Genomic DNA, 220,226 nt, shown 5'->3' on the forward strand with positions numbered 1-220,226 from the left:
TGTCTCTCTCTCTCTCTCTCTCTCTCTCTCTCTCTCACACACACTATATTACTAAATGTCTTTCTCTCTCTCTCTCACACACTATATTACTAAATGTCTCTCTCTCTATCTCTCTCTCTCTCACACACACACACACACAATATTACTAAATGTCTCTCTCCTCTCTCCACACTATATTACTAAATCTCTCTTTCTCTCTCTCTCTCTCTCTCTCTCTCTCGCTCGCTCTCTCTCTCTCTCTCTCTCTCTCTCTCTCTCTCTCTCTCACACACACACACACACTATATTACTAAATGTCTTTCTCTCTCTCTCTCACACTATATTACTAAATGTCTCTCTCTCTCTCTCTCTCTCTCTCTCTCTCTCTCTCACACACTATATTACTAAATGTCTCTCTCTCTCTCTCTCTCTCTCTCTCTCACTCTCTCACACACACACACACACACACACACTATCACTAAATGTGTCTCTCTCTCTCTCACACTCAATTACTAAATGGCTGTCTGTCTGTCTGTCTCTGTCTGTCAGTCTCTCTCTCTCTCTCTCTCTCACCCCCCCCCCCCCACACACACACACACACACACACACACATCTCTCTATTATATATAAATATAATAGAGAGATGTAACTAAATATTTCTTACTCACACACAAGGTTATTACGACACAAACCCGAGCCCAGTTACTCAGAGGTCACGTGTGAATCCAGAACGAGGACAGGAGCGCATTATCAGCCCCAAATCCTCTTTATCACAGGCACGTTTTACTTACGATCAATGCAAGCTGCGATTCCTCTTCTCGGCACTGTGCTAAATATTAAACGGTTACTTCTGCGAAAGGTGCAGGAGGCAGAGCGGACACACTGCCACAGAGACACCGCGGCCGCCATGTTCATTCTCAGAATGCTTATTACTCCGGGTTGCCATATCCACGCACAGATATCAGCAAAACTTTCATTCGAAGATCAGTCATAAACAACTATATAATAAAGTACCAACATTCACAATCAGCTTACTTCACGAATAAAATAAAATACTATACTATGAAATAAAACAATATAATGTTAAACCATGTTACTAAATTATTTCACTAAAATCCTTTAAGATAGTTTTTATATATTCTAAAATATTTTAAATATATGTATTTATAATATACTGTATATATTGCATAGCTGTAATAGCTATGAAGGCTATAAACTGTAACACAATCATATAGAAGTATGAAGGATTTTTCTTTTTCTTTTGTGTTAGAAAATTTGCATGACTTGAACTACTATATCTATTATAGCAATTAAATAGATTACTATTTATTACAGCACTATAACCCTTTTACTTGATTTCATTTTTAATCATTTGAAAAGAAAAAAAATCCATCCCTGCATATATATATATATATATATATATATATATATATATATATATATATATATATATATATATATATATCCAGAATTTGTATGTAACGTACAAATAAACAAACAAATAATTTATTTAAAATAAAATAAAATAAAATAAAATATACAATCAGCACCCTGCAGCTGCGTGTGTGGCAACCTGATCATATAGGCGACACTATGTGCTCCTGGGTCTGTTTAAAAGAAGGTGCATTTAAGAACGTCAAGTATGCGCTTCATTTGTTCATAATTGGAAAATGGCATTTTATATGAAACAGTTTTTTATCAAATAATGTTTGACTAGACATAATTAATAGATTTTATACTCATTATCTATGCTCATGTTTTGTAAAATTAATTAATTTATGTTTACAATTAAATGACAATTCATTTTGCGCATTTAAGAAGCAACACGCGTTCACATGCGTTAGTTAGCTGACTTACAGAACTGTAGGGAAGAACTGAGATGTGCGCAGCTCACTTCCTTTAAGAAAATTTCTGCCTCGTTTTATTCATGATCCATAATTTTTGCACTTCTGTATAAAACATGGCGCCTAAAAAAAGGTCTCGAGGTAATGCGAGGTCCAATAAGCAAAGTAAGTAGCATTGTTGTATGTTTTGTAGCCATGTGTAGACACTGTAATGGTGATTAATTTCGATCAAATCCTTGAAGATTCATCTGAGGTTGAAGATGGTGAAGGAGGACCTGGGAAAAAGTCTGAGTCCCAGAACAGCAGGAGTTCATCTTTAGAGAAACCGGCCTACACACACTGGCTGATGAAGTCTGAACCTGAGAGCAGGGTGGAGAACGGAGTGGATGTGAAGGTAACACAGGGGGCAGGAGGTCCTCATGGAATTTCATCTTCATCTACTCAGGTTTTAACCATCTTCACAAATAAATGGATTTCAGTTTGGGATTGAGGACCTAAAAGCTCGCCCGAATCAAACATCCTGCTGGGATGGAGTGAGGAATTATCAGGTAAAGTTGATGAGATGCCTAATATCTGATCAGTCATCTGAAATTGAACTTAAAGTTCTAATGTTATTTCATGCATTCTGATGTATTTAAATTTCTTAAAAGTTGGATTCCCATGTTAAGAGATTTGGATCGTATACGTTTCTGAAAGTCTTTTTTTTTTTTCAAGCATGATGTTATGAAGTCATGAAGGGTGGAATCCTTTTATAATAAGCACATTGCAACCCGGAGCAAGAGCACACCATCACCATGCTTCATTCGGTTACGGAATTTATCAGCAGAGGTGCACAGGACTCGAGAAGAACTTCTCCAAAGAAGTTGTTCAGTATAGGTCGAGCAGTAGTGGATTTTACTGATAGCTAGGTTAGATTGTACTTGTCGATAACCGATTAGTCAACTTATGGATACTGAATAATAAAAGGAAAACACTCCATGTAAAATAGCACTAAACTTTATTACAAAAAAAAAACAGTACTGAATCATGGAATTGTGCTTAAAAAAAAAAATTATTAATGTTAATTATATTAATAAATATAATTAGATCATTAATAAATATAGCGATATCAGTCTTGGGGGAGTGGTGGCTCCGGCGGTTAAGGCGCTGGGTTGCCGATCCGAAGGTCTGGGGTTCAAGCCCCGGTATCGCCAGGCTGCCACTCTTGGGCCCTTGAGCAAGGCCCTTAACCCTCTTTGCTCCGGGGGTCCCTTACAAGGGAAATATCAAGGTCCGTGACGTGGGGCCGCCTTCCCCTGGGCTCACCACCTGCAGGAGGGACCGTAAGGGACGGTGCTGTGAGGATTGGGCCTGCTTAGACTGCTGCCCCCGCGACCTGAATTACGGATCGAGCGAGAGAAAATGAATGAATGAATATCAGTCTTGCATGCAAAAACAAACAGTCTGTGATTCGCCTCTAGAGGGTACTCTCGTAACATTTTCAACTGCTCCAGCAAAGAACGCTACCCGGAAAAACTATCGGTATGGATTTTTGCCCGATAGTTCGAGTGATTGGCTATTGATGCCGAATAATGGTAAAACCGATAAAACGTTCAACCTCTATTGTTCAGTACTTACCAAATAGACACGTCCAGCTGTAGTCGTTGTTGCTGCTGTTGTTCTTGATGTTCAGTTTCAAACTCTATCCGATTCTGGAACAAATATGTATGGCTGGATCTGATACTTAGCTGTAGATAAAGCTGTGTCTTTCTTTTATAAATCTGCTAAAGCTAAAGATTTTTGGAGATATAAATGAGGTAATACTACTCTATAGGTAGTCACGATTAACATGAGATTGGCTGAAACTGTGCGTATTAAATTCCCTTTAAACCAGCTCTCATCTGCTTGAATCTTTCAGTCTTCTTCCCTTCCTGTTTCAGTAAGCAATGACGCATTCTCTGACGGTCATCAACATTTTGATACATTGACGTTGGTCATTTTCCCCAGTAGCATGCCTTATCCCACAGGGATTTGCCAATACGTTACAGCTTTTGTATCGATTTAAGAATGACATTGTACTTTTAATCTATTTATAGCTTCACCTGCAAAGCAAGTAAGTTCATGTTATAAACAGTCATGTTCTCACCTGCCACTTTTTTCTCCGTTTCTGAATCTTGATGGTAACAAGACAAAAAACACATCTTGTCATATAACTATGAACCTCAGAAGGTCCTGTCTAAAGCTGTGCTACTGCTCTTACACTGGAGACTTCTTTTATAGTTTTTATTTTAATTTTTTATCTGTCTATGTGGAGCATTCCATTTACGGGTTTCCCTATAGAAAGTTGCTTTGCAGGCGAAATTTGCTGTCCAGCTGAGCAATCAGATTTAATTGTGCTGTGGTAGGAGAAGTGCAAATCAAAACACTATTTGCAGAACAAAGGGCAGAAATATGTAGCAAGAAGTAGGATATAAGCTCACATCATCCTTTTCTTCCAAATGTAAACCAGTAATATAGAAAATCTGCACTATGGATGTAGATTATAAAAAGAATTGGTGTACACCTGATAATCACACCTGATAACTCCACTGTTTTAATACTCCTCATTCTTCTGGAAAGGCTTTTCACTAGATTTTGGAGTGTGGCTATGAGGATGTTCATTCATACACAAAAGCATTAGTGAACTCAGGTACTGATGATGTGGGAGAAGGTCTGGGGGTAGCAGTCGGCATTCCAATTAATTCCGATGGTGTTTAACTTCAACCTGTGCAAACCTTCATGGAGCTCATTGTGATGCTAGAAAATGCTCGAGTCTTTTAGTGAAGGGAAATTGTAAAGCTCCAGCATATAAACATTATGTACAGTTGTGTGCAGTTTAGGGCCCAACCACCTATGGGTGTGATGGTCAGATCATCCAGTTTCAAGGAATTTTACTTCGACATTAAGAAGATTATCGCTCCTATTTTCAAATGATATTTGTTTTAAAGATAAACTACGAGGATAAGCTCTATTGAACAAATGTTACTAGGCGAGTAATAAACTTAACGAATGTATGTCAAAGCAGGATTGGAATCCAGCAGGCATGCTTAGTAGGGGTGTAAACGTACACAAAACTTACGATTCGGTACGTACCTCTGTTTTTCAAGTCACGTTTCCGTTCAATTTAAATAACAGTTAGTGGAAGAAATGCAAAACATGTTTTTATTAACGCAATTTATTATTATTTACATTAGTGAACATCGACAGTTTCCTTTTTACAAAAAATGATATCAAATAAAATGTGACTTCATAAAATTAAACTAAATCTAAAACTAAAATAGAATAAACCAAATGAATGAATTTCTGTTTTTATGATATTGATTCATTTGAGTCATCGACTCGATTCTCCCAAAATTAAATTGATTAAATACAATCGAATAAATGGAAAAAATGGATTCATAGTTTACATTTGTTAGACCCTATTTGGATAATGCAGACGTGTATATAAGCGTGTGTGCGTTTTACATTTAATATACAATTTTCTAAAGATATGTTCTACTTAACTGTTCTACTTATTTCAGAATACTTTATTTCAGAAAACGTCTTCATACCTTCCAGCCTTCATTTATTCACTCCCACGATATGTGGAATTGTCAGGATTTTCTCCTTTTAAGAGAAATTCTTGAAGCCGGATATAAAACGCTAAAGAATCCGTATCGCTAGCCTAGCCGATTGCAGGAAGTGGCGTGATTTCGGAACGCACTACAAACCGTATTTCCGGTACGGGGTGCGCAGTCACAGTGACACTGCGCTAACTCTTTTCTCTTTTTTCTAACTCTTTCTAACTCTTCTTTTTTATACCCCTGGCATTGTTTTCAAGTTTAATAATAATAAAAACAGTAACACTACACAACATTGCAAAGTTCTTGGGGGAACTCCGGTTTTAACTGTTTCGCACGTAAAAAGAACTGCATTCTGTAAACGTGCACACAGAACCGAAAACCCGAAAAAAGTTTGCTACGAAATACATGTACTGTTACACCCCATATGGTCAGTAAAATAAATGGCAACAAAATCACACTAATTGTTGAAATGTGACTCTGTTGGTGATTTCCAGGCTCGTAATTTCATGCGGGATATGAAAGTGGGTCAGCAGGCTTTCTTTTACCACAGCAACTGTAAAGAGCCTGGAATAGCAGGCATTATAAAGGTGAGCATAGTAACCCAGGTTGAAGATACACAAGAAATACTTGTTTTTTTTTTTTTTTTTTAGATCACCTCAATGTCATTGATGTTTCAGATCGTAAAGGAAGCGTACGTTGACCATACTCAGTTCGACAAGAAAGACGTGCATTACGATCCTTCCAGCAAACCTGAAAACCCCAAGTGGAGTATGGTAGGGTCCATCAACTTTGATGCAAATCACTTTTATGGAATATGTACATGTACTGCACATATTGATGTGATCTAATGGTGATGGTTTTTCCAATACGTTTACACCTGAATTGTTTCATTCCTGTAATATCAAGGCAATTTTAGCATAATTAGATTAGATTAGAGTCAACTTTTTTTGCCATTGTGTAAAATACATGTACAGAGCAAATGAAATACTGTTAGCATCTAAACAGAAGTGCATTAGTGGCCTATTTACAGTAAATAGATAGCAGTGTGATAAGGGTATGGGGTCCATATGTTGGGGGGAGTAATGTACAGAAGGTGCAGTAGGTAATAATATGTGTATATATAGTTATATACAATATACAGTGCAAAGATGTCGGGCGATAACATGCTCAAATGGCACGATATAGTTATGTATAAGTATGAATGTTGTATAATACAGTATATACAGAATAAATATGGCTGAAATATACATATAAACAAGATATGGATGGTGCAAAAATGGTAACAAATAACATTGAGACTGTTTACGTTGAGATTATTTTTTAAGATATCTCTTGACTATCCGATTTGAGAAAACACGAGCTAAACCTGGAGGCTCTTCCAAAAATTCAAGTTAAACACTTTGTCACCAAATCAACATGCATTTAAAAACTTCACGTTTGTTTTTTTTTTGTTGTTTTTTTTTTTATGTTCCCACCTTTAGAAAGGGGTGGATTTTCAAGCCCCAACTGTTCTTAATCAACAAGTAAAAAGTATATTTAGGGACTAAGCACCATTTGAGTCACAGACATGCTACAACTATTGCCTAATCACGCCTACCAAGATTTGTCAGTGTACCTAGTCATTTCTGTTACACAAGCACACTTCCTGTTTGACGGCTTTGCCTTTCAGATCCGATGGCCCCTGCGGCTAAACCGTTTGGACTACTCCAAATTACTCAGAAGATGCCGTGTGCCAAATTCAGGGATGACTCAATAAAATTTGTAAAAGAAGTGAATAAACAGTCTTAAAAAAATCCGAAATGGCGGAAAATCTAATTAGGAATTTTTACGGCATAGGATGCGTTGACTTTGTTTTAACTTGGAATCCCGGGACACTTCGAATTAAAATTCTAGACCAATTTTTAAGACCAACTTGATCCAATGGTGGAGCTAGAACATTGGTAACACTTGGCCCAAATTTGGTCAGAATGTTCCAGATGTTGTCAAATTTCACATCTTGTTTACCAGACATTCATATTGGCTGCTATAGACACCTATAGACACCCACACTGGAAGAAGGAAAAGAAAATGTGGAATAACTTTAAGGTGTGTAAACACTACCGATGCTTGGCCCCTTAATTCAGCATCACCGGTCAGAACTGAGCATTCAACAGCGCCAAGGTATAAAAGAAGAAAAAGTAAGAAAGGTGTTTATTACTTGTCCGTGATATTCTTTCTTTACATAAGTCAGCGATGTTGGGAGCCAGGGTCAGAGTGCAAGGTCAGCCCTGATACAGCATCCCTGCAGCATTGAGGTTTAAGGGCCTTGCTCAGGGGCCCTAGGAGTGGCAGCTTGGCGAAACTGGGGTTTGAAACCCCAACCTTCTGATCAGTAACCCAGAGCCTTAACTACTGTTAATAAACATTAATACATGCAAGCATTGATTGATGCTTGTGTTTAGGTTGATGTCCAGTTTGAAAGGATGACCAGGCGCTTCATTCCCTTGACTGAGCTGAAGAAATATCACCTAAAGCACAAGGGCAGTGGAGGAGCTCTCAGTTACACGGCCCTGTTCACCAGAGCTCGGCTTTCAGTGCAGCCTTTAACTGCAGGTCTCTCTCTCTCACACACACACACACACACACACACAAAGACAGGGTTTACTTCCTTTAATGTCCTTTCACTGTGGTTACTAAACATGGCTATATTTACTGTTGAGCCTATGTTTAACATTGATACCCGAAAGAGTGATTCTCTCTCACACACACACACACACACACACACACACACACACACACACACACACACACACACACACACACACACACACAAAGACAGGGTTTACTTCCTTTAATGTCCTTTCACTGTGGTTACTAAACATGGCTATATTTACTGTTGAGCCTATGTTTAACATTGATACCCGAAAGAGTGATTCTCTCTCACACACACACACACACACACACACACACACACACACACACACACACACACACACAAACCACTTGTCTTGCTATTGTGTTCCTATTGTTGTGGACTTTCTTTGGTGCACAACGTCAGTGAAGTCTTTCAGGTCTTTAAACTTGCAGAGTTGCATAGAAATAAAAGTCCTCAGATTTCTACTTGAATTTTTTTTTTCATGTATAACCAGTGCACTTAATTTACACACATAATTGTCTTTGTGCTTATAAGTGTAAACAGAAATGATTTATTTATATGACTAAACCAAGACGTTTATTTATTAATTATTAGGATGTAAGATTTGCTAAGCCATGCAAGGCCTTATTGAAGTACGTTCATCTTACATTTACAACACGGGTTCGCTAGATTACAAACTTCAGATACCAACAGCCTACAACTCTGTTGAGAGGATTTATTTTTTTATTTTAAACAAATATAAACAAAGAATAAGCAAACTGGGAAAAGTGCTAGTTTAAGTGCCATCTTTTCCCTCGATTTGGGGAGTTTGGAGACAGTTTTCAGAGCGATAATCAGTGTGTATTCATGTATGTATTATTTTATATATATATATATATATATATATATATATATACACATACATATATACACACATACATATATACACACACATTATATATATATATATATATATATATGTATATATATATATATATATATATATATATATACATATATACACACATACATATATACACACACATATATACACACACATATATATATATATATATATATATATGTGTGTGTGTATATATATGTGTGTATATGTAAATGTGTATATATATATATATATATATATAATATAAATAAAAGCACTGTATTGGTACACAAAATTCACAGTTCGATACGTACCTCGGTTTTTAAGTCATGTTTTGGTTCAACTTCGGTACTTTAAGGAGAAAGAAATGCAAAACCGAAATTGCTTCTTTTTTTTTTTTTTGCAGTTTATTTTTATTAAGATTTGTGATCAACATTTCGAAACAATTTGAAAAAACTGCCTGCTCAGTTAATTAATATATAAAATAATATTTTAATAAAAATAAAATAAAATCTAATTAATGCAAAACACTATTATATTGATTCAATTGAATAGTCAATTAAATTGGTACAAATGAAATTGATTAAATTAAATGGAGAAATGTAATGAGAAAGTTTACATTTGTTAAGACCTCATCTGGGGAATACAGATTGTATTTAGGTTTTTTAATTTATTTATTTAATTTTTTAAATATGTTCTATTATTTCAGCATACTTTAACAAATGTCTTCCTTCCTTTATTCATTCACTCCCTCTATGTGGAATTGACAGAATTTTCTCATTTTAAGAAAAATTCTTGAAGCTGGACTCACAACGTTTTCATGTTTTCAAAACAAATGTATTTCCGGTATGGAGCGAGTAGCCACGGTAACACTGCGTTAACTCTAGTTTCATGTGTTGTTTTTTTTTTTAAATACCGCTGGCATTGATGTGCATGTTTTCAAGTTTAATGATTTTAAAAAAAAAATGCAAAGTTTCTTTTAATGGAGTCTTACACGTATATATTTTATGCCTGTGCATATAATTTATCTATACATATTTTAAAGTTCAATGTTGAAAGCTGTGAGTGTAAATATGAAGTGAATATACAGTGTATACACACTACTATAAATACATTAGAAAACAAAGTGTCCAAACATTCAAAGAATCTCACATGTAATTCTAATTAGTGTTTGTTTTTTTCCTTTCAGAGGAATTTGACTTTGTCTTGAGTTTGGAAGACACAGACCCCCTATGAGGACAAAATCATCTAAAATATCCTTATACATGATACATAATAATCCAATCCCTGTATTAATTTGTTAATAAAATGTTTTGTGTTAAAGGAAAAATCAAGGTAACCATAGTGTAATTTGTTGTACATTCATTTTATAGATGCATTATATTATCAAAATACTTTTTGAATGAATTAAACATCAAATCATGAAGTTATCAGACCACACCGTGCTTTTTTAAAACGAGGATCAAATTGACCCTGGAGTTTATTTCGAGTGTGGCTGCTTATCCAAGTGTTTATTGTGCAAAAGTGTTTCCATCGTCACAAAACACAACAGAACTGCTGAACCTGAGATGTGACATGAGGAGCTCAGAGTAACACCAATCAGAAATATGACCCTTGGTTTACATGTCATTCCTAATGCAAATGTGTCCATATATTATATTTGGATTTAAGCAATCACATAGTATCACAGATTAAAAAAAAAAAATATACAAACATTTATTTGTAATTGTTTGAGTTGTTTTCTCTTAGTAATGCTGCGTTTCAACATCACTCTGAAGTAGGAAGTCGGAGCATTTTGTATTCTTAAACAGTAAAAAAGAGGATTTACTTGTCACATGCACACTGATCAGTCATACAATTGACATTGTAACATTATGACTGGTGAAGTGAATAACACTGATTATCTCTTCATCGTGGCAAAATGGGTAAAAAAGCGTAAGGATTTGAGCAATTGTGATGTCTAGACGACCTGTGCAGAGCATCTCCAAAACTGCAGCTCCTGTGGGATGTTCCCAATCTGCAATGGTCACAATCTATCAGAAGTGGTCCAAGGAGGAAACTGGTTGCAGTGTGGACTGCAGTTTAAATTGCTGAAGAAGTTAATGCTCGAGGGGGTTATGACTATTTTGGCACCAAAATGAGACCAACACAATATTAGGCATTAAACATAATCAGTATTCATCCTCCGCTTCTGAATGGAATAATATGAAACGTGATTTGTCTAAATGCATATACAGAAATAGAATTCTAGTTAAAAGTCAATAATGTGGAGATTTGAAATAGAAAACTGTTGTAGCCCTGCACTTTCTTATTCATATTTAACAGATTTGTAACAAAATGTACATGTTTAAAAATTGAGCACCTGGAGGTTGGATGATATAAAACAAAAGTATTGGGACACCTGACTTGACCCGTCTTACAGTACGTGGTTCTACCCCAAACTGTAACCGCAAAGGTTGGAGGCACACAATTAAACAGAATGACTTTGAATGCAGCACCATTACATTTTCCATTCACTTGAACTAAGACCCAAACCTGTTCCAGCATGATGTGTCCCAAAGTGCACAAAGCCAGCACCATGAAGTCATGGCTTACACGAGCTGCTATAGAGCTCTAATCTCATCGCTATCGAACACCTTTGGGATGAATTGAAAAGCTGACTGCACCCCAGTCCTCCTTGCCCTACATCAGTACTTGTTTTTACTAATGCTCTTGTAGCTGAACGAGCACAAATCTCCGTAAAGCACAGAAAATGTAGTTGAACATCTTCCCAGAAGAGTGGAGGTTATTATGAGAGCAAATGGGGGCTAAATGTGGAATGTGATGTTGAAAAAGCACATACAAATCTAACGGTCAGGTGTCCACAAACTTTTGTCCGTATTGTATGTGTGTGTATAGAGCGAGAGAGAGACACAGTATCTCACAAAAAAGTGAGTACACCCCTCACATTTCAGCCACCATTGTAGTATATCTTCAAGGGACAATACTGTAGAAATGATGGATATATTTTAGTCAGTGTGCAAGTAGTAGAGCAGTACAGATTTACTGTCCTCTGAAAATAACTCAACATACAGCCATTATTGTCTAAATAACTGCCAACAAAAGTGAGTACACCCTAAGTGAGAACAGTTGCTTAACCATGCAAAGCCACACGTCCTATTCATCATGTTTATGTTTTGTCTGCTTGAAAGGACCATACAATTTGTGTATCTTGTATTAGAGCAGTTAAAAGTTGGTGCTTTGAGTACAATTCTCTTATACTGACGACTGGATGTTCAACATAGCACCTCATGGTAAAGACTCTCTGAGGATTTGAGAATTACATTTGGCCAGGGTCATACAGAGGTTTTCCAAAATGGGTTCCACTCAGAACAGGCTTTGCAAGAGTCAATCAAGAAGTTGAGTTCTCGTGCTGTGTTTCAGGTGCAGAAGCAGCTTCAAAAAACAGACGCATGAGTGCTGCAGCATTGCTTTAGAGGTTGCAGAAGTAAAAGGTCTGCTTGTCAGTGATCAGACCATACGCCACACACTGCAGCAAGTTGGTTTTCAGGGCCATCGTCCCAGAAGGAAGTGTGTTCTGAAGCTGGCTCACAAGAAAGCCCACAAACATTTATCTGGAAACAACCTGTCTAAGAGCATTACCAATTTGAAACATGCCCTGTTCACTGGTGATGATGAACATAAACTTGTTCGGCTCATTTGGTGTCCAGCATTTGTGACAACGCCCTGGTGAGATGAAAATTATGTCTTGTCTACAGTCAAGCATGGTGGTGGTAGCATCACGGTCTGGGGCTGCATGAGTGCTGCTGGTACTGGGGAGCTGCGGTTCATTGAGGACAAGCGACGACTGAAGTCCTACCTCTTCCCGAAACACTTAAATTAGCACTTTCCAAGTTTGTAGAATTCTAGGGTTATATTTATATTAAGTTTGTAACCTGGCGTATTATTTATTCATATATTGAAGATTTATTCATTACTAGAGATTTAAAGCACTTTTGTACGTCGCTCTGGATAAGGGCGTCTGCTAAATGCCGCAAATGTAAATGTAAATTGAGGGAAACATGGATTCCAACATGTACTGTGACATTCTGAAGCAGAACATGAGGCCCTCTCTTCAGAATCTGGGCCGAACACCAGTTTTCCAACATAATAATGACCTCAAACACACCGCCAAGATGACAACTGCCTTGCTGAGGAAGTTGAAGGTGAAGGTGATTGAGTGGACAAGTATGTTTTCAGACCTGAACCCTATTGAGCACCTGTGGAGCATCCTCAAGGGGAAAGTAGAGAAGCACCATGTGTCTAACATCCAGCAGCTCTGTGATGTCATTATGGAGGAGTGAAAGAGGATCCCAGCAACAACCTGTGCAGCTCTGGTGAATTCCATGCCCAGGTGGATTAAGGCAGTGCTGGAGAACAGTGGTGCTCATACAAAATATTGACACTTTGAACACAGTTTCAACATGTTCACTTAGGGTGTACTCACTTTTGTTGCCAGGTATTTAGACAATAATGGCTGTATGTTGAGTTATTTTTAGATTACAGTAAATCTATACTGCTATACAAGCTGCACACTGACTACTCTAAAATATATCTAAGTATCATTTCTACAGTCTTGTCCCTTGAGAAGATACTAAAATGTTTGCTGAAATGTGAGAAGTGTACTCACTTTTGTAAGATACTATATACATATATATATATATAGCTTCCAATTAACTGTTGTCCTCTTTGACGGAAGCTCTTTTGTCTTTTGATCCCTCGAATCTCTGAGCAGCTATACTGGCCTGTTGGGACATACTCCTCCTTACAATGTCTCCTTTCCTCCACAGCGTGATTTCCTTTAGTGGAAAACACATTTTATTGAATAGACCGGATGTTTTATACACTGTACAACCTGCATACGATTAGCAAGCTGCAAAAATGATACCGTACCTGCTGTTTGAAGTAGCGTCTCTCCTCCTCGTCGATCAGGACTAGGTTCAGGTAATATCGCACGGAAAACTTCTTATTGATGTCTCTCATGGTGGGTGTCAGCTCGAAGCCAGCGAGAAATAACCGGATGGGGATGGATTCGCCTGTGGGAAACAAACAAAAAAAAGAATACACCGATCAGATATAACATTATGACATTAAAACATTATGACAGGTGAAGTGAACAACACCAGTCATCCTTTTAGCATGGCACCTGATAGTGGGTGGGATATTATTTGGCAGAAAGTGAACATTTTGTCCTCAAAGTTGACATGTTAGAAGCAGGAAAAATGGGCAAGCATTAGGATTTGAGCAAATTGGACAAATTGTGATGGCTGGACGACTGAATAAGAGCATCTCCAAAACTGCAGCTCTTATGGGATGTTCCTGGTCTGCAGTGGTCAGTGTCTATCAGAAGTGGTCCAAGGAAGGAACAGTGGTGAACCGGCGACAGGGTCAGGGACTCATTGATGCACGTGGGGAGTAAAGACTAACCTGTGTGGTCCGATCCAACGGACGTGCTCGACGGGTCAGGAGTGTTTTGGCAGCAAAAGGGGACCAATACAATATTAGGCAGGTGGTCATAATGCTATGCCTGGTGGGTGTATAATTATTACCTTTCTAAACAGATTTAACATCCAGGTCGGCTGTCTGAAACTATTCTGTTTCCCATATAAATATTTCAATGTAAAACATTTCCCCTTACTTTTTGTTAGAAATGTACAAAAGAAAAAAAATGCCAACTTCCTGTTTGTCGAACGAGCAGCAGAAGAAAAACTCACTTCAATAAAGCCTGTATCATTGGGTATTAGTTGAAAAGATCCCAATTTGGCCATATGAAGGATTTGCCAGCTCTTTAACAAAAAATCGAAAGTAAATCCGTCTTTGCTTTACCTTTCACCGGCGCTCCGTCCATTATCTCGTATTTGGCGATGGTTTCGTTTCCGTGATACACGCTGGGCCCCGTGCCTGTCGTCTCTCGCTTGATGATATTCACCTCCATGTGCTTTATTTTTATCCGCACCAGGAGGAAGTAGATCTTCCCCACGATCACGTCTTTCAAGTGATATCTACGCACAACGTGGATTTGATCGGTCGAACGGTATGAACAGCTACGAGGGAATTCGACGAGGTGCCACTTACTTGGATTTGTTGTACTCAAACTCGATATGCAGACAGTCTTCGATGCCGACCTCCATCTTGATAGAGGTGTTTAACTCGGGATACGTGCAAAGCGTGTGCACTAGGATGTCCGTTTCCTTGGTGATGTCGTTCAGTCTACGGCTTATGGTCGCACGGAGGAAGTACCTGCGGGCAGCCAAAAGCAAACACTGGTGGGTGAACTAAAAACAAATGCTTTGTGATTCTGCAGTCACAGCTACAGCTGGAGCAGGAATGGATGGTGCTTCCTGTATGCATGCAAACATTTTATATTTATACAGGTGAAAGAAAGAAAGAAAGAAAGAAAGAAAGAAAGAAAGAAAGAAAGAAAGAAAGAAAGAAAGAAAGAAAGAAAGAAAGAAAGAAAGAAAGAAAGAAAGAAAGAAAAAGATCAATGGATTTAATTCTTAACCATAAACCTGAGGCTACATCTACACTAATCCGTTTTCACTTTCGTTTTCAATCGTTTATAATACAATTTTGTGTTTACTTGAACCTGCTCCAGAATGGCAATGCCCCTGTGCACAAAGCGAGCTCTGTGAAGTTATGCTTTACATGGGTTGGAGAGGAAGATCTTGAGTGGCCTGCTATAGAGCTCTGACCTCAACCCTACTGAAGACCTTTGGGATAAATTAGAACACTGACTGCACCCCAGTTCTCTACAATGAATGCTCTACGAGCTAGTGGAACATCTTCCCAGAAGGGAATTAGAAGAGCAAATTGGAAACATCTCAGTGTGGACGGAAGGCCAAAACGCAGAAAAATGTTTTCGATTTAAAAGGTATTCATGTGGCCATGGCCGGAGGTGCAGATTTTATATATTTCTTTAACTCAAGCACAGGAATTGTGTACTTCACCCCACTCCACTGGTGATTTGTATATTTTGTTCTTTACATAATGTGAGGTATAATCTCTAAGTGTGTGTGTGTGTGTGTGTGTGTGTGTGTGTGAGAGAGAGGGGAGAGAGAGACCTTAGTTTCACGTTCTGGCTTGTGTAGGACTCGTATGGCTTCTCCACATGAGAAAACTCGTAGTGGAAGGACTGGGAGGTGGACAGGTCTCCAGGTGGGGCCAGATCCTTAACAAGCGAGACAAACTCATGGTGGTCTCCTCTGTCATAATACAGCTCTACACACAAACACACACACACACACACACACACACCCACACACACACACACACACACACACACACAAAACAAGACATCCACAACAATTTAGTAGATGAAAGCCAAAGGGATTTAATGATTAAATCTTCAGTAACTTGCATTTTATAGGCACACATTTTATGTGACACAGATCAGAGAGGAAAAAAGCCGGTCTCTTCTGCTCCACCTGCCGCTCCTGGTCCTCCTGGGCATCTTCTGGTTAGATGCTAACTGCATTTTGTTGCCTTGTACCGTAACTTGTGCAATGACAATAAAGTTGAATCTAATCTAATCTCCTTTGCTTCACCTGCCTCTTCATCCCACCCGCTTCACCCGCCTCTCCATCCCACCCGCTTCACCCGCCTCTCCATCCCACCCGGTTCACCCGCCTCTCCATCCCACCCGGTTCACCCGTCTCTTTATCCCACCCACTTCACCTGCCTCTCCATCCCACCCGCTTCACCCGTCTCTTCATCCCACCCACTTCACCTGCCTCTCCATCCCACCCGGTTCACCCGTCTCTTCATCCCACCCGCTTCACCCGCCTCTTCATCCCACCCGCTTCACCCGTCTCTTCATCACACCCGCTTCATCCGCCTCTCCATCCCACCCGGTTCACCTGCCTCTCCATCCCACCCGGTTCCCCTGCCTCTCCATCCCCTTCTGCCTCTTCACCCCACCTGGTTCCCCTGCCTCTTCATCCCACCCGCTTCACCTGCCTCTCCATCCCCTCCTGCCTCTTCATCCCACCCGGTTCCCCTGCCTCTCCATCCCCTTCTGCCTCTTCATCCCACCCGCTTCACTCATCTCTCCATCCCCTCCTGCCTCTTCTGTCCCTCTATCCTGCACGTGTCTGCTGTAGGATAATAAAGAGAACAGAGATCTCTCACCGATCTGGCCGAGGAACTGGATCTTGATGCCGTAATGCTCGAGTCTCTTCCCCGGGTGTTTCAGTGTGACCTGCACGGTACCGCTGACCGTCCCGCCATCGTAGAAGATGCTGCATTTCTCCCTTTTGCTTTCTTCGAGCTCGAGCTCAGGTTTTCTCTGTGTCGCCCCGTCGTTCAGCAGAATCTCAATGTCCGCACTCTGACCAAAGCCGAAAAAACTCATCGCGCCCTTTTCCTCTCTCCCTCTCTGTTTCTCTGTTTCTCTCTCTCTCTCTCTCTCTCTCTCTCTCTGTGTCTGCCTGTCCCTCTCTCCCTCTCTCTGTATGTGTCTGTCTCTCTCTCTCTCTCTCTCTCTCTCTGTGTTTCTCTTTCTCTCTCTCTGTGTGTGTGTGTGTGTGTGTGTGTGTGTGTGTCTGTCTCTTTTTCTCTCTGTGTGTTTCTCTCTCTCTCTTTCTCTCTCGGTGTCTGTCTCTTTTTCTCTCTGTGTTTCTCTCTCTCTCTCTCTCTCTCTCTCTCTCTCTCTCTCCTTCCGCGTGCGCGAGCACGTCAGCGGTTCGTTGTGAAACACTTGTAACACTGAAGGGTTTGACCGAAAGCTGCGGAACAACTGAAAGTAAAGAGGAAAAGTATGTTTACAACAATAAACACTGTTGAAAATACAGTATATACACACATGCACGTGTACACACGACCCCCAGCGCGTTTATATCTAAAACTGCCTACCGCGTCACCGAAACCTAAATTCACATGCAAGATAGGGGATATTAACTTTTTATTGATTTATTTGCTTATTGATTTATTGATTTATTTATTTTTTTATTTATATATTTCACATTCCGAAAAGACACACTTTATAAATATAAATACCTGTCAAAATCCAACGCGTATCATGTATTCCTCTGTGTCGGTAGTTTTAAAAGAAGACTTGTTTGACGGAGTGTTCGTTACAGGCCGTGTCTCAAACCACTCCGTATTGCGTGACTCCTGCGCTCTGAGGGTTACAGAAGAGGTTGTCATTTACTAGTGCACAACTGTACGGAGTGAAGACCGGTATAGGACTCGACCATTGTGTTCGACACTTCCGGGAAAATACTGTTTGAGATAATCTGAGAATTCAGAATAAAAGTCCTAAGTTTTTTTTTTTCTTTTAAAAAAGTCCCACCACTTCTTTTTTTCGGCTGCTCCCGTTAGGGGTCGCCACGTGCGCTGTCTCTCTAAACTTTCTTTCAGCTTCTCCCGTTAGGGGTCGCCACAGCGGATCCTCCGCACGTTTGATATGGCACATGTTTTACGCTGGATGCCCTTCCTAACGCAACCCTCCCCAATTTATCCGGGCTTGGGACCGGCACTAAGAGTGGCTGGGGATGGTTTCCTGACCAGGGAGCGAACCCGGGCCGCAGCGGTGAGAGCGCTGCATCTTAACCACTAGACCACGGGACCTTAATAAACTAATTTCTAATTCTGTCCATCCTCGTCAATCCAAACGAAAATCTCAATATCTTCTGCTCTGCTACCTCCAGCTCCACCTCCTGTCTTTTACTCAATGCCACTGTCTCTAACCAATACAACATCTCAGGTCTCAGGTCTTCTTGCAGATACCCTACTATCACAAATCACTCCTGTCACTCCATCCACTCCACCCTGCCTGCACTCTTTTCTTCACTTCCCTAACACACTCTCCATTACTTTGCACAGTTGACCCCAGGTACCTAAACTCCTCCACCTTCTTCACCTCTTCTCCCTGCAACCGCACCACTTCACTCCCCTCCCTCTCATTCACACACATATACTCTGTCTTACTCCTACTGACTTTCATTCCCCTTCTCTCCAGCACAAACCTCCACCTTTCCAGGCTCTTCTCCACCTGCTCCCTACTCTAACCACAAATCACAATATCATCTGCAAACATCAACTCCTCGTCCTCGTCCGTCAATCCTGTCCATCAACACTGCAAACAGTAAAAGGGCTCAGAGCTGATCCTTGATGCAGACCAACCTCCACCTTGAACCAGTCTGTTGTTCCTACTGCACACTTCACTGTCCTCATACATGTACTGCACCACCATCATATACTTCCTGGCCTTACTTCCTTTACACTTGTTCTCCTGAAAACACAACATATCTACCTTTCTCCTCTCCATCATATCAGCTATCTCTCTCTCTTTACCAGTCATAGTACCAACATTTTAAAGTACCAACCCTAACCTCCACTCTTCTACACTTCTCCTTTTCCTGTTGTCTCTGTAGACGTCTTCCTCCTCTCCTTCTCCTCCTTCAGCCAACATTAGCCTAATTTCAACCGGTACCCTGTAGGCTAACAATACCTGCGGCAGTCGTTATTAACCGCATGTTTGATTTGGCGCATGTTTTATAACGCAAACCTCCCCTTTTATCTGGGCACACATTTACTCAACTCAAAAGCATTAATTAATTTACTTATTAATTTACTTCAAATTTATTCACTCATTCATTCACTTGTTAATTTGTTCGTGTTTATTTATGTTTTTCAGTACAAACACAAAATATTACAAAACTTTTAAACTCTTGTATTCTAGAACCCTGTTCTATCAATACTGGTTTAATTTACAAGATGTTATCAGGCCCTTATTAGGCTGCATCAAGTGTTACAGATAACCAAATAATAACAAAAATATGGTTTGTGCACCAAGTCATGTTAAACTGAATTTTATACCAAACATATACATTATAATGATTTTATCTTTGAGTATAAGAAAACTAAAGAAGTGAAACAGTTCACCACAGCAAAATGGTGGTACAGGAGAGTCTCAGGAGTGAATCTGTTTAGTTCTTACATCCTGACCAATACTAATGCTGTTATAACCATGAAACGCTTTCTATTTGTCATTGAAGTGGTTGACACAGTTTTGATGCTCAGAAGCACACACACACACACACACACAAACACACACACACACACACACACACACACACACACACACACACACACACACACACACACACACACACACACACACAGTGCTCAAAACTGAAACCCCTAGAGGCTGCAATACGTTGTATAACAAAATCTTTATTAAATAAAATCGATAAAACTCTAACAATATACAGAAATTGTCAATTCTTTTAAACTCCTGAGTAATGTTGGCATCTACTTTACAGAAAATAAATACTTCATAACTTTACACCGGTTTAATGCTGTTCAAACTTTACATAAGAAGTACATAACACCAACACCACATAAAACAACAGGCGACGGGTGAACCTGCCGTTCAGTCATGTAAATGATGCACATAAAACATTTCAATATACTTGGAATGTCAGATATTTTATATATATATATATATATATATATATATATATATATATATATATATATATATATATATATATAATGTGTTTGTGATGTATAAAGCTATATAGATATCTAACATTAATTTCAAATAAACAAAATACACGATATTGACAAAAGTATTGAGACACCTGACTTTTCCAGCTGAAGTTGTAGTTGCAGGCACATTATATTGCCTTTGGATGTGGAAGCATTAAAATTCCCTGCTCTCTGTAAGAAAAAACTGTTCCAGCATGACAATGCTCCTGTGCACAAAGATACGGTTTGCATGGGATGGCGTAAAAAGATCTTAATTGGCCTGCTATAGAGCTCTGACCTCCACCCTATTGCAAACCTTTGGGATAAATTGAAAAGCTGACTGCACCTCGGGACTTCTCAACCTACAATCTAGTGAAACATCTTTTAAAAAGAGTGGAGGTTATTACAACACAGCAACTGTGTAAATGTGGAATAGGATGTTCAAAAAGCACATGGTGTCCACAAACTTTGGTCTATATAGTGTAAATCTGTATTTGAAATCTGAATCCATAGAATTTATCAATAGAATCATTATTATTGATATTTGTGGAATAGAAATGGAATTAAAGTCGACAAAATGCACCGTATATGTGTTAAGCAGCAAACACGACTACACCGACACTGACAAAGAACCAGCACACAGTAATAAAGGGGGAAGGAATAGACTCGGGAACTCTTCCTTGTATAGGATACGCTAAAATATTTCTGTATCAAACAGGCAGTTGTGGTGAGGCTAAATACTGTATATACATTTATCATTTTCATTAAATCGCTGTAAGCGTCTTTTGAGTAATTCGTCTTGCACAGGTTCTGCTTAGCCATGCATAATCAAACATCTCTCGATATAAAGCCCCGAGATTATTCGAATCAAACCTTTACATTCCCGCTACAGTCAATTTGGAGTAAATATATTTCGTTTCTAATAGAAGAGACGACCCCACTGCACTGCTCTGAAGCTCACCTAAAAAAAAAAAAAACGTTTCTTTTTCACGGTGCATTTTCACAGCATTCTTATTAACAGTCATTCATGCTGCCCGGTTAGACAGTGGGACATGCCAGCAAGGAAGACAGTTTGTCAAAACTTGTAAGACGTTTTAAATATTTAACAGTCAAAGTACGGCTTCTTCGGAATAGAAAGCCATTGGATGAGATGGCATCTGGGAGAGGTTTTGGACGACGGGATAATGAGCTAATCCTATTACATCTGAAAGGGCAAAAGAGAAGAACTTTCCAAACAGTGTCGAATTGTAAAAGTCATCATTATTTTTGTTACAATATTGGTCTTGACCCACGATCTTCGCAGCAATTCCATTTGACGGTGCTACAAACCGAATACCCCAAACAGACTAAACCACGAACACAAAGCTGGACAATCTGGCCAAAAAATGACAGAAGGTCACTTAGAGAAAGAGAAACCATGTGTGTGTGTGTGTGTGTGTGTGTGTGTGTGTGTGTGTGTGTGTGTGTGTGTGTGTGTGTGTGTGTATATATATATATATATATATATATATATATATATATATATATATATATATCTGTTATTTAAACATGAATATAAAACAAAGAGAAACCAGAAGTTCGTCTTTTAGCACAACACTTTCCATTGAACGCTGAAACTAAGTCGTTTAAAACTTTACACTGTACTTTCACAACGTACGTAACTTGCACTAAAACACTGCCACGACATCACATTTCTAAAACAGAGGTGCGTGGCAGGCGCACACGCACCAGCTTAGACCGGAGTTGGACGACCCCCCCCCGTCATGTGCTGCTCTGTGTGATTATACACATCATAATAAAGATGCACTTTCTTGTTCACATTTTGTAACAATACAAATTCGCACAATCCTGAACAATGTACACATGTCCCACATCCCAGATTCTGGATCTGGAAATTGTTACCAAAAAAAAAAAAAAAAATCTTTAACATAAAAAAATAAAATAAAATCTTCCTTATGTTGCCTTTAAGAAAGTGTTCAACGAATGAATATGAAGAATAAAACTTCCCCAAAGATTTCGTAATACGTCTGTAAAATACTGCAATGTTTGCTTTGGCAAAGAACACCATGTTTTTATGCACCTTTGAAGAAAATTCACATTGTGAGAGCTGTCACGTTGCGGTAGTGGTGGCACGGCTGTGTCCCTCGTGGATCTCCGAACATTTCCTGGTCATATGACAAACGAGGATTTGTGCCGGAAATGCCCCTGTGAAACAAAACGTGTGAATTATTACCATCGTGTTGCACCTAAATACCCTGACTGCGAACAATCTGGCTGTGAAGTTTTGTTTACGCTCACCTCATCTACACTGACACAGTCCCTTCCACTGTCATACTGAGGAACTTTATAACTGAAAGAAACAGTGTAGTGCTTTAGAGTCTCATTATTCCATAAAAGGGACATTGTGTTATTTGTATTCTGCTGGTATTCCACTGCGCAGACCTTTTCAACACTTCCCACAGATTTTGTACTTACTCGTTTTCTGTACGGTCCCTGCAGAAACACTCGCTGTGTTTTTGAGCCTGACAGAGGCCCACTATTATAAGGATGAATGCGATCACTCCAGCGACAATCTTTAAGAGCAACATCCAGATGTCAAAATCATCTGGAAAGTGAGAGAGAGAGAGAATGAGAAAATGAGAGAGAGAGAGAGTGAGAGAGAGAAAGAATGAGAGAGAGAGAGAGAGAGAGAGAGAGAGAGAGAGAGAGAGAGAGAGAGAGAGAGAGAGTGAGTGTACTAATCTTTGCATGTCATTTTATTAAATGTGTTCAGACAGGAAATCTGGGCGCTGGCACTTATAATATTTTGTCTTCTTGCTAAAAGCCGGTACGTACACACTTCCATAAGCTGTGGTGCGCATTTTGCGGAGCCAGCGTCGTTTCTGGCCTGGCAGTGATATTTCCCTGCATCTTCTTTCCTCGCTGTTCGGAAATTCTGAAAGGAATGATGCACAGATACTTTAATACTTACGCCAGGAGAGGTCACTGCTGGTCAAGAAAAACCCTAGCGTACATAATCACTTTTTTACGACGCCGGTTTTGTGCCACGTTCAAAAATTTTTTTAAGTCAGAGCAACGCGAAATTAAAAGTCTAAACATTTTGAGAATAAAGTAAAAATGACGGAAATAATGCCGGTCGTTTCAGAATAAAGACAAAATATTTTGAGAATAAAGTCCTAGCAATACGAGAATGAAGTGGCAATATTTTGAGAAAAAATATTTTGAGGAAAATCACAGAATTGTTTCGTTCTTATTCAATATTCTTTGTCTTTTGCTGCATCAGCACAAAGTTATAATTAGTAAACAGACACTTCAGCAGTTATGTAGGAAACTTAATTTATTTAGAAGAATAATTAGACAGACATTAAGGAAATGTCTGAAATGGCAACCAGTGGGAAACTCCAAGGATACCAATGGTTGCAGGAGATGTTGTTCCTCAAGAGACTATGAGGATGATGATCAAAGAAATAGAGCCTGAAGAAGTTGAACAAGATGACAACGTCTTTCTTATGAATTTGTTCTCATATTGCTACGATTTTAGTCTTTGGTTTAAAAATTTTTTTGTGCCACTGAAACGACGGTCATAACGTCTAGTATGTATGTATGTATGTATCTAGTAGAATGTATGGTTGTAGAATTATTTATATATTTATAATGAATTATATATATATATATATATATATATATATATATATATATATATATATATATATATATATATATATATACACAGTGGGTATGGAAAGTATTCAGACCCCCTTAAATTTTTCACTCTTTTTTATTTTGCAGCCATTTGCTAAAATCATTTAAGTTCATTTCTTTTCCTCATGAATGTACACATAGCACCCCATATTGGCAGAAAAACACAGAATTGTTGACACTGTTGCAGATTTATTAAAAAAGAAAAACTGAAATATCACATGGTCCTAAGTATTCAGACCCTTTGCTCAGTATTTAGTAGAAGCCCCCTTTTGATCTAATACAGCCAGGAGTCTTTTTGGGAAAGATGCAACAAGTCTTTCACACCTGGATTTGGGGATCCTCTGCCATTCCTCCTTGCAGATCCTCTCCAGTTCTGTCAGGTTGGACGGTAAACGTTGGCGGACAGCTATTTTTAGGTCTCTCCAGAGATGCTCAATTGGGTTTAAGTCATTGCTCTGGCTGGGCCATTCAAGAACAGTCACAGAGTTGTTGTGAAGCCACTCCTTCGTTATTTTAGCTGTGTGCTTAGGGTCATTGTCTTGTTGGAAGGTAAACCTTCGGCCCAGTCTGAGGTCCAAAGCACTCTGGAGAAGGTTTTCGTCCAGGATATCCCTGTGCTTGGCCGCATTCATCTTTCCCTTGATTGCAACCAGTCGTCCTGTCCCTGCAGCTGAAAAACACCCCCACAGCATGATGCTGCCACCACCATGCTTCACTGTTGAGACTGTACTGAACAGGTGATGTGCAGTGCCTGGTTTTCTCCACACATACCGCTTAGAATTAAGGCCAAAAAGTTCTATCTTGGTCTCATCAGACCAGAGAATCTTATTTCTCACCATCTTGGAGAACTCCATGCGGGTTTTCATGTGTCCTGCACTGAGGCGAGGCTTCCATCGGGCCACTCTGCTATAAAGCCCCACTGGTGAAGGGCTGCAGTGATGGTTGACTTTCTACAACTTTCTCCCATCTCCCGACTGCATCTCTGGAGCTCAGCCACAGTGATCTTCGGGTTCTTCTTTACCTCTCTCACCAAGGCTCTTCTCCCCCGATAGCTCAGTTTGGCCGGTCGGCCAGCTCTAGGAATGGTTCTGGTCGTCCCAAACGTCTTCCATTTAAAGATTATGGAGGCCACTGTGCTCTTAGGAACCTTAAGTGCAGCAGAAATTTTTTTGGAACCTTGACCAGATCTGTGCCTTGCCACAATTCTGTCTCTGAGCTCTTCAGGCAGTTCCTTTGACCTTAATGATTCTCATTTGCTCTGACATGCATTGTGATCTGTAAGGTCTTATATAAACAGGTGTGTGGCTTTCCCAATCAAGTCCAATCAGTATAATCAAAAATTTCTGGACTCAAATGAAGGTGTAGAACCATCTCAAGGATGATCAGAAGAAATGGAGAGCACCTGAGTTAAATATATGAGTGTCACAGCAAAGGGTCTGAATACTTAGGACCATGTGATATTTCAGTTTTTCTTTTTTAATAAATCTGCAAAAAGGTCAACAATTCTGTGTTTTTCTGTCAGTATGGGGAGCTGTGTGTACATTCATGAGGAAGAAGAATGAACTTAAATGATTTTAGCAAATGGCTGCAATATAACAAAGAGTGAAAAATTTAAGTGGGTCTGAATACTTTCCGTACCCACTGTATATATATATTTGCACCGTATACAGTTTTATTGTAATATATATTGCACCGTTGCACTCCCATAATACATTTATTGTATATTTGTATATTTATATATATATATATATATATATATATATATATATATATATATATATATATATATATATATATATATATATATATATATATATATATATACAGTCAACCCCTGATAATTTGCGGGTTCTCATTTGGAACCTAACTAACAGCAAGTTGCGGATTATTTTAAAATTTGTGTGAATCTGCAGCAGGACTGAATGTCCAGGAACGTTAGGAATATTGGGGTCGGTGGTAGAGGCGATAAGCTGAGGGAAAACTCGTTTTTTACTATCACTCCTGCACACTACGTATCCCTAAACTTTGAAATTTTTGCTTTTTCTTCTTTGCTTATCTTAATTTTCGTCACAATCTTCGCTTTCTGTCTTCGATTCGCCATCTAGCAGCGGCGTCTCGAGCTCGTATCTCAAGTTTTTGCTCGTGTATCAAAGCAAAAAATCGACCGAGTGACCGCTCGTATTTCAAAAAACCCGTATGTTAGGGCACTCCTATGTCGAGGTACCACTGTATACAGTATCTCATAAAAGTGAGTACACTCCTTACATTTCAGAAACCATTGTAGTATATCTTCTTAAGGGACAATACTGTAGAAATGATACTTAGATATATTTTAGAGTAGTCAATGTGCAGCAGTATATATTTGCAGTATATATTAGTATAGCAGTATATATATTTATAGATCAGTACAGATTTACTGTCCTCTGAAAATAACTCAACATACAGCCATTAATGTCAAAATGCCTGCCAACAAAAGTGAGTACACCCTAATTGATAACAGCTTTATGTCATGTAACCATGCAAAGCCACACGTCCTATTAATCATGTTCATGTTTATGTTTTGTCTGCTTGACAGGACCATACAATTGTGTGTATCTTGTATTAGAGCAGTTACAATTTGGTGCTTTGCATAAACCTTTCTAATACTGACCACTGGATGTTCAACATGGCACCTCATGGCAAAGAACTCTGAGGATTTGGAAATTTGAATTTTTGCTCTCCACAAAGATTGCCTAGGTTATAAGAAGATCAGTAACACCCTGAAACTGAGTTACAGTACACTGGCCAGGGTCATGCAGAGGTTTTCCAGGAGGGGTTCCACTCGGAACAGGCCTCACAAGGGTCCATCAAAGAAGTTAAGTCCTCTGCTGTGCATCAGGTGCAGAAGCTGCTTCAAAAAATAGATTGAATAGATTGAGTGCTGCAGCATTGCTTTAGAGGTTGCAGAAGTTAAAGGTCTGCTTGTCATTAATCAGACCATACGCCACACACTGCAGCAAGTTGGTTTTCAGGGCCGTCGTCCCAAAAGGAAGCCTGTTCTGAACTTGGATCACAAAAAGTCTGCGAACATTTTGCTGGAAACAACCTGTCTAAGAGCATGAATTACCAATTAGAACCATGTCCTGTAGTCTGATGATGGTGAACATAAACTTGTTCGGCTCATTTGGTGTTCAGCATTTGTGGCAACGACCTGGTGAGAAGAAAATTGTGTGGTGCATGTTGGTGGTAGCATCACAGTCTGGGGCTGCATGAGTGCTGCTGGTACTGGGAAGCTGCTTTTCATTGACTGAAACATGGATTCCAACATGTACTGTGACATTCTGAAGCAGAACATGAGGCCCTCTCTTCAGAATCTGGGCCGAACAGCAGTTTTCCAACATAATAACAACCTCAAACACACCGCCAAGATGACAACTGCCTTGCTGAGGAAGTTGAAGGTGAAGGTGATTGAGTGGACAAGTATGTTTTCAGACCTGAACCCTATTGAGCACCTGTGGAGCATCCTCAAGGGGAAAGTAGAGAAGCACCATGTGTCTAACATCCAGCAGCTCTGTGATGTCATTATGGAGGAGTGGAAGAGGATCCCAGCAACAACCTGTGCAGCTCTGGTGAATTCCATGCCCAGGTGGATTAAGGCAGTGCTGGATATCAGTGGTGCTTACACGAAATATTGACACTTTGAACACAGTTTCGACATGTTCACTTAGGGTGTACTCACTTTTGTTGCCAGGTATTTAGACAATAATGGCTGTATGTTAAGTTATTTTTAGATTACAGTAAATCTATACTGCTATACAAGCTGCACACTGACTACTCTAAAATATATCTAAGTATAAGTATATATATATATATATATATCATGTTATTTCTTATGAAAAATCCTTGTTGTAGTCAGAGAACATGTATGATGTTTTCTGGGACATTATTTGGTAACATTGAGAGACATGATGCCCTTGAGGCTTGTATGTTTATTACATAACTGAAATCTTGATAGCTATCAGAAAGTGGCCCATAAAATCACTGAATCATGAGACAGCATAGGCAGCATTGCAGCCGCCTTCGGTTTTAGACACACCCTGTGCCTTTGAATGTGGAATTGCAATTGGTGCCGAGCGTGCTGGTTCTAGAAACTCCCAAATCACTGTTATCATTGGCTTTAAATGATCACCTGTTGCATGATAATGCAAAAAGGCCATAGAGTCACTGTGTGTAGTAATATTGGGCATTTGTTGCTCATTACTGTCATTAAAGTTTAGAGGGGCGCTTGAATTTAAGCACAGTTAAGACATAATGAAACATGTATTGCACTCTCTTCAAACAAATTCAAGTATTTCATTTAGTAAACAACATAAAGAGCAGTTACAACATGTTCACCTGTCTGTGCTTACCAGAGACCCAGTCTCAGCATTCATGATGTATGAGGAGTTGTAAAAGCGGACACTGGTTTTGGGATCCTCAGGCAGCTCCTCGTTGTTGCGAAACCACTGATAGTGAGAAAGAGGGTAACCCTCGCTCTCCATGCACCGTAACTCTGTAGAAGAGCCTGCGGTGACAGAATTTGGGACACTGCACCGCGGCACCACTGGCTTTACTGTAAACCAAACAAAATCACAGTAGAATCTTATACATCGCACAGGCAGCATAAAATATTATGCAGAATTTCTAATATATATATATATATATATATATATATATATATATATATATTAGAAATATATATATATATATATATTAGAAATATATATATATATATATACATATATATATATATATATATATATATATATATATATATATGTATATATATATATATATATATATATATATATATATATATATATATATATATATATATATATATATATATATATATATATATATATATATAACCTGCTCTTTTGCAAGTTCTCCAACTTAGAAATCATGGAGGGGTCTGAAATTGTCATCGTAGGTGCATGTCCACTGTGAGAGACATAATCTAAAAAAAAAAAATCCAGAAATCACAATATATGATTTTTAAACTATTTATTTGTATGATACAGCTGCAAATAAGTATTTGAACACCTGTCTATCAGCTAGAATTCTGACCCTCAAAGACCTGTTAGTCTGCATTTAAAATGTCCACCTCCACTACATTTATTATCCTAAATTAGATGCACCTGTTTGAGGTCGTTAGCTGCATAAAGACACCTGCTCACCCCATACAATCAGTAAGAATCCAACTACTAACATGGCCAAGACCAAAGAGCTGTCCAAAGACACTAGAGACAAAATTGTACACCTCCACAAGGCTGGAAAGGGCTACGGGGAAATTGCCAAGCAGCTTGGTGAAAAAAGGTCCACTGTTGGAGCAATCATTAGAAAATGGAAGAAGCTTCACATGACTGTCAATCTCCCTCGGACTGGGGCTCCATGCAAGATCTCACCTCGTGGGGTCTCAATGATCCAAAGGAAGGTGAGAAATCAGCCCAGAACTACATGGGAGGAGCTGGTCAATGACCTGAAAAGAGCTGGGACCACCGTTTCCAAGGTTACTGTTGGTAATACACTAAGACGTCATGGTTTGAAATCATGCATGGCATGGAAGGTTCCCCTGCTTAAACCAGCACATGTCCAGGCACGTCTTAAGTTTACCAATGACCATTTGGATGATCCAGTGGAGTCATGGGAGAAAGTCATGTGGTCAGATGAGACCAAAATAGAACTTTTGGGTCATAATTCCACTAAACGTGTTTGGAGGAAGAAGAATGATGAGTACCATCCCAAGAACACCATCCCTACTGTGAAGCATGGGGGTGGTAGCATCATGCTTTGGGGGTGTTTTTCTGCACATGGGACAGGGCGACTGCACTGTATTAAGGAGAGGATGACCGGGGCCATGTATTGCGAGATTTTGGGGAACAACCTCCTTCCCTCAGTTAGAGCATTGAAGATGGGTCGAGGCTGGGTCTTCCAACATGACAATGACCCGAAGCACACAGCCAGGATAACCAAGGAGTGGCTCTGTAGGAAGCATATCAAGGTTCTGGCGTGGCCTAGCCAGTCTCCAGACCTAAACCCAATAGAGAATCTTTAGAGGGAGCTCAAACTCCGTGTTTCTCCAGAAACAGAAACCTGGCCAGAAACAGGCCAGAAACCTGACTGATCTAGAGAAGATCTGTGTGGAGGAATGGGCCAAAATCCCTCCTGCAGTGTGTGCAAACCTGGTGAAAAACTACAGGAAACGTTTGTCCTCTGTAATTGCAAACAAAGGCTACTGTACCAAATATTAACATTGACTTTCTCAGGTGTTCAAATACTTATTTGCAGCTGTATCATAAAAATAAATTGTTAAAAAATCATACATTGTGATTTCTGGATTTTTTTTTTAGATTATGTCTCTCACAGTGGACATGCACCTACGATGACAATTTCAGACCCCTCTATGATTTCTAAGTGGGAGAACTTGCAAAATAGCAGGGTGTTCAAATACTTATTTTCCTCACTGTGTATATATATATATATATATATATATATATATATATATATATATAAAAAGGTACCTCTCACAGCCAGACTTATAAGGATTTCGTCGAAGGATTTCTGGTCATCAATGGCAACCACCTCGCATCGATACATCGCACTGTCTGATCTGCTGACGTTCAGGATCAGCAGGTTTGCAGGTTCTCTCAGCAAAGCCCTGTTCTCTAAATCACCTGCCACAGCAAGCAAACTGCATTTTATTCTTTGCTGCTGGTGCCATTACCTACACTATATTGACAAAAGTTTGCGGACACCTGGTCATAAGTATGGTATGTGCTTTTTTAAACACTGCATTCCACATTTAGTCCCAATTTGCTCTTAAGACTCCGTCCACACTTCTGGGACGATGTTTCACTAGGTTTTGGAGTGTGCTTGTGGAGATTTGTGTTCATTCTGACACAGGGGGGGTTATTAAAGACAGGCACTGGTATAGGTGAGGTAAGGAGGGCTGGGGTGCAGTCAGCGCTCACATTCATCCCAAAGGTGTTCAATAGAGTTGAGGTCAGAGCTCTCTAGCAGAAGATCTTCCACTCCATTCCTTTGAAAGCATATCTTCATAGAGTTTGCTTTGAGCATGGAGTTTGCTTTGTCATGCTACTGCATCCAATACAACTGTGTGCCTTCAGATTTGCGATAAGACTTTGGGAAAGATCCACATATGGCTGGGAATGTCAGGCGTCCCAATACTTTTGTTCATATAGTGTATATAGCGACTGTTTAATTATATCCAGTATAGTGAAATGTGGTCATGGGTTGGATTTTATATGTGGATTTATTTGGTATGTCGGCTGTTACCTGATATTTTCTTTTGGAAATATACATAACTGGGAGCTCCGTTTTTTATTTTCTTCCATTCGATTCTGGGGTTGCTTGTAGATATGGACTCGATCAAGCAGCTCAATTCGATTGCTTTTAAGGAAATAAAAACATTATTTGCTACAGTTGTCGAGGAACAAATCACTGTAATGATTAGTGTAGTCATTAAAATATTCAGCGCTTACACTCAAATTCATTCGCCCACACGTCTTTGTCTGTAGTTCGCAGAATTACACCAGACGTCACACAACCTAGAAAATGCAACAGACAAATAAATTCACACTGACCAGTGGAAAAAAAAAAAAAAGACCCAAATAACCCCAAAACACTGGACACCATTGGCAGTATTACATTCTACCCCCATACCCAATACCCATTCAAAGAGCAGCATTCCCACCCACAACCCTCCTAATAAAATCCTTTGAAGTGGGAAGTATGTGCTTGAATTCTCAGCGTCTGGATGGGACGAAAGTGAAAGCCTTGTGCTAGGAAGAGTTGAAAATCAGCTGCTACCATGCCTCAGAGTGCAGAGTGATGATCGTGCTCTCTATCTGGTAGCGTCTGGACCAGTTTATCATTCTGGCTGAACAGGTGCACTGCTGTCTGCCTGGCCATTAATAGCTATTAGACATGTGGCAAGCTGAGAAAATGAAGACCAGCGAACTCACAGGCAATCTGGAACAAAAAGAATAACTTTTCCTGCACTGTGTACATTTACCCTTTACCCCTTTTCCATGGAAATGGAACTCTAAAACACTCCTGTAGGCCAAAGCTTTAACCCTTGAGCCATGCTGTTGGTGTAGCTATTACTGCTTGGTTAGTTGAATCATTGTAGGCTATTGTTTGGTTGAATCATTGTATCTCTCCATAATCAGCTGTTGGCAACTCATATGTGATATCAATAAGGTGCATGTTTGACCTGCATCAGTCTGCCAGGGGTGTATGGAGTAACCGTAGATGAGCGTCTGCCCTGAGTTGTCGCAACAACATTATCCTGAAGGACGTACACTGGTCAGTACTGATGGCCACAGTGGTAGAAAAACATTGTTCATTGGTCACAAGCTTCAACAAACCAGCCAACTCATTGTCTTTAAAATAAATAAAATACATTTCAGGACAGGTAATGGCTCCAAACAAAACTCACTCAAATACTCTGCATAACTAACAACACAACCTAACAAATCAAATCCCCTAAAACACTACCAACTGGTAGACTCTATGAGCCAGTTCACATTTCATAGCCCCTGGGTTATGAAATGAGGCCACTCCTGACATGTTAGAAGCCCAGGGATCATAGTCATCTTACAAATGAAATATGTGGATGAATGTTCGAACGTAACATTTCAGTACAGACATCGATACACTGGGGAAGGTCAAAAAATATTTATTTCTTCTATACTGGTAATGAACGAGCTCCTGATCTTTATCTCTGGCCTCAGGACAGCGAACACGTCTGCGCTTCAGTCGTGTTTCGTTTTGTTCAATGCAAACCATGACAAAAATACAGACAGATATACGGCAGCTTAAGTTCCTAGTACTCCATTACTCTGTAACCCTCTGAACCGTCCAACAGCCTGTCATAAGCTATTTTTTGAATGGGAATGAAAGAAACTACATAACTTTTCTGGTATGAATCCGGGTTAAAATGACACAGACTGCTTGTATTTTCTTTCGTTTTAGTTTTTTAGACTCAGGCTGAAAGTCATAAACCGACACAGAGTGCATACAGCGACCTACAGCTCTCATACTGTACATCAATCATGGGTTAACAAGTGAGACATGAAATGAAAGCCAGGAAACAACCTGTGTGAGGACGGCACTAAATCATTCTGATGTCTAACTGGGTCACTCTTACAAAGCTTACAGTAGGCATACATTATTTCATCACAGATATCAGGTTTAGTGTATTTATTTCTACTGGTTTCACAGTGAAGTGTTTGGAATTTAAAAAGATTATTAAATAGTCATTAAAGATTTAGACAGGCATAGATGTAAGAGGATGATTAGGCCATTGCACTAATGGCTCAACACCTTACTAAGCCATTTAGGTATAAGCTTCATTTATATACTGTACATACATAGATAACCTCACATGTATTGACCCTCATTTATAGTAGCTTCATGCTCTTCTTGGAATTTAAGGAAAAGCAAGACATGACCGTGAACAAGACAATTGTGAAAGCCATTCAAGACGCAATGAAGCGGTGCGCTGGGGTCTTCTTATAAAATGCTACGGTAATCATAATGAATGTAATTCAGGTGCAAAACACGGGACTTGATCAGGGTGCAGTGACTGATGGAAAATGTAGATCATTAACATATTCGTGACACAATTTTAAAGAAATATTCAGCTTGAAAAACACAATTCATACGCAAAAGTCCATTCACTTTTTTTTTTAAATGGTAGTAAACAATTTCGTTTAAATATATCAAAAAGTAAACTTTTAAATGTTATTCATGTTGTATATTGATATATAGATATGTGTATGCAGATTTTTTTTTAAATATACGTTTTCCATTCCTAAATAAAAATTTGAAATAAAAAACAAAAAAAACAAAGAACCTTCTAAAACTCGAGTTAATTATTATATAGAATCTACTTTAACTATATATATATATATATATATATATATATATATATATATATATATATATATATATATATATATATATAAAGAAAACACTCAAGTGATAAAGACAAGTCAAAGGAAACACCCAAATAAATCATAAGATAACTATATTTTATTATACATAACTTTTTCAACTAAACAATTCAGAAATTGCTTCAGTGTTTTACTTTGAAAATTGTTCTTGTTTGCCTCAAACCTGTTTTGACCTTTTACAGAAATCAAAACAATATTCACAACTTATGGTTTTATGGACATCTGACATCTCAGGGTGATCGATTAGTTTAACATAACACAATTTACAGTACGTTAATTAATTTACTAGAATAACTCTTTTACTGGATCTGTAATAAACTGCAATTTTTATTATTCACAAAATAATAAACTGAACATTCCCAAAATTGGTCCAGAGGTGCTGATTCGTTTTCTAACAGCAGCTTTGAAGGTATTTTAAATCAGGGATGTTAATTAATTCTATCCTTAATACATATTGGTTTCTATGGTAACAACGTACAAAAGGACATAATTGTACACTCCACATATGCTGATTTCATTTGAAGTGTGTAGTGATCGCTATGGTGACACTTCACAGAGCGTCAGAACTTCAAAACAGGAACATTTTGTATATGCAAACAGAGCAGGTAGTCTTTTATGTTTTTCGAGACGCATGCATGTTCATTTTGTTTATAGGCAAAAAATTAATTGGTAATGTAATATTACAAAAATTATTTGAGGCAAATTCGTTTGCCTTCATTCTTCGTTTAGTCCATTTAACTAAACACGGAGCACTGTGTTTCCCACCGACCATTATTACTGACGCACCGCCCGCTAAACTCACGAGCACTCTGGACAGGGAACACAGGAGGTGCTGCAGAATTTAAAAAAATGGAGGAAAGTGGAAAAGGGCGAGGGGAAGATTCAGGCCAAAAAAAAAACGCCAGAAAGTTTGGGGACATTTCAAGGCAAACCAAATAAAACACCGTGCAGTGCAGTTACGGTTTTTACAGTAATTTGAAATAGATTTTTTATATTTTTATTTATATACTGTGCGGTCTTTTCCGGAGACATGAAAAATACCGCATCGCGATACTGTGCGAGATTTCTTTAATAAATACTTGAGTGAAAATAAGTTTCATTAAACAAATATTTTCCAATTACTGAAGCTACGCAGCCACTGTGGGGGGACTTTTTGAACACGCTGTATTTGCATTTTGATGCATTTTTCAACGATATTCTTTTATGCAATTTCAGCAATTATAAAGGGCATTTTTCTAAAAAGGAAAACAAATTTAAATTCATTTGAAGAGATCTGTCTTATTTTATTGCTCTTTAATGAAGTAAAAAAAAAAGTACTGCTTATCCGATTACTCGATTACTCGCTGGAATAATCAAGTCAAGTCAAGTCAAGTTTATTTCTATGGCGCTTTTCACAACAGACATTGTCTCAAAGCAGCTTTACAGAAATTAACAGTTAAGGTGAATGGTGTGCATTTATCCCTGATGAGCAGCCATGGCGACTGTGGCAGGGAAAAACTCCCTTAGATGTTATGAGGAAGAAACCTTGAGAGGAACCAGACTCAAAGGGGAACCCATCCTCATTTGGGTGACATCAAGAGTTTGAGCATAAATCTTTCAACAGTACAGAACACTGGAGAGTGAGAACTAACATGAGCACTGGAGTATAAGATTATAAGCAATGTTCTTTCTGCAGTCTTATACAGTTTTTTTGGTTAGTAGCTCCTAGTTTTATAAGCTCAGCATTTGTGATCAATAATCGTTAGACTACTCGACTACTAAAATGATCGATAGCAGAAGCCTTAGTATGAAGATTTACTTTGACTGAACAAATATGTGAAAGTACAGATGTTACACTTTATCTGCATCTGGACAGTTCATTTCTCCAAACACTCAGCTGAAACACTTTGCCATGCCTCTTGTAAATCGTGCCAAATGTCTCCTTCACTAGCTGGATATTTCTTTCCGATCTTGCGATCCAGTACATCCTAGAGCAGTTCAATAGGCTTTAGGTGGGCTGACAGGACTGGGAAAGTCATTCCATGATAAATACCATTCCAGCCGACTGTTTCGTCTCTAAATAACACATACAGAGCTTGGCTGTAAGCTTCAGATCATTTTCTTGTTGTATGGTGAAGTCGGTTCCCATTAGGCGTAGTCCAGATGGAATAATGGAAGACATGTTGGTTCAGTATTCCTTCCACCCGGAATAAGCGTACAACATTCCCTGTTCCAAAACAACCCCAAACCATTAAGCGTTCCCCTCCAAGAGTGTGAGGCAGTCTGCTAACATCATCTCTCCTGTTCTCTGCCTTACATAAGTTCTTCTGTTAGAGCCAAAAACGTCACATTTTGACTCCTTTGTCTAAAGAAATTTCTTACAGTCATTCGCTGTCCTTTTTCCGAGTTTGTTGCATATAAACAAAAGACACATGCATGTGTCTCGAAAAACGAATAAAAAGACTAGGTGATACAAACTTTTGACAATTACAATGGATAACAGGGATTCAATTGTTATGCTGATGTTTCTTAACATTAAACCCCAGTATAAATGGTTTAAAAAAGGATATGATGTGTTTATCGTTCACCAAAAAAAAATAAAAAATGGTGGAATAAATGGAAAATAATCTTGAATAAACTATAAGTTGATTTCATTCGATGGCATCACACCACCCTGCTGTTGGTTATTTCCATATAATAGCACACACACATCATGTGCCTCATATGAACACTTATAGTGTCATGGCTTTGTGTCCCACCCCTTTGTTCCTCTTAATATAAAGATGTTCTGCTGCCTTTTCAAAAACCAACATTGCTCTAAGGACCAAGTCCATGGCAGGCCAAGACAAACAATCGTGTTGTTCCAGCAGTGACGGATGGAACTCAAAGGCCCCAGCTGACGTTTGCTGGACTTTCCCATCAGCCATGCATCCTGGGCTATTTTTACATCCGCTGCTGACACCGAACCGCTAGAAAGGCCACACGATACACACCACATAATGTCCTTTCAAAAAGCCTTGTATTGGCGTTCTCATGCTTGTCCTTCACATCTGTGTAAGTCTCACACATCCACCTTAAAGACGGATTACTACAGCGTGTTCTTTACAGAAGAGGGGGAAAAAAAGCTTTCAGAAAAGAAAGACAAAAGGTCAGAACCTAACGGGAACCAGGTCGACGCTAATACTTTAACGATTCGATGGCGATTTTCCGACGATAAATGTAACCGTATAAAGTTTGGAACAATTCACACAACCTTTTCCACTGAAATGTAGACTAATACCCTTGAGCTTTAGTGTTATGCATTCCACATGGGGGGTGAGGGGGGGCTATGTTGGATGCACAGAGCTTCTCTGGTTTTCATAAGCTGAGAAACGACATTAAACGGCCGATGGCGCATATTTTCACATCTCTCGCAGTCTCTTAAGACATAAACCTAAACATTTCCAAGACTTTTTTTGGACAATGTGGAAAAAGTAAACAGATGCAACGGGACAGAAAAACCCAACAAAATGTTCAAAAAAACACTAGGGCTCTAGTAGAACAGATTGTTATTCAACACACACACACACACACACACACACACACACACACACCATGCCAAGCGGTCCCTTCAGCATGAAAAGAACTGGAGCATGACATGAATAATATGTGCTTATCATTACAATTTGATTTATTATCACTACTTAAATAAAGCCTACACCTTTTTTTCAGGTGGTTTAAAGTTGAATCTTCTTGTGACAGCAAAAAAAAAAAAAGATGAATCTTTATTCTGTATTTAACCCCTCACCCAGAAAGACACCTATATGTGCAATGTACATGTATAGGGAGCAGTGTAATGTTACTGCTCCCTCATGAGCATGGGCTCAGGGTCAAATTTCAGGCAGGTTTTATTTTATTCTTTTTATAAGACTCACGTTTATAGCAAGCATTTATAACACACATACATCTGTCTCTTTTCACTCAATGTGATAATAAAGATCCAGTTAAAAAATGAGGATCGTTATAGCTATTGATAATGTAAGCCTGCCTTAGCCTCTATCTCCCTCCAGCTCAATTCGGTAAACGTCCACATTTCAAACGCCCTCCATTAAAACCCCCACCTTTCCCTTCACCAGAAGGGTTTCATCGACACGACAATAAGAAAGAAACCGTACTTACAAAGCGAAAAGAAGAGCAGCACCGTTCCAAATGTTTGACGTCCCGGCGCCATTTTGGAGGCACGTTTAGCCGAGTTCAGCTGTCCGCGCGCTCGCTGGACGAACGGGAAGGGATGCTGCTGCTGCTGCCGCCGCCGCCGCTCAGTTGCCATGGCGACAAGTGCGCGCTCGTGCCGAGGTCGTCGCGAGTCCACTTCTGTCTACGCGCTGCGCGCTCCCGTGCGATGCTGTGCGTCCCAGCGCGTTCCCGCGTATAAAAAAAAAAAAGCGTCGCCTCTAAAAGGTGTCTCTGGTTAGTGAGTAAACTTTTAACTGAGTACAGTGACGTCACGGAGATAACCCATCATTAATGTAATGTGAATTTTCCTCTAGCGGTGAAGCATGGAAATACAATTAAAAGGTTTTCCTACACTGCGCATTGCTGCTCGTCCATGCGTGTGGACCCTCTCTATAGGCGGAGGTGGAATTGATTAATGACTAAGTAATGACTTTTTCACCATCTATAGTGGACCAATAAGCTCATAAAGCAGCATTGTGCATTTCAAGGATATAGACCATAGTTTAAAGCCATGACTGAATTTAAAAAGAAAAACCAAATCACATATAATACAATGTGCACTCTGAATTATATCAGCCATAATAATGTGTAGGTGTCACCAAAACAACTGTGACCCATCCAAGCATGGATTCCACCTGTGGTGTCTGGGAATACGTTTGTGATCAAATGTACTTGGCCAGTATAAATGTTTAGGTAGATAGTACAGATAGTCAGAAATGAACGCCAGGACCCCAGATTTAACCCACAGATAACCCACAGATAACACTGCCTCCACCAGCTTGCCTTTTTCCCACAGTGAATCCATGTCTTCCCTAGGGAAGTGGCACACATGCACCTGAACGTAAAAGAAAATGTGATTTATCAGACCAGGCCACTTTCTTCTATCGCTCCATGTTTCAGTTCTAATGCTCATGTGTTTATTGTAGAAGCTTTTAGTGGTGGATAGGAGTCAGTATGGGAACTGGTCTACAGGAATGCAGATCCATACACAGCAATCTGTGCTGCATTTGACAGCTTTCTATCTACCAGCTTTATCTCTTTTCTTTTTTTTTTTTAGAGCTTTGGGGTACAGTAGCTTTTCTGTAGGGTTGGATCAAAATTTACTCCCCATGAGCATTTGTGAGCTTTGGGTACCAATGCCACTGTTACAGATGCCCCCGGACAGATGTGCTTTCTTTAAATACTTTTTCTAGGTACTAACCATTTTACACTGGAAAGATCCATAAGACCTGCAGTTTTGGGGATTCTCTGCCTCTGTCTGTCTAGCTATCACAAACTGGCCCTTCTCAAATTCACTGAAATCCCTATCCTTGTCAATTTATACATAAAACAAACAGATAAGGTATATACCTAATTATATATATATATATAAAAAAAAAAATTGACAGACAAAGGCAGAGAATATCCAAAACTGCAGGTCTTATGGATCTTTCCAGTGTACAATGGATAATACCTAGGAAAAGTGGTAAAAGAAAGGACATCTGTCCGGGGGCATCTGTAACAGTGGCATTGGTACCCAGAGCTCACTAATGAACTAATGTGAGTGCATGTGATACATTCTTCACTGAGTTTTATATACATATATATATATATATTACTCAGTAAAGAATGTACCACATGCTGTTATTACATAAAATAACATAATAATTAATAACAATATAAACAATTCTTTAGGGGAAAAAAAAAATGAGTTTACTTAAATATATAAATCTGAATTACTACCTATCGTGTCTTGTCTATTAAAGCTGTTCTTGTAACTTACGGTCCCGACACTAGATGGCAGTATTTGATTAAACAACAGAAACTAACATAAGAATTATTGACAAGTTTAAATGACATTTACACAAGTTCTTTAGTGCACATGTCGATTTTAGTTCAGTTTGTTCTTTCAAAGAATATATTGAATCATTTCTGTTCAAGTTTGTGTGGACCACAAGGGTATGTTATTTTTACATTTTCAAACTCGTGGAAATCAAAACTCATCATTATGGAAGAAATATAATTATTTTTGGGTTCTTATAGTTTTAGTTTTTCTATTTGACTGGTCAATTATAGGTGAATACAAATTTGACTGTATGTGTAAGATGCATGTAAGGCACAATATATGTACATAATACAATATATGTACTATCACTATTATTTATGGTTCCTAGAGAATCTACTATTCCATCTAGCAGCATTCTAAGTATCCTTCTGGGTATGCAAGAACATCCCATCTGGATGAATTCTCTTCTGCAGTATCATACAACAGAGGGTTTCCCTAACAGTCAGGATTCAAGCTAAACTTACAGGTGAAGAACATATTTATATCCATATTAAGAGTTTACAATATAACATAGACAATCCCTTTGTTTTACATTGATATTTTTTAATCAGGCCTGTTTCAAGTGTCGTGCAGTGGCTTGTGTGAGGTTTGCAAATAACCAGTAGGACTGAAGAGCCCCTGTGTGTAAACACTATAGTATAAATTAAACTCAAAACATAAAAACTTACACTGATCAGCCATACCATTAAGACCACTTAAATGACAATCTTGTTACAGTTGCAATGGTTATAGAGTGGAAGATGATGTGTTGGATGTAGGGAAAATGTGCAACTGGAAAAACCTTTTTTTTGGAAGGAGTTTAATTATGATGGCTAGACATCTGAGTCAGAGCATCTCCAAAACACCAAGTCTTGTTGGGTTTGCCCATTTTGCAGTGGTTATTACCTACAGAAAAAGATTCAAGGTAGTACAATAGTAAATCAGAGTCCAAGTTTCAGTGAAGGCTAACTCATAGCCTGGTTTAATCCCACAGAAGATCTACTGTAGCACAAAAGAAAAAGTTAATGCTGGCTATGAATGATGGTTATAGTTTGCTTTGGGATATAAGGCAGCTGGTGTGAATGTTTTGGCTGATCAGCAGATTCCTTCATTCTCAGCGAATTACATTTCCAAAAATATTTACCAAGTATTATGTCTTTAATCATGTGGAATCTATAGTCTTCTCAACTGGCAACAGATTCCTGTCTGTGTTCTGCAGAGTGATCAGTAAGTGCACTTTATTACTGCGCTTGAGATGTTCCTGATAGATTGAGTCTGCATATCATTCAAAAACTCTCAGCCAGCAGCTGCACTGGACGTTTCTGCTCGGAAGTGGTGTAAATAGTGGGCACACACTAAATGGAAACACAGTAAGCATTGTAATGCAGGCATAAATGGTTCTTAATCTGTGCAGTTCTCACAAAAACATTGCTGTTTCAAAGCAGAATTGTAAATTATAAATTAAATCATATGAGGAGATTGAATACATTTATGTATATATTAATACATAAATATAATAAATATAAATAACAAAGCAGCTAGTAGATGATCTTAGAATATAGGATTATTGATTAAGGTGATGTCTAGAAAAAGCAGATTATATGATATTCTAATAGATACACTGACAGATATGCCATAATTCTGTTTATATATCTTTTTTCTTTTTTTCTGCAATTAGAAAACAAAATAACATATAAATCTAAATGAAATATTTTAAAAACCTTACAATAGAAATTTACCATTTTAAAGCAAAAAGAAGGTAATTTTGATTTTGATTAAAATAGTTGGGAGAGAGTCGTGTTTACTATGTGTAACATCCCCCTTTTCTTTTAACAACAGTCTGTATATGTCTGGGAACTAAGGAGACCAGTTGCTGAAGTTTTGGGAAAAGAATGTCATCTCTTTTGTGTCTAATCCAGGATTAAAGTTGTCATATTTGTTTCTTGATGCACCAAATGTTTTTTATTAGCAAAATATCTGGACTGCAGCCAAGCAGGTTCAGCATCCTGACTCTTTTACTATGAAGCCATGCTGTTGTAATAGATGCAGTGTACAGTTAACACGATCTTTCTGAAATATTGTCTGGATAATTGCATATGTTGCTATATAACCTGTATATTTCTTTTAAGATTGATGGTGATTTTTCAGACGTACAAGCTGTCCATTCCAAAAGCACAAATGCACCCCATACCATCAGAGTTGCAGTGCTGATGGTATTGGGTGAGTGCTGATAATAAGCTGGATAGTTCCCCTCTTTATTAGTCTGGAGGATGCAGCATGTTGAAAGATTTATGTTCAAACACTTGATGTCACCCAAATGAGGATGGGTTCCCCTTTTGAGTCTGGTTCCTCATAAGGTTTCTTCCTCATAACATATAAGGGAGTTTTTCCCTGCCACAGTCGCCATGACTTGCTCATCAGGGATAAATGCACACCATTCACCTTAACTGTTAAATTCTGTAAAGCTGCTTTGAGACAATGTCTGTTGTGAAAAGCGCTATAGAAATAAACTTGACTTGACTTGACTTGACTAACTATTCACTTTGCCACAAACCATTTTTATGTTGAGGGACATTTTGAGAAACATTTATGTTAATGAACATTTTGAAATCATTCCACAATATGTAAATGCAGTTTTTCACAGATTGGTTAACCTGGATCTTTACTTTTAAGCAAATCTGCCTTTCTAAGATACACTTTTTGTTTCCAATCAGGTGACTGAGCTGTTACCAATTGACCAAATTAGTTGCAAAAAGTGAGTGCCATGCAACAAACAAAAAAGTGCAGTGGCTGTTGGGTAATGTAGTCCTTAGGCTTAATCTTGACAGAGCAGTGGGAATGACAGACTGGTTCAAGGTGGAGGCTGGACTGCATCAAGGTCGGCTCTGAGCCCTTTCCTGTTTGCAGTGGTGATGGACAGGTTGACAGACAAGGTCAGACAGAAGTCTCCATAGACTATGATGTTTGAGGATGATATTGTGATTTGTGGTGAGAGTAGGGAGCAGGTTGAGAAGAGCCTGGAGAGGTGGACGCTGAAAAGAAGGGGAATGAAAGTCAGTAGGAGTAAGACAGAGTACATGTGTGTGAATAAGAGGGAGGGGAGTGGAGTGGTGCGGTTGCAGGGAGAAGAGGGGAAGAAGGTGGAGGAGTTTAGGTACCTGGGGCCAACAGTGCAAAGTAATGGAGAGTGTGTTAGAGAAGTGAAGAAAAGAGTGCAGGCAGGGTGGAGTGGATGGAGAAGAGTGGCAGGAGTGATTTGTGATAGAAGGGTATCTGTGAGAGTGAAAGAGAAAGTTTATAGGACTGTGGTGAGACCTGCAATGTTGTATGGATTAGAGACAGTGGCATTGAGTAAAAGACAGGAGGTGAAGCTGGAGGTAGCAGAAATAAAGATGTTAAGATTTTCATTGTGAGTTAAGAGGATGGACAGAATTAGAAATGAGTTTATTAGAGGGACTGCGCATGTTTTGGAGACAAGGTAAGGGAGGCGCGATTGAGATGGTTTGGACATGTGCAGAGGAGGGACATATTGGTAGAAGAATACTGATGATGGAGCCACCAGGAAGGAGAAGAAGAGGAAGCCTAAGGAAAAGGTTTATGGATGTGGTGAGGGAAGACATGCAGGTGAGTGGTTTAAAAGAGGCAGATGTAGAGGACAGAGAAATGTGGAGACGAATGATCCACTGTAGCAAACCCCTAATGGAAGCAGCTGAAAGAAGAAAAAAAGTTTTGTGAAAAGTTTACAACATTAAATTATAAATATGAACAAAAAAAAAAGAGCCATTAAAAAAAACCCCATGAAATTAGAGGTATGAAACACAAGGTATGCTGTTTTTGGAAAATATTAAACTTTGGACTGTTAACAGTAACTATGCTTTGTGCTGGATAAATGTGTACATTGTCCCTTTTTTTCTGAAATTCTCTTCCATAGCCAAAGTAAAGGCAAACCCCTTTCATTCTACGCATCAAACAGATTCTATGTTAATGCCTCCATATCCAAATATAAGGATAATCTTTTATACAAAAGGTATCATCATTGTGCATGTTACTATAAAGATTCACTTAATTTCTTTTGATGTTCTGATAAATGTAGCATGTCGTTCTGCTGACATTGCAACATGTCCGTAATACATATTGTACTCTAAGAATCAGAGGGCGCATTACCATTACCATTTTATATGCTAATGCCAGTGCAGAATGCATGATTGCACTGTTAAGGATGTGAAACTGAAAGTTGATGAGTGGCAATGCCTGCAAAAGTGCTGATTAAAACGGTATGTACCGTGCAGCTTAGATTCAGGTTCACAGAACGTGAAGCTAGACTGTACTATATGCCAAGCATGACTGGGAGCACAATAGGGGTGGGGTATTTTTAAACAATGCACCAGGCAAGGTCACAAATGAGTTACAGAGACATAATAGTTTATTTACATCAGAGAGCTATTATTCTTAGAATAGTGTGAACAGTGAAAATAACATGGTCTACACATCTCTTTAAAAACCCTGTTAGCTTTTATGTGATGTAAAAAATTTTAAAACGAAAAACCATGTCAAATGTTGAACCATTAATGAAAAACCAATCAAAATTGTTTAATCGAAATAGTATCTAATACTCTTTTCAAAGCCTTCGCAGCACTCAGTCTTGGGAAAGAGTCGACTAAATTAGAACATCATTATTCCGTTTGCAGAAATGCTTCAGATTTCTCATATTGCATAGTGATCTCCTCTCAGAGCACTCTTCATGTCATTCCACACCTCTTTAATAGGATTTAGATCTGGGCTCTGACTGGGCTTCAGGCCATTCCAAACTGTTGATCTTCTGCTTCTGAAGCTATTCTTCTACTCTTGTTATGGTGCTAAACGATGACTTTTTCTACATCTTAATTTGCCTAACAGGGGCCTTCAGGTCTGCCCGAAATAGATTAGTGTTTGAAGTGTTCCATGATTCCCTCTGCCAGAGAAGAAGCCTTAGAACATGATGCTGCCATCACCATGCTTCACCATTAGCAAAGTCTTTTTTTTGTGTGATAAATCAAGCACAGGTAATCCCAGATTTACAATGGAGATGCCTTTCTGCTGACCCCATTGTAACTTGAAAAAATCGTAAATCGAGACATGGCCCAGCGTACCCAGGAGTCTTAAAGAATAGTAATAATTAATAATTTAACAATTTACAGTACATAATTTAGCCAAACAGAGCAACAGCGTACCATACTGTATAAACTACACAGTATATATGTATATGGCAGCAGGCGCATGGACAATGGTGGAGCATATGCTGCTATGTTTTCCTGCAGCATGAAACGTATAATATTTTGACATTTTTGTCGTCTCACTAATGTCAATAAAAAATCAGGTTGATATATACAATATTTTTCAGTGTTATGCAAATACAATTTACCATGACCTAATCAGAACAAAACATATTTTCTGACAAGGTTTGAATAATAGGCATACCTGGATGCTTTTTTTTTGTTTGTTTTTGTTAAAAAGAGTCACCCTCCATCTAGGAGTCTTGGAAAGCTCCCTGATTTTTTTATTATTGATCTGTAAACTGTCAGTTCATCCTGCTCATAATTTAAAAAAAACTATAAATAGTGATGACTAGACAATTTCATCTTAGCATGAAAACTGAATTTTTTTATTTACACTATTTTTAAGGTTGCTGGGGTGCATAGAGCTTTTGCAGGTGAAAGAAAGAAATTTAAAAGTGTTGATATAAATACTAACAGACTAATAGACCTTGAGCTTTGTGTACCAGGCTATCCTGTTGAAATGATGATAATGCAGCTGCAGCAACTCCATGAATATTGCTGAATAGTCTTATTAACACTGCTCAGCTATTATGGGATGCATCATTACAGCTAGAAATGGATTACAAAATGTAATTATAGATATTTGGGCATTCTTCTCCCTGTCTCGTTCTATCGGATTGTTTTTTGGGACATTAGGAATTAGGTACACATTGTGAGCCATAATAATCTCACAGAGTTGTTATAATATTTGCCCTGCACAAGATTTATCGCCACCCTCTGTCCCTTTTTGCCAGAGCATCTTTCATTTGCCTCTCAATTGCAGCTAATGTTAGTTTGCTATACCATTAGATTTTATGCCACTGTTTCAGGAGGCAGTTAATACACGTTTCCTTCACCATGTTCCATGGTGTGTTTGGTTGCCTGGTAACAGGGGATTTTCTCTTGAGCTCATCTAATAGAGCCCTTTAACAGTGCAGTAGTAGCAGGTCACCTGTGAACAGAAGGCTGACCTATTTAAATGGATTTAAAGCATCAAAGGACACAAGCTTGACAATGTCCATATAAAGAATTTGGTCACTTTTTACGCACTTCCAGATTTAAATATATATTGCCAGTCAAATGATTTAAAAACACTATATGGTATGTTTGTTTTATGCAAATGATTTGAGAGAAGAAATTTTTTTAGAATGACAGATGCAATATAATCAGAAATGGCCAAACTCTTGATCTCTCTAATCAGGCTTCAGTATTGTGTATAACATTAATAATAGCACTGTCTATGGGTCTTTTATCTATAGGATTAACAGGTTATCCTTTTAAACACTCATTTAGAGCCCTGTTAGGGTCCGAGAGGGACCAGGCAACATGTTTTATGCAATTGACAATACATTTCCTTATTACTTTTCTCTATCTATCTATCTATCTATCTATCTATCTATCTATCTATCTATCTATCTATCTATCTATCTATCTATCTATCTATCTATCTATCTATCGACAGACAGACAGACAGACAGACAGACAGACAGACAGACCGACCGACCGACCGACCGACCGACCGACAGACAGACAGACAGACAGACAGACAGACAGACAGACAGACAGACAGACAGACAGACAGACAGACAGACAGATAGATAGATAGATAGATAGTACTGTACATATGCACACATCATAGCAGTGGTCTACAGTAACGAAGTAAATGTAATTCTCTAATTACCTTTTCGTGAATCTGTACTTTACTCAAGTATTTCTGTTTGGGGACACTTTTACTTTACTTCACTACATTTCAAATATCTTACGTTTTACTAAACAAATTTTCTTCGAAATCAGTTGTTCGATTTTATTTATGAGTAGGTTACAGTTCAGTAACTGATCAGTGTACGGCGCTCTCTCTGTTTTAAACTTGTTTTGATTGCCACTTGGCAGTAGTAGAATGGGCATCTTAAAGGGATGCGTTCAATTCTTTTTTTTTTTTTTTTTTTACTCATTTGCATGGTCACGTCAATTATTATATTATGTCAAGGTAAATGAAGCTGGTCGGGATTCGGAGTGCGCACCCACAACCCGGAGAAGTTCCCTCAGAGAGGCAGGTGTTGGGTGACGTCACCTCAGCCTTCAGGGTTTCCAGTGTGAGAACTGACAAGACCTGGAGTGACGTCACCTCAGTTAGGAGAACTGAATCCAAGTTAAAATTATGGACGACAAAAAAGGTCTCAGAATCCCAATTCAGAAAAAAAGAAGGAAGGAAAGAAGTAGGGGGAAAGGTGCAAGGTGTGAATGCAGATCTATCACTCATCTCGTTAAGGCTAATGCATTTAATGAAATAAGCTAATATAGCACTTAAATGATGCTGTGCTTTTACGCATAGAGCACCAATATTTCATTTAGCTGCATAACATTATAATTTAGAGTATGTAGTTTATTGTAATGTGTGTAGCAACAAATCAATTACAGCCCAACTAGTCTAGTAGCACTTATTGATTTGATTACCTTTAATTGAGGTGATGTCATAAAGGTTTTCTGTGATTGAACTGAGTTCATTAAGGGGAATCTCCAGTGCAGCTTAAAAGGCTCATTTAAACGACATATACTATAAGGATATAGATGTCATATGTATCTTATGGGTTTAGCTAAGGAGTTCTTAGTTTTGAGAGTTTGATCAATTGTTTGTGCAATAAATGCATTTAGGGTGATATTTACATTTACTTGAAAGGAAGCTCTTAGAAATGTCTCCAAATTTGTGGTCTGCTCTGAGAATATGTCTTACTCAATCAGTGACAGTGGCTAAAGCAGAGAGAAACTAATTAACAAGGGAGACGTTGGGACATGGCGTGGTTCAGCCCCGGTCTCGTTCAAGCTAGAACCGCCATTGCCGCTTGGGGGTCTCTACTTTGCATGAACATCTAGTTTAACAGCAAGCAGAACATTTGGAGGGGAATAAATAAGGGGAGGAATTTCCTGACTCGAACTCGCCACAACACCCATGGCCGTTTTTGCGCGATTTTTTTGAAGTCGTTAAAAGGAAGGTTTTGGGCTCATGATCACTTATTATATATCAATCATTGTTTGACTCATTAATATCATTCTATTATTAGATTGGTGTGCTAAAAGTAACATTAGAGTCTTTTAACATAAACTGAGTTGATTAAGAGTTTTGTGATAAAAAAAGATAATTGGACATTATAGCCATAATAAATCATAGTACTTGGATACTTAAGTACATTTGAAGGCAAATACCTTTGTACTTTTACTCAAGTGAAAGTTTAAAGGGAGCACTTTTACTTTACTGGAGTGATATTTTACCTTCTGTAAACCACCACTGCATCATAGTATATAGAGTATTTCCTATTTTATCACAATATATTTTGTTCAATAAGGGTGACTACAAGTTTTTATATATATATATATATATATATATATATATATATATATATATATATATATATATATATATATATACAGTGAGGAAAATAAGTATTTGAACACCCTGCTATTTTGCAAGTTCTCCCACTCAGAAATCATGGAGGGGTCTGAAATTGTCATCGTAGGTGCATGTCCACTGTGAGAGACATAATCTAAAGAAAAAATCCAGAAATCACAATGTATGATTTTTAAACTATTTATTTGTATGATACAGCTGCAAATAAGTATTTGAACACCTGAGAAAGTCAATGTTAATATTTGGTACAGTAGCTTTTGTTTGCAATTACAGAGGTCAAACGTTTCCTGTAGTTTTTCACCAGGTTTGCACACACTGCAGGAGGGATTTTGGCCCACTCCTCCACACAGATCTTCTCTAGATCAGTCAGGTTTCTGGCCTGTCGCTGAGAAACACGGAGTTTGAGCTCCCTCCAAAGATTCTCTATTGGGTTTAGGTCTGGAGACTGGCTAGGCCACACCAGAACCTTGATATGCTTCCTACAGAGCCACTCCTTGGTTATCCTGGCTGTGTGCTTCGGGTCATTGTCATGTTGGAAGACCCAGCCTCGACCCATCTTCAATGCTCTAACTGAGGGAAGGAGGTTGTTCCCCAAAATCTCGCAATACATGGCCCTGGTCATCCTCTCCTTAATACAGTGCAGTCGCCCTGTCCCATGTGCAGAAAAATACTCCCAAAGCATGATGCTACCACCCCCATGCTTCACAGTAGGGATGGTGTTCTTGGGATGGTACTCATCATTTTTCTTCCTCCAAACACGTTTAGTGGAATTATGACCCAAAAGTTCTATTTTGGTCTCATCTGACCACATGACTTTCTCCCATGACTCCTCTGGATCATCCAAATGGTCATTGGCAAACTTAAGACGTGCCTGGACATGTTCTGGTTTAAGCAGGGGAACCTTCCGTGCCATGCATGATTTCAAACCATGACGTCTTAGTGTATTACCAACAGTAACCTTGGAAAAGGTGGTCCCAGCTCTTTTCAGGTCATTGACCAGCTCCTCCCGTGTAGTTCTGGGCTGATTTCTCACCTTCTTTAGGATCATTGAGATCCTACGAGGTGAGATCTTGCATGGAGCCCCAGTCCGAGGGAGATTGACAGTCATGTTTAGCTTCTTCCATTTTCTAATGATTGCTCCAAGCTGCTTGGCAATTTCCCCGTAGCCCTTTCCAGCCTTGTGGAGGTGTACAATTTTGTCTCTAGTGTCTTTGGAAATCTCTTTGGTCTTGGCCATGTTAGTAGTTGGATTCTTACTGATTGTATGGGGTGACAGGTGTCTTTATGCAGCTAACGACCTCAAACAGGTGCATTAATTTAGGATAATAAATGTAGTGGAGGTGGACATTTTAAAGGCAGACTAACAGGTCTTTGAGGGTCAGAATTCTAGCTGATAGACAGGTGTTCAAATACTTATTTGCAGCTGTATCATACAAATAAATTGTTAAAAGTTCATACATTGTGATTTCTGGATTTTTTTTTTTAGATTATGTCTCTCACAGTGGACATGCACCTACGATGACAATTTTAGACCCCTCCATGATTTCTAAGTGGGAGAACTTGCAAAATAGCAGGGTGTTCAAATACTTATTTTCCTCACTGTATATATATATATATATATATATATATATATATATATATATATATATATATATATATATATATATATATATATATATATATATATATATATATATATATTTATTGGTTGTGCAGTTGTTACATCTTTTTTCTGGAGTAGACTTTAATGAAGTGTTGTTTACTCTTAGTTCTGGCCTTTTCTGATTTTGACCTTGTTTTTGCATGTTTTGGACCTGAATTTGATAACACTTTGTGTCTGCTTATAATCTGGTCTCATGCTGTGGATTCTGACTAAGATTCTTGAGAAAGCTGAAGTAAAGCCCTCTTCTTACATCCAACTGCTCTCTGTTGTCGTGGACCAACACATTTTGGGTACACACTGCACTGTGATTGAAGCTCATGTTTCAGTGTTTACACATGGTTTCACAAATGTGTCCAAAAACACTTTCTGCATTGAGGTTTCTTTAGTTTTTATTTTTATTTGTATTTTTTTTTTTTTACGTTTTTTCCTGGCATGATTTTACAGCTCTACATTCCTACTGAGAAGAGGAAAGTGCCAAGGACTTGAGCTTCAAAAGCCCCAGAATTAGAATGCTGGATGTTTACTTTCATCTAAGCTTTTACAGAAGGGAGAAGGACAAAAGGACAACCCCAGCATTCCTTTGGCAATTATAGTGGAAATCTGTGCACGGGAGACTTGCTACACAACCACAGAAATATTATGTTATAACTTCATATATACATATTTCATTGCTTAAACCACACATGGTTCTTAATTATTATAATGTATTATTGAATAGTTAAAATAATGCTAAAGAATCCTTGTTATATTATAAGAAATGTGTCATGGCTGGTTTTGTGTTTAAGACAGTAGACTTAAACAGATGCTTATAATCAAACATCCTTATGCTATAGTACACATTATTTATGTTGTGTGTGTGGCTAAGGCTTTGCTTTTTATTACATGTACAGAAGCCAATTAACCTCTCTCTCTCTCTCTCTCTCTCTCTCTCTCTCAATATATACTGTATATATATATATATATATATATATATATATATATATATATATATATATATATATATATATATATATATATATATATATATATATACACACACACACACAAATCTTTTGTTACTGTACTTAAGTAAATTTTTTTTTGCATCAGTACTTTACTTCACCATTCACCAACTTTTTTACAAAAATATCTGCACATATTCTACTACTTACATTTTCGAAACAGGCTCATTACTTTAGTTTTAATCTATTTGGTGACATGATCAATATTTTTTCTTCTCATTGCACACCATTTTCAGCCCATCGACCTATTTCTTGTCATTGCGTGGCTTTTTTAATCTACCACTGGTGATAATTTCATGGCCCGTATGCGATCTCTGTATATATACATATATACAGTACATATATGGTAACTTTACAAATAAATGAATAAATAAAAAAAATCCTAAAACATCCAATTTAGAATAATAAGAAAGAAAGGTGCTTTAAGTTTGTCACGTTCTTAACAGCGCATTGAATTTCTTTCTTTGCTTATCCCAAAAAGGTTAGGAGATGAGGTCAGAGTGCATGGTCAGCCATGATACAGTGCCCTAGAGCACTAAAGGGTTAAGGGCCTTGCTCAGGGGCCCCAAGAGTTGCATCTTGACAGTACTGGGGCTTGAATCCTGACCTTCCAATCCATAACCCAGAGCCTAACCAGTGAGCCACCACATCTCTATGGGCCAATGTGCTCTTGGGGACCTTCATTGCAGGCTGTCAATGTTGCACTCCCCATATCTGTGCCTTGACACAATCCTCTCTTTAAACTCTGCAGTTAGTTTGTTTGAACCCATTAAATTTGTTTTTGCTCTGATATGCAATTTAGCTGTTAAATCTAACAAGCAATGTCTATAGAAGTGAATGACCTTGCACCTTGTCCTCGATATAACAATTCACTTATTTGAGCCTACACTCCATTATTTTATTTCACATGCTGAACATAAATAAGCATTGTTTGAATCTTTATATGTATGTATAATTGACTAATGAACTGGAGACAAGGTCCCAATTTGATCCATCACAGGTTAAATAAATTCCTAAAACAGTTCTCTTTAATCCAAAAAACAATACACATTCTTACTTGCACTTTAATTAAAAAGTACATCTAAGTATAAATATTTAAAGGCAAAAACCTTATTAAACTGGAATATCATTCATTCATTCATTCATTCATTTTCTCCCGCCTATCCGTAATTCGGGTAGCGGGGGCAGCAGTCTAAGCAGGCCCCTGCCTCCGACTGCTGCCCAATCCTCATAGCACCGTCCCTTACGGTCCCTCCTGCAGGTGGTGAGCCCACGGGAAGGCACTGGAATATCACAACACCCAAAACCTAAACTGAATTTAACCCAGTCTGACTGGCCTATATTTGTTTTCCCAAATGTCATCACTAGAGACAGGTTACTGGATTAAATGTACATTGAATATCAGTCGAACCCTAAGGGACTACATTACAATATGTTTTGAAGCCAGCTGCTGTAACTGACACATAACTGACATGTATCCGAGTGTGTTTGATGTAGGTAATTATCAGGACAGCATGATGGTCTGCTAAAAGTCCTTTGTGCAGGTGTGTTTGTAAGAATATAGTCAAGTTAAGTTGTCAAGTCAAGTTTATTTCTATAGCGCTTTTCACAACAGACATTGTCTCAAAGCAGCTTTACAGAAATCAACAGTCAAGGTGAATGGTGTGCATTTATCCCTGATGAGCAAGCCGTGGTGACGAATATAAAGGTTGGTAGCTTTCCGTACCACATACTAACTGGCTTTGGTGCAGTGTAATTGAATATAACACACAGTTGGTGCATCAAACCCAAATTATAACCTCCTAATAGCTCAGTCCTTTGAGTCATGACATGTAAAAGTGATTTGTAATTGAAACAGACTCCTACTTTACTTCAGTGCAGTGATGCTGCCTAGGAGATGCCCAGAATTACAGAAAGAAAATTGTAAATGCAGAAAATAGCTGATATTATTATAGATGCATGTATAATACAATAATAATTACAATATGTGATTCCTACAACCCACTCCAGATTGATTTCCTACTACACTGTTGACAAATCAGGTTTAATTACGAACGATTAATGTGCAGATGACTCTCTGCAAAGCTGTGAATTTCTGGAAAAAAAAAAAGTGTCACTGAGCGCAGTTTATCACTGCCCATTATGTTTTTCAGTGCATTTATTATCTTTGACAAACGGTTTCTCATGGGAACCTTTAGCATCTCTGTGGGATTAACACATTTCAGAGCACAATATTGTCGAGGAATAATACTTTACTCAGGCTTGAGACTCACTAAAGGGAACTGTATTGCCAGGAGTTAAAGAAATGCAAAGTACTTATTTCCTTTTTACTGTTTTTCCCTATGCATACGCATAGAAATGCGTACATAAAATTAATTTGTAATTCATTGGGTAAAGAAAATCTATATTACAAAATTCAGTGTGTTCATGTCCTGTAATGTCTTAAAAAGATTTACAGGCAACACATGGTCATTTTATTTCTTTCAGGTTTCACACTGCTCATTTTCACACTTTTTGATTTGCATTATTTGATTAGATTTTAAGTATCATTTGGGATACAATGTAATTAACAACAGTTATGCATTTGTGTTGGGTCAGTGGGTAAAATTGTGGCTTCTCAGCCTCTGGGTGTTAGTTTTAGACTGAACCTGGGTGACCGTTGTCTTGAACGTTCTTCATAGGGGTTTCTACCATTTTCTCTGGTTTCCCCAGACCTCACAAAAACACGCCAGTAGGTTAAATGTCATGTGACTTTATGGCGTCTTTGCAATTATTCCCCTTCACACCCAGTGTTCTGGGGATCTTTGATCGGGATTAAGTATGATTTCTGAGCATAAATGAGGTCATAAAAAAAGGTGTATGATGCATTTTTTTTTAAAGTGTATATAACTACTTAACACAGTCTTACTGGCCTATTTTTATTTTCCTAAATGATAACATTAGAGCAAGATACTGGACAACAAGAACATGGAATATCATTCTGAAAGGATTAGATCACAGTACTTTTTTGAAGACAGTTGCTGTTGGACATGTGTTTGTAAGAGTGTTTGTTGAAATTAATCCTCAGGACAGCTTGAGGGTCTGTTTATAGCCCTATGTGCAGTTGTATCTGTTGCTGGGTTTCTATACTACATATAAACTGACTTTGATGCAGTGTAACCAAGAATAACATTGCTGCATTAAAACCTCTCATGGATTTGATTTTATTGTCAGGTAATCATAACCCTAACAGTCTTCATCTTGCACTGTTACTTTATTACTGCCGCTTTTGGACACACAGATATTATTAATATACTTATTTACTACTTGCAATTTATTGAGGTTCAATGGTGGTCTAGTGGTTAGGATGCGGCGCTCTCACCGCCACGGCCGGGGTTCGATCCCCGGTCAGGGAACCAAACCCAGCCATTAGGGTCAACTCTTAGTGCCAGTCCCAAGCCCAGATAAATGGGAAGGATTGTTTTAGGAAGGGCATCCAGCGTAAAAACATGTGCCAAATCGAACATACGGATGATCCGCTGTGGCGACCCCTAATGGGAGAAGCCGAAAGAAAGTTACTACTTGCTATTTATTGTACTTGTATCTACTGTTCTGCCTTATTAATTAGTGCATCACTTTACTCTGCCAGTGTCCACCACTGCTTTCATTTACCTTATCAGATCATCTCAACCATTCATGTGCAATATTTGTTCATGCCTAATAAGTGTACTGTCAGTGTCTGACCTTGTCACAGCATTTCATTGTTCAATGTATCAAATGTAAGTGTGCAAATCACAAATAAATGACTGTTGATGATGCAGAGGTTTGTATAAAAGGAACTATAAAACCTTTGATTTAACCTTTAGCTTGTGGTTAATATGAGGATAATAATGTAAGCACATCAGAAAACTTAATGAACATACAGTATCAGTCTATAGGTTGGACATATCTTCTCATCACTGTTTTTTTTTTTTTTTCTTTTTCTTCTTTAGTTTTATTATTCTCAACATTATACATTAATACTGAATCAAAACTATGGAAGAACACAAATGGAATATATATATACTTGTTAAAGAACCCATAACATGTTTTATATTTTCCATTCTTCAAAGTGCCCACCTTTTTTTTTGAGGGCATCTTTGCGCACTCTTGGCAATCCTCTCAGTCAGCCTCATGAGGTAGTCACCTGGAATGGTTTTCCAACAATCTTGAAGCAGTTCGCAAAGGTCTTGAAAACCAACTGTAATTGTAGACACACTCATTAAGTATATCCCCTCAAACAGTGTTGTTTTCTAAGATCAAATAGGCAATGTAAAGTTTATATATGCTTCAAGATGAAAGGTGTGCTTAAAGGCTGGTCACAGGGCAGATCTAAAAATCACATAATAATAAAATCAGGCAGGTTTTCTCTCCCTGCATTGGACAGCATCATTTAAAAACAGGATCCTTCAAGCAGAGCTGGTAAGCATGAATATATAGTAAACTGTGGCTGCACCACACCAGCACACACCACTACACCACTACACCAGCACGCTCCAACTCACCTTGAGTAACCGCGTTCTGGATTACGCACACAATTAACCAATACGCTAGGCGACTCCTCGCCATGTCAGCCAATCAAAAGGTAACAGGGACGTGTTCTACTGCTGCATTACCCACTCCATCCCTGTTAGGGCAGCGAATGGCAGCGAATGGCAGCGCGGCGTGGGCGGAGCCGACGTCTGAATTCCCGCACTGGGTTTCGCGTCGCGCTTGAGAAGCGTCTCCGTCTTCCACGAGCGTGTTGGTGCAGGTGTCCGGGGGGAGGATAAGGAAGAGGATGATGATGATGATGATGATGATGATGATGATGATGATGAGGATGCCATAAGAAAGGCGGGCAGGGGCAAGAATGAAGGGAGACGCCGGAAAGACAGAGAGAGAAAGAGAAAGAGAGAAAGAAAGAGAGAAAGAGAGAGAGAAAACAGGGATTATGTTATGAATAACGGGAGAACAGTGCGGGTGCGCGAAAATCGACTATGTGCAAAATATTGAAAGGGCCACGCTGAGCTGTTATTTGTGGTCGGCGACAGTACTATGATTTGGTATGTGGCCACTTTGATAGCAAGCGTTTTCAGCACCAGGGGAACGACAGCTCAAGGTGAGTCCAAAAAGAGAAGCATGCATTTATTTTCTTTCCCCATCTAAAAGCAAACAAACACAACAAACAAAGGGCATAGCAGCATCTTTATCTTCAGCGGCAGTCGCATCCTGGAAAACTGAATTTGCAAGAAAACCGAAAGAGGTGGTGTGTGCATGATTCTTGTGCGTGCGTTTTCTGTTTTTTATTTATGCAATGCACGCTTTCAGTGCCTAACTTAAAAAAAAAAAGGAAAAAAAAAAAGTTCAAACTCCATTCGTCCTGTTTGATCCTGTGCCTTATCATGATCAGTCTGATGCGAGGCCGCGAGCGGCGTCCAGACAGACACAAGGCGTGTAGCATCACCTCGTGCCTTTTCAGATCAAAACGCATACATACGCGTACGCGTTTTAAGGTGTTTACGATATGCATGGCAGAGAAATGCTGATGTGGGGAGAAAAAGAAAAATGCATTAGAATAACCGAGCTTAGATGGAAGACCCAAAGTCTAGCATGCAGGAGACACTAGGACTTCCAGTCTGTGCACAGAAGAGCAGACTTAGATTGGGCAGGATTGCATGCTCTGATTTATTCATGGTGTAGTCCATTCTTGGTGCAGTCGTTGGCATTAGAAATCAGTTCAATCGCGTAGTTCTTGCAGGCGACATGCAACGTTCAGTAACTCCTCTGATTTGGTTTGCATCGCCAAATGTCCTAGGCCTCGCCATGTTTATTATTATTATTATTATTATTATTATTATTATTATTATTATTCATTCCCTTGTGAAAAACAGCATGCACATCCATGGACTTGTTTAACCTTGCGTTTTCCTGGCGTGTCCAGTAGTAGTAGGGGTCGCTTCCTCGCGCTAATTAGGACTACGCGCGCGCATCTGGACTCTATACAATTAGTACGGATGCATGCGTTGTGTAGAAATCTGACTCGATGTGCATTCTCACATGGTGCACGTGGGTTATTTTATTTTATTATTACTAGCAACCAGGCATACAGTATGGTGTGTTTTTGGGGCCTTTAGATTTCAATTGTGTGGATATTGATGTAGGCAGAGCGTGCACGCGGTTGATGCTCTAAAATGCACGCTGCATCCCCACTTCCTCAAGAGTCTGGATAGAAAATAATAATGATGATGAATCCGGGATCATTCTAAGCACTAATTGGCTTGCTGGTGCCGTGTGGGCTGCTGTGGCACAATGCGGCTCTGAAAGCAGCCTTTGATGCGAGTGAGGAGGATGAATCAGATCCTGACAAGGACTCCACTGGTGACACGGTGCAATAGACAAGGTCATATCAGAGCCCGAGTAGAGCAGGAATTGGCATAGAAAATGTGTATTTATTGCTTGAAATGGATAGAAAAAAAAGGATTATAAAAAGATGTGCGCCTGCAGGAAAGAGCGCTCGCCTGTGGGCGAGGCTGCACACTGCAGCTCCAACTCAGGCAGGACATTGAAAATACAAACTACACACACAGAGACACACACAGCATTAAAACTTGCTTTTACGTTTCTATCACAGTCAAATTTTCCCTATATTCTGGTAATTTCCTATTACAGCAGCTCTGCAGGTAGTTCCAGCTGTGGGTCAAGTGCAAATACTTATATTGCTAATTCTTATATAATTATTCTTATTCTTATATGTTTCTATATGTGACAGATTTTATTTATTAGATCAGTAAGACTCTCATCATCTACAGTTAAGACCATTTGACTTTTATTCTGCTGAAAAAAAAGAATGACCATCTTTAAAAACTATGAGGTTTGCCCCTCTATGGTGTCTTTCAGATTCAGATGGCAATCAGAAAGGGCAAATTTAAAGCAGATATAATTAAGAAGAATTAAGAATAACCTTTATTTGTCACATATGCATTACATCACAGTGAAATTCGCATAACCCAGCGCCCCAGGAGCACAGAGGGTTAAGGACCGTGCTCAAGGGCCCACGAGTGGCAGCTTGGCGATACCAGACTGTACTGAGGGCGATACTAAACCTCAACCACTCCCCTAAAATGTATAATATATAAGCAAAACAACAGCGGATGTGATGGAAACAGTTCCAGTCTTTTAAAAACTGTGAGTTCGGCCCTATATGATCTGCAAAATAAAAATGTTGGGATAAAATAAACACAGGATTGAAGTTTAGACAAAAAAAAAAAAAAAAAAAAAAAAAAAGATTTGCATTGGGTCAGAATAAAAGAATAATCAAATCTATGTTAATAATAACATTATACTACATGCATTCTTTGAAAAATAAATTCTACATTATAATTTTAAAGCAAGGTTGAATTATGATGTTAGATTAAACACAGCTCTCCCTTTAAGATACAAATCAGGAAATCAGGTAGGGGAGGGGGCTGGGTAAAGCAGGAAGCATACTGACCACAAAATTAAAGCTGAAACACACATAGACTGAAACATCATCTATAGATATAACATTTTGTGTAATTCAACCTAATAAACCGGGATAAACGAAATGTACTTTTCTTGCCTGTTACTGTATATATGTTATAAACAACTAGTTCACAGGATCTAAAAATGCATACATTCGCGTTTTCAAATATTTTCCTCAAAATGTACTCTAAAAATTCTGAAAACACATACATCTCTATACTGCACTTTTAAATTTACACAAATCTTAGGCCTGTGTCATTCTTTGTGATTAACTGTGAATAAGCCAAGTCTCTGTGCATTGATTATGAGTGAAAATTCTGTTCCTTTTGAAAAATTAATGATATTAATCTTTATCAATGCTATCCAGCTGGATATAAGGCACAGCAATTGCAGTACAATTTAGTCCCTATTGTTTTTTTTTATGTTTTGAATAGATCACATGACTAAAAACAAAAAATAGTTTTCTACACTACAGTGTGAAAGACGATATTAAATTTATCGAGCTGGGAGAGCATTTTTTGTAAAGTTTTGTTTTTGCAAGACAAAAAAAACCCACCGTCACATTGTGGATGGAAGGTCAAAAAGTCGAGAAAAAGAACAATAATAAACAAAACTAAAATAATAAGAAAGAGAAAGTATTAAAAATTTATTATATGCAGTAATTATAACAATTTGAAAAGAGAGAAAAGAAAGAATGCTGGTGAGGGTATGTCTGTTAAACAGTGACAACTAGACATTTGGACAGTCCAGTACTGTTAAACCGAACTATAAATGGGTAAAACAATGAGATCTCATTTATTCATAGTAATTTGTGATTATAGTGGAATCTGTGATGTTCTGTTTGACAAACTACTGTGAAATCCTGCGGCTTTTTTGTTAAATGCTTTTTAATGATACCAGGTAGGCTGTAGAATGGACGGAGGAAGTTAATTTAATCATAAACCTTAACATTTTGTTTGGGGTTCCTCTGGGTTCTCTAGTTTCCTCCCACCTTCTGAAAACATGTCTGTGCTAAATTGCTCCTAGTTGTGATTTAGTGTGGGAATGTGCTTGTGCAGTGATGGATTGGTGTCCTGTCTGGGGTGTATTCCCACCTTGCGCATCCAGTGTACCACTGCAACCATGGCCAGGATAATGAAGATAAATGAATGAATGAATGAATGAATAATGTGGCAAACATACAAAAAAAGGCATAAATGAACAGCAATTACTGCTACAAACAGTACATTACATTCTGGTACCTTCTTATACATAGATGTAAAAAGCGAATATATATTTTACATGTAAAAAGCAGATATATATATTTTAAATAATATTTTTATATCATTATGAACTATGACATAAATATGAGACAACAACAAGAAGCATAAAGAGTATATATATATATATACTATACAAGTGCTAATCAAGGTGGCAAGAAACAAATGGGAGTGATGAGGGACATCAAGTCAAGTCAAGAGACTTTTATTGTCATTTCTACTATACACAGTGGGACACAGTACACAGTAAAAACGAGATAACGTCCCTCTGGAACCCTGGTGCTACACCAAACAACATAGAGCTACAAACACAACACACACATAGTGCATCAAGTGCAACCTACTGCAAACAGTAGGTGACAAAGTCATCTAAAAGTGCATCGGCTTTATTGTCTTTGTCCATAAATCTGACAATTTCACTTCTCAGAAAGGTTGCATTGATGTGTCCAGGAATTGTGTTCAGGTTCGCCACTCAGCAACGTCTGGAAGTAGGATATTATGTCAAAATTAAGCGACATTAAAATTTAAAAATTAATATTATTGGCTAGTTTCCAAAAGAATTGACCATAATCTGGGTTTATACTAGTGGAATTGTTCTTGTGGAATTAGTGAATTGGACTAAAAAAAACAAACAAAAATAAAGCTAATAATATGACCTAAGTATGGACGACAGTATAAACTAGATAATAAGTGAAAACATTTTAACAATATGTGTTACATTTTGCAAACAGAATACTGCTGTGACATTGTAAGAAGCTTTGCGGTATCGCATATTGGGTTTATTCATTTTATAGTCAATAAAACTAGAAGCCATTTTTACATAAATATAACAATAAAAATAAGATGTTAGTAAAATTTAACATGATGGTAAGGTCATCTGCTCAGGTTATTGTCTATGTTGGGTTTCACCACGTGTTCACCCTGTGTTTACATGTGTTTAATCGATGATAAAGATATTCTTATAGATGAATAAATCAAATAAATCAAATTAAAAAACCACTTGATTTGCTGAACACATAAATGAACCAAAATAAGGAGAGACACTGCTCATGGACATCTAAGGACAGAGGTATTCACAAAGCTGTCTGATGACTGAATGACCTCTTTATCCACCTTGGCTTGCAAAGTTTGACTTCCATATTGGCTCACCTGTATATAGTAGAAGAAGTTTTTTTTAGCAGAATCAATACATTTGCATGCTGCAGTTCTTGACTTACATTTAGATGTATTGAATGTTGGGCATTACAAATATTAGTATTTCTTTCAGCTACTCAAAATTAATCTCCCATTGCGACTTAGGGAACAGAACACAATGGTTACAGAATTTGGTCACATGCAAATGTCTCTCAGTGTGGCTTATTGGAGTTTTCTGTACAGTCTGAGTTTGAGTTATTTGCAAGCTTGAGCTGAGACACTAGCTCCTGACAGACTTGGACATACTGCCACTGTGCTCTCTTTCTTTCTCTCTCTCTCTCTCTTTTCTCTCTCTCTCTCTCTCTCTCTCTCTCTCTCTCTCTCTCTCTCTCTCTCTCTCTCTCTCTCTCTCTCTCTCTCTCTCTCTCTCTCTCTGCATCCTCTTACACTTTCTTACACCTTACTTTCTGTCTCTCTTAGCTTTCCGTCAGTTGGAGTTGTGTCAGTGTGGACTGTGCTGTCTCCTTCAAATCTATTAAATATTCAGCGATCCGCTTACACATACTGAACTGCACTTGGCATCTGCATGCTAAGCCTAGACCTGTAAACCTCTGTAGGGACCCCTTCCACATCCAAAAGTGTTATCATTTGAACCCAACTGTGTGATTTTTATTTTCACACATAAACTTCATTACAAAAGGTATAAACACTATATTACGAGGCCAGTGATACTAAATTCAATGCTATATAGTGCTTGTTTTATAACTGACCACATTGCACATGCTTCAGAAATGCGCTGTCCTGTGTGCTGATCTGATCATAGATTAATTTAATGGAGAGAAAGTGCTTGAGACCCTGCTGTGTTTTTGCTAAAGTCTGCATTTTCTTTTAAGCATTTGTCCTGCTGTCATCGTTTTTGTCATCTTGCCTGGACTCTTTCTTTCTACAGTCTGTATGTTTTCACTGTAAGTGCACAAAATCATGCAGATACAGGTCAAGAGCTTTAGTTGATGTTTAAAGCATACATGTGACACAGTGACTTTAGAGGTGCCAAATGGGCTGATTTGAGTATTTTAGAAATTGCTGACTTGTTGGGATTTTCATTCTGAACACTAGCATTTTGCAAAAAATTGAATAAAAAAAACACGTAGAGAGTGTGGGTGGAAATGCCTTGTTGATAAATGGAGGTCGGAGGAGAGTGGCCAGACTGGTTCAAGCGTACAGTCTATAGTCTATAGTTACTCAAATAACCACTATTCACACCCACGCAGAGCAGAAAAGCATTTGAAAATGCACAAGTCTTGACTTGAGGTTGATGGGCAATAATGGCAGAACATCAGGTACCACTCCTCTCAACCAAGAGCAGGAAACTGAGTAGGTGCAGACTTACTGAATCTGGACAGTTACTGATTGGAACAAAAAGGCCAGGCTATGAGTTTTCATCATGTTGATGTTGGACTTGAACATTACCTCAATCTCCTGGTCTGTATCTGCATGATTTTATGCATTCATCATTTCCACATTGGTAATTAGAATAGTTGTATAAATGAGCAGGACTTCCTAATAAAATATGCTGTGAGAGTAAATATAAATGAAGTTCTGCTAAAACAATAATTCATTTATTAATTTGTTTATTTATGTCATCCATCCTTCCTTCCCTTCTTCCTTTCTTCTATCATGGTAGGACATGCATGCAAACTAATACAGATTTTAAAAATGACATTTTTTTACTTTGTTTTATTTAGTATAGTTTGTTGCACAATAGGTTACACATAGCACAAGGAAGTTTTAAACATAAATGTGTGTAATATTTGTGTAATTACGTGAATGCTCACAAAGATGGAGATTTTTCAGAAATATTTTTATGTGCTTAATTCAAGAAATTATCTGTGTTATGTTATAGATGCATGCACCGAGCATGTAGTGGGTGTGGCCTCAATAGCCATGCAGTAGGCGTGCAGTGTGATTGTGATTGATGACTGTGCAGGTTAGAAATTCAATTGAAATTGGATTAAATCTGGTTGTTTTTTACAGATTTTTTTCTCAGCTACATTTATGTTCTCTGAGCTAACCTACAGTAAATTCCCAATTTATTCCCATTTATTCCCATATCATCATCATCATCATCATCTTCTTCTTCTGCTTCTTTTGGCTGCTCCCGTTATGGGTCACCACAGGGGATCACCCGTCTCCTCTACATCTGCCACTTTTAAACCAACTACAGTACCTGCATGTCTTACCTCACCACATCCATAAACTATTCCCATTAATTCCCATGAAAAGTTTCCAGTCTTGAAGATTCCTGGAATTTTGCAACACTAGAAGAAACTAATAGACCAATAGTAACTTGATCTCAGGATTAAACCTTTGAGCATAAGGCTATGGAATGGCAAAGAACAATAATGTCCTATATAGGACAAATTTAATCCAAACCTGTGCTTGGAACAGTGTAGTAAATCTTTGGTGCCACAGAGCACACGTTGAGGCTGGAAACAGATTGGAAAGGTCAGGGACACCAGGCTCCAGATGGGGTGAGTTCATTGGACAAGAGCAGGGTGCACACTCTATCAGATGGACATCAGTGACCCTTCTAAAATGACCATGTCTTGTGTTTTCAAAGGACTTAGTGACCATCTGGTGTCCCTGAGGTGTCTGTATTACTCTGCTAACTTTATTTTTCAGCCTGTGCTTGAAGTTACTGTGCTGAAGATTCTGTAATGTTAATGATGCAATCTTGACACACTTTGGTTCAAGTGTAATAAAATGTGACCTCTAAGTGAGTTTACTAATAGAATTGTTGTTTAGTGTAGGCCGTCATTTCAGAATATGAAAGCTAGTCAACCAACATGTGTTCTCTGACTGCTTGAGTATTTGGCCTTATGGTACAGTCAGAGGTGCCCCTTTCAATATTGTTTTTATGCAATTATAAAATAGAATGAAAGAATGGTTAATAAGTAATGCATAAGAAAAAACAGCCTTGATATTCTCAAAAATTTTTTTAGTTATTTTTAAATTTTTTAGTTATGTGTATTGCTACAAAAAGTTCATGCTTGTTGCCCTAGCAGTTAACCCTTTAACCTCCTGGGACACAGATATGTCTAAACTACACATCTTTTGTATCAGGTATAGTGTACTTACAGTACACTAAGTAATTAAATAATTAAATAATTAAATAATAATAATAATAATAATAATAATAATAATAATAATATTAAAAATATGCTTTATGCTAACGAAATATATAACAGTCTGAAGCAATGATACACTCTGCATGAAAAAAAAAATTTATTTTAGTATAGCTTTTATTACAATCAACCCAAATTTTACTATGGATAATCCATTTAGCAGTATGTGTTTAGGAGTTGGGAAAAATCCAGAAAACCCAAAAGAAACATTGCATGTGGAGAGAGCATGTGAAACGCCACACAGACAGACAAGTGATCAAAAACTTTGAAACATATAACTGGCAGGATTTTCTTCTTGCCACAGACTGCAATGTTAAATTGATTGATTGATTGATTGATCAGAATGTCTACTCTTGGATTCAGCAATTGTTTTATCTGTAAAGACTGAATCAGTTGTTAAAAAGGATAAACTAACATAAAGACCAGAGAGCAGACTATGGGAGAAAAGCAAGGCATTTTATAGCGAAGAAAACGAGGAAATTGATCACAATCTTTGCACAGGTATTGGGCATAGCCAATACCAATTTGTAAAGAAAGATACCACTGAAGTACTAACAGCCAAATAGGGTCAATGGGGTGGCCAAGGGGTACCTATAACAGTTGACGACTGAAACGTGACTAATAGCTGTTAAAAATGTAAAAAGTGACATTACTATCATCCTTCACAAGGCAGGTGTATTACAATGCACCATTTGCAAAAAAGAGCAGAAATATAGAGGTGTTAGCAGTATAGCAGTATAATTATTACTTCTTAGCAGTAAGCAATGGAAGCCATAATTGGAATTTGCAAAGAATTACAAAGATGCTCCAAGGTTTACCAAAACATGGTAGTAAGGCCACGGTGGAAAGAAATGAAGTTCTAAAATTAAAATAAAAAATACAACCTCTCTGGATCAAGCACAAGCTATTTTTTTATGACACTTAACACTTAGCATAAAATACAGCAAATTGTCAATGCTAAGATTTTCATATGCATTAAAAATAAATAGCATTCACAATTTCATTGAGTTTTTTGCTTCATTACATTGAAGATAATACGAAAAAAAAAATAGCTTGTCCAGTTAAAAAAGCTGCCATGTTACAAAGTGCTGACACAGTAGACTCCTTCTGAAAATGCTCATTAAACGTGTCCTCTTGATCAATGGAAACCTCACCATATCAGCAATCACACATATTACAAGGCCTTGTGAATTAACTGTGACTATAGAAACAAGGTGCCGTTATATAAAATGAATTCACACCTCCATATCCTGTGTTATGGAGGTTAAAATATCACAGACTATAATAGATTCAGAGATGTATTTAGTGTCTATTGTATTGTCATACTGCTCAGCTCTAATAGCAACCAACCTGAACTAGGTAGTGTCTTGCAAATTTTCAGCTGCAATATTATGGCATAGATGTTATTCCAGTGACTTTGTGACTGGAGGGATAGAGATTTCAGGCTGGAGCACTTGCCTCTGAACATGTTTCTGTTAATCAGTGTCTAAAACTCCTTGAGTTTGTGGTACAGATTTGATTTGGTCCCTCACTCCTTTTGTTGCATCTCTACGGTATAGTATGTGTCAGCGGAATTGGCGCCGAATTTGGCCAGTTGTTTTGTGCTAAATGACCTTTACTAAAGGCAGACTGCTGTTTAAATACAGATCTATCAGCGGCCCAGGCAGCCGAGCGGTTCTCTGTACTTCCCAGTAAACCTCTGCTTCCTGCTGCATCATTGCAGATTCTCGACGCGTCTCCGCGTTGCAGTCAGAGGATTGCAGCTCATAGCAGGTTTCACACCCTCCTCCTTCCTCGCCCTTATGCAGAGATGTTATACTTATAGGCAAGTAATGAATGTGTGTGAACAATTCTGAAAATAACTCATATGGTGATGAATTTTTTTCCACATTGTATACAATCAGTATTAAAAGGTTTTATATTTGTAAGTGTTAAATCGATATCAGATAGAGCCTCAATGCTGTAATTAAGTGAAGTATGTTTTATGGTATTAAATGAATAAAGTGTGCTTTAGAACAAAATGATTCAATATACTTAACTCATTATAGAGAAAGATATACCAATACAAGCGTGGCAATACAAATGACAGATAGCGGAGTTTTATTGTTCTGTTAAAGCACTGAGAATAACTCATTGTTCTCATTCTTTCTGGTGGTTGGGGATCCTGCTCTAAGAAACTCTGGATAGGATGCTATTAGAAAATGGCCTCTCTAAAACATTTACAGCAACAAATTTGCATGATGTCCATGTCGGTGGTTTATGTAAGAGAATTTACTTACCGTATTTTTCGGACTATAAGCTGCTACTTTTTCCCCACGTTTTGAACCCCGCGGCTTAAACAACGAAGCGGCTAATTTATGAATTTGGGTTTTTCCCAGGAAAATTTCAAGCCAAAAAACTGAACCCCATAACATTAGACCAATGAAATTTCCGAATGGAAACGAAAAAACACACCTCACCTGTGTTCTGAGTTGCACGGCTTTGGAAGAAAAACTTCCATCGGGTGATTTTTAAACGCACGACGATGCCAAAAGATAAACTCTCGAGAGAAATAGTTGTGAAAGGAAGAAGGAAGACAGTGAACAATGACTTTCTTGGTAGGCTACTGTTTAGATACAAGCCGTTGTAACGCGTTGAGTCAGGGTGAAGGGAGAGCTTCAGTCAGAGATAGCTTCTCCAGTTGCAACAGAAATCATATGAGCACAGACAGGTTTCCAAATCTTGTGCTTTTTTATTTTTCTTGGCAACAGCGTTATGGGTTAGTCAAAGAAACTTAGAAATGAGCATCAGAAAATAATAAGGACATACTCCTTGGTCTCCACACACGCAGTAATAGCGGAAAAATACGGCGGCATGCTATTCCCAAAATACCGCTATGCTCCTAAAGGACAGGTGCGGCCTATTTATGTTAAAAATAAAAATATTTGTACAATTCAGTGGGTGCGGCTTATATATGTGTGTGCGCTTAATAGTCCGGAAATTACGGTAATTTATGTACTTAAACTTTATAAAAAAGTATGATACAGATAGTAAAGGTCTTTCTTATAAATAATAAAATAATTCCAGTTGTAGAGAAGGAGATATTGGCACCGCAAACAACAGATACATTTTAGAAATGCTAATGTGCAGAATGACTGCTTGGAGTTGGTATGTCATGTAGGGTTTATTTGACATTGCTGTGCTTGTAACAGCAGAAGCAGCTTATAGTGAACTAAAGTTGATTGCACGCACGCACCAGTGCAGCCACAGCTGTAGTTGTAATGAACTGGACCTGCAGGGGCTACTTCTGTTTAAACTCTCTGTTGCACCCACCACAAATTATACCCTGTTTGTGTCTGTGCAATGTTTCACATGTAATTGCTTTTGTTCCAATCCCAGACCCACAATATTTGTTAATAATAAAATGCATGTGTAATGCGTGGTTCTGCTATCGTTTTATCCAATGAGCTTCCAATTAGACTGTATAATGCTTAAACCCTGAGCTTAGGGGTTTTTTATTATGAGGCTGCTGCCACGTGCAGCATCTATAGAGTTTTCTGAGAGCATGCTCACGTCCACTGTACTATCACAATATGCTCAGGGTCACTCACATAATTTGATGAAATCTATTCTGTTTCTGTATAAAAGCTGTGCAGGCAAAATCTAATAATGTGACCTATTTCTCTAGAACAAGGAGATTAAACTGCTAAATCTAATTGATGTATTGCAGCACTTATAAAAGAAGGTGTGAAAATAATTTCTACTGCAAAAAAAGCCCTATCATTGCAAATACGTGGATACTTAATGTTTTTGTTCTCAGTTGTGTGGCCTTCTGAAATTTTTTGCAGTTCTTTTAGTAGAAAGGGTTTTTTCGTATCTAATTAGTACATTGCAGTTTTAGTTTTTAGTTCCTTTAAAGAAATTAGCGGGCGAGCCACTTGGTTCCATTTTGGGAACTCTAGCTGCGTCAGAAATGCTACGGGAACGCCTTTGCATTGTCTACATTCTGAACCATGTGTATACCGTAATTTCCGGACTATTAAGCGCACCCATGTATAAGCCGCACTGAATTTTTCAAACATTTTTATTTGAACATAAATAAGCCACACATGTCTATAAGCCACAGGTGTCCACACTGAAACTAATGAACTTTACACAGGCTTTAATGAAAGACTTTGCCTGTTACACGCCTTGTATCTAAACAGTAGCCTAACAAGAAAGTCATTGTTCACTGTCTTCCTCCTTCACAGGCGTGGCCAAGGCTCCCCCTGTTAAGTCAAGCTCCTACTGGTGGCCCCGCGGTGGCCGGGCAGGTTTGCGGGCCTGGTAGCCCTTCTCAAACACACTCCCTGGGAGATTTCTCTCTGGTAGAGACCTTTCTTCAATCCAGAGCTCCCTAAACGAGGATTTAGTACACCTTCCCTCTTATGAGTCCTCTGGTCATGATGACTTACACTATGTGGACAAAAGGTTGTAGATCCTTGATTCTATGTGCTTTATGGACCTCCAATTTTACATTTAGTACCCATTTGCTGTTACAATAACCTCCACTCTTCTATAAAGATGGTTCACTAGATTTTGGAGTGTGGTTGTGGCCACAAGGGTGTTAGTAATGTCAGGTACTGATGTACAGTGGGGTGAGAAAGACCTGAGTGCAGTCAGCATTCTAGTTCATCCCAAAGGTTCAATAGAGCTGAAGTCAGAGCTCTATAGCAGACCACTTTAGATCTTTCACTACAAACTACACTACTACATAAAAACCTTTAAAACGCTCTTTTGGAGCAGAGGGGCATGCTGGAACAGGTTTGGGTATAGTTCAAATGAAGGAAAGAATTAATTCTAAGACATCCCATACAATTCTGGCCTTTCAATTTTGTGGTAACGGCCCTAGAAGACAACCCTAGAAGATTACATTATGCCTGGAAAAGTCAGGTTTTGCAATATTTTTGTCTATGTTCTGTATTTGTTTACTGGCTAGTTAGATTATGCATTGACTTATGCAATGATTGGATTGGATCATGTTGCAGCAAAACATTGTAATAAAATTATGCAGATACATTCGCTTAATGTTCACATTTAACATTCAAATAGAGAAAAGGTGATCTCTGTACTTTAACTATTGCATGGTTGCTGGTACCAGTACCATTATTTCAGGATATTCCTGCTCTTTTTCTAAAAATTTTCTAAAAAAAAGTATATGGATTTAACACAAAATTATATTGTACATTGTCTTGCTGCAACTTGATTGAATGACTAGATAATTTCATACATTTGCCAGTGTACAAGTGTCTCTATTAAACTAGCAAGCAATTATTACCATAAAACTATAAATATTTGCTTTCTGTACAGTGTAGTTTACATTCAACACCCTTTTTGGATGTCATTTTGTGCCTAGGTGTCCACGGTGTAAGAGAGGAGCCCCAGTTTGTGACGGCCCGTGCAGGAGAGAGCGTAGTTTTGGGATGTGATGTGAGCCACCCCCTTAACGGCCAGCAGACCCCCTATGTGGTGGAGTGGTTCAAGTTTGGTGTGCCTATCCCTTTTTTCATCAACTTCCGCTTCTATCCTCCTCATGTGGATCCGGAGTATGCTGGTGAGTTGGGACAATATTTGGTTCATGTTCATGCATTATTAAAAAAATTTAATTAAATGTAACATACATTTGCTAATGCATTGCTAATTATAAGAGATACACAGATTGTATACATTAATCAAGCACATTTGGCCTTGACATACTAATTTAAAATCCGGTCAAATGTATTTTCTAATCAATATGCTTATAAGGCTTTAGGTTGATTTTTTTCCTGTGAAGCATAAAAAATTGAGATGCTCTGTGCTAACCTGCCACTTGTTCCTGTTAAAAAATGCATAACACATTAATTATCCCACGTCTGCTGTTTCAGCTAGTAGAGAATCTCACACACACATATACACACTTACAAAGCTGTGACAGACACACTTAGCTCAGTGACCTCAGCAATGTGGATATGCCAAACCTGGTGATAGACGTGAGGAACGTGTCTCATGAGCTGTGTGATTTTCTCAACCAGGGCATGTGACCAGGTTTGTGAGTAATCCATTTCAGACTGAGTATTGTGGAGCACTAGCAGAGGCAACTGCATCGTTTATTAGAATGAGAGTGCGATTTATGTGAGCTTGTATGTCTTTAACACACAAAGACACCATGGAAAGTGATTGTGAATATACGACACCCACATGTGGTCTAATTTGCTCTGAATTGAAACATTTGTCATGTCCCAGCTAGCTATCTTTCTCTTATCACACAGCAGTAAGAATAAAGAGCAGATGAATGCTTGGACTTTCTGTGTCTTTTTAATCCTCTGTTTTTACAGATCACTTGAACACTAATGTGAAAGGGGAAACCGCTTTCTTCCATGCACAAGTTCACAGATTGGCTACCGTTTTTGTGATTGACAGGCATAATAGAATATGGAGCATGTAGAGATTTGAGCTCATGGCCTCCAGTTGAGAGACCAAACACTTTTTCTGCTGCATGACATGATTCTTCTTCACCACAGGATCTAAAATGAAAGCACACCAGTAATTCTTCAGCTCACATGTAAAAATAAATGAATTTGTGGTGTGCTTTCATTTTATATATTGCATTTTCTCCCATAGTCGCCACTAACTCAAGTCAGTTTACATGTAGATCTTAGTTGAAGAATTTTGGTCTCTCTATAATAGGTTATGTGGAATCTGAAGTCTTTTCTTTAAGAAATTAGTGGGATGAACTGTTATTTGGAGTAAGTTTGCTATTCTGATTTTTATCCACCAGACCGGTTCTAGCATGCTGCGTGATGAAGTGTTTAAATGTAAATATTTAGCTTTTCGGTATATGTTATATCTTGCATGGATATTTTCATTCAATTGTAATTGTAAATAATTAGAATTTAAAAATGTGGTTGTTATTTTCTATGCTTTTTTTTTTTTTTTTACTAAAACTGTGATTTTTAAACAAAATGAGTGACAGCCCCTGTGGGTTTAGGAAGGATTACTACCTTTTACAACTCATCAAAATTGGGAAATAAAAAAACTGCATTTTTAACGTTGATATGAGTAAGCTACAAAATGGGGAAAATGTATAGATAGCCATATAAAATCTTGCTTCTTTTTCTTGGAAACAATTTATAAATTAATATGACATCAGGCATTAAACTCTATTAAATCTAATTCTAAATCTACTAAATTAATTTGACTAAAATGTTTAAATCAGATTTGACTTGAAGCTTGTAACCGAGATTGTATTAAAGCTTGTAACCTACATTCAAATAAAACTTGGATTTAACTTAATCATATAACTTGGATTTAAAGTGCAGTGCAACCTCGATACTCGCGGGGGTTACGTTCTGCGACCCCTCACGAACAAAAAATGGCAAGGTTGTGACTCTCCTTTTGATTGTTCTTTTTTCAAGGGGATTTGTACATGTACTGTAGTGTAAACTAAACAAAAATTGTGAATTACTTGTCAAAAATGTTTTATATACTACTTTAAATGAATAATACAATAATAAATCGTTTTTTTTAAACATTTTGATGTAATTTATTAGTTCAAAGGTCATGAACATGGAGGTTACACTGCATAAGTCATAACTTGGATTTAAAAAAGCTTATAAAGCCATGTCCACACTAATATATTTTCATTTGAAAACGTTTTTTTTTTTTTTTTCCCCGTTTTGGCCTTCCGTCCACACGTTGCTTTCAGTCGACGTAAACATAGCTTTTTAAAAACACCCTCCAAAATGGATGAATTTGAGAACTTAATTTTAATCTGAGGCTTTTGAAAACAATAACACATTTTTAGTCCTTGTCACAACGTTTTAAACAGCCAGAAAGTAATTAAATGCCAGGCGGAAATGACTCAGGTCGAAGCATTTTATGTTTTGCACATGTACAGTACAGGAACATGAGCATTTTCAGACGTTTCAGTGTGGATGAGCAACTTTTGGGAAACAATGGAAAAATTTAAGGGTGGACGTGTAGTGTTTTTAGAATTTAGAATTTATCTAAATTAGTGTAGACATAGCCTAACTTATAAATTATATTTGTCTAAAAGCTCATAACTTTAATTTGAAAAAAACTTGAAACTTAAATTTTAATAAAGCTCATAACTTGCATATGATCAAAGCTTGGAAATCAAATTTGACTCCTAATAATTTAAAACTACTAACTTAAACTTTAGATTCAACATTAAATTGACTTAATGCCAATGATTATTTCTTTTTGCAGGTGTACAAATAGTACACGTGTATTGCATCACAATGTCTGTCAGAGATCCCCCACCCCCCCTCCAGTCACGACAGTGAAAAATGCATGCTCAATGTGTGTGTTCGGTATTTGTGAAGTAACTCCCTCAGTTTCACTATTAATTACTGAGTCATTTTGTTCATGATTCTGTTTCATATTTTTTTGTCCATGGTTTTTCCCTGTTGTTGTTCTTGTTTGCTAATCGCTTGACATTTGCCTGTTTATCCTTCACAATGTTCCCTAACAATTTGGATCTGTTTGCCTATTTATTAGATAAAACAATCTTAGCCAGCACTTGTACCTGCTTTCGCTATCATGCATTTACTGCGTACATGATAATCTACTAGTCTCAGGGAAAAAAAAATTGTTTATCAGACAAACATTTGCTCTTTGTGCACATGGATTTTTATTTTCATCATTTAAAGCATTCATTCATTCATTCATTCATTCATTTTCTCCCGCTTATCCGTAATTCGGGTCGCGGGGGCAGCAGTCTAAGCAGGCTCCCGCCTTCGACTGCTGCCCAATCCTCACAGCACCGTCCCTTACGGTCCCTCCTGCAGGTGGTGAGCCCACGGGAAGGCGGCCCCACGTCACTCCGACGTCACGGACCTTGATATTTCCCTCGTAAGGGACCCCCGGAGCATAGAGGGTTAAGGGCCTTGCTCAAGGGCCCAAGAGTGGCAGCTTGGCGATACCGGGGCTCGAACCCCAGACCGTCCGATCGGCAACCCAGCGCCTTAACCGCTGGAGCCACCGCTCCCCCCATCATTTAAAGCATTTTAGGAAAAACACTGAAAATCCCTCAGGATCTATTGGTAATCGCTTCGAATAAATGTTTTCTTCGCCTTCCAACTGTTGCTTTGCCAAAACAGTGCATGAAGCGTGGTTTTAATAGAAGAATAAACTCTTTCTGAACAGTTATTAGTGAAAGCAACCTTAAGCGAATAATTTTTACTTAGATCAGACAAGCAATGCATGCTGCCTTCCAGTTTTAACAGGAAGAGGATGTGGAAAGTAAAACATCCACAGGGAGTGGAAAACCAGTTAGATGTCAATAGAGACATATGTGATATAAAAAAAGAAGGCAAAAGGTGAGTAATAGAGATGGCATAACTTATATTAACAAAGCTAGAAAAAAATAAGGTTGAGTTCAAGCAAAACTACAACAGATCTCTTTCATTGTTTCTAAACAGGCTTTATTTTGTTACATTTGTCCAGGTGGTTTCCCTGTCATTGAAATAAACATTAAAACTAGAAGTAAAAAAATTCTAAAGGATTCCAATAAGAAAAAACAATTGTAATTGCAATTTGTTTCATGATTTTATGGTCTTATAGAACAAATAAATAAATAGTTAATGTTGTTGGATCACTTCTACAGGATTTTCCAATGGAATCTGATTCACCTATTCAGGTCTATATGAGAATTGATGTTATTTTCTGAGGATTTCTGAAGGTATACTTCTTTACAATATAAAAAAATTTTTTTAAGAAACAAATATTGCCTTTTTTTTACCTCAGCATACACATTATACAGAGAATAATTTATGTTGTGCACACACACACACACACACACACACACACAGATAAAAGCAATTTTTTTAACTTCCAATAACTTCCCAATAACAATACAAATTATTTACAACAAAACATGGAGAAAAAGATTTTTTTTTATAAAAAGGATGGAAATCTAATTAAAACAGTAGATATGTTTTCGTGTTGAGGGCCTACAAATCTAATTCCTATACTGGAATGAAAATGATAACAAATGATCATCTGATTTCCGTCTGGCAGAAATATGTATGTAATACGATAAGGCCTGTAAATTCAACATATTTTACTTTAAATATTTATGGTGAGTTGGGTCAGTATTAACACAGGGGAACAGAAATGTGGACTCAAGCCAACAGCATTTTTGGCTGTTAAATAAAATCCAGTGCAACAAAAAATGAAAGAGAAATTGACTATTAAAATTGTACACATATATAAAATTCTAACAAGTCTTGTATGCAGTTGTAGTTCTAAATATCACAATTTATAAAAAAAAAAAAACAGCCTTAAACCTTTGTTATTCAGCATAAAAAAAGCATGTGATTGTAGATTATGAGATAACTGTCAGGCACAAGAACTCGCAGGAAACCGGAGGTTGAATGTACAAGAAACGTGTTTACTTAAGTCACTCAAGAAATGAAAGAGCAAAGCAGAACAACACGCAGGCATGAACTAAAACACAAAAGAAATACAGAAAACAAAAGAAACGTCCAACACACATGAAGCGTGATGTAAACACAAAGGGTGAGAGAGTCCACAATGTTCGTAGGCCTAAGCTGTAGAACGGACGGTGAGACTGTGAACGACTGGGGTTTATATATGGTGGTGACTGATGTGACCCAGGTGGTGATGATTAGTAATCAGGTGAGCTGCTAGGGTGGATATGAGGGTTAGGAGAAGGCGTGGCTGGTGGATCCCTGACAATAACAAGCCCCCAGCTATAGATGCACAAAATTGAGTGTCATCAGTAACACTTAATTTGAAGGTGTGATGATATTTTTCTTTTTCTTTTGACTTGTGATCTTTATTGTTAATGTGCAGCCAGATTCTTAAGTGTTTCGTACAGGTTTATGGACCTTTGACTAATAAGAATCTAATAAGAGTGATACGACTAATAAAAGCACCGTTTTGGTGTGTCTGACTTTGCAGCTTCCTAAATCTTAAAGGCCTGTGCCTAGTTCACTGGTTTAGAAGATTTTTTGATGTAGCTTTTTTTAATGTTTTTTTTTACCCCCAGGAGAGTTCAACCTGCATGTACAATTCCTGGAATAAAGCTAGTTTACAATTTTGTTTGCGGTCTGAATATTGATTTTTATGCATGTTCAGTATTAATGTATAAACAACTGCATTGAATGGAGGCTAACATCAGTGTGAATAAATAAAAACATATATATGACTTAAAATATAGTCATTATTACTATCACTACAATGTATTTTCATTAAAATTTTAGTAGAAGAGCTGTGCTCTGCTTGTTGTTGCCATGAACTAAAGGTGAGGGAGTCCTACTTTCTTTCCCTTGAGCTTTCCTCCAGTTTAATCCCTGAGGAAATGCCACTTGTGGTCAGATGTGTTTTTTTTTTTTATTCATTACCACACACACAGTAGGTTCCTATTTACATTTTGTCGAGTTTGGCAAGTTAAACACCTGCTAGGATTAGTACTGTGCCAGTCACATTTAAGATGTAAGAAACTGCTTTAACTTAAATGATCTTTTGTGTAATGTGAGCTTGAGTATTAGAGTTAATTGGTTCAGCAAACTGGAAACAAACCATTCAGCGACTAGCACAGCATGTTTAATGTAATTTACCCACAGCTTCCTGCGGAAGTGATCTTCAGATACTGTATAAAGAGAGATCGCTTTTGCTCCAAGGAGACCGTTGTGCTATAGTCCCTAAACAGCTGCATAGCAATCACAAATCTATTTCTAATTCCTAAGTGCTGACACATAGATTATGTTCATTAAGCCGCTAAAAAGCTTGGCTCCTGCTCCTTAACCTGCATTAAACAATAAGCAGGTACTGAAAAATGACTTTATGATGCACCAATTCAAGACACGCAGAGAGCAATCCAGGTGTAGTTAACAATCTGGATGATAAGAAATGTGTTTCCCAAGTAGGGGCTGAGATCTTTTTCATTTGCCAAAAGAGCATTGATTTGCTCTCTAACCTTGGTGCTGATGACTCCTCTAATCAGCACTTTATCAGCCTGTGCAAAAATAGATGTGTTTCTCCAAAGCTTTATTATTTTTTGTATTTTTAAAATCTCTTTTACTGCAAGACTGCAGCCCCTGTTTCCCTGTGGCATATTGATTTCCTGCTCTGGAAACCTGCAGTTTCCTCTCTTAGGTGCTGCTTGTGATCCCAGGGCTATGATACCTACTGGTCGATACACCAGTGCTGTGAAGCATGAAGACTAGCCACACCGTCAATATGCCAATGTTCAATCTCAAGCAAAGTCTTCCACCGTAAAGATGAGAGATGGTATTTCACTTGGTTACCATGACATGACTCCCATTACAGTCAGAATGCTATGTATAAGAAAATTTATCATTTACACTATATATTTATACACATCTTGCTAATGAATGTGTAACACGGGTTCTGAGATACACAGCATTGTTTTATTTATTGTACGTACTCTACATTTAAACGTATACAGTTATGCAATAGCATGCTGTGGTTAATATCAATTAATGCAAGTACTTATATAGTGTGGCATTTTTTAGTTTTTAGAAATATTCATACATTATTTGGCTAAGAGTATGTGGACACACATATGTGTTTGTTGAACATCTCAGTCCAATACCATGAGCCTTAATATGGAGTTCTCTGTTCTCCTAAAACAGCCTTTACTTTTTGTGTGGCAATGTGGATTTGTGCCCATTGTGAATATTAAAGTCAGGCACTGGTGTGCAGTCAGTGTTCCAATTCTATCCCAAGGTGTTCAGTGAGTTCAAGTTCTGTACAAGACTCTTGGGGCCTTTTAAACCACCTATGGCAAATGTCGCTTTTTGGATCTTGCATTGTGCATTAGCAGGCTGAAAAACATTTGCCCCTCAGTTAGTGATCAAAAGACAACCTAGACAATCATGTGCATCCACAACGAAGTCTCTTGGCATTTCGTGATATAGTCACAAACTTTAATCTACTGATTCGTGTTCATAGACACGAATTTCCCTTTTTTTCCTTTCTCCGCCTGGCTCCGTCTCCATATCAACGGAGGCAGAGGATCATGAGTGACGCTGACAGAAATGCCAAAGGTAATGTTTTTTTTAATATATACGGTTAGGGCTAGGGTAAGGGTTAGGGTTATACTGTAATAAATGTGTGTGTCTCTAATTAATGCAGTCTCCTTAATTAACATGGAGAATATATTTTGTATATGTGTTTTGACTGGAAGGAACCACTGACGATGGTTTATAATAGCGAGTAACTTACCGAATATAAAGCAATAAAAACAAGGATAAAATGTCCTGCTGATGTTGAGTAATAGTGCTTGAAGATTAAAAAAATCAATAACAAACAAAAAAAATAACAATACACCGTCTGTGGTATCCAGTGGCAGAATGAAAACTTTGCTTTGAGGCACTGAAAATGCTTCCTATTGAAATACATTACATAGAAAGTCGTCCTCAGTGACATGAAAAAGAGGGACATTTGTGTCTATGAACACGAATCAATGGTTTCGATGACTAGATAGATAGATGAATATACGAAATGCCGTGAGACTGGGCTGGCCTATATAATATTGGACATGTAGTGTGCATATACATCAACCCAGCCATTATGGATGCACAAGCCAGTGCACTCTTAGTGCCGGTTCCAAGCCCGGGTAAATGGGAAGGGTTGCGTTAGGAAGGGCATCCAGCGTAAAAACATGTGCCAAATCAAATATGCGGATCACAAATGAGAATTTCATACCGGATCGGACGAGGCCCGGGTTAACAACGACCGCCACAGGTATCGTTAGCCGACAGGGTACCGGTGGAAATTGGGCTACTGTTGGCCGAAGGAGGAGAAGGAGAGGACGAAGACGTCTACAGAGACGGCAGGGAAAGGAGCAGTGTAGGAGAGTAGAGGTTCGGGTTGGTACTTTAAATGTTGGTACTATGACTGGTAAAGGGAGAGAGGTAGCTGATATGATGGAGAGGAGAAAGGTAGATATGCTGTGTGTTCAGGAGACTAAGTGGAAAGGGAGTAAGTCCAGGAACGTTGGAGGTGGATTTAAACTGTTTTATCATGGTGTGGATGGAAAGAGAAATGGTGTAGGGGTGATTCTAAAGGAAGAGTACAGTAAGAGTGTAGTGGAGGTGAAGAGAGTTTCTGATAGGGTGATGATCGTGAAGGTGGAAGTTGAAGGGATGATGATAAATGTCATCAGTGCCTATGCTCCACAAGTTGGCTGTGAGATGGAGGAGAAGGAAAAATTCTGGAGTGAATTAGATGAAGTGGTAGATGGTGTACCTAGGAAAGAATGATTGGTGATTGGGGCAGACTTTAATGGGCATGTAGGTGAAGGGAACAGAGGTGATGAGGAGGTGATGGGTAGGTATGGTTTTAAGGAGAGGAATGTGGAAGGGCAAATGGTGGTAGATTTTGCTAAAAGGATGGAAATGGCAGTGGTGAACACTTATTTTAAGAAGAAGGAGGATCATAGGGTGATGTATAAGAGTGGAGGAAGGTGCACACAGGTGGACTATGTGCTATGCAGGAGATGCATCCTGAAGGAGATTGGAGACTGTAAGTTGTTGGCAGGGGACAGTGTAGCTAGACAGCATCGGATGGTGGTCTGTAGGATGGTTTTGGAGGTGAAGAAGAAGAGGAGGAGAGTGAGGACTGAAAGAAGAATAATATGGTGTAAACTTAAGGAGGAAGAGTGTAGTGTGAGATTCAGGGAGGAGGTCAGACAGGGGCTCGGTGGTGTTGAAGAGGTGTTGGATGATTGGGCAACTACTGCAGGAGTGATGAGGGAGGCAGCTAGAAAAGTACTTGGTGTGACATCTGGAAATAGAAAGCAAGACAAGGAGACGTGGTGGTGGAATAAGGAAGTGCAGGAGAGCATAAGGAGAAAGACGTTGGCAAAACAGAAGTGGGATAGACAGAGTGATGAGGAAAGTAGGCAGGAGTACAAGGAGATGCGGCAGCAGGTGAAGAGGGATGTGGCGAAAGCCAAGGAAAAGGCATATGAGGAGCTGTATGAGAGGTTGGACACTAAGGAAGGAGAAAAGGATTTATACCGATTGGCCAGGCAGAGGGACCGAGCTGGGAAGGATGTACTGCAAGTTAGAGCAGTAAAGGATGGAGAGGGAAATGTGTTGACTAGTGAGGAGAGTGTGTTGAGAAGGTGGAGGGAGTATTTTGAGCAGCTGATGAATGAGGAAAATCAGAGGGAGAGAAGGTTGGACAATGTGGAGTTGGTGAAGTAGGATGTAGATAGGATTAGTAAGGAGGAAGTGAGAGCAGCGATTAAGAGGATGAAGAGTGGAAAGTCGGTTGGACCAGATGACATACCGGTAGAAGCATGGAGATGTTTAGGAGAGATGGCAGTGGAGTTTTTGACCAGGTTGTTTAACAGGATTTTGGAAGGTGAGAAGATGCCTGAGCAATGGAGAAGAAGTGTGCTGGTACCGATCTTTAAGCATAAAGGAGATGTGCAGTCTTGCAGTAACTACAGGGGAATTAAGTTGATCAGTCACACCATGAAGTTATGGGAAAGAGTAGTGGAAGCCAGGCTGAGAGAAGAGGTGACAATCTGTGAGCAACAGTATGGTTTCATGCCGAGAAAGAGCACCACAGATGCCTTATTTGCTTTGAGGATGTTGATGGAGAAGTATAGAGAAGGACAGAAGGAATTGCATTGTGTATTTGTGGATTTAGAGAAAGTGTACGACAGAGTGCCAAGAGAGGAGTTGTGGTATTGTATGAGGAAGTCAGGTGTGTCAGAGAAGTATGTGAGGGTGGTGCAGGACATGTATGAGGACAGTGTGACGGCAGTGATGTGTGCAGTAGGTACGACAGACTGGTTCAGGGTGAAGGTTGGACTGCATCAAGGATCGGCCCTGAGCCCTTTCCTGTTTGCAGTGGTGATGGACAGGTTGACGGACGAGGTCAGACAGGAGTCTCCCTGGACTATGATGTTTGCGGATGATATTGTCATTTGTGGTGAGAGTAGGGAGCAGGTTGAGAAGAGACTGGAGAGGTGGAGATATGCATTGGAGAGAAGGGGAATGAGAGTCAGTAGGAGTAAGACAGAGTACATGTGTGTGAATGAGAGGGAGGGCAGTGGAGTGATGCGGTTGCAGGGAGAAGAGCTGGAAAAGGTGGAGGAGTTCAGGTACCTGGGGTCAACAGTGCAAAGTAATGAAGAGTGTGTTAGAGAAGTAAAGAAAAAAGTGCAGGCAGGGTGGAGTGGGTGGAGAAGAGTGACAGGAGTGATTTGTGGTATCTGCAAGAATGAAAGGGAAAGTTTATAGGACTGTGGTGAGACCTGCAATGTTGTATGGATTAGAGACAGTGGCATTGAGTAAAAGACAGGAGGTGGAGCTGGAGGTGGCAGAGCTGAAGATGTTGAGGTTTTCGTTGGGAGTGACGAGGATGGACAAGATTAGAAATGAGTTTATTAGAGGGACAGCGCATGTAGGATGTTTTGGTGACAAGGTGAGGGAGGCGAGATTGAGATGGTTTGGACATGTGCAAAGGAGGGACATGAATTATATTGGTAGAAGAATGCTGAGGATGGAGCCACCAGGTAGGAGGAAAAGAGGAAGGCCAAGGAGGAGGTTCATGGATGTGGTGGGGGAAGACATGCAGGTAGTTGGTGTGAAAGAGACAGATGTAAAGGACAGGGTGGTATGGAGACGGATAATCCGCTGTGGTGACCCCTAATGGGAGCAGCCGAAAGAAGAAGAAGAAGAAGAAGAAGAAGTGTGCATATACATCCTTGTACCAATCAGCGTCTTTGGTCCAACTGTACAAGATGTTTGTAAGAGACACTATGATAAAATCTAGTGGATTGTTTTCATAGAGCCATATACATAGTTGAGGTAAGTGCACTTAGTGAGGATTTAATACTGACATTGCACACATCGCTGTTCCAGATTCTACATTCCAGCTGTGCTTTTCTTCCACACGTTTTAATAACGTTAACGTAATACTATAGTTATAGTTCTCGTCAGGATGACTTTGGATGCTTGTTCCACCATGACAATGCAGCTTTGCAAATTCAGTACCAATGGGTTGGAGTGGAAGCTCTTCAGTGGCCTGCTATAGAGCTCATGACTTCAACCTTATTAAATACCTTTGAGATGAACTGTAATGCTGACTGTACCCCAGCCCTCCTGACTCTACATCACTACCTGCCCTAAATCAGTAAAGATTTCACACTCATCTTTCCAAAAGAATAGCGACTAAATTCGGAATTGGATGATCAAAAGTACATAAAACCTTGTTAGCAGGTGTCCATCTATATATCTATCTATCTACAGTCTGTCTGTCTGTCTGTCTGTCTGTATGTATGTTTGTTTGTCTACTTACATAAATGCAATGACACGGTAAAGCGGGTGATTACTGTTAATCCCAAAGTCTTTATTTTGATTTGATTTATGTTGATCTCTGGTTGGTTTCTTGTGACAGAGTGATAAATATAAATGTTTTACATGATACTATGTTTTGGTCCATATCCTCTGCAGGTAGGACGAGCCTACATGGCAAGGCGTCTCTGCAGATCGATCAGGTGCGCTCGGAGGACCAGGGCTGGTACGAGTGCAAGGTTCTCATGCTGGAACAGCAGTACGACACCTTCCACAATGGCAGCTGGGTCCATCTCACAGTCAACGGTTAGTTACACACATCTGCAACCGCGAGAGATCCTTTTACAGTCTAGAGAATACACAGCACATTAGCTGTTTCTTTGACTCATGTCCATTTAGCAAGCTCACGATACAGGAATGAATGAGCTTTTCTTTTTTTTTTATGCCTAATGATCTTGTCACTAATTCATCCATCTAAAATACATATAAAATTAGTTTAAAGTATGTAACCGTGTGCTCTGGCAAAAAGGAATGTGTGAAACGTACAGTTTCGATTTTGTTGTATCTGACTGATTACCCTGCCTGTTATTTTTTCCCAGCGGACATATTGAAGCTCGTGTTTAAAATGCAGGCGAGGTTTTTGGCAGGTTTGCAATAGAGAATGTTTGAAAATAGACTGACTGATTGGATTCCGTCAAATCCGGCAACGCTGCTCATTCAGAGGCTTCACAAGCCGAAATGACGGCACTGGAACAAAATATGCTCATTTGCGTTTCTTGCCTTTTTCTCAGGCTGCTTGTGTTTCATGCAGATACTATTCTGATCCTTTTGGGAACCAAATAACATGAAATCAATTCCAAATGAGCAGCCAAGGAGCAGAATAGACTGAACTCACTCACTCATTGTTGGAAATAAGCCGCACACCTTGGTGTGCCTTTACTATTTTTAACAGATCAGAGCTTTCCAGGATGTTGCCTCAAGCTTGCTTAATGTGCTGCCTTGTTCTGTTCTTGAGATTTGATAAACTCAGATTGCTGAGTTGGTGTGTGTGTGTGTGTGTGTGTGTGTGTGTGTGTGTGTGTGTGTGTGTGTGTTTGTGTGTGTGTGTGTAGGTAGATATATCTTATGAGCATGTATTGGGGGTTTATTACTACCACCTTAAGAAGCTCATACACACCAGGATAGGCATTTATTTGTAGGCTTATACTTTCTATGTATATTAGACAAGGTAAAAGAAAGTAATATTTATGCATACCTATGTGAAAAATCTAATTATTTGGGCATCATAATCATTTATGCTGGAATGTCAGAAATACCTGTAGTCCTGAACCTTACTTTTGACAGCTTTTCTTTACAAAAACATTCTTAAACATCACCACATAATAAATAAATATACAAGGAACAATACAAGACAGGGTTTATTACATAAAATAATCAATAATAAATCAGCAGTGTGTTGCAGGCTTACATGAAGCTCCTAATTACAGCAATAACAGCGCATCATAAAGTTTTATTGCTTTTATAGCACAGTTAATACAATTGTAACATTTACAGCTTTTTGTGCCAATAATTACAGTTTTTTTTTTTTTTTTACTAATTTAAGAAAGCCTTAATTCTACATTATATTTACTGTCCTGAAATATCCTCTATAGAAGTTAGTTTCGCTTATCAAAACACAAACTTACAATTTTTAGTTCTGACATTTAAACCAGGCACACTGAAGACTTTTTCAAAAATGTTCTTCTTCATTAAAGAAAGCTGCACCGTATAAAAAATTACACATATTTATGAAATCTTTTTATGTGACTAGTTTACTGTACAGATCTCTGCAAAAGCTTAACTGTAAATATAAAAATGCTGTCAAAGCTGTGATGTTCTAGAATTGAAGCGAAACATTCTGACCAATTAAGCATTTAGTAATACTGTGGTGGGATATAAGACAATACTTAATTAAGCTATGTATTTGAATTTTAGAGCTTATCAGGATAAATGTCTGGCCATGTGTGTAAAGCAATATTAATACTTGCCTGGCAGCTGGAAACTGTTATCAGTGGGTGACATGTCTATGTACTCAGCTTAGGGCACATGAGGGAGTGAATGTGATATTGATAGTCTACGATGTACTGGTAACCCATCCATTGTGTATTCATGGTGTATGTTTATTTTGTGTGGACTTTAAAACTACACATATATATAAAGTGAATCCAACCCTGTAACCACTGTAAATACATGGTGTATCCCACTAAATCATTAATTATGCTCTCACAGTAGTCCAATAAATAGTTATTTTGCTAAAAATGGAGCCCTATCTTCAGATATTATAGTAAAGTTTCAAATACTGTATACTGCTGGATAATTAGAATGAGAATAAGGCAAGATATGAAATGAAAAAAAACAACAACAACAACAAAAAACACTGTCAGAGAAGGTTTACAATGATTCAACAGCAAGCAAATGCTGGTTAACAGGATAAAGAATGCTTTACATGCCAGTGATATTTTCCCTGTCTGCCATATAAGCCATCTCTGGATTTTGGCCACTCTATTCGGATAAACACAAGATACACCCCCCTCTATGCATTCCAGTGGTTGAGGTAAACAAACAAACAAACAAACAAAAGAAAATTATTCCATCCTTTCCATTCAGCCTGATTTATTATTTATTGTCCTTCTACAATTCTGTTGAAAATATTCTGCCTTTCCCTTCCACACACAAAGATTGGTCATTTTATTAGGTGATGAATTTAATATGATCCATTAGGACAAAATATAAACTATAATGCTTCATGACTCCGTAATCATTGCCTGAAGGTCGATTTTAAAAGACCCTCTGTCTCATATTAATGCTATCGAAAAAAAAAGTGCTGTAGGCTTTGTGTATGTGCTGATGAGGCTGATGAATTTTAACACCCGTGGGTTTTGTATTCTGACTGTGCAACATGCAAAAGAAGCTTCTTTATTCTGCTTGCTGTTTATAGTTAGTTTTAGACGTGTACGAGCCACAGTAAAAAGAGAAATTAGCTAATAATTATAATGATCACCGGAGCTTTTGTTTCTGTTTCAAGCTTAGTTAAAGTTCAGTTTAGTTTAACCTCTGTGCCAGGAGGTTGTTAAAAGCTAATAAAGGTATGTCACAGAGTTCTTTGAGGGACACTCCAGAGGATCAAGCCTTAGAGTTGGCTGCCACCCTTAATGAAGCGGGGAGACCAGAGGGTAGACTGTAGCAGATGAAAAGTTGTTCTGACTTTCACCAGGGACTTTTATGGTGGACTTAACAGTCCAGCACCCGGACCCGGCACAGCCGGTTAAACCTCTCCTGGTCTGGGGTCAGGAATGGAGGAGAGTTAAATGCCTGGAGCCTGACAGGTTGTGGGATGGCCGAGGGCACCTTGGGGACGTAACCCGCTCTAGGGTGCAGAAAGTCACTGGTCATGCCTGGAGTAAACCCCAGGAAAGAGGGGGCCACAGAAAGGGGCCTGTAAGAAAGCGGTCTTGATGGACAAGTGCCTCCACGAAGTCTCGGCCAAGGCTTGAAGAGGGGCTTGGATAGAGCCTCGAACACTACGGCTAGGTCCCAACCAGGCACTCTGGGCGGTGCCGCGGAGAAAATGCGTCAGGAATGGTGCGGAATACAGTGATACGCCGAAACAGCGGACGTGTAGACTTTAATGGTGGATGGAGCCAATCTTTTTGCGAACTGCTCCTGCAGAAACTCCAGCACTGAACCAACCGGGCAGTGGACCGGGTCCAACTGGTGCCGAGAGCACCATGCAATGAACAGATGCTATCTTGCGGCATACGACCTCCACGTGAAGGAAGCTCTGGATTGGAGCAAGGTCTCTACCACCTCGGTGGACAGGGGGAAAGGCGTCAAGACGCAACCTCAGCCACAGGGCCTGCTCGCTTCTCATCAAAATAAGAGAGAGCCCATTTAACCGGGGTGGGCGAGACCCGAACTGAATCGCATAGCCTCACTCTACAGTGTGCAGGACCCACTGGCAAAGCCATCGAGACTGCCAGGTACTTCCTTTAGTGTATCAGTCACTCGAGATGCGCGACGCTCTGTCTCTGCACTTGGTGGTACGAAGTGGCTATTAGGGTGGCAGTAGACCGGCCGATGGCCTTAGCGGTCTCCTTTGTGGCCTGTAGGGAAAACTGTCTGCCCAAGGGATCTCCCAGATCCAGCTCCTGCAGCAGGTCAGCTTGGTGTGCCTGCAGTATCGACATGGTGTGCAAACATCCAGCGGCCTGACCTGCTGAGGCGTAAGCCTTACCCACCAGCACTGAGGTAGTGCGCAGGGGCTAGGTGGGTAATGTCGGGGGTTTTAGGGAAGATGCCACACCCGGGGAGAGATAGCGTGCTAAACTCTTCAACCTGTGGCCTCCCTAAGCCCAGAGACGGTGGAATAAACCGTGGTCTTGGGGCTAAAGAGGCGGGACGAGAAAGGCTGTGCCCAGGACCTGGACACCGTGGTGAAAAATGGCAATCCCCGACACAGAGGCTGTGACGCCGGGAGCAAAAAACACTCATCGAGCTTGCCCGAGGGAGGGGCTTTATTTTTACCGGCCAGCCAAGCTATATAGAGCTTCTGAACGGCACGTGTCACAACCTCCAGGAGCTCCTTGCTATCGTGTATTTAAGCGCGAGCCCAGGCCCCCCCCCTCCCCCTCGGAGGAAGAGATGCCTCCGAAGCCGAACGAGAGTCGGACTAAGCAAAGTAGGAATGAGAAAGGGACAAGCCTGTCTCCAAACCTTCTGCGAGATCTGTAAGTGAACCCGGCCGAAACGTGTGCTTTGTTTTCTCGGATGCCTTCATTCGTTGACAAAACAGACAGACAAACATTAAATTTCACACAGACCGCTTCATGAAAGAACAGAAGCTGAAGCAGTCTTTTTTCCAGGTGCGCTTTTTACTCCCTGGTCGTAACGTCACCCTGTCTTCCTGTCCTGCCCTGTATACAATTTTGACTGATTAGACTCATTACTCAGAGCATGGAGAGCGCAGTCGCGTTCCTAAAGCGAATTCTGAAAGGGAACTTTTATTATATTGATTAAATTGAGCAATCAGTTAATTAGGCACAAATTACATTGATTAAATAAATCGGTTGTTACATTACAATAGTTTGTTTACATTTACAGTATCTGAGGCGCAACTCGGTTCATGTTCACATCGAAAACGGTCAGAAAGACTACAGAGAACCCAAATAATTACTTTTTGCTGTACATACATTGACATACACAACGAATTTCGGTTCAACAGCTAGAAGCAAATTCCTATTGGTTCATTGATTGTCCACTTGGCCAATAAACCTGATTCCGATTCTGACATCTATAGTGAGTAGAGAAGCAGCAAGAATGCACAACAATTAAATAAATCAAAATAATTGTTTATAAGTTTAATTGGAATTAGCAGATTGAGCACATTAACATAAACATCACAGTCTACATTTTTCTTTTTAATTTATTGTAATGTTTATTCTCTTTTGAAGTAAAGTAAATAATTTTAGCCACCATTCAACACTAGCTTTGTTTACGTTGTGCCGCGGAGCCAGAAATTTGATCACAAATATGGGGACTTTACTGGCTGTATCTGATTGCTAAGTTGTACTCATTTATCATTACGCTTAGCAGCTCTTGGTATTTCTTTCCTCTGCTTGTCAGATGCTGAGGTGCCATCCACAGGAACATTATAATTAGCGGCGAACTGTCAGCTCTTAGTACGTGCTCGATATTTTGTTTCACTAAAAATACACATGTGAGCCAAGGCTCATGAATATTCCAAACTCTAAACGCTGACCTATCCAAGTGTACATTGGGCTCACTGTTCATAGCTAGCTTAAACCCCTGCATAGGCTATAGGTTTTGGTGCAATGCACAGAGACGCACAAGCATTTAGGGTTAAAGGGAAAATTGTGCTTGTGTGTGTGTGTGTGTGTGTGTGTGTGTGTGTGTGTGTGTGTGTGTGTGTGTGTGTGTGTGCTTGGCACTGGCTGAAGGAGTTTATTGTTTTTTCCATCCTGTGAAATGTCACCTGCACAGGCAATATAGGCAGGAACATATGCATGTATGTTAATGGTTTCCTCTTGGATCCTGCTTTTCAGCCTCTACCACGTTGGTCAGTGTGCTAGGTTACGTTCTCTTGCTGTGTCCTATTACAATTCACTTACACACACACACCCACACACACACACCCACACACACACCCCTCATGTGCAGTGCTATGCGCACTTCACCTCATACACGTGAGCGCTCACATAAAGTTTACAAGGACACACAATTTTAATACACACACACACACACACACACACACACACACACACACACACACACACACACACACACACACACACTCGCCCTTCACCTTTACAGTAAATGGTTCATAAAATCTCAATAGCACTTACTGCACACTTGTGTATGTACACTTACATACACGCAAGGAATGTTTTTTTATGTTACAAGGCCCTTTTACAATGTGATTTCTCTGACCTTACTCAGTGTTTGATACGCTAGTGCTGCTGCATTGCACCTAAATGCCACAAAGCTTACTTGGAATTCATCATATTTGTAGAAATTTGAGCAAATGCAACAAGTAAGCTATGCAGCGCCTGTGCCACAGCTCATGACTAAATCCGAACAGGGGATACCTGCAATTCATTGTGTGTGTGATGCAGATTTTTTTTCTTATCATCCCAATTTAACAAAACATGCATGTATATGCTTACAAACTGAAGAGCATGATTTAGCAGACATGCTCAAGGCTTTAATCTTGCAACATCTGGGAAGTATGACTCCCAGAATGCATAACAATTGAAGGATAAGAAAACACTGCTAGGCATGGTCAGTGTAATTAAAGTTTAAAATAGCCATACTTGCAGGTTTACACCTCTTAAAACTCAAAGACTGCTTATCCTGCACATGTGCTATGCTCACAGCTACATAAATATTCCTATCATTCTCTGCTGAGAGAAAAAGTGTGAGAGGGAGGGAGAGAGGAAGGAAGGGAGTAAGATAGAGAGAGAGGGAATAAGGAAAAAGATAAACTGTGTGTGTGTGTGTGTGTGAGAGAGAGAGAGAAAGAGAGAGAGAGAGAGAGAAGAGAGAGAGAGAGAGAGAGAGAGAGAGAGAGAGAGAGAGAGAGAGAGAGAGAGGTATGGTTTGTATAATGCAGCTGCATCAACATCATCCTGCTGCAGTGTTGCTAATCTGCAACTTTCTACATACACCATTGTCCCAATTTCTTTCTTCTCCAGCTAATGACACACACACACACACACACACACACACACACACACACACACACACACACACACACACGCACGCACGCACACGCACACACTCACATGCACACTACAATGCATAGAAAAGGAAACAGCCAAACCAGGGATGTGAAGAGAGAGTCCCCCACACAAAGTTGCTTTAAACCTAATGAAGATGTCAGTGGCAGTGTTCTGAACACTGGAGTGGACTGGACTGGACTGGACTGGACAGACAGACAGACAGACAGACAGACAGACATTACATATTATATATATATATATATATATATATATATATATATATATATATATATATATATATATATATATATATATATATATATACAGTGAGGAAAATAAGTATTTGAACACCCTGATTTTGCAAGTTCTTCCACTTAGAAATCATGGAGGGCTCTGAAATTGTCATCGTAGGTGCATGTCCACTGTGAGAGATATAATCTAAAAAAAATAATCCAGAAATCACAATGTATGATTTTTTTTAACTATTTATTTGTATGATACAGCTGCAAATAAGTATTTCAACACCAGAGAAAGTCAATGTTAATATTTGGTACAGTAGCCTTTGTTTGCAATTACAGAGGTCAAACGTTTCCTGTAGTTTTTCACCAGGTTTGCACACACTGCAGGAGGGATTTTGGCCCACTCCTCCACACAGATCTTCTCTAGATCAGTCAGGTTTCTGGCCTGTCACTGAGAAACACAGAGTTTGAGCTCCCTCCAAAGATTCTCTATTGGGTTTAGGTCTGGAGACTGGCTAGGCCACGCCAGAACCTTGATATGCTTCTTACAGAGCCACTCCTTGGTTATCCTGGCTGAAGGCTTCGGGTCATTGTCATGTTGGAAGACCCAGCCTTCGACCCATCTTCAATGCTCTAACTGAGGGAAGGAGGTTGTTCCCCAAAATCTCGCAATACATGGCCCTGGTCATCCTCTCCTTAATACAGTGCAGTCGCCCTGTCCCATGTGCAGAAAAACACCCCCAAACCATGATGCTACCACCCCCATGCTTCACAGTAGGGATGGTGTTCTTGGGATGGTACTCATCATTCTTCTTCCTCCAAACATGTTTAGTGGAATTATGACCAAAAAGTTCTATTTTGGTCTCATCTGACCACATGACTTTCTCCCATGACTCCTCTGGATCATCCAAATGGTCAATGGCAAATTTAAGACGTGCCTGGACATGTGCTGGTTTAAGCAGGGGAACCTTTCATGCCATGCATGATTTCAAACCATGACGTCTTAGTGTATTACCAACAGTAACCTTGGAAACGGTGGTCCCAGCTCTTTTCAGGTCATTGACCAGCTCCTCCCGTGTAGTTCCAGGATCATTGAGACCCCACGAGGTGAGATCTTGCATGGAGCCCCAGTCCGAGGGAGATTGACAGTCATGTTTAGCTTCTTCCATTTTTTAATGATTGCTCCAACAGTGGACCTTTTTTCACCAAGCTGCTTGACAATTTCCCCGTAGCCCTTTCCAGCCTTGTGGAGGTGTACAATTTTGTCTCTAGTGTCTTTGGACAGCTCTTTGGTCTTGGCCATGTTAGTAGTTGGATTCTTACTGATTGTCAGTCTAACGACCTCAAACAGGTGCATCTAATTTAGGATAATAAATGTAGTGGAGGTGGACATTTTAAAGGCAGACTAACAGGTCTTTGGGGGTCAGAATTCTAGCTGATAGACACCTGTTTTTAAATACTTATTTGCAGCTGTATCATACAAATAAATAGTTTAAAAATCATATATTGTGATTTCTGGATTTTTTTTTTTAGATTATGTCTCTCACAGTGGACATGCACCTACGATGACAATTTCAGACCCCTCCATGATTTCTAAGTTGGAGAACTTGCAAAAAAGCAGGGTGTTCAAATACTTATTTTCCTCACTGTATATACTGCATTAATATATAGGCCACAATAGGCCACTATGCACTTCTGGTTAATGCTAACTGCATTACTGGCTCTGTACAGGCACAATGACAATAAAGTTGAATCCAATCCAATCCAATCTAATCTAATCTAATCTAATCTAATCTAATCTAATCTAATATAATATAATATAATATAATATAATATAATATAATATAATATAATATAATATATTTTGTCTTCAGGCCTGGGGTTATAATGAGTAATGTGGAAAAACATTTTCTTGTGGATCTTTGGAATCAACATCTGGGATCTAGTTTGTTAAATTTGCTGAATTCCATCTTGTTGGGTGTTCTGGCTCAACTAATCTATTCGATCTTTAATAAATGTAAAGAACGGCCCACCTTGTCCTCCCAGCACTTCATCCAATGCTTGTCCATGTTCATTTGCAGATTGCCAAACATTATTTGTTCTGGTCCTCAACAGGCCTTGCTCTGGGTCTGGGGTGATTATTGTGGCATCCTTTGGAAGCGAGGGAAGAAAAAGAAAGATAGCTATGTAAAAGTGTAAAAGATCATTGACACTCGAAGTACACACACTTGGCAATCCTGAACCCCTGAGCTGGTTTGCCTGCTGTTTTACCTGTTAGATGATCCCCCCCCTTCTCAGGTGGATGGCCTATAGTCTCCCTAGACAACTCAATAGTAAGCTGGATCTCGCTTATTATGGAGTTGTTATGGACAGACATTTGTGAATAATGTTGTTTGTGTTAGCTGACCTGTAAAACAGGATCCACTAAATTGTCACTTCTCTGTCCAGCCACATGAAAAGGCCATAATTTTAAACAAACCTGGGAAGTCATTCCAAGTCAGGGTAAGAGCACTCTTTTGGTTGTGCCACAGGGGAGATGGTGGCAGTGATGAGGCTGGTTAGACACACTCAGGTCACTTTTCCAACTCAGTGAGAAAACTATAATTAGTTCATCAGATACAGGGCAAATATTATTAAGCAATTGATAATTACTCCATTATAATGCAAACTTACATTTAACCACCATCTGCAAGTAGTTTTTAAAATCTAATTAAGCCATATAAATAAAGCAATAAAAGTAAAATCAAAAGCTATTTTCTTGCAGATGTAATGATTTATTCATTATGGTTATTATTTATTTATAAACAATAGTATGTAAATATGTAAACCTTTGCACATAATTTTTCTAGGGCACTTATAGAATATTAGCTTATTAGCCTGTAACACAACATAGGCCAGCTTTATTTTGTATTCTTTATAAACACACAGTTATATTGAATACTAGAGCAGTTGACTTTTAAATCCTTGCATCCAACTGAGCAGGAAGCCATGCACCGAATTTAGCCTTACCAAATACCACGCAGTGGTTTGCCGCAAGTACATCACAAACATTTCGCCAATGTTTATTACGGGCTGTTGCATCTCTTGACAGTTGCATCCTCTTGTGAAACACTGACATTGGTACTAAATTAGTATTCAGGCTGTTCCACTCTTTTCCAAAAGCCACTTTGTCAGGGCAGGTGCTGTCTGGCTCCCACGGAAGCTGAAAGGCCCGACAGTGTTGGCTTCCTGTGGTGGCATATTAACACTCTTGTGTGTGTGTCCAATGTAGGCAGCACTTTTCTTCCTGCCATGGGTGACAGAAAGGATGTCTGTCTGTCTGCAGGTGTCAGGTGTCAGGGCAGATTTAACTGTGCTCCGAACAGTAGCAGCTCTGTAGAAACCTCAGGACTACCCCTCTCACAAACACACACACACACACACACACACACACACACACACACACACACACACACACACACACACACACACACACACACTCACTCCTACACATCCTTATCAAAACTTCATTGCAGTGACCCAGGATCCTCTTGCCATTAGGAGTTAGTGCCATGTGTAAATCTGCCAGATGTAGGAGGCAGTGTAAGAGTGATGATGGTTCCTATAGAGGTATTAGAGGTAAACACTCTAAGCTTTGATTATCAGGAATAACACCAAATTTCATGCTTTTATAAGGGATGCACTTTCTCTGGACACTTGAACAACTTAATTTGTACTTAATTGCACTGTATGTGTGTGTGTGTGTGTGTGTGTGTGTGTGTGTGTGTGTGTGTGTGTGTGTGTGTGTGTGTGTGTGTGTGTTTACATTTAGTAAACATTAGCAACATAAATTATTAGTTCCTGTCACTGAAGAAGCTCCAAACAGTGAGCTGTTTATATAATCAAATTTATGGCATCTGGCAGACTCCCTTATCCAGAGCAACTTACATTTAGCTCATTCCTACAACTAAGCAGCTATGGGGTTAAGGGCCTTGCTCAGGGGCCCATGAGTGACAGGTTGGTATGGCTGGGATTTGAACTCAAGACCTTTGGACCCAAAGTTCAATGCCTTCACCACTAAGCCACCACCTACTAGTAAAATATATCTAATGTATAAAAAATAACGAATGTAAGAAAATATTGGATTTGGTGGACGTGACTGACTTGTGTTATGCAATAAATGTCATCTACTTTCTTGAATATAGCCATATTTAGCCATTTTATAATTTAATAATATAATATTTTAATAAACTAAATATATTACTAAACTTATTTCTAGTTATTTGTTCAATGGCAGACAATTTTGCCCATTTAAAGCATTTTAGAAATGATTTTAGAAACGTGGGTAATGATGTACAGAAATAGTTTAATGATCTTATGTTTAGTTTGTTTTTAAATTATGATATAAAATACTACATAAATTTGTCTATATTTAAGATATTTTCACATGATTTTTGTTTTCAGTACATCTAATTATCCTGTGATTTTTTTTCTCACTCAGCGCCCCCTACATTCATGGATGTGCCACCGCAGTATGTGGAGGCCAGAGAGGGAGGCAGCATCATATTGACCTGTACTGCTTTCGGCAACCCCAAGCCCGTGGTCACCTGGTTGCGAGAGGGCGAGCAGCTGGCCACCAACAAAAAGTACACGGTAATTATCTGCTCAGATTAAACTGAGGTTTTTATCTCCCTGTATGAGTCATTTCACCCTAGTGAATTGGTCTAAGTGTCAGAGAAGTGAGAAGCAGAACAGCGGTTTGGTTTAACACCCTCATTACAAACTTGACGTTCCTTGCATTCGAGCCGTGGCAATAAAGAAATTGTTCTTTCATGCTTTGAAAGGGAAGAATTAATGCTTTAAAAAAGTGCAGTCAGGGGCTGTTGTGTAGGCTGAGCTGACAGACGAAGGAGCACAATTGTGTGGAATGAGTTTTCAACCTTGACCAGACGTGAGAGAAGGAGAGAAGAGTGTGAGAATAGCGTGTGCTGGATATGACAGAAACATTCAGGCAGTCTGGCTCTGGCAGGCATCGTCTGGCAGCACATCAGAGCAGCACCAATGCTGATAGATAAAGACAAAAATGTTTGGAAATGCTGCAGATCCTAGTGAACAAACAGCATTTAATTTTTTTTCACTTATATCTAAAGTGATTTCCATTGAACTGGGTTAAGAGTGGTGGAGATGGGATTTAATCTCTTTCGATCACTTACCAAGAGACTTAAACAGTGTAACCACTAATCACATATACTGCTCTGTATCATTTGTCTTCTTTTGCTCCATGAATGTGCACCATTATTATCACTCTTTATATTATGCTTTAAATGACATTTATTATAAGCTGTAAAATCTCTAGTAACTCTATTAGAAACAGCATCATGTACCACAACAAAATTTAAAGAGATAAAAAGTGATTTTGAAATATGTTTTTTTTTTTTTTTTTTTTTTTTTTTTAATGAGCTACACTATATTGGCAAAGGTTTGTGGACACGTGACCTTATGGTTTGTATGTGCTTTGAACATTTCACATTAACAATCTACTGGGAAGATGTTCCCTTAGATTTTGGAGTGTGCTTGTGAAGATTTGTGCTACAAGGGTGTTAGTAAAGTCAGCTACTGATGTAGGGTGGGGAAGCCTGGGGTGCAGTTCCAATTAAGGTCAGAGCTTTATAGCAGGCCAGTGAAGCTCTTCCATCTCAATCCATGTAATCCATATCTGCATGAAGCTTGCTTGTCATGCTGGAACAAGTTTGGGTTTTCTAGTTCATCCAAAGACATCTTATACAATTGGGTGCTTCGACCTTTGTGATAACAGTTTGGGGTAGAACCACATATGACTGGAAATGTCCTGACACTTTTGTCCATATAGTGTATCTTGGTTATTAAAGTCAATTATGTTAAAGACAGCAGGCGAAGGCAGATGCAAGTGGCCATTATTTTTTAAGTGAAATGATAATAATACAACCAAAGACGTGAAAACAAGGACCGTTAAGATGAACGATGGCTGGAAAACAAAGGACAAACAAACTATGAGTGACACAACACACGAATACGGCAACAAAAGCTTGACAAAGAGATGTTAAAAACAGGAACTTCATACAGTGGTTCTACTCAAGATAAAACAAGGCACAGTGACAGCTCTTGAGACATGTGACATACTGTGTCTGTTCTGATATTGCATTACATAAGATGAACGATAGGAAATTAAATTATATAAAAAAAAAAAGAATAAAAAAAAAAAAACATATATATATATACACATATACATAGTATAGTTTCTTTCGGCTTCTTCCGTTAGGGGTCGCCACAGCGGATCCTCCGCACGTTTTTGATTTGGCATATGTTTTACGCTGGATGCCCTTCCTAACGCAACCCTCCCCAATTTATCCGGGCTTGGGACCGGCACTGAGAGTGGCTGGGGATGGTTCCCTGACCGGGAATCGAACCCGGGTCGCAGCGGTGAGAGCGCTGCATCTTAACCACTAGACCACCAGGGGACCTTATATATATATATATATATATATTAATATATGTATACACTATGTATAATATTTTATTATTTAAATAATTGTAAAAAGTATTCATAAAATTAAAAATAATAATCAAAATTAAGAAAAATACAATAAAATGTTTATTTGAATTATGTTTTAATAGAAAATTGTTGAGGACAATTAGACACCCATTTTAGGGACTACAATTCAATACTTTATAACTAAACAAATCTAAGCAGATTTTTTTAAATCATTTGTCCTGTTTTATCTCATGCTCAAACTGAATATAGCAAGGTTTAGGTCACTTTTGTATGTTATAAACATGAATACTTAAGTTTTGCAACATGATCTCTTTGATGCAAACACTGGGGATTGAATTAAACCTTCCTCCGTGCACAGCCCACTTGCACATTTATGCTGCAGGAAATGTGGTTCGAATACCCACAGTTAATAAGATATATGTTACAAACAGGCTGCAGCCCAGCACTGTTTACTTTCAGCTTGGGTAAGAACTCTATAAATTCTTGTGCAGCAGCATTAGAGATGAAATATTTCCCTCATTACCTAAACTGAGACACAGTTGGCTGGCTGTGTTGTCTGGATTTTATTTAACACTCCGATGCAATTATATATATATATTTTATTTATTTCTTTGCTTACCAGTTTCTAGGTTTTCCCCTTTTAAAGTCATTTCCACTGCGCCAAGGTTTCCACAGAAGCCGCATGTCATGACCTCACCTTTAAGAAGAGTGGCGAGACGGCCAGTGGATTTGCGCTCTCTGTTCTGGCTGCCATGGCCGGAAGCTGGAGAAAGGCAGGAATGTGAAGATGGAGCAGACAGTGTAAAGAGTCAGAAGAGGGGGATCTTGTCTCAGAGAGGCAGACGATTTTATTCCCCAGAGATCCCGTACTTATACTCATTCTTAGCCTCCCACTTTATGTGCTGTAACGTGCATTTGGTCTATTCAGTAGAAGCAGTGTTTATAGTTTATTTCTCACTCGTGTCTGGTGCGTCGGTGCAGTGGGTCAGACAGTACCGCAACGCTGATAGAGTAGTAAAACCACGAATTTCCCTAGTTGTGCTAGCTGTACAGAATTCAGAAAGCATATTAATGTGTATTATTCCACACCATCATCAGACTGGGCATGTCTGACATACTCTATGTCTAAATTCTGGAACATATTACAAAAAAGAAAGTCCATACCTAGAAACAATTATTTTTCCAATTAGTAAAAAGGCTCATAATTGAAGGTTTCATTCTTTTTTCAAACTGTGAATTATGTCTCATATATGTGTAGGTAAGGTTTAGGATTATTCTGTTTGTAGCTTGTAGCACAATATATATATATATATATATATATATATATATATATATATATATATATATATATATATATATATATATATATATATATATATATATATATATATATATTTTTTGGCTGATGTATGAAGTACATCAGCAAAATATACCAAATTCTTTCCATTTGATTATGTTATTAGGGAATATTCAGCCAAAATTAACTTACTTAAATACTTGTTTGATTACAAGTGGTAGCTCAATCGTTAAGATGTTGGACTTCTGATCAGAAGGTTGTGAGTTCAAAATTCCACCACCTACTGGTTAAGCTGCCACTACTGGGCCCTTGAGCAGAGCCCTTAGCCCCCAACTGCTCAGTTGTGTGCATGAGATAATTGCCTTAAATGGCCTTTTTTTTTATGTTCACCTTTTGGTGTGCAAACACATGTATAGTCAATGTACGATCACAATGCTTCAGAGAAGAACAAACATACACTCTACTGGATTTTAGTTATTTTAATTCGTGATAGTATTGTATTTGGTAGGATCTCAAAAATACTTTTAAATACAGTTTATCAGATGTGATATCAGCATGTCCCAGATGTGAAGTGTCAAAACAATAGTGCACAAACCACACTTGATAATTGAACCCTAGAGGGGATGTTTATTTTTCGGGCACCAAAGAGAGAAGATGCCTTCGTCTGTGAAGAAGATGAATCTGTAAATTTGTGTAATTTTAAATAGATCTTTAAGCTAGATATCAAAGAATTGTTGGGGAACATTACTGATTATGGAAAACAAGATTAGTAAGAGACAAGTTTGATGGAAAGTCAGTGTATTATTATTTTTGAGATTTAATGATGATCGGATATGACCCTTTTGTACCTCAAAGCTAACAACTCTATATGGTCTCAGGTATCTGTGCAGAGAAAACAAAGATAAAACACAGGATTATTGATTTTGTGATTTGGTACTGTAATTTTCCGAACCTAACCAAGCCATTCTGCATGGTGACAAAGCTTTCTCCTGCTGTGTCTTCAGATTATACAGTATGTGTGTGGATTTATGTGTGGAAAATCAATTACAATGGATATTTTGTGCACAAAACCACACCTTAAGCGAACATAAAATATGCATAAAAAAAAAATTATATGACTATTTTGCAATTTTAAGCAATAAAATATGTAAATTCTGTTTAAATTTGGCTTCTAGCTTTAACATCTTGCTACATCTTCCTCCCATCCCTTTACTATTCTCTCTCATTGTGATAGCCAATAGAAGAGTTGGTAAATGTTCAGTAGCAAAAGTATACAGACTAAGCAAATTAATCTAAACATTACAGTATCATGAACTATGAAGATTTGTTTTTGTCATTCCTATCATTTTATTATGTAGTATAATTTTGTTTTTTATTGGTAGTATACTCTTCCTGTGGGCTCACCACCTGCAGGAGGGACCGTAAGGGACGGTGCTGTGAGGATTGGGCAGCAGTCGAAGGCGGGGGTCTGCTTAGACTGCTGCCCCCGCGACCCGAGTTACGGATAAGCGGGAGAAAATGAATGAATGAATGAATGAATGAATGGTAGTATACTAGAATTTAATTAATGTTCTACGTTAATTATGTTATTAACTATGTGGCTGTAGTATGCTGTAGATATTAAATGCTATATATTTTTTTCTAATACCATAACACAGCCGTTGTCAGATATTGTAAATTGTTACGGAATGACTCAAATTTACAAAGCAGTGTATGCAAACATTTATGCACTTGTTTATCTTCAGTAAGTGCTTTTTTGGTAAGTGTTGTGGTGGATCTGGAACCGAGCCCAGGAACACTTTGCACGAGGCTAGAATACACCCTGGCCAGTCCATCACAGGGCATCACACACACATTTAAACACTCATTTAAGCCTAGAGGCAAATTAAAAACAAGAAGAACTAAAAAGACAATGCACAGAAATCCCACATAATCAGTATGAAAATTTGGTAATACTGTCAGCAATAAAACTGTGAAATTATTTGTAAAAAAGTTTAATTGAATGTATAGAATTTCCTGTGTCATGGTGTATTTTGGCTTGTAGTGTTAAACTGAACGAATAAAATATCGGTGATAGAAAATTCAGTCACATGGATTTATAATGGCCATAATTTCTGTTTTTTTCCATATTGACTGTGTCACTGTGTAGGTGAGTGATGGAAGTTTGACCGTGCAGGCCATTGCACGGGAGGACAGAGGAGCGTACAGCTGCCGTGCTCACAGTGACCAGGGAGAAGCACTACACACCACACGTCTGCTCGTGCAAGGTGAGGAAGGGTTTGAATAACCACTCTAAGAAGAACTGGATGGTCTTTAATGTTGACATGATATAATATCTTTTGACAGCAATGATGTCATTGTCATTGTCTATCTGGACAGCTATAGATGAAAACACAAGAGCATTATAGAAGGTACATAGAATTTGTTGAAGTTTCTCAATTGTTAGTGTTTATTTTATATACACACTGTAATCAGGGTGGGCCGTGCATTTTACATCTAGGTCTTCAGTGGCGTTCTACTTGAATCAATAATGATACCATCATTATTATGCCATGGCTATAGACAACATAAATACTATTGCATCACAGACAGGTATCTCATGCAGTGTGAATGAATACTATCAGTAAAACAAGAAACCCAATAAATACAATTCAACAAGTCTCTTTTCACTGTAGCCACAGCTGCACTGCCAGCATACATAATTTCTATCAGAAGCATTTTTTTTCTGTGCATTGCTGTTTTCTTAAGGAATTAAAAATTAAAGCAAATTGTCACGTTCTTCAGCTTGTAAATGTCCTTATAAGTGTTTTTGTGACCAAATACATTTTTTCTCATCTGTCAACTATTGTGGAATATAAAAACAGCTGTAAAATCCACACGAATATATCTGAGCATGAGAGCTGACTAGCGAATGCTCTGACCATATAATCAAAGGATGTGAAAATGCATACGTAAGCAAATCGCAATCTGATAGATTTGACTCAATAGGACACCCGCAGTGTTCACAGTGCTGTTTTTTTCCTTTCCCTTGACCCCGCCAACGTGACTCCTGAAATCTAATTGGATAGATTGGACAGGAACTTAATATGCCTGTTAACATTTTAGACCAGTAATAAATAATAGCAAGATTGTTAAGAGCATTAATACAAACTAACAGATGGAAAAACTTTAGAATTTCCAGTGAGGTGAGGACTGTATAGGTATAGTCCTTATCTGCTCCAGATCTTATATTATCTTATATATAAGATATTTTAGATTATTGAAAATAAATTTCTAAATGCATTTGTCATTCATGCCCACAAATTCAGTTTCCCAGATTGTACCTCAGCAGATGTGTGTAGTGGAATTCGTAGTAGTGGAAACTCGAGGCACGTCCCTCTAAAGCATGTTAAGATTAAACATAGATGCCACATGAAAATTTAGCACAATTAATGGTGTAGGCATCTTAAAGTAATACATCTCCAAAAGTTTGTGGACACCTAACTATCCTACCCATATATGTTGTGTAATGGCTTATATGCTGTAACATTATACATTTCCCTTAACTGGAACTAAGAGCACAAAAAACATATTCCAATATGACAGTGCCCGTGTGCACAAAGCAGGTTCCATAAAGACATGATTTGACAAGGTTGAAAAAGGTTGGAAAAACTAGTGTGTGCTCCACCGTGACCTGACTTCCTTCCCACTGAACACCTTTGGGATGAACTGGAACATGCCCAGGCCTTTTTGCTTAACATCAGTGCCTGACCCTAGTAATACACTAGTGGCAGAATGATCACAAGCCTCTACAGGCAAGGTGTAAATGTCCAAGTGACCACATTCTTTTGGCCAAATAGTATATCCCACAAGCATCTGGCTTAAATTGGGATGGACAGTATAATGATATTGTCAAAACAAGATATATTAAATGACTGAATACTATCATAGATGACTCTTGTATATTGCAGGTTTTTAAGCTCGGGAGATCTGCGGTGTCAAATAAAGAATCAATTAAATTGTAATATATGAGTCATGATATTTCTAATAATTTAGTGAAATTGAATGTAAGGTGTTTGTTATGAACAGGGCAGCTTATTGGGGTAAGACATGGAGGGTGTGTGTGTGTGTGTGTGTGTGTGTGTGTGTGTGTGTGTGTGTGTGTGTTGTGCTGATGTTGAAGCCTATACGACTCCAGAGCACAAGGGTGAAAGATGAAGTGCCTGTATTTATTAGCCCTGCTCTGTGTATGCAATGACAGCAAACACCATCAGTCTGCATGTCACTGCCTTCTTGGCTTTCGCCGCACTCTCATTTATGGAGGCAGGACACAGACATCACACTGCAATATGTGTCCAACACAAACAAACTCGCTACATGCCAAGTTTCACGTTTTACTACCATATAACCCAGCAGTTGAGGCATTTCGGCGCAGGACGCAGACTGAAATTTCCATTCCAGGCATGGCGCGTTAGATAGGATTCTAGCCCAACTTGTGCCAAGTCAATATTGCTGGCCCAGGGCTTGTTTTCTTAAAATTTAAACTGGTGATATTGTTTATACAAAAGCAATATTCACTTTTGGCCTTTAGGGAAACTACAGAAAAGTCTCCTGTAATAACGCTACAGGAGCCTGTCCTGAATATTTATTTATATAAATAAATATTGCTCATAGCATTTCTTTTGTCAAAACTTTTAAACATGCAAAAACCCTAATATTCATGAATCACTGAAATCGTTGCTACTTAAAAATTTCCTCTGGGCAAGTTTTAAAGGGTTCCATTCATCAGACAGCTTTGTAGTATCTGTTTTATTGATCAACATAAATCAGCTCTTGCTCTTGCCTGCAAATCGGATGATGGCTCCCTCTGGTGGAGTAAAGGGGAAACCGCAGTAAGAGGTGTGACAGAACCCCCATCCTTGCAACACCTCTCAGTTTTCTTCTACGAGGTCAGACCTGGGTCTGAGGAGCTGGGTGGTCTGGGTGGTTACTGTTAAACTCGTCTGTAAGGAATGGTCAAGAATGTTGTCTTGATTCACCCAGCACTGTTCTTCTGGACCATATCTCTACCAGTCTACGAGGTCCTGGAATCTGCCCCGCCTTAATATGGCACGTAACATATACAGGGGGATTTTGGTCTGACTTGTTGTTTGTCTGTGGTGTGTGAGCCGACTTGAGCAGCGGAACATGGACGGATGGAGAGATGTTGGACTTTGGTGGTAGTGGCAGTCGGTAGGTGTCTGGGTTGATTTGCTGTAGGATCTTGAAGATTAAAATTTATCTTGGGTTGAGCTTTTTGCAAGGCAGCTTTAATTTTATGTTCTATGTAGACAGCCCCACTATTCGGCCGGGTTGATGGGGTGTCAGAGTGCCTTTAGCGAGTCGCCTGAATTTCTTGGTGCTGAACAGCCCTCTAAAGATGTACATGCACCTGTTTTAACATTTCTCTACTTTGTTTAAACCAGTCAGTCACTGCCGGGACATCTAAGAGTACTTTGGACCATGAAAAGAGAGGTGGTTGGAAGACAAGTAAACATTGGAATGAGGTGAGGTTGGTAGAGGAATGGGTTAGCGAGTTTTGGGCATTTTCTGCCTAGATGAGGAACTTGCTCCAGTGGTGTTGCTCCCTATTGCAATATATACTCAGAAAACGCACTAGTTTCTGAATTACTTACTTTTTCTGGTTTGCTTGTGAGTGATATCCTGAGATTAGGCTAACCTGGATCCCCAACATCTCACAGAATGCCTTTCACACTGGAGACGTGAACTGGGCACCCTGATCTGACACAATATCTTCTGGTATGCTATTATTCCAGAAGACGTGTTGCAGTAGCCGTGCCTCTATATCTGTGAGTAGTCCCTTCAGGGGTATAAACTTACAAGCCTTCAAGATCTGATCTACAGCAACCAGTAAGGCAGTGTTTTCCTGTGATTTGGAAAGGTCCGTAATGATCTACTGCAATGTGGGATCATGGCCCTTGGGGAAGTGGAAGGGGTTCCAGTAGACTGCATGGTAGTCATCATGGGGTGCGTACTCTCTTCACATCAGCAAGGATTGATGGCCACCAAAATTAATTTCGAACCAGCGCAGTTATGCTGCGACTTTCTGTATGTAGTATTGATGTATTTAAGGCTGCGGTGGTGGGTGATTACTTGAAAAGGATGTTGGGATCCTTCTAACCAGTGTCTCCACTCTTCCAGTGGCTCCTTTATGGACAGTATCTCTCTGTGACTTTCAGTATTATAGTGACTGTCGGTAATTGTTAGTTTTCTTAAGAAATAGGCACATGGAAACAGTTTGCCTGGGTTACCATAGCTTTGGGAGAGGACGCCCCCAATTCCACAATTGGAGGCATCTACCTCTACCACAAAGGGGGTGCTGGGGTCAGGAATTGGGGGCACGGTGAATCGGAGCTTAAGTTCCTCGAAAGCCCTTTGCACATCCCCCAACCAGTGAAGTTTTTTTGGGTTTACCCTGCAGTAGGGTTGTGGGTAGGACTGCTACCATGCTGTAATTCCGGGTGAAGCATTGATCAAAGGCTGCAAAGCCCAAGAACCCCTGTAATTCCTTGATGGTAGATGGCCAGACCAGTTGTCATTGCTTTGACCTTGCTTTTGTCCATTTCTTCCCCTTGTTGGCTAATGACATAACCCAGGAAGGTGGTTGTTTCTTGGTGAAATTTACATTTCTTCACCTTGACTATTAGTTAAGTTGGTGCTTTTATTCACCACATTATCTGTGTAAAGCTGCTTTGAGACAATGTTCATTGTTAAAAGCGCTATACAAATAGAAATGAATTGAATTGAATTGCTGTAATAGGTGCACATGTGTTGGATCTGGAGGTTGAAATTCTGAGAGTCTATTAAGATGACACAGGAGGTCAGTAGGTTCCAAAATATCTCATTTATGAAAGCTTAAAGTACAGGTGCATTGTGAGGGCATGTGGCATGACTTTGCATTCATAGTGCTACCTGGTGGTGTGGAAGGCCGTCTGACATTCATCTCGCTCTTGATTCAAACCAGGTGGTATGTGCTGTGGCAGTTTCACTTAGTAAAGAAGCATGCCTCCCGGAGTTGTTCTAAGGCAGCGGGCACTAGCGGGAGTGGGTGAGGGTATCGAACTGTGACTACACTTAGACCCCGATACTCGATGCATGGCCTGAGTCCCCAATCTTTCTTTTCCACGAAAAAAATACTGCAGCTGCAGTGATGTGAAGGGGCAAGTAAATCATGCTGCGAGAGCTTCTTTGATATACTCTTCCATTGCGTTGGTTGCTGGTGCCGATAGGGGGTCGATATGGCCCCAAGGAGGAAACATTTTTGAAAATAGCTCGATTTCACAATCCCAAGAGCGATGTGGGGGTAGTGTCATGGCACATTCCTTGTTAAAAAAACACCTTTAAGTTTTGATACTCTGTGATAACTGCCACATTAGATTTGGGGCTCTCTACTGAGATAGTGTGGTCAGTTAAGCTTCCCATCCATGCACCATTAGGCATTTTGGTGACCACCGTACTAACTCCCTGTGTTTCCATAAGATTTATGGGTTGTGGGAACCCTAATATGATTGGGTTGTTTGTCAAGGATATAACATATAAGCAGATTTCCTCCATATAAAAGAGTCCAACTTTTCAATTTTATCAGTTTTGTTTGTTCAGTGATGTAGCTGTCGCCTATGGGTCTATTATCCACTGTGGTGATTCTCAGTTGGGTGACACAATGCACTGTGGGGAGTGATGTTGGATGATATTGATGGCCAAACAGGACACTGTAAGAGCATGGAGTCAGGCTCACCTTGATCAGTGTGAGTTTTTCAGAATTTGGGTGATGGTTCCCTCTGTTGGAGTGGAGGGGGAACCACAGTGGGAGATATGACAAAACCTGCTAACTCATGCAGTTATCGAATAAGCCAATAATGTTACACAGTTCATAAAATGATAGAGATGTAGGTAAAGAGTTTAGGTAACATTTACATCAAACATCAGAATAAATAATTTTATTTATTTGTTATTATTTATTTGTTGTGCAAAATAAATAAATGAATAAATAAAAAACCGATTAAATAAATCCAGAGTTTTCTTTCCTGTTATGTCTCCAGGTAGTTGCAGCTCTACCTCTGCGATGTTAATCTATATTCTATGTGACTCTCAGGACACATCTTGGTCCTTGTAGTGTTGTGATACGCCATATTCACATAGTAGCAATGGTGCTGAGAGAACGTGCTTGAGAAACAGTTTAGTGAGGAGAAATAAATCTACTTATAAAATATTGGTCACATTATAAAATATTAGTCACATCATTGTTCACTTATTGAATAATAAAAGTATACTGCATCTCCTAATAAATAAATATAAATAAATCAGTTTTTACTGATGCAAATATGATAAAAATGATGCAACTTGTGTTTGATGCACATTTTTTTTATAATTGATGTATCACATTGCCATCTTTTATGCCGATTAACTGATGCGAAGTGAAAAAAAAATAGATTACATTACATTAGAATATAATAAACAACCAAAGTGACTGTAATTATTTTATGCATATTGTATAAGTTACACTTTATACATGTTACACTCTACAATACAGTGTGTTTTGCTTCTTCTAGGTCCTCCATATATAGTGGCGCCCCCTGAAAACATCACCGTGAACATTTCTCAGAATGCGCTCTTCACGTGTCAAGCAGAGGCCTATCCCGGCAACCTGACCTACACCTGGTTTTGGGAGGAGGACAATGTCTACTTCAAGAAGTAACATTATGACTCACTGCACTATTTTTCCATTAAACAGACTAGTGATTATTTGTGAGATTGTTTGTATGTGTCTGCTTGTTTAGGATTCACAAATAATTACTGTAAAGACATAAGATTTCTGAATCTCAGGCTTCCAGGTTTTCTGCAGCTGTGTTGCTTTGACATGCAGAAGCTCACACAGCAGGTTTTGTCAGGACAGTCTGCTTGTGTCATCACATGCCTTAAAATCACATGCTGATAGTCTGAGGGTGTGCCAGGAAGTTTTTTTGACCATACAGAGAAATAGTGCCCTTCTGAACAGACTGATAATAGCCTGCCTGAGTTTCCACTTAATCCACACTTTTGCTGCACAAGACCTTTTTTAGATGTGCCTGAAAGTTTTGCTCTCAATAGACCAAAAATGGCCACCACACTTCAATCCCAGGCCTATCCAACTACTTTCCCACTGTATTTCTAGGATTAACCTAGGGTCATCACATGCCTTGTGTGTGTGTGTGTGTGTGTGTGTGTGTGTGTGTGTGTGTGTGTGTGTGTGTGTGTGTGTGTGTGTGTGTGTGATTCTGTGTGTGTGTTTGTGTGATACTGTGTGTGTTAAGCTCATTCCCCTGTGCCTAGCTGACGTCATTGCAATAAAATAGCATTACAGAGCTCAAAACAAATGCAACCCAAAAATAAATAGAGTAAAGACTAAAGTAAGTGAGCGATATCATGTTTTAAATTTAAAGGGGAAAATAGCAGTGAGGCATTAGAACCCAAACAACAATAGTTAAAAAAAAAAAAAAAGATCATAATAAATGTAAACTTTATTTCTGAGTGCCTTAAATGGTGATTATGTCCTAATGTGATTTATAACATAATGTAATTGAATCAGCTTTAAATTGTTCTCTGTATATTGCAAGTAAGGATTTAATTTAGTCTCAGCCTAAATTATGGTGTTTATTTAAAATACTCCATAAGTGAATTGTTTTTGGACACCTGATCACATCCTCATGAGGTTCTATAAAATAATTGGACAAACAAAATCTTATAAAATGTCTTGGTATGGTGTCGCTTTACAATTTCTCTTCACTGGACCTAAAAGGCAGTTTAAAATTTTGGGGATAGATAAACCTGAGCGAGCTCCATGAACACATGATTGGAAGGAGTTAAAAAATTTGTGTGTCCCACTCAGATACCTGAACTCAAATGAAGACCTTTGTGATGAACTGGAACATTAAGTGCACTCAGGACCCATACCTCCTCCCCTGATTTCAGTTACATAACACAATTCCCCCAAATTTTGTTTAAATCCTTCCTAGAAGAATAAAGATTATTATACCAGGATAGGGAAAACTAAATACTAACTTCACCAAGCACATATGAATTTTATGGTTTGTTGTTCCCAAACTTTTTATCCTGGAGTATACATTGATAGTAGGTTTAAGGCAATAACATTTTGTCAGTAAAAGATTTTTGATTTGACTTGACTTGAGTTCATAAAGTAACCCCTCGTACTATTCAAGGGTTGCCAGATCTCAGCAAATACTCTTGCTCAACTGCATGTCTGAAACAAAAAGCCCTGAAATAAAAATCACATAAAGCCTTCTTTTCACTTTATTTCAGCGATCTCAAGCTCAGAGTGCGCATCCTGATCGACGGCACACTCATCATCTACCGTGTGAAGCCAGAGGATGCTGGAAAATACACCTGTAGCCCCAGTAACAGCCTGGGCATCTCACCCTCTTCCTCGGCTTATTTGACAGTGCAGTGTAAGTGCACTATTCCTCTCGTTTTTCCCAAATATAACAACCCCAAACACTCACACTGCACACTCAACCACCTCTGCATGGTTTATGACCTTTGTGATCTGTTTTGCATGGTCAGAGTGGGTAATTGGTGTGTGTTATGTACACATTCTGTGGCTGTTTGGTGTGATGCTGATCTTGTCTTATGATCTGCCCTAGTTTCAGGCTCTCTGTGGAGTACACAAGAACTTCTTGTTTCTATCTGTATTGGTGCCATATGTGACTAAATCAGCTGAATAAATCTGAGCCATGTTCCTTTCAGCTGTGCTAGTGCCTTCTGCTCCTGTCATGACTAGCATTATTATAGGACTAAAATTTCATGTGTATATTTGTATCATAGTGTTTATCAGAGTATTTATATTTATAATGCATAATATCTTTCTCCTTTACTTCTTTCCTCTTACTTATTTTTTAAGCAGGTGATTTGTATATTTCCTCATGTAGAGGAGTGGTGTACTTCACCCATCACTGCTGTAATGTAAAAATATATCATAAAATTTTGTACTTGAGTTTTTTATATTGATTCATTCATTCATTAATTGTATGACCAACTCACAAACAGTACCAAAAAATGCTTCACCCTTATGTTTTAGGGCAACTATTTCTTTCCCCTTTCAGAAACCATATTGTGTCACTGTGATTAATAGGTGAGAGTGTGTTCAAGTCCAGTTTTGCTCTCATTGATTTCTGGTTGCAGATTGCTGTGCCATTGTTAGGATTTGATTTCACAATATCTGGGTAATCGAAAGAAAAAGTTTTTTTTTTTCTGTAACCTTACTTGGGAGCCCCCCAAAAAAACATAACTTATTTCAGCTTTAGGAATAATTGCACAAATGGAAAGTAAGCTATGTGGTCTCTGTACCACGAAATAATTAATAATGGTAGATAGGAGTGCTTTAGTTTACTCAGTCACGGTTCCTTTGAAGCATTGACAATATGACAGGTGTCAGAGTTAAAGGTGCTGTGATTTTAATTTGGAGTTACAAGAAAGGACAGGATAAGAAATTAGTTTCTAATTAGAAGGACAGTGCAGATAGGGCGTTTTGGAGACAAGGTGAGAGAGGCACGATATAGATGGTTGGCTCATGTGCAGAGGTGGGACATATATTTTGATAGAAGAATGCAGAGTATGGAGCCACCAAGCAGGGGGAAAAGAGGAAGGCCAAGGAGGAGGTTTATAGATGTGGTAAAGGGAAAGGGGCAGATGTAGAGGACAGGGTGATATGGAGACGGATGATCCGCTGTAGTTACCCCAAACAGGAGCAGTCGAAAGAAGAAGAACTTATAGCTTCTTTGCATTTATATGATTGACTTGATAAGGACATATGATTAGTATACAGAATACAGAAATACAAGTATAATAATATAGCTGATCTTATAATCATTCTACCAGTATGCTTCTGCCTTGTACATTTTTGTGTATTGTGGTGATTCTCCGCCACGTAGGGCTGAACACAGACATCTTCATCTTCCGTCTGCAGCCTGTAGTGAGAGAAAGAGGGTGTGAGAGCCGCCATTAATTGGGAGCCCAAGGTTCTCCAACTCCCGGCTGCCTTTTATAAGCCTTGCTGGGCTTGGAGACAGTGATGAGCCGCCACTCCAATTGAGTCCAGCCGTGTCTTGTTAGGACGCCAAGCCTCCCCGTTTGCTGCGCTGGACTGTGCTGCCTCAGCGCCGTCCTTCCTCACCCTGCTAATGGTTGAGTTCGGAGCGCTTGCCCCTTTTGGCACCTGAGGTGGAGGCCTGTCGTCACATCACTCCCGCCTCATCTTTGAACTCACCTTCAACGGCATCCAAGCCCAGTGTCCATGTTTTAAGGTGAAAGCGCCCTTCGTGTGGAAAACCACCGGTCTGTGCTCGTGCTCGCATTTTCCACCACTGTGGCGACTTGCCACCGCATCGGGCTTAACACAGACATGGGAGAGTTAGGTCAGGGTTAAAGTGTCTTCATTCGGGACCAGAAGTGAGGGTAAAAGGGAAAGGGATAGTGTTTTGAGTCATTAATTGGGAGCCCAAGGTTCTCCAACTCCCGGCTGCCTTTTATAAGCCTTGCCAGGCTTGGAGACAGTGATGAGCCGCCACTCCAATTGCGCTCCAGCCATGTCTTGTTAGGACACCACACCTCCTTGTTTGCTGCGCCGCCTCAGTGCCATCCTTCTGCACCCTGCCGATGGTTGAGTTTGGAGTGTTTGCCGTTTTTGGCAACTGCGGTGGAGGCCTGTTGTCACAGTATGTTTTATTATAATCTCAAAAATCTTGTTAACTTCATTTGAAGCCTTAATTGTGGAAAGGGAAAGCTGTATGTGCAACTCAATTAATATATATATATCTTTTAAACCAATTACGGTTGCACAAGCCAGTGCACTCTTAGTGCCAATCCCAAGCCCAGATTAATGGGGAGGGTTGCATTAGGAAGGGCATCCAGCGTAAAACGTGCCAAATCAAGTATGCAGATCATGACCCAGAATTTCATACCGGATTGGTCAAGGCCTTGGTTACCAACGACTGCCACAGGTATTGTTAGTCAACAAGGTACCAGTGGAAATTGGTCTACTGTTGGCCAGAGGAGGAGAAGGAGAGGAGAAAAAAGTTTACAGAGACAGCAGGGAAAGGAGAAGTGTAGGAAAGTGGAGGTTAGTGTGGGCACTTTAAATGTTAGTACAATGACTGGTAAAGGGAAAGAACTGATATGATGGAGCGGAGAAAGGTAGACATGTTGTGTGTTCAGGAGACCAAGTGGTAAGGGAGTTGGAGGGGGGTTAAAGTGTTTTATCATGGTGCGGATGGAAAGAGAAATGGTATAGGGGTGATTCTGAAGGAAGAGTACACTAAGAGTGTAATGCAGGTGAAGAGAGTTTCTGACAAAGTGATAAACATGAAACTGGAAGTTGAAGGGGTGATAAATGTAATCAGTGCATATGCTCCACAAGTGGGTTGTGAGATGGAGGAGAAAGAAATATTCTGGAGTGAGTTAGATGAAGTGTTAGAAGGTGTACCTAGGAAATAAAGATAAGTGAATGGGGCAGATTTTAATGGGCATGCTGGTAAAGGGAACAGAGAAGATGAGTAGGCATGGCCTTAAGAAGAGGAATGTTGAATGGCAGATGGTGGTAGATTTTGTTAAAAGGATGGAAATGGCAGTGGTGAATATGTATTTTAAGAAGATGGAGGATCACAGGGTAATGTATAAGAGAGAATGAAGGTGCACACAGGTAGACTCTATTCTATGTAGGAGATGCAACCTGAAAGAGATGTGAGGTGTTGTAATGTATGTAAGGAATGTAAGGTGTTGGCAGGGGTGTTCTGTAGGATGGTTTTGGAGGTAAAGAATAAGAGGAGGAGAGAGAGGACAAAGAGAAGAATAAGATGGTGGAAACTAAAGGAGAAAGACTGTAGTGTAAACTTCAGGGAAGAGGTCAGACAGCTGCTTGGTGGTTGGTAAAGAGGTGCTGGATGATTGGGCAACTACTGCAGAGGTGATAAGGGAGACAGCTAGAAAGGTACTCGGTGTGACATCTGGAAATAGAAAGGAAGACAAAGAGATGTGGTGGTGGAATGAGGAAGTGCAGTGAAGCATAAGGAGAAAGAGGTTGACAAAACAGGATTGGGATTGGCAGAGAGATGAGAAAATTAGGCAGGAGTACAAGAAGATGCAGTAGGAGGTGAAGGGTAATTTCGCAAAAGTCAAGGAAAAGGCATATGAGAAGCTGTATGTGAAGTTGGACACTGAGGAAGTCAAGTCTAGTCAAGTTTATTTCTATAGTGCTTTTCACAATGGACATTGTCTCAATGGGAAGGAGAAAAGGATTAGTCCTGATTGGCCAGGCAGAGAGACCGAGCTGGGAAGGATGTGCTAAAATTTGGAGTAATAAAGGATGGAGATGGAAATGTGTTGACTAGTGAGGACAGTGTGTTGGATAGCAGTGATTAAGAGGATGAAGAGTGAAAAGTCGGTAGGACCAGATGACATACCGGTAGAAGCGTGGAGACGTTAAGGAGAGATGCCAGATTGGTTGAAAACTGAGGGAGGATCTGACCATCTGTGAGCAACAGTATGGTTTCATGCCGAGGAAGAGCACTACAGACAAAATATTTGCTTTAAATATGTTGATAGAGAAGTATAGAGAAGGTCAGAAAGATTTGCATTGTGTGTTTGTGGATTTAGAGAAAGTGTACGACAGGGTGCCGAGAGAGGAGTTGTGGTATTGCATGAGGAAGTCAGGTGTTAGAGAGATATGTGAGGGTGGTGCAGGACATGTATAAGGACAGTGTGACAGCAGTTAAGTGTGAAGTAGCAATGACAACCTGGTTTAAGGTGGAGGTTGTACTGCATTAAGTATCGGCTCTGAGTGCTTTCCTGTTTGCAGTGCTGATGGACAAGGTTGACGGACGAGGTCAGACATAAGTCTCCATGGACTATCATGTTTGCGGATGATATTGTTATTTGTGGTGAGAGTAGTGAGCAGGTTGAGAAGAGCCTGGAGAGGTGGAGCTACACACTAAAGGGAAGGAGAATGAAAGTCAGTAGGGGTAAGACAAAGTACATGTGTGTGAATGAGAGGGAGGGCAGTGGAGTGGTGCGGTTGTAGGGGGAAGGTGGTGAAGGTGGATTAGTTTAGGTACCTGGGGTCAACAGTGCAAAGTAATGGAGAGTGTGTTAGAGAAGTGAGGAAAAGAGTGCAGGCAGGGTGGAGTGGGTGGAGAAGAGTGGCAGGAGTGATTTGTGATAGAAGGGTATTTGCGAGAGTGAAAGAGTTTATAGGACTGCAGGTAGACCTACTATGTTGTATGGTTTAGAGACAGTGGGATTGACTGAAAGACAGGAGGTGTAGCTGAAGGTAGCAGAGCTGAAGATGTTGAGGTTTTCATTGGGAGTGATGAGGATGGACGTGATTAAAAATGAGTTTATTAGAGGGACGCATGTGGTAAGTAAGATGGTTTGGACATGTGGAGAGGAGGGACATGAGGTATAACGGCAGAAGAATGCTGAGTATGGAGCTGCCAGGAATGAAGAAAAGAGGAAGGACCAAAGAGGAGGTTTATGGATGTGGTAAGGGTAGACATGCAGGTAGTTTAATAGAGGCAGATGCTGAGGACAGGGGGTATGGGGACTTATGATCCACTGTAGCGACCCCTAATGGGAGAAGCCGACAGAAGAAGAAGAAAAAGAAGAAGAAGAAGAAGAAGAGTCTCTCTAGTTTGCACTTTCCTAGCTCTGACTTGATGCCTTATTTGACACCTTTTTTAAAAATCATTATTGTTGGTAAAAAGGTGACTGTTATGATTGTTTTGGTGCTTTTTGTAGATCCTGCCCGTGTTCTCAACATGCCACCAGTCATCTACGTCCCGAGAAAGTTGCCAGGAATTATACGCTGTCCAGTCGATGCCAACCCGCCTGTATTGTCTGTCAGATGGGAAAAAGATGGATATCCTTTAAGAGTTGAGAAGGTTAGAAAGTTGTGATGACTATTGACCTTTGTGATGCAAGTTCACACTTTGACTTTGTGCAGAGTTATAGGGAACATCCTTTGCTCTGTTGTATCTTGTTTTGCATAGTATCCTGGCTGGAGCCAAATGCCAGATGGAAGCATTCGGGTGGCAGAGGTCACTGAAGACTCCCTTGGCACCTACACCTGTGTGCCTTACAATGCTCTAGGTACCATGGGACAATCCCCTCCGGCCACTCTGGTGCTAAAGGTTTGTATCTCTGTATAGATTGTTGTAAAATAATCAACCTCTGGTAGGACACAGGACACTGACTTATGAAATTCAAGTCGTTTGGTTACAGCAAACGTTATTTTAATACTATGGTGCTCTCAACTGCCATATAGGACCCCCCTTACTTTAACGTGAGGCCTGGTGGGGAATACCGTCAGGAGGCCGGCAGAGAGCTCGTCATCCCTTGTGCTGCTTCTGGAGACCCTGAGATTCCAACCATCACCTGGAGAAAGGTACAGCAACTCGGCTTACGTAACAGACCACTGTGCATTTGACTGAGAGCTCTTCCGAAAGGTTACAGATAACCATTGATTTTTAACAATGAACTAAGCACTACACGGTTTTTGTCTTGGATTCTGTAAGGCAACCTTAATATTCGTCTGCAGTGCAACTTTGTAATTGCTGCTGCTAGGCTGCACTCCTGAATTCTACTCTAATCATTAGAACGTGATGAGCACTCTCTGTCAGGCTGAGCCCATTACTCAAATTGAAAATGCGAGAAGGAGAAGAAGCCACTGAGAGTACTGTACTCTGGTCTGTAGGTGAGCTAATTGTACTAAACTCACTGCATTTTATTTCAATGCATTGCGCCAACATTTCACACATTTACCTCACTGCCAACTCTTCATCAAGATTTCTCCAGTGTTGTACAATGTTTTCATAATGGACTGCCATTTCTGCTTCTGCTAGAACAATATTATCTATACTGCCCTGACAAAACAAAAAATCTATGGTCCTGGCCTTAGATTTGTGGTCCTGAAGGTTGTGAAAGTTCAGTTATTTACCAAGTATGGATTAATACAATTCTGAAATTGGTTGCTGTGTATCCATGGCGCAAATGGACAAGTGTGCGCTACAGACACAAAAACACTAAGAGGAGTGCTACAATTAACATCACACAAGGTGTACATTAATATATACTGTTAGTCTTCGACGATGGAGATGCATTCCTATGAGCCTATCTTAACTTAAAAATATCATAAGTCGAGATATCGCTTTGCCTGTAAGTTGTTAATAATTATCTAATTGCTTTACATTATTTAGCAAAACAGAGCAATTTGCATTACTGTACTGTATAAACTTTACAGTACATATATATGTGGCAATGGTTGCCCTGGTTTGTGATTGAAAGGCGGAGCCAAAGTTAATAAGCAGTACTAAAAACAGCTAAAATTGGCTTTAAAACACCCGAAACACACACAAAAAAAATTTGCTCTTACACCAACAACTGAACGCTGTCTACCGCCATACAGCCTGGTAGTGCCCCAACCTGTCGTACAGCATATACAAAATTTTTGTATAATTTTGTCGTATTGCTATCGTCATCTTAAGGTCAAACCATTGTAACACTGGGATGAGCTGTATAGTCCATTGATGATGCAAGTTTAACTTTCAAATTTCCTCCTAAAATATTAACTCCTACAAGAACAGCAAAGAGGATAAGTGTAATGTAAATGTAGATCTACCCTGCATGAGATTATTGTCATGATACTCCACTATAAAGGTTTCATGGACCTTTTACTAGAAATTATACTTTTCCATTTTTACATGATATGTACACAAGTTTGTGACCATAAGATTTGCAGATTTTTTTTTATTTTTATGACCATAACATTCCTATGCGTTTGTATTGTCCCCATTTGTATTTACCATATTTTGATATTATAATAACCGCTAGTCTTATAAATGTTCCATTCGAGTTTTTAGAGTTCTAGAGTTGAGATTTGTGATTATTAAGCCACAACGGTGTTAGTAAAGACAGGTACTGATGTAGGGTGAGGAGGCCAGGGGTGCAGTCAGCGATCCAATTCATCCCAAAGGTATGCAGTAGGGTTGAAGTCAGAGATCTACTGTATAGAAGTCCACTCAATATCTTTCACTCCAAACTTTGTAAACCGTATCATCCTGGAGCCTGTTTTGTTGAAAAATGTATTCCTACTGCATCCAAAGACATCCTAAACAATTGTGTGCCTCAAAATTTGTGGTAAAAGTTTGGGGAAGAACCACATACAGCTGGAAAAGGCCCAAATAATCTTGTCCATATTGTGTATATTGTTATTTAATGTATATAGTGATCTTTTAAAATGCGTAATGTTTATTGCTGACTGGACTTGACTTTGTGTGCTTACAGGTAGGAAAGCCAAGCAGAAGCAAGCACAACATCTTACCCAGTGGCAGCTTACAGTTTGTGTCTCTGAGCAAAGAGGATCACGGGGAGTGGGAATGCGTCGCCACCAACGTCGTCACAAGCATCACTGCCAGCACAAGACTCTTTGTTATAGGTATATTTACTGTGTCCTCTATTATTTTACGCTTGTCCAACATGCTAATAATAAGCATGCTGTTTGTACATTATTGAACATTTGAAGGCTCTTCCATGGAGAAGTTGGTGTTGTATCTAAAATGAACTCAAATGTTGAGCTTATTTATTGCACAGGAGCACCTTGGTCCAAAACCCCAACTGACTGTATTAGACTGTAGTAAGGACATTACTCATAATCACACACTCTGGTGCTCGTGATATTTTTCACTCTCCAGTGTTTGTATTTATTATTATTTTTTCTCAGATTTATAATCATACTCTCAGTGTACCAAATGAGCATGGGTTCCCTTTTGAATCTGGTTCCTCTCAAGGTTACTTCCTTCCTCATACCATCTAAGGGAGTTTTCATTCCCAGTTGCCAAGGCTTGCTCATTGGGGATAAATATACATAATTCACTTATTTAAAATGTTGTTCTATAATTCCTACATTCTGTAACTCTGCTTTGAGACAATATTGATTGTGAAATAAAGTCCAGTTAGATATAAACTTGAATGAAAAAAAACCCTGAATTAGGCAAAGGGATGGCATATTTTAGGCATTGGGAGTGTAGACATGTTGGTGTCAAATTAGCATTAGTTCAGTAGTACACATCACATGCTTACAGAGTCACAAAGATAATGTCCCTTAAGCCTTTTGTTTATGTGATATTCTGCAATAGATTAAGTTTAGACTTAGCATCCAAACAGCTGGAGTAAATTATTATGTGAAAGACCTGGCAGGTGCTTCATCCCAAATGACAAGTTTGGTATGCCAAATGTCACATACATTAACAGTAGTGTGCACAGGGTGTTTGATGACAGGTTGAATTTATGTCACTTAAATGTAATTAGGTGGTAATTATAATGCTTATTACTGCTGTTCAACCCTGATTAAAAAGCTTATAAAGTTCCTGAGCAAGTCTTTGGCTGTAACTGTTTTTTTTGTTGTTGTTATTATTTAAAATTGCATTTACCTGACCACTATTTTTTTGAATGAATGCTGTTTTCTAATTAGTTTTTTTACCCTAAAAATGTCTGTCTGTCTAGTGTAAATTATTCTGTAAATGATTTATGGGTACTTATGTTCATATGTAGTATCGGTTGATAAATCAGGTCTAATGTTTGGTGCATATTCATAAAAACTTGCTTGAAAACAGCTTAAAAGAAATCATTTTTATGCATTGTAAAGAGTGGGAAGTGACCAGGTTTTTCTGTGTTGCAGGCACTAGTCCCCACGCGCCAGCTAATGTCCGTGTCTCAGTATCCACAACCTCAGCTAATGTCTCCTGGGAACCCGGATATGATGGTGGTTATGAGCAGACCTTTTCGGTCTGGTATGGCCCTGTGTAGGTCCCCCTAGCACCTATAGTTAAAAAAAAAAAAAAATAAAAAAAAAAAATATATATATATATATATATATATATATATATATATATATATATATATATATATATATATATATATATATATATATATATATATATATATATATACGTATATATATGTACGTATATGCCCCTAGGTTACAAAACTACTAAAACAAAACGAACTAATGACCCTGGAAGGCAGAAAGGAGTAATCTTATCAAATGATACATTTATGTAATACAAATTTAGTATTAGTGTTGCACTTCTTTTTCATTCTATTTCTTTATATAGGATTTTCTCTGGGGTCTCACTGCATGCTGTATTTTTTTAACAGGAAGAAGAAGACAGATCTGGGTCCTCATGATTGGCTGTCCATTCCTGTGCCCAGCACTCAGACCTGGTTGGTGGTGCAAGGCTTAGAGCCAAAGACGGCATATCAGTTCAGTGTGCTGGCCCAGAACAAGCTGGGCACGGGCCCGTTCAGTGAGGTAGTCACTGTGAATACAGTAGGTGGGTGCCACTTCCATTTACGCTCTCTGTAGGGTGCAGTGATTCTCTAACATCCATATAAACATTTAATGCTTTTTGGGGCTGGCGAAGCAAACAACCACTGTACATGTTACCTGGTCTGTGTGTGCTTTTGAGTATGATTTTTGTGTCCTTAGTGTACCCTATAAGTACTCCGGAACCACTGGTGCTTCTTACCCCACCGCGGTGCCTCACAGCTAACCGGACACAGCAGGGTGTACTGTTGACATGGCTTCCTCCAGCCAATCACACTTCGCCCATAGATCGTTACATTGTCGAGTTTCGATTGGGAGAGAGGTGGGAGGTGCTCGACGACCTAATTCCAGCAGATGAGACTGAGATCTTAGCTAGAGACCTCATTTCGGTAAAAGAAATCAAGGGGGTCTGTGTACTGTTCTAAAATTCATCCAAGCATGATTTTTTTTTTTTTTTACTGATGATGCCTTCACCTGGCTGATAAAAATCTTTCTCAATGTGACTCAGCTATGGATGTTTTGTTTATTAGAATGAGCTATTTATTTTGTGGCATGTTTAAGACATGAAGCAATGTCAAACAACAGTTATATTGAGATTGTCATCATTAGGCATGATACTTAAAAATGTTTTAAATAATTGTCCTATCTGGGGTTTTTTTTCACACGCACACACTTTTGTGTTCTTGCTGTTGTCTGGCACACAAATACAGAAGAACAAAACCTAACTACAGTCTGATTTTTGCTTTGGTTTTATTCCAATTAGAAACTACAGTAAAACAGTAATACATATAAAGTATCCATTAGAGTCTTACGATTAGACTATACGTTTTGTAATTGAATCACTTTACACACACTTGAAGTGAATAAATATGTAATGAATAACACTAGAAAGACACTTTGCTATCAGCTTGACAAAGGCATGAAGAAGAATTCATTTTTACTTTTACACCAGAAATTTTTTTTGCTTTTTAATCCTTTTATTTTTGAACACTTGTTTTATTTATTCATTTGTTTAAATTTTTTGTCATTTAGCTTGTAATAAATTGCCTTGTAGTTATTAAAAGAGATAATAGTTAACATTCTTTTAATTCAGTCATGTAATAGTTGTGTTGGTCATGTGATAAAATTCCCTGGCCCCTATGATATTTGACCTACACCCTGTTAACGCAGTTTGCAAAAACTATAATATATTTGTCTGTCCTATCTTTCTCTAGGACTCGTGGTATGAATTCCGTGCCCTGGCAGTCATGGATGATCTCATTAGTGAAAGCAGTAATGTAGTGGGAGTGTCAAGCACAGGTGAGAATTTGAAAAAGCTATTTTTAGACCTCATGAATTCACAGCTTTAGCAGCTTTAACCATGCGGTACTTCATTGCTCCCTGCTGATCGTAGTCGATAGTGCGCTTCTTTCCCATGCTTCGTAGTGTTAGTGAATGCCTGGTTGCGAAATGAGCACCATTGGATAATCACAACGAAATAACGTTGATGCTTTGTTGGCTGCTGTGTGAATAACTGCATGCTAGTTGGCTGCCATGCTTCCATCTTATTTCACGCTCTGTAGTGTTTCTCCTCTCTCAGATCCCTTCCCTCCCACAGAGATCTCTGACGAGGGACTGGCAAGGCCAGTGGTGGCTGGTATTGTGGCTACAATTTGCTTCCTTGCTGCTGCTATACTTTTTAGCACCCTAGCCGCGTGCTTTGTCAACAAGCAGCATCGCCGCAAGCTCAAGCGCAAGCGAGGTGAGTCCTGTTTCAGAAGACTGTAATGAATGAAAATGATATTAGTGACATAGGAATATTTCATTGTAAGGATTCCGACTGCCATTTGCTCCGTATTACATAGACTGAATTGAAAAAAACTTTAAATATAAAATAAAATAGTATATAGCTTATACAGTACATAGTATATTCAGTATGTATTGTGTGGATAGATGTTCATTTATAGTAATTATTGTTGTTTTATCTGTCTTTAGATCCTCCATTGTCAATAACTCACACCAGGAAAAGTATTGAGTCTCCGTAAGTATTGGACACATGGTGACATCCATCATACTCGGCAGTTTGACAGACGTGTTGAGATTCTGTGTGCATGTGTGTGTATGTGTGTACCGAGATTAAGATATATATACTTTATGTGTATGTGTGTGGCAGAGTGAGTAAAAGAAGAAGTGCATGTACACGAGTGGTAGACCAAATGGCTGACCTTAGCAGCTGCCCTGTTTACTGTGTGGAATGCATGGGAGAGAATTTAAGTGACCATCTAAATGACTGCTGAAATGCATCTGTGCTTACATCTGCTTTTTGGTCAGCAAGATGCATTGATTTGCAATTACCAGCAGTTTAATGCAGATTCTCCATAGTGTGCTGAGTTGGAGTCTTATCAATCATCAGGGGCAGCAGGACAATCTGTCACCAAGATGCTTATACATGAGCTTCTGATTGAACTTCATAAACTGATTAGTGCAGCCATGGCCACCTAAACATTTATTCGCCATTTTGATATTCACCTGGGCTTCGGTTTACCTTCAGCCCAAACTGAGGAAGGCATTTAATCCCATTTTGATACCATGGCGGTTTATTTTTTAGTAATTCTAGTCCCATGTTCCCATCCATTTCATCCATTTTTGCATCACTGTTTGGAAACCCGGTTGGGTCTGATGGCCGCCTCTTGCCCCTCCTCTCTATTGTCTCTCTCACCGCAGGCCTCCTCTTACCCCTTTGCCTGGCATTGAGCCCTACTGGGAAGAGCCAGACAGGAGCAGCTACAGGCCCCCATCCACCAGTCCTCAGTGAGTGCCTGCACCTGCATCCCTTTGCCAGTACATGGCGTTGGTTGCCTTAGCTGCATGCTTTCTTCTTTTGTGGTGCGGACATAGATTGACTATAGATTGGTTAACACCCCTTTGACAAATTAGAATACACTGCTGCTCCTATGTTTACCTACATACAGATTTTATTTCTTGAGATAGATGATTATTTATTATTATTATTAACCGATTTTGTTTGAAGGTTGATAGCTATGACAGTCACATACTGTATATTGGCCTTGTCCAGACTGCTACTCAATCTTTTTGTCTCTTGTTTCCATTCTGTTTTCCCTTCATGGTGCACCATGACACTGTCTTTTTGTTTCATCTCCAAAGTGTGAATCTGTTTTGAGTGATAACCAAAATGAAACACCAAATATTTAGATTATGGTATTCTATAATTCTCCAAAGCTTTGGCGAGAAACTCAAAAAACAATACTTAATGCATATTTATGCTGTATTATACAGTATAATAAGCATTGTGTTTCTCTGATTTGCAGGCTGTCCTCTGGAAAAATCAGTCCAGAGAGCATTGCTTCCTCCCGCCCGCCATCTCTGGCCAGTGTAGGCACAACTGGCCTCTATGTCAAGAAGCTGCCAAGCCCGAGGAAGGAGAAGGAGCTCTCGCTGTACAAGCGAACGAAGCGAGCAATAACTGGCAAGAAGTATAGTGTGTCAAAACATGAGGCCGAAGTCACCACTCCCATTGAGCTGATAAGCCGTGGCCCAGATGGCCGCTTTGTTATGGAGTCATCAGACACAGACACATCACTGAAGCCATGTCGCATTGAGGGTTTCCCCTTTGTGGAGGAGTCAGACCTGTACCCTGAGTTCAGGCAGTCAGATGAGGAGAATGATGAACCTGGGCCGCTCCCCCCAGTTATGGCCACGCTCAGGCCTCAAATTTCGCCTGTGTCCTCAAGCCAGGAGTCCTACATGGTGCAGCCCCCAGCCTACAGCCCTCGTTTTCACAGGCCTATGGAAGGTACGAGCATCTTGGAGGGTAGTGGGCTTCAGGCCACAGGGCAGAGCCGAGTGTCCCACTTTCACAGAGTCTTTCCTCCGGGCCCTTTCTATGGCTATTTAGGTAGTGGCGCCGAGCTGGAGCTGCATCCTCCATTCTACGCAGCCGATGTGAGCCCACGCAGTTCAGCCATGTCCTCCTCTTCACCACCGTGCCCCACCGAGGGGTCCTTCCACCATCCTAACATTGCTTCTGGCCACACCCTTCCGTTGGCACATGGCCCGCACTCCTCTCGCTCTACTGACACTTGGCGCCCTCCTGACTTCCCCTTTCTAGGTCAGGAGGGTGCCTGTGTCATTTTGCCACCGCACCCTCCTCCCCCCCATCTCCGGCGTGATGTGCCCGAGCCACCACCGTACCCGTCGCGTAGTCACGCCCCCTCCAGCTCGGCGTTCCTGAGGCTGGAAGCGCTCCCTTCTCAGGGCCTAGCGGGCACACATGCAGCTATGCAACAGGCCCAGATCGTGGGGCAGTTGAGACACACTGCACACGGGATGGGTGTACCAGTGTTGCCTTACCCAGGCCGAGCAGGGAGCCCCAGCACTCTACGCAGTGAGAGCTCGGACGAGCCGTGGTTGAGCCCGAGGGCGGCACGCCGCCTGGAACTGGGCCTGCAGCAGGTGGTGCTGCAACCATCACGCCTCTCACCCCTCACTCAGACACCTCCTAGCTCCCGTGCTGGCTCGCCCGACATCCTCGTGCGCCCGCCACCACGGCCGGGCGTCCTTCGCTCCTCACGTTCACAGGAGATACCCGAGAGCATGCGTCACATCACCTTCTCCCGGAGGTCCCTATCCTCTTCCCCTGCCACCTCTCCCACCCTGGGTTCAGGCTCCATTCGCCTGCCTGGCCTGGGCTATGGTGCCCATGTGGCCTTTGCCACTGCAGCAGCCAGCTACCCATCACAATCCCCCTCACCCCCAGCGGAGAGCAGCGATGCATTTGGTCAGCTGCCATCTCAAAGGAGGACAGATGAAGAGATGCTGCCCTCAGAGCCCTCACCAGGGTAGGTGAACCATTGGTGGTTCCAAAAACATGACAAAGAGATCATATTTTCATCAATCTGCAAAAGCAATTGTTTTCATGCTTTTGCTATTTTTATTTTAAAACAATCCAGCAGAAGCCTCAGTAAAATACATATCATTTGTACAAATCAGATATTGACTTCTATATTAACCACTCTCTTCTGCTACAATATCTGTTTTTTTTTTTTTTTTTTGTTAGCTTTAGAGAAGTAAGCATTATCCTTGTTATCTTGGTTTTTAAAGTTACGCTTTTGTAGCCTTTTAAATGGTTCAGCAATTGTATAATGCTTTCCTAATGATTTCATGACTCTTTTACTTTTTTGTCCTCTTTTATGGGCTGGCCATCTCATGTCATCTTCTTCAGCTCATTCAGTCATCTCTCTCTTAGTCTCTCTCTCTTTTTCTCTCTCTCTCTCTCTCTCTTCCACCCCCACTGACTCAGCGCTTTCTTCATCAGGGTGGCCTTCTTAGGAGGCCTTCCCTGCCAGGGATGAGCCTGCACTCATCTCTTGCAATTTTCACCATCCTCATCTAGATTAGCGACGGCTGATTTAAAACATTTTTGTTTTTCCAGGCTTTGGTAGTCTTACCTTCTTTGTTTTTGATTGATCTCAGCTATCTGGGCAGCATTGTTGTGACCAGGTCCTCTACACCATAATAGGTAAGGGTTGAGTCCATGTCTGAAAGGGGAGAGGTTAGCAGGTGGGGCCTTTAATCATTTTATTCATTTAAAGGGGAATTACACTGACCACTTTTTTAATGAAACACAAACATTATTAATTGGCCAGATTAAGTATTAAATTTTTTATTGTTTCAATTTAAAATATTTATATAAAAGGTAGCTAATTTGGTGTGAGGTTGCCCTAACAAGAAAAATATTGTTCCAAATAATATTTAATAACTATACTTTTTTTTTTAACTTGCATATTCCCCTTTAAACATTGATTCCATTTCTAAAACTATGCATGTCTTCTTCAAAAAATCTCTTCTTCAATGACGAATCAGTAATAGTGGTCCTGAAACTCAAATTCTTGTCCCATTTGTTGTCCCAGTGGTTTGGTTTCTTTTTCTCATGTGACTGTTGTTTAATTACCATTCTATTCCCTTCCTGCCATCTTTTCTCCTGTCAGCATGGTGAAGCCACTCTGTTCATGCTAACCAGAGTTGTGCTTGATGTGACTGTAGGACTGTAGTGTGTCAGCCATGTCTTCCCCCCTCCTCTACTAATGCCTTTCGCTTTCTCTCTCCACAGCCTCAGCAGCAGGGGAGGCTCTCTATAAACGCTTTGTGTTTCTGTGCCTTGTGATTCCCATGACTTGTTGGCTGACTCTTCCGTGTGGACTTTTCAGTTTTCATGGTCCCCTTGTCGTGATAGTGGGATGGCATGTATGATTAAAATGTTAATAAGCAGGAAGAAGGTGCTTTTTTATTTAGAAGGAAGAAAATCACTTTAGTGTTTCTAGAAAATGTTTCTGAGCAACTGGGTTTTGACATTTTACAACAGCTTGAGGTAAACCTACAGTATGAACTCTGCAATGCCAGTTTTCTTTTTTCTTTTTTTACTGACTCTCTGGAGACTGAATGACAATTGACAATGTGAATAAGTTATTGCTCACAGGAAATCATTATTCTGGATTTGAGTGTAAACTATTATTGGATTGTTTCTTAAAAGCAAAAACTGTATATTATCAGACGTGACCTAACTTTATTAAATTACTCTTAAAATGATTGCCTTTTTAAAGTATGCTTTTTTATATTCTGTTGCTCAGTCGGACTAGTAAGTAAAAGATTAAAGTAAGGCATCTCTGCTTCTATATGTTAACCCGGGTTACGTACTTCTGCAAATAAACTGGTATAGACGTTGTTCGTTGTGTAAAGGAATGCTGCTTATTTTTCCTCTGCCTGCCTGTTTTATAGGGAGCCTGTAGGTGCAGAGAGAGTGCCTGCAGGGTCTGAGAGCTTCGAAACACTGTTTTATCATTGTATGAAAAAAAACAAGAAAATGGCTGCCAACAACAACAACAACTCCAAGAGCAGAACAGGTCAGTATATAAGACCATACAAGTAGACCACTATGTAATATCTGATTTGTGTGGTAGTTTTGTGAAAGACAGTTCTGATGTGATTTTGCAGTTTAATCAAATACATTTTATATAATTCAACCTATAATATTGAAATATTTTTAAAACATTATGTTGGCTGTTCAGAGTTTACAAATGTTCAGGGTGGCATATTTAGTGAATCACAGCTAATTTGAAAACCAGTATTGGATCACTAATTAAGCAGTGTAACTCTTTATAGACCTGACCAAACCATGAGAAAATATTTTTTTTTCTTTATAATGGAGTTTTTACTGATGCATTTATTGACAACAATTTCCACTATTTAGAAATAACAATAATAACTCCACTGAACTCGGTAAGAAAACCGTGTGCCCCCACAACTACGCTAAAACTCGCGTACCTTTCCTTTAAGAGACAGGACCATTAAACTGTAAGAGCACAGCTCATATTCCAACTTGACTTATTAAGCATTACCCAAAAAATACAATCAAATACAAACAATCCCAACCCAAACAACCACAGTGTATAGCAAGAAAAAAACGCAGTTCACAGCCTGGCTCACACATACCCAGCCCCAATTGTTATGGGTCTATCAAGCTCATTGGTCCTGGTCTTCACACATTTTTGTGGAACTAGACCATGCTCGTCTTTCACAGTGTGGATCACTTTATCAATCACCCATGAGTTTCGTGGTGCTGACCCGTCAACAAGCAATACAATGTCTCCAAAAAACAAAGTTCTGACTTGTATGCTCCCACTTCTGCTGTTTTTGGAACTCAGGCAGATATTCCTTAGTCCAGCGTTTCCAGAAGAGACCCGCCATATACTGGACTTGTTTCCATCTATGACAAGCATAGAGGTCCTTTTTCAAGTAAAAATCCAGAAGGCATAAATGACTGTGTTTTTATTAGAAGGAGGTGGCTTGGGGTGAGCGCCTCTGTCATTTGGATCACTGGAAGGTGTAGATATCGGTCGGCTGTTTTTAATAGATTCAGCTTCACAGAGGAATGTCTGAAGGCCTTCTTCATCCAGCCTTTAATCTTTCAAGGTGACATTAAGTATTTTTCTGACAGATCAAATCAGATGCTCCCATACCCCTCTATGATGAGAGCCAAATGGAAGATTTAACATCCACTTGATGCCACGCTGGCTCAAAACATTTTCTATTTTGGAGATATTCCATTCTTCGAGAGTCCTTCTGAGTTCCCTTTCAGCTCCAACAAAGTTTTTTCCATTGTCAGAAATGTATTTCTAAAACCTGACCTCTTGTTGCAATGAAGTGTCAAAGAGCATTTATAAATGAGTCTGTGTCCTACGATGCTGCCACCTCTATGTGAATAGCTCGGGTAGCCAGACATGTAAAAATAAAACCATATCTTTTTACAATTGCCCTTCTGCGCTTGACATCAAATGGTCCAAAGTAATCAATTCCTGTTCTGGTTAAAGGTGGTTAAAACTCTATCACGTGGTAGATCTGCCATTTGTTGCCATATAGTTGCTCCATGTAATCTTCGACAGGTTCTGCACTTCTGCTGAATTTGCATTAGGAATCCAGGAACTTTGACACAAAACAGACAAAACATGGTTATGCCCATCATGGCTACTCTTTCATGTATTTCTTCTAATTCTATTCCTTTTACTAATTCTATTCCTTTTCACTGGTTCCCCCCCCCATAGCAGGGTAGTGATTTTCTCAAGAAATTTTGTTTGCTGGCAGTGATTATTATTTCTGCTTCAGCTTGCTCGAGCTCATTCACTGTTAGAGGTCTCGTGTCAATGTTTGCTTTGTAGCTTGAAATTTCCCTTTGGAGCTGTTAAAACTGCTTAGCTTTGTCCTTTTCAGGTTGTACAATACCTTTCTTCAGAGCTTTTCTATTTTTGGACAATTTTAATAGCTTGTTTTTCAATCTGAAAAGCCATGCTACCGCTGTTTATAGATGTGTCCATGATAAGTAATAATCCGTTAGCTGTTGCATGGTGTCTGGTGTCTCTTCAGCTGTGAGAGAATACACTTCTTTTCTTCTCAGTATCTCATGTAATGCCTCTTTTAGGTCATCTGGCTGCGTTGGTCATTTCTCAGCTGCCTGGGTGATAAAGTCTGGTCCACAGAGCCACAATCTGTTTGGCAAAAAGGTGTTGATGTTCTGACCCCTTGACACACAGTCTGCAGAATTAATTTGAAAGCACATTTGTATAATGCCACTGACATACGGGAGATGTTTGCAAGATTGCCTGAAACCCGGTTTGCACAAATGTGCGAAACCTCGACGTCTCATTGCCAATGTATTTAAGTACTGCTGTGCTATCAGTCAAAAACATTGACTCTTCTAGCGGCAGCTGCAACTCCTTCGGTAGCATTCTGTCCACACAGTCTGCTAAGGTAGCTGCAGTGAGCTCTAAGTGAGGAATGATCATGGGCTTTAAGGGAGAAACTCTAGATTTTCCTAAAACAAATGCACAATGACTTTGATTGTTTCTGTTTCGCTGAACCAGGTAGGCTACTGTTCCATAACCCTCCTCACTAGCATCAGCAAAATGATGCAGTTGAAGAGAAACATGCTGACCAAAGTTTTCTTTCTTGAAGCATCTGTCAACTCCAAAGTCACTTAATTGTTGCAGACCTGGTATCTATTGGCACCACTGTTAGACAATATGATCAGGTACTGTTTTAACCCATCCATACTTCATCCTGCAAAGCTCTTGCAACATTTCCTGGCAGATAAATCATTCGTGCTAGGATTCCCAAGAGATCATACACTGAACTTAGCATGGACAGGATCCCTCTTTTAGTAGCAGGCTTGCTTTGGATGACAACTCAGAACTTGAATTGATCTAACTTTCTTTCCATGGGAAATTCATTTTGATCCACATCCAGATCCCTTACTTCCACTGCCCTATCCTCTTCTGGAATGGCTGCTAGCACCAGCCAGATTTTGCTGATCCACTTGGTTAGCTTAAAGCCTCTCGTCAGACATATGGCTTTCAAGTTATGGTAGAGTGACAAAGCCTCTTTAATAGACTCAAATCACATTAAGCAGTCGTCAACATAAACATTTTGGAGCACTGTCTTTATTGTGCAATCATCAAGTAGACATGTATTATCCTTTGTGCATTGCCTCAGAGCATAAATTGCACAGCTAGGTGATGAGGTCACACCAAACGGGTGCACCTCCTTTCTGCACTTCACCATAGGTTGGCTGGTGTCACCATTTGGCCACCATAGAATTCTGAGTAGATCTTCTGGACAAAGTTTTACCTTGTGAAACATGGCTTCCACATCAGCCATTATTGCCACAGGCTCTTGGTGAAACCTTGTGAGAACACATATTAAGGTGCTGGTGAGATTTGGACCTTGTAGAAGTTGTTCACTTAATGAAGTTCCCTGATACGAAGCACCACATTCAAATACCACACAAAGTTTGTGTTTCATAGGATGATATACTCTGTGATGGTTAATGTACCAAACCTTTCCATCGCTGCAGCCAAGGTCCTTATTTGGAACCTTCACAGCATATCCTTTGGTAATCATGACATTCATGAAGGCCATATAGTCCTTATATAAAGATGAATTTAAATTTGTGGCACGTTGTTTTGCCATGGCACGATTGTTTGGCATTCTGATGTTCTTTAATGGAAGGTAATTCAGTAATGTCTATTTATTATTCTGTTTGACTGTGACCCTCTATCCATAATCAAATGATTCACGTTCCGAGTAGAGTGAGCCTTGAAAGGAGTGGCAGGGCTCCAGACAAAAAAATCAATTTAGGAGCCTGACAAGGTCTTCAAATGTCTTTTGGTACTTTTATTTATGTTTTCACTGACTGACATAGAAAGATGGTCCTCAGTGCCTCTGTTTTTCTCCCTTTCTTCAATGCTGGCACATCAGCAGAAGAGTTGGATAGAGATGGAGACTGAAAAAAGTCTGATATGTTTAGTTTCAACATGTTTTTTTTTTTTTATGAATAAAGGTGAGTTTTGATTGAACTGTCCGGTTATTTTGCTGCTTTAACTCAAACGTAGGTCGTGCATGCGTCTCCGTTTATTACGGCAACAAATTATGTGATAGAACACGCACATAAAAAGTCATAAAATGCAGATTTTACTTCATAATGTGTACATTTAAATGGTCGCAGGCGGTGATCCACTCGTCACTATTGCTCGCAATTTATTATTTTAAGTCGCAAATGCGACCATTTTAGTCGCATAGCCCTAAGTGAGGAGACCCGAGGACAATCCACCTTCTGAGAGTATTGGCAGGTAGCCCTTTTTTATAGGGGCCATACCAGACAAACAGCTGCTTCGACTTCCTCCACAGACTTGTCCAGTGGACGTATGTGTCCAGTGTTAGAACAATAGGTAATGGGGGAATCGAGGGAACCATAGGTACATACCCCTGTCTGGTTGAAAAAAAAGCACTGGCCATGCCAGGGGTAAGCTCCAGGAGAGACAGGGCCATGGAGAGAGCCTGTAGGCCCCCGACCATCTTCACAGAGGATATAGCCAGAAGGAAGACAGTCTTGATAGACAAATATCTGGAAGGGGGGATCAGACAGAGCCTCCAGCACAACGGCCAAGTCCCACACAGGCACTCTGGGTCACATCCCGGGCCTCAGGCTGGATTGGAGGATGGTCTCCTCTACCTCTACCCAAGGGCCACAGACACAGCCTCCATATCTCCAGGCGGGGGTGTTCCTCGAGGAGGCACACCAGGTCTGCAAACCATGGTCTGCCTGTCCATCAAGGGGCCAACAGAAGGAGAACTCTTTCTAGAACTGCCAGGAGCAGTGCGATTAGGGGGACGGTGTACAGGCATAGCCTCGGCCACATCTGTACTATGGCGTCCAACCCCAAGGGCGCTGAGTGAGTGAGGGAGAACCAGAGGGGACAGTGCAATGTTTCCTGAGTCGCAAACAGATCCACCTGTGCTTTGTAAACCTCCGCCATGTCTGCTCCACCACCTCAGGGTGGAGCCTCCATTTCCTGGGCCTTGGCCCTTGCCCTGTGAGGGTGTCTGATTTAGGTATGTAAGCAGCCCTTAATGAGAGCAGTCTTCCCTGGGCCCAGAGGAGGACCTGCTGTGCCAGTCTGTATAGGAGGCGAGAACACAGACCCCTCTGATGGTTGATCCAGCACATGGCTATCCCTCAGTTCTGAGATGAAGTGTTTCAGAGCCAGAAACACGGCATCTCCAGGCAGTTTATGTGCCACGTGAGATGGAGCCTGCTTCACCGACCTAGGGCGGGGCGACCACTCATGACCGCCCCCACCCTGTAAGGGATGCATCCGTTAGCATTACGTGACGACAAGGAGCTCCCAGAACAGGGCCTTGAGACATTAACGCAGGTTTTTTCCACATATCTTAGGCTCGAAGGGCTTACCGCGAGACCTTGATAGTGCGTAGTGGGTTGTCCTTGCGGGAGAACCCTCTGTCTTTGAGGCACCACTGGAGGGGTTTCATGTGCAGGAGGTCAAGTGGAATCACACTGGATGCTGCTGCCATGAGCCCGAGCAGCCTCTGGAACTGCTTCACAGTGAGTGACTGGCCTTCTCTCACTCTCTTGACTGCCATGAGGATAATCTCGATCTGAGCAGAAGACAGCTGTGCCCGCATGATGGTTGAGTCCCACACTTTGCCTAAGAAGGTGGTTCTCTGTACTGGAGGGAGCACACTCTTCTTGGCATTTAGTCTTAACCCCAGCTTAGCTCTGATCGAGCTAATGTCAATCAGTCGTCAATATAGTTTAGAATGTGGATGTGCCGGAATCTCAGCTGGATCAAGGCTGCATCTATACACTTTGTAAAGGTGTGGGGTCAGAGCGCAAGGTATTGGTAAGCTTCGCCCCCAGAAGCAAACCTCAGAAACCTCAGAAACCTCCTGTGAGCCAGAAGGATGGATATGTGGAAGTATGCATCCTTTAGATCTATTGTGACAAACCAGTCTTTGGACCTGATCTGAGACACGATCTGCTTGAGGGTGGACATCCTGAACCTGAGCCTCATTATTGAGCGGATCAAGGAGCATAGATCTAGGATCGGACGCAATCCGACATGCTTCTTCAGAACCACAAAGAACCGGCTGTAAACGGCGGACTTTCTGTGTAAAGGAGAGACCACCTTGATGGCCTCCTTCCTCAAGAGGAACTTTACTTCTTGTTCCAGGACCAGAGCCTGCTCGGGTTTCACCAGCGTGGGACACACCATGTCAAAGCGAGGGAAGGAGGACCCGAACTGAATCGACTAGCCCCTCTCTACCGTTGATCCACTGAGACACGTCTGGCAGGCTTTCCCAGGCTGCCAGGCAAACTTTTAACCTGAGAGGCGGCGGGTCGCCTCCTTCCTGGTCATGACGTCACTCCGCCAGTGGCGTCATGTCTCTCTGTTGAACGAATTTTACATCTGATTTCGGAGCATGAACAACGCGGAAGCATTTCCAAAGCGTTGCGACGCAGCTCAAGTTTTTGATAGGGAACCTTATTTAAGCGTATGAAATTACCTGCTTCTAGGTGGCTTACTTCCAACTCTGTTACCACGCTACTATTCAAAACCTTTTGTTCCCCCATGGTTGTAAGGTTAACCTGTTTACCATTAAGATTCAGATCATTCAAAAGTCTTTCTGTACAAAATGTGACTATGCTGCCAGAGTCCAAGAATACATTTGAAGTTATCACTTTATTTCCCCTTTTTGCCTTTAATTGGACCTGGAACAATGGCCAGAATGTTGTCCGTATACCTGGCCCTACAGGCCATATATTTATTGCTGACTGTATTCACAAATCCACTGACAGCTGACTGTTTCTTGATCATCTTTGGCAGTTTTTCCTTATAAGTGGAATTGTCTCTGGGTTTTATGTGCAATAATGTTGGATGTTTCTTTGAGCAGATTTGAATGGTTGATTTCTTCTGATAAACTTTGCTCATGTGCCCTTGTTTTAAACAACTGAAGCACGTACCTTTGCTATTGAGAAAGGCTAACCTTTCCTTGTGATAAGACTTTTGGAGAATTTTGCAGTGTTCAAAGGTGTTCTAAGACGCAGTGGATAATTTACTGAGATCTCCCCCTGATCTCCCTGGCTTGATGCTAGCAAGAGTCTTTGATTGGTCTTTGTTTTTATCTCTCATGTCCCTGAACAAAGAATGCAGAGCAACCTTGGCTTGTTTATTAAGGAACTTAGATACTATTGCTCGCATGTTGGCTGCGTTATCCAATTTTTCCTTACACTCAAATGTCATTGCATTTGCACAGCTGGTCAGAAATAGAATTGAGAGCTTCCCTATCATCCGCATTAATTGTTGCCAACTTAATGCCTTATCCATGTAGGCCACTGAAATTTTATAGCCATGGCCTAAATGTTCCAATAAAAGTCTCTTGGCCTTCTCATATCCCTGGTCGTGTTTTATGTGAAAACAACTCCGCACTATGTCCCTAGATTGTCCACTGGTATATTGTTCTTAAAAGTACAACCGATTGCTATTGTTCTCTGTTTTACTTTCCAACCCTTGCTCTATTGCTCCTATGTAGAGTATATAATCCAAAGGATCTAAACTAAAAATAAGAATATTTTGAGGAGGTAACATAGACAACCTTTGATGTTAACCAAAAGTTCTGTAATATCTTTCTGCCACTGCATGACAGTGAACAAAGCACACTGACCTCCCAGACCTGCAGGCTGGTTTACAGCACTAGCTTGTGGGCATTGGTGGTATTCTTCTGCATTCTTAATAGATGGAATAACATACATTAGCATAATCACTTGCATCTTCACCCTGTTCGTTGTCTCTTGGTCTTGGTTGTGCATCGTCTTTACTATTTCCAGAACCAACAGACACCACAGAGTGTCCATATTTCTGCAAAATCCTAAGCTGTGCATTAGTGACAGCAAGGGCATTAATTATATAATTATAATTGTTTTAATACAACAAATATAAATGATACGACTGGCATAAAAACACATATTTTCTAAATATAATAATAATCGTGAATCCACTGTGTTTTTTTTTGTTTTCATTTTGCTAGCTTGGGGGTTTGAATTTAGCGGTAATGTATTATGTGTTAGCGGCCAGAGCAGCCCCTTTAAGAAGGTAGCGGATGTAGGTAAGACATGTGACCGAGGCATCATGACATGCATCAAAAGTAAATCATAGACAGATGTGGCAGAGAGAATCCACCGACCTTTCCATGTTTAGTAAATTTAGAGCCATTTTGGGACATCCACCGACCTTTATTTTTCCAAATAAAACATCATTCAGAATCAGATAATAAATAAAACGAAAATAATGGAAGTTATGTATTCTTTCTGTGCGGCCCGGTACCAATTGACCAATGGCCCGGGTGTTGGGGACCACTGTCCTCGATCATGCTTCGTAATACTTGCTGAAGAACAGCCTTCTCACACTTGTATTAGTTCAGAATGACAGAATACTCATACAATGTTTAGCCACCAACACACGTCCGTGGATCATTAACACCTAATTAGCGGCTAAACACAAATATGTTACGAATCATTTAGTCCGATATTCTTTCCTTTAACTTGTGTTCAAAACTCGAGAGCATGAATGGACTTACTTTATCTGCAGGAGGAACCTTATTCCTTTATAGAGATTCTTCCTTGCTTAATCTACCGTGTGTTTATCCAGGTGTGTACTGTAGTCTACACGAGAAGGTTTTCTTACACTGTAGAGGCAGACTTACTTGCGTCCAGTGGTTAAAATTTCCACTTCAGAGATCCTTGTATGCTTACACGAAACATTTATTGCCAACAATTTCCACTATTTAGAAATAACAATAACTCCACTGAACTCGGTAAGAAAACCGTGTGCCCCCACAGCCACACTAAACCTCCCGTACCTTTCTTTAAAGAGACAGTACGATTAAACTGTAAGAGCACAGCTAATATTCCAACCTGACATTATAACCCAAAAAATACAATCAAGTACAAACAATCCCAACCCAAACAACCAAAGTGTCCAGCAAGAAAAAAACACAGTTCACAGCCTGGCTCACACCGACACCTTGTGCATTTCTGCACACTTCAAGACCTTTTAGAATTCATTAATTTAACGTCTGCTCTTAGATTGTTCTCATTTGAGAGAACTGTAAATACCTGAAAAGGACAACATGTGGGTGTTATTGTGTTTGAAAATGTGTACATATGTAAACCTTTTGTTATTCAAGGCTGTATTGTCCTACATTTGTGTCCATTGTTTGATCTTTCCAGCCTTAACCCTATTGTAACTTTACTGATTCTGATGAGTTTTTAAAATGTCATTCTAACTCTGCATTATTCTTTTTAGATGTATCTTCCTCTCAGACCCAGCAGCAAGTCGCATCTCAGGCACCAGAGCAACAACAAAAGATCCTCTTTCCCACAAGGAAGAGGAGGGAAAAAGTACCCCGGAAATCCCCTTACCCTTTCTTATCTTCCATTCTTCGCTGGTATTGCCCCAGAGAAGACAAGAAAGCCCTGTTGGCCAGTGTGAACTCCCAAACTCCCCCAAACTATGGAGCTCTGCCTTGAGAAATCGGAGAGTCACGTACTGATCCATTAATAATAACAGTAGATATGCAGTCAGTATTGAATTTTATTGACCTAAAGATTTATTCACCTTCTGCTTTGGCACAATATTATCCATACAAATGTCTTCTGTAATTTAAGGTGCCCAAATAGAAGAAAAAGTGACAGGACAAAATGTTTTTATATGATTGAATCAAATATCCCATGATTTATATTAAAAAACCTTGCATACAAATTTTTTTTCTAAAGACAACACTCAAGTATGGATTATTTTGTATAGTGTAAAAGTCCCTCAGAACAATAAATTAACACAGGGTTTATCCTTTTTCTCTTACAGAATATACCTCAGAAAACAAAAATAATTTTGGCACATATTTACAGCACTTATACCATCTTTTGTGCAAGCTAGCATTATTTTATAATGAGTTCAAAGGCCTCCATAGCAAAATACCAATAATACGTATTATTATTTGTTCTACTAAGAAGGCTTTGATCCAGAGTGTGCAAAATTGCATTTTATTATTATTATTATTATATGTTTTTGGAAGATTTATTCATCAGTTAAATTAAAATCATCTGATGCAAAGCACCGACGATCAGAAAACATATTTTCAATTTAGAACAAAGTCTTTGGATCATAATGCAATACTGATCTGCTGCTATATCTGGATCTGTCCACCTAAACCTTTCTGAGGGGTCTCTTATGTGCATCGATGTGTACTAAATTTAGCCGCTTTAGCCCAGTTTTTCTTCGAACGCAATGTAAACTCATTTTTATTTGTTGTCTATTCTTAAAACACAGACAATTATTGCTATTTTTAATATACTTAATAGTCAGTGTGGGGACTGGACATAGCATACAAAACATACTTTTGTACTTTTGGGGTAAAAGAAAAATGTATAGTTACAGTGAACAAAAAAAACTTTGGCATGTTAAAAGTGACATTAACACTAGACTGCTAGTATTTTTTTCTCTTAAGATATTTAAAAGACTGCCTTTTTCAGAGGATTTTTGAGTGACTTCATGTTCACACCTCAGATTCTCTTTTGTACATGAGAGATGCTTGGGGAAATACATTCAGTTTAGAGAAAAAAAAGACCTGCTTAAAAATACCATGGTATATATATATATATATATATATATATATATATATATATATATATATATATATATATATATATATATATATATATATATTACAATTCCCATCTGAGTTTTTCAGTGTCTCCTTAAAAATCCGAAATCTTCAGACGGTCTCAAAGTCAAAAGTAATACAAGTATTGTAATTATTGTACTTTGGTGACCCTTGCACAAATGTCCGTAGAAGTTGTGAAAATGCATTGTTAGTGTACTGTTGAACTGTTGAATCAGTTTGATAGAGATATCAAGTATTAACACATAGATTTATATCATATGTACATCAAGGCAGTACTGTAAAGTAGATATTGTGCTGACAAATGAAGACGACGTATACCAATGAGAATTAACACGAACCTAGTCACTGGAAGCATAATGGCAAGATCTCTAGATTGCTTTATACTTAACAAAGTGAACTAATTAAAGTAGCTTGTCCATTTTTGTTAGGGGAACAAAAAAAAAGAAAAAAGCATGGATTCTTTTCATCTTTTGTTTTCTCATCCCATTTGTAAATCTTCATGAGGTACAAACAAAGGTGTGTGTCATTAGTGACCTAATGCATTTTTAATCCCATAAACGCTATATTATGTCTAGAGCTCACTAATATCTGCTGACTTACTACATGCACCGACATGAAGCATTAGCATGTATTGGATCAGTTCGAACCGATGATGAATGTATGGTTTGGCTTGAAGAGTCTGTTCTACTTGTTTTTAAAGCTTGCTGTCTTTTTTTTATTATTTGTATTTTTATTTATATTTTTGTATATTTTTTTTAAAGCCCATTTCTATAGTACTTATTCATCTGAACTGACTTAACAGAATAATCTCTTTTTTCCTAATGTTTTACTAATGCATCCAATACAGCATTTCAGTAAACATGGACATGGAACCATGTTGGAATGTTGCTGTGATCTGCAAAAAAAAAAAAGCCAAAAAATACACCCTGTGAAGACATACAGTATTCATCATTATTCAGATATAAGAAATACATTGGATGACAGAAAGTGGGAAATTGTAAGTGCATAGAGTGTTCGAAAGTTTAACTTTTTCCAGCGCATATTGTAAGTTGGCTGATGGACCTTTATAAGTCTGCATTCGCTTGTGGTTCCTTGTGTATCTCTTCATACATTATATGTATCTGTATGTAAAGCTGCTTTCCATGTTTAGTAGATTGAGAGCCATTTTGGGACACCCAGCTTTCCTGGCTTTTACCTGTCCAATGGACTTTATTTTGGCTAAACATTTATCCAGTATTATATATTTCTGGTTTTGTTTTGTGAGAACCTACAAAAAAAAGACATGTTTACATTACTCAGAGATACAGTGCGAGGACGTGGCACATCATCCTCATTTTGACTTGGTGCTATGTCTTTTTAAACTCTTGTGGTGCTGTGTTCCACAACGTCAACTCAACAACTCGTGTACAGTCCTCTTTGCGCCGCGGTGGTTCCTCTCGTCAAGGTCTTTTAGTGAGTAGGGGTGTAAGCAATAATAACATAACTAACAAGACAGCACTTGCATTCTCATTCTTTCTCGCTTGCAGTAAAAAAAAAGATTCATCGCCAATAACAGATTTAGGGTCAGATGCGATTGAAGATATAATTTTACTGATTTGTATAATGGTCTGCTGACCAAAAAAAAAAGTTTAAACAGGGTATTAAAGAAAGTCCCATTAAGTATGGACAGGATGGCAACCCGATCGATTACATCACTAGAGAATTAAATGCAGTATTTAATTTTTTTTTTTTTTTTTTTTACAAGATTTGATCACATGATTTAAATCAATTTCATTGTTAACCTGTTAGGTCCTAAGTAGTATTCTCTGTACAAACTGACAAGTTTCTTCAGATGATACTTGAATGGGTTCTACTTTAATTTTCCCAGTACATGTATGGAGACCTGAGCTAATGCTCTCTCTCTCTCTCTCTCTCTCTCTCTCTCTCTCTCTCTCTCTCTCTCTCTCTCTCTTTTAGAATATAACTAATGCTGTATATGTAGACAAGCCCCATTTTTGCTTGTTAGGAAAAAATAGGGCTCATACACAGCATTTAGATCACCTGTACTTTGCTGTGTCATTATATATATATATATATATATATATATATATATATATATATATATATATATATATATATATATATATATATATATATATATATATATATATATATATATATATATATATATATATATATATATATATATATATATATATATATATATATATATATATATATATATATATATATATATATAATTTTCTAGTGCTTTTGTCAATTTTAGCCTTTTTATGTTGTATCGTAAATTACTAATTTTACATTCATCAGCTTTCATTCACCTGGACATGTTTCCTGCTCATTTGCTTTTTTTTTCCATGTTTACTAGCACTAAGAATCTAGAATGTACTACAACATTATGCACTAATTTACGACTGTTTTAAGATTAAACCTCATACGTTAGAGATCATGCTAATTGGAAGCATATTTCAAACTGCATTTTCGTGCATTTTATTTTTAAAACTTTCTTTGTTGTGTTGTATAGAACATGTTTATGATTTCATTCATGTAGACAGATTCTGGGCTGACTTTTGCATAAGTTTGTCTTATATTATTTTCCCCACCTCAAACGAAGTGTACTGAGACTGTTCACGTGTTGCAAAAACACCAATAATACACCTTTTTCATTCGTTTTTTTTTTTTTTTTTTTTTATTCGAACGACTGAATGATTTCATACTTTGAAGTGTCATTCGGTAGGTCTGATTTCTTTCAGGTATTATTCTTAAACAGTATGGTGCTGTACCAAAGCCTTATGTAAAATATTGTTCTACTGTATTGTTTCACTCTTCTGCCACTGCTGTTAAGACAAGTGAACATTCTCCAAGAAAATTTGGGACATGTTGCTAGCCAAACTGACTGATACCACTATAATGCAGTGTGCCTCGAATTCCTCGTCCTTGAATCATACTGCTCAGTATAGGCAGGGACTTTTGAACAAAAAAACACACAAAAAAACTCACGCCCAGTAAGACAGTAAGATTTGGTGCCTGGTGTGTCTTCTTCATGTCTGCTGCTAGGAATAAATGTTAATGGTGTCTCATATCTGTATAACATTATCTAAATCATGTTGTGTGTCTCCACTCTTTTAACTCTTTTGGACATTGAGTGCAGAATATAATAGGGATTTTTTTCTGACAATAATTGAAAAATTAAAAATCCATCTATTTCTCCTCAAGATCATGCAGTCCAGCAAATGTGAAACACATAATATTCATACGAAAGCATTTCCCATGTTGCTGCTTTCAGAAACAAGTCAGATTCGGGGTGTGTTGAGACTGTCATGTTTGTAAGCTGTGTAAGATGGTCCAATTGAGCTGATACAAAGTGGAGCAAATCAAATAGCATTGTTTACATCACCAGATGCCCAGATATGCACATTTTAGCGGGTTTTTGTTGTCATTTTTCCAATGCTTTGTTCCATCTAATAACTCTCTAAAATTTTTGTATTTTGATATAATAAAATACATGAGAGTGTACTTGGGTGTCTGTGGCTGACATTTATTTTGGATTCCCCTGTCTTTTTGGAATGCCAATGACTAGCAAAAAAGAAATTCTCCTCTGTAACTACAAGGTATGAGTATTGATCTAATTTAATACATATTATTATTATTATTATTATTATTATTATTATTATTATTATTATTATTATTATTATTATTATTATTATTATTATTATTATTAATAATATCTATAATAAACTATAATGTGTGTGTAAGGTATAATATACCTAGAATAGGTGTTGGTATAATCTAATTGATTTCAATTTACATAGTGCTATAGGTTGAACATACAAAGTGTATAATGTGAATGATATATTGTTTAATTCTATGCAAAAACACCATAAATGCACATTGTGCATTGTGCAGGTTTAGTTTTGTTGTATTTAGTTGTAATTCTTTTATTTCTAGTGTTTTTTGTTGGTAGTGTTTTTTGTGTTTGTTTTTCTGTCTGCCGGTACAATTTACTATGTTATAACTGTAAATGCAAAGCAGTTCTCTGATAAACTATAGACTACATCTCTGAGTATAGGCTATATTATATCAGTTAATATACTGTATGCCAGCACTGGTTAGAATAAAGCCTAAAATCAAAATACTGTATAAAAGTGATAACTGGTCTATCAATAGTCTATTTTTAGCAAAAGCAGAATGTCATGTTTTTTTAGTCTCACTGACAAATCAGTTGAGTGAAAACAGATACAATGAAAAAATAGGTTTTAATAGGCAGTATGCAGGCAAAGAAATCCAAATCAGTACTCATAGTCATAATCCAGTGACAGGTTTAATTCATGCATGGTGCAAACAATACAGACAGGACAAAAAAAAACAGAAACATAGATGAAAACCAGAAAAGCAGTCACAATAAATGGTTTGGTATTAAAAACAAAACAATTAAGCATTACTTTACAAAAGTACATTTTTGGCTCTTATATGACTAATAACCAGTTATTGGTGCATAGTAATCAGGTGAATGTCAAAGTTTTTTAATTAAAGTTGTATGAAAGCAGTGGGACAAATAAAAAATCATAATCAGAATCAGAAAGAGCTTTGTTGCCAAGTATGTTTGCACTTACATTAAATTTGTTTTGCTGACAATAGCTTCCAGTTGCACATTTTTTAAAATAAAATAGAAATAAAAAAGCAAGATAAATAAAAAGAATAAAAGTTATTGCACATTTTTTGTAGAGTATTATTGCACGAAAAATACCGATTCAGATTAGTAAAAGTGATATTGTACATACAGGTGCATCTCAATAAATTAGAATATAATAGTGAATTTGTTTTAGTAATTCAATACAAAAAGTGAAACTCATTATATAGATTCATCACACATAGACTGATATATTTTAAGTATATATATCAATATATTTATTTCTTTTAATTTTAATGATTATGGCTTACAGCTAATGAAAACCCAAAATTCAGTATCTCAGAAAATTAAAATATTACTTAAGATCAATTAAAATAAAAATTTTAAAATTTTAAAAAAGGTAGCTCTTCTATGTTGTTGGGTCTGGTGTCTCATATCTTTCTCTTTACAACACCCCTTAGGTACTCCATGGGGTTTAGGTCGGGCGAGTTTTCTGGCCAATCAAGCACATGGATACTGTAGTCTTTAAACCAGGTATTAGTATTTTTGGCAGTGTGGGCAGGTGGCAAGTTCTGTTGGAAATTAAAATCAGCATCTCCATAAAGCTGGTCAGCAGAGGGAAGCATGAAGTTCTCTGAAACTTCCTGGTTGACGGCTGCGCTGACCTTGGACCTGATTAAACACAGTGGATTAACACCAGCAGATGACATGAGTCTCCAAACCACCACTGACTGTGCAAACTTTACACTGGACCTCAAGCAACTTGGATTCTGTGCCTCTCCTCTCTTATTCCAGACTCTGGGACTTTGATTTCCAAATGAAATTCAAAATCCTCTTTCATTTGAAAAAGACTTTGGCCCATAGAAAAACAGTCCAGTCCTTTTTATCCTTTGCCCAGGTAAGACACCTCTGATGTTGTCTCTGGTTCAGGGGTGCGACAGTTGTAGCCCATGGATACGACTGTGAGTGGTGTCTCTTAAAGCACTGACTCCAGCTGCAGTCCACTCTTTGTGAATCTCCCCAAATTCTAGAATGGGCTTCGTTTTAACCTTTTTATACCACAGTTTTTCCTTCAATTCAACTTTCCATTAATGTGCTTGGATACAGCACTCCATGAACAGCCAGCCTCTTTTGTGTCTTACCCTCTATGTGCAGGGTTTCAATGATCGTCTTCTGGACAACTGTCAAGTCAGCAGTCTTCCCCCATGATTGTGTAGCCTGAACCAGACTGAGACACCATTTAAAGGCTCAGTAAACCTGTGCAGGTGTTTAATTAGCTGATTAGAATGTGACACCACGAGTCTCCAATATTACTTTTTTTTTTTTTAGTTAATTTTGGATTTTCATTAGCTGTAAACCATAATCATCAAAATTAAAAGAAATTACCACTTGAAATATATCAGTCTGTGTGTGATGAATCTATATAGTATACGAGTTTCACTTTTTGTATTAAATTACTAAATCAACTTTTTATTGATATTCCAATTTATTGAGATGCACCTGTATGCTTTCTTTGCACAATGGGGAGAGCATTTAAGTGTTTATGAGATGGATTGCCTGGGAGAAGAAATTTTTCTTGGTGATCTGTAGTGTCGACCAGATGGCAAAAGTAAAAAAAAACATATAGCTTGGATGTGAGTGATCCAGGGTGATTTTCTTGACCCTTTTTCTTACTCTGGATGTGTACCGTTCCTGTAGAGTGGGCAGGGGAGCACCAATAATCCTTTCAGCTGTTTGACCCATCCTCTGTAGTCTTCTGATGTCTAAATTTGTAGCTCAGCCAATCCGGACTGTTTTGGAGTAGTTTCGAAGTGAACATAACAGACTCACAGAGACATGGTGGTTCCCAGGACCTGAATGACTCCACTGCTGCCACAGTGCTGTTCATGATGGTGAGTGGAGGGAGTGCAGGGGGGTTTCTTCTAAAATCCAAAATCATCTCTACTGTTTTGAGCATGGTAATTTCCAGGTTGTTTTGAACCTCACTTCTGTATGCAGACTTCTCACCCTCATCAATGACTGTAGTGTTATCTGCAAACTTGAGGAGCTTGACAGAGGGGTTTGTAGGGGTGCAGTCATTGGTGTACAGGGAGAAGAGCAGTGGGAAGAGAACACATCCCTGCGGGGCACCAATGCTAAAGGTATGGCTGTTTGACATGTAATTCCCCAGTCTCACTAGCTGCTGCCTATCTGTCAGAAAGCTGGTGATCCACTGACAGGTAGAGATGGGAACGGAAAGCTGGGTTAGTTTGATCTAGAGGAGTATTGGGATGATAGTGTTTGAAGGCCGAACTGAGTTTATGAACAGAATCCCCTTCAGGATTTGTCCAGATAAAGTGAAGGATGAAGTGCAGTCTCATGTTCACCGCATCATCCACATACCTGTTTGCTCGGTTAACAAACTGCAGGGTGTCCAGGAAGGGTCCATTGATGTCCTCCATATAAGCCAACACTAGTCTCTCAAATGACTTTATGACTACAGATGTTAGGGCAATAGGTTTGTAGTCGTTATGTCTAGTGATTTTTGTTTTTTTTGGGATGGAAATGATGGAGGAATGTTTAAAGCAGGCAGGCACTTCACACAATTCCAGTGATCTGTAAAGATCTGTAAAAAGATGAATGCCAGCTAGTGTGCACAGGTTCTTTCGACAGGTTGGTGAAACTCTATCTGGTGCTTTCTTTCTTTCTTCCTCTTTCAAGCACTAACAATAAGTGGTCATAGCACTGCAAGCATATATTGATGAATTTACTGTTTTTACTATCCTACCTACTGGAGAGGTTAAAGAACTTTAAATTAACCTATACTCTTGGGGGTAATCCTATAGTACAATTTCTGCAGGTCTGGCTGAGTACAAGGCTGATACTGTTATTAGGAAATCTACTCCCACCCTTAATGTTCTGGTACAGGTTTAGGTTTATGGTAAGATTTGCATCAAATCCAAAATGATTTTATTTGCTGGCCATGCCATGAACACTTGTGGTAATCTGAATGCACCATTCAGTTGTCTGGTGGCCTTAGAGTGTCACCATGGCTGGCATCGCTGATTGTGATCTGTATGTGCAATCCTGTGATTGGCCCTGATATATTGTTCCACTTAGCTGGCAGAGCAGTCAAAGATGCAACCACAGAACAATAATCTTATTCTTATTTAATAAAATGTTAATGCATTTATCCCTCATACTGAAAACAAATAATTCTATGGGATTTCCTACAAATTAAAAAATACATTTAAACAGGTTAAAGATCCAGAAAGAATAAATCCAGAAAATTTTATTTTATTACAAAATATTTTTACTTTACTTTTTTTTTCTGAAATACTTTTTTTCAGAGTTTAAGAAAGATCTTCGTGGTTTGAGCTGTGGTTAAAAGCTTTATAAAGATATAGTTTACATGGGTTTTAGTGGCCTGCTATAGAGTTCTGACCTCAACACTAATGAACACCTTTGAAATGATTTGAAATGCTGATTGCACCCCAGAAGTCTTCATTCTAGAACAGTACCTGACTTTACTAAAGCCCTTGTGGCTTATGAGCACAAATCTCCACAAGCACAATCCAAAACCTAGTGGAATATCTTCCCAAAAGAATGAAGTTATATAACTGTAAATGAGGACTAAATGTGGACTGGGATGTTCAAAAAGCACATACATTTTAGTTTGGTTGTCACAAACTTTTACAGTTTTAATTGTTTCTCTGCACTATTTTGGGATAGAATTTTTATTTGTTTCTTTGTTTGTTTTAATGCTATACATTTGTTGAGGGTAAAGCAAATGCAAAAACAGACACAACCTAAATTTAAGTACATGATTTGATATATGGCCTAATGATTTATTCATAATATTGTGTTAAATAAAGAAACTAATGGCTAAAACAAGCATCTAGTAGCAGTTATTAAGAGTCCTGTATTGAGTATTGAGTTCTATCCATGCTATTAAATCAGCAGGTTTCCCCCCTCTTAGATCACATGACTTGAAATTGTTCAGTATAACATAGAACAGATTTTCTCATTTGAGAAGGCACGACACTATTCAAGGTAAAAAAATAAACACAAAATGGGCAAAATAGACAGAAATGCTATCAGTAAAGAGACTTTTTTTTCCTTTAGATTGATATTTACACTTAATATAACATATATCATATATAAAATCCATTTTTGAAGAAAAAATAATTATTTTCTTTTTTTGCTTGAACTATTTAGTCAAAAACAACAAAAAAATGAAACTGAATGATTTAGGTGTTATATCGAAACGGATTGTGTGTCCTTTTGGACTTGACCACAAGATGGCTCACTTGTGTGTGAAACATGATCCAGTGAGCAGTAATATTTCCACCATTCAAGAGTGTAACACATTTCAAAAATTAATAATTGATTTAGTGATCTTGAACCAAGTGTGTAGTAACAATGACAAAATAAACCTGGTGACTCAGATCCCTAACAATCATTGTCATGAATAAGACACTCCAGCCATGTACTGAGAACTTCCAACATGCCTCCTTCAGTAACATCATTTGGTATTTACTGCAAAAGCTGATCTTGTTGATAGGTTCTACAAAAAGGAATTGATGTGTACATATACCATGTTACCCTGGTTCTAGATTCTACCTGGGGTTTTGGATAAAACCTTCCTGAGCAAAGGTGTCAACTGGGACAAACCCTATGTAGTCTTCGGGCTTTTGTAGCCTGTTGGCCACAGGATTCGAGATTGTGCATTGGAGGGAAGATATTTGAGTTACTGTAGACTTCCAGTCAGACTGAAAACTCACTGTTGTATGTAAGTGGAGACTGTTGTGTTGTGACTGTTGTGACCAGCAGGTCAGCAGTTTCTGAACTACTCTAACAAGTCTGCCTGACATTAAATACTAGGCCAAGGTCGAAGGTACTGAGGGCACTTTCCCACCACATTTTGTGGTTTTTGATGTGTGCATTTACTGATAATCTTGGATTTTAAAATGGATTTCATGAATTGTGTGGCTACCAGATGATTGGTTGCCTGGATAATGACATAAATGTGTGGAGAGGCAAGTATTTCTATTTAGAAGTTGATTAGCTGAATGAATGAGGACAAATGGTTGGAGAGACAAGTATTTCGATTTAGAAGCTGTTTGGATAAATGCATTAATAAATGACGAGCTAAGTATTCCTATTTAGAAGCTGATTGGATGAATAAATGTTGAAATAAATAAGTGGAGAGACAAGTGGAGAGACAAGTCATTCTATTTAGAAGCTGATTGGATGAATGAATGTTGAAATAAATGAGTGGAGAGACAAGTCATTTTATTTAGAAGCTGATTGGATGAAAGTACACGGAAGTACACTGAAGTTCACGTAACTCTAAACTAACAACACAAAGTGAACATGTAAAACCTTTAGTGCAAAAAAAAATAAAAAAAATGGGGGGGGGGGGGTGGGTGGGTTTCAAGACACAACATGAGGAAAAACAGTGACAGTAGAGGCAACCAGTACAGTACAGAAAGTTGTGCAAAAAGGATTGTCCATATAAAAATACAAAATAAAGGCATGTACATGTACATTTGGTTGGATGTGAACTTTCGGCTTAACTGTATATTAAACTGTAATGACTTAATGATGACAAATGATTAGATATGTATTCCTCTTTAAAAGCTGATTGGATGATAACAAAGCATATAATTAATATTTGGAAGCCATATTTGTAGACATTCAGCAGTGGAGGAACTTTTGCTCAGTCAGTGATGTGAGTGGGAAGTGAAGGTTACTCCGTGTTGGCTACAGAAGTGCGAATGTAGCAGAAATTGCTGCAAAGGTATTAATACTGACTGTGACAGAAAGGTGTCGGAACACAATGCATTACTGTCTGTGTGTGTTTGTGTGTGTGTTTGTGTGTGTGTAGGAAGGTGCGTCGCCTCGTGCACTAGGACAGCTGCCAGCTCATGACGTAACGCAAACCTGTCCCGGCGACGTTACGTGCACGCGCACGCGCGATATCGGCGCGCAAACTCCGTTTTTACCGCCACACCCCCCCCCCCCTCCCTCCACTTGAACACGCCCACCGCGCGCGCGCACGCACGCACACCAGAACGGGCGGCTCGAACGGAGGGGAAGTTTTCAGCTGCTTCATCGCGCGCGTGGTTGCGTGAGTCGCTGAAAAAAACATTACGCATAAAATCATGACGAAGGAAAGACACTGTGTGATTTCTTAAAAAAAAAAAAAAAAAAGGCAAGCGGACGATCGGGGATAATATGGCACCACTGTCAGGTGAGTTGATCTTTATTAGGTGCGTTTACATTTATGGGATATGTCGCATGCCAAGGGCCTTGCTCAAGGGCCCCACACTGATGGTGCTGGGATTTTAAATTACGACCCTTTAATTAAAATCTTAACCACTGAGCTTAACACTGATTCCATATACACACTATACATTGTCGTTTTAGCATTTGCATTCCATACAGCTTCATATTATATCTCATAACCAGCTGTTGACAAACACCATGGGACGTCTGGGATGGTCACAGCTGTAAACAAAATAGATTTTCTTTTTTTTTATCACACGTTTTTAATTTACTTAAGCTCTATGGTGATCTGAATTAGTTCTATGTGAGTTTTTATTCATTCATTTTCAATAGATGCTTTATTATGGGCAGGGCTCAAGGTGGGAATACAACCTGGATAGGATGCTCATTCACACCTATGCAATGTTTTCCGATGGTCGAAGGAAACTGGAGAACCTGGAGGAAACCCACATAGACATAAAATCCACTTAGTCTTAAAAAAATCACTCTCAAGACCAGTCAAGATGAAAAACTGCCTGGTGGCCACACTTGCATCCCAGCATGCCACTGCACCATTGTTTCACCTAGATGTCATTTTTCAACAATGAAAATAAGCTTTTTTGATTAATACTTGTGGTATTACTATGAAGATCTAAAAAAGTATTATAAAATCTTGTGGTCTTTGTACACTTTTATCCCCAGGAAGCATACAAACGGGATCTCTGAATGTGTTCATTGAAAACGCAACCAAGCAACCTTAATGCAAGGTTGCCAGATCCTTCTGAGAATTTTCAGCACATTGCATGGTACATAGCGAGCTAAACATCGATGCATATCAACAGTGGATCCTTGTTACGAATATGCAAAAGTCAACACTGGTCCCTGTGTGTCTACTGCTCTTTAGATAAGCATTTACTCCCCTTTAACGTCTCAGATTTACCTTGTTATTTGCATATGTCTAAAGTTTGAAGGAGCATATTATGGCACAAAGGTTATTTATTTAAAACAAATAATCTTATTAGTTGTTCAAATATTTACCCTCATAGTAAAATCAATATTAGCTGAAAGTCTTCTGGGAATGGATCCTGATCATTTTTGGCATTCTGGTTGGAGACTCCTAGCAAACAGCCCTTTTCAGTTTTGTATTCTGAATCAGATTTGAGGCTTTGACTTGAACTTTGCTAACACGTTTAGGTTCTGGGCCCAGGATTGGCAGATCTTCTTGACTTATTAATAATAAACCAAATTAAATCAGTTTCACTTTCATCTACACTTCAAATGAATTTGGAATTGTTCAAGCAGTGAATCCTTATATTATAGTATATTATACTAATCTACATTACAGTGTTGCATGCAGTAACATGTCAATATGCAGACACTGACATATTTTCTAGTACATCAATAGTTATCTAATCCATGAACAATAATAGTTGTTGATGTATTAGAACTGTACGTCTAAGCAAGCCCAGAAGGCCTGGAGTAAAGTTTATTTCATATAAAATGACTCTACAGATGGTTCCATCTGAAGCATCTCAGCGGTGGGTACAACTTATTCTTCAGTGTATGAAGATGTAGAGGAGGAAGTCCTGTCGCTTAGCAACCAAACATTCATCAACTTCCATAGAATCCCATACTACGATGACAGATGCATCTCTTCCCCCCAACCATGAAGCAGCATGAAGATCCCTCTGGATTATTAAAAGCTCTTCAGCAGAGTTTAATGCTGAAATCCGAAATGAATGTTTATTGTAATGAAAATGTATTCGTAGGTATAAATGTATGAATGTTTTTACTGAGGCTACATGTAGTTCAATGAAATGACTAAAGGAAGACTGCAGTGTGTTTAATGCTTCTTTTAGCTGCTATATTTAATTATGTAATTCCGCAGTGTATTGCAGCCTATGCACTGTTCCTTAAAAAGCCCAACATGCTATTTCACACATGATGTTTCGTTCTTGTGCATGTATACTGTAATATAGAGCCAACATTTTGATCCAACAACGGATCTTATCGAACACAGGGATAGACAGCCTGCTATACAGATTTATGAATGTATATTACTCACCACATACACCAGGAGCAAGTGATGTGATCTCATGCAGAGATGCAGGCCACAGTGATGTCAGGGTTAATCCTGTTTACTGATGCATGTTCTCGCTAGGTCTATTTATATTATTATGTAATATTGAATGATGTCTGAGGTTTTTAGCAAATTGAAAGCAAACCTAACTGAGTTCTCTTATCGATGGATGCTGTAATAATCCAAAATTGTTATACACGTGTTATTAATTGAACCATTTTAAACCAGACAAGAGAACAAAATTGAAATAGATAGCATACGAAAGGAACACACTTCAAGTAATATCTCTGAGGCACTTTATGTTCCACAAAAAGTTTTTCATTCATAAAAATAGATATCTATTGGCAAACTGCTAAAACACATACTTTAAAATAGTAAAGTAAGAATAAACACTTTAGGGCACTTTCCTGTTATTGGAAATCAATCAACAATGGGGTGGTAACCAAAAAATCCGCTACACATCAGACTTCATTGCACCACCTGTCATTGATAATTTCCTTATAACGGCGTGTTATTTTTTCTTTTATATTTTTTTATAATACAGTCCTTAATTTTTAGTATGAGACACTTCGGGTAGTACTGAGGGCATTTATTCGATCATTATAGCAGTATGTTGTTGATATAGTGTTAAACAAGAGAAAATAAAATGAGTTCAGTTGTGTGCAGGCAAACTGGAACACTTGTTAACAATTAGGAATGTATATTAGTAGATTTAGTGCAACGTGTTGTAGAGACGTTTTTGTGCACGCTGGCGTATTTTGCTACAACGCAAAAGCAAAATATACCTCCCACTACAATAAAGGTTCTGCTATACCTCCTGCATGCCACAGCTCATCGCGGGTTAATGTCTAGCCATTTCGCTAGCCAAGGTTGAAGCTTTTATTCCGAACAGAGCACCAATCTTCTCCCCTCCCTCCCCCCGACAGACAGGCAGCTGCTGAGGTGAGGCAGGATCATGGAGGCAGGCAGCGTTGCTGCTGCAGCACCGCACAACACGGCTCACACACCTCCAGGAGACATGGCAATTCCTGATCCCCTCCATGGGTGAGTTGTAGTTTGCCTTGCCTTGCCGTTTAAAGCCTGAGACCCGTCTTCAGTTTGCGTTGTGGCGGATTATGATTAGTCATGCTGTTTAATGTGTGTGTGTGTGTGTGTGTGTGTGTGTGTGTGTCGATGTGTGTATGTGTGTGAGCAGGATTTTAAAGGGCTAGCTCAAATATCCTGCTCAAATCCCTGTATATCTTGAAAGACGTGGCAATAACTGCATGCTGTGAATGAGAGCTTATATAGGTCACTGCATTCTGTTTGTATAGGCATGTCAAGAGCGGATTAGTGGCTTCTCCTCTCCTGTACAATTGGAGCAGTGATTGTCCATATAGATGAGACATGTGTGGAAGTCACATGAAAGACGTTCAGAACGTTCAGAAAGAATCCAGATTTTTTCCCCCACAGTATAAATTTCAGATAATTTTAGACGTACCTCTGCATTGTATTTTGTACTGTAGATTGCTGCATTTTTTTGTTGTTGTTTTGTTTTGTTTTTTTTACAACAGAACACTTTTCGCCTCTCTAGGGACCAGAAACTCTCCCAACTCCCATTGTTTCAACTTTAAATCTCTCCTTTCACCTTGAGTGTGCACAATAAAAAGGCTCCCCAGTCCCCAAAGCTACCTGGAGTCACTTTACCTGCCCCACACAGCTACTCAGATTTCAATCACGTCCAATTCAGACAAGTTCTTTATGTACCTTTTTCATTTCTGAGCAACTCTGACTGAATTGTCATCTTTGTTCGAATGTTCGAATGGACAATTTGCTTTTTGTGCTCCAGTGCGAAGGTACATTGCATACGGATAGCTCCCATCACCTCAATACAACCAAATAACCCAATTTGAGTCAACTTATTCTACTACCTACGTTGTTTTAATGTTCTTAGTGTGGAATGGTTATGGATTGTTTTTTTTAATCATTTCTTTTCCAAACTTGAACATGCATTGCATTTTTTACAGTAATTAGCAAGAATACACAAATATAAAAAAAAGAAAAGGGTAGTAAGTATAATTACTGGCATACGTTATGAAGACTTAAGTCCTTTCAAATTCGTATTTGTATGTAAAAGCCACACCTGCTTAACCTGTGGGATGCCGTCTCACACCCAGATCAGAGTTTCAATAGCTTTATTCTGTTTGACTCTTATTCTTTTTTTTCCTTCTATTCTTAGTTAAGCATGTGGTTTAAATTCTGCCTCATACCATTGGGATATATTGAAAGGGAAACCTTTATTTAATGCTACCGTTCTGGGGTGTGTGTGTGTGTGTGTGTGTGTGTGTGTGTGTGTGTGTACGCACCTAGCCCTCATTCTTCAGAGCAGGAGAAGGTTGAGCTGGAGAGGAGGCCGAAGACAGCAGAGAGAGCAGGCTGGGAGGACGCCATCGCTCTTATGGTCAGTACATAATGGCAGTGCTTCTTTTTAATATACATGAATATAGCGTTATACAAGGCTGTTAATGTGTGTGTGTGTGTGTGTGTGTGTGTGTGTGTGTGTGTGTGTGTGTGTGTGTGTGTGTGTGTGTGTGTGTGTGTGTGTCTGCGCATGCATGTATGCAGGCGAGAAGCGTGAACGTGTTGCCAGAGCTGTCTGCTGAATCGTCTCTTCGCTCGTGCACCAGCACAGCCAGCATGAAGGTCAAGAACGTGAAAAAGTAAGCGCCCCTCCCCTCTTATCTGAGCTCTGTCTTTCTCTCTCTTTATTTCCTGTTCTCCTCTCCTCTCCTCTCCTCTCTCATTGTGTTAGAGCACCAGATGCATACTGATGAGCGTTCCTGTCTTTGCAGGCTGCCTCTCAGCAAAGGCCATTTCCCCCGCCTGGCAGAATGCGCCCACTTCCACTATGAGAATGTCGATGTCGGCTCTGTGCAGGTGAGAGAGATTTTTCTGGCTTTATTTGAATTCTTTTGAAGACCCACAACTGTGAGATTAGAGTGTATATACAATGAAGAACTATGGGCTGGTGAATGGCGTAAATCAACTGCCTGGTTTCATGTCATATAAATTGAATTAGACCTTTGAACATTTATAAGCTTTTTTCGCATTGTAACCCATTTGGTTAAGGAGTAGTGTCTGCTTGTAAAGTGTTTACTACATATACAAGATTCATTAAGTATAGAGGCACGACATGTTATTTGTCACGTTATGTATGAATACAGTATTAAATTACATTGTATCTGCATTTTTCTGGACTGTTTTTTTTTTTTTATCCACTGCAATACCCAGCTTGCATTATGCAATTACAAGATGATCCATCGACTTCCCAGCATTCCTTTTGCATTTACTAATGAAGCAGCTAATGAAAAAATAAACAGCCAGCTAAAAAATATTTACTCTGCTGGAATTGTAGTCTTTCAAACCTCACTTTCACTTTATCAAGACAGTTTTTTTTTTCCAGTATTTAAACACTAGCGATACTTCTAGGAGAGAAGAAGAGCAGACGTGTATAACAGAGGAATATGTAGCTAAACGTCTTACACACGGCTTTTACATACACATTTCAGCAGTTCTTACGATGCTCCAGTAGAGAGCAGTAGTGAAGTCTTCTCTGCAGGGATTGATATAGGGAGTTGGTATAGGTAGTGTTTATACATTGCAGTGTAGAATACAGTTGAATCATAGGCAGGATAGAACCTCTTTCTGCTCTATCCTCTTCTGGTCATGTGATCTGTACACACACACACACACACACACACACACACACACACACACACACACACACACACACACACACACACACACCACATGTCTGCTGTACTGCAGTAAGCTGCGCCTACGGAGGGTTCTAAGTAAAATACTGCAGTGCCAGGGAGAGAGAGAGAGAGACACGCACACACACACACACACACACACACACACACACACACACACACACACACACACACACACACACACACAGTACCACAATGTGCAGTGTGCAAAATCACATGCTTTTAATAGAAGGGTTAGATTAAGCCAAATAAGTGCATGAAAATTTATATATATATATATATATATATATATATATATATATATATATATATATATATATATATATATATATATATATACTTTGTTTGATATTATTGCACACATAATTAAAAAAATTATGAAATGTCACATTTATTTCTGTCCATTAATTTCTCACCAAGATCACATGTTGGTAGAGTCAGACTACTGTGTAAAGTCTTCTTTATATGATCTTTAACATTCTTACTGAGGTTATTGTCTAGACTCTCTGGATTCTCATTTGAGTCTGGTGTGGTGGACAATCCATGTGTGAAAATTATGTCCATGCTCCCTGAACTGCACTTTCACAATTTGAGCCCAATGAATCTTAGCATTCTTATATTTGAATATGTCCATTCCTCTGATGGAAACAAAAAATCCATTCAGGCATTAAGCTGACTTTATTTTGGGCACATAACAGGGCTGAACCTAGACTTGACCAACCGAAGCAACCCTAGATCATAACACCTCCCTCACAGGCTTGTACCGTAGGCAGTAGGCATGAACATTGCATCACTTCATCTGTCTCCTTTCTGACCGTGATGTGGCCATCACTCTGGAACAGGGTAAATCTGGATTCAAAAGACTTCATTATATTTTTCTATTTTTACAGAGTCAAATCTCTATGCTCCCTAGCAGATTGTAGTCTTTTTGCCCTAATAGCGTTAGAAGGGTTAAGGGGTTTTCTTAAGGCTGCACAGCTGTTTAGGCTTAATCCCTTGAGTGTTCTTTACACTGTGCATGTTGAAATGCTCTTAAGTTCAACATTAAACATAATCGTGAGTTTTATTGTTATTTTTTAGGTTTGTTTACGATCATTTAAGACTGACAATGATGGTTTACCACTATCCTTTCAGGCATTAATAATGCACTGGACAGTTCTTAACCATATTTTAGTAGTTTCAGCAATTTTCTTAGTTGTTTGCTTGATGCAGGCCAATATATTGAACCCCCTGAAATAGAGTAACATCTTTTCCTCAAAAACAGGATTATGTTTTATTTATTGATTTATTTATTTGGAACCCCATTAGCTTCCACGAGTGGTCGCTAATCTTCCTGGGGTCCATTTTACAAAATCAAAACATATTATATACAATCACACCACACTTTTTACAATATGTTATTAAAAAAATTAATAAAATTCAATTTGAGTCATTACACTTAATTTTCATTACAAATCATACATTTTTTCACCATCTTTTTAAAATAATATCTGTTACTTATTTGTCTTATACACATTAACAGTTGATTCCAAGCTACCGAGGATCTAAATAGTACAGTTCTCCTCATACAATTTGACTGTGCAAAAGGAACAACTAAATCACCATAGCTGACCTGCCGAGTAATATGTTGGTGGCAATACCCACTGTACACCAATTTATCCACAAAAAATCTCCGATTATTTTTATAGATGGCATTATGCATATAGCTCAGAAGACTTATCTTTACCTTATCCTGTACCTTCAGCCATACTAATATAGTGTGCATCTCATTCACACTGGTCCTGTACGAACAGCCAAGAGCTACCCTGGCAGCTCTATTCTGTGCAAGTTGAAGTTTTTTCAAGTGCTCCTGTGTAGCACTGGACCAAATAAGTGAGCAGTACTCCAGGTGTGACAAGACCAGAGACTGGACAACTGTTCTCATGACTGAGGGTGGACAAAACGGCACACACTTCCTAGACAAAGCAATGCCTCTGCCCATCCTGGAAACAATATGATTTATCTGATTAGTCCATGACAGCTGATTATCCAGCTTGACACCCAAGAGTTTAATTTTAGTAACCTGCTCAAACAAAATTGTTTCAATAGTCAAATTTAGTTTACAAGGTTTATTTAACAAATGTTTAGTACCAAAAACGATACATTTGGTTTTGAAAATATTTAAAACTAATTTGTTCAAATTAACCCAGTTGATAATCAAATTTAATTGGTTTTGAAGGTTCAGACTTAAATTAGTGATTGAAGGAGATGCACAAAATAAACTTGCATCATCTGCATACAGTACAACTTCTGCATTTCTAACAACATGGGGCAAATCATTCACAAAAATTGAAAATAAAAGTGGACCCAAACAGCTGCCCTGTGGAATACCGCATGATATAAAAAATACTTGCTGAGTTCTGCCATTAAGATAACTCCTTATCAGTAAAACAGACAGTTGTGAGAACCCATAATACTTTAGCTTTGACAACAGAATATCATGGTCAATTACATCAAATGCAGCTGTAAAATCTAAAAGTACTGCACCAACAAGTCTTTTATCCTCCATATATGTAAGCCACTGATCAACCATATGCACTAATGCAGTGTTAGTTGAATGGCCTGGTCTATAGGCATGCTGTGAACTAGTAAGCAATTCATTTAATGTAAAGTACTCTAACATTTGATTAAAAAGCAACCTTTCAAATATTTTGCTTAATACAGGAAGAATATGAATTTGTCTACAATTAGAAGGAATAAACCCTGCCTTATCCTCTTTAAGTAAAGGTACAATTTTAGACTGTTTCCATAGCTTAGGAAACACTCCGCTAAGCACTGATCTGTTATATATATGTTTTCTGACATGGTTGTTTAAAGAATGGAATCTCCTCACTGCATCGGTTAGGTTTAAATAACTTGTTGCCATCTTAAGCATATTCAATCACTGCAGTAATTTTCCAATGGAAGGCTCTTACCTTTTTTCTTTGTTAAATATCCAGGTAGTTATTTGTATATTTGTTTTTGCATTACACAAATCAGGCAGTCAACCTAAGCATGCGTGCCCTGATAGAATGGAATGGAATTGTGGGTTTACCAAAGAGAACATTGTCATAATTAAATCTTGCCCAGAAAAATATAAATGACACACTGTGCAGGATTTTTTATTACAAGCAGCACAGACACTGCAAACAAGGGAAACAAGGAAGCATTTAACAAGGACCTTTATGCAGGTTGTGGTTTTGAGTAACCGAGTTTCATGCTGTTCTGTTTAACTTGTGGCCACATTGACTTCAGCTAATATCACATTACCTGATGATCCATGATGATCGGTTGCTTGGTTTGTACACATGTACACATAGGGAACTTCAATAGAAACACCTGTACACCTGGTCCATTCATTCATTTATCAAACCGGTCAATCATTTGGCAGAAGAACAATGCAGGTCAAGCTTGACTATAGCATGGTTGTTGGCTCTAGATAGGTTGATTTTAATATTTCAGAAATAATCTCACAAACGGGGGAGTGGTGGCTCCAGCGGTTAAGGCGCTGGGTTACCAATCGGAAGGTCGGTGGTTCAAGCCCCGGTATCGCCAAGCTGCCACTCTTGGGCCCTTGAGCAAGGCCCTTAACCCTCTATGCTCCAGGGGACCCTTACGAGAAAAATAAAAAAAACCAAGGACCGTGACGTCGGAGCGACGTGGGGCCGCCTTCCCGTGGGCTCACCACCTGCAGGAGGGACCGTAAGGGATCGGTGCTGAGAGGATTGGGCAGCAGTCGAAGGCGGGGGCCTTGACAGCCCGATCCCTGGACACGGAGAAGTGTCTGGGGAATCTGCTTAGACTGCTGCCCCCGCGACCCGAATTACGGATAAGCGGGAGAAGATGAAATGAAATGAAATTAAATCTCACAAACAATGTACAGTTTTGTGGGAAAAATCCAGTAAGACTACATCAGGTTTGTCTTTTAACAACAATTAAACTTGCAAAAAAAAAAATGGATTTAGCAACTAGCTTTCATCTTCTGACAGAATCATACTGTTTGTTACAGTCTACTGGTGTCCTCTATTTATATTGTGGCATTTCTTTTGTTTTAATTTATAGGTTTGTTTTGGCTCATTTATGTAATTTGTATTCTTTAATTAATACCATTGATAGGAATTGAGATGATTTCACTCATATTTTTTTTTCATGGTATACTTAGTGCCTGAGCTAATTGGCTAGCACGAGGCTGTTTTTTCTAGTGACGCTAACAAACACTTTATGGATCTAGTAGCTCTAGATAAGGGTGTCTGCTAAATGCTGAAAAACAGCATTTATTCCATATATGAAAGTGCAGTAATCCTTATACTTAGCTTGACAAATATGGCCCATTATCTGTTCACACCACACTTAATCCATTAATCCATTTAGTGTTCATTTTTGAAGAATGGGTCTAACCAGTCCACACTGCAGTGCAGATTACCTCTATTCCAAAGAGATCTGTGCTGCATTCTGAGATGCAGTGTGGATGTCCCATATACTCCAGATCAAGTTTACAGAGGAGAGGACACCAGCCTTTTTCTGCCCTTGAAGACAGGAAGTGGTCTAAAACAAGCAATGTAGGGTGGAGTTCTGGTTTCTCGCTGATTTGAGATTTCCCGGTTCCATTTAATGCTCCAGGCTGAGATTAACTCTGATTGACTCGAATGTAAATCTTGAAGCCGTAATCCTCAGACCCTCTCTCAGCACTGTTTTATCAATAAAAACTGCAGCCAAAGCTTTCATTGGCTATAGAGAGTGGTGTAGACGTGCTTTGCTTTGAGTGTGCAGTCTCTGCTTTAGGATATGTGATATATAATAAATTAATACATTCAACAAAGGATTTGCATTAGGCACTGCTTGTTCTTAGAAAATGGTATGAGGAGCCCATTATCTGGGTCTTGTTCTTATAGTTAAAGGTTCTACAAAACTTAGATTGATTACTAGTCTCAGAGACAAGACTTTTTCTTGAAAGTGGGAAATATTAAAGCCTGCTGCAGGTCTGTCAGTGAGCTTGAGAAGATACTGATCTTAACAGAGCTGAAATAGTGAGCAGATCATATTCCATTGCAAGAAATTGACAATGGAGGGAAAAATGAATGATCTAATTGTTTTTTTTTCCTTAGTCCTTTGACCATTAGCGTTATGAGACACTATATTGTGCTGCACAGGAGGAATCTTAATCCGCAGATTGTATAACATGAACAGTATTCACTGCAGGGTCTGTGTTTCTAGGCTTCAATACAAAGCAATTGCACCATCTTTATTCTCAAAAATATATAATTAATAGGTGAAGTATTGTATTATCCGTGTGACGTTACAGAATAGTCTCTGCTTTGTGTATAATATTCACAGAGGTGGTTTTTGGTGTCTCTCTGCTGGTAAAAATAATAAATAAGATGGCAAATTTTCTTCTTCTTGTCGTCATCCATGTTAGATTGTTTTCTGTTAACGCATATTTTAAGGAGTTTTTCGAAACACTGTTAAATTCCCATAGGAAAAAAGCATGTTTTTGTATGGAAGATGCGATGTAGATGTAGATTTATAACACATAAGTACAGTATCAGGTGAAATGAATATGAATTTTCTCTCTAAAATGCCAGTGGAGGAGAAACGAAAAAGGTGAAACGCGTTGTACAAATGAAAGTGCCTGAACTGTCGACTCATGGTGTAACGCATTTCCCATTCATAACAATTTCACTGTTATGCTACTGATTGATATGATATTTCATCTCTTCTTTATCGTCTAAAACGATGACCAGACATCACTGCCTGTCTGTGTTCCTCTAAAAGCCATGTTAAGTGAGAGAGAGCTCTTAGATATAGCTGTTAATGCTGATCCACTCTGCGCACACTATTCCATCTGAGCCTTTCTCAGTCCCACATCAGCTTAGGGGCAGGGCTTCCATCCCATGCAGAAGTAAGGATTGGATTTGTCCTCCTTTTCCAGTCGTAACTGGACACTCTGGCGTACACAACCTTCCAGCTTGTTGGAAATGCAGTAGATAGGAGTGCTTTAGACTCGATCTGAATCTGGATTTGTAAAAGAGAGGAGGGGCTGTGTGTGCTGAGCCTCGACTGATGGATGGAGGAATCTATATGCAGCATGACAGGTTGCCTACGTGTGTGAGGTGGTGTCCACCTAAAGCATTCGTCAGTGTGGTGCAGGCTGGCCTGATGAAGCAGAGAATGCTACAGTGTGGTGAGGAGTGACCATGTTTTACTCTTTATTTTTGGATAAATGTTTATTTTTTATTTAGGATTAGAAGTGCTTTCTGGTATGATTAGTGAGTCAGTATGATGCAGAGTTTTTGTGTTTGGTTGTTTCACATGATTTTTTCAAACAATGATCATAACAGCCTGCTGATATGAAGAGTTGAGAGCATACTTGATTACGTGATCGCATGATATTATGTGTACTGCTTCATTTGCTACATCACCATTTTATCTTTACTGTTTCGACATAGTAAATTCATTTACATCCTTATTTTTCAGTCTCATCATTTCAGTTTCATCTAGGTCATTTAGTCTCCTGTGTACTTAGAGTTTTTGCTATAAATAACCCATGCTTTAATATTTTAGTGCTCTGCTGAGGTAATATTCACCATACTTCTCAGTGAAATTATTTTCTTTATGTTTTTCAGCTTGTTAGGAAGGTAGGGGTTAGAGGGAAGGGCCAGCTATGATACTGCATATCTGGAGCAGAAAGGGTTAAGGGCCTTGCTTCCTCCTTTTTGTTCAGCAACCCAGAGTCGATATATGGTGCATCAGACATTAAAAACACCGGTTTTCATATAGATGAGGAAAAACCTTGTGGTGTAGGTGCTTATAAAAATCCACATTTTATTGACGTAAATAGAATAATAAAGGCTGATTTAATTCTCTTTATTCTTATTGTATGTGTTTATTGTATATAAAAATGAGGAGGAAATATAATACGTTTGCATGGCTGTATTAGTCTAAGGTCTCTGCTCTTTACTAATTTATCAACACGAAATACATCATTCCATATATCTTCATTAGCTTTTCAAACAGTGAACTTCGCTGACACAGCTCTTTTCGTGCTTAGCTCCACCTCGTAGGCTGTCCAGCTCTTAATCTTTTTTCTTTCTCTCTTTTTCTGTCTGTCGCCAGCTAACTCTGACCTGTGATGAGAACGATCTGACTCGCAGCGGCCTCAACCCCAGGGAACTGGTGTATCTGGTCCAGATCTGTTGCCAGGTATGACGGTGTGCTTTTTGATGTGTGTGTTAGAGCTGTGTAGAGTTCTAAATGAGGAAACCCTATTGGTTTGTTATGGAAACAGTGGGAGAGTCAAGCTTTGTTATTGTGGTCGAAAAGAAGAGGGAAGTTCTAAAAAGATTTAAAAGCTTAGATCAAAAATTCAAAACAACCACATGTAGTGCATTCAGTATTTCTTTTGGATTAATTTTGAAAGAGTATTAAGGAATGGTTGCAGATATATATGTTATACAAATAAGCTTTGTATATACAGAAGAAATAATGTATGTTCGCTTTGGTCCTACATGAATGGCATGTATTAAAGGTATGATATGTATAAGCAGAAGGATTTCACTGCAGTGTGGTGTGTAGTACACATCGTTCTGTTCTGGAGAAAATCTCAATATTTAGTTATTTCGAAATCTTTTGTTGTATGGAATGATTGTAAAACAAGCCTCAGTATGAGGAAATGTTACTTGGTACTTATCTTTTGCTCTCACTCTTAAATTATCTTCACCAAAAGAATTGATTTGTGGTGTAGAGTAGCAAATGATTATATATTTAATTGTGACTGTTGGAGTTTTTATATGTCATAGTATCAAAAGACTATCAGATTATGAACAGCAAGCCATAAAGCTAGTATTTCACTACATTTACTAAACTATTGCAATATTTTTTAACTATTCCATTATGTTCTATTAACACTTTTATTAAAACAATTGAAATGATTTGATGCTGGAGCATTACATTTTCGATTTCAATACAAATTCTATGTCTCGCATGCTTTTATACACATTTATATATTTTTAACTAAATGAAAAAATTAATTGAATAAAAAAATAAATTATTAAGTACAACTCTAAAGGTTCCCTGGTGGTCTAGTGGTTAGGATGCGGCGCTCTCACCGCTGCGGCCCGGGTTAGATTCCTGGGCAGGGAACCAACCCCAGCCATTAAGGTTGTACAAGCCAGTGCTCTCTTAGTGCCGGTCCCAAGCCCAGATAAATGGGGAGGGTTGTGTTAGGAAGGGCATCCAGCGTAAAAACATGTGCCAAATCAAACATGCAGATAATGAATATGGATGATCCGCTGTGGCGACCCCTAATGGGAGAAGCCGAAGGAAAGTTATTAAGTATAACTATAAAATAAGGATAAAAAAAAAATATATATATATATATATATATATATATATATATATATATATATATATATATATATATATATATATATATATATATATATATAGTGCATCCTCGATACTCGTGGTACCTTTTGATTCTCTCCTTTTGACACATATATATATATATATATATATATATATATATATATATATATATATATATATATATATATATACATATATGTATATATATATGTGTATATACATGTATATATGTATATATATGTGTTACGTTTTTTAATAACCTTTTAGTTGTTGCGGGTTGTTTGGACAAAATAGTACAACCAGAGTTTAAAGTAGTTATTGCTTTAATTGTCAAATGCAATAAGGTAACAAACAGATTCCAGGAGTATTCAACAGAGTCAAGAAGACTAGACTCACACCGGCAAAAGAACAAGGACAGTGCCAAAGAAATTAACATAAGAAAAAGGTCTACTCGAGGCTGTATTTTGGAAGCTTAACCTTACTAACAAACAGCAACAGACTAGCTGACTAAACTAGGCTACGCTACCAGAAAAATACAATGGGTGGCACCTGTCCTCTACTTAGGGTGTCTGAACAATGGTAAATCCTATGTGGTGGAATGTAGGTGCGTGCACATTCTTACCTGTTCTCAAACCAGGTGAGCTAGTATAACAGAGACAGCTAGCACAGCGTTCTCTCTCCTCTTCCTTCCTCCACACCCCCTAATTTCTAATAAACTTACAATGCAAGAAAGCAAGAAAGACCACACATCTTTTGGTCAATTTAAGGCTGTAGCTATACGCTCAAAAACACAGAAATATGTGTCTACTTTACTTTCTCAGAATTGAGGAACCAACACAATGTTTTTGCCAACATTAAAAGCAGGTGTGGATGGGACAGAGCAAGCAGACCAAGGCATAGAGACAGGCCTTACCGGAGGTGCAGGCAGAGAGGACAGTGGCGGAGGAGGTTAAGACAAGTTAGCAGAGTGGGCAGTGGACATTGAAGAGATCTTCATTGCTTCCAACTCCACTTGCCCTAATCTGACTTTCCGACCTCGAGTTCCATCTTATGCACGACTATCCTAAACTCCATCACTTTACGTTCCTCTGCTTTTTCTTGAGCCTCCAATTGGAGACGTGCAATGCACACTTTGGCACGGGCCTCATCCCTTAATCCTACAGACAAAGAAGGAGAAAATGGGTCAAAGTGGGGTAAGGTAGCTTTGGCTTCAACTGTCGGTTTAACATCTCTACACCTGAAGTCCTAGAATCAACATCAGTGGATTCCACACAACTAGCCACAGTTGTATCAAACAGCACAGACAAAGTGTACAGTGGAGCAATATACAGTGGTGTGAAAAAGTGTTTGCCCCTTTCCTGATTTCTTATTTTTTTTGCATGCTTTTTACACTTTAATGTTTCAGATCATCAAACTTATTTAAATATTAGTAAAAGACAGCACAAGTGAACACAACATGCAGTTTTTTAAATTAAGGTTTTTATTATTGAGGGAAAACAAAATCCAAAACTGCATGACCCTGTGTGAAAAAGTGTTTGCCCTTTGTTAAATCTGTGGTTTATTACACCTGAGTTCAATTTCTCTAGCCACACCCAGGCCTGATTACTGACACACCTGTAAAAGATCCTCAAAAGCTAGACATCATGCTGAGATCCAAAAAATTCAGAAACAAATAAAAAAAAAGAAAGTTTTTGAGATCTATCAGTTTGGTCAAGGTTATAAAGCCATTTCTAAAGCTTTGGGACTCCAGCGAATCACAGTAAAAGCCATTATTCACAAATGGCAAAAACATAAAACAGTGGAGAACCTTCCCAGGAGTGGCCGGCCGATTAAAATTGGCCCAAGACCATAGTAACGACTCATCGAAGAGGTCACAAAAGACCCCACAACAACATCCAAAGAACTGCAGACCACACTTGCTTCAGTTATGGTGGAGTCATAAACACTGACCTTAAAAAAGAGACCTGGCAAAAATTGTCTACACGGCAGAGTTCCGAGACGAAAACCGCTCCTGAGCTGTTTCGCTGCTTCAGGACCTGGAAGACTTGCTGTGATAAATGGACCCATGAATTCTGCTGTTTAACAAAAAATCCTTTTGGAGAATGTCCGGCCATCTGACCTTAAGCTGAAGCGAACTTGGGTTCTGCAGCAAGACAATGATCCAAAACACACCAGCAAGTCCACCTCTGAATGGCTGAAGAAAAACAAAATTAAGACTTTGGAGTGGCCTAGTCAAATTAATGACCTGAATCCTATTGAGATGCTGTGGCATGACCTTAAAAAGGCGGTTCATGCTCGAAAACACTCCAATGTGGCTGAATTACAACAATTCTGCATAAATGAGTGGACCAAAATTCCTCCACAGCGCTGTAACAGACTCATTGCAGTTATTTCAAACACTTGATTGCAGTTGTTTCTGCTAAAGGTGGCCCAAACCAGTTATTAGGTTTAGGGGCAAACACTTTTTCACACAGGGCTAGCTGGGATGAGCGTATCTCTCGCCCTGTGAGATGCCAAACTCTTGCTAGCGGTCGACAGAGTAAAGTTGTCTCAGTGTGTATTTTTTTCTGTTTCAAATGGTTTCAAAAGGCAAAAGTATGTCTCCTGCTTGTAGTAAAAAATAGAAGAGGAGAGCCATCAGTTTAGAGAAATCTTTTTTTTGAATCAGCATGAAGCAGGAAAGGCGGTCACAGTCATAGTACAATCTTCGACTTATGATATTCTTGACTTACAATTGGGTCGTAGTAACGTATCTCCATCATAAGTAGAGGACTGTGGATATGACAGAGATATTGACAGGAGTCCCAGTGTGATTGTCACCAAAGTGTTCATGTGCTGTGTTATATAAGTACACTGAGGTGTGCCAGTCCAGTGTTAATGTGACAGTTGTGCAATTGTGCAAAAGATGGAAAAGTAGACATAGAGAGAAGGTGTTTGATGTTTTCCAAACAAGTACATTTTATACAGTTGTGTGCTGCCAACTTTGTGGCTACAAAAATAGGCCCACATACTAGAATTATGGTAAGGTGACTGCAAAATGTTCTCGATATAGTGTATATTAGCTACTGAAATTGTTGTTTTGTTTTCTAATTGTGTATACATAAGTGCGAATAATGATAGAAATACTGAGATCCCACAAGGTGTGTGGGTGGTAGAAATGAAGCTCACTGAGCAACAGAAAAACTGTTATGTAGTAATACAGTTTTAAAATTTGTGCCATTTAGCCCAGAAAAAATGATGACTCACTCTTTTGATTTATATGGCCTATTCTGTTTTTTAGAAAAAGAAAACACACTTGTGTCAATAAAGTAGGTATGAGGGATGCTGTTGAAATATTTAATGTTATTTAATTGGCTTGCATATAACTGTAGCTAAAGAAAATGTTACCGTAATTAAAATACTTTTTTTTGTGCTTGTTTCTGAACCTTCAGAGCATCAGAAAAAATCTTGACCATATGGACATTAGGCATCCAATTTCTAAAAGAATTATATAGAAAATATACTGTTTTTAATGTCTACTGCACATGTATTTATAATGATTGATTGCATATAAGATTGCTGTTGCCAGAAAGCAGTTCCGTTTTCACAGCTGATAATATTATTACACCATTCTGTAATTTTCTTTACATCTGAGATTTAGGCTGTTTGATCTACATGACAAGCTTGAATGAATAATAGATTTTTTTTTATTAAGAAAACTCAATATTGAGTCCACTGAGTTTTGCAATTTTGCTACTCTGGTAGAAATTCCATCCAAGTTGTCATATATAATATTGATCTGTTATAGTTAATAGCTAATTTAACAAATCACTTGAATCAAACAGGTTTAACTAAACCCTGAATGATCCAAGAACTAGCAGGCCTACTGTATAATGTCCATGGGGAAACTTTATAAAGGATCCTATTGCAAATATTACATTTGGGGTCTACTAATATTGCTTTCCCAAATAAATTATTTTTATGTGAATATTTTCACAAACGTAAATGTTGTAAATAATAACCTCTTAGCCCTGTGATGGCCAATAGCACTGTCTACACCAGGTTAACATTTATATTTATGACACTTGGCAGATTCTTTTATCCAGAGTGACGTACTTATCCAGTTCTTTAAAGTCTCCACCAATAAATGCACCCTTGTGTTATTCATAAGGACACAGACTAGGAATACCACCAGTCTAAAAAACTTAGTTGGGAGACAAAATAGTTCGTTTTTGTGCTAAGTAGAGGTGCAGTAAGGCTTTAGGCATCATTTGAAGACTGCTAGAGACTCATACATTAAGTAGAGGTTTATGGCACCATTTAGGTGCCAAAACAGTGAAAAGTCTGCATGTCTTCCTTGTACCATGAGAGAGGGTTGAGAAGTTGAGAAGTGTTTGAAGATTGGAGGAAGTATAGTGCAGTCCGGGGTTGCATCTGTGTTTTAAATCCGATGTGGGCAACTACAGGCAGCCCTTGGAGGGAGAGAATTAGTGTGATGGTGTGGAAGAACCAAGGAAGGTTAAAAACAAGTCTTGTTGCTGCATTTTGAATCAGTTGCAGAGGCTGAATGTCTTTCAAAGGCAGACCAGCCAGGATAAGTCGAGTCTTGAAATAGAGCACCTGAAAATCCTGTGTGGACCGAAAAGGCGGAATTCTACAGAAGTTACAAAAAAGAGATCAGCATAAGTGTATTAGAGTAGCAATGTGAGAAGAAACAGTTGATTGTCTATGGTTACTGAAGGTGAGTTCACCAGATCTTGTGATGGAAATAAATTGTCTGGGATAAACAGGGGACATATCCTGCTATCAAACTCTAAAGGCAAGTGGCTTTATAGTCATTCTGATAGACACAAATATCCATATGCATCTATTGTATATTTTATCGTTAGCACAAATATATAAATACACTATATAGATACCTATTTTCGTTAGCATATCTCCTATGTTACTATACCTATAGCCATACTTGTCCTGTATAAGAGACTTTGCCATTAATAAATTAGCTGCCATGGGCTTAATGTCGAATCTTTTAAATGCTTTTAAATGATTTTCTCTGTCTGTTCTGAAGAGACTGAAATGTTTGAAGCTCCTTTGTAACCTTTCTTTTTCTGTTTTCCAGGGGAAAAAATGGATCGTTAGACGCTCATATGAAGACTTTCGTGTCCTTGACAAGCACCTCCATCTCTGCATATATGACAGAAGGTTTTCTCGGCTCACTGAGCTTCCTCGATTCGAAAACCTAAAACTCAAATCAGAGGTATCAATATCTAATATTGCTTTTTGTCATGGGTATTGCTTTGTCCCTGTCTTTTCTATATATATTATTTTTCTTTATATTTAATGCAATTTTTTACCACAGGGTTAGATCAGTTAGTCAGCCATGCAGAAAAGTAATGCTATTTTAAATAGGATCTCATTTAAATCACATAGAAATAATTTATTTGGGAAAGCAATATTAGTAGACCCCAAATGTAATATTTGCAATAGGATCCTTTATAAAGTTTCCCCATGGACATAGGGGACATATACAGTAGGCCTGCTAGTTCTTGGATCATTCAAGGTTTAGTTAAACCTGTTTGAGTCAAATGATTTGTTAAATTAGCTATTTTTAGAGAGCTTTTATTGTCATTTCAACCATATACATATAGCTGATGCAGTACACAGTGAAATGAGACAATGTTTCTCCAAAACCCTGGTACTACATAGAGCTACGAACAGAAAACAGAGCTAAGGACTAAAGTAAGTTGCCCTAGCCACTGAACGTGTATCGTGTGCAACCGAGTGCAAACATTGCAGACAAAAGACGGTGCAACAGACAACACAAGACTGGGTAGGACAGATACACGGAACACAAAATAGCGCCACCAGTAAGACATGTCATTTAGCATAATTCAATGTGATAAACAGATTGCGAACTTTATTAATTTTAATATAGTTTAGCTTTCTGTAGATTAATATCAATTAAACATGTATGAAAGAAGTCTCCAGTTTCAGTGCTTTGTAGTTTTTAGTAAAACTGATATTATTGACAATTGCAACAAAGTCCAAATATTTGTTCCTTCTTCTCACCATTCTGAGGTTTGCATAAACACAGATGAGCATATGAACTTTTGGACAGGGGAGAAAGACGCACTGACCACATCTCTCTCCAGTTCTGTAGTGTGACGTAAATGATTAATACATTAGAATGTAGAGCAGGTCAGCTTTTTTGTTGAATTGAGAAGTTTTTTACTTCCCCTGCTCATCATTCTCTCCTCTCGCTTCCTCAGCCACTTTCCCAGATGCTTACTGCCTACCTTTCTCGACTCTCAGCCATCGCTGACAACAAGATAAACTGTGGGCCTGCCCTGACATGGATGGAGGTAAAGTATGCACAAGTGGTTCAGTCAGTCCTACACGTCCTTTAATCCCTATTATGTGTAGTACAGCGTTAAATATGTCCTTTGTGTTTAAGAGCAAAAGCAACTGCTCACACCCATGCTTCTCGAGTAACATTAGTCAGTTAACAGATACAAAAACCCTCTGTACCTGAATAAACTCGGATTTCACCGACGTAATGCATATGCCAGACTATTGTGTAGTGTGACTCTATTCAGACACCAGTGCTTGGCCAAAATATATTGTCTTCTGAATGACTTGGAGTAATTGTAATAAAAGTGCATGGGATATTTTGGTATGGAAGTGAGTGTAGAGTTGCATAATCTTTGACAGAATATGGTGTATATTGTAAATTTTGTGAGAACGCTTCAAGGCCTTATTAAAGAGATTAGTCACCATACTGAGAGCACGCAATGGAAACTTGTTCAAGTGCTCCTTTGTTAAACAGAGTTGACCAGTTACAACTAGAAATACCCGGCTTTTGTTCATTTAAACTACAGTGAACCTTCGAGTTCTCTGTGTTATAGTACATAAGTTCTGCTTTTTCCAGAGTACTTTTCTTTCAATCATTTATTGTGCAATTCAGGTGTTTTTTGCCTTATACCTAGTTTGTAGCACATGAACAAAAGGAAACATGTATGTGTCTCAAAACCATAAGACTTGTGTTTATATTCTTGTCAGTTACTGTATAATATTTCAAAATTGTATTAAATAAATGTTAAAAATAATATGACCATTAAAACTACTATATGCTACTACTATCTACTACTATCTTAGTGTAAGATGTACAGTAGCTTACCAGCATCTGTGCAACCGCATTTCTACTATTTGCTTCTTGTTGACCTAATCTGTCTATGTTAATCTTTGCATTACTAGAAGGAAATGTTTGAGTTTCTGGGGACATATATTTGTATTTAATATAGTGTAGGTTTCCAGTGTAGAAGAGTTGCCAGGAAGTGTAAACTATGCACTTGCTCTTTAACTGGCAAACTCACACTTATGGCACACGTATGGCATTTTTATTTTAGGTAACATTTACTTTTTACTACAATACATTTCAGTTCATATTAGTTTACTTTTCTACTCTATTACATATCAGACAAACATGCTGTTTCTTACTCATTTTTAAGTGAATATATAAACTACATGAAATCATAACCTCTCATGAAATGACAGTCGTAAACCCATGGTTTTGGCAAGAGTATAAAATGTTATTTCATTCAAATTTGTTTTGTACATTTACTTAAGTAGAAAAGTAAAAGGAGAATGATATTTAAACAGGGGATTTGCTCTTATACTCAGGTACAGGAATGGTGTATTTCGCCCACCACTTATATTTTCATTCATTCAGTAACAGTAACCAATTTATCCCTGGTCAAGGTCAGATGGAGCCTATCCTGGGAACACTGAGGAAAGTTTCTCCTTAGATGGTATATTAGTCCATCATAAGGCATAATGGACACACCAACTTTACATTCATTCATTCCTTTGGGTTGTTCAGTGTAACCAATCTGCATACCTGTTAGTTATTATAATACCTTTGAAGAAGTAAAAGGGAACAGAAAATCCTTTGAGACAGTATCCTGAGCTTATAATGTGTTTCCGTCAGTGCCTCTACTCAGAGCCAGCAAAACAACTACTGTAATTTACAAGTATTCACCCACAACAATAGTTTTTTTCCAGACTGTTTTTATATATATTGCATTTGATTTAAATACCAGAAGGGTCTGTATATGTTCCTGTTCAGCAAAATTACTCGATTTAATTACTATTTATTTCTCATGTTCTCATTTATCTGTTTTTATCTCTCCCCATTTTTGTCTCACACAGATTGATAATAAAGGAAATCGCCTGCTGGTCCATGACGAGTCCTCCATTAATGTTCCAGCTGTCGCTGCAGCTCACGTCATAAAGCGCTATATTGCCCAGGCTGCCGATGAGCTCTCTTTCGAGGTGACTCTTTTGAAAGTTTTATACAAGTTTTGTCCAACTATTTGACTATCTGTCACTTAGCACATTGTTTTTCATTCTGGTTTCAGGTTGGAGACATAGTTTCGGTTATTGACATGCCTCCAAAGGAAGACACTGGATGGTGGAGAGGAAAACATGGCTTTAAGGTGGGGTATATTTTGTAGCACAGCACCACAGTTTGTGTTTATGCTTACATTGTGTCTCTCCTAATATATGTTGTATCTTGTCTTTTCTTTTTATTTGAAAATATTAAATGTTTAGGTAAACACATACCAGCAATGTCTAGCCATTTTTGGAAATGGTCTTGTTTCTTTGGCAGTCAATTCTTCTGCATTCTAGAAATAAATGCTCTTTTATTGTTTTTACAGGTGGGATTTTTTCCTTGTGAGTGTGTGGAACTGATCAGTGAGAAAATCTCTCCTAACGTCACCGGTTCACTTCCCAAACCAGGTATTTTTGTGTAAATTTAGAGTAAAACAAAGAACAACCAAGCCACTCCTTTTTAATGTTTTGTTGAACAAGGATAAACTTTGATGATTTGCTAGAACTGTAATTTTCAGTAAATAATTTATCCTGATCAGGGACATTGTAATTCAGAGCTGATCCCTAAAACACTGGTCATGAGGCAGGAATATAGTGCAGATCGAAACACCTAAACCTAATTAAGACAAAATGTGTACATTCTTCCTAGGCAAAATACCTTCCGTTTTTCGGAGGTATTTTATAATCTCGTATGCACATAGTGCGAACATGAATAGCTACACAAGCTCACAATGAAACCGAAGACCTAGAGATGAGTGGCAGCAATAATACCTGCTAAGCCTCTATGCTACTTTGCAGAGCATTTTACAATGAAATGCTCAGTAAGCTTGTTGGGACAAACCTTTACATTGTTAAATACAAACTCTGATGTTTGCTATATTTTTGTTCTCTGTTGAGTTTTTTAATAGGTAGCTAAACACACTGAATGTGAAAAAACTAACCCTGATATCTGACAGACATCGAGACTCAGGATACCGAGGCATATCAAGTATTAGCAAACTGGTTAGCAAAGATTAGCTAACTATAAGAAACATAGAATGAGGAGGAAAATACACATGGCGAAGCAGCCTAGGCAGCGCTGTAAAATCTAGCAACAGCTGGCTGGAAAGTGTAGTCAGTTTAGATAGCTAGTTAAGTTATTATATAAATCAGTAGTTAATAAGGGTTTATGGATGTGGTGTGGAAGGACATGCAGGTGGTTGGGGGGAAAGAGGCAGATGTATAGGACGGGGGGTATCGAGACGAATGATCCGCTGTGGCGCCCCCTAATGGGAGAAGCCAAAAGATGAAGAAGTAGGTAATAAGTACTTGAATTAGGTCAGTTGTTTAAATATACAAGTTAGTTAAACATTAACAATAGTCATTACGTTCAATATGAGTTTGTTGGGTGTCAGTGTCAGTCGAATATAAAAGTTAATTATATGTGTATATTATATGTAAGTAGTACACTGTAGTATAGTCATTTTTTATCAAAATAGTTATAGTGCATTCTGAAAATATTCAGGACCTTACCCCAAAATGTTTGTAGGCTTCATCAGATCCTGTCTCTGAGCATTGCAGGCAGTTCCTGTGACCTCGTGACTTGGTATTTGCTCTGATTTTAGCCATGAGACCATAACCTAGACAGGTATGTGCCTTTCCAAATAATGTCCAGTCAATTGCACTTGCCACAGGCGGAGTCCAATCAAAATTTAGAAACATCTCAAAGATGTTCCTAAGAAAATTGGACATACTTGAAAATTATCCTTTTTAAATTATACTCACTGAATACTAATTTATATGTTACACTTCAGTATTTAGTTTTTAATTTTATCTGTTAAGTTTCCACAAATCTGGTTTGTAGATATTGCATGAAATGTGGAAAATATAAAGGGGTCTGAATACTTTCTGAATGCACTGTAAGTAAATAAGTGAATTGGTTAAATAAGTTAAGTTAAGTAAAGTTTATTTCTATAGCGCTTTTCACAATGGACATTGTCTAAAAGCAGCTTTTTCAGAATTTAAGAATTAAGGTGAACGATGTGTATTTATCCCTGATTAAAAACAGCCTGGGCGACTGTGGCAAGGAAGAACTCCCTAGATGTTATTAGTTACTCTCTAAGTTAGTTAAATATGTTTATTTAAGTTAATAGTTGAATTTTTTCTATCTTTTGCATGACGTATGAAAATCCACATCAACTCAGACTAGCAGCTGTGACTATGAATAAAACTAATTCGTCGTTTCAGTGACTTTTTCACTATTTTATTTGCTACTAAAAAAAAACATAGCAGCTTTAATCATTTCGTTTTTATTTGTTATATGTCCAACATGAAGTGGTTCAAAGTTTCACTTTGATTAAATATAGCATCAGAAAGTCCTACTTTTGTGTCATGTCTTTTAGTGTCTAATAAGCATGGGAAGCTGATCACATTCCTGCGTACTTTCATGAAGTCGAGGCCTACTAAACAGAAGCTGAAGCAGAGAGGCATCCTGAGGGAGAGGGTGTTTGGATGTGACCTGGGAGAGCATCTCCTCAATTCAGGTCATGATGGTGAGTAGAAAGAGAAAAAAAAATCTGAATTTTTGAAGAAAGGTCTTTTTTTTTATTTCCATTTTATTTTTCTCTGCTGCAGTGCCCCAAGTCATCAAGAGCTGCACTGAGTTTATTGAGAAGCATGGGGTCGTAGATGGCATTTACAGACTGTCTGGTATATCCTCTAACATTCAGAAACTACGGTAAGTGCTTTTAAATGTGTCAGTTATAGACACCTGACGTGGTTACCTTTTTTCCCTTTTCTAATGAGATAAGCCCAACTCAGGTGCAACAGCAAAATCTGGGGTGTTATTACGGTTGTAACAAAGCACATTTTTTACATTTAATGCTGCAGAATACCTGAGAAACAAAAGTACTTTCTGTTTTTGTCATTCTCGTTATACATACACAGTGCACAAAAACAGGGCATAAGACTAAGATTGTATACCATCAGGACTCCATTAATCTATCAAAAAACGTAACCACATCATTGGTTAAAAAAAAAATGGTAAACAAAAACAAACTTTAATATCTGCTTATTAGTCTAGAACAGGGGTCCTCAACATTTTTCAGGTCGGCAATAGACATAAAAAGTCAAACATTGTTTCAATAATAGAAATCAATCATATTACACTAGTTATAACAATTAGAACTATGTTGTTGTACATGCATCATTGTCTGTATATTTTAAAATCTTTCACAAGATGTATGCATCATTAACATATTTTGCAAGTAAAATCACAATTTATTAAGTTGTTCACAGTTGTCTTTTATTTACTTATTATACTCAGATATGCAGTTTCATACATTTTCTTTTTACTATCAGGAGGAGAATTATACATTTTTACATGAACTTTAGCTTTAATTTTAATAGGACTTTATTATTAGAAAAATATAATTTTAAAATTCAATATACTATCTTTGATGTTTTGACCCATATTTTTTATATTTAACAAAAATAATTTGCGATTCAACATTAATTAACGCTTCCCCCTGCAGTACTGCCAGTGGACCCCCGGTTGAAGACCCATGGTATAGATTATTTGGAGTGTTTGCCATACAAGTTTGCCAGTGTATGAGCTTTTACTATAGAAAGCATACAATAATATTACTATTGTAACATTAACCTACAATTTACAATTAATTTACAGCCGGATCTGCCTGTGCTGTTATACACAAATAATGCATACCTTCTGACCAATCAGATTTCAGTATGCAACCATGCTGTGGTAGAAGGCTTTCTATTTAACTGATGTGCCGCATCTGTGAATGTAGACTTATAGAATTATATAAGATTTTTTTATATATAAATATAAATGTACAAATGAATAAAAGCGGCATCCTCTGCTGTTTCTTTAGGCACGAGTTTGATTCGGAGCACATTCCAGACCTCACCAAGGAAACGTATCTCCAGGACATCCATTCTGTAGGGTCTCTCTGCAAGCTCTATTTCCGCGAGCTCCCGAACCCACTGCTCACCTACCAGCTCTATGGCAAATTTTCAGTAAGTGTAAAGAGGTGTGCATTTTAGATCATGGTCATCAATCTACAGTGCCTTATGGATCTTTATTTTTTTTTTTGTGCACGTGCGTATGAATTATTATAGGAGGCTGTGTCAGGAGCTACAGACGATGAAAGGCTGGTCAAAATCCATGACGTCATTCAGCAGTTGCCTCCGCCACATTACAGGTTTGATTGTTGGACAGTACACTCTGGTGGCAAGAAGTAGTACTGCGGCTTAGTCTTGCTAAGCAATGTTGAATGTTATATGCACATGCAAAAAAAAAGTTCATGATTTAAAAGAGCATGTTGTTTGTTTGTTTTTGTTTTTTCAGAACTCTCGAGTTTCTAATGAGGCACTTGGCTCGCATGGCGACCTTTAGTTGTGTCACCAACATGCACTGCAAGAACTTGGCAATTGTCTGGGCTCCCAATCTCCTCAGGTGGTTTGCTTTTAGGCTGAGTATATACATAGATTTGAGTTTGGGGCTGTGGGTAAAGTTTTATATTAAGATTATATTAACATTAGTTATTGCATTAGTTTACATTAACAAACTATGTAATTTGACAACTTGATGAATTGTAAATATGGTAGCAAAAACACTAAGGAAAATGCATTTGTGTTGTTGCTTTTTTTGTTGCATATATACAATCAGTTGACGGCTAAATACATCTACAATTTAAAGGTTTTATATCAGTCAACATAGGCTCATTTTTATGTTGTAAACAGTAGTAATGTAAGAAGAACTCTTTGACCATACTCTTGTTAAACAAACAAATAAATAGAGGACTGAATAAAATCACTTGCATTATAGCAGCCAAACAGTGACACCCCTGATCAATCTCTTTTTTTTCTTCCATATGATGTTAATATGCAATTTGTATGTCAAAGACTTTCCTGTGTTGGAAAGCAATATGTTTTTAGCCCTGACTGCTACAAAGCACTGATGACTCTTTTCAAAATCACTAAATGATTGTTTTCATATAGAAAACCTCATATCCTCTACTACAATTGGTTATTAATAGGTTTAGGTGGAGTGTCTACAGGTAAATTAATATCCCTTTGCATCTGATACTACAGTCAGAGCTGCTGTTAAAAAAATACAATCTGACTGAATTGGGACTTTAAAATCAATAAAATGAAAATATAAATTCTGATTGTTGATGATAAAATTGCTCATGAATTAAAAATATCACTAATATGTACAATGTACTGTTTAGCTTTGCCTTTTTCTCCCAATGTTCTCTATATGTTCTGTAGACATAATATTTGTGAAATTGAGGGATTTAACGCACACCTGCTCTTCATGATTTGATTTGAATCCTTATACGCATGACTAAAACCTCCTTATTTTTTTTAAGTTCTAACTGTTCCTGGTCATTATAGGTCAAAACAAATCGAGTCAGCCTGCTTCAGTGGTGCATCTGCCTTCATGGAGGTACGGATTCAGTCGGTGGTAGTGGAGTTTATCCTCAATCACGTCGATGTCCTCTTCAGCCCCAAACTCAGCACTCTAATTCGTGAAAGCACAGGTAATGCAAAAAAAAAGTGTACTACACTACTGAATGGTCAATGTTCAGCGGTACTTTGATAACATTTTTCTCAAATGTGTTTTCATAGGTCACACCACTTTGTCCCGGCCGAAGTCTCTGCTTGTGTGCTCCCCATCCACTAAGTTGCTTTCACTAGAAGAGGCCCAAGCTCGTACTCAGGCCCAGCTCGCCTCTCCTGTCTCCCCTGAAAGCAAGTACATCGAGGTGGGAGAGGGTCCTGGTGCTTTGCATGGAAAATTTCATACCATATTAGAGTTTCCAATGGAAAGGTACGTCCAAGTCCAATTTACCTCTGTTATTGCAGAAACGTATACTCTATTAATTGTAATTTTACAAATAGCAATGAATACATTCAGTAATAACATTTATCCCATCCTATAATGAATGCTTTGCATGCTCTTGTTTCTCACTTTGTGTGTTTTGTTTAAAGTTTCTTGCTTTGCAGTTGTATTATGTGTTTTCCTTCTGATGTGTATTACAATTGCAATATCTGGCCGAAGGTTTCAAGACATCCACATGTGGGTCTTCCTGAAATCGATGACACATAGTTGTATAGAAGGGATTTTTTTTTTCCAGTTTTCCTTCACTGTAACTAATAAGCCTGGTCCAAACAGGTCACAACCCAGGGTTCCTACACAATTTGAAAAAGTATGGAATTTGATTTGACTGATTTCCAGGTTTGGATTAGTATAGAAAAAAAGAACATTTAGTAGTGAAAAATATTAGTATTTGCATACGATTGCTTCATTTTGTTTTTAAAAATATAAAATTAGGAATGTGTGAAAGTATTTTTTATAAAACAAAGGCTAGGTCTAGACTTATCCGGATAAATTTGAAAACGGCTTTTTCGTCTGAAAACGCTGTGCGTCCACTTTTTCTTTTCAATCCTTTCCCAAAAGCTGCGCATCCACACTGAAATGCCTAAAGAGCTTAGGTCTCTGTTCTGCGCATGATAAAAATCTAAGACGCTTCGACCTGCGGCATTTTCCCCTGCTGTTTATTTAGTATTTGAAATGTCACGGCAATTGGAAAAGAAATTTTCATTGTTTTTGAAAACACCTTTTCATTTTCAAATTTATCCACTTCATAAAAGCTAAGTTTTTGTTGACTGAAAACGTCGTCTTAGTATGGGCGGCCAAAACAGAGAGAAAACGCGTTTTTGAACGCATTTGTGTGGACATAGCCCGAAGATGTTATTTTGTGGAGTTAGGAGCAGATTCTCAGCTCTGCCGAAATTGGCGCTAGATTCGATCTGCATTGCTGTGATTGGTTGATTACCTTGTGAGGCAGCAGTTGCCATGGCAGTGCAGCACACAAACCATGCGACCAAATACATGGGAAACATCAGAGATTCTTATTCTGACATACTGTAAATCTGAGATTGTAACTTTACGAATGTTCTAGTTTGAAATAAAAAAAAATTATTTTAGATGTTAAATGTGGTCTTAAAAATCTTTAGGGAAGTCTGCATATTTGAGTATGGAAAAATGTGGAATTTTGAAGTAAAAATGTGTAGAAAACACATTAAAGATAGTTTGACAAGATTGGTGTGAAAGAACTTGAGTGGCCGGCACAGAGCCCTGACCTTAACCACACTGAACAACTTTGAGATGAATCGGCACACTGAGGAGGTCTGGGCGAAGTCACTCAACATCAGTGTCTGACCTCACTAATGCTCTTGGGGCTGAAAGAGCACAAATCCCCACAACCATGCTCCAAAATCTAGTGTAAACACTTTGTGTATACTGGCTGTATACATCCTTTTTTTTTTTTTTTTTATCTGTATTTGTCCCTGTCATTAAGTTTTAAAATGACATTGTATTAAAAGGTAATCTGTGTATCTGCTGTACTATAAATAATATTCTATGTTCTCATAGAAAGAAGGCCCAGACAAAGGTAAAGAAATCTCCTGTGGCAAGCTTTCGTTCTTTCTTCAATATGGCAAAATCCTCTAGCACAGGCAAGCGCAAACTGCACCGTCATCCCAGTGAGCCGAATACCATAAAGACTTCACAGGCACTTACAGGTACAGGTTTTCCTTTACATCCTTCAGTAATCGATATTGATTTCAATAATTTTGGCTAGACATAGGCAAACTACTCATTCATCTTTTTACACTTCTTTCATTTATACAAATCATTTAATTTATCTTATTACTGCTATGCACCAAGCCAATTACAGATACAAAGGAATTCATGTATTTAAAAAAATATATAACTACTGAAGCTGTGATTGTACAGAGCAGAACACTTCTTTTACAGAGGTAAAAGACCTGTTTCCACCTGTTCCACTTTCTCCTGAATATTGGTATACAGTAACTATGTTTTATGTGCATTAAGGCTCAAGAACATCATGTGCTGTTTGTGGCGGCCTGCACACACACTTCAAATCAGACCGTTCTGCCTTGCCTCACTGCATTCTCTATCTTTATAGAAGAAATAATAGTCTTTCTTTTTATTTTCTTGCCTCAATAGGATTGTAGCTTTTCGATGTAAAACACTAGTTAGCACTCGGCTCATGCTTCTACTACTAGCCTAATGATAATGATAATACTAATAATATAATACAATAATAATCATCATCAATCCCTCTTCATATTAGTTGTCATTAACGACTATGTGCATATGTTTAAAAAATAGTTTTATAAAATGATTATGTAAGGTAAAATTATAGAAATTGTGTTCATGTATAGGTAGGTTTAAAGGGGTAATGGCTAATTTTAGATTTAATTCATGCAAAAAAAAAAAAAAAAAGATATATATGTATGTATATATCTAAGATATATATGTATGTATATATCTACCGTATTTTCCGGACAATAAGCCGCTACTTTTTTCCCACGCTTTGAACCCCGTGGCTTAAACAATGAAGCGGCTGAATTTATGGATTTTTTTATGGTTTTTCCCGGTTTCAAGACAAAAAAACTGAGCCACATAACATTAGACCAATGAAATTGCAAACTGCTTTAGGTGAACCAATTAAACTCTTTCTATTGAATCAGATGTGTTCCCACTGAATCGGGCCACACCACATCATAAATATGGATGATGTTCCTCTGACGTTTGACCTGCCGCTCCCTCGGACTGTCAACAGGAAATGCAAATCATTCGTCACGCTAAAAACAACTGAGCATATAAAAACGCACTTCACCTGTGTTCTGAGCTGCACGGCATCGGGAGAAAAGCTTCACCGATGGTGATTTTTAAATGCACGACGATGCCAAAAGATAAACTCTTGAGAGAAATAGTTGTGAAAGGAAGGAGTAAGACAGTGAACAATGACTTTCTTGGTAGGCTACTGTTTAGATACAAGCCGTGTAACAGACACTGTCTTTCGTTAAAGCCTGTGCAAAGTAATTAGTTTCAGTGTAGACAGGCTTATATACAGGTGCGGCTTATTTATGTTCAAAATAAAAATCTTTTTTAAATTCAGTGTGTGCGGCTTATATTTGGGTGCACTTAATGGTCCGGAAATTACGGTATGTAAATACATATATACATATATACAGACCAACACAATATTAGGCAGGTGGTCAAAATGTTATGTCTGATCTGTGGCCATAATAGTTTACTTGCTATTGTTACTATTTTGCACAAGGTGGGGATATGCTATTCCCACCTTACTAAGTCAATACACTATTTCAGAATTTTTATGTGACACTAAAAATGTATATCCAATCATGGTTTGGGTTCATAAAAAGTGTAATGCACTTAGTGGATTCGGTATAATCTGATTGAAAATCTGCATTGATTTGATTTTCCAGGTGGTAGAGGAGATACAGGAACTCTACGATCATCTAAAAGTGAAGAATCTCTGTCGTCAAATACTCTTGAGGGTAAAGTGCTGCTTTATTCAGCTTTTCTCTCTGTAATGCGCCTGACATTTAATGTCTGTTCTATATCACGTTGTCTGTTTTAGGTGGATCAGCAATGTACCAGGCACGCAGGCTCCGCTCTACTAGTGTTGCCTTGTCTACTTCCTTCAACGAAGAGCTGCTAAACAGAGACCACAGAGACTCTCAGTTAAGAAATAAAGAGAGGAAAGACATAGCTTTGTCCACCACTTGTGTGCCTGCTCTCATATCGACCCCACACTCTGCTGATGCTGATATTGGCAAGGCTTCTCAAGACTTTGACCCAATTTCGTTTCATTGTGGTTCAGCACCGATTGAAGCTTCCGTGACTGAAGAAAGAAAAAGAGGCAGCAGACGGAAGACTGGAGGCAGTACCGGTGAATCAGAGACCTTAAAAAAAGTCACCCCTACAGGACCATCTGATGCAATCCCAACTGTTTTAGAGGACACTAATAATAAGCACTCAATGCCAGCAAAATTCCGAACAGCCATCACAGCTAAAGATGAACTGAAATCCTCTCAGATTGTTCCTGTGGGTCTGATCCCTAACCCTGAGGATTTTGAGATGAAAAATATGTCTGTGCCTTCCACAGAAGTCATACCACCCCTTGGCAAGCCCAATGATTCAACATGGGCACAAAACAGTGTGAACAAGCCTTTAATCCGGACAGAAGCTGAAAGCATTGATGAAGCGCACACTGAGGAAACTAGACCAGTGAAACAAACAGAATCAGGTGAGTCTTTGGTTTTCTGCAATTTGCTATTTCTGTAAAGTCTGTTGTAAAACTGTTTTGTTATTCCCTATTCCTAGGTGCTGTGACCTTCGACTGCACACCAGGGCTGGTAAGATCAGTGTCTCTAATAACCTCCCAGCCTGCTGTAAAGAATGCTGCTCGTATGCTGGCCCTTGCCTTGGCTGAATCTGCACAACAGGCCACCGGGCTGAAAAAACGAGGGAGTTCAGAACCACCAACTCCTGTTTCTCCAAGTCACCTCCAGGATCCACTTTCTGTACTGCAGTGGCCTCCAAAACCTACTGTTCAAGCCCAAACATCGGCTGCCAGTAGAGGGCATTGCTGCGGAACCTGCAAAAAGGTTTTCGGAACACCTTCAAGCATCCTATCTGCAGGAAGTTTCACCGATGCTGGCAGCCTACAGAGCACTTGCGCATGTCATGGCAGTGAGAGTGGACTTAGCTGCTCTGATGGGGGTGATGTTTCGGCTGAAAGTCATGACACTAATTTGCCCTGCCAGGACATACCTGATGTTAAAAGTTTAAACACGAGGCAGAATGCTGAATGCCACATGCCCATGAGAGAAAATGTCCGCCATGTTGGAGTTGGTACAGATGGTGGTAGCCCAAACCAGTTCTCTGACATTGAATCATACAAGAACCTGATGCCCCTTTCTTCACAGACAGAAACATCACTCCATACTACTGACAGTCAGTCAGCCAGGGCTTCTCTTTTCCATAAGCAAGCTGCCAATGCTTCTAATTTCCGTGTGATATTAGCTGAAGCTTCTATGCCAGCCTCAGTGCATGATGTTCTTCCACAATCTCCAGTTACTTCTCCGACTTCTGTTTATCAGTACAGTCCCAAAGATGAAACCTTGGGGCCATCAAGTGAAACATACTGGCCAGGTCCATTTGGACAGACCGGTCCTTTCCAGCCGGATTATATGCAGTTCCAAACTAAGATCTTCTCCAAGGACCACTTCAACACCCTGGCACCAAGGTCCCTCCATCAGTCCATTAAATACAAGAGTCAACATAGTTATGAACACTCTCCAAGCTTCCTTTATAGACATGGTGGCCCAAGATACCCACAAATGGATGGTACGGCTGTGTATCCCACTATTCGTAGGGTAAGGTCGATGCATGCACCACCAGAGGACACGTTTTTGTTCCCGCATCCATCTTACCAGAACAGTACTTATCGCAGACAGTTTCTTTCGGATATTCACCAAGTGAGGCCTTATTTTGAGGATGGTAAAGTTCAATATAGGTGCAAGCCCTATTCAGGAGCGCAGTATAACAACCTGGATCAGTACAGAGTAAGCAGTCAAGGATACAGCCACTCCTACACTCTCCTCAGACGGCCTACCTATCCTGGTCGAGTGATAAGCAAAGCTGAGAATTATCACAACCCCCTCATCAATATGTCCTATAGCAGAGAAGGTAGTTTTATACAACAAGGTACTGGCCATTTTCCAAGAACAAGAAATGTTCCATATGAGGGTTTTGATGCCGGATTATCAGATCGACATTTCAGTCCATCGATTAGACAAGCGAATATAGAGAAGAAGAGAGTGCAAGATGTCCCCCAGTTCCATCTTCCGAAGGAAAGCCTAAGGGGCCAAGAAACAATGCACACCAGGAGTAAATCTGATTCTGCCAAAGATCTGCTTATTTCTACTGAAGGGGCTGATGGGAAGTACAGGGTTACCATGGTGTCCCATTACTCCCCTGAACACCCAGTCTCTGAACCTAACATGCCCATTCCCATCCAAAAAGAAAAACAGAAGAGTGGGCACAGCGTCAAACCTGCCCTAGCACTAAAGCAAAGTCGGTCTATGCAGAACTATGCACAGCACACACTTGAGCATTTGTCACAACCGCGTAAGCTAACTCTGCATAAAGAATACAGCTGCCCTGATTTTAAACACACTGATTCTTCAGATCACAGCAGCGCCCGACTTTACAACCAGGATAAGCTGATGAGGATCCACAGCAGCCATCCTAAAGAGGACTTTCAATACTCTTGGGCTAAGGGACATGATTTGCAACGATCAACAAGGTCACAGAGCATGAAAAGCCATCGACATCCAAGACATGCTAAAATGACGTTTGAGCCTGAGCATAGATTTTCGTGTCCCGTCCAGAGCAGGCCAAGGACTCGCAGCATGCTTGCTCCATCTCGCACTGATTACATGGACAGTTATGTGTCTTTGCAGCCCAAAGTTCACGGCATTTTTCCAAACTATGGCTGCATGCCCCCTCACAGTAACAGACTGTACCCTACATCTATGGGCACAGGACGTTTTCTTCACTCTGAGATTAGGCCAGAGACAGAAATATATGCTGAATGATAGGTACTTATGGATGTGTATAAAAGGAAAAAAAATAGCGGTTTATTTTATTTTATTAAGTCTATTATAAAAAAAAGAAGAAGAAAGAGAAGCATTACATGTATTTTAATATTGTATGAAATTTTACCTGTAGATTATCTCATATTAATACATATCAGATAACACTGTCACTCATAGAGTTTGGTGACATTACATTAACTTTCACATAGCATTTTTACTAATTATATAAAAACATGAATAAATAATTTGTAATAGGTAAATAAAGGTAATTTTGTTCAGCAAATCATTATAACTCACTTTTCAGCTGTTTCCCCAGAATTTCATATCTTCTGAAATCTTAAAATTTCATCATAAAACATATATATACTTGGTCTCACAAGGTATTAATAAACTGATAAAACTAGTATTTGGATAACCAAAATACCAGTTTGGCATCCAAGGAACTGTCACAAATTCTTATTGTGTATTTAATTTTTTTTTACGTGTCTTTTTGTGTGTCTTTTTATATAGCGATTCCAAAATCTATGATGAATGCTGTGAACACATCTGGCAATTCTGGTCCGTGTAATAGACACTGTAAGGTCCTGATTTACAGAGACTTAAAGTAATTTGTGTGCAATAAGACACATTGCAGGAATATTGAAAATAAATGTGTAAAGTTACATGTAAGGTCATGCTGAGTTTAAAGTTCAAAAATATATAATAATAAACTGAATTTAAAAGTACAACAAAGACTATTGAAATGGGTTGGGGTTCTCATCAAATGTAAATAAATTAATTAACTTTTCAATGACTTTATTTTGGCACTGAATCATGCAGCGAATATCTCGGATCAATCCAACTTTACAGTAATTATTATTTTTTAAATATTTTCTGATTATTTTCCTAAAGCCGGCATTACTTACACAAAGCATTAAGACATTGTGAAATGGTTCAAATGCAGCTTCTGGAAATGTAATGCACGCTGTACCTTTCAGTTATTTAAATTTGTGTACACAGTTTCTGTCACCTATCTAGTGACTTTTAGGTAATTGTGTGCAAAATATTTTACATATATTGACACTGCCATGTATTTTCCACCTTGATATACAATCACAAAGATTGAAAACACAAAATAGGCAACTTGTGATTTCAGTATTTTTTTAAAGTCACAGTTCACCAAAGACTCAGTCACTTTTTTGTTGTTGTTTTGTAAACAATTTACATTTTCACATGTACACCTTTATTAAATCAGGGCCTGTAAAATATTCCACATATACTTATACTATACTTGTTTCCCAAACAGTCTAGTTACCGAGGTTTTCATTCAAAACCAGTGTAATTATTTGTCCTAGGGTAATTTCTTTGCTAGTTTTCATCTGTGTAAGCTCCATTTAAGAGTCCTTCTTTTTTATTAGTTTTGTGTCAAAGTTGTCAAATGAAGTCATAACTATTAAGACTTAGCGTTAAGACTAAAAACTGCTACGTTTCTAATGGACCGCTGTAATATATACAAGTCTTGTGGTGTTAAACATATTTTCTTGCTGTTTATTGCTTATAAAGTATGTTGTAGGTGAATAGGCAAGCACTTTATAATTAGACCCAGTCTGTGCAAAAAAAAGCAGACACTTTAAGAAGACTTTAATGAAGATAATAATTTTACAACTTACAATGGTATGCAATAGAGTTGAGGATAAGGATTGATTAGAAGAGTGATCCTGGAATTCAAGATCAGGGTCAAGTTGAATTGACCATTAAATGGTTACACATGGAAATATAATGTAAATTCATATATTTATTTAAATAAAAACAGTCGTTCTTGTGTAGTTGAACATATGTGTAATGTTTAATATCCTAAGGGTTTTTATGTTGTCTACTTGTTTTTTTATGTTGTACTATTACTTTCATTAAAAATTCAATATATGAGCTGTAATTCTTGTTTATCATTTTCACATCTGCTTCACAAAACTGCACTTGACCTATAATGGTAATTAAATTTTATTGCTTTTATTATTATTATAATATTTCAAACAGCATTACAGTCTAGGCCTGTGCTAATATTTACATCTTTATAGCAGGATAGAGGCTATTAGTAAACTCTTTACTGCTTTTTTGCATTGATTTAGCTGCTTATTCATGACCCTAACATTTTTAACACTGAACATGAGGAAATACACAAAAGTTAATGGACATCTGACCATTTGTATATGAATTTTAAGCAATCCAATTCCCCATTTAGTCCACATTTGCTGTTATAATAACATCAACTCTTCTGGGAAGATGATTTACTAGATCTTGGAGTGTGCCTATGGAGATTTCAGCCACAAGGTTGTTAGTAATGTCAGGCAATGATGTAGGGGGAGGAGGACTGGGGTGCAGTCAGTGTTCCATTTCATTCCAAAGGTGTTTAATAAGGTTGAGGTCAGAGCTCTATAGCAGGCCACTCAAGATCTTTCACTACAACCCATGTACACTTCATAAAAACGGCTCCGTGTTGGCTTTGTTACAGGTTTCCCTGTCAAGTAAAGGGAAAATTTAAATGTTCCACATTCAAAGCCATCCACATACAAATGTGCTTCCAATTTTGTGGTAACAGTTTGGGGAAGAACCCAAAATAGCTGGAAAAGACAGGTGCCCCAGTCCCAGAAATAATGGGTTTATTAATTTACTTAATAAATAATAATACGGCAAGAGCTTTTGGTAACATAAAAATTTGCTAAAATGTTTTAAATGACTGTGACATGTTTGCTGGCACCAGAAGGGCTGGGTTAAGAATTTCAGAAACTGCTGCTCTCCTGGGATTTTTACACACAACAGTCTCCAGAGATAACACAGAATGGTAAAAACAAAAAAAAACAATCAGAATGCAGGCCGAACTGCCTGGTTATTTATTGACAGAGATCATAGATCAATGGCCAGACTGGTTCAAACTAAAAAAGAATGCTATTATAAATAAAAAATAAAAAAAAAACTATATATAACTGTGGTGAGCAGAAAAGTATGTCACATCAAAAGAGAAATCCATCTTCATAAGGGTGACACAAGCTGATGGGATAATAAATCGTTATTAAGTGACAACCGTATAGTCTAAAGTCAATTAGTAAAGCTACGTTTGGTAATGATTCATTTTCAGAAATATCTGTTGATGAAACCTTTTTGTTCCAGTTTATGCTCTTGGAGGCAGAACAATCACATAGTGGAACACAGCAGCATACAGGATAACATTACCATAAATCATTGACCCTAAGCAGCCAACATAGGCCAGTTGTTAATGATTATAAATATGTGTCTACATGTTTTTGCTTGGCATTTTGCCTGGCATTAAACATACAGCCAGTCTTGTACTCGTTCTATAATCCATTATCGTAATGTTCATCATGTCAACACACTTGATACTGTTTAACAACTTTTTACACCTGTATACTGAAATCATTTATAATCCCACTACGTTACCCAGGTTTTCTTTTTAAGTAATTGAGATCTCAAGGTTTCATAAGTGTGTTGTCTCAGGGAGATTTTCCACTATCTCATCATACATAGGAATTTCTGTAAACTGCCTGGAAAGTATCAAGGGTTTAAAAGTGATATACAGGAAAACTGAGTCTAACTCAAACCTCTCTAATTCCACTAGTGTAAAGAACCAGCAGGTTTACACAAGATAGATACAGCATTGGGTCACAGTTGCTTGTAATAATTTTAACAGCAGATGGCGCCTTAGCACTAAAAGAACCGGAAAGCCATTAGATGTACTGTATGTTACTCCATCAAATATGATCCACATCTAGAGCATTTCATTTATTTTTTTGAATTGTAATCACTCATAACTATTTTGACTGTTTCAGCAGGAGACAAGAATCCAAATGATGGATCTGAGTCTTTAGTCCATTGCTTTTATAAACATGTACCATGAGAGAAATGGAAATAGTTTAGTACATGGTGTGGTGACAGTTCATATAAATAACGCTTATAAAATAACTGTGGGAACTGGTGGCTCCCTCTGACATTATAGAAAACATCGTGCAGTGATTCTCTCATCCCCTGGCAGTCAGAAGAAAGTAAAATAAAGAGCTAATTGATCTTTACATAACTAACTGGGTTTCTATGAACCCCGTATACCAGCCAGGAGTGCTACCTGGATACTATTGCGAGTGTGCACAAACACATGCTGAGTCTTTTCAATGACGCAAGATGCAGCTTTCACAGTAAATGCCTCTGTCATACTGCCATCTGTCCATAGAACTTTCTCAGCATGTTCTCACCAGGAGGGGGTGTTTGTTACAAATGAGAAGAAACCCTGGTGCTTATACAGGGTTCATAGGATGAGTTCTCTAGACTTCCTGGAGTGGCCTCCAAGTAATGCTCATGACGATAGAGAGATGCTCCTGGGTAGAAGTTTGGCATACAGCATCCAGTGGGTTAGGCTCTACTTAGATACGGGAGACACGTGTCTTTCCTCTGTGACAAATGATCCGTTTGTTCAGTCAGATGGCTGCTGTCAGGTTTAAAATAGTTCCATAGTAGATATAAAGAACACTACAGACTCATCTTCATAGAGTGCTGCAGAGTGGAGGTCTATACACCGGCTTTAAAAAAAGAAATATATATATATATAATTTTTTATTTTTATCCTTTTTTAATTTTACACTTTTCTTTTTAAATAAACATGTTAACTGGTTGAAATTATTTTGATGGATAACTATTATTACCATTACTATATAATACTATAGATACTGTATATACTTGGTTAGAGCTTTTATGTATTGATTGATTTCTAAAGCACTTTTGTTTTAAATGTGCTCTATGAATTAAGGTGAACTTGACTAATTTTTTCAAATGACCATGACTTCAAGTGAGAGTTTTCTGAATGCTAACCATTGCATAGAAAAAAATATATATACAGTGGGTACGGAAAGTATTCAGACCCCCTTAAATTTTTCACTCTTTGTTATATTGCAGCCATTTGATAAAATCATTTAAGTTCATTCTTCTTCCTCATGAATGTACACATAGCTCCCCATATTGACAGAAAAACACAGAATTGTTGACATTGTTGCAGATTTATTAAAAAAGAAAAACTGAAATATCACATGGTCCTAAGTATTCAGACCCTTTGCTGTGACACTCATATATTTAACTCAGGTGCTTTCCATTTCTTCTGATCATCCTTGAGATGGTTCTAAACCTTAGTTTGAGTCCAGCTGTGTTTGATTATACTTATTGGACTTGATTAGGAAAGCCACACACCTGTCTATATAAGACCTTCCAGATCACAATGCATGTCAGAGCAAATGAGAATCAAGAGGTCAAAGGAACTGCCTGAAGAGCTCAGAGACAGAATTGTGGCAAGGCACAGATCTGGCCAAGGTTACAAAAAGATTTCTGCTGCACTTAAGGTTCCTAAGAGCACAGCGGCCTCCATAATCCTCAAATGGAAGACGTTTGGGATGACCAGAACCCTTCCTAGAGCTGGCCGTCCGGCCAAACTGAGCTATCAGGGGAGAAGAGCCTTGGTGAGAGAGGTAAAGAAGAACCCAAAGATCACTGTGGCTGAGCTCCAGAGATGCAGTCAGGAGATGGAAGAAAGTTGTAGAAAGTCAACCATCACTGCAGCCCTCCACCAGTCGGGGCTTTATGGCAGAGTGGCCCGACGGAAGCCTCTCCTCAGTGCAAGACACATGAAAACCCGCATGGAGTTTGCTAAAAAACACCTGAAGGACTCCAAGATGGTGAGAAATAAGATTCTCTGGTCTGATGAGACCAAAATATAACTTTTTGGCCTTAATTCTTAGCGGTATGTGTGGAGAAAACCAGGCACTGCTCATCACCTGTCCAATACAGTCCCAACAGTGAAGCATGGTGGTGGCAGCATCATGCTGTGGGGGTGTTTTTCAGCTGCAGGGACAGGACGACTGGTTGCAATCGAGGAAAAGATTAATGCGGCCAAGTACAGGGATATCCTGGACAAAAACCTTCTCCAGAGTGCTCTGGACCTCAGACTGGGCCGAAGGTTTACCTTCCAACAAGACAATGACCCTAAGCACACAGCTAAAATAACGAAGGAGTGGCTTCACAACAACTCCGTGACTGTTCTTGAATGGCCCAGCCAGAGCCCTGACTTAAACCCAATTGAGCATCTCTGGAGAGACCTAAAAATGGCTGTCCACCAAAGTTTACCATCCAACCTGACAGAACTGGAGAGGATCTGCAAGGAGGAATGGCAGAGGATCCCCAAATCCAGGTGTGAAAGACTTGTTGCATCTTTCCCAAAAAGACTCCTGGCTGTATTAGATTAAAAGGGGGCTTCTACTAAATACTGAGCAAAGGGTCTGAATACTTAGGACCATGTGATATTTCAGTTTTTCTTTTTTAATAAATCTGCAACAATGTCAACAATTCTGTGTTTTTCTGTCAGTATGGGGTGCTATGTGTACATTAATGAGGAAGAAGAATGAACCTAAATGATTTTAGCAAATGGCTGCAATATAACAAAGAGTGAAAAATTTAAGGGGGTCTGAATACTTTCCGTACCCACTGTATATTACTACTAGAGCATATAGTCCTCCTACTCTTTTAGCTAAATCTTTTGCTAGAAAAAAGGTTTCTTTTTGACATACCCATTTCAATTTGACTTGAATAAGCTTGTAAGTAGGTGGCTTAAGAATTAAATCCCATTCTGAGCTCTTGTCTCTAACAGCACGGCTCTGACAGTAGCACCGACTGCCAGGCAAACCACAGGCTTTTTATTAACACATTTGTTATACTTTTCCATGATTATAGTTACAGCTAATTGTTCTTTTTCTTTTTTTTTTTTTAATGGCACCCATTTCACATAATGTAATAATAGTCTGAACGTAATCAGATTTGAAAAAAAATATATATATTAGCAAATAAAAAACATCATTGAGAGACATTTATTTCCCATTCATGAAAGTCTCAAGTGTTAACTGTTTTTACAGAGAGTAAAGTTCATGGATGAAGAATGTTACATTTGTGAATGCAAGTGCAGGTGATTCATGTGAAACGCAACCACCAGAAAAAATGACAAACATGAGACAATGAGTGCTGTGAAGGTTGAGGCTACATTTAAGTGCTAATCAGTTGTGAATTGGAATCAGGTGTAGAAATCACTTTATATGATGCAGTAGCTTATGGAAAACAGAGTCCAGTGTCTCAGGCACATTTTTATTATTTCAGATTAATCGTTTATAGCTACTATATGATAATAGGAACAAATTAGTGTCATAGATATTGCCTTACATGTCAGTATAACTTTAAATGAACAAATATAATGTGACATTACATCATATGATGTGTGTTTAATAAATGAGAAAAATGAATGAGCTGCTTTGGAATAAGTAACGTTTTTAAATAAAATGCCTGCTTGGTTATATAATATGTAAAAATAAAATATATTAAAATAATTTTGATAAATCAAATTAATGCAAAACACCTTTATTACATTAATTAAATCAAGTAATCGATTAAATTGGCAAAAATTAAATCGATAAAATGAAATTAAATCAATGTTAAAATTCAGTAGTTTACATTTGTTAGACCCACTTCAGGTAATACAGATGTGCATGTAAGTGTGTGAGTGTTTTACATTTAATATTTAATTTTCTAAAGATATATTCTACTTAACTTTTCTATTGATTTCAGCACACTTTAACAAATATCTTCATTACTTCCATCCATTCACTTCCTCGATATATGGAATTGTCAGGATTTTCTTCCTGTTAAGTGAAATTCTTGAAGCTGGACATAAAACGCTAAAGAATCTATATTGCCGGTTTTGGTGATGGCAGAAAGTGGCAACGGATTTGTTCAGGTGCGAAAACAAAATCTAAGTTTTACAATGTAAACTTACTACAAATCTTATTTCCGGTAGGGAGTGAGTAGCTACAGTGACACTTCACTAGCTCTAGTTTCTTTTTGTACCCCTGGCATTGTTGTGTATGTTTTCAAGTTTAATAATAAAAATATAAAAATATAAAAAAAAAAAAACAGTGACATTGCACACAAAGTGTTAGGTGGAGACTAAACAAACTTGCGGTCCACCACTTAAAACGTTACAAAAGGGAACTTGGATTTTAACTATGTTCCGCACGTAAAAAAGGATTGCATTCAGTACACATCTGTCTAAATGAAAGTATAAGAAAAGAAACAAGTCTAAAAATCTACAAAAAATCACACTACAGTCCATGTTTTAAGTCTAATGTGATTTATGCTCTTTGTAGCAAAAAAAAAAAAAAAATATCTCCTGTTTTAAATGACATTATACAGGTTCAGATTCGAATATAGATTCAGAATTTAGACAGTGAGCTCACACATTTTGTTTGGAAGTTGCATTTTCAAAAAATGTGTGTAAATTAGTTATACAGTAATGCTCAAATCTTTCCCAATTTTGCCTTATTTCCCACTCTGGTGCAAAATTTGCAACTTCAAACTCTGATGCAATGCAACAGAATAACAATGATGTAATCTATAGATATAAATATTATTAACTTACCTCAACATGCTTGCGCAGGTTTGATGTCGAGTTTTTATAAGCTGCCAGTTCAGTCGCCTTCGGAAAACACATCTTACACTGCATAATAAAGCTGCCATTCTTGCATTTGAAGTCAAAGTGGTTGCTAAAATATGGCCAGGGGTTTGTTTCATAAGAATTTAACGTCATTTGCACTTTCAGCTCGGCTTGCATCACTGACATCTGTCTTGTCCATCTGCATCTTTCTTTCTTGAAAGTTTAGCGCATTTGTTCTCCTGCCCATCAGTCAATCTGTGCAGTAGGTTTTTTTCCTTGCATTACTTTTATTTAGTAATTTTTTTTATTCAGTAACAAATACGATTTAAAATGTAGTTAAGTACAATACTTCAAAAAAACATAAGAAAAAGTAAAATTGCAGATTTTCAAAACTACTTTGAAAAGTAGAAGTACACAAAAGCACTATTCAATTACCGTAGCATGAGCAAATTGAATTAGTTACTTTTCACCTCTGTATATATTTAGTTAACATGAGTTGATGTGGAATATAATTTGTGGCTTGCTAGAGAGCTCCGATTCTATCCGTACTAAACATATAGATGTTTGACTGTATCCCAGGGCTCTTCACCCTACATCAGTACCTGTCTTTACAAATTAAATTAAATTAAATTCATTTTCATTTGTATAGAGCTTTTAACAATGAACTTAGTCTCAAAGTAGCTTTGCAGAGATAAAGCGGTTATAAAAGAATGTATAAGTTTGTTCCTGTTGTAAGTCTTTAATGAGCAAGCTGGTGGCAACTGTGGTGAGGAAAAATTCCCTAAGATGGCATTAGGAAGAAACCTCGAGAGGAACCAGACTCAAAAGGGAACCGATCCTCATCTTTACTCCAATGACAAGTACTGCAAGACTAATATTTAAAAGGACTTCATTTACTCATTTACAAACCAAAAAAATTAATAAAGTGATACAAAACCCAGCTTATTCCAGTTTTGCAGCACTACATTTTTTAGGGAATTTGCTGCAATGGTTATCTGTGAATTCTGATAATGCAATTGAATAAAACATAACTCTTTTATGCTTGACCAATTTGATTTAACTTGAAAGTTAAATCATGAAACTTAAAAGGGGGTGTATGTGAAAAGACTTAATCTTCTACAAAGCAAAATGTGAACTGGATTGATTTTTTTTTTTTTAGAAATGTGTAACTACAACATAAGCCATGCTAATAAACATGGGTCAATCTGTGTGTGTGTGTGTGTGTGTGTGTGTGTGTGTGTGTGTGTGTGTGTGTGTGTGTGTGTGTGTGTGTGTCAGTGTGCGCATATTCACACCCAATATATCACTGCCCTTCTACGTCCCTGTTCTTGTATGCATGTCTATGTAGAGAGTCTCTGCCACCAAACAATGTGTTACAAACTAGATTGGACACACACATGATTATGCTGTTCTGCTGGTATTCTTTCTGCTCTCGGTGTGTTTGTGATATTGATTGGCCAAAGAGAAAAGACAAAGAGAAGAAGGCTTTTTTTGTGTCACTCACTTGCCTCAAATATGCACTAAATTGAACAAACGATCGTTGAGACAATATGTGCAATATACATCGTAATCTGTATATTTTTTTCCAGGAGAAAAAGGGAAAACCAAGAAAGATGTACAGCAGAGAGGAGCCCATACAAACAGAACAACTGTGGGCTTGATTTGTAGTGTGAATTGATGTGGTTCATATGATACATGTTTCAGATCATGACACATAAAAAGCAGAAACAACTGTGTGTCTCTCTTAGTCTTTTTCCTCCCTTTATTTCAGCATTCACCAAGTTCATTCAAGGTTCCTCTGTGGGTTTACCACATAATCAAAAGCAAGGTTTCTCAGCTGCTTTTGCCTCAGGCCTCACATTTGTTCTTCATCATTAAATCATGGCACAAAAGGATTTTAACTTTCTGGCCCCTCTAATGCCATTATACGAAATATATTTTCCACTAAGAGGTTATACCTTCATGTACTAAAACATGACACAAATGTGCATCCAGAGCTAAAAAATATAATTCTGATAAATGGAGGCTTCGATCTCAAGCTCCTGCCTTCCATCTTAAATATAGACAACAGGTACATGGTTATATTCCTACACTGTATAGCACCAGAAGAATGAAGCAATAGAAACAGAATAATAACACAATCTGTATAAATGTAAAAGCTGCTCTGTTTAAATACACTGCAGTTCATATTCCTAAGGATACTGAATATGGTTAAAAAAGAAAATGTCAGTATTATTGATTCTGAGGTGAGGAATACAGTATACTCATAAATTCTCAGAGTCAAATTAATGCTCTTCTGGCTGAATGAGCAGAAATCCCTGCAGCCACATTTCAATTGGAAGGCCTTTCCGGAAGAGTGGAGGTTATTATAGCAGAAAAGGGGGAACCAAATCCATGTTACTGTGTATGGTTTTAAAATTGCACATATGAGTGTGATCGTTGGTTGTTTATATGCCTGAGGCTGTAACATTAAAACCACCTGCCTAATTATATAAGTCCCCCTTGTGCTACCAAAATAGCTCTGATCCATCAAGAAATGGATTCCACAAAATCTCTAAAGGAGTGCTGTGGTATTTGGTAACAAAACATCAACAGCAGATCCTTTAAGTTGTGAGCTGGAGCCCCCATAGATCAAACGTGCTTGCCAGCACATCCGAAAGTTGCTTGTGTGGATAGCAGTCTAGGGAATTAGAAAGCAAAGTCTACACCTTAAACTCTTTGTTGTGTTTTTTAAACCATTCCTGAGAATTGTAGTGTGGTAAAGAGTATTATCCTGCTGAAAGAGACCACTGATATTAGTAAATACTGTTGCCGTTTGGTCTACAACAATGTTTAGGAAAGGGGTATGAGTAAAAGTAACATCCACATGAGAAGCAGGACTCAAAGTTCCCTTTCAGGGACTCGAGCTGCATCAACAACATTTTTGTTGCTGTTGTCCACACTTTGAATCACATGTGTTATTCAAAAAGGCAAGGCAAAGCCTGGAAAGGCAAAACATCACCAGCAGGGTGACATCACGGCCAGGAAGCTATAAAATGCCTATGGAGCTGATGTTAGCTTCTGTTTGTTCAGAAAGAGCTCTGTGTGTGTGTCTGTGTGAGAGTAAAAAAAAAGAAAAAAGAAAGGAAAATATAAAAGCAAGCACGACTTCCATCTGTGTGTCTTTCCTTGCCCCAGCTTTATTACAAGAGGGATACACAGGCCTGTTTGTAGATTGCTTGGGAAAGAAGCATGCTCATTCAGGTCACGAGGGAGTCAAGGATGCTTACTTCTACATATCCATCCTCCCTTCCGTTCTTCCATTCGGCCTTGAGCTCTTACTCCGCACCTTCACAAAGTGAATATGAATAGGAATGTGGCTCTGACCTAGCTGAGACTCCAGGGCATCCGAATTCTGAACTATATCAATGATTGGTTGATATTAGCTCAATCAGAGCTTCTGGTGGTACGGTTTTGAGATGTTATTCTAACCTATATGAAGGTGGGCGTAAGGCTAAATGCCAAGGAGAGTTTGCTATCTCCAGTACAGAGAATCACTTCTTAGGCGTAGTGTGGGATTCGACCAGTATGCGGGCACATCTGTCTATCCTTACGGTAGTCAAGAGAGAAGGCCTGTCAAATGTGATTCAACTTTGCCTACTGCACATGAGACCACTCCAATGGTGGATCAGAGACAGAGGGTTCTCCAGGAAGTGCAACCCACTTCTGACCATCATAGTCTTGCGGCGAGCCCTTCGGGCCTTAGACATGTGGAGAGAACCTGCGTTCCTGTCTCAAGGCCCCATGCTGGGAGCTCCATGTTGACGTGTAACGTTAACGACAGATGCTTCTCCACAGGGTGGGGCATAGTCATGAGTTGCCATTCCACCCAAGGTCGGTGGAGTGGGCCTCATCTCACTTGGCACATCAACTGCCTGGAGATGCTAGCCGTGCTTCTGGCTTGGAAGCACTTTCTCCTAGACCTAAGGGATCATGTGCAACACATCGTTGGTCTCCTATATCAACTATCAGGGGGTCTGCAATTTCACCTCCTATACAGGCTGGCACATCAGATCCTCCTCTGGACCCAGGGAAGACTGCTCTCCTTTAGGGCAGCTTAAATCCCAGGGTACCTAAATCAGGGAGCAGACACTCTCTTGAGGAGATGGCTGAGGCCCGGGGAATGGAGGCTCCAAAAAACAGGTGGTGATGCAAATATCAAGGAAGATTTATAGAGCACAAGTGGATCTGTTTGAGACTCAAGAGACATCAAACTGTCCCCTCTGGTTTTTCCAGCCCCTTTTGGGTTAGACGCCATGGTACGGACATGGCCGAGGCTGCGCCTGTATGGCTGTAAGCTGTTCGTCTGCTATGGTCCCTATAAAATACGGGTTCTCTGCAAGCAAGCAGACCCTCAGCAGGTGGATTGTGAATGCCATCTTATCCTCCTATAAGTCCTCTGGTCTTCCCGCTCCTTTCAGGGTCAGAGCTTACTCTACGGCCTGGTCCTCTGGAGTCCCACTCCAAGACATTTGCAGCGCTGCAGGCTGGTCCAGCCCACTGATTTTCATCAGGTTATATAACCTTGACCTTAGAGCCACTTCTGGATTCTCTATTATTCGATCTAGTTGTAGCCATCCACACTAAGCAGGGACAGGTCAGTCTGGCATAATTGAACTCTTGTTCCAAAACCATTGTTGACGCAGCTCGAGTTCTTAAAAGGTAACTTTTCTAGGTTACGTATGTAACTCTGGTTTCCTGAGGGAACGAGACGCTGCGTCTCCAAGCCACACTCCCTGCATCCTCATGGCACTTCCTTCGCTTTTTGAAGCTAGGGTCGGCTTCACCGCATGCGTATTTTATAGCTTCCTGGTCAAAATGACGCGCCTCTCCATTGGACAGATTACACACCTGATTCAGAATACAGAAGTGTTCCCAAAGTGTTGTTGACGCAGCGTCTCATTCCCTCAGGGAACCAGGATTACATACATAACCTAGAGATGTTTTTTATCAGAACATTGCTCAGACCATAACACAGTCTTTGCCTGCATGACTTTGTATGCATGTGGCTGTCTACATGATGTTAAAGAAATCATGATGCAGCAGACCAATCCCATTAGACTTTCATTAGTGTGCAGGAAATATGCTACACCAAACAACAGATTATTTTAAATCACACCCTTGTGCTTAACTTTATTGTCTAGTCCTGATTCTAGTTGAAACTGTCTAAATAACACAGTAAAATTAGATGTTGTACTTTGTTAGTAATGTCATTAAAATGGTGGCCATGATGTTATTATTAATCTTTTACTTTTCTTAATCATTTTGATTACTGAAACATGCAAATATATCTGAATATTCCTTGCTTTAGGTCCTGCACCATAGCCCTAAATTGAATTCACATGACAGCTACCAACAGCTAACAAGCAAAAAGCATGAAAGCCAACATGGGCAACCATGTCCTTTCAAACTGCTGCTGATGCTGCATCACAGAGCAAAGTAACAGTCAGAGAAAAGTGCTCTCTGCCCGTTACACATACATGGATTCACAGGCACCTATGTTTGGTTAGTGTCTTTGATTGACAGGAGAATAAAAGTATGCCATCTGTCCTAGCCAGAGAACAAAGCTAGTTTTGCTCATCAATAGCTGTGGCATCTTCAGGCTTTCAATTGTGATCTCCAGATGACAGTATGAATGCAGTCTGCTTGCTTTTTGAAACTGAAATTGTAGGCCACATCCTTGGTATTTTCTCATTTCTCACCTTTCTTGTATTTCTTGTTTATATTCTTCTCCTGTTGCATATTGATTTTCCATATTGAGTCCGACTAAATCTTGACCCCTGGTATGGGCTATGACTAGATTTATTTTAACAGACTTTGCCATTAAACGACTTAGTATATTTATATATATATATAAGGGTAAGATGCCACAGGGCAGCAGTTCTATTTTACCATAGCAAAGAGCTTGTTACTTTAAAAAGTCCCCTATCACTTGCAAGCTCCATAAAAACACCTTATGCGGCCAATATTAGGTCTGCTAAGCCTCATCCTGGCTCTCTACATGGTCCTGTTTGATTTAATGGACCTCCTTCTGTTATGCCGTTTGGGTATTTCAGCTCTTTATGACAACCTTGATGAATATTGTACCTGCAGCTTTGTTTAATATAAGTTTAGCAGCAAATAATGTGAATCGACAGAGCACATAATCACTGAGGGACACCCAAGTTTGGACACAAGAAGGGAATTTCTAAAGGACAAGAAAGGAATTTCTTGTCCTTTATTAAAGAAATATGGGGCATATCGCTACAATTTTTAGGGAGAAAGCAAGCAGAATCTAAGTCCTGTGCAAACATACTCCCACATAAAGAGCATGGCTGGATGCAGTGGGAGCTCAGAGTGGGAGTTCTGTTACCTGCGGCCTCTGATGACCCACCTACCTGATATTTTCCATCTGCCTGTGAACTAACTGTAAATGCTCAGAGTTGAAAAACATGGTTGATTCATTGCCAGCACTGACAACAAAATGCAGGATTATTTGTTATTTTATTTATTGATTTCGTAATTGAAAATCGGGGCAAGAGGCCTTGAGAGGCGAAAAGAAAGAAAGGAAAGAAAACACTCAGTAGTGAGTCAGGCTACATTTAAAAGCCTCTCAGCCTCACAAATCAAATAAAAGGTCAATATTAATACTTGTGCTAGAGTTAGCAGCAGGTCTTACAGATATCCTGAAGGGGCTAACATCTTTACCATGGCTAATATAAACAGTTGGTTTTGGGTGGTAGGCATCAAAATACTGTCAATAGGCTGTACCCTAAAAAACATATTTCCCCAGATCAGTTATCATCTGTAGTTTTATCAAATAAACAATTTTTAGTTCAAATTACAGCTGTATCTCTTACAAGGATTTAAGAAGTGTGCAATATAATTATAAGAGATTATTTCAGGTCTAGTGCAACCATGTTGTATTTGTTCTAAAACTAAGATAAGCTAAGTTACATTTTGGACATGTTTTTAATGGGAACTGGCTTATTAGTAGGAGCGTATGGCCCAACACACAGTGACATGAATCTGCTCCTGCTAGAAAATCTTGCCTAACGTAAATCAATAGCTACTATAACCACAAAACGCATGTAATCAGTGAATAGTAAGAGACCTGAAAGTGTGTAATATTGTCATAGTTTTGAGAAAGTGCACAAGTGAATTGCAGCAATAGATTTTACCATTCAGAATATATCTAAACATTTAATTAAAGAGGTGTAGTATAATATATAAAAAGAAAATAATAATAATAATTAATAATAATAATAATAATAATAATAATAATAATAATAATAATAATAATATTAATAATAATAATAATAATAATAATAATAAATTAAAGCAAAGGAAATTTAGGGCACATCTTTTTGTGCATTTGATCTCATTACCATTTAAAAACATCTAAATAAAGAGCCAAAGTCTAAAAAATATATATGGATTGTTATATCGCAATGCTGTTTAATAATTGTTTCTGATTGGATGACAGACCTTCTATAAGCGGTGCAATTATATTTTATTTAATGCACAGATAAAGTTGTTTCAGGAAGGTGTTGACAGCCTTAAATTTCCATATCACTTTGCCAAGTGAACGGTGTACTTAATTATTATTATATTATAAATACATTTTTATATTTAATTGTTATTGTTGCAGCTAATAGAAATCTTCTTCTTCTTCTTCTTCCGGCTGCTCCCATTAGGGGTCGCCACAGCGGATCATCCGTCTCCATACCACCCTGTCCTCTACATCTGCCTCTTTTACACCAACTACCTGCATGTCACTCCCAACGAAATCCTCAACATCTTCAGCTCTGCTACCTCCAGCTCCACCTCCTGTCTTTTACTCAATGCCACTGTCTCTAATCCATACAACATCGCAGGTCTCACCACAGTCCTATAAACTTTCCCTTTAATTTTTGCAGATACCCTACTATCACAAATCACTCCTGTCACTCTTCTCCACCCACTCCACCCCGCCTGCACTCTTTTCTTCACTTCTCTAACACACTCTCCATTACTTTGCACTGTTGACCCTAGGTACCTGAATTCCTCCACCTTCTCCAGCTCTTCTCCCTGCAACCGCACCACTCCACTGCCCTCCCTCTCATTCACACACATGTACTCTGTCTTACTCCTACTGAGTTTCATTCCCCTTCTCTCCAGCGCATATCTCCACCTCTCCAGGCTCTTCTCAACCAGCTCCCTACTCTCCGTCAACCTGTCCATCACCACTGCAAACAGGGAAGGGCTCAGGGCCAATCCTTGATGCAGTCCAACCTTCACCCTGAACCAGTCTGTCGTACCTACTGCACACTTCACTGTTGTCACACTGTCCTCATACATGTCCTGCGCCACCCTCACATACTTCTCTGACACACCTGACTTCCTCATACAATACCACAACTCCTCTCTTGGCACCCTGTCGTACGCCTTCTCTAAATCCACAAATACACAATGCAATTCCTTCTGTCCTTCTCTATACTTCTCCATCAACATTCTTAAAGCAAATAAGGCATCTGTGGTGCTCTTCCTCGGCATGAAACCATACTGTTGCTCACAGATGGTCACCTCTTCTCTCAGCCTGGCTTCCACTACTCTTTCCCATAACTTCATGGTGTGACTGATCAACTTAATTCCCCTGTAGTTACTGCAGGTCTGCACATCTCCTTTATGCTTAAAGATCGGTACCAGCACACTTCTTCTCCATTCCTCAGGCATCTTCTCACCTTCCAAAATCCTGTTAAACAATCTGGTCAAAAACTCCACTGCCATCTCTCCTAAACATCTCCATGCTTCTACCGGTATGTCATCTGGTCCAACCGACTTTCCACTCTTCATCCTCTTAATCACTGCTCTCACTTCCTCCTTACTAATCCTATCTACATCCTGCTTTACCAACTCCACATCATCCAACCTTCTCTCCCTCTGATTTTCCTCATTCATCAGCTGCTCAAAATACTCCCTCCACCTTCTCAACACACTCTCCTCACTAGTCAACACATTTCCCTCTCCATCCTTTACTGCTCTAACTTGCAGTACATCCTTCCCAGCTAGGTCCCTCTGCCTGGCCAATCGGTATAAATCCTTTTCTCCTTCCTTAGTGTCCAACCTCTCATACAGCTCCTCATATGCCTTTTCCTTGGCTTTCGCCACATCCCTCTTAACCTGCTGCCGCATCTCCTTGTACTCCTGCCTTCTTTTCTCATCACTCTGTCTATCCCACTTCTGTTTTTCCAACCTCTTTCTCCTTATGCTCTCCTGCACTTCCTCCTTCCACCACCACGTCTCCTTGTCTTGCTTTCTATTTCCAGATGTCACACCAAGTACTTTTCTAGCTGCCTCCCTCAACACTCCTGCAGTAGTTGCCCAATCATCCAACACCTCCTTAACACCACTAAGTCTCTGTCTGACCTCTTCCCTGAACCTCATACTACACTCTTCCTCCTTCAGTTTCCACCATCTTATTCTTCTTTCAGTCCTCACTCTCCTCATCTTCTTCTTCTCCTCCAAAACCATCCTACAGACCACCATCCGATGCTGTCTAGCTACACTGTCCCCTGCCAACACCTTACAGTCTCGAATCTCCTTCAGGTTGCATCTCCTGCATAGCACATAGTCCACCTGTGTACACCTTCCTCCACTCTTATACGTCACCCTATGATCCTCCTTCTTCTTAAAATAAGTGTTCACCACTGCCATTTCCATCCTTTTAGCAAAATCTACCACCATCTGCCCTTCCACATTCCTCTCCTTAAAACCATACCTACCCATCACCTCCTCATCACCTCTGTTCCCTTCACCTACATGCCCATTAAAGTCTGCCCCAATCACCAATCGTTCTTTCCTAGGTACACCATCTACCACTTCATCTAATTCACTCCAGAATCTTTCCTTCTCCTCCATCTCACAGCCAACTTGTGGAGCATAGGCACTGATGACATTTATCATCATCCCTTCAACTTCCACCTTCACAATCATCACCCTATCAGAAACTCTCTTCACCTCCACTACACTCTTACTGTACTTTTCCTTCAGCATCACCCCTACACCATTTCTTTTTCCATCCACACCATGATAAAACAGTTTAAACCCACCTCCAATACTCCTGCCCTTACTCCCTTTCCACTTGGTCTCCTGAACACACAGCATATCTACCTTTCTCCTCTCCATCATATCAGCTATCTCTTTCCCTTTACCCGTCATAGTACCAACATTTAAAGTACCAGCCCGAACCTCCACTCTCCTGCACTGCTCCTTTCCCTGCCGTCTCTGTAGACATCTTCCTCCTCTCGTTCTCCTCCTACGGCCAACAGTAGCCCAATTTCCACCGGTACCCTGTCGGCTAACGATACCTGTGGCGGTCGTTGTTAACCCGAGCCTCGACCGATCCGGTATGAAATTCTCATTTGTGATTCGCATATTTGATTTGGCACATGTTTTATGCTGAATGCCCTTCCTAACGCAACCCTCCCCATTTACCCGGGCTTGGGACCGGCACTAAGAGTGCACTGGCTTGTGCATCCATAATGGCTGGGTTGTTGCAGCTAATAGAAATATGGAACAAATACATTTATATACAACATATTGCACTCCTTTTTCTTGTTCTTTCTCCCCCTTTCCAATAACTGTATATCAAAAGCTCAATCCTATATTAGAAAAAAAAATATTTTTTTATTATTGATTATTATTGATTATTTAAATTTTAAAGGGAAATTTAGGAACAAAAGAATTTTAACAATATCTTCAGGTGTGCTAACTGTGGTATAAGTGCAATAATAAACTCGGGGGTAGGATGAGACCAATAGTCAGGGTTTGAAAGAGATGGTTTATTGCATGTACACTATATGGAAAAGATTATTGGGACACCTGACAGTTCCTGCCATATCTGGTTCTTTTCCAAACTGTTATTTGTTAATTAAACTCACATAATTGCATAGGGTGTCTTTGGTATCTGTGTCTGTGGTATAATACAATTTTGAGTTCACTTGAACTTGGAAAGCTAAACCTGTTCCAGCATGGCAATGCCCCTGTGCACAAATCAAGCTCCATGAAGATATGATTTACATGGTTTATAGAGAAAGATCTTGAGTGGCCTGCTATAGGGCTGTGATCTCATCTCTACTGATCACCTCTGGGATGAATTGGAACTCTGACTGCACCCCAGGCCTCCATAATTTCTCTCTCATCAGTACCTGACATCACTAACAGCCTTTTGGCTGATGAACACAAATGTCACAAGCACAAACCAAAATCTAGTGGAACATCTTTCCAGAAATGTGGTTTGCTTGTTTAGTTGCTTTGATTTTCTAAATATTAAATCTGGTAGTCTACCACGAATAACAAATCAGAGCATGAATTATGCTTGTCCCAGACTCCCAGGCTATTGATTTTTACATTCTTGAGCAGAACCTCTAGGCAAATGACTTTTTTTTTTTCTATGAAAAGAAGTGATCTATATATTTAAAAATATATTTTTTTAATTAAGTTTTCTATTGATGACTCTTTTTATAAAATTGTCTTGAAATATGAATATACCAAGAATTTATATTTGATTTAATAATTGTACAACTTTGACAACCTTTTAAATAAATACTTGGTTACAAGGCATTTAACAGCTACCACATGATTTAGTGGTAAGCTTCGATCCATTTTTTTAATTAATATTCACCAACTCTTACTTGCAGAATTGTTCTGAGATATCCTGCAAGGACTTTTAGGGCTATCTGAAAGCTATTAAGTTATTTTATGTTGTAGAACTTTTTAGCTTTATTTTCTTGACTGACTGACACAATTTATTGTTATTTGCTCAAATCTATTCTTCCATCTATCTGTGTAATTTTTCTTGTGCCACTGAACCCCCAATCATACAATCCCAAAGCATAATGTTCACCCCTTGTTTAACTCTTGTCAAGGTGGTCTTTTGATCAACAATATATGCCTAGACATTGTATTGCATAGATGGTTTATTTCTGATGACTCCTCCATGCAGACTATGTTTGTGCATGCAATGCTTCACAGAAGAACCCTGCATTCCCACTACTGTACTACCTGTGTGCTGTATTACTATGTCAAGTGCTTGTTTATTCTTTCAGAATTTTGTCTTGACTTTCCCAATAACTACCATTTCTTAATGATATTTTTGAGGAAACTTTGAGCTGGAGCTACTTACTTTCTATTTTTCTTAAATTTTTTTTTTTTACTTTGTGAGCATTTATAGTCATGGCCAAAAATATCGCCACTCTTGAAATTTAATTTAAAAAATTGTTCCAATTGCAAATGTTTTGGTATTCACGTGCTTCTTGTTTTTGCAACAACAACAACAACAACAACAACAACAAAATAAAACAGTGAAAAAAAGTCAAACTTGATTAGATTTCATACAGAGCTCAAAAATTGATGTAATTTGTATTTAGACACACCTGTGGCAGGTAAAAGCTGTGGGCAATATAGTAATCACACTTGCAACCAGTTAAAATGGAGAAAAGTTGACTGAACTTTTGTGTTGTGTGTCACACTGAACATGGAGAAAAGAAAGAAGTGTAAAGAGTTGTCTGTGGATTTAAGAGAGAAAATGTTGAAATTTTTTTTACAATCTCAAGGCTACAAATCCATCCCCAGAGATCTTAATGTTCCTGTGCCCACTGTGTTAAATTTTAAGAGGATTTTTTACAGCCAATGGCACTGTAGCTAACCTGCCCTGGACGTTGACGGAAGAGCAAAAATAATGAAACATTTCAACGAAGGATTGTTTGAATGGTGAATTAAGAACCCGATTAACTTCCAAACATATTCAAGCTGATTTGCAGACACAGGGTACAACAGTGTCAGTTCGCACTATCCATTACCATCTAAATGTTATGGTAGGAGACAAAGGAGGACAACCCTGCTGACAGAAAGGCATAAAAATGAGTTCTATAGTTTGTCAAAACTTATGTGCGAGACCACAATCCTTCTGGGAGAACGTACTGTGGACAGATGAGTCAAATGTAGAGCTTTTTGGTAAGGGATATCATGGCACTGTTTACAGAAAAAGAAATGAGGCCTTCAAAGAAAAGAACACAGCCCATACAGTCAAGTATGGTGGAGGTTTGAAGATGTTTTGGGCTGGCTTTTGCTGCTTCTGGCACTGGATGCCTTGACTGTGTGAAAGGTATCATGAAATCTGTTGATTACTAACGAATTTTGGGGCACAACGGAGTGGCCAGTGTCAAAAAGCTGCGTCTCCACCAGAGGTAATGGGGGGTTCAAGCATGACAATGACCCGAAACACACTTCAAAAAGCACTCAGAAAGCACAAAACCCTGGAGAGTTCTGAAACTGCCAGCAATGAGTCCAGATCTGAATCCCATAGAACACCTGTGGAGAGATCTAAAAAAACAGCAGTTGGGAGAAGGCATCCTTCAAATTTTGAATGAAGTGGAGCAGAGTGCAAAAGAACAGTGGTCCAAAATTCCAGTAAAGAGGTGTAAGAAACTCATTTATGGTTACAGAAAGCAAATGATTTAATTTATTTCTCCCAAAGGGGGTGCTACCAAATATTATATTAAGGGTGCCAATAATTTTATCCTGTGCATTTTTTGGGGTTCTGTGTGTGAACTGTATTTGATTTGACTTTTCTTCTCAGAATTTTTGTGTTGTTCCAATGCAAACAAAAATAAAGTATCAAAACATTTAAACTGCAACAATTTTCTGAGAGAAGGGTTGCAATTTCTGACACAATTGCAAGGGTGCTTATATTTTAGGCCATGACTGTATTATTGTAGCTTAATGTTTTTAAGATCCACAGTCAGATGCTTAAAAAAACATGGCTTAGTGTGATCATTAGTTGTGAAGAGTCATAGAATAATTCAAGACTTGCCTAACAAGTCCTAATGAGGCAATTACAGCGTAATGAGTTAAACTCATTAAAACTGCAACCTTAAGAAATAGATGGTCCAAACTTCTTTTTTTTATCTTAACCATCTACACATACACAATGTATAATTCAATATAAGATGATTATATGAATAAAAATAGACATCGAATTCAGAAATTACAATTAGAAGGTTTTTTTGTCCTTAGCATTTGGTTTTTGCCCTTCTTTAAAAAAAAAAGGCAATATATATAATTTTTCTTTTTTTATCTTTTCTTTTTATTATGGTTTGGAAATGTTATTTTATTTTTTCCGTTTCCAACTGTTTCTGCTCTCCCTTTTTCATTGTTGTTTCAATTGCCCCAAATTTCAATGTGTTCAATTTTAACCTATCATGCTTTTCTGGTCCTGAGCGTAGCTTTATATTCTTTAATTGCTTCATAGTATTTATTAGTGAAATTATGACATTAAAGACAGGTGTCTCATCCAATGTTTGGTAAGTGTTGCATTCACAAACTATACCTACCTTTTCCGGTTTGTCTGAATTGTCGTTGTGTTTTCAGATTTGTTATTTTGTATTTCGATTTGTTAATTTGTTTTTGCATTTGTTATTTTGTTTTTGGGTTTGTTATTTTGCTTTCGGATTTGTTATTTTATTTTTGCATTTGTTTTTTTGTTTTCGGATTTGGTAATGTGTTTTGCACTTCTTGGCCACCATACCATATAAAAGCTAAACTATTTGCACAAATGTTTAGGGACACCAACCATACGTAGTCTTTGGATGAAGATGAACGTTTCTAGGTTACGTATGTAACCCTACTTTCCCAAAGGGGAACAAGACGCTGCGGCGAAAGGTTTTGGGAACGCGCCCGAGTGTTCACGCTCTTAAATAATGTGTGTAATTAGAACAAAAATTGGATGCTGGCCGTCACCAGTGGGGTGACGTTACAACCAGGAGTATAAAAAGCATTCGAGTGAGGGCAGCGGCAGCAGGGACGCCGGAGGTGTTGGGAACGAGTGTCCAATCACGCCAGACTGACCATTCCCTAGCTATTGTGTGCTTGTCAACACAGCTAGATGAGGACTAAGTAGCCAGGAGTGGCACTGCAGTCTAGGTTATAGAACTGCAAAAAGGTCAGCGGGGTGGACCAACCTGCAGCATTACATACTGTATGTTTTGAAGGGGAACGCCAGAGGACCAAGATTTTAAGGCAGCAACACTCCAGGTGAAGTGAGCTCTGACCCCGAAGGGAACAGGGAGACCAGAGGACTCATAAGATGATGTGATAGCATCAACAATCCACCTGCTCAGCTTCTGCTTATTAGCAGGGAGGCCTCTCTTGGAGGGCCGTAGTAGACAAGCAGCCGATCGGTCCTTCTCCAAGGACCCGTTCTGTGGATGTAAGTGTCTGGACACTGTGAGTGCACCGGACACTTTGGGGCCTGCTTTGGGGCCTAGGAACGGAGGAGGTTAGAATGCCTGTAATTTCACGGGTCGTGGGACGACCAATTACGGGGTCACAAAAAGGCACTGGTCATACCCAGGGAAAATTTCAGGAAGGAGGGTGCCACAGAAAGGGCCTGCAGGTCCGCTACCCTCTTAATAAAGCAGATGGCCAACAAGAATGCGGTCTTGATTGAAAGGTGCCTCCACGATGCCTTGTCTAGAGGCTCGAAGATAGATTTGAGACAGAGCCCCAAAAACGATGGCCAGGTCCCACCCAGTCACTCTATTTCAGACTGGGGGCCTCAGCCTCCGGGTGCCATGGAGAAAACGTGTTACAATTTGGTCTCTGCCCAGAGATGGCCGAAATGGCGGACGCGCAGACTTTTAGGGTGGACAGAGCTCTTTATTGAACTGTCCCTGAAAGAAATCCAGCACTGAACCAAACGGGCAATAAACTGGATCCAGCTGGTGGTGCTCACGGGGCTGGAGGAGTAAGTGAGAACCAGAGGGGACAGTGTGATGTCTCTCAAAACGCTCTCAAAGAGAGGAGTTTCCCCTGGGCCCAAAGGAGCATCTGGTGTGCCAGCCTGCACAGGGCGTGTGAACGCAGACCTCCTTGATGGTTGATGTAAGAGACCACCACAGTATGGGTCTGAGAGAAAATGCTTCAGTGCTGAATGAGCACAAATTTATACAATTACACTCCAAAATCTATTGGAACATCTTCCCAGAACAGTGGGCATTATTATAACTGCACTTGGATACTAAAGGTAAAATAGGATGATTGAAAAGCACATACACGTTTTATGGTCAAGTGTCCACTAACTTTTGTCCATGAGCGTATAAAAGTATTTTAGAGATGGATATAATATAATAATATTAATACACCAAGCAGCTCTGTAACATAGTGCTTGTGTATTTATTTTTCCCATTTGATTCTGCCATAACCTGGTCAGTGTGTATTTTGTGTTACAATTTTCATTTAATGTCTAGTAATGCCATTAAGCAGCTACTATTCATAAAAATATTTTAAAATGTCAGTTATAAATAGTCATAGTGTCTTGGCTAGTCAACTACATTTAAGAAAGCAATTAAATGAAAATGTAGCTTAAATATTTTGCCATCCAAATAAATAATTACAATATTAGGAGATTAAGTATTTTGCTCACTCTCGCAAACATATTTCAACTAATCATTTATTGTGCATCTCTACATTGATTTGCATTTACATTTATGGCATTTGGCAGACACCCTTATTTTTGAAGTCTCCATCAGTAAATATATTCTTATACTGGTTCATTAGGTCAGGCACTATGAATATCATCAGTCAATACCCTATGTTGGAAGAAAATAAAGTTAGAAGTATTATCTTTTTTGTTCCCTTTAGATGCTGTATCTGAAGGGGAAGTTCATTCCACTATCTTTGTGCTAAAATAGAGACAAGTCTTGAAGCCTGACTTTTTTTGTATCCCAAAAGATGGGGGGATAAGTGAAGAGCAGTGCTAGAGAATTGGAGAGAGTGTGATATAGAGTAAAGTGTAATGATTGCATTTGAGGTTGATGGGTGCCTGTCTGTTTTTGGATTTTAGGAATTCATTAGTGTTTCAGGGGTTGTGAGAGCTCAGTGTGTAAGATATTAGAATATTTTCTTGAAAGGTTGTGAATTACATTTTCAGCATTGCCAAGCTGTCACTGCTGGGCCCTTGACCAAGAGCCTTTAGTCATCAACTGCTCTGTCGTATAAATGAGAATTTTAATCGGCCTGAAAAAGTTTTTTTTTTTCAATGTTTTGTGGAGAACCAAAATGTGCCTTTATTTATTTATTTACTTATTGGAGAAGGAGAGAAGGAAGACGTGTAGAGCAACGGCAGGAGAAGAAGAAGAAGTGTAGCAGAGATGAGGTAAGGGTGGGCACTTCAAATGTTGGCGGTATGACTGGTAAAGAAAGAGAGTTAGCTGATATGATAAAGAGGATTAAGGTATGTTGTGTGTTCAGGAGACCAAGTGGAAAGGGAGTCAGGAGCCAGGAACAGTGGAGGTGGGTTTAAACCGTTCTATCATGGTGTGGATGGAAAGAGAAATGGTGTAGGGGTGATTCTGAAGGAAGAGCACAGTAAGAGTGTAGTGGAGGTGAAGAGAGTTTCTGATAGGGTAATGAACTTGAAGATGGACGTTGAAGAGGTGGGCATGTAGGTGAAGAGAACAGAGGTGATGAGGAGGTGATGGGTAGGTATGGCCTTCAAGGAGAGGAATGTGGAAGGGCAGATGGTGGTAGATTTTGCTAAAAGGATGGAAATGGCAATGGTGAATACTTATTTTAGGAAGAAGGAGGATCATAGGTTGACTTATAAGAGTGAAGACAGGTGCACAAGGTCTTACAAGGTCAAGAAAATATATCTTATCATCCCTGCACTGTCTTCCTGTTACGTTTTGAATAGACTTCAAACTACTACTTCTTACTTATAAAGCACTAAATGGTTTGGCACCCATGTATCTCTCCAGTCTTTTAACACGCTACAATCCGCCATGCTCCCTGAGATCTCAAAACTCTGGGCTTGTAGTAGTTCCTAGAATAGCAAAGTCCACTAAAGGCGGTAGATCATTTTACATTCAGCTCCTAAACTCTGGAATAGTCTTCCTGACAGTGTTCAGGGCTCAGATACACTCTCCCAGTTTAAGTGCAGGTTAAAAACATATCTTTTTAGCAAAGCCTACACATAACATACGTCTCACATCATAACCTTGTGCTCCAGAACATCTGATCACATGCACATTATCAACTTGTGCTGTTTATATCATGCAGCTACGCTAATTCCTCTCCACTGCTTCTCTTTCTCTCCCCATCCCGAGGCATCCTGAGGTTGGCCAGCTCCAGTCACGTCCCACCTCATTAAGATTATGAACCTTTGAAGAAGTAGATGCCGAACTCGCAAACATCCCGAACCATCTAGAGACGTACCAGTGCCAAATGGATCCCACTACATGTGTGGTTTTGACATTGGACCTCCTGGAGTGTTTAAAGGCTCTGGCATGGAGAAGCTGATGCTGGATCTGTGATGATCACAAATGTTGAGCTCACAAAACTAGGAGCTACTAACCATTTAGACTGTATAAGACTGTAGAAAGAACATTACTTATAATCTTATACTCCAGTACTCATGTTAGTTCTCACTCTCCAGTGTTCTGTATTGTTGAAAGATTTATGATCAAACTCTTGATTTCACCCAAATGAGGATGGGTTCCCCTTTTGAGTCTGGTTCCTCTCAAGGTTTCTTCCTTATTACTTCTAAGGGAGTTTTTCCTTGCCACAGGCTTGCTCATCAGGGATAAATGCACACCGTTTACCTTGACTGTTGATTTCTGTAAAGCTGCTTTGAGACAAAGTCTGTTGTGAAAAGCGCTATAGAAATAAACTTGACTTGACTTGACACAGGTGAACTATGTTCTATGTAGGAGATGCAACCTGAAGAAGATTGAAGACTGTAAGATGTTGGCAGGGGACAGTGTAACTAGACAGCATCGGATGGTGATCTGTAGTAATGTGTTGGAGGTGAAGAAGAAAAAGAGGAGAGTGAGGACTGAAAGAAGAATAAGATGGTGGAACCTAAAGGAGGAAGACTGTATTATGAGATTCAGGAAAGAGGTCAGACAGGGGTTCGGTGGTGGTCAAGAGGTGCTGGATGATTGGGCAACTACTGCAGAAGTGATAAGGGAGACAGCTAGAAAGGTACTTGGTGTGACATCTGGAAATAGAAAGGAAGATAAAGAGATGTGGTGGTGGAATGAGGAAGTGCAGGAAAGCATAAAGAGAAAGATGCTGGCAAAACAGAATTGGAATTGACAGAAATGCAGAAGGAGTGTGCTGGTACCGATCTATAAGAAAATGGGAGATGCGCAGACCTGCAGTAACTACATGGGAAATAAGTTTTTTAGTCACATCATGAAGTCATAGGAAAGAGTAGTGGAACAATAGAAACGACAGACTGGTTCAATGAGAAGGTTGGACTGCATCAAGGATCGGCTCTGAGCCCTTTCCTGTTTGCAGTGGTGATGGACAGGTTGACAGACGAGGTCAGACAGAAGTCTCCCTGGACTATGATGTTTGTGGATGATATTGTGATTTGTGGTAAAATTAGGGAGCAGGCTGAGAAGATCCTGGAGAGGTGGAGGTACGCGCTGGAGAAAAGGGGAATGAAAGTCAGTAGGAGTAAAAGAGTACATGTGCGTAAATGAGAGGAAGGGCAGTGGAGTGGTGCGGTTGCAGGGAGAAGAGGTGGAGAAGGTGGAGAAGTTCAGGTACCTGGGGCCAACAGTGCAAAGTAATGGGGAGTGTGTTAGAGAAGTAAAGAAAAGAGTGCATGCAGGTCGGAGTGGGTGGAGAAGAGTGGCAGGAGTGATTTGTGATAGAAGGGAATCTGCAAAAGAGTGAAAGGGAAAGTTTATAGGACTGTGGTGAGACCTGCTATGCTGTATAGTTTTAAGACAGTCGCATTGAGTAAAAGACAGGAGGCTGGAGGTAGCAGAGCAGAAGATGTTAACGTTTTTGTTGGGAGTGAGGGGGATGAACAGGATTTATAAATTAGTTTATTAGAGGGACAGCACATGTAGGACGTTTTGGAGACAAGGTGAGGGAGGCGAGACTGAGATGGTTTGGACATGTGCAGAGGAGGGACATGGGGTAGATCGGTAGAAAAATGCTGAGGAGGGGGCCTGCCAGAAAGAAGGAAAAGAGGAAGGCCAAGGAGGAGGTATGTGGTGACCAATGGATGTGGTAAGGGAAGATATTCAAGTAGTTGGTTTGAAAGAGGCAGCTGTAAAGGACAGGGGGGTATGGAGACAGATGATCCGCTGTGGCGACCCCTAATGGGAGAAGCCAAAAGAACATTTATTTATTAATATCATGAAACAACAGTCTTTATGCAACCTGACCCAGCTTAAGAGGATTAGCCATGAAAAATACCATAATTTCCCAAATACATGTGTGTAAAGTTTGTTAAATCATACACAAAAAAGGCACAAGGCTGTAATTGCTGCCAAAGTTTTGAGTAAGGGGTCTGAATACATTTTTAATAAATTTCAAGACGTTTCTAGAATTCTGTTTTCATTTTGTCATTATGCGGTACAGAGTGGATTAATGAGAAAAAAATAATTTGAATGACTGTAGTATCAGGCTGCAACATAACAAAATTAAACATTAGGAAAGGAGGTCTAAATACTTTCTGAATTCATTGTATATGAAGTAATTTAACCAACATGCAATGTTTTAAATTGGGGGTGTGTGCCCTTTGTTTACCGCTGGTTCTCATTTTATAATTATGTAGCATTCTTACATAAGTTTAAAAGCAATTTGACTTTGAACTTTGTGTGAATGTTTTTTCCCCACATGCTTAGTTTGGTATTTTCTACATGCAAAATGCACAATCATGTCATAGGCTTAATCTAAATTTGGACAATTAGATCTGAAATTATTCAAACTTTGGGATACAAAAGAGGATGATTAGTTGAAATTGACAGTCAAACAGAAACTTTCAGTCCCAGCTACATGTTCTGTCAAGAACATTTCACATTAGTTGAAACACTGAAAGATGTTTTATTTCTTTCAAATCTTTCATCCTGTATATTTTTTTGTTGCTTTTGTACTTTAAACAAAAATGCAATCTCACTGATGATTCTTGTTTGAGCCTCACAGATAGTCTGGCTAAATGTATCATGATCTCTTCTGTGTTTCTCTACAGACCAAACTTCTTCAAAACACCTCTGCTTCCTGTGCTTTCAGAGTTTTCTGTGCTCCACTGGGGTTCCAGAATAGTGACTTCACACTGCATTCAGAACCTTTCACTGTTAGAAAAACAGTTGGTCCAGAGTGAGTGTTTTTTCCCCAACAGGGACAAAATGTCTGCTTACATTTCAAATGTCATTGAACACTTCCAGTGTATCAAATAATTTATTATGAGTGTTTTATTTGACCTTAACCAGCTACATGTTAAAAATGCACAATTTTAATGCATTTACACAGACCTCCTCAACCTGAACCAGTGAAGCCATTTTAATATTTTAATAACTTGACTTCATGAAAAATCATGCATTCATGAAAATTTCTTTGCATTTCTTAATTCCTTAATTTTTTAATAACAAACATGTTTAAATAAACACGTTGTTGCATCCATGCATCATGTACCCCTTCCAAATCATCAAGAAGGGAAATCGTTAAGAAGTTGGATTTCTCCTCAGAAGGTGGTGAGTTGAAATCCCAGCACCACCAAGCTATCACTTTTTGCCCTCTGAGCTCGTCCTTCAACCCCTTACTCTTCATTTGTACAAATGTGAAATATGTAAATCACTCTAGAAAAAGGCATCTGCCAAATGTCATGAATGTAAAACGGATTCTTTCTTACAGCGTGTACCTGTTTCCCTAACTTCAGCTGAAAGACAATGGTCTTTTTTAATGAAGTGTAGATCGAGGAGCATTAAATCCGCATCTTGTCTTTTAAACATTCAGATAATTGTATTATTTTTGCTGGTGTGTTACAAAGAATTGCGAGAATCTGCTCAGAGACAAACAGCTCAGTGATCATTATTTTTAGCACATTTGAAAAAACAACAAATAAAAAGATTTCAAAATAAAACAACTCACAAACGGACTTGTATAGTGGACACTCCACATGAACGGATAAAAAAAAGAAGAGAAAATGTTTTCTTAACATTTACCTGAAGAAGTCTTCAGCATCAGAGCTTTGTTGCAGTTGGAGCTAAAGCTGAAGGATCTTTACACAAATAAAGAGAAAGGACATGGTGGTTTTGATAGGAATTCACTTAAATTACTGGAATATTACGGTAACTATAAACAGACAAAAACATTGGTGTGGCATTTTTAGCATTGGACTTGTGAGAGGGATAAGACACATTTGTTTTTTTTTAATGGTTTTTGGGACCTTGAATCAATTACTTTATCATGGTATATATATATATATATAATGGCTGTCAAAATTTATGTGTTAATGATCCATTATTGCAAACATATTTTAATGGCACTAATTTAAGTTATTAAACCCTTCATTAAGAAACCTAATTTGGATCCAAATCAACTATCAAATTACAGACCCATTTCAAATCTTCCTTTTATGTTTAAGATTTTAGAAAAGATTGTGTCTGCCCAGTTATGTTTCTTCTTACAAGAAAACAATATCTTTGAGGAGTTTCAGTCATGTTTTAGGCCCCATCATAGCACAGAAACAGCTCTAGTTAAAATCACAAATGACCTGTTTTAGCTTTAGACCAAGGCTACATCTCTCTGTTACTTTTGCTAGATCTTAGTGCTGCTTCCGACACTGTAGATCATGACTTTCTCCTGGATTGCTTATAGAATTACATCGCCATTCAGGAACAGGCAGTAAGCTGGTTTAAATCCTATCTGTCCAAACATTACCATTTTGTAGATTTAAATGGAAAACTATTCAGGTTAATGCAAGTAAATTATGGGGTGCCACAAGGTTCAGTTTTAGGACCCCTTCTTTTTACAATATACTTGCTTCCCTTGGGAAATATTATTACCCAGCTATATATCTAATTAAAACCAGACGAAATGTCTCAATTGGCTCGGTTAACTGAGTGTGTTAAAGAATTGAAAGGTTGGATGACGCATAACTTTATATTAATACATTCTGAGAAGACCGAGATTTTGCTCATCGGCCCAAAAACCAGTACACAAAAGCTCCAGCATTTGTAAATACTAGTTCAACAATAAAAAACCTGGGAGTTGTTTTAGACAGCATCTTGTCTTTTGAAAATCACATCAACTTTATTACAAAAACAGCCTTCTTTCACCATTCGAAATATTGCTAAGTTAAAAAAAAAACATGTTGTCTATATCTGATGCAGAGAAGCTCGCCCATACATTCATGACCTCCAGACTGGACTATTGTAATGCATTACTAGGTGGTTGTCCTGCATCATTAATAAACAAGCTACAGTTAGTCCAGAATGCAGCAGCCAGTGTTCTTACATAGTCAAGAAAATTTGACCATATAACCCCAATATTATCATCCCTACACTGGCTACCTGTTCGAATCGACTACAAACTATTGCTACTTACCTACAAAACCCTAAATAGTTTAGCTCCCATGTATCTATCCAGTCTTCTAACAGGATACAATCCATCATGCTCCTTCTAATAGTTCCTAAAACAACAAAGTCCACTAAAGGCGGTAGAGCATTCTCACATTTAGACCCTAAACTTTGAAATATTTTTCCTGACAGTGTATGGAGTTCAGAAACACTCTCCTAGTTTTAAGTGCAGATTAAAAACTTATCTTTCAGCAAGGCCTACGCATCACACATCACAACCTTGTGCTCCAGTATATCTGATCAACTTGTGCTTGTTAATATTATGAACAACAGTTAGGCTAATTCCTCTCCACTGCTTCTCTTTCTCTACCCATCTTGAGGCATCCTGAGGTTGCGTCAGCTCCAGCTGTGTCCCACCTCATGAAAATCGTGGACCTTTAAAGTAGTAGATGCTGACCCTACAAACATCCCAAACCATCTAGAGATTTACCAGCGCCATTTGGATTCCACCTTATGTGGAGTTTGGACATTGGACCTCTTTGAGTGTTTAAAGGCTCTGGAATGGAGAAGCTGGTGTTGGATCTATGATGATCTCAAATGTTGAGCTATGTTATGAGTTGCTTAGTAGCTCCTGGTTCCATAACCTCAAATTACTGTATAAGACTGTGGAAAGTACATTACTCACAATCTTACATTCCAGTGATCATGTTAGTTCTCACTTCCTGGTGCTTTGTATTGTTTTAAAGATTTATAATCATACTCTAGATATCACCTAAATTAGGTTGGGTTCCCCTTTTGAGTCTGGTTCCTTTCCAGGTTTCTTCCTCATAACATCTAAGAGAGTTTTTCCTTGCCACAGTCACCCAGTCTGGCTCATCAGGGATAAATACACATAATTCACCATCATTTTTACATTCTGTAAAGCTGCTTTGAGACAGTGTCCATTGTGAAAAGTGCTATAAAAATAAACTTGACTTAATTTTATTAACTTGAATTATTAATCATTTATTTATAATGAATACATTTTTAATCAAATTATATATATATATATATATATATATATATATATATATATATATATATATATATATATATATATATATATATATATACTAAAATTAATTAAATAAAATGAATGTGTGGACAGAAAAAAGAATGATTAATCATGTAAATAGTCAAACAAACAAAAAATGGAAGCGTCTCTTTCATCTTTCTGGTGATTTTGAGGTGGCAATTTGATCATTTAAAATTCAAATGATTTTTTAAAATGACCTCAGCTATGTCTGATTTTAGGATTTTACATGCATACACACACACATGCACGCACGCACACACGCATGCACTCACACACACACACACACACACACACACACACACACACACACACACACACACACACTTTTTTCCTATCACACATTTTTCACATGCTTCATCTCTGATAATAGATTTGAAATGGTAGTTTTGGCTCTTTGCTCTTGCATGCTGATGATTTGATTAAGGAAGAGGAGCAATGCTGATTTTTAGTTTTCACTCTCACTGAAATGGCTCAGCAAATTCATCCAGACAACCTCAATAACACGACTCAAACCCTGAATACAAAAAGAGAATTTAAGTTAAGCACTGATCTTCGCTTATATTGATTTTACTTACTTGAGATTGTATATATTGTAATGATTCAAAGTGGGTGGAAATATAACCTGCTTGTGATTCTTGGCGTATTGCTTTTCTTCTTTTTTCCCTGTCTGATGTGGATGATATACATGCTGAAGATGTCCATGATGGGCCAGATGGACCAAAGCACATTGTCTTATTGCCTGCAAAAAATACTGATAACACAGTAGGTGCCTGTGTACTGTGAAAGTGTTGATACTCCAGGTCTGTCAAATCCCCATGAGTAATTATAGCTACTTATATTTAAATCCTCAGTACCTTTGTAATACAACAGTGCTAAGTACTTCCAACTGCACTGACACACACAGGTAGTTGTCATTCCACAAATATGCAAATTAATATAAATCTGACTTTTCTAGCCATATGTGCTTCATCCCCAAACTGTTACCACAAAGTTGCACGCAATGGTATTGGATGTCTTTGAATACGATAACAGTGAATTTGCGGTAGCATTTACTTTGACTAGAAAACCCAAACTTGTTCCACCATAACAACGCCCCTGTGCACCAAGCCATCTCTATGAAGATATGGTGTACATAAGTTGGAGTGGAAAATCATGGGTGGCATGCTATAAAGCTCTTAGCTTAACCCTATTGAACACCTTTGGAATTAATAGGGTCACTGGCTGCACCCCAGGCCTCCTCACCTACATCAGTATCTGATTTTACTAATGTGGCTGAATAAGTACAAATCTCCACAAACACACTGCAAAACCTAGTGGAACATTTTCCCAGAAGAATGGAGATTATTATAACAGTAAATGGGGACTAAATGTGAAATGGGCAGTTCTAAAAGCACATACCAATCAGTTGTAAACATAGGGCGAACTTTTGTCCATTTAGTGTATAGAATTAATTTTTTCCTGTTTTATTTTTTATGTATTTATTGATGAAAATAAGGTAAAAGGTGAAGCTGCTTTTTTACTTGGCACGTGTAACTTACAGCACAATTAAATGCTTTCTTTGCATATTCCAGCAATGTTAGTATACAACTAGTGCTGACAGTTAGAGGGCCTTGCTCAAGGACCAAAGAATGGCAGCTTGGCAATACTGGGGCTTGAATACCCTGCCTTCCAATTAATAAACCAGAACCTCAACAACTGAGCTACGACTTCCCCAAAAGATGAGAAAAAAACTTATGTGATATTACTCTTCCTACTTTGCTGCTGTGTCAACTTGAATTTGCCTCTGCAGGTTTATTAAAAGTTAATATTACTATTATACTATAAGCCAGAGTACAGCTCGCTCTGTGAGCGAGAGAGATATACACCAGCACACACACACACACACACACACACACACACACACACACACACGCACACACGCACACACATGCACTCACACGCACACAAGTCCTTTAAGAGAGTCCAAGGTGCGCTTGGGGAGAAGCGTAGCGGAGGCATGAGTGACAACGAGCTCCTGGTGTGCGTGGTTATGCATGTGGTTAGGCATGAAAGCCACAAAAGGGGGCGTGGCAGGTGGATCCCTGACATTACCCCCCCCCCCAGATGCTCGGAGGGCCAGGGCACTCGGAGGGCCAGGGCACTTGGAGGAGGATCCTGGTGTCCGTCCAGGGTCGAAAGGGACCTGGTCCGAACCACCGCGGAACTGGGAAAAGCCGGGAAGGACCTGAGGCGAAGCGACAGCCCAGGCGGAGCGCAGAGACTGTAGCAGAGACTGGAGACAGAGAGACGTCTTCAGCGGAGGTCGAAAGTGGAGAGATGTCCTAGGACAGGGACAGGACGTAGGACAGGGGCCTAGCTGCACGGTGGCGATCAGGGGCGGATTGACGCCCACTGGGGAGGTCTGGCAAGGAGTGATGTCCAGCACGGAGGACCGGAGTGTAGCAATGGAGGACATTGCTACACTCCGGTCCTCCGTGCTGGACATCACTCCTTGCCAGACCTCCCCAGTCTGGCATCATCGGGTCTGTGAGCCATGACGACACCTTCAGTGGAACTTGGAGGTGTGGCTTCGCCCGGAGAAGAGCCCAGAGGCGGAACGTCTCCTGGAGAGGGACGCTGAGGCGTGACCTCGCCTTCAGACGGTCCAGAAGGTGTGGTTTCGCCTTTTGGGAGACTTGGGGCTGAGATGTCTTTGTTGGAGCAGCTTAGGAGCGAGATGTCACCTCCGTAGGAGTTCAGAGGCGAGACGCTGCCATCGAAGAAGCCTTTGGATGAGACGTCGCCGATGGAAGAGTTCGGGGGGGAGACATCACCTTTAGGGGAGCTCGGGAGCAAGACGTCGCCATCAGGGGAGCTTGTGAGCGAGACGTCGCCATCAGGGGAGCCTGTGAGCGAGACGTCGCCTTCAGGAGTGCCCAAGAGCGAGACGTCGCCAACGGAGGAGCTCGGGGGCGAGACGTCGCAATCGGAGGAGCTCAGAGGCGTGACGTCGCCATCGGAGGAGCACAGGGGCGAGACGTCGCCATCGGAGGAGCTCAGAGGCGAGATGCTGCCATCGAAGGAGCCTTTAGATGAGACGTCGCCGATGGAAGAGTTCAGGGGTGAGACATCGCCTTCAGGGGAGCTCGGGAGCAAGACGCCGCCATCAGGGGAGCTTGGGAGCGAGACGTCGCCGTCAGGGAGCCTGTGAGCGAAACGTCGCCTTCGGAAGAGCACAGGGGCAAGACGTCGCCATCGGAGGAGCTCAGAGACGAGATGTCGCCATCAGAGGAGCTCAGAGGCGAGATGTCGCCATCGGAGGAGCCCAGGGGCGAGACGTTGCCATCGGAGGAGCTCAGAGGTGAGACGTCGCCATCAGAGGAGCTTGGGGCTATGGTGTCGCCCTCAGAGGAGTCTGGGTCCGTGACAACACTGCCGGATAGTTCTAGAAGTGACCTGGGGCTGTCAGAGGAACCTTGGTTTGCCATGCCACCTCCATCGGCAGTCGGAGGCGCAACGCCACCTCCAGCGTGATTTGCAGGCGAGATGACGTCTCTGAAAGAGCCCAGGGATGATACATCGCCTTCCGGGGCAATCGGTGGTGACATGTCGTCCAAGTCACGGCCCGGAGGCAGTACGACCTCCCGCTGCCAAGCATGACCCGCGTGAAATGGCAGCGGACTTCCGGGTTTTCCCCGAGGCGGAGCTTGGTGGCCGTTTTACCGCGGCAGAGCAAATCCTACCTCCAAAGTTTGGTTCGCGCTGGGACCACGGCGGTAATCCGATCATTTTCCTTCTCTTTTTTTTTTTATATTCCTTTTCAGGGGTTCGTTATTCTGTCAGGGTGCGAGTGAAATGGGAGGCGGAAGCCAGAGTACAGCTCGCTCGGGCTTTATTGACAAAAGTGAGTGAGCGCGATATACACCAGCACACACACACTCGCGCGTGCGCATGCACACACAAGTCCTTTGAGAGAGTCCGAGGTGTGCTTGGGGAGAAGCGTAGCGGATCAAGGAGATGCGCGGAGGAGAAGTGCAGCCGGTACCAGATAGCGGAGCCCGAATGGAACGGTAAACAAAGAACCCATACATTCAGCCGTACGTAGAGTCCACACATGCAATAACGAACGGCGAGTGAATGTGAGAGAGGGGTTTATGCAGGTGCGGGGTGGAGTAATGATGAGCTTCAGGTGGATTCCTGACAGGTAGACAGGTGCCCAGAGATACTTTCTCTTGCTTTGGAGTCACAAGTGGGCAAATGCTGTTTATATACATGCCTTCTGGTCAAAAACAAAAGGCCTTGCCCCAAATGGCAACCTATACAAAGCTTATAATAGTTTTAACAATAAATCATTAGTCAGAAAATGAGGAACAATTAAACAATAATTGACAACTCATGTCCCACCATTTGTTAGTTTACTTTTGCTGCAGTTTAATGTTTGGGGAAAAGCTAAAAACCAGAAAATTCAGTTCCAATTTTTTTTTTAAGGCAAATGTGAAATCATGATGTAAAATTATAACAAACATGGGTCGAGGTGTAGAAAACAAAAATCTTAGATTAGTAATTATTTGGATCTGAAAGATCTCATGCAGCCCATCAAGAGCCTGACAACAAGCTTATAAATGGAACCCAGATTAATAAATCAGGGACAAATGTACAGTATTTGTTTTATTCTCACTTACCTCTTGACCAATGATTTGTTGTTAATATTATTAATAAGCTTTTTTTTTTTTTTTTGGAATTTCAAGTTTGACCCAAATTTAAATGCCTAGGAGTGTAACACTGATTGTCTTAAGTGCCATTCTCCCTCTCTTCTATTAATTTGGCTAATGAATGTGATTTATTATGTAATAATTTTTTTAATGGAATTATTAGTTTATATATTTCTTTGAAATCTTAGACTAATTTTTCTTTGGGTGGAAAATTAAAACCCAATCTATCTAACTGCTGTTATATCATCCAGGGAATCAAACTTTTGTTTCATTGCTAGTGAAAAATGTCTCTAGGTTACGTATGTAACTCTAGTTCCCTAAGGGATGCGACTGCGTTGTCCATGCTCTGAGTAATGAGTCTAATCAGTCAAAATTGAAGACAGGCTTTCACCGGCGGAGTGATGTCACAACAAGGGAGTATAAAGCGCACCTGTTGAAAAGACTGCTTCAGCTTCTGTAATCGTGAAGAAGGCGCTGAAGGGGTGTGGAAGGTGTGGCTAGAGACGCAGCGTCTTGTTCCCTCAGGGAACTAGGGTTACATACATAACCTAGGGACGTTCCTCAAAAACTCAAGCTGCGTTGGAACGCTTTGGGAACGAGAGTCCAATAACACCACAACAACCAGTCTGTGACTAGTGTGAATGAGCACAACTGTCAAAGGACAGAAATGCCAGGAGTGGCACAGAGGTCATGGTTGTAAAACCTGGTAAAGGTGAGTGGGGTGGACCGCCCCACAGCGTCACAGAGGTCTTGGAGGGACACTCCAAAGGACCAAGCCTTAGAGGCTGCCACACTCTGGGTCGAGTAAGCTCTGACCCCTAATAGAGCGGGGAGCTCAGAGTAAGAAGACGCGATAGCGTCAATAACCCATCTACTGAGCGTCTGCTTATGAGCAGAAAGGCCTCTCCTCAGAAGGGCGTATCAGATGAAAAGTTGTTCTGACTTTCTCCAGGGACTCGTAGACTTTAATGGTGGACTGAGCCAACTCTTTTGCGTACTGCTCCTGCACAAACTCTAGCACTAAACCAACCGGGCAGTGGACTGAAGGCTGAATGGAAGGACCAGAAATTGTAATGCTTTGACCCCGAAAGCAAACCTTAGGAACTTTCTGTGAGAAGGGAAGATGGGTACGTAAAAATACGCATCCTTTAGATCTACTGTGACAAACCAATCCTCAGATCTAATCTGAGAAACGACCTGTTTGTAGGTCAGCATCCTGAATCGGAGCCTTATCAAAGAGCGGTTCGGCTGACGTAGATTTAGGATAGGACACAACCCACCGTGCTTTTTGAGAACTATGAAGTACCGTCTGTAGAACCCGGACTCTCTGTCTGACAATATGACCACCTTAATGGCCTCCTTCTCAGGATAATATCTACTCCTCGTTCCAGGACATTCACA

The 220,226-nt window shown here is 39.0% G+C and overlaps 6 protein-coding genes across 22 annotated transcripts in view; 3 read left to right on the forward strand and 3 right to left on the reverse strand.

Annotated features, from left to right (window-relative positions):
• Positions 1-4,023, reverse strand: part of acad8 (acyl-CoA dehydrogenase family, member 8) — a 12,724-nt gene extending 8,701 nt beyond the window's left edge. Inside the window, exon 1 of one of the 2 annotated variants that reach the window (XM_083548708.1) lies at positions 3,441-4,023. Coding sequence is in view for 1 of the 2 variants with exons in the window: in XM_083548707.1 (XP_083404833.1) it covers positions 771-894 (124 nt within the window). In the remaining variant the exon portion in view is untranslated. Of the gene's footprint in view, positions 1-770; positions 986-3,440 lie in introns of those variants that run through there. The other variant, XM_083548707.1, reaches the window with a different exon arrangement.
• Positions 1,562-10,331, forward strand: thyn1 (thymocyte nuclear protein 1). Of its 3 annotated transcripts, XM_083548714.1 has the most exons (7): positions 1,562-1,988; positions 2,066-2,217; positions 2,303-2,371; positions 5,899-5,991; positions 6,082-6,177; positions 7,846-7,996; positions 10,091-10,331. In XM_083548714.1, the coding sequence occupies exons 1-7, from the start codon at positions 1,940-1,942 to the stop codon at positions 10,135-10,137; spliced, it is 657 nt and encodes a 218-aa protein (XP_083404840.1). In that variant the 5' UTR covers positions 1,562-1,939; the 3' UTR covers positions 10,138-10,331. The 3 variants fall into 3 exon arrangements, with proteins under 3 accessions (XP_083404840.1, XP_083404842.1, XP_083404841.1); XM_083548716.1 differs by lacking the exon at positions 2,303-2,371 and having other exon boundaries at positions 1,588-1,988; XM_083548715.1 differs by lacking the exon at positions 5,899-5,991 and having other exon boundaries at positions 1,589-1,988; positions 6,055-6,177.
• A 49-nt stretch (positions 10,332-10,380) lies between these two features.
• On the reverse strand, positions 10,381-18,151 carry vps26b (VPS26, retromer complex component B). 2 transcript variants are annotated; one of them, XR_014534709.1, is made up of 8 exons: positions 17,938-18,151; positions 17,071-17,677; positions 16,005-16,161; positions 15,016-15,180; positions 14,767-14,942; positions 13,834-13,976; positions 12,947-13,739; positions 10,381-12,726 (listed from the first exon to the last, which is right to left on the reverse strand). XR_014534709.1 is itself a non-coding variant. In XM_083548710.1 (8 exons), exons 2-7 carry the CDS (start codon positions 17,291-17,293, stop codon positions 13,614-13,616), a joined length of 990 nt encoding a protein of 329 aa, XP_083404836.1. In that variant the 5' UTR covers positions 17,294-17,677; positions 17,938-18,151; the 3' UTR covers positions 10,381-10,960; positions 13,571-13,613. The 2 variants fall into 2 exon arrangements, 1 of the variants encoding a protein (XP_083404836.1); XM_083548710.1 differs by having other exon boundaries at positions 10,381-10,960; positions 13,571-13,739.
• Positions 18,152-21,910: 3,759 nt separating this feature from the next.
• On the reverse strand, positions 21,911-38,544 carry jam3a (junctional adhesion molecule 3a). The gene is made up of 9 exons (XM_083548709.1): positions 38,256-38,544; positions 31,641-31,706; positions 31,435-31,548; positions 30,660-30,812; positions 28,506-28,708; positions 23,251-23,350; positions 22,891-23,020; positions 22,714-22,765; positions 21,911-22,620 (listed from the first exon to the last, which is right to left on the reverse strand). The coding sequence occupies exons 1-9, from the start codon at positions 38,404-38,406 to the stop codon at positions 22,585-22,587; spliced, it is 1,005 nt and encodes a 334-aa protein (XP_083404835.1). The 5' UTR covers positions 38,407-38,544; the 3' UTR covers positions 21,911-22,584.
• A 17,580-nt stretch (positions 38,545-56,124) lies between these two features.
• igsf9ba (immunoglobulin superfamily, member 9Ba) lies at positions 56,125-135,161 on the forward strand. 8 transcript variants are annotated; one of them, XM_083549371.1, is made up of 21 exons: positions 56,125-56,596; positions 69,933-70,130; positions 82,042-82,188; positions 93,879-94,030; positions 99,356-99,473; positions 105,795-105,936; positions 107,542-107,687; positions 113,029-113,171; positions 113,280-113,420; positions 113,555-113,674; positions 115,573-115,723; positions 116,966-117,089; positions 117,445-117,620; positions 117,776-118,002; positions 118,828-118,912; positions 119,193-119,354; positions 119,588-119,633; positions 120,317-120,403; positions 120,922-122,451; positions 123,086-123,131; positions 124,388-124,473. In XM_083549371.1, exons 1-20 carry the CDS (start codon positions 56,533-56,535, stop codon positions 123,126-123,128), a joined length of 4,002 nt encoding a protein of 1,333 aa, XP_083405497.1. In that variant the 5' UTR covers positions 56,125-56,532; the 3' UTR covers positions 123,129-123,131; positions 124,388-124,473. The 8 variants fall into 8 exon arrangements, with proteins under 8 accessions (XP_083405497.1, XP_083405493.1, XP_083405494.1 ...); XM_083549367.1 differs by lacking the exon at positions 123,086-123,131 and adding an exon at positions 133,825-135,161 and having other exon boundaries at positions 56,183-56,596; positions 124,388-124,512; XM_083549368.1 differs by lacking the exon at positions 123,086-123,131 and adding an exon at positions 133,825-135,161 and having other exon boundaries at positions 56,183-56,596; positions 119,211-119,354; positions 124,388-124,512.
• A 10,701-nt stretch (positions 135,162-145,862) lies between these two features.
• arhgap32a (Rho GTPase activating protein 32a) lies at positions 145,863-183,090 on the forward strand. 6 transcript variants are annotated; one of them, XM_083549362.1, is made up of 23 exons: positions 145,881-146,067; positions 147,594-147,850; positions 149,088-149,205; positions 150,511-150,601; positions 150,766-150,860; positions 150,993-151,077; positions 159,048-159,134; positions 165,397-165,534; positions 166,547-166,639; positions 168,486-168,608; positions 168,695-168,772; positions 168,995-169,076; positions 171,050-171,199; positions 171,282-171,384; positions 172,541-172,685; positions 172,788-172,870; positions 173,017-173,124; positions 174,069-174,214; positions 174,303-174,504; positions 176,113-176,261; positions 177,999-178,070; positions 178,154-178,822; positions 178,900-183,090. In XM_083549362.1, the coding sequence occupies exons 3-23, from the start codon at positions 149,117-149,119 to the stop codon at positions 181,176-181,178; spliced, it is 5,067 nt and encodes a 1,688-aa protein (XP_083405488.1). In that variant the 5' UTR covers positions 145,881-146,067; positions 147,594-147,850; positions 149,088-149,116; the 3' UTR covers positions 181,179-183,090. The 6 variants fall into 6 exon arrangements, with proteins under 6 accessions (XP_083405487.1, XP_083405486.1, XP_083405488.1 ...); XM_083549361.1 differs by having other exon boundaries at positions 145,863-146,067; positions 147,594-149,205; XM_083549360.1 differs by lacking the exon at positions 147,594-147,850 and having other exon boundaries at positions 145,867-146,067.
• The last annotated feature ends 37,136 nt before the right edge of the window (positions 183,091-220,226 follow it).

This window comes from Silurus aristotelis (genome assembly GCF_946808225.1).
Source record: "Silurus aristotelis genome assembly, chromosome: 8".
NCBI classification, from domain to species: domain Eukaryota; kingdom Metazoa; phylum Chordata; class Actinopteri; order Siluriformes; family Siluridae; genus Silurus; species Silurus aristotelis.

Coding starts and splice junctions, on each gene's coding strand:
- thyn1 (XM_083548714.1), top strand. CDS start 1,940: ATGGCGCCTAAAAAAAGGTCTCGAGGTAATGCGAGGTCCAATAAGCAA. Junction 2,218..2,302: donor AGAACGGAGTGGATGTGAAG/GTAACACAGGGG, acceptor AATGGATTTCAG/TTTGGGATTGAGGACCTAAA. Junction 2,372..5,898: donor ATGGAGTGAGGAATTATCAG/GTAAAGTTGATG, acceptor GGTGATTTCCAG/GCTCGTAATTTCATGCGGGA.
- vps26b (XM_083548710.1), bottom strand. CDS start 17,293: ATGAGTTTTTTCGGCTTTGGTCAGAGTGCGGACATTGAGATTCTGCTG. Junction 16,162..17,070: donor CCAGTTCCTCGGCCAGATCG/GTGAGAGATCTC, acceptor GTTTGTGTGTAG/AGCTGTATTATGACAGAGGA. Junction 15,181..16,004: donor AGCCAGAACGTGAAACTAAG/GTCTCTCTCTCC, acceptor GGCTGCCCGCAG/GTACTTCCTCCGTGCGACCA.
- jam3a (XM_083548709.1), bottom strand. CDS start 38,406: ATGGCAACTGAGCGGCGGCGGCGGCAGCAGCAGCAGCATCCCTTCCCG. Junction 31,707..38,255: donor GCTGCTCTTCTTTTCGCTTT/GTAAGTACGGTT, acceptor TGCATTTTCTAG/GTTGTGTGACGTCTGGTGTA. Junction 22,766..22,890: donor AGGGACCGTACAGAAAACGA/GTAAGTACAAAA, acceptor TGTTTCTTTCAG/TTATAAAGTTCCTCAGTATG.
- igsf9ba (XM_083549367.1), top strand. CDS start 56,533: ATGATTTGGTATGTGGCCACTTTGATAGCAAGCGTTTTCAGCACCAGG. Junction 94,031..99,355: donor CCACCAACAAAAAGTACACG/GTAATTATCTGC, acceptor GTCACTGTGTAG/GTGAGTGATGGAAGTTTGAC. Junction 117,090..117,444: donor TCGGTCTGGTATGGCCCTGT/GTAGGTCCCCCT, acceptor TTTTTTTAACAG/GAAGAAGAAGACAGATCTGG.
- arhgap32a (XM_083549361.1), top strand. CDS start 149,117: ATGGAGGCAGGCAGCGTTGCTGCTGCAGCACCGCACAACACGGCTCAC. Junction 173,125..174,068: donor TGGGCTCCCAATCTCCTCAG/GTGGTTTGCTTT, acceptor TGGTCATTATAG/GTCAAAACAAATCGAGTCAG. Junction 178,823..178,899: donor AGTGAAACAAACAGAATCAG/GTGAGTCTTTGG, acceptor CCCTATTCCTAG/GTGCTGTGACCTTCGACTGC.